Source organism: Notothenia rossii (assembly GCF_949606895.1).
Source record: "Notothenia rossii genome assembly, chromosome: 6".
NCBI classification, from domain to species: domain Eukaryota; kingdom Metazoa; phylum Chordata; class Actinopteri; order Perciformes; family Nototheniidae; genus Notothenia; species Notothenia rossii.
In genome coordinates, this window is record NC_136909.1 from 56,750,570 (window position 1) to 57,038,927 (window position 288,358).

General features: G+C 42.9%; 8 protein-coding genes and 4 long non-coding RNA genes across 15 annotated transcripts in view; 8 read left to right on the plus strand and 4 right to left on the minus strand.

Annotated features, from left to right (window-relative positions):
- The window catches only part of vps8 (VPS8 subunit of CORVET complex), an 82,740-nt gene extending 38,790 nt beyond the window's left edge, over positions 1-43,950 (minus strand). The window contains exons 1-20 of one of the 3 annotated variants that reach the window (XM_079687893.1): positions 43,802-43,842; positions 38,486-38,554; positions 37,799-37,880; positions 37,450-37,580; positions 36,867-36,963; positions 34,641-34,673; positions 34,215-34,269; positions 26,889-27,013; positions 20,182-20,268; positions 19,924-19,991; positions 19,456-19,609; positions 19,306-19,365; positions 18,726-18,833; positions 18,239-18,319; positions 17,377-17,547; positions 16,019-16,093; positions 15,542-15,577; positions 13,469-13,559; positions 5,767-5,813; positions 5,574-5,663 (exon numbers count right to left, since the gene is read on the minus strand). In XM_079687893.1, the coding sequence (XP_079544019.1) occupies positions 5,574-5,663; positions 5,767-5,813; positions 13,469-13,559; positions 15,542-15,577; positions 16,019-16,093; positions 17,377-17,547; positions 18,239-18,319; positions 18,726-18,833; positions 19,306-19,365; positions 19,456-19,609; positions 19,924-19,991; positions 20,182-20,268; positions 26,889-27,013; positions 34,215-34,269; positions 34,641-34,673; positions 36,867-36,963; positions 37,450-37,580; positions 37,799-37,880; positions 38,486-38,550 (1,656 nt within the window). In that variant the 5' untranslated portion in view covers positions 38,551-38,554; positions 43,802-43,842. Of the gene's footprint in view, positions 1-5,573; positions 5,664-5,766; positions 5,814-13,468; positions 13,560-15,541; positions 15,578-16,018; positions 16,094-17,376; positions 17,548-18,238; positions 18,320-18,725; positions 18,834-19,305; positions 19,366-19,455; positions 19,610-19,923; positions 19,992-20,181; positions 20,269-26,888; positions 27,014-34,214; positions 34,270-34,640; positions 34,674-36,866; positions 36,964-37,449; positions 37,581-37,798; positions 37,881-38,485; positions 38,555-43,801 lie in introns of all 3 variants that reach the window. The other 2 variants (XM_079687895.1, XM_079687894.1) reach the window with 2 other exon arrangements.
- Positions 27,308-34,204, plus strand: LOC307043450 (DELTA-stichotoxin-Hmg2b-like). Its single transcript, XM_079687907.1, has 3 exons — positions 27,308-29,550; positions 31,902-31,992; positions 32,201-34,204. The coding sequence occupies exons 2-3, from the start codon at positions 31,925-31,927 to the stop codon at positions 32,625-32,627; spliced, it is 495 nt and encodes a 164-aa protein (XP_079544033.1). The 5' UTR covers positions 27,308-29,550; positions 31,902-31,924; the 3' UTR covers positions 32,628-34,204.
- Positions 43,951-44,056: 106 nt separating the features above from the next.
- On the plus strand, positions 44,057-45,807 carry LOC307043452. Its single transcript, XR_013809387.1, has 2 exons — positions 44,057-45,485; positions 45,706-45,807. It is a non-coding gene; the product is annotated as an uncharacterized lncRNA (long non-coding RNA).
- Positions 45,808-55,709: 9,902 nt separating this feature from the next.
- LOC307043453 lies at positions 55,710-239,696 on the plus strand. Its single transcript, XR_013809388.1, has 2 exons — positions 55,710-57,422; positions 236,336-239,696. It is a non-coding gene; the product is annotated as an uncharacterized lncRNA (long non-coding RNA).
- On the plus strand, positions 87,655-93,498 carry LOC307043454. The gene is made up of 3 exons (XR_013809389.1): positions 87,655-87,741; positions 90,793-93,224; positions 93,446-93,498. It is a non-coding gene; the product is annotated as an uncharacterized lncRNA (long non-coding RNA).
- Positions 94,855-98,334, minus strand: LOC307043445 (uncharacterized protein). Its single transcript, XM_079687901.1, has 2 exons — positions 97,887-98,334; positions 94,855-97,015 (listed from the first exon to the last, which is right to left on the minus strand). The coding sequence occupies exons 1-2, from the start codon at positions 98,055-98,057 to the stop codon at positions 95,954-95,956; spliced, it is 1,233 nt and encodes a 410-aa protein (XP_079544027.1). The 5' UTR covers positions 98,058-98,334; the 3' UTR covers positions 94,855-95,953.
- On the plus strand, positions 109,257-118,611 carry zic2b (zic family member 2 (odd-paired homolog, Drosophila) b). Its single transcript, XM_079687903.1, has 2 exons — positions 109,257-112,573; positions 115,099-118,611. The coding sequence occupies exons 1-2, from the start codon at positions 112,057-112,059 to the stop codon at positions 115,728-115,730; spliced, it is 1,149 nt and encodes a 382-aa protein (XP_079544029.1). The 5' UTR covers positions 109,257-112,056; the 3' UTR covers positions 115,731-118,611.
- Positions 165,384-166,964, plus strand: LOC307042866 (uncharacterized protein; the record flags this gene model as incomplete). Its single annotated transcript, XM_079687031.1, has 2 exons — positions 165,384-165,818; positions 166,590-166,964. The coding sequence occupies exons 1-2, from the start codon at positions 165,600-165,602 to the stop codon at positions 166,962-166,964; spliced, it is 594 nt and encodes a 197-aa protein (XP_079543157.1). The 5' UTR covers positions 165,384-165,599.
- LOC307043448 (uncharacterized protein) lies at positions 166,934-171,147 on the plus strand. Of its 2 annotated transcripts, XM_079687904.1 has the most exons (7): positions 166,934-169,217; positions 169,384-169,468; positions 169,636-169,769; positions 169,856-169,965; positions 170,053-170,174; positions 170,307-170,381; positions 170,677-171,147. In XM_079687904.1, the coding sequence occupies exon 1, from the start codon at positions 168,176-168,178 to the stop codon at positions 169,211-169,213; it is 1,038 nt and encodes a 345-aa protein (XP_079544030.1). In that variant the 5' UTR covers positions 166,934-168,175; the 3' UTR covers positions 169,214-169,217; positions 169,384-169,468; positions 169,636-169,769; positions 169,856-169,965; positions 170,053-170,174; positions 170,307-170,381; positions 170,677-171,147. The 2 variants fall into 2 exon arrangements, with proteins under 2 accessions (XP_079544030.1, XP_079544031.1); XM_079687905.1 differs by lacking the exon at positions 169,856-169,965.
- On the minus strand, positions 221,289-225,798 carry LOC307043444 (uncharacterized protein). Its single transcript, XM_079687900.1, has 2 exons — positions 221,755-225,798; positions 221,289-221,622 (listed from the first exon to the last, which is right to left on the minus strand). The coding sequence occupies exon 1, from the start codon at positions 223,022-223,024 to the stop codon at positions 221,756-221,758; it is 1,269 nt and encodes a 422-aa protein (XP_079544026.1). The 5' UTR covers positions 223,025-225,798; the 3' UTR covers positions 221,289-221,622; position 221,755.
- Positions 239,697-258,075: 18,379 nt separating the features above from the next.
- Positions 258,076-286,166, plus strand: pcca (propionyl-CoA carboxylase subunit alpha). The gene is made up of 23 exons (XM_079687896.1): positions 258,076-258,355; positions 259,953-260,030; positions 260,175-260,222; positions 260,699-260,767; positions 260,933-261,046; positions 261,175-261,228; positions 262,860-262,991; positions 263,696-263,732; positions 272,403-272,481; positions 272,886-272,988; positions 274,198-274,292; positions 274,555-274,705; positions 275,578-275,721; positions 275,937-276,011; positions 276,144-276,212; positions 276,728-276,803; positions 276,884-277,097; positions 282,139-282,241; positions 282,526-282,624; positions 282,750-282,803; positions 284,522-284,662; positions 285,628-285,705; positions 285,964-286,166. Exons 1-23 carry the CDS (start codon positions 258,209-258,211, stop codon positions 286,021-286,023), a joined length of 2,220 nt encoding a protein of 739 aa, XP_079544022.1. The 5' UTR covers positions 258,076-258,208; the 3' UTR covers positions 286,024-286,166.
- Positions 266,203-272,985, minus strand: LOC307043451. The gene is made up of 2 exons (XR_013809386.1): positions 272,847-272,985; positions 266,203-272,460 (listed from the first exon to the last, which is right to left on the minus strand). It is a non-coding gene; the product is annotated as an uncharacterized lncRNA (long non-coding RNA).
- Positions 286,167-288,358: the final 2,192 nt, after the last annotated feature.

Below are 288,358 nucleotides of genomic sequence, written 5' to 3' on the forward strand. Positions count from 1 at the left end.
TCTAGTATCCCAGCTAGCAGGGAACGTTCTCACAACTTTGGCTAACGTTACCTACAGGTTCTAATAATGTTTTAAAGAAAACATTTTAATCTGATGTTCAAAGAACCTTTTGAGGGTGTTTATTATTTTAAATAATGTTCCTTTAAGGTTTAAGGTAGACATAACATTTTAACTGCAACATTCAGAGGATGTTTTGAGTTTGTTATTAAGGCCTGATATGACAGAACGTTTTTTTATAAAACGTTCCTTTAATGTGATATGTTCACAAAGGTGGAACGTTTTGCCTGCAACATTCTGAGGATGTTTTTTGGACGTTGTTGGGGTAACACATTACAGATGTTCTTTTATAAAACATTCCCTCAATGTTATATGATAACAAAAGAAGAACATTTTCAAAGTAACATTCAGAAAATGTTTTAAGAATCTAAAGAATAAAACGTTCCTTTAATGTGATGTGTTAACAAAGGTGGAACGTTTTGCCATCAACATTCTGAGGATGTTTTTTGGAAGTTGTTGGGGCATGGGCGTCGCAGTCATTATATGAGGGTGGGACAAGTCCCCCCCACTTTTTGAAATGATTAGTTTAGACCCCCCCATTTTTAGCATGTGGAAAGTCTGTGAATCGGTCTATCCACTCGTTGCACTTTGTAGAGCGCTGTGTCAGTGCTTCACTATCAAATCTATTCCACTTACTTATTGAGAGAATGCCCAAATCAATGAAACTCCGTACCATGTTTTCGCTGCTACTTTGTACCAAGGCAGATTCTCACATAGCGCGCGCATGTTCAAGGAGTGTTGTCATAGTTGGACAGCTCAGATCTGTTGTATGAAGCGATGCCGGTAGTGGAGGTAAGGCACACACACCAAATGTTCAGGAAATGGTTAATACAGCAAAAATCTCTTGGTTTGATATGTTTTCTCCCCCAGATAACCTGGACATAAGAAAAAAAATGTCAAAGAAGAGGAAATTAAGTCATCAGCTAGTAGCAGTTAATCAGTTAACAGTGATGGCGGCGGTGGCGGCAAAAGCGTCTCACTTCTGGAGAGGAGTTTCGTCTTTATGTCATGATAGAGAGATACAAATACTGAATAGTTTAGATGAGAAAAGGCATCAAAATGCCAGGTTACTAGTGTAAGCATTGGGTTGAGAGGTCATGTGTTGTGAGCATGCGCAGTCTTTCCTGGTGTGGTGAAGGAGAGCGTGGTGTGACTGTACAATAATAAACGGAGGCGCTATCTGGGACTCTCCAAAAAGTACTAAGTTCCTGAGTTTTTGTTACACAGAAGTATCATTGAAGCCTTAACATCTCGGACGTTACACTAGTATTTATCATGTAAACAGGGAACATGAATAACCCGATCTCTCTGTGCTCATGTAAACACCATATCCCCAATATGATCATAACCGGGATAATACTCATAAACGGCTTACTGATGTCCATGTAGAGACGCAGTCAGTGTGTTTTACTGGAGCCTCAGTTCGATAAGAGATTATTTTCTGAGTTCTTTAACTTCGGTACTCTCTCTCAAAATGGTAATGTGCATCATGTTTTAATTATACTTCTTATCATTCAGAAGCTTTTTGTGTGTTCATGTTTTACTGAGTGCTTATAGGCAATTTCCATCCCAGTATTCAGTTAACTATTTATTTTCTGACCACATTACATAGACTAGCTAATATTCTACCTACTGCTTGGGACTTTGAGTCTTCAAAATGTCCAATGTCACAGACTGGGACTTACTTTAGAGTCAGTTGTATTTACATTCAGTATGACTTGTTATGATTCAATGTGAAAGAGTATACTGCTCAATAAATAATGATCACTTCACCACCTCTCTTGACATCTAGGCGGTTGAGAGTGAGTCAGAGGCAGAACACAGGGACAGTGGAGAGAGGTCCATTGCTGAGGTGAGTGATGAAAGGGAAATTACAGTTTAGAGTAAATTGTGATGTGGACTCTCATCCCAGAATTTTAAGGAAATCAGTGGGGATATTGAACAGGAAAAATTTCAGTCAATCGGCATCATATGACCAATATAGACAGAAGAGCAACATTTATTTGAACATTTAAGTCAATGATACCATTCCTAGGTGAACTTAACATCTGTATCGAGTCAGATCGGTCTCAATATTAATAAATGCTCACAGAAGGATTCACAAATGTATTTTGCGATTTATATATAAATGACTCTCCACAACAATATCTCTCAATGCACTCACAAAAATGTATTGTTGTATATAAATGTACAAAAAAATTGGCATTTAAACTGCTTTTTATTCATTCAAAGACGGCTCTGAATTAATAATTAAATATGTTTCCTTTCTTTACTACTGGATGAAATAAAAAAATGTACCCATCATTTTCCTCATGCTAGTATAGCCACATAAAAGTATCAAACCACCTGTTAAAATGCACCAGAATACAGGAAATCTATATATTTTTTTCCTAAGCCCATGTGTTGGGGTAACATTTTATAAATGTTCTTTTATTTCGAGCACAAATGGCAGTTCCCATTGCAGTTCCCCAGGGACTGGGCGCTGTCTCCTGATCCCCTGCAAAAAACGCTTCATAAGCGGTTGGCTAAAGACTGGTCCCTGGACCTGGCCATGACTATGAGGTCGTTGAGATAAAAATAAAACCCTTATGCCATGGTCGCGAAGCGGCTGAAGCGCTGTGGTCACACATTTTCTGAACGTGCGTGGGGACAGGGAGTAGCTGAACGGTATTCTGTTGTACTCGTAGGCTAAGCCCTGGAAGGCAAAACGCAAATACTTCCTGTGTTTTGGCTTTCTAGCAATTTCGACACGAAGTAGAGGGCGGAGCCTGTGTGAGATAGAACGTTTTTTATAGGTTTTCGGGAGGTTATTCTTTTTTTATAAAACGTTCCTGTGATGTGAAATATCAACATGGTCATCGTCAACGTCAGATTTATTTGTAGAGCGCTTTAAAAAACAAACCAGGTTTGTCCCGAAGTGCTTTACAACAAACAGAATTGAGCAGAAGTTGTCATAAAACACAAGTTGTTGCATTTGTTTGAAAAGGATGTTTTAAAAAATCTGATGTCACCACATTTTCCAAACAAGCACGTAATTCATGACAAGCTGTAAGCAGATATTGCATGTTTGCGGTGGCATGTGTGAGTTCCCAGCTAGCTATTTTTGGTTTTAAAAACATTAATTGTTCTAGGAATGTTTTCAGCGCAACGTTTTATTTTGGTTCCCAGAATGTTCTTCTGAATGGTAGGATAACGTTCTCTAAAAACATTCTGAAATGTTTGGTGATAACTTTCTTAAGATGTTTTTGATAACATGGTTAGAACATTATGCCCTACTATTCTTAAAACGTTTTTCAGCGGGACGTTTTATTTTGGTTCCCAGAATGTTCTTCTGAAAGGTAGGATAACGTTTGCTAAAAACATTCTTAAATGTTTGGTGATAACTTTAAGATGTTTTTGATAACCTTCTTAAGATGTTTTTGATAACATTGTTAGAACAATGTTCCCTACTATTCTTAAAACGTTTTCCGCCCAACGTTTTATTTTGGTTCCCAGAATTTTCTTATGAAAGGTAGGATAACGTTTGCTAAAAACATTCTTAAAATGTTTGTTGATAACCTTAAAATGTTTTTGATAACATTGTTTGAGCATTATGCCCTACTATTCATAAAATGTGCTTTTGTTGTTTATGCACATGTCTATTGTCATATTGAAAGAATAACATTTAGAAAACCATATAGATTTATTTTTATCATGACAAAAGCCACTTTCAGTCACCAGGAGTACCGCCGATTAACCTTGGTAGTACTCTCCTCCGGCAGCCGAGTTGTTCATTTGCATAATGGCCGTATGAGTGCATTGAGACAATGAATAGGACGTATAAAAACGAATTTGCATGCCAATATTCACCCACATGCACTTATAATCACACTAAGGTATGTAGGCCCACAGTATTTATAATATCATATGTCTAAAATATCAGAAAATAATCACACTTTTTTTCTGACTATAAAGGTTGTGTTTCGTATGTAGGTTCTAACTGTTAGATAAGCTATCTGGCCGTATGTGGTTTGTGAGGGCTGCGTATAAACACTGTTTATGCAAAGAGGATAACAATTGTTAATTCACCCTTTAGATTTGAGACCAACAGACATATAGAAGAACAGACCAACAGACATATAGAAGAACGGACCGACTGTCACTGCCCGTCCCTGAAACCCCTGTTAGTGTTTGTATGTGTTTGTTTACACAAACACATACAAATCTCCAATCAACCACACGTGCAACCTGCTCATCAGCCACACTATGAAAGCCTGCAGCCTGCACTCATTTCCTGCCGGATTGTTGCCCTGAACGGTTTGTTGCGGGCTGCTCTAGCTTTTTGACAGCAGATCTTTTGACAACTTTGCCTGCTTTTGCCTAACACTAATTTTTGTGTCTCTCCAAGGAGGAATCCAAGGCCTTCCACACTCCCAAGACCAGCCAGGCCTCTCAACCCACCCTGGAACAACTGTTTCCCACTGCCGCAATAACCAACCTCCACTCCCAGCTCCCCTTTTCTAATAAACAAATGTTACGCTCACCAGCTGATTCCGAGTCTGATTATGGGTCCCCTCCAGTATATGTGACACCGACAGTGACTTGTACTAGCTGCTGGTCGCAGCTTTAAAACAAAAAATACTTCTGATGAATCAGAACGATAAAGCACGTTATCCTACTCTAAAATAATAACATTCTGGCAACATAAAAAAATCTAACTTGCAGCTGAAAACGTTTGGCATAATGTTCTAACAATGTTATCAAAAACATTTAACATAGGTTATTACCAAGCATTTTAAGAATGTTTTAATGTCTTTAGTTATCCTACCTTTCTGAAGAACATTCTGGGAACAACAAAAACACTTGCAGCTGAAAACGTTTTAAGAATAGTAGGGCATAATGTTCGAACAATGTTATCAAAAACATTTGAAGACAGTCATCACAAAACATTTTTAAAATGTTTTTAGAGAACGTTATCCTACCTTTCAGAAGAACATTCTGGGACCCAAAATAAAACTTCCAGCTGAAAACGTTTTAAGAATAGTAGGACACAATGTTCTAACAATGTTATCAAAAACATCTTAAGAAGGTTATCAAAAAAATCTTAAGAAGGTTATCACCAAACATTTTAAGAATGTGAATTTTTAGAGAACGTTATCCTACCTTTCAGAAGAACATTCTGGGAACCAAAATAAAACTTCCCTCTGAAAACATTCCTAGAACAATGAATGGTAACATTCTCAGAATATTTTTAGAGCCAAACATTTCTAGCTGGGATATCTTTAGTTTTAATGTGCGTCTTTACTCTCTTCCGTTTGCTTACTTTGATCTGTCCAGTGAAGGGACTACAGATATGAATGAGTTAAAAACTATAATCTGGAATGCAGTCCATTGGATTGCTACAATAATGTTTTAAACTGTTCAAGGTTCCTCTAAATGAAGGTAAATAAACATATAGATATGTTGGGAATATGCCTTCCCTGTATTGGCCCCGCTGTGCAGACACTGTGAGTTGTGCTGTAAGGAGGTTAGCTTACGTGGAAGTGTTGCTCCATCACTTGTATCTTGCCATGTTCTGGACACTTCTTCAGAGCATGCTCTGCAAACTGGAAGATAATCTCCACCATCTGCACACACAGAGTCAACATGAGCACAGGAAAGTTGTGGTGCACTGTCCATGGCAGACAATATTACAATTAATGCTAATAATTGTAGTGTTCCTGATCTTACCTTGTCCCCTACAACTCCCTTCTTTTTCATTTGATCTCCAACAAGTCCTGGATTAAACACATGTAACACATCGTTCACATCAAAACAACTATTTTCTTATTTGAATCATTTTCTATTGAAAATATCTGACTCATCGAATGTTATCTTCATACAAAAACAGGCATATTGTCATTTCATGAAAAACATGTAGCACTTTAATTTTCCTTCAGTGAATTATATGCAAAGATTCCAAACGTACTACCAACAGAGGTTTTCTGAATTGAAGCAACACCTCCAGTACAGTATCTGTCAGCAACATTGACTGCACTGTGTACCCACAATGCACCACTATCTCAATAGATCGAAATGTACAAACATTATGAACATGAACATGGCTGAGTTATAAACTGGGCAAGGTTTGCATCTGCTCCTGGGTCCTAAACCTCCAGGGGCAAAATACCATGTTCAATGTTTCTTAAATGGATTGTGCTCATCTGATAATTGACATATGTGACCTGCTCCATCGAAATCAGTGGCATTGACCCGAAGACACATTTTGAGTTGTATACACTGTTGGAAAGAGGAGATTCCTAGCTTTCTAATGATAACAGGATTGTTTTTGTACTGCAAATATTAAGCAAAATATGTCACATTATATAATGACTGTCACCGAGTCATCATTTTGAGAAAAAGGCCTTTAAAGTTTCCTCTTCTCTGGGATCCATCGATCTGATTGATTATTAGCGGAGCAAATGAACAAAATACTACGGAGGGAAGATATTTTCGTTTGGATTACTGGTCTGGGGGAAGCTCGCGAGTGTGTGTGTATACGTGTGTGTGTGTTTGTGTAATTTTGCATTTGTGTGTATTGTTTTTTTCCCGGGGAAAACACTCACGAGAAACACCGACGTAAAGTTACTCCGTTCTCCGCTTATAATTATGCCGTTACAAGCTTCAAAGCTGTATTTATCATCTGAATTTGCCGAAACAAGTTTAATATTCTGAAAGCCAAGACTTTGTTTAATTGACATCAGATGAAAACAAACTGTAACGGACCCTGCCGTGTTATCTATGATTACTATACGCCTTACATTAATAATTTCAGCCAAGGGCGCCGGAAGCGGGGGGGCCAGGGGGCCATTGGCCACCCCACTTTTCAATAATTCCCCTCTACTCTAAAGTGGCATCTAAAACGCGATCTGATCTAGCTGTGTATATATTTGTTATGTTTGATTTTTATATTCAATCTCATTAGCTAGAGGCATTTTTGAAGCTTGTAAAGGGAAGATGACAGCTCTCACTCGCCACTCTGGTCTTCCACAGCGCCGCTCCCCCTCCCTCCCGCTGAAATTATGAATGTAAGGCGTATAGTAATCATAGATAACACGGCAGGGTCCGTTACAGTTTATTTGTTTTTATCTGATTTCAAATAAACAAAGTTTTGGCTTTCAGAATATTAAACTTGTTTCGGCAAATTCAGATGATAAATACAACTTTGAAGCTTGTAACGGCATAATTACAAGCGGAGAACGGAGTAATTTAACGTCACAGCAGGCATAACAACAGCCAGGGTTTCTTACACAAACGCAAAAATACACAAACACACACACGTACAGTGGGGCAAAAAAGTATTTAGTCAACCACCAATTGTGCAAGTTCTCCCACTTAAAAAGATGAGAGGCCTGTAATTTTCATCCTAGGTATACCTCAACTATGAGAGACAAAATGAGAAAAAAAAAAATCCAGAAAATCACATTGTCTGATTTTTAAATTATTTATTTGCAAATTCCGGTGGAAAATAAGTATTTGGTCAATAACTAAAGTTCATCTCAATACTTTGTTATATACCCTTTGTTGGAAATGACAGAGGTCAAACGTTTTCTGTAAGTCTTCACAAGTTTTTCACACACTGTTGCTGGTATTTTGGCCCATTCCTCCCTGCAGATCTCCTCTAGAGCAGTGATGTTTTGGGGCTGTCGCTGGGCAACACGGACTTTCAACTCCCTCCAAAGTTTTTCTATGGGGTTGAGATCTGGAGACTGGCTAGGCCACTCCAGGACCTTGAAATGCTTCTTAGGAAGCCACTCCTTCGTTGCCCGGGCGGTGTGTTTGGGATCATTGTCATGCTGAAAGACCCAGTCACGTTTCATCTTCAATGCCCTTGCTGATGGAAGGAGGTTGTCACTCAAAATCTCATGATACATGGCCCCATTCATTCTTTCCTTTACACGGATCAGTCGTCCTGGTCCCTTTGCAGAAAAACAGCCCCAAAGCATGATGTTTCCACCCCCATGTTTCACAGTAGCAGTGGCGGCCGGCCCATAGGGGTGCCGCCCCCCCTCTTCCCACATGTTTGATTGTCATTAAAAATTTAAAATAAATAAAAATATATATTTCCCAAAAATATATTTTTTTTATTTGTATTTTTAAAGAACAAGGTAAATATGATATAGTTGGTGTCAGTAAAATGTATAATCTACAATAAAATCTCGTTTAAAATTGTTTTACGATGTCTAAAGTTACTGATAAGTCACATGTTTCCTGCCTGGCCGCAGCGTGTATCATTACCCTCTCTCGTCCGGGCGGTAGAAAGGAGCCCTCAGCCAGAGCAGCTGCAGCCAACAAGCTGACTGTTGCTATCTGTAAACTATGCCGCCGAAACATAATTTCAGCCAATCAGCGTCGTCAGATCTGATGCTCAAAGGGCGCCCTTTCAGCGCCCTGACCTGTGAGTTGTTTAGACTCGTATCCAAGGTGACGCTACAGTAGGGGATGGCTGCTTCTGCAGGTGTAGACTCCGGTGCTAGTGGATCGCCGGAGCTGTAGATTAACATTTGCATGCTTATTGTAGTTGTAAGGACAATGCCTGTGGCACCATGGAGCATATGTTTGGGCTGGAGCGGTATTTTACAGGAAAGGAGTGATCAGAGGGTCGAGTTGTCGATTCTTGTTCAGTTTTCATCTTCCTAACCCTCTCAGACTTTGAGTTGCGCGCGCTGCTAAAGAGACGCGCTACCATGGAAACCAAACAATGGTGTAGCTGTATTAAAGTCCGAGTGGAAACAGTGGTGAGTAAATCTGATTTTGTCAGAAATCGGGAGAAATGCGGGAGTCTCCCGCAGGGTTGGCAAGTATGACACACACACACACACACACACACACACACACACACACACACACACACACACACACACACACACACACACACACACACACACACACACACACACACACACACACACACACACACACACACACACACACACACACACACACACACACACACACACACACACACACACACACACACACACACACACACACACACACACACACACACACACACACACACACACACACACACACACACACACACACACACACACACACACACACACTTCATATTTAGTCTCCTGATTTTAAATGCCCTAGTATGGTTTTGTCACCATTTCCATAGCCCCACCAAAAATATTTTCCACCAGCCGCCACTGCACAGTAGGTATAGTGTTCTTTGGATGCAACTCAGCATTCTTTCTCCTCCAAACACGTCTAGTTGAGTTTTTACCAAAATGTTCTATTTTGGTTTCATCTGACCATATGACATTCTCAACAATCCTCTTCTGGATCATCTAAATTCTCTCTAGCAAACTTCAGACGGGCCTGGATATGTACTGGCTTAAGCAGGGGGACACGTCTGTCACTGCAGGATTTGGGTGCCTGGCGGCGTAGTGTGTTAAGCCCCTGTCACACTGTCCCGAAATTGACACCCGATGGACACACGAATATGGAATTGTGAATTTCGCACGAAGATGGCACCGAACCACACACGAAGGCAACATTTACATTACATTTAAGACATACAACTGCAACGAAAGAAACACAAACAATTATGTTAAAGTATTATGATACTGTACTGATATTTTCCGACTTTGTTCTTTACTTTCTCCGTCTTTATATGTAGAAGATATTAAGTTTTCTCCGTCATGTTGTTTCCATAGCAACAACAACATCCTCGCCTTCAAAATAATATATTATATCCTTTTTAGTTTTACAGAACACAAATTGGGTTATTTACATAATATGTTTACATGATTTTGTTGTGCAATAAAACAACCAGATGGACACACAATAAAGGAAATGTTCAAATTCGGCTCTGATCGTAGCAACATCGGGCCATTCGTGAGGGCATCTTAAGCCATCTTTGACATGCCAAAGATTTTGCCACCGCTCCCGAAGTTGCTGCCGGAGCCTGATAAATTCCACCGGCAGTCATACGATGGCTTAAGATGCCCTCACGAATGCCTTACGAAGGGCAAAATTGACACACGAAGTCAACACGAAAAGGTCCTTCCACAATGCATTGTGTTGCCAAAGATGTTGCCACCGCTCCCGAAGTTGCTGCCGGAGCCTGAGAAACTCCACCGGCGGTCATACGATGGCTTAAGATGCCCTCAAGAATTGCCCGATGTAACGATCAGAGCCGAATTTGAACATTTCCTTAATCGTGTGTCCATCGGGTGTCAACTTCGGGACAGTGTGACAGGGGCTTTACTGATGGTAGCCTTTGTTACTTTGTTCCCAGCTCTCTGCAGGTCATTGACTAGGTCCCCCTGTGTGGTTCTGGGATTTTTGCTCACCGTTCTTGTGATCATTTTGACCCCACAGGGGGAGATCTTGCGTGGAGCCCCAGATCGAGGGAGATTATCAGTGGTCTTGTATGTCTTCCATTTTCTAATAATTGCTCCCACAGTTGATTTCTTCACGCCAAGCTGCTTACCTATTGCAGATTCAGTCTTCCCAGCCTGGTGCAGGTCTACAATTTTGTTTCTGGTGTCCTTTGACAGCTCTTTGGTCTTGGCCATAGTGGAGTTTGGAGTGTGACTGTTTGAGGTTGTGGACAGGTGTCTTTTATACTGATAACGAGTTCAAACAGGTGCCATTAATACAGTTAACAAGTGGAGGACAGAGGAGGCTCTTAAAGAAGAAGTTACAGGCCTGTGAGAGCCAGAAATCTTGTTTGTTTGTAGGTGACCAAATACTTATTTCCCACCATAGTTTGCAAATAAATTCTTTAAAAATCAGACAATGTGAATTTCTGGATTTTTTTTTCTCATTTTGTCTCTCATAGTTGAGGTATACCTAGGATGAAAATTACAGGCCTCTCTCATCTTTTTAAGTGGGAGAACTTGCACAATTGGTGGCTGACTAAATACATTTTTGCCACACTGTATTTTGCTTAATATTTGGAGTACAAAAACAATCCTGATATCATTAGAAAGAGGAATTTACAGGAAAAGAGTGAGCAGAGTTGTCCATTCTTGTTCTGTTTTCTCTTACTATCTTCCTCCTGAACACCCTCTCAGACTTTCAATTGCTCGCGCTACTAAAGAGACACGTTGCCATGGAAACCAAACAATGGTGTAGCTGTATTGAAGTCCGAGTGGAAATAGTAACATTTGGTGCGTTATGTTAGAATGAAACAAATCAGATTTAGTCAGAAATCGGGAGAAATGCCAGATAAATATGACCCCGGGAGGAAAACGGGAGTGTCCCGCGAAAATCGGGAGGGTTGGCAAGTATGTCACATACACACACACTTTTGCCCCCCCACTTCTGAAATGAATCCGGCGCCGCTGATTTCAGCCGAAGGGAGGGGAAGCAGCGCTGCGGAACGGCAGAGTGGCGAGTGAGAGCTGTCATCTTCACTTTACAAGCTTCAAAAATGTATTTATCGTGTGATTTTGGAAATAAAAATGTCATATTCTGAAAGCCAAGGCTTTCTTTATATAAAATCAAACAAAACACCCGAACCCCCAAAAACTATATTTTTTACGCATATCCACGTTTATTTTGAAATGAGCCGTTGCGACTTTCGACTGATTTTGATAGAGCGGGTCATATATTTGACCCAAAAATCTAAATTGAAATTGAATCAACAGCTTTTTACCATGGAGAGAACGGGGGGTTACATATTGTAACCCTAGTTGTATAAGCACAGGTGGAGCCCTCTACTGGACTCTATGGGTACTACTCTCATCAATGATACGTGAGCGTTCACACACTGAAGTTGTATAAACGTAGCCGGGCAATCAAGGCAAGCCTACCTGAATGCACGCGCATATAAGGCAGCTACACCTCCTGACTGTCATCCTACACCCTCTTCAGCGAGCGGCATAGGAAAGACAGGGCCCCTAGGTAGAGCCTATGCTTATAGAACTAGGGCTACAATACATAATCCCCCGTTCTATCTCACACAGGCTCCGCCCTCTACTGAACTATGGGTACAGTGGGTGGAGCACCAATGGATGAACGCCCTGTCGTCCTACAACATCGACCCACCACACTGCCCCTGACAGTTAACAGCCACCGCACCCCAACTTCCTATCATCCGGTTGTGACCGTGGAGAAGTCGGGGCCGCAGTTTACTTGGCTGGGTAGAGCCTAATTGGTCTGAATAAGCCCACAGCTCCACCCTGCAGGTGCCAGCGCAAGTGACTATACACTGCGCACTACGTTTCCCAGGTCCCTAAGGAGCATGGGGAGAATGTAAGTGCACCATGTGTCCCCCACACTCACACACGCTTACCTCGTGTAGAGTGTGCATGGACCGACGACCGTACTGGGGGAAGGCTGGGCAGACGAGGAGAGTCTTCCAGCCCTGTATGGGGCTTACTGCGCACCATGTTTCCCAGGTCCCTAAGGAGCATGGCGTAGTAGACCAAGACGCCAGAGGAAATCGATCCAAAGAGCCCTTCCGTAGACACGGGGGCTCCCAGGAGATCATCATGGTCTTTTTTTGGAAAGTGCCACGCGGCGTGATCCCACTGTGGCCAGGGACATCACACGGCAAGAAGCGGCGGCCACACTGTGGACCAGGATATTCATTTGGAGGTGGCTCACGGCAGCCCTACACACTCCGCCGCCATGGTCATCACCAGGGGGAAGTCCTGGCGGACAGACCTGGGCAGTGGACTTCCATGGACGGCGGACCCGGAAGTGTCCGCCAACGAGAAGTCCTCGCCATCCTCCTCCCCGGCAAACGGAGCCATCCACCCCGCTGGAATGGCGTACGTGCATGGCGAACGTGAATGTCACCGCCTCGGCCATATCCTGGTCCCCCAAACACTCGAAGCAGAGGTGGTGGGGATCGGCGCCCGCTATTAAGCCAGAGCACGAAGGACAGGCCCGGGTCTCTAGAAGTGGCGACTCTACTGAAGGTATGATAACTTCTTTCAAACTTTTTACTTTTCTCTGTCAGGTGTTGTCCTGCTCGCTGAAGAAAAAAGGATGACTTTCAGGAGGTGGAGCTGCCTTATATGCGCGCATTCAGGTAGGCTCGCCCTGATTGGCCGGCTACTTTTATACAACTTTAGTGTGCGAACGCTCGTGTATCATTGATGAAAGTAGTACCCATAGAGTCCAGTAGAGGGCGGAGCCTGTGTGAGATAGAACCTAATTATGGAACTGCGGTCCCTGGAGAACAGACTGTAGTATCAACCTTATACCTTGCAGATACAAAAGGAATTACAAATTAGAATGTGTTGCATCTTCAAAGTAAAAAACATACATTTTCAGTTGTAAATGTGTGAAAATCTAGTTTTTTTCGATTGTGTTTTCAGTGCGCTTATATGGTGCATTGTTCAAAACATAGCACAGTCTCTATTCATAGGACCACAGATTCATCAATACAAAGTCATGTGTGGTACAGTAAATGTAAACCCACCAACCACAGCTTTAGCAGTTCCCTCATGGAAGGACCAAGCCAGAGAGAGAGCCTCCACGAAATGCTCCTGCTTCAGCAGGTAGTCGATGCGCTGCACACACAGAGACGCAGTTAGAGGTAGAAATTTGCATTCAAGATTAAAAGCTTGTATTGTCATTCGTACATAGCTACAGTGTAGTTATGTCGATTAAAATCTTAGGTCACAGGCTCATCCAACAGTGCAACACAATAAAACAGATAAAATAGTGCCATTAAGAGTCTATATACAAGTGATAAATAACAGGGTATATGCAGGAATCCTGAAGTCAAATTTAATACCTTTTAAGACCTTTTTTATGACCCTTTCCATACGTTTTAAGACCTCATCGCAACTTCGAGCTCTAACCGGTTACATTGGCAACACACTTTACCTCACATTTACTATATTGATTGTAAGATAGCACAACTAAACAAAGTGCAGACAGACTACTGAAGCCTCCTCTCCACATGAACTTCAACCTCTCTGTGAAGGTCAGGTTTATTGCAGTATGCTGCTTTGTTGCTTCTGTAGACTGTGTTCTTTCATTCCAGTAAAACTCCTCAGAAACCAGCATTTGACCAATAAACAAAACAATTGACAAAACTTTGAACTATGAAATATATTAAACTTTGGTGAGCTTCAGCGGGGTAATGCCATAGGAGCTCCCTCACAAATACCCAGGGGTTAAATTGGGCTGGGGCTGTCCGGGCCATAGGACGATGCTCTGACGTCATCACCCTCAAACGTTTGTCATATGTTTACAAAAAACGATATATATGTTAAGACTTTTCTCGTTCTTAATATAGACTATATTTAGGGTCGATATGTGTTGACTTTACTTTAAAATAGCAGATCTCTGTGACCGGATATAGTTTGGCTTAGTGAACATGTGTCTCTTCCTGGAAGGAGCAGCATCACCCGGACTCCGCAGCTCCTCCGAGGCTCCTCCGTGCAGAGAGCCTGCACTGCAGCGGTGTGTGTCAGCGACGTACAGTCAGGGGAGGCACGGATTGGCCATCGGGAGAGTCGGGACTTAAACGCCGCGGCTTTCTGGCTAGCACTTAGCATGTGGGACCGGACAGCTTTGATCCCCATCAACAGACTCTCTCCCCTCCCCTCCTCCCCACAGAGCGGAGCAAGGCAACGAAACTTAAAATAAGAAGCAGCATTTTACGGCGCGCTATGCATGGGGCCGCCTTGAGGGGGTTTCCGACATGTCGTTTCAGTAAATTAAAGGGTGTTTCATGTTGTCGTTGCTGTGGACCTTCTTAATACATTGGAAAATGCCGTTTAATACTTTTTAATACTTTTTAATAGCCTTAATCTTCGCTAAATTGATTTATCAACTTTTAATACTTTTTAAGACCCCGCGGACACCCTGAATAATTTGTGAGTTGCAATCAGATGAATGTTATGGATGTTCTTAGTTCAGGTGTTTAACAGTCTTATGGCCTGTGAGATGAAACTGTCCCTGAGTCTGGTGGTTTTAGTCCTGATGCTGCAGTACCACCTGCCAGAGGGCAGCAGACAGAACAGTTTGTGGCTTGGGTGATGGGGTCTTTGATAATCCTGAGGGAACATGGAACAACTGCACCGCCATCAGCGGATGGTCTACTGATTTACAGGAAATCATGGGCAAGTAAAAGGAGGTCAAGAGGAAACATATCTTCTATCAAAACCTTGTACTCAGGGATTTGTACCAAAAAGGCAGTTTATTCACAGTGATTCAAATTGAAGATTTATTAAGAAAACATTAAGATTTGAAAATGCAGAAACTAAAAAGTATTGATTCTTGGTGAAAATACAATTTATTTTACTTTGATACTGTACTTCAGCAAAGTTTTGAAGATAAATATTTACTATTAACTTTTTCAGATGTATCCGACAAAGATACATAATTATACATAACTATTAACATAATTATTAACTGTTTATCCAGGGAGGGGATAATAAAACTATATATATTTTAAATAGACACCATTTTTTATTTTGAGTGGAACTATAGTTAGATCGATGTCTTCACTAATACTAAGTTAAAATAACATCATACATACCTCCCTCCAATTCCTCAGAGCCATGATGTGAGCGGACTGCAACACAAGAGAATATCAGTTTTAAGAAAAATAAAACCAACCACCGACTCAAACAACATTATCAGACGATCAATATATACAATACAAAGAGTTTTTGAACAAATGTAACACAATAATTAAGTCTACTAAGATGCAACCCCTAATTTAGTCAAAATATTTTAACTTAAAATATAAAAACTTGGCATATGTTGCTGTTGTGCACAAACAAACAAAAGGAAAACACACACACACACACACACACACACACACACACACACACACACACACACACACACACACACACACACACACACACACACACACACACACACACACACACACACACACACACACACACACACACACACACACACACACACACACACACACACACACACACACACACACACACACACACACACACACACACACACACACACACACACACACACACACTACCTTGGTACCCAAATAGACTATCTGTCCTGCGTAGCTGGAGACGGACTGGTAGCAGGCCTTCTCCCCCACTAAAGCCTAGAACACAGACACACACAGCTCCAGTCAATATGTGGGTAAAATTCATTCAGACTAACAAAGCCTCTTATTAGCTTCAGCTGAACTTTAGAATTAGAGACGTCCCGATCCGATCACGTGATCGTGGATTGGAGCCGATCACTTGATTTTCAAAAGATCGGAATCGGGAGAAAAAAATAGGGGATCGGGATTTCTTTTTTCTTTTTTTTTAAATACTTTTTTTTTTTTTTTTTAATTCAATGTTACAAAACAAAAATGACCATGTTCAAGTCTTAAAGTCATCCTGAGGCCTTAGTTTTAGTTTCAAATTACACAACATCATGTATGTGTTGCTTCTTTGGGGCTTGTTTTCATAGACCTGGTTGCATATTTCTCTCAAATCTGGCAACAGAGTGGGCAGGGCGCAGTGTCTAATTGTAGCAGTAAGCTAACGAGTACTGATAAGCTTTATTTTGTTTTGATCCAATGCTGCACAACTGAACTGATCCAATGCTGCTGTGAAAAAAAGAAGCTATATCCATGTTGGATAGAATATCCAATTTAAATTAAAAAAATAACCTTAAGGGACAACTTGAATGCTTTTTTTCTTTTTTTTCTCTTAATGCATTGCATAAAGATCGGATCGGGAAAAATTGGTATCGGCAAATTGTCAAAATCAAATGATCGGAATCGGATCGGGAGCAAAGAAAGGTGATCGGGACATCCCTATTTAGAATGCATTGGTTCTGAGGACTCTGGGTTTAGTCTTCCGTCATTAACAGTGTAGTTATTGATTGATACATTTATTTCGAACACGTAAAATAAATAATTACAAAACAAAACAAATGTTGCAGTGCATAGTCATGTAAGAGAAATCAAAACAAAAAATGACATTTACAACAACAACAGCATTAGCAACATAAACAGTGCCACATCTAGCGTTCGAAAAGGAGTGAGAAGAAGTATAACTTATTTAATCTCACCCCCTTGTCCCTAAATGATTTATTGATAATCTATAATGTGCAATGGCAGATTGCAGATTACATCAGGAAGGGAAGGGCAGTGTGAAGAGGAAGAACATGAGAGTATTACTCCAAACCTGGTGCTCTAGTGGTTCTATCATGGTGTGAGAATGTCAGGCTGAGGATTTTTAAATCTTCGCTGGTGATTAAAAACAGTCAGTGGAGAGAGATCAGGATGAGTGGTATGTAAACAGACTATCCAGAGACTATGTAGGGAATAGATGACGATAAAATGTTGAACTCTCTGCATCTGATCCTGTCCCCCGGCAGCTAACCCCTCACCAGAGCCTGTGAGACATTCCCTCCAGTGGCCAGCGATTTGAAATGTCGGCTGTTATAAACCAGTTGCACTTGCTCCAGGTCTAGAGTCTCGAGAACCTCCTGACTGGGCCGGTCCACAACCTGCAGCTTCTCATGGCTGTCCACCAGGACCAGGGTACGGCTGTTAATCCACTGCAGAGACACAGAGACAGGGAAACCAGTAAGGCATTGAACGTCTCTATCACACATGAGCAGCAGTTAGGTCACACCGGTGGTAGGAAATATATCTGGTCAAATAAATAGAGGCATATACCTGTTGGACAAGAAAATGTATACCTATGTAGAGCTCTCCATGCCACGTGTTGCTTAATGAAGACAGCCAGCATTTCATACAAATGTATTTTGTCCATTCTTAGGGTAAGAGTTTGTTGCATTGTGTGTTTGTTTTTTACCAATTACTATCTGACAAAACTGTGCATTATTGTGCATGGAGAACATGCAGCAGAACCTTAAAGTCCATTATGAATTATTGTGCACTAGGAAAAATTGAAAGTGTACATTTCCCAGGCCCCTAACACTCAATGCCAAAGCTTTTGAAATACTATAATCACAGGGGCAGAGCACGTTGTGTAGTGTACGGTGATGGAACTTTCACTGTTATAGGAAGGAAAGGCCTGTCTTTGTTTCAGGGGGCTGGCCTGTCACAGCCTCAGGAGCATGGCCTGATGCTGTCCATGTAGCATGTACATGTCATTATAGCAACTCCTTTTATGTTTTGGTGGGTTTATTCCAATTACACATTATCACAGCTTTTAGACTACACCTAACATTGAGGGCTATTTATTAAAAACAGTTGCAATTAGATGAGAACTCAAGGGCTTACACTCAGGCTGATGATGTCACAGCTGAGCTGGAGTTGTTTCTGTTTGATGACATGGATGGTGCCCGTGTCCTCCTTCTTTACCTGAACAAACAGAGAAGAACATTCAAACACTACCAACTGTTGCTTGCTGATTTTACCGCAATATAGAACACAATACATCTAGGACATATGACATTACAATCTAGTTTATTTATTTATAATGTGGGTATGTATTGGGAAACACTGTCTTGTAACTAACTGACTAAAACAATGTTGTACATTACTGTATCTCTCCAACATGCACAGAGATTTCAATGTGTCCGTATTCTGAGGTAGGACAACATTCGATAATATATGACATTAATACTGTGTATTATCAAGCAATGTTTATCTATGAAATATTTTAAGTAATTTCTATTTGGTGTTCTTCAGAACTAATGCTGTAAACAAAATGTCTTTCTAATGTGTATTTAGCTTTTTGGAAGTAAAGAGGGAGTTGAGCAGATACCAGCAGGAAGTGGACTGTGTCTCCTTTACAGAAAGCCAGGACGGGGTTGAGCGTCTTCTGAACAGGAACAAACTGCCAGGCCAGCTGAGGAACACTGGACGGGTCAGACTGGGGAAAGAAAAACACGTCAATAATTATCCTCTAAAAGTAATGTTCACAAAGCACTTACTTCACCTGGTGTATAATCAACTATTAGATAAGAGTTGGATGATAAGAAAATGAAGATACTGGAGACAAACGTACAGTATGGACAGTGTAGCTCTTAGTTTCTATGGACTTTTTATTAAAAAAATAATAAATTGACCTTGTTTTAAAAAAAACCTTTCAGTCAAACTTGTAGGGCATTTTTGCCTCAGCTGCATTGCTGGCGTGTAACGAAAATAGGCACAGTCTTTCATAAGGGGTGAGGATAAGGGCTAGTAAGATGGTAGCGGATGAATAATCCACAACCCTTAGTGTGCAGTCAAGAACTATATGATAACTTCAGCACAGAATCAGTCAGTTATTCATGTCATTGTGTTGATGAATATGGACCAGTATGCACTCATTAATAACAAAAAAAGCACACAGTTATACAGACCTTGCTGTAGGGGAAAGTCATCCAGACTTTCAGCGAGGGCTTCAGTCCAATGACCAGAATCTGGGGAAAGAAAACCAAGAGGCAATAAACCATGAGGAACTTTACACACAGCTGGGTGGATGAGCAGAGGAAGGAGAATAAGGTGTGGACCTTAGTCAGGGAGGCCATGGCCAGCAGAGAGTAGTGTGTGATGGGATGGTCTCTGAAGTCTGGAGGGGCACGCAGCGGCTCGATACAGCACACCTCCCCTTTAGATCCACTGAAGAGACAGCGTGAGTCACAGGACCGCATCCCCATCACCCTCCTGCAGGTAAACACAGTCAGATGCAGTTGTCTTATTAAAGAAACATCACTTCAAGTCAGGAGCTGATGAGTTAAAAACATTAATGTTGCGTTCATTGATGTGCGTGCATTTGTTTATCTAAGCTTAGGAGAAAAAAGAGATTTTCAACCCAATGGACACATTGTGCCTCTTCAACCTCGCAAAAAGAGAACAACACCTGTAACCGTGAGGGAGCGATACACTGTGTTACACACTGCCCAATGGTCAGTGGACCAACACTTTGATGATCTTATGGGAGAAAACAAAGGTTATTTTCTTTATCTAAAGAAATGTACCTGAAAGCCAGCTCAAACACTGATCCTCCGCTGTCATTGCACACTGCAAGAGTCGGGTCATCTGTGAACTAGAGACACAACAACAGGGACATAATAACAATTCATATTAGAATATATATCGGGGTGGAGAGAGTGTGTGTGTGTGTGTGTGTGTGTGTGTGTGTGTGTGTGTGTGTGTGTGTGTGTGTGTGTGTGTGTGTGTGTGTGTGTGTGTGTGTGTGTGTGTGTGTGTGTGTGTGTGTGTGTGTGTGTGTGTACCTTCACATGCAGTACTGCTGTTCCTGGAGGGTGGGCATCAGTGATTGTTCTCAGGAGCTTCCCACTGGCTAGATCCCACATTGTGATCTAAACAAACAAACGATCAGACAGACATTCAGATGTTCAAGTGCAAGTGTTAAACACAATTCTCTGTTCTATCAATTACAACAGGGGTCGGCAACCTTTTTCATATGAAGTGCCATTTAAAAAAAAAATGTTTATCAGCGTGCCAACGATTGAGAATTATCAACAGGGGGGGGGGTGGGGGGGGGGGGTTGAAGAGCTTGACGCTCGTCAACTATCAGCCTCGCTGCGGGGAAGCAGTGTGTGGACATGTCAGCGCAACTTACATGATGCCGAATTTAACAAACACATTTAAACAATTGGTTTAAACGGCATAATAATAAGGACGATCGTCCGTTCTGTGATTGTCCAGAGCACACATGTTCTGATATTAGATTCATGCAGAGTGAGATGAGGTCGCTGTCCCTTTAAGAGAGAGAGGGGGGGGGTGGCTTGTGCATGTGTGTTTGTGGATGGTAGAGCGACAGTGAGGGAACGTGTATGTTTCTGGAAGTGAAACGAGGCAGCAGAAAAACAGAGGTCTGTGATGTATTTTGTGAAACAGAAGAAGGCTAAATAAATGCAACGGCCTCCCAAGAAGAGCTCGCCTCTCTCCAGTCATTTAAGCTAAAGTTGGTTATTGAACCTGAAGCTTGTTGCTTCTGCCCTCCTCGACTACGGTCTGGGGGCCGAAAGGAAAGTTCAACACACAGTTGGCCAGTCCGCCCCTTTGTAGCATATTATTTCGATGAGAAATGAGCAGATCGCCACTGGGCTTTCAACTAAATACACAGCCACGCAAAAACTGCGGCATTTGTACAGCTCCTTATGGGTACTGCAATTAGTGAAGTGCTTTCCTCCGTGGTGAAACGATCAGCACTGCACCACGGAGGAAAGCGGCAGAAAGTCACCTGGAGTTAAAGAGCGGGGCTGCGTTACGTGCATGACTTCCTTCTGCAGGTAACGGGGAGACGCGCTCTGGCGGCGGTCTCGTTCAGGATCCGAAAATACAATTTAAATATTTTTGCACACTTATTCCACGTATTCCTAGTGTGCCACTGGTTACGGTGCCGCGTGCCAGCCAGGGGTTGCCGACCCCTGAATTATAACCAATCAATCCCAGTCACTAAAATAAATACTGCTAATAACTTGGACAGAAAACCATTTAGAGGGGGGTTGCATCATTTTCACCTGTTTGAAAATTAAAACGAGTTCATTCAGATATTTAGTTCATGACATCTGGCTTAAGCAACATGTACATAACTATGCTATGTTTAAACCAGAGAAACTCCACATATAGAAAAGGGTGCATGTGATTCTGGAGAAGGGTGTGTGTGGCAGCGGGGTGTGGTTTGGGCGCTGGCTGCTGGAGTGAAGGGAGTGGCTCGGCCGGAGGCCAGACAGCTGATCGGAATCAGGTAATCAGTGCGGGAAGAAAAGCATGTCGTAACCTGGTTCTGGTCTGTTATGCAGTAGGCGGGATCCTGGAAGGTCGCCAAAGGACCTGTGAAGTTTCCCACCCGGGCAACGTTTGAGACCAGCGCATATTGTTGTTTGTGCTAATAAACGCCTGTGGTCAACCAACCTGCTCTTTCCGTCCCTGTTTGAACCCTGTGTGAGCGGAGAGGCTCACAGTGGCACCTGAACAGGGACCTGATGGCGGAAGGAGAAACCCCGCTGGCTCAGGCCCTCCAACGTCACGCTCACATGCAGGAGACCACCACAGCACTACAGCGACAGCAGAGCGAGGCTCTGCTCGGGATCGCCTCGAGCCAGCGCGAGGACCGGGCTCTCCTACGGGAGCTGCTGCAGCGTCCGGCCGCTCGGGAGGCCGATCCCGCTACCAACCCGGCCCGACCGCCTTCAATTGCCCTCCAGAAATTGACGGCAGAGGATGATCCGGAGGCATACCTGGACATCTTTGAGGGCACAGCGGCGGCGTGCGGGTGGCCGGAGGAGGAGTGGGCAGCGCGGCTATTGCCTCTGCTATCTGGGAGTGCGCAGCTAGCCGCCCACAGCCTGCCAGCAGCCGCTCGGCATGTGTACCGGCATCTGAGAAAGGCCATCCTGGACCGGCTTGGCAGCACGCCAGAGGGACATCGCCGCCGGTTCCGGGCCCTCCCCTTCGAGGACGCTGACCGGCCCTTCTCCTACGCGCAGCGGCTCCTGGATGCAGCGAGCCGCTGGCTCCAGCCGGGGGTGCGCTCCGCTGAGGAAGTCGTCGGGCAGGTGGCGCTGGAGCAGTTAATCGCCGGCCTGCCATCTTCGACGGCGAATTGGGTCCAGTGCCATCGCCCCGCCAACCTGGAAGCAGCCGTCGTCCTTGCGGAGGAACACCTCTCGCTTCCCCGGCGGAGCATGAAAGAGGAGCCCCGACCACCAGCCGTTTCAGCGGGCAGACCCGTCCCAGCCCCGAGGAGGAGGTTTCCTGGAGCAGCTGCCCTTCCCTCCCCACCATCACACGGCCCCAACCCCGCAGCCCAGACACTTTTCCCCCTAGCTCTACCTTACCCTCCTGTTTTTATCTTTCCCCAGGGTCCGGCCTACGCTGCTGGTCGTCCGGCACCACGGGGGGCTCCTCAGACGTCAGGGCAGGATTGCTGGCGGTGCGGGCAGCCCGGCCACTTCCGACGGGAGTGTCCTCTCATGGAGGTCGGACAGCTGGTTCGGGTTGCAGGACCGCCAGTTGCCGCCCCCGATTTGGAAGGGACGTACCGTATACCGGTATGTATACAGGGGGGTACACACCAGGCTCTGATGGACACGGGCTGTAATCAGACGATGATCCATCAGCACGAATTGGCCGGGGTTTGCTAAGCTAGCGGGGGCTATGGGGGTGCGTTCACGGAAGGCAGGGAAATGTGAGTTGTGTGCTGTGTTTAGTGGAGAATCGGAGGCGGCTGACGACGTCGAGGGGGAAACGGACACGGAGGGGGCCGCGGAGGTCCCTCTGGACCCGCTGGTGTTTCCCGTGGAAGATTTCCCCCTCGAACAGTCGAGGGACGAGACCCTTCAGCACGCCTTCGGCCAGGTGGTGAGTATTGATGGCTCCCAGCTACACCCAAACGCAGCACTCACTCACCCACACTTTACGGTGGTTAGGGACAGGCTGTATCGTGTAAGCCGTGACACACAGACAGGAGAGATAAATACCCAGTTGTTGGTGCCAAAAAGCCGTCGGGAAATGGTTTTCCAGGCGGCTCATTATAACCCCATGTCAGGTCACCTAGGGTACGACAAATCACTACACCGGATAATGGCCCGATTTTATTGGCCGGGCATTCGCGCAGATGTGAAGCGGTGGTGTGCATCTTGCCGTGAATGTCAGCTGGTTAACCCGCCGGCCATCCCCAGAGCGCCTTTGCGCCCGTTACCATTGATTGAGGTGCCTTTTGAGAGAGTTGGAATGGACCTCATCGGGCCATTAGACCGGAGTGCACGGGGATATCGCTTTGTACTAGTCCTAGTGGATTATGCAACGCGATATCCCGAGGCAGTGCCGATGCGTAATATCTCTGCAAAGAGCGTCGCGCAGGCACTGTTTCACATTATCTCCCGAGTCGGGATCCCGAAAGAGATCCTGACTGACCAGGGCACACAGTTTATGTCACGCACACTACGCGAGCTGTATGAACTATTGGGCGTCCATTCAATACGGACTAGTGTTTACCATCCGCAGACCGGCGGCCTGGTGGAACGGTTTAACAAAACACTAAAGAACATGGTTCGTAAGTTCGTTCCCGAAGATAGCCGTAATTGGGATAAATGGCTAGATCCTCTGTTGTTTGCAGTGCGGGAGGTGCCCCAGTCCTCCACGGGATTTTTTCTCCCTTTGAGCTGTTATTTGGTAGGAAGCCCTGGGGTGTTTTGGAACTAGTTAAGGAAAACTGGGAGGAGGGTCCAAGCACCAGTAAGAACGAAATACAGTACGTTATGGACCTGCGAGCAAAACTCCACTCACTGGGGCAGATATCACGGGAGAATTTGCTCCAGGCCCCCGAACGTCAGCAGCGCCTGTACAACAGAGGGTCAAAACTGAGACAATTTTCACCGGGAGATAAAGTGCTTGTATTACTCCCATCCTCTAGCTCTAAACTACTCGCCAAGTGGCAAGGACCCTTCGTGGTCACACGACGAGTGGGGGACGTAGATTATGAGGTGGTACGTTCTGACAGGGGGGGAGCAACACAGATTTACCACCTTAACCTCCTGAAAGCATGGAGGGAGGTGGCGTCGGTTTCTCTGGCCACCACGGTGATTGAGAGAGATGAGTTGGGACCGGAGGTCATTAAAAGCAACAAAGTAGCCCCGGTCTGTTGTGGCGACAATCTCTCACCGGGCCAGAGAGCAGACGTTGCTTCGGTGCAAAGGCAGTTTGCCGGCGTGTTCTCTACGCTGCCAGGGCGTACCTCTCTCATACACCACCGCATAGAAACGCCCCCGGGCGTGGCCATTCGTTCACGGCCCTATCGGCTGCCTGAACACAGGAGGAAAATTGTTCAGGCGGAGCTTCAGGCTATGCTAGAGATGGGAGTGATAGAAGAGTCCACCAGTGACTGGTGTTGCCCCGTCGTGCTGGTACGTAAGTCCGACGGGTCAATCCGGTTCTGTGTGAACTACCGCAGGGGGAACGAGGTGTCCAAATTTGATGCTTATCCAATGCCCCGGGTCGACGAACTCCTGGATCGGCTAGGCACTGCTCGCTTTTACACGACGCTGGATTTAACCAAAGGCTATTGGCAGATTCCCCTTTCTCTAGAGTCTAAGGAAAAAACGGCCTTCTCCACTCCGTATGGTTTATACCAATTCATCACACTTCCTTTCGGGTTGTTCGGAGCTCCAGCCACCTTCCAGCGGCTCATGGACCGGGTGCTGCGTCCCCACTCTGCATATGCTGCTGCTTACTTGGATGATGTCATCATTCACAGTGAGACATGGGAGCAGCATATGCAGCAGGTGGGGGCGGTGCTCGAGTCCCTGACGCAGGCGGGGCTCACGGCCAACCCGAAGAAGTGTGCGGTTGGACGGAGGGAGGTACGGTATCTGGGGTACCACTTGGGCGGCGTGCAGGTGCAGCCACAGATAGAGAAAACAACCGCCATTTCAGCCTGTCTGGCGCCCAAGACGAAAAAAGAGGTCAGGAGGTTCATGGGGCTGGCCGGCTACTACAGGCGGTTCATCCCGTCCTTTTCGGAGCTGACCAGTCCCCTGACCGACCTGACTCGAAAGGGTGCTTCAGATCCGGTCCAGTGGACGGAGCGGTGTCAGCTGGCGTTTGAGAGGGTTAAAAAAGCCCTCTGTGGTAAGCCGCTTCTGTATTCTCCTGACTTCTCTCTCCCTTTTGTGTTGCAGACCGACGCCTCGAACAGTGGGGTGGGGGCCGTTTTGTCCCAGCACGTAGAGGGGGTCGACCGCCCCGTACTGTACATTAGCCGTAAGCTCGCCCAGAGGGAGGTGAACTACAGTACGGTGGAAAAGGAGTGCCTCGCCATACGGTGGGCGGTCGGCGCCCTGCGGTAGTACCTCCTGGGGCGCCCTTTCACCCTCTGGTCGGACCATGCCCCGCTCCAGTGGCTCCACCGCATGAAGGATGCCAACGCTCGGATCACTCGGTGGTATCTGGCGTTACAGCCTTTCAACTTCAAGGTGATCCACAGGCCGGGTAACCGGATGATCGTGGCTGATTTCCTCTCTCGCTCGGCGGAGGGGGGGGGGGGGAGAGTCAGCTTGCGGCCGGCGGGATCCCGGCCTGAGTCGGGCGGTGGGGGCAGCGGGGTGTGGTTTGGGCGCTGGCTGCTGGAGTGAAGGGAGTGGCTCGGCCGGAGGCCAGACAGCTGATCGGAATCAGGTAATCAGTGCGGGAAGAAAAGCATGTCGTAACCTGGTTCTGGTCTGTTATGCAGTAGGCGTTATCCTGGAAGGTCGCCAAAGGACCTGTGAAGTTTCCCACCCGGGCAACGTTTGAGACCCGCGCATATTGTTGTTTGTGCTAATAAATGCCTGTGGTCAACCAACCTGCTCTTTCCGTCCCTGTTTGAACCCTGTGTGAGCGGAGAGGCTCACAGTGTTCCTCTACAAACTGCAACTGCGTAGACTGATCAGGGCCAGAGTGGAAAGCAGCGTTGCACCATATCTGCTTTTGTTCTTGAACACAACAGACTAGGCAAACACTGGCACCTGACGAGCACAGCAAATCAAGCCAGAGACAGTGATGTGTGTGTGTCTGTGAATGTAAGTTTCCTTAAGCAGGTGGCACCTTGTATGCGAGTTAGTTACTGTGTATATTACTGACAGAGGGGAAAACTGAATGTTCTCAAGGGGACAAATAAAGTTGATTCTTCTTATTCCTCTTCTTCTTCCTGAATGAATATGGGTAAACGGGTAAATCTGACACGAAATGAAAAAGTGCTTTGAGGGGTCATGAATACTGGAAAAGGGCTGTATAAATCCAGTCCATACTATATCACTTGTATTCGAGTTCAACTATACAGTAATAGAGTGTATTCCATTTATTAGCAGTATTACACTCTTGGTTTAGTGACATATACCACTATCAAGCTTTATCAGGCTTTAAGGAGGATCATTACTGTCTCTAATGAACCCCCAGTCAACCTGGGATTGTATGTCATGTGTCCGAGGTATACCTGTCCTTTGGCGAAGCCGCAGAGAAGTCGTGAGCAGTCGTGGTTGACGCTCAGAGCAGAGACAGCTCCAAACTCCGCCCCTGTTGCCTTGGTACCCAGACACAGCCGCAGAGCCTGATTGGTATCTGTAGAGGAGTGAGAAGAAACCTTTAACTCCAGGAAAAAGGGTACATATTAATAGATTTGTACGGTAAAATGAATTTTTTTTTAAAAAGACAATGAGACCAAAACACAAAACAATTGCACCAAATAAAGAGAGCAGAAAGTTAAAAAAAAAAGAAACGGCATTTGCCACCAAACCAAGCAATAATGCATGCAGCAAAGAAGCTCAGCCAAACCAAAATAGACATGAGCAGACCAAGTCAGGCTTAATACAAAATGAACATTTAGCATGATGTTCGTACCTTTTCCTGACCAGGCATCATTATGTCAGCAATATAAAAGATACATGGGTCAAACCCCAGTCACAACCCAAACAACATCACAGTATCAACTTAAAGGGGCCCTATTCTGCTCATTGCCTCTACTGTGACATGGTTTCATGCTTTAATGTTAAAAAGCTCTCTACTTTTCTCATCCTGCCTGTGCTGCAGCACCTCTTTTCACCCTCTGTCTGAAACCAGAGCCCAGTCTGCTCTTATTGGTTCGCTGGCCGGCTCTGTTGTGATTGGTCAACTGCTTAGATGTTCCGGCCCTTAGTCTTTAACAAGCTGCATATGAGCACTAACCAATAGAAGCACGAGTGTTATATAGTGATGACGTCATGTTCCTGAAGTAAATAAGGGAGTCCAACGGAGGATTGTGTTGTAGAGAAACTCCCTCTGGAGTGAACACAGGGATTCTAGCCTTTGCAGACCATTTACATGCACTAAAACCTATAGAACAAGCTACAGGAAAGGGAAAACCTTAAAAAGCAGAATAGGGACTCTTTAAGACTCATCTGTTTTCTATCTGTGTATTTAAACACTGTCTATGAGTCTACAGTGGGACATTTTGTATTAGTCCTTTAGGAGGAGATACCTGGAGTAAGTGCTTGTCTGTAGCGTGGGCTCAATGGTACCTGTCTCTTGTACCTGCACAGGTTACATGTACACAGTGCAGGCTGCTGGAGCTCTGACGCACCCATAACTGCTAGTGCAAATACTGCACATATTTCTGATATGACACAGTGCATGAAAGTGTTTCTTAAAGACGCTTGATCTGAGGAATACCCATTTCTACGTATTTTAGGTGAATTCATAAAAATAATTTGGATTTGTTCATGTCTGTAGTCAGTTGATGGGGATGTGGGGCTGGAATGGAGAGCAGGGGGAACATGTTTTAACTGTTTTTCACTGTACAATTTGATGTGATTTGCAAAGTGTGTAAACAGTGTAAACAGTATTTTTCAATTTGTTTTTTTATTGGCATTTTCCGTTTTGTGAGCCTCTATGTTTCATGTATTTAATAATTGATTGTTTTTTAAATATTATAATTTGATTTTAGGGTGACTTAAACATCTGTCCAGGGACTAAAGATGAAATATAGCCTCTTGGCTATTTACAGCAATTTTTATTAATGTGCAATGTCCCATTAAATGAACTACTACATACATTAAACATATTGCAAAACCTGCTGCTATAACTACTATAATTATGGTTACCACTATACTGTTAACACTAATACCATCACAAATGATATTTTACCTGAATTTAACCGTATGCATGTGACATTATTTTTGACTGGCATTGGACTAATTGCTGTTATTCGTGCTACTGCTCTCTTTGCCAGCAGCATCATTACTGGAAACTGGGACGGCTTTGGTCCAGGAGATAGCCGACTTATCAGAACATCAGCGTTTAGATCCCCGATCCTACAGTCCGCACGTCAAAGTGTTCTTCAGCCAGATACTGAACATTACAATGGCACAGCCCCTGGGGTGTGAGTGTGAGTGAATGAGCATTAGTTCATGTTCAATAGCAGCACCACCATCAGTACGTGAATGTGTGTGTGAATGGGTAAATGTTGGCGTGTAGAAGACTAGGAAGGCGCTAAATGATGACTTACTGCTATCAACATCACTTCATTAATATATTTGAACTTTTATCTGTCCTCTACCAATTTTAGTTTTATTCCTTAGACTATGCAACACAATTTAAGAGTAAATAAAATCACAAATGCACCATATACCAAGGAATTATGTTATATTTTCTTGCTTTTTATTGATTTTTGCTTTCCAATAAATAAGTTATTTTACATCCACTACTGTTCACCTAGCTGTCCATCTCATGGTCAGACACTATATCTAAGTTTTCCTGTTCTGTAGTGTTTCCTGTGAACAGGCCTGCAGGTCCTCACCATCCCTGCTACGCCCAACACAAATAATGGGTACTGGTTTTAAAAGGTTCAAACAAAAGGAGATCCAAATAAAAGCAGCATTGATTTAATCACTGTGATCCAATCACACCATGGTACCTTATTACCATGGTGATAAGGTGGTGGCGAGATCCGGGAACAGAGGGGGCTGATACTGACCCGCAGATAAGGAGGGAGGCAACTGGATTAACCGAGTCAATAAAAGCCTCAGTGTGCCTCCACCTCCACATCCTGCCTAAACCTGCACCACCCACCTGAACGCTCCAACAGCTGCTTTGGCTATTTATTTTTTTCAGATCATAAAACGGTAAGAACTAATTTAAATCAGATGTATTTCTTTATGGAAGCGTTTTGTTTCATTACAGGTGTATATATATTTTCCACACCACTTCTCACCAGTTTTTTGGGTGATTTTGTCAACTATTCATAGATAAAGTTTTAGTTTTAGGCCAGAGATCAAACGTCCATGCGCTTTCGTCTATTAACATTTTAGTCTTGGTTAATTCCTTGATTTTATTTGTGGACCTCATCTTTGAGAGGGGGAACGACTGCAACTACAACTTTTATGATGTGATGTATAATGGAAGTGAAAATAATTTCGTAAGGGCGAAGGCTGACGGCTCGGGCATTTCTTATGAGGGGGATTATGTGATTGTCAGCGCCTCCATGTCAGACTCAGGAGAGGCGGTCCTGAGGGTGGACCTCAGTGACACAGGCATGTATTAGCACAAGGAGAAACCCTTCTGCTATGTGAGCTATATGCCATGATCATTTCGGTCAAATATGTGAATATGTGTGAAATTCAATCAACTGACAAAGACGTGCTAATTATTCACTATACTTAAAATATGAGTACAAGTGATTGTACACTATATTTTGGATATTTTAGTTAATGCCTAATTACAAATAAAAATACTTTGTCCATGAAACCATGTCCTCTTTAAAAGAAAATGCTAATAAAACATCTAGTGGGTTCTCTGTGACACAGAGGTCTACAATTAGCCTTATTTATATAAAGGTTAATATGGTCATTTCCAATTTGACATAATACAATTCACACCATTCATACAGAGCTAACATTCACACACACTCTCACACCGTTGGCCATCAGGAGCAGTTCAGAGTTAAGTATCTTCCCCAAGGATACATCAGCATGAATGCAGGGAATGGGGATCAAACCATCTGATTGGTGGACAACTACTCTACTTCCTGAGCCACAGCCACCCATCCGAATATACTCAACATTGTCAAAATACAAAAGTTTTAACTATATATATTGCCACATGATTGGCATGCATTAAGCATGGTGGCGGAGCACATGGAGGGGAAGCTCTCTCCGATCTATGGACCAGGACGGTCTTAGAAGAGTTCTTTGAATGTCATGACATGAAGGGAGTGATACAGTAAGCCAGGGGTCGGCAACCTTTTTGATATGAAGAGCCATTACAAAAAAATGTGTTATCAGCGTGCCGACGATCGTGAATTATCAACGCGGGGGCGGGGGGAGCCTCGCTGCGGGGAAGCAGTGTGTGGACATGTCAGCGCAACTTACATGATGCCGAATTGATCAAACTAATTTAAATAATTGGTTTAAACGGCATAATAATAAGGACGATCGTCCGTTCTGTGATCCTCCAGAACACACATGTTATGATATTAGGGTCATGCAGAGTGAGATGAGATTGCTGTCCCTTTAAGAGAGAGAGAGAGGGGTGTGCATGTGTGTGTTTGGATGGTAGAGCGAGAGTGAGCGAGCGTGTGTATGTTTCTGGAAGTGAAACGTGGAAGCAGAAAAACAGAGGTCTGTGATGTATTTTGTGAAACAGAAGAACAACTAAATAAATGCAACGTCCTCCCAAGAAGAGCTCGCCTCTCTCCAGTCATTGAAGCTAAAGTGGGTTATTGAACCCGAAGCTTGTTGCTTCTGCCCTCCTCGACTATACGGTCTGGGAGCCGACAGCAAAGTTCAACACACAGATGGCCAGTCCGCCCCTTTGTAGCATATTATTTCGATGAGAGATGAGCAGATCGCCACTGGGCTTTCAACTAAATACACAGCCACGCAAAAACTGCGGCATTTGTACAGCTCCTTATGGGTACTGCAATTTGTGAAGTGCTTTCCTCTGTGGTGAAATGATCAGCACTGCACCACCGAGGAAAGGGGCAGGAAGTCGCCTGGAGTTAAAGAGAGCGGGGCTGCGTTGCGTGCATGGCGTCCTTCTGCAGGTAAAGGGGAGACTCGCCATGGCGGCGGTCTTGTTCAGGATCCAAAACATTTTTTATAAATATTTTTGCACACGTATTCCTAGTGTGCCACTGGTTACGGTGCCGTGCCAGGGGTTGCCGACCCCTGTAGTAAGCCTATGTTAAGGGATGTATAGAAAGGATGGACACTAGAGGGCAGCAGAGGGTTCAGCAGGCTACAGTCAGTATGAGTGTGTGGATGCATGTTTGAATTATTTTTGGTTATGTACATAAACCTTTTCCACTTACACCTCACCATTTGTATAGCAGGTTTCAACAGGTCAAAGAACACCTGGTAAACTGCACAACTCTCCAAGTCAAACACTGAACCCTAACCAAGTCTCACAAACAGCTGTATTGATCGCTGAATATCTGAATTAGCTGAGCTGACTCCGTCTTGTCTCTCATTCACAGCCACCCCCCCACACCTCATCCCAATGCCTCACCGCCTCTGCTCTGTTGAGATCAACAACAACTCTGGCTGCTACACGCTCTCCAACCCAAGGTCAGACACTGCTTTCCTACTTTTGGCCATGTTGTGTTTCAAATTGTCATGTGACCTGTAACCTCAGAAACAGCTTTGAAGGTGTATTGACATGCTTGTACAGTAGGGACACTAACCCCGCTCATGAATATTAGACATATGGTATGATTCGGAAAAATAGTTTCTGCAAGTATGTCTGATTTTTGTGTTTCTGTGTTTCTTTGTTTAGAGTGTTCACAGAGAGCGGCTGCTGTGAGGTCCCTATGCCCCCCATGGTGGGCCCCTGCTCTGCTTCCAGTGGTTTGTTCAACAAGAGCACCGGCGCTGCGACGGGGGCCGTGGGGGTCTTCACTTACGACCTCTACAACCCCGACCTGAATGACTACAGCCACGTCATGGCCGTCATGTTCTCCGTGCCCTATGACCGCATGATGTACTCCAACTGGTTTGCCGTGGGGATCTTTGAGAGGGGGAATGAATGCAACTACAACCTTTATGATATGATGTATAATGGAAGTGAAAATAATTTCGTAAGGGCAAAGGCTGACGGCTCGGGCATTTCTTATGAGGGGGATTATGTGATTGTCAGCGCCTCCATGTCAGACTCAGGAGAGGCGGTCCTGAGGGTGGACCTCAGTGACACAGGCATGTATTAGCAAGGAGAAACCCTTCTGCTATGTGAGCTATATGCCATGATCATTTCGGTCAAATATGTGAATATGTGTGAAATTCAATCAACTGACAAAGAGGTGCTAATTATTCACTATACTTAAAATATGAGTATACGTGATTGTACACTATATTTTGGATATTTTAGTTAATGCCTAATTACAAATAAAAATACTTTATCCATCAAACCCTGTCCTCTTTAAAAGAAAATGCTAATAAAACATCTAGTGTGTTCTCTGTGACACAGAGGTCTACAATTAGCCTTATTTATAAAGGTTAATATGGTCATTTCCAATTTGACATATACAATTCACACCATTCATACAGAGGCAGAGGCTGCCATACAAGCTGCCATCTGCTCAGGGAAGCTAACATTCACACACACTCTCACACCGTGGGCCATCAGGAGCAGTTCAGAGTTAAGTATCTTCCCCAAGGATACATCAGCATGAATGCAGGGAATGGGGATCAAACCATCTGATTGGTGGACAACTACTCTACTTCCTGAGCCACAGCCACCCACAGAGTAATCAGTATGAGTGTGTGGATGCATGTTTGAATTATTTTTGGTTATGTACATCAACCTTTTCCACTTACACCTAACCATTTGTATAGCAGGTTTCAACAAGTCAAAGAACACGTGGTAAACCAACAGAAGTTAAAGGTTTGTCCCAAAATGAACTTGTTTTGTACCTTTACACACATGGATCATTTTAAACATCTACTGCAAGCTTTTTGTAGAAGAAGCTCATTGTTTTGGGTTTGTTATGTATTTATAATGCATACATTATTATGGGATGAAGAGCTTCTAAATAAGAGCTATAAGTTAGGTAGGCATCTTCCATGATTCACACATTTAAAATAAAAACAGAACACTAAGAGGATCTACATTAGGAAATTGTAGCAGCTAGCCAAATCCAGTTGTTTAATTCTGGTAGTATGATTTAGCTTTCAAGCTGAAGTGACTGACAGTATCAAATAAGATACATACTGTTGGTTATCATCTTAGATATAATATAATAGACTGGCACTAGGACACTTCACCATCAGCAGCCAAACTCTTATAAACTATGCAATTCAGCAATAATATCGTATACATACAAATACACCAAAGCATTTTGTAATATAAATGTTACATATTGTCATACAATGTGAACATTTTTACTTTAACTTCTTGTGTTTGTTTATCATTTTATCTTTCTATTGCACATTTTTACTTTCTTTTACCTATATGAATATATGTTTTCTCTACTTTGTGTGGAGGGGGGGGGGGGCCTCTCGTCACTGCTGGTGCTAAACTCATGGCTTCTGAAACTTAGTGCACAGACCAAAGGGGGGACGGGAGGGGAGAAATAAAAAAATAAATAAGACCCTGTTGCAACTCTAGCACAGAACTACAAAACCACTACACATGCACGTGGGATCACAGCAAAAACATGTGTTAGTGAAATGTAAAGTAAATGTTCACTTAGTAAATGATTACTACACTTAATTAAATAAATCTACACTCTTTGTGTTATACTTGCATAGTAAAAAGTTTTGTATTTAAAAAGCGATATCAAGGTTAGACTCACCGAAGACCAGAGCCAGACCATGAGACGTTCCTACCACAATCACACCCGCCACTGTCTGGACACAAAACAAGACAAAAGAACATTATGATATTAGCAAACTTTATGCATCACCAGTGTCGATACAATGAAGGACCACAACAAGGATCCCATGTGCACACACACATTCACTTTAAGCTTTTCCCCAACATCTCTCTAACAATTTCCACTTAAAGTTCTGTATTAAGGTTGTGACTGCTTCTGTGTAATTATGAATAAAACCTTCTGGAACGGTGTATAGTTATTAGTTAATAGAAATAACCATTGTGATTAAAACAATAATAACCTAGATGTTGTGCATCATATCATTATCATCAAAAGTATTTTCCTTTAAACTAAAACCATGTCCATTTGTTCAGTTGGTTTATTGATAAATAAATGAATACTCACTATAGCCGTCGGCAGGCCGGCATCCACTTTGTCCTGAAGAAAATAAACACGTGTTATATTGGTAACAAAAAATGCATTAGTCCCGTGTAACACAACTACAATGCTGTAGCTAGTACTGAGGTAGAGACTACAGTTACAAAAAGTCCTCCAATCAAAATCCCTGTCAGCAACACAATCTACGAAAGAGCTAAAGCTGGACTACCGAATCATTGTAATGTGAGTTGTATTTTTTAAACTTTTACTTTTATCTTTGTAAAGCATCTTTAAGCACTTTTAAAATTAGCTAAAGAAAAATAAAACATACGTGTGTGTGTGTGTGTGTGTGTGTGTGTGTGTGTGTGTGTATGTGTGTGTGTGTGTATGTGTGTATGTGTGTATGTGTGTGTGTGTGTGTGTGTGTGTGTGTGTGTGTGTGTGTGTGTGTACTTTTTGGAGCGTCCCAGATAGCGCCTCCGTTTATTATTGTACAGTCACACCACGCTCTCCTTCACCACACCAGGAAAGACTGCGCATGCTCACAACACATGACCTCTCAACCCAATGCTTACACTAGTAACCTGGCATTTTGATGCCTTTTCTCATCTAAACTATTCAGTATTTGTATCTCTCTATCATGACATAAAGACGAAACTCCTCTCCAGAAGTGAGACGCTTTTGCCGCCACCGCCGTCATCACTGTTAACTGATTAACTGCTACCAGCTGATGACTTAATTTCCTCTTCTTTGACATTTCTTTTCTTATGTCCATGTTATCTGGGGGAGAAAACATATCAAACCAAGAGATTTTTGCTGTATTAACCATTTCCTGAACATTTGGTGTGTGTGCCTTACCTCCGCTACCGGCATCGCTTCATACAACAGATCTGAGCTGTCCAACTATGACAACACTCCTTGAACATGCGCGCGCTATGTGAGAATCTGCCTTGGTACAAAGTAGCAGCGAAAACATGGTACGGAGTTTCATTGATTTGGGCATTCTCTCAATAAGTAAGTGGAATAGATTTGATAGTGAAGCACTGACATAGCGCTCTACAAAGTGCAGCGAGTGGATAGACCGATTCACAGACTTTCCACATGGTAAAAGTGGGGGGGTCTAAACTAATCATTTCAAAAAGTGGGGGGGACTTGTCCCACCCTCATATAATGACTGCGACGCCCATGCCCCAACAACGTCCAAAAAACATCCTCAGAATGTTGATGGCAAAACGTTCCACCTTTGTTAACACATCACATTAAAGGAACGTTTTATAAAAAACTTTCCGTCATCTCAGGCCTCAATAAGATTCTTAAAACATTTTCTGAATGTTACTTTGAAAATGTTCTTCTTTTGTTATCATATAACATTGAGGGAATGTTTTATAAAAGAACATCTGTAATGTGTTGCCCCAACGACATCCAAAAAACATCCTCAGAATGTTGCAGGCAAAACGTTCCACCTTTGTTAACATATCACATTAAAGGAACGTTTTATAAAAAACGTTCTGTCATATCAGGCCTTAATAACAAACTCAAAACATCCTCTGAATGTTGCAGTTAACATGTTATGTCTGCCTTAAACCTTAAAGGAACATTATTTAAAATAATAAACACCCTCAAAAGGTTCTTTGAACATCAGATTAAAATGTTTTCTTTAAAACATTATTAGAACCTGTAGGTAACGTTAGCCAAAGTTGTGAGAACGTTCCCTGCTAGCTGGGATACTAGAGATAAAAGTGAAGTCATGAAGGCCGTAAAATAAAATTCAGGGTCAGTGCTTACAGAGCAGAGAAAGATATTTCAGATATACAGTATATATCCCCTTGCAAACAATGGAGATACAAAAATGTTTCTTTTATTGTGACAACAACATTTTTGACACGTCCTTTCTCAATCAGACTTGGAATTCGGGGGAATTTTTATATATATTGGAAATAATTCCTCACTATTATTTCTGTAGTTTGGTATTCTGATAGAATGTGTGTGTGTGTGTGTGTGTGTGTGTGTGTGTGTGTGTGTGTGTGTGTGTGTGTGTGTGTGTGTGTGTGTGTGTGTGTGTGTGTGTGTGTGTGTGTGTGTGTGTGTGTGTGTGTGTGTGTGTGTGTGTGTGTGTGTGTGTGTGTGTGTGTGTGTGTGTGTGTGTGTGTGTGTGTGTGTGTGTGTGTGTGTGTGTGTGTGTGTGTGTGTGTGTGTGTGTGTGTGTGTGTGTGTGTGTGTGTGTGTGTGTGTGTGTGTGTGTGTGTGTCTTACAGCAGCAGAGACGATCTGTGCAGAGATGCCCTTCAGCAGGCTGTGTCGGAGAACAGACCCGTGCACCGTGGCGTTCAGGTCCACCGTCCTCCTCTTCCTGCACACAGGTACACGTTCACACACAGAAACAAGTACACACAGGTACACGCATATGTGTGTGTTGTGTTTGTGTGTTTCGTTTAGTGATAGAGGAGGTTCGTATTGGCTGATGCTGGTTCTGCCTTGACTGCTGTAGCAGTGTCTTTTGTGTGTGTGTGTGTGTGTGTGTGTGTGTGTGTGTGTGTGTGTGTGTGTGTGTGTGTGGTGTGTGTGGTGTGTGTGGTGTGTCTGGTGTGTCTGGTGTGTGTGTGTGTGTGTGTGTGTGTGTGTGTGTGTGTGTGTGTGTGTGTGTGTGTGTGTGTGTGTGTGTGTGTGGTGTGTGTGGTGTGTCTGGTGTGTCTGGTGTGTGTGTGTGTGTGTGTGTGTGTGTGTGTGTGTGTGTGTGTGTGTGTGTGTGTGTGTGTGTGTGTGTGTGTGTGTGTGTGTGTGTGTGTGTGTGTGTGTGTGTGTGTGTGTGTGTGTGTGTGTGTGTGTCTTATCTTGCCGTTTGAGGTGTGCTGGGTCTCCACTGTCAGAGCTGGCCAGAGAGGAGGTGTCACAGGAGTGAGCGTCCATGTTGTCTGTGTTGAGCACGGAGGTGTCCTCCAACACAAAGGGCTCCTCCTCATCCTCCAGCTGCAGACACCACACAGGAGAACAACAACACACACATCAGCTAGGCACCCAAAAGAAAACAACATAAATACACATCAGATAGGGGGCTCTACTACATCTATAGTGGAGTTGATCAAAATTAAAGTGGCCCTATAATGCTTTTGGGGGGTTTTCCCTTTCCCTTTAGTGAGTTATATAGGTTTTTGAGTATGTAAATGGTCTGCAGAGGCTAACAATACCTGTGTTCCTCTCCCACACACTCCCAGCAAACCAATCAGAGCAGACTGGGCTCTGGTTTCAGACAGAGGGTGAAAAGAGGTGCTGCAGCACAGGCAGTATGAGACAAATAAAGAGCTTTTTGAACATTAAAGCATGGAGACATGTCACAGGAGAGGCACTACATACTGATATGACGCTGATGAGCTACTTTCCCACTAATAATATACCTTTTAACCTGTTGAGGAAATGTCCACTTATGCGTCTATTACTACTGTTTTGTACAGTACTGTACGTACTGTTTTGTACATTCCTAAATGGAGGTTTAATATGCTGCCAATATTATATTCTCAGAAACAAGTTCAGTCTCTTTTACTTGATGGTTCAAGCTTAATCCTGGTTGTTTTTTAAGAACTGCAAAAAGCAGCTCAGCGGTTGTTATCACTTTTTCCCACTCACAGCATTGGACTGAAATCAAAGGAGGCAAACATGTTATATTTAATAGAAAATATAGCTTGAATTTACCTTCTGTTTTTTTATTTCAGATGTAAACAGTCTCATCCAATTTTATGAATATAATATGAACACATAACGGCTGAAAAGCTTTCAAATCTATATCCCATTCCCCACTTTCTCTTGTTCATTCAGAGCAATCCTGTCAGGATTGGATGTGATGTACTGTTCACAGTCACAGTGTGTCATGAACTCACCTCATTAAGGATGCTCTCCAGGGTGGGAGGTGTGTCGACTTGGGGAATGTCAAACTCTTTATCATCGATCTGAGAACAGAAGTTTTACAAGAAAGGATTATAAATGGTATACTTTGTGCTGTCGTTGTTGATATTTAAATCACCTGTGTCCGTCTAACTGGCAGTATTAGCTTTGAGCTGTCGGACAAAATCTCGTCATAAAGCTCAGAGCCCTTGAGTCAACCTCCCATGTGACTGGATCCTGAACTTCCTGACGGGCAGACCCCGGGCAGACCACTGACCCTTCACAACGGAACCCCTCAAAGCCCTTCCTATAATCGCTGTTCACCCACCATTGCACTACCCACCACTCCAATATGATCATCAACTTTCCTGATGACAGCACTGGCATCCAACTGATCAAAGACAGCAACAAGACAGAGCACAGACAGGTGGTCAGAGCATTGACATCGTTGTGCCACAACCACCTCCATGTTAGTGTCAGCTAAACTAAAAAACTGAATAGAGGAAGCGACACAGAGAAGAAGGTGGCTCCATCTACGGGACTAAGGTGGAGAGAGTCAGCCACTTCAGGTTCCTCACACCAACACACTCCCGACCAGCTGCATTAAGCCTTATGCAGCTCCCACAATTTTACACATCCAGTGTTTCCCCTACCACTGTCTTGGAGGGGCGTCAACAGAGCCCCACGCCCCCCCTGAAATTCAAGTTGTTTAAAAAAATATATATATAGTATTTTTTTTTTATATATATATATATATACTGTACATATATATATATATATTAAATAAACTAAACACTTTCATTTTAAGTTGTGAGTTTAGTAGGGATGTAACGATACCAAAAACTCACGGTACGATAATATCGCGATAACAAGTCCACGGTACGGTATTTATCACGATATTGAATAATAAAGGTAAGAAGAAAAAAAATCATAAATTTGTTTTTCTTCAATAAAACATTTTTTTACTCGGAAAATGTTTCTTTATTACATAATAAATCTGATTTTTACAGCATTTTTGTAGGATAGCAGTATTTTAAAGTGTCAAAAACAAAGTGACAGTAACAGACTGGAACAAGAAAACCAGTGTTTTTTTACCTACTAGTACTACCAAACAAAGTAAGCATTTTCTTTATGCCACTGCATCTCACAAATAAACAAGGACATTTAATAATCAGACCCTGCAATAAAATAAATCAAGTTTCACTTTAGTTTTGCAAGTAACTCAACTCAACTCACTAGTCACTCACTCAGCATCATCAGACAGGTTTTTAGGAGAATGTCCACATTTCCAGGTATTTATAAGCTGGGATGTTTGGGCATTTACAATATCCCCTGCTCTGGAAAAAACTCTCGCTTGGTACTGATGTTGCTGGGACACCAGTGGTCGCGTTAACCGAATATTTTATTTAACAATGACGGAAAAATCTGAAAGCAGTCTGTCATTTTGACAGATTAGAACAAACTCGGAACAGCGCCAACGTTTCCCCAGAGCCAGGCTCTGGTGTTATGCCGTGTTATGCATGCCCTCCAAAAGGAGATGATATAGTTTCCAAACCGTACTTTGCCGTACAGATCAATATATATCTGGGAGGTTTTGCTTTACGTTGTGCGCGTCCCGCGAGGTGCATGCACACACGGCATAACACCGCCCCCCCCCCACCCCCCGTTGACAGTTCATGAGCATGCTCTATCGTGAACTGTTCAGACCCGACGGGTAATAAGGGATTATGACGGATATTTTACGATCCTGTCTGTCAAAATGTCGGACAGCGAAAAAGTCTAACGCCATGTTGGACAGGTCTCTCTTGAAAAAGAGATTGATGATCTCAATGGGACCACCTGGTTAAATAAAGGTTTAAAAAAAAAAAAGTGTTTAAAAAAAAAACATTTTTTTTATATCGCGGTAGATTTAGTCAGTCTCACAACGGTATTGGGAAGTTTATTTACCGCGATACCGCGATATTCGGTATATCGTTACATCCCTAGAGTTTAGTGTTTTGGACCCTAAGAAACACTGATGCACTAATCGATAACAATAATCCACAGCTCCTCTCTCTGCTCCAGAGGATTTCAAAAATATAAATCCCCCCCCCCCGGCGCTCAGGCAGCACACCCCCAAAGCAGTAAACCTAGGGGAAAAACTTTCATCTCATGGTCAGAACTCTATGGTGCTGAAGACAAATACATTTTAAGGTAACTAATCATCTCAAAAACATATTGAATTTAAAAAATAAATGATTATATGAAAAGCATAATACCAAGGTTGCAAGATTTGGAAAAATAACTAATGCGATTATTTTTGACTGACTTTGTTTGGCAGTTCAATAAATGTACCAAGTAATAATCACCAACTACAATAAATACAAAACTGTGATGATCCGTCGCTGGGTTATCCGGTAAAATCAGTGCTGTGTGGAATTGTACTATAGGAATATTAGTTTTGACTTAACACAGAACGCATGTTCATATTCATTGAGACATTTAAGGACAATCTTCATACCTGGTACAAACCCCCCCATATCATTTGCCCTTGAACTCCTCTCTACTGAAACATGCAACAAATGTGCATATTTTATTACAAACAAAATTGAAAGTATAAGATGAATGGTCAGTGCCTCCATTTTCGGTAAAGGGGTCTACCACAACAAATGGCCATGACATGTGGAGTTCCCCAAGGGTCCATTCTCGGTACAATCCTCTTAAACATAAAAATGCTTCCACTAGCCCAGATCCTAAAAATAAACAAAATATTGCACCACAATTTTGCGGATGACACGCAGTTATACATTATAATAAACCATGGTAAAAGACAACAGACAATTACAATCCCTGCATGGAACAAATCAGCAACTGGATGAGCCACAATGTTCTGCAATTAAACAAAAACAAAACAATTATCGTTGGTGCCAAAGGACTAGAAGCGCTATTTACTTAAAACATCTGACAATTCAAATCCCACACTAACATAATTGCTAAATCAGCATTCTATCACCTAAAAAACATAGTCAGACTTAGAACACTCTAGGAACTCATTCTTGAATTCGTTTTTAGCAGACTTGATTACTGCAACAGTGAATGTACAGGTAACATCCCTCAGTAAACTGCAACTCATCCAGAACGCTGCGGCCAGAGTCCTGACAAAAGCCAGAAGAGTAGAACACATCCCCCGTGTTCTTAGATCTCTGCACTGGCTTGCTCCTTGTTCCCCGGGTCAGAAACAGAACCAAACACGGCGAAGCTGCTTTTACTTTTTACGCACCGCACATCTGGAACAAACTTCCAGAAAACCTGAGATCCTCACCAACCCTCCATCCATCCATCCATCTTCTCCCGCTTATCCGTGGTCGGGTCGCGGAGGTAGCAGTTCCAGCAGAGAGACCCAAAAAAAAAAATTCCCTGGCCACATCAACCAGCTCTGACTGGGGGATCCCAAGGCGCTCCCAGGCCAGCGAAGAGATATAATCCCTCCACCTGCTCCTAGGTCTACCCCTTGGTCTTTTCCCAGCTGGACGTGCCTGGAACACCTCCCTAGGGAGGCGCCCAGGTGGCATCCTAACTAGGTGCCCGAACCACCTCAACTGGCTCCTTTCGACGCGAAGGAGGAGCGGTTCAACTCCGAGTCCCTCCCGGATGACCGAACTTCTCACCTTATCCCTAAGGGAGACACCAGCCACCCTGCGGAGAAAACCCATCTCGGCCGCTTGTACCCGCGATCTCGGTCTTTCGGTCATGACCCATCCTTCATGACCATAGGTGAGGGTAGGAACGAAAATGGCGCGGTAGACAGAGAGCTTTGCCTTCTGACTCAGCTCCCTTTTCGTCACAACTGTGCGGTAAAGCGACTGCAGTACCGCTCCCGCTGCTCCGATTCTCCGACCCATCTCACGCTCCATTGTTCCCTCACTCGAGAACAAGACCCCAAGATACTTGAACTCCTTCACTTGGGGTAAGGACTCATTCCCTACTTGGAGTGGACTCACCAACCCTGAGTTCTTTTAAGTCGAGGTTAAAAACATTTATTTTCACTGTTGCTTACCCAGAAGTCCTTTAACTTTGTTTTATCATTACACTTCTTGCAGCATCATCTGTATGTACAATGTTGATTAAAAAAAAATGTGTATCTCTTTTATGAACGGTCGTAATGAATCTGTTATTCCATTGTGTTTCTTTTATCTAATTTTCTCTCTTAACTATTGTGTATTAATGTTGATGTAAAGCACTTTGAATTACCTTTGTGTCTGAAAATGTGCTATATAAATAAAGTAACCTAAACCTTAACCATGACAAATGGACAAAAATGATATGCTGGCCTTTGATGCAAAGATACAATATGGTTGACAACTATGACGCTTTTAATGCAGTTTATAAACTAACCCAAATACTGTATATCTATCAAATTCATCTACTTTAGACAAAGCAAGACAAGTAAGCTCATTCATGAAAATCAGAGCAGAGGCTTCTGGGAAATACTGCCCTGGTCAGTCGGGGTCTTTTAGGTTAACTCAGACTGCGGACCTTATTTTCAGAGAGCATGTACATACATCAGCAATTACCATATGCTATGAATCATATTCCCTGTATACCATATCATAATCTTGTAATGTCTACAAAATAACAAGTGTTCAATCGGTCTGCTCCTGTTTGTTGGGCGTGTAAAACACAACGGGAAGTGACGGGGCTTGAACGCAGCACGGACAGCAAAGATTAAACCATTAAACCTGCACAAAATTGTGAAAATTACGTCATGAGAAGATTTTTTTTAAATGTACTTTATTTAGCACAGTTAGTGTCAATATGTATTGTATTAATACATGTTTGACATAAGAGGGAGCTGCATAGTAAACAATAACGCTACATGATCACGTGATGGTGTTCAAGGCAGCATGACATATCTGGTAGGAAATGTGTTGATACAGAACACAAACTCAACCTTAAAGAAACAACATTAGTGAATTCAACTGAATATAGGGTAGATCATTTTGGTTATGTTAATTTAATGTGACAAAGAAATGTCCTACTATACAATTCCAGGAGCTTTCCACACAAAGGCTATCTACAGGATAATCCCACATGCTTAGCTGGGCCTCAGTTGTACCTGTCACGAGCTAGGGTCATTTTGTTATTAACACAAAAGTGTTTTTCTCTAGCCAGAGAGGAGAGGATGGTGTACTGTAGGACCCACAGGTCAGACCCAAGCCCGCCATGGTGTCTCTGTGACGGGACAACAACACTGCTGCGGCTGGTCCTTCTCCCTCCATTCCTCCATCGCCATGACATTACAGTAGTTTGTACAGAAGTATAAAGTGTCTCACCGCGTCTATCTCCATCAGGTTGAGCTGTGAGGAGGCCGAGAGGAGGCTGCGGGCGTCCGGAGACTCCGACATCTCAGTGTTTACAGAGAGGCTCGACTGCTGCTACTGGGTTATAGCTAGAAAGGATCCGTCTTGTGTAAAACTCTCGCGAGAGTTTGTAAGTCACGTGGCTGAATGTTTACGTTTGGCAGGCAGCCTTTCAGTAACGATCGTTAACATCAGTGGGCCACAGCAAATGATGGTGAGAAGCTAAGCTATCTATTAATTATGTCAATGACAGGGAGTGTGATTGTTGAAATAGGGTGTTCTTGCTGTCCAAAGAAGAATGACAACACTGTAGATCACCAACACTATGGTTTATTTTTTATTCACAGTCAAGTCAACGTTGTCGCAGTAAAAGTCCCAAGATAGCTCCTGGTGCAATAACATTTTCCCTTTCAGTGTTTTACTATTATCCTGCTGCATTAATGTGTAGGTTGCATCATGTTACTGCTGTAGATGTGTTTCCGAGCCGCTCCAACGAGAGTTACAACGAGAACGTGACGTCATATTTACACAAGACGGATCCTTTCTAGCCATAGAGAGGCGAAGTCCCTCCCCTTCCGGGAGCCTCCATGGGACCCCGGAAGCGGAAAATTATACATTGAAGTCAATGGAGAGAGAAAAGTTATCTTTTGATCCCGTTTGAATTGTGCCACGAATGACACATATGATGTTTGTCAATCTTAAACAATCATTTCCATGCAAAAAAAGTCACAGTTTGTCGTAAAAATGCTGAAATATAAGACTATGAATAATACGCAACTAGAAAGACTACAAATCCCAAATGCATTCTGGGTCGCGTAAGTGATGTCATAGGCGATAATGCTCCAAGACTGGTTGTGACTCGCAAAGCAAAGAGGAAGAAGAAGACTGATTTATTCCCTCCAATAAATATAAGAGATTGCTCCAATAAATTCACTTTTACAAGATGCCTGTGTGCTTTGTACGAGGTTGTAATCACAAAAGAGATCATACCACTTGCTCGTTCTATCGCTTCCCGTCTGATGAAAGGACCAGGAGTCGTTGGACCAAACATATCAGGTAATATACATGTTTTGCATGGAACATAGTCAAGTTAGCTACCTAGCTAGTAGCGAGCATGTTAGTTAGCATTATATTACATTACTTAGCCTTGTCATTTGTATTAGCCTTAACATGAAGTAAACCAAAATGTTAAACAGTAAGAGTAGTCATGATGGTAAGTATTTTGTGAAACATTTGAAGAGTAGCCTATCGCCCCCTCCACCAGGTGCTAAGGGGGCGGGAGGTAGGCTAAGGCCACATTAGTATCAGCGATCTTTTCTACTTAATGCTATCTGCACAAATGGTTAACATTGACCATTAAAAGATCAGGCAGTTCAGGGAGAGTCGAAGGAAGGAAGGCAGGCAGCTTTGCATGACATTCTTCTGGACGTGTTTCATTGTGATGATAGTGAGAGTGAGTCAATCTGTTTGTTGGAAAGACAGTAGTTGAGTGATTACTGAGAGAAAATTATTAAAAGAGATAATTATTCAGTGTTGTTACTTTAAAGTGTTGTTACTGACCTTTTTCTCTTTTATTTTCTTTACCTCACCTGTAACTGCTGAGACCCTGAGGAACATGCACACTGGTCTGACCTGCTCTGGTAACCTGATTTCCACTGTACGTAATAGTATTTGGTTATGGTATATTATGTATATACATCAAAGGCACAATGCACCCCTCAGAGACACACATGTATTGAGTGTGATATTTTGCATTGGTCATGTGAAATCATCTTTACACACTAGAAAACTGTAGGAGCGGCAACTTGTTTTGAAATTGAATTTTTAATATCCGATAATAAAGTTGATCTGTTTTCTTTATTCTTCTCTCTTCCCAGCTCCATCCATCACCATTCTCTGTTCCTGCCAGGTCCTGCTTGCTAATCAATGCTCATATTTTTTTTACACAATTACAAATAAAGTCAATGTATTGTATGACATGAAGTTGTGCTTCATTCTGAGTCAATAATAAATTCATTCTGCCTTCAGCTGCAAAATTATTGTGGACTGCACCGACATCCATGTAGCAGCCCCCCCCCAGTAAGATGAACCAAGCAAAGCTGACATACTCAACATACAGCTGTGCTCTTAAGTTTACATGAAGAATTTGTGAAATATTGGTAATAACAGGTTTAAATGATTATTAGTAATTAATTATATAATTTTCTCATCGTAGATGAGCAGACAGGGAGCAGATGAGAAAAGCAGAATATGCAGCTGCCATTTTCCACATGGAAAAGAGAAAGGGCCAAGTGTATTTGAGTGGACAAAAGAGAAATCCCAAATACGAAAAATAAAATTATACAATTTAGATATGTATACAAATAAATACATATCCTATATACACCATCATGTATAATGATGGTGTATGATGTATAAGGAAGTGTGGTAGATAACAATTAAATATAGAGTTACATACAGATCCATGTTACAGCAAAAGATGGAATAACTAAGAAGCACACAGTATAATAATAATTACACGCAACAATTAAATAACTGCTCAGCATCTCCACCACAATCCCAATCTGCTGTGTCCTGTTTTCCTCCCCTCTGCATAACACCCCATCACACATACGAAACACAACGCAGAGTCCGAGGGTGTTAAGAGTATGTTTATTTAAATGTCCTCCTCTCTACTGGCCAACACAGGGAGCATATGCTGGGTGTAGAATTGTTCCAGGAGGAGGAGATTTCCATGCCATGCAGGGTCTTTGGGGATGGGGATGATGATCCCCTCCTTCGTGGTCCACAGTAGCAGAGACTCCGGTCTGTGATTTGCAGCTGTTATATAATATACAATACATTTTTTTGAAAAACATTTGATCAAAAAATAAGGATTTGGTCAGGATCTAGAGTCAGTGTGTAGTTTATTAATTAATCAATGCTCTCTACATTAGGAAAACACATACCAGTGTACCAGAGGGAGTCACACACAGCTGTGCCTAGATAACCAAACAAATTGACAACAGGGATGCAAACTCATCAGGTATGAAAAAGGTGACAAGGATCCGAGCCCCCTGACCCCACAGAATATCGGCTTTAAAATGAGGAATAACAGAGGATTTTAGCAGTCAGAACAACTAAAGCAGCAGTGTTAATATTAACAGAAACGCCATAGAGTCACATCTAATAGAAATATATAAAAAGCATTTATTTTAATTGTGTAGCAGTCAGTTTATAATTTTGGCAGCACTGTTGAGCATTTTGAAAATGTATTTTCAGGCCTCTGTGCAAGGCTTAGTCTTTCTATCTTTATAGCCACTGGTGTAAAGTAACTAAGTTCATAAACTCAACAAGTACTATACTTGGGCACAATTTTGAGATACTTGTACTTTACTTAAGTATTTCAATGTTTTGCTACTTTGTACTTCTACTCCACTACAGTTCAGAGGTAAATGGTGTACTTTTACTCCACTACATGTATGTAATACCTTTAGTTACTTTACAGATGTGGATGAATGATGTGAAATATAATCAAGTGTTAAATCAGACTTTAGTTCCACCTGGAGTAAATCCAAAAGCTACCCTGCAGTATACAAAGTCATTCAGACTAGCTGCACCTTTACCAGCTTTGAGAACACTTTCATGATCAATCATTATAAAACGTATCATATTATTCTGAAATGGACCAATCTGCAAAATGACTACTTTTACTGTCGCTACTTTCACTATATTTTGATAATAATACTTTTCTACTTTTACTTGAGGAACATTTGGAATGCAGGACTTTTACTGTAACAGAGTATTCCTACACTCTGGTACTTCTACTTTTACTCAAGTACAAGAACTGAGTACTTCTAATTTTAATCAATTACAAGATATATACTTATACCACCTCTGTTTATAGCCTATGAAAAAAAACGATTAGAAAACGAAGGCTAAAGCTAACGTTAGCAGATAGTGACAATGTATGCTAGTTAGCTAGCTCAACGATAATATTGCGACGGGAAAAAAAAACTTTTCAGTGCACATCACGCTCTGTCGCTCCGACAGGGAGCTCTATTGTGAACACCTGAACGGCCCGTTCTAACAGCTGTTCACCAGCGGTCCAGTCTGTGCCACAGGGACTCCGGACGCACAGTTAATATTAACGAACGCACCGTAGGTAATGTAGCTGCTGAAGCTAGACCATCATCGCCGAGCAGCAGAGGCTTATTATACATCATGAGCAGAGCCGACAGGCAGGAAGACTCGAGCACACAGCTCGCGCTTCATTATAATATATATAAAAAAAGCTCGCGGCCGCACATTAATCCGGGTCCCAGACCCCCTCCCATACCCAAAAAATATTTTTATTGCAGATCTACAGGAATCACAAAAACGACCTATTTTGGATTCAAAACGGAGAATTTCACCGAAAGGTGACAAGTTTGCATCCCTGGACAAGATAACCAAAATCCTTGAATCTACACACAGCAAATAAACTCAAATGACACAACGAGATGTAAAAAGGAGATCACACATATAGTCGATATAGAACTGGCCGCTTCAATCTGAAGAGCAACTAAAACAAAACACGGGAGTGTATCTTGTTCTTGTGAACACTAATGTTATCCACAGCATACACAGACACCACAAAGTTCTTAAGGAGAAAACTAGTTTCTAAAACAAAACACGTTAGTGTACCTTGTTAGCTAGCTGACATTAACCTTAAACATTGCACTCATATTACTCACTGAAACCTTGTAAAGCCGGTCCCGCATGCTGGCTCTTACAGAACCGCTCCCTTTCGTGTATGTACAGCTCTCAACATGCCCAGACTTGTAGTGATTTTCACCTCGTTTTATACTTTTTCGCCTCATTCTGAAAGAAACAGGTGAAATTTACTAACGTGACAGCCATCTTTGTGATGGTGACGCGTATTGTGCGAGACCAGAGACCTGTAGTTCACTGAGCGGTTTCACACAAAAAAAATTGTAACTTCACAGTTTTACGACACATTTTTATTTTTTTGACTTGCAAAATGTTCTTTTAATTTGACAAACATCATATGTGTCATTCGTGGCACAATTCAAACGGGATCGAAAGATGACTTTTCTCTCTCCATTGACGTCAATGTATAATTTTCCGCTTCCGGGGTCCCATGGGTCGGAAGTAGATGGGCGGGACTTCGCCTCTCTATAACCCTGCTACTGCTCCTCTGTCAGGAAGTAGAAGAATGACCACTTCCGGTTTGACTTATCAGAATAAAGTCTGTCTGGAAAACATGTCATTTTAATTTTAACACAAATAAAATAAATAAATGTGTTGTTGTTAATGGATGATGATAGTAAGTAAAGACTCTTAATAATCCCTAAATATTCAAAGATTCAAAGGCTTTATTGTTACATTCACAGTAGCTACAGTGTAGTTATGACAATGAAAATCTTCCCAGGCTCCTCCAACAATGCGACATAATAGTCCTGTTGTGAACCCAGACATTTTTGAGTACCCCAAAGCAGAGAGGTCCTTCCTTCCTGCAGCGGTCAGACAACCACAGTGGGCCATTGACCCCCACACACATAGAACAACAAATACTAAAACACTCCTGCTGTGCAATACTACTTAGGCTATGTGCAGTATATTTACTATTGTAAATAGCTGTGCAATTTATACTACCACATGTTATAGTTTCACCTGGCTGGCTGCTATATCGCTAAACTGTACAGGTAGGCCTACTGCTACTGGATGTATATTTTGTAAATTGTGTAATTTCTAGTTTTTCATCCTTAATATTATATTTATGCATGCTTCTTGAGAGATATTAAGCTATCTTTGGCTCTTTACTGTAACAATTGTAAATGTTCCGTCTGTGGGACGAAGGTATTCTGATTCTGATTCTGATTGTTTTATGTTAGAACTGCCGGATGCTAACTTGCATATGTTGGGCAATTTGCATAACTAGCATCATAATATAATATTAACTTATATCATAAAAATAACGAAAATATGTGAAAGACATTAAATAAAGCTTTATAACATGGGCAGCTGTATTAATTTAACTATGCAGCTGATACTGCACATAGATATGGCAGTTTCTGAGAATCAGAAATATGGATAAACTCATACTATTGCTTTTCTTATCTCTCTCTCAACTATACATTTTTCTTAATAAGGAGTGAGATCTTGTCTCAATTTCTCTTCAATAACGAATTAAATAAGTTCAAACATAAGTCTAGCACCCTGATTACATTCTCACAATGCTCCTGAATTAATCATTGTCTGGGATGTGGTTTGAAGCTCAAATAAAGGAAATTAAGTTGCATTTCACCGTATTTTTTATTAAATATTCATATAAAAGCAAAGATCCAAATAACTGTGTTCTAGAATACATGGCACTATTTCAACAACGTGGCAACCTGCAACACAGATTGAAATACATCCCTGAAGTAAGGCTTAGTGGATCTTGTCTTTAAAGAGCATCTTGCAGGTTTTTTTCTTAAACAGCTTCAGCGTCAGCCAGACGAAGACTGACAAAGACATTAAGAGTCCTGTGGGAGTCACGTGGGAGGCAAAGAGGAGGCAAATCGTACTCTGATTGCGCCAAGTATCGCTGGTGTTATTTAGTTTTATTCAATTCTCTTGGGTTCTCTAGCCCCTCATGCTATAATCATGTGTATTTTCTGCATTCCTGTTCATGTGTCTTCTCGCAATTATCACTGGCCCCGTGTTTCTCCTAATCGATCTCACCGGCCTGCTCTCGTCTATCCCACATGCTCCACTGAGATCCAACATCTCGTTTCAGGGGGCCTGTGGAACTGCCAGTCAGCTGTCCCTAAGGCTCTGGATTTCCTTGCTCTCACGGAGACCTGGATCACTCCATCCAACACATCCACCCCAGCAGCTCTCTCCACAGCATATTCCTTCTCCCATACACCCAGACCCTCTGGCAGAGGAGGTGGCACTGGTCTCCTGCTCTCTCCCAAATGGAGCTTTTCCCTCTTCAAGCTACCTAATTTCACTCCTTCCACCTTTGAATTCCATGCCGTCACAGTAACCCATCCTATACAATTAACCATTGTTGTTCTCTACCGTCCACCAGGCGCCTTGGGGGACTTCTTGGAGGAGTTAGATAATCTCCTCTCACACATCCCTGAAACTGGCCCTCCCGCTGTACTTCTCGGAGATTTCAACCTCCAGACAGGGAAGATATCTGAACTAACATCTCTGTTAACCACCTTTGCTTTCTCACTGTCTCCATCCCCACCAACTCATAAAGCTGGCAATGTCCTTGATCTCATATTCTCAAGGAACTGCTCTACTTCTAACCTCTCTGTAAACCCGCTCCACACATCCGATCACTTCTTCATTTCATTCTCTCTACCCCTTTCCAAACATAACAACCTAATCTCTTCTAACTCTGCTCCTGTCCGCCGTAACCTCCGTTCCCTCTCCCCCTCTACCTTTGCCTCATCGGTGCTCTCAGCCCTCCCTTCCTCTGACTCGTTCCAACTCCTGCCTCCAAACACTGCTGCAAAAACTCTCCTCTCGACTCTCTCATCCTCTCTGGACTTTCTCTGTCCTCTCACATCGCGGCCGGCTCGTCAGTCCCCTCCTGCTCCCTGGCTAAATGATGCACTGCGTGCTAATAGAACCATCCTTCGGGCAGCAGAGCGGAAATGGTGGAAATCCAAACACCATGACGACCTCCTAACCTATCAGGCTCTCCTCTCCTCTTTCTCTGCTTCCATCTCTCAGGCAAAAAGCACTTTCTTTCAAGATAAGATCCAATCTTCCTATTCCAATCCCAAAAAACTATTTTCTATCTTCTCCACCCTCTTGGACCCCCCCAAAGCACCTCCCCCCTCCTCCCTTCTGTCAAGCGACTTTGTTAACCATTTTGAAAAAAAGGTTGATGATATTCGCTCTTCTTTTTCTGACTCACCTTTACTCACCGCTGGGTCACCAGACCCTCCCTTCACCCACACACTGACCTCCTTCACCTCTGGGTCACCAGACCCTCCCTTCACCCACACACTGACCTCCTTCTCCCCTCTCTCTCCAAGTGAGGTTCTTACCCTCGTTACCTCTGCCCGTCCTACCACCTGTTCTCTGGACCCTATCCCCTCAAACCTCCTTCAGACTATCGCTCCTGATATTCTACCATTTCTCACCCATTTCATCAACACTTCTCTAACTTCTGGTCACTTTCCAAACAGTCTCAAGGAGGCAAGAGTAAACCCTCTCCTTAAGAAACCCACTCTCAACCCGTCTGATGTTATTAACTACAGGCCCGTCTCTCTCCTCCCGTTCCTGTCTAAAACACTTGAACGCGCTGTCTTTAAACAACTCTCCTCTTATCTCCATCAGAACAACCTTCTGGATCCGCACCAGTCTGGTTTCAAGGCAGGTCACTCAACAGAAACTGCTCTCCTTGCTGTCTCTGACAAACTGCACACTGCTAAAGCAGCCTCCCTCTCCTCTGTCATCATCCTTCTGGACCTGTCTGCTGCATTCGACACGGTGAACCATCGGATCCTCCTTCGCACTGTCCAAGAACTTGGAGTTTCAGGCACTGCACTTTCCCTCCTCACCTCATACCTCAACGACCGCACCTACAGGGTTACTTGGAGAGGGTCCGAGTCCGACCCTTGTCAATTAACTACAGGGGTCCCTCAGGGCTCGGTTCTTGGTCCCCTCCTCTTCTCCCTGTACACAAACTCGCTCGGGTCTGTCATTAGCCCGCATGGTTTTTCATACCACTGCTACGCTGACGACACCCAACTAATTCTGTCCTTTCCCCGCTCAGAGACCCAGGTCGTCGCACGCATCTCTGCTTGCCTAGCAGACATCTCTCGGTGGATGTCTGCTCATCACCTCAAGCTCAACCTTGACAAGACTGAACTGCTCTTCCTTCCGGGAAAAGATTGTCCCACTCTTGACCTAACAATCAACATCGGCACCTCTGTTGTTTCCCCGACTCAGACTGCAAGGAATCTGGGTGTGGTCCTAGATAACAAACTGTCCTTCACTGCAAACATCGCTGCTACAACCCGCTGCTGCAGATACACGCTTTACAACATCAGGAGGATACGTCCCCAGCTGACCCAGACATCAGCGCAGATTCTGGTCCAGGCTCTCGTCATCTCACGCCTAGACTACTGCAACTCCCTCCTGGCTGGTCTACCTGCATGTGCCATCCGACCTCTGCAGCTCATCCAGAATGCAGCGGCTCGTCTGGTCTTCAACCTTCCCAAATTCTCCCACACCACACCGCTCCTCCGCTCCCTTCACTGGCTTCCAGTAACTGCTAGAATCCACTTCAAGACACTGGTACTTGCGTACCATGCTGCGAATGGATCTGGCCCTTCCTACATCCAGGACATGGTTAAACCGTACACCCCAGCACGTGCACTCCGCTCTGCATCAGCCAAACAGCTCGCTGCACCCGCACTGCGAGGGGGACCCAAGTTCCCGTCAGCAAAAACACGTGGGTTTGCTATCCTGGCTCCAAAATGGTGGAATGAGCTCCCCATTGAAATCAGGACAGCAGATAGCTTACACATCTTCCGACGCAAACTGAAAACTCATCTCTTTAGACTCCACTTCGAGCGATAGAATTACTAACAAAGCACTTATATACTAATAAAGGGCTGGCTTTCTAAATGCCAGTTGAGTAGCACTTGAAATGTTTGGCTCTATGAAACCTGATGTACTTATATGATTCTGTTTTCTTAAAGGTTGTATCTTCCTGGTCGAATGCACTTATTGTAAGTCGCTTTGGATAAAAGCATCAGCTAAATGCAATGTAATGTAATGTAATGTAACTTGCTTGAAAATTACAATTAAAAAAGTGAATGTAGGATTTGATATGTTTTACGAGACATAAGGGCAGGAATTCAGAGGGAAAAGAGCCATTTTGACTTCTGCTCTTAAAAACTGCTTTTTTTTAAGGTCATACGTCAAACGCGTCATATTACATCAGGGTAAACATCTCCGCTCTCTGACCGCGGGTATAGTTAGAAGTTGCGTTGAGTTGAGCGGTTGTGTTTTAGTGAGCTGGTATTTTTCGGTAGTTTTACATTTTCATTGCAGCACATACTCTCCACAGCTTTATCAGGAAACCGTATTACATCTCTCTCCCCCCCCCTTCGCTGCTCTCTCTCTCTCTCCCCTCCGGTACACGGCACCGTAAGACGTAGTGTGCAGTTGCATTAGGTAACGCTGTGGTGGCTGTACTGCTCCAGCCGTCTCCTTTGTGTTTGTTTGTTTCCCCCTGTCTGTGTTGTTTGTTACTATATTATCAATGCTACTTTAGTTATAGCCTGATATATGATAGCTAACTTCACAATGTTGTGATGTGACGTCAGCTAACATTCTGTAGCTAACGCCGGTCACTCACCAAGATAGCTGCCCAGTTCTCCACTGGTTCTCCTCACACCACAGCTCAATTTCTCTCCGATGGCCGTTATTTCTTCTAATCCTTGGCTGCTCCTGGTCTCTTGGACGCCTAGCAGGCTCATAATTATAAGGTTGTGGTCCGTCATATGCATTCGAATATTCATGTTCAACTTCTTCTGTGTCTTCTGTGTCGAAACTAGCATTGGGATCCATGTTTATTAATACGTTACACCGGCCGCTCTCCCCCTTGTTTCTCCCATGTTACGTCACACGCGGGAGGTCACGTGCCGAGGCTTTTTTATGCGGAAGTGAACATTTCTTACAAAAACGATGCCAGATGTCACTGTAGTGTATATTTCTCTATATTTTTTTGGAAAATCTAGTGTATTCATCATTTTCCTACACATTTATTCACAGGTGTCTTTAACTTGGAAGTTGCTCTTTAAATACTTCAGATTTTGTGTTTTCATATATACATACATGTTATTTTAACATTGTAGTTTGAGGAGTTTAATTTTTTCATATTTGAATATTTGGCTTAACACAGTGTTAGCTTTCTCACAATGCTTTCTATGCTGATTTACAGACTTAACCAAGTCCACCATGACCTTTGGTACAACCAGTACCTAAAAAAGGCTTGGACAATGGTAAGTTTCTCTTCTCTGTCTCTGCTTTTTAACCAGTTATTCCTGCCTGTTTTTCAGGTCTCAGGCTCGAAAATGACATTCCCAGAACAAATGACCATTATCTTCCCTTCTAAAAGGGTTAAATTAATAATAGTTTTTTCTCAAAGTAATGATAAACCTGTGAATTGGATGTAGAAGAGTCAGAATCAATATAGATGTTTTTTCATTTTAAAGAAAATTCAGATCGAACATAGTAAAAAACTGTAAATTATAGTGTCCGTCCAAAAATAGTTTTTTACTTATATTAAAAACTACCCTTGGATGATGGTACGGTAGACTAAAAGCTTTAGTAATCCAAAGTACAACATATAATAAGTACCCTGTATCAAGATTGATGCAAAACAAGTGACATTTGACCTTTTTAGAGAGGTTTAGCAAAAAAAACTCCACCTCTGAGGTGATTTGGGTGGAAATTGTCTGGAACCCATTGGTCGATTATGGTGATTGACATCTCTTTCTGACCGTTAGAGCCAATAGAATCGAAGGGGAATCTCCCCACTCACACACAGTCTAAAACAAAAAGGTGTGGGCTTTGCGCACGCAGTTTTTCACCAGAGTGAAGCTGTCTCTAGGTCTGACTGAAACGCAGGTTTATTGCTTATTGATTATAAGAAATCATTTCAAAGGGACACAGACACATTGGATTAACCTATGGATTAACTTCAGCAGCGTTTTTATCGTTTTAATGCCATTGAAGACCACTTTTGACCAGACTACGACAAAGGACTGCGGTCAAGCCAGCCTCCACTCTGGAAACCGTCAAGCCAGCCCGCACGTGATATTGCGGTGCGCGAATATCCTATGCATTACGGTAGAGTCCTGGAAACACTGCCTCATATATGAGCTATCATCCCTCTGTTTTTAGATGAGAATAAAACAAAAACTGTCCAGTATCAAAGACTCATCTCACTCCAGGGTGATAGCAGGACACCCCACTTAGTCACTCAGAAAAAATCAGGACATTCTGATGTAGAGTTTCAAAATAAAAGACCTTTGAAATCTCTATGGTATGAGCTATCATCCCTGTTTTTAGATGAGAATAAAACAAAGACTTTCCAGTATCAAAGACTCATCTCACTCCAGGGTGATAGCAGGACACCCCATCTAGTCACTCAGAAAAAATCAGGACATTCTGATGTACAGTTTCAAAATAAAAGACCTTTGAAGGCTGTTGGAGATTTGGAGGATGTTTAAAACCAACCTCGTCTCCGCGTGTCGTTTGATAAGCTGGGTAAATTCGTAAAAAGGAAGGGATTAAGAAACACTAGAATGCAAGTGAAACAATAATCTTGTTTTAATGATACAAGGTAACAATACAAATACAAAGGAATCGCGAAGCACTCTGCAGAGTACTCCGGGCTCAGGTTCTACCACGTGTGAGACAGGTCTCAGGAACGGCCGGTCAAAAACAAGAGCGCGAACCAAAGGAAAACACAGGCTTTCATACTAAAACACAGGAGGAGGTGTGTGCGTGCTTTCCCCCAGAGGTCATCTTATTGGGAGAGACCAACACATGGCCTGTCGCACCCAATCAGTGCGACACAGCAGAAGAAACCCGGAAACAAAAAGTCTCTTTCAGTTTGATGAAGACCAGATACCTTTTGGTGTCTGGTACGAACCTGCTCTCAACAACAAGTTTCCTTATCTTATTTCACATCTTGTAGCCAGCACACACACATCCCCTTTATGGCCCTTTGTCCTTGAGTCCATCTTCCCGCCTCAGGCTGCCACACACAAGTTAAAAGTATGTTTTAAGATATAGTTGTTATAGTTCGCTAAATATACGTAATACATGTAAATCACTTTCATATCAATAATAACGAAGAACAAATTACCTATGCTCTTAAGCAGTATTAGAGATGCTTTTCAAATAGTCAAACTTCACACAGGCCTAATATAGAGAACACACTCATTTGTCCTACCGCCTTTCCATTTGTTTGAGCTATCGTTCACATCTTTACTTCAAATAAAAGGTTTCACATTGCATATTTCCAGCTTCCTTTACACATACTGTTATTATTAATACAAAGTAATTAACCACACACATCTATTGAAAACAAGTAGATTTCCCTGATAATTGACATGCTGAAAATGCTCTCTCGTCCCTATCATAAAAGCTGCTTCCATTTCATATAGAGTAATAAAACATGTTTAAGCTAATTTCTCCACAATGTTTGTAGCCATTTAGTACCCACACATGAAAGAATAAGAACAGAGGTATAGTTGAACAGTAATCATGTAGCACATATATTTACTGCAATGAAAACACACATATTTGCCCCAAGCATGTGTAACGCACCTCTTCTTTTATGAGGGAAACATTCCAGAGTTTTGGAGCTATCCCCAAATTAGGATGTCCCCTGCTTGCATCCCTCTCTAAACACAAAGACTTCACCTCAATATATTGGGGAGGGAAAATATACTTTGTCCCTTCAAATTTAACACACATGAATATATATAAGGTGACATTAAAATGAATATACCAGATTTAACTTTCCTGCCATAACACGTTACTTTAATACTTCAAATAATTCAAATAATCCTTCAAGGCTCATATATGAGCTATCATCCCTCTGTGTTTAGATGAGAATAAAACAAAAACTGTCCAGTATCAAATACAAATTTCACTTCAGGGTGATAGCAGGACACCCCACCTAGTCACTCAGAAAAAATCAGGACATTCTGATGTACAGTTTCAAAATAAAATACCTTTGAAGTGTCATATATAGAGCAACATATATTTAGTTGTGTTGAAGCCTTTATCTCCTCAATGCAGGTGTTAAAGGATGTTGATGGGAACGGTGATAATGATGGTGACAGTGAAGATTCATGTGAGATAGGGTCTGTCTTTATATATAGCTGTGTGTCATCAGCATAGCAATTGAATGATATTCTATGCTGGCTGATGACACGGCCAAGGGGCAGAGTGTACAGGGTGAACAGAGTGGGCCCGAGGACCGACCCTTGAGGGACACCACACGTGACAGGGTGTGTCTGGGACCTCGCACCTCCCAAGGAGATGTACTCTGTTCTTCCACACAGGTAGGACTGGAACCAGTTCAGGGCAGAGTCAGATAGTCCGATGGTGTGTTCGAGGCTCTGAAGGAGGATGTTATGGCCGACAGTGTCGAATGCTGCAGTCAGATCCAGGAGGGTGAGGAGAGATGGGGAACCAGGTTCAGCCGCCATCAGCAGGTCGTTTGTGACCCTGACCAGAGCTGTTTCAGTGCTGTGGGCGGAACGGAAACCGGACTGGAATTTCTCAAAGAGGCCGTTTAGTTGGAGATGGAAACCACATGTCTAACTGTCTACCAGCATGTCATGCACCCTTGTGGCACAAAAAGTTTGTACAGAATAGGAAAGATAACATCATTCACCAAACTCAAGACGCATCTCAGCGAGCTCAAAGATCTGGCCCATTTTGGACTCTCTGCTAGCTTGGAAGAGTCTTTGCCAGTCGCAAGAGAATTTGCGCTTCTGCTATATGGAAAAAAGGAAATTGGACTGATGTGCACAAACTTGGATGAACTGAGGTTCATAATTGAATAGACAACAGATGCAGCCTCGGAAAATCTGCCGCCAACAGAGGATGCATTTCAACAACATGTAAAGAGCAATGTTTCAGACAGCGATATGGTGTCACAGCCCGAACCCAAACCCTTTCTATGGAGTCCTGTTGGCAGGGGGTGGATTGTCAGAGATGGGGCCATTCAACCAGTGCTATTTACAAAACCCCCAGCACCTACAGAACAGGGTTTCCGCTAGGATTTTTTCTCGCCAGTTAAACGTCCGGACAGAATTAATTTTACCGGACACATTTGAAACTTACATGTACCGGTCATGTTTCAATAATAATAATAAGAAGAATTGTGTAGCAGAGCTTCCATTAGTAGGTAATTACCGGACTAGGACCGGATATGCTGATGTTTAAAACTCAGTTAATAGAGAACCGCAGTGACGCGTCGTAAAACCAGGAAGTAAGTTAGCATTTTTAGCACTTCCGGTTCCTTCCTCAAAAAGCAATGCATTTTTTCCATACGGTTTTTGAAAATAGCTCGAAATAAGGTCTGTGGTTGACACAACTTTAAGAGATAAGTCACGTTTTGTTCTAGAACATTAAATACGTCAGCAGTGACCCCACTGGGGATTTTTGAAGAATTTACGTGTCTGAAAAACGATGGTTGTTACCGAGTGGCTGAATAGGACTACAGAAATTGTCGAGGCCGTTGTACGCCATTACGCAGAACACGTAAACACTCCCGCTAAGTTTGTTTTCCCCTGTGTTCTGCTTGAAAGCAAGTACCTGCCTATCTTTAGTATCTGTATATCTATATCTGACCATTAGAATCTGTATTTTTGAAATTGTCGTTTTTAACACAGTAGTTTTACAAATTATAGAATAATTAATTACCAGTGTTTTCCAATTTTACTCGGCAGTTCGTTTCGTTAGCTAACTTTAGCTAAAGCTAGCGCTACTAGTTAGCTACGCAATGGTTTGTTGCTTTGCTCCGGGTTGCAGCCACAGGTCTTCGCATGAAACGTGCTTGTTCTATCGTTTCCCGGCCAATGTTTTCCAAAGGAGCGTTTGGATTCGTGCCATGAGGTAAGCTGACGTAAAAATTTTCTCCATGTCACGGTGAAATGTAAATGATGGGTAGTGACTGTATCGCCGTTTTAGAGATGGCGCTGCTGAAAAGACCGCATAAGTAAAGATAATGAATACATCCTATTAAAACCTGTGTGGCTTATATGATAAGTCTAATTAGTACAAGCAGCATAACGTTTCACCATGTAACTAAAGATTGTAGTCAGGGAAATCAGTTTGACATATTGAACTAATAACAAATCACCTCTGGCTGGCAGAGGACTCTCGGCTCCATAGCTTCTCTTGGACGTAAAATCACATGTACATTTTACATTTATATTCAATTTAATATTCCATCCCTCACATACTTTTGTATATAATAACTTATATTTTGTTTTTCTTGTTATGCTGCTGCAGCACAAACATTTCACAAATTGGGATCAATACAGTAATATCTTATCTTAATTAATTAAGAAATATAACTATTATAATTAGTGTAGCAGCTGACACCTATTTTCAATATGGATTAATCTACCATTTACTTCTTTAGTTCAATTTTCATCTATAAAAATGTCAAAATAGTGAAAATGTTCACGAGACTTATCAAAGTGCAAGGTTATATCTTTAGATGTTTTGTTTTAGCCTATGTACTGTATGTCTTAATGCTCTTACAGTATATGTGACGGTGTGACTTCCATGAAACTAATATTTTATATCTTCCCAACAGACGAGCTGACAGGAAACCTAACACTCTAACAACCACAACATTGCAAAGGCGAGTAAATGTAAATTAAAAACAATTCACCCTTTTTTTATTTCTTCTTCCTTGCAGTGAGGTGAAGCTGACCTTGCACTTGGTGCCAGTAAGGATGTTCCTCACGCAGGCTGAATGTTTCTCCTTCCTTTCTGACACAGAAGCCCTTGATTTGCAATGCTTCACTAATTGTCATTTCCCTGGCTCCGTAGGGACACTTTACCTCCAGCACAGCGGAAGACCCTACCAGACCATCTGGAGATGCCCCCAACATTCCTGATAGGGAGAGCCACAAATCTGACTCATGGACCTGCATCTGGGTTGCAGTGGTGAATGCCCTGACGCCCTCACATTCATTCATAGTCCCCCACTGTACAGACAAAACACCATCAAGGGCCTGTTGTTGCCCTAGCACCCTGGCAATAAGGGAAGCAGTCACACGCTTTGACCTCAGGACAGCTCCAAAGTTGCTGGCAGTCAACCTTCCTATCCTGAACAAATGCCAGTTTGGGTTGGTTCGCTGACCAGTGGTAGCCACCTGAATTGCCCTCTGTTGCTCTTCAGACAATGCCATGCTTGCCACAATTTCCTCAGGTCCCTGATGCCCAACAGATTTGATAATTTCAGGAACAGTAAGTGTTTCCAAGCTGTAGTGTTCCTCTTCTGGCTCGGGGGAGAGAAGCCAAGAAATTCCTGAAAACCTGCCCCGAGTCTGTCCCTCAGCCAGTCACGATCTTCGGAGGTGGGCTCTCTTGTCAGCGGGTTAAATGAGTTATTGGTTTCAACAGTCACATTAAAACAGTTACTAAATCAGCTTACTATCACCTAAAGAACATATCTAGGATTAAAAGACTAATGTCACAACAGGATTTGGAAAAATATGTCCATGCTTTTATCTTCAGTAGACTGGACTACTGCAATGGTGTCTTCACAGGTCTCACTAAAAAATCTATTAGAAAGCTGCAGCTGATTCAGAACACCGCTGCTCGAGTCCTCACTAACACTAAGAAAGTGGATCACATCATTCCAGTTCTGAAGTCTTTACAATGGCTTCCTGTGTGTCAAAGAATAGATTTCAAAATACTGCTGCTGTTTATAAAGCACTGAATGGTTTAGGACCAAAATGCATTTTCTGACCTCCTGCTAAATGATGAACCATCCAGATCTCTCAGGTCTTCATGGACTGGTCAGCTTTCTGTCCCCAGAGTCAGAACTAAACATGGTAAAGCAGCGTTCAGTTATTATGCTCCAAATATCTGGAACAAACTCCCAGAAACCTGCAGGTCCGCTGAAACTCTTACTACTTTTAAATCCAGGCTGAAGACTTTTCTTTTTGTCACTGCTTTTAATTGAACTATTCATATCTTAGACTGCACTGTCACTTTTATCCATGTATTTTTCTTTTAATGTTTCTTTTATTAGCTTTTCTTTGTAATGACTGATTTTAAATGCCATTTTCTTAATGTCTTTCATTTTTTGTAAAGCACTTTGCATTGCCTTGTGTTGAAAAGTGCTATATAAATAAACTTGCCTTACCTTGCCTAATAAAGATTTCATGTGACACATACAATTGATTTGTTGATGGGAATTAATGTGAATAAATTAACTCTAGGTTAATGGTACTGTTGCTATCACTACTCACCGACACTATAAACCTTGTCCCTCATGCTAGCCCTGACAACACCGGTAAGCAGACCTTCATCTAGGCTGGACTGTTACGTGTCCTGACTTGTAGTGGTTCTGTCCTCTGTCTACACTCTTCTTGTCATCTTTGTAAAACGATATCAGACTGGTAATTGACACAGCCATGACTTCTGGTTCAATTCAGTGTGGCTAAAATGAAAAGCTTTGTTAAAATATGCAAGCAAGCGAAAGTCAAATTCAGCTTTATTGTCAAAAATTCTACATGTGTTATACATCCAGAAATATCGAAATATCGTTTCCCACAGTTTGACATGTATACATAAAACAAAACAAAAAGGGCCTAGATAAATGTAGTATACATTAAACAAAACAAAAAGGGCCTAGATAACCGGGGTAGGGGAGAGTGGGGTAAGTAGTGCCAATTTTTTACTTAAAGTGCCTTTAAAGCAAGGGGATTACAGTAATAACTCCAACTAAAATATGTACATATAGTTTAGGATGTTGTGCATCCCTGGGAACAATCACTTCAGATCTTAAATAAACTGTTTGAGAAATATAGCTTTAGAAAAAAAAGTGGTTTTGTGGCACAACTTGCCCCCGGTGCGGGGTAAGTTGTGCCATTAGAGACAATACACTGGGGTAAATTGTGCCATTGATAATTGAAGTAAAACAGATCATTTTAATGTCAAAAACAATAATGCTATATAAAAGCAAGACAAATTCAATACAAAATTATTTATTTAATGTTTATTTAAAGTTTTAACAACATCAAAGGCCACTTTTCTATAACAAGGCCTATGAACACCTAACATCCTACTTGTCCAATGCTGCAGGGAAATATGAACTTCTGTTCCCTTCTGGCTGTACCACCAAGTGTTGTGGTGTGGCCAATTTGCTTAAACAAGGCCTAGCGCCACATGAACACATACTCAGAACCAAATTTAAATTCCAAAATGAGCACCTAATCATCTGCATCTGAATCTCTTCACAGATTCGGCCTAATTCTCTATTTGATATAACACTAACATTCCTGACAACAGACCTCAATAGTTATCTTTTATGGTGTACATGCCTTTTTAATAATATTTTTGAATGGAAAATTCATAAATCAAAATAAATATAACTTAAAGGTGGGGTAGGTAATTTTGGAGGAACCAGCTCGAGTGCGCTGGAATTTGAAAGTACAAAACCGGAAAAAATCTTCCACTTCCTTACAGAGCCCCTCCTCCAACACACACAAACACGCACATGACCAATGAGGACACGAGATAAGTTTGTACACAGATGGAAGGCTGACAGGCAGCGAGGCCATCCAGTTATTTTAGCCGGGCCGGCTAAAATGATTGGTCGTGCTTTTTACAGCACTACGGCTTCCACAGATGAAATTTCTTTATGGATTTTTTGTCAAAGCACTTAAGATATTCATTGCTATCGGGATGTTAAGAGCATTCCATGGAATATAACAAAAAGTGTATCTCGTAGGGGTGTAACGGTTCACAAACATTTCGGTTCGGTACGTACCTCGGTTTTTAGGTCACGGTTCGGTTCGGTACGTTTTTGGTACAGCAGAAGCAATTATCACAAAACAAAACATTTATTATTATTAAACTGTGAATAATGTATTCACTCAAATAAATACAAAATATAATAAAATAAACATTAAGGTGCAGCATTTCGATGAACTGAAATAATCTGTATTTTGTTGGGGAAGAATCTCTGCTCCGCGCCGTTCCTATATGAGCGGGTTCTCAAAAGAAGGAAAATTTCAAAGCAGCCAGGATAAGGGTTAAACAATAATCTGCTTTAAATACATCACCGAATCACGAAGCACTCTGCAGAGTAGTCCGGGCTCAGGTTCTACCACCGTGTGAGACATGTCTCAGGAACGGCAAGTCAAAAACAAGAGCGCCGATCTTCAAAATGATCACAACATTTATACACAGAGTTCACTTCTGAGCGAGCTAGACAGTGAGTTGGAAGTGTTCCATTGGTCGGTTTCCCTTCTGGGCGGGATCCCAGGTAGTAAGTCAGTTTGTTGATTCCATCGTTTGCTTCACAGTGCATGTGTGTGTGTGTGTGTGTGTTTCTGTCCCTCTGCCCTCAGGCAGATCCCCCAATCAATGATTTGGAGTCATGACAGAGGACTCTTTGACAGGACACATACTCATTCCCCCTAAACATCTTCAACACACACAAACATCGTATCATGTATCTTTAACAGAAGTTAATTGTTCTTATCGCTTAATGGCTTCCCTGAACTTCCCTTCACCCCAAAGTCAGCTTACTAGGAATGAATACATTTTATTGATAAGCTCAAAAGGACCTTTATCTCATTTACTGCTGGGTGACCCAAGTCTCAAGGCCTCTTTTGGGGTCTGTAGGAGATAAATCATTAATTCTACAAGGCTTCAACTGTCTTGTATCTGAGGCACATCTCCCTTTGGGCTAATCAATACTGGTTTTAGCCATTAGCAGAGGAAGCTAGAGACTCAGGGCCCCTTCCTTGCTGGGAACTGCAAAGCAGATGTCAAAGGTCATAAAACCACCCTTTTGACTACACATGAAAAGTGGAAGAAAAGACTATTGCTTTAATTTATTATTACTAAGTAGTGGGACATTATTTCAGGAATATATGAAAAGCCTCTCTATTATTTAAACAGTAAAAATGTACTTTCAAATTTAACACCCACGAATATATAAGGTGACATTAAAATTAATATACCAGATTGAACTTTCCTGCCATAACACGTTACTTTAATACTTCAAATAATTCAAATAATACTTCAATTCCCCCTTTTGGTCTCGCCCCACGAGACCAACTCACATAAGACATTTGAAACACAGCTACTGTCATTCCTTGCCACTGTGTCTGCTCCCCAACAGTATACCTTGTGAACAGAACACAACTTTCAATGTCAGTGAAGGAACTATCAGAGTGCGAACCTGAGTGCCAGAAAGCAGCATCCTTGCGTGTTGTTGAATCCTCAGGGCCAACAAGGGCAGCTGATAGGGAGGGGGAGATGCGGCCTTTCCTTCAAAGGTGGAACTGATGAATCTGATCAGAGAGAAGTAGACTCCTCTGCTGCCTCGAGAAGTCCCCCAGCCCGCTGACGCCAGCTTCCGAGTCGTCTGCTGTCGGGATGTCCGCGAGGTCCTTCTCCTCCAGTACGCTGATGACAGCTACCGAGTAGTCTACTGTCGGGATGTCCGCGAGGTCCTTCTCCTCCAGTCCGCTGATGACAGCTTCCGAGTCGTCTGCTGTCGGGATGTCCGCGAGGTCCTTCTCCTCCAGTCCGCTGATGACAGCTTCCGAGTCGTCTGCTGTAGGGATGTCCTCGTTGATGATAGCCAGGTCCGTCCTGATGTCCTCCATGGTCCTAGCCGGTGATTTCCTCGCCGCACACTGGCTCCAGTAGTACCAGATGTCCCCCTTTGCTCCTCGGCGGACGGCATGAGATGTCCTCTGGGTCACTCTGTAGAGGCCGGAGAACCTGGGGTTGAGTCACGTAGGCCTGACGAGCTTCAGCCAGACGAACTCCGCTGTGTCGGCCTCCTGCTCCTCGGGTCCCCCTTTTGGCGTCAGGAACCTGTGTGGAGAAATCTGATACCCACCCCTCTAGTCTACGCTCAGGGCTTCTGGGCCCTCAGGTGTTTGACCCACCACTGATAGGCTGCTTGGAGCCTGTTGGTGGGGTGTCTTAAAACAACAGCTGTCTGTGAACAGGTTTTCTAAATTAGTTGCAGACCTCCTATCTGCCAGTGCAGCTTCAGAATCTTAATACTTGGCCTGTGTCAACAAAATAAACCCTAACATCTTTAGGTGAACTAAGTAACATATTTCAATAGCTCTGAATTTCTGACAAGCATCTGTGTTATTTTTAAATGAAATCCCTGAGATCCTATTTAAAATCTAAATATAATATGAACTGCTACTGTCTCTGGTAAAGAAACACACTAATCTTATGGATTAAAAAACAACTAATTTCATGATACTGACAAAGTGAATAATTTCCTGGTGATACTGCTTCTACCCGTCAGTGCTTGGATATTATCAAGCTGAAAAATGAATACAGAAATCCAACATACTGTCATCAAATGTCTTTCTATTATGAATTTAAACTAAATGAACATCCCAATAATGATCTAAACAGTCTATGGCTTTTACTTCTTTACCAGGCTAGTGACAAGATGTTGTCTAAATGAAATTCTATCTCAATACATTACTATGTTTTAACTTAACTGTAATATGTTCTTTCTACATTTCAAACCTCAGTTACTTAATACCTGTTGAAATATTACAAAATGGTTTCATTATCACAGGTCACCTTCTCTGGTATTCTCATTCTGGAATTACCTCTCTCAGTAGCCCCTTGGCCACTGATTCTGCATCTGTGTTACCTGTTATAACTCAATCAATATTAGAAACATGTCAACATTTTTTAGGAAACCTCTCGTTTCCCTTGGAGCTCCAGAATAATGTGTTAGTCTAAAAACATGCTTGGTTAGTTATTGTTTTAGAATCATGCAGTTACACTGATCACATGCCGGCATTCCATTCACACTCACACTGTCAGGTTTTAAAGTCAAGTTCGGTCAGCCCCAGAGTCAGTCATTGATAGTGCTTTTCTCAAGTCACACTGTCAGTCAGGGTCAAAGGTCATTTGGTCTCAGTTTCATTGGCCATGTGTCGTGCTCTGCAGAGACTTTAACATTCTACTAGCTGGAGTTGTACTAGTGACATCATTGTGTTGATGTCAACCAATGCAACAAAGTTTTTCTCGTGTTCGCAGCACCATTTTCTTCAGATGTTTAACAAACAAATGATCAATACACTTTATTAATATACCGCCCCTAGGAAACACAATACCTGACAAATGTTCATGCAAGGCATTCTTTTTTTTTTTTTTTTTTTTCAAAATCTTTTTATTGGCTTTTTGACAGACATCACAGTTGCAATACATTAGGTACACACGTAGAGAAGATGGTCTGTAGGAAGACTAAATACTTACCCCACCCCCCCACCCTCACCCCTATGGGCTATGATCACATTATAAACAAGACATCAATCAAAAAGTTACAAAACACCAACATAAAAAAAAAAATAAAAAAAATAAAAGGGGATAAAAATGACATGAAATACGAAGACCAATAACTGAAAATTACATAAAAATACAGATGCTTCTTCATGTTTTTAGTCAGTAAAAATAAATACCAGGAAAATAATGGTACTGCAAGTTACATGAGGAAACAGAGAAGACAAACAAAGCAATGGTCGAGATATTAGGGAGATAAGGAAAGGGGGAAGTGAAGGTCTCTTTTCCCCCCCCCCCCCCACCGGGTTCATTCACAACTCATCAGCATCAGGGTTGATTGTCAGGTCATTGATTAGCAGTAGTAAGGGAGTCCAGGTCTTATGAAAGAGTGTCAGGGATCCTTGAAGTGAAAATCGTATCTTTTCGAGATTAATACACTGTAATAGTTCCTGTATCCACCTGTCATGTGTGGGCGGGGAAACGTGCTTCCACTTCAGAAGAATGGAACGCCTGGCCAGCAGGGTTGTGAAGGCGATGACCCGCTGGGTCGTGGTGGGAATGTTCTGTGTTGGGGGGATGCCGAACAAGGCAGTTAGAGGGTTAAGGGGTATGGGTGTGTTAAGGGCCTGTTCAAGGGTTTTGAAAATACTAGACCAGAATGCATTCAGGCTGGGGCATGACCAAAACATATGCGTGTGATTGGCAGGAGATTGCTTGCATCTGTTACAGGCATCGCTTCTAAGAGGAAATATTTTGGCTAGTTTAGCATTGGTAAAGTGAGCCCTGTGGAGCACCTTACACTGCATTAGACCGTGCCTAGCACAGATAGATGAGGTTTGCACCAAACGAAGAATGTCCCTCCACTTACTGTCAGATATGTCTACACCCAACTCACCCTCCCAGGACTCTTTTACAGATGTAGTAGAGGCTTGGTCAAAGGAGGCAAGTTTTCCATAAATAGTAGATACCAGCCTTTTTTGGTCACAATCAAGGGTGAGAAACTGGTCAATTCCTGACTCAGGGGGGCGGTTGGGAAAATGGGGAAATTGCTTTTGAGCAAAATGTCTAATTTGGAAGAAGCGGAAAAGATGACTATTTGGCAGGTGATATTTGGCTGACAAGGATGCAAAGTCAGAGAAAACCCCATCCTTGTAAAGATTACTGATTGTGACAAGCCCGTTACCAGCCCACATACGGAAGGTGGGGTCCGAGCAGGATGGGGAGAATGAGTGATTATTTAGTATTGGAGCTAGGATTGAGGCTCTGTGTAAGCCATGTTGCCTTCTGAATTGAAGCCAAATCTTAATAGTACTGGTAACAATTGGGTTGACTGAGATTTTGTGCGTCATTACGGGAAGTTGGGAGCAAATCACAGAGTGTAAGGAGCTAGAGGAGGAGGAGATCTCCATGTGAACCCATGGTGGGCTGGAGTTAGGAGTCTTGGGGCCAATCCAGTAAAGGAGTCGGTTAATATTAGAGGCCCAGTAGTAGTGACGGAAGTTCGGGAGTGCCAAGCCACCCTCCGACTTGGGGAGCTGAAGAATTGATTTTTTAAGACGGGCGGGTTTATCATCCCAAATGAACGCATTTAGTTGACTGTCAAGACTGGTGAAAAAAGATTTATTGATGTAAATTGGGATATGCTGGAAGAGATATAAGAATTTCGGCAGAATTACCATTTTAATAAGATTGACACGGCCAACAAGGGATAAGGGAAGGGAAGACCACCTAGATAGATCCGATTTGCATTTAGCTAAGAGTGGTTGAACATTTTTGGGAAACAGATCTTTAAAGGAGCTGGTGATGGACACCCCCAAGTATCTGAAGCCATCTGATGCAATATTAAAGGGAAAAGCGGTTGGGGGGAGTGTTTTCGCCAGTTGGTTTACAAAAAATAGTTCGCTCTTTTGGAGATTTAATTTGTAGCCTGATAAACGACCAAACTGCTCAAGGATTGACAATATAGGAGGGAGAGAGGACACAGGATTGGAGACATATAGGAGAAGGTCATCCGCGTAAAGGGAAAGTTTGTGAACTATACCATGACGAGTGATGCCCTCAAACCCATTATGGCCTCTGAGCCATATAGCTAGAGGCTCGATGGCTAAATTAAACAATAGGGGAGAAAGCGGGCAGCCCTGGCGTGTCCCACGTTGGAGAGGGAAAGCAGACGATTGAATGCGATTTGTGTTTACCGATGCAGAAGGTGAGGCATATAAAAGCTTAATCCAAGAAATACATTTTGAGTCAAAGCCAAATTTTTCTAAAATGAAGAACAAGTAGCTCCACTCCACCCTATCAAAAGCTTTTTCCGCATCGAGTGAAACTATGACTTCGGGGACATTGGACGGGGGCGAGAAAATAACATTAAGTAGCCTCCTGGTGTTGAAGAAAGAGTGTCTCCCTATCATAAAACCTGTTTGGTCAAGCGGAACTATAGAAGGTATCACGAGTTGGAGGCGGAGGGACAAAATCTTAGCCAGTATTTTACAATCAACATTTAGGAGAGAAATTGGTCTGTAGCTGCCACAGAGAGTAGGATCTTTATCCTTCTTCAATAGTAGAGAGATGGATGCCATGGACAGGGTTTGAGGTAATCTGCCTTCTTTAAGGGAATCATTATACATCCTTGCTAAAATTGGTGCCAAAAGAGACGAATATGCTTTGTAGAATTCGACTGTGAAGCCGTCCGGACCAGGCGATTTCCCATTTTGCATAGATTTGATGGCTTCCTGTATCTCTAAAGTGGAAATGGGGTCCCCCATTCCGCCTGCGTTAACTACGTCAATTTGGGGGAAAGTTAAGGAGTCAAGAGGATTTGGGTTTATTGTGCCAATTGTGGGGCATTCAGAAGTGTACAAATTATTATAAAATTCAAAGAAAGACTTGTTTATTTCAATCGGGTCAGAGACTAAATTGCCTTCGGGCGACTTTACTTTGGGGATTAATCTGGAAGCGTTAACTGCCCGAGCCTGTTGAGCCAGAAGCCTCCCAGCCTTGTCCCCCTGTTCAAAAAAGCGCTGCTTAGTTTGCCTCAGTTGTCTCTCCACTACGCTCGTCATTAAAAGGTCATGTTCCAAATGTAATAATATGCGTTCTTTATATAAGGTTGGTGAGGGGGAGAAGGAATACGTTTCATCAATTCGGAGAAGTTCTTCCAAAATTGCCGACAGCCGAACCCTTTCATCCTTTCTTAGTTTGGAAACATACGATATAACCTGCCCACGAACATAGGCTTTGAGAGCCTCCCACACTGTTCCACAACTTAAGTCAGCAGTGTCATTAATTTCGATATATAAACGAATCTGAGAGTTAACAAAGTCCTTAAACTTGTCATCTGACAGCAGGTGGGAACTGAACCTCCACAACTTAGCGGGAGTAACACTAAGAGGGAAGTGGATGTCAATTGATACAGGGGCGTGATCTGAGGTGGCTATAGGATGGTATTGACACGCGCTGGCAAGGTGTAGCAAGCTGTCATCAAGCAGAAAAAAATCTATTCGCGAGAATGTGTGGTGGACGTGTGAGAAAAAAGAGAAAGCTTTACTTTGAGGGTTTTTAAATCTCCAAGGGTCTGAGATTCCTAATTGTGCTGCATAATTTGAGACTACATTGGCGGATTTTGAGAGAGTGCCAAGTTTAAGGGATGACCTGTCGAGATGCACATCTTGAATCAAGTTGAAATCTCCACCCACGATTATGCGGTGATTGTCTGCGTTCGGGATTTTAGCAAAAAGGTTCATAAAGAATTGGTCGTCATCCCAGTTGGGTGCGTAAACAGAAACCAAAATTACAGGCATACCCTGCAAGACACCTGAAACTATGACGTAGCGGCCATTATTGTCGAGAATAGTATTTGTTGGTACGAACATCACACTCTTGTGAATAATAATGGCAGCACCTCTGGCTTTACTAGAAAATCTTGAGTGGAAGTAATGGCCCATCCACGCCCGCTTGATGCGAAGGGTGTCAGACGTTTTAAGGTGTGTTTCTTGTAAAAATATAATGTCCCCTTTAAGATGTTGCAATCGAGTCAAGACCTTACCAATTTTAATAGCTTTGTTCATTCCTCTGGTGTTCCAGGAGATCAGGCGCACACTTCTGCCAGCAGTCGTCATACTGTTAGTCATATGGGGAGTCTAATGAAGGTGGTCTGAAAACGTTGTGCTTCCCGAGGACTGAGGGGAGAGGAGTGGTGGGGGGGGAAGAAGAAGACCGGGGAAGGGGAAAAAACAGTACAAAAAAAACAAGCGAAGGCAAAAATAGACAAACCATAAACAAAACACAACCCATAAACCCAAATGTGACCATACCCGGAGCATCGCAAATACAAACCCTGACTGAGCGCTATAGCTCAAAGCTCAACAGCAGAACTTATCTTCCGGGGTCCCGTTCCCTATACTAAAAGCAGGAAGCCCATTGTAACACGGAAAAGTATCAAGTGAACAAACAAAAAAACAAAAAACTCAAGTGTATATATATATATGCATAAAATAGCAATTATACTAACATCCATAGATAGGTAAACAGCCTACCAATATAAGCATAGCAGGGGGCAATAAGGCACTGACATAGATCTCAAGTAACATACATAAATAAAATAAGGCCCAGAGATCAAGTAAAACAAAATAGAATTGCACTTTAAGGGTTAAAACCCATATAAGGAATCAGTTCAAACAGCATTCAGAACAGTCCAAGTACCTGGGTCCCATGTAGTGTAAACAGTAGCAGGTACATTCATGTTCATTGCAATATCAGCACTAGGCTCAAACTATCAGTGCAAATACCAGAGCGGCCAAAGTGCATGTACAAAAAGTGTCCATGAAAGCAGAATACAAAAAAAAGTAATAATAGTCTCTTACTAAACGTCACATCAGACGCGTGAGACTGATTCAGCTTCAGGAAGAATGGATGCTATGTAGCATTTAGCCTCTGCCACCGAGGAGAATCTCTTCTTACCTCCCTCCTTCGATACGATGGAAAGCCTCGCAGGGAACAGCAGGGCTGGCTTGAGCCCTAGGTTGTAAAGCTCCGCCATCACCTCTCGGTATTTGTAGCGCTGTTCCATCACTTCGGGTGCGTAGTCCTCGTAGATGGCGATGGGCGTACCTTGATATTGTAGCTTGCCTCTCCTGGCCCGGGCCTCACGGATAATATTCTCCTTCTGCTGGTACCTGTGGACGCGGATGATGACCGGCCGTGGCCTCTGTCCCGGCTTGGGCTTGTCGGTGAGTGAGCGGTGGGCCCTGTCGCACTCCGGCGGCGAATCAAAGACGCCCTCACCAAGGACCTCCATCAGCAGCTTCGGGAAGAATGTCGAGGGATGAGGGCCCTCAATGGATTCTGGCAAACCGACAATTCTTATATTGTTGCGCCGGCTGCGGGACTCGAGATCAGTGACCTTGGCCACCAGTTTAGCATTGCTGTCCGTTAGCGCAGCACAAGTAGCCTCCAGGGCTAACATGCGTTCGTCCTGCAAGTTAGCATTGGACTCGAGTGAAGCAATTGTCTGCCCGTGGTCTGACACAGTCGCTTGGATTCGGTCTAGTTTGGCTTCAAGAGTTGAGATGGCAGACTTAAAGTCGGCAGAGAGAGCTCTACGGTGGTCTTCAAGGAGGCTAGCCATGTCCGCCATGTTGAGATCGTTGCTAGCTAGCTCGGGGCTATCGGTCCCGGCGGTTTTTTCTTTTTTGTTGCTTTTCGCCAATTTGGACGGCATACTATGGTGGCGTTGTGAGCGGAATAATATTAATGTTCACTTGAATGTAAGTTAAAGAAAAGTTATGGGCTTCAGAAAAGTTACAGCACAAAAGTTTGCGGGAGCAGAACTACGCACGTCTCTACTCCGTCATGCCCAACCGGAAGTCCATGCAAGGCATTCTTAAGTGAACCTGCAGAAAACGGCCTTTTGAATTAATATTCCAAATTAATCAATAATAATAATAATCAATTTTATCAAATTTGTTTACCCTTAGAAGTGAACATACCTCATAATGTTACATCAGGATGTTAAACTAAGCTTTAGCCAAATCAATCATTATTACTGTTTCAGATCTAACTGAAGGTTGAACAAACAAAACCTTTTTTGTTTACCTCATATTTTTCCAATTTCAGCATCAGCCTTGTTACTCTAAAATTACGTCTTAAATAGGAATATTAGAAATGAAACAAATATTTAATCTTCAGAAATGTTCTCAACAAATGGAGAGTAATGCCATCTCTCTATCTAGTGAATAGCCAACATATTTAAAAAATGTTAGATATACAAAAATAAGCCTAAATACTATATTACTATTAAAGTCTAAAGCTAGACCTAAGCAGAACAGTTTTTTAATGGACAATTTAATCCAAAAACAAAACAAAACTGGACTTGTGTTCTTGTTATGTGTTCTTCAAAATACATTACCTTGTGAAGTATTCACAATATAACTAATCCTCTCTAGGATATGAAATCCATTCATCTTTAACCAGATACTATTTCACTATTTATTTTTAGTTCATGATAATAATAATGGTATAACGTCCACACGTTTACCCATAGCTAGTCACTATGTCAAGATTATCATGTGTGACATAATAATCAGATGTCTTGTTTGCCAAACAAGGATATTAAACTTTAACCTTTTCAGTATTCCAGACCATCATTAAACAATCAGCCTCCTTTCCTAAACACTAAGCATATCGTTCTACACCACCTTCTGATAAACTCTTGCACAGTTATGCTGTAAAATCATTGCATGATTTATTCAGAGTCTGAACAGACTGAGACCAGCCTGTCTCTTGATCTTGTCATATTGAGAACAGTCAATGATTCATTGTCCTCTTCAGCTGTAGTCAGTGGCAGGGCCCCCAAAACGCTAGAACCGGCCCTGTTCAGTGGGCTCCAAGGAAACTCTCTCTGGCATTGGGATGTTCTGAGGGGGAAGGGACCTCTGGATCAATGTGATACAATCAGCAGACACACATTGTCCTCTGTACAGCAGAAATCCCCAAAAACTGCAGTACCTCTTCACACCACTGTTGCCTTGACAACGAGGCACAAGCAACATGTCAAAACCTCCTCTGAGATGCGTTCTTTGCACAGTTCTTCTGTTTCTGTAATGAGCAACTTTTCACCAACACACTGATTCAGAGTACAACCCAAAGGTGGCGCACAACTATCCAATTAATCTGTAATCACAGCAAATCAGCTACTGAGAAAAACTCAATGTAAATCTCTCCCCCAGCGGCTTACAAAATAAAACAGCTGAGTGTCTACAGTATATGGTCAGGAATGCTGAAACATGTGAATGTTAAAACCAATCAATGGTAACAGTCTTCCTATTCTTCATTACTTCAGTTCTCAGTTAATAGGCAAAACAAAAAACTTTTCTGAACCACTATAGATTCATCTTTAATCTTCTTGCTTATTATATTCTTTTCAAATTGTTTATCTAAGTTGTGTGTTACAAGCATGGTTAGATTTGTAACAGAATAAAAAACTAACTGTATCCAGCGCTATATATTTAAAACAAGTAATCTGACTACAGTTAATGAATATATTTTTGGAACACTTAAAGGAATTATTACAAAATGTAATCTTCATTATTACTAAAACTGAAACCTAAATAAATCGTCACGGAACATTTTTCTGTCCTTATTACTTAATTGTTTCAATAAAAACTAAAAAGCATTGTGAAAAGTCCCATTTTTGAGAACAAATCTCAACACTTTTATTCCATCTAAGCACGAATGTTTATGACAAACTCGTCCTATTAATCCAAAACGGTCTTTAATGGTATCTATTGTGAACTTTTCTTAATATTAATTGTAAATGCAACGTATGTTCTCCCCAGAACAAAGATAGGATAGTTGCAGCTGAAACTGGTTAATAGCAATTTTCTGTTAACCTAGATAAGCCTGTTGTTGTCATATCTAGTAAATATATTCGTATCTTATGTTACTCATAAAACAATATGACATTTTCCAGAATAGTAGTAACTCTATATAACCTGTAGTCTCTCTACTCTTTCAAACCGTCTCATTTCTCCTGTCTTTCTGTCTCACTGCGCCCTGCAGCTGCCTCCGCTCCAGCCCCTCACAAATCACCCCTTTGTGAAACTGTGTGAGATTGCTGGAGCAAAACCTCGTGCAGGACCTCTGTCATGCTTAAACATTAACAGATTCCCTCTGACTGACAAATTTACAAAAACCTTCTTTTTACTGTCTACTCCTTCATCTTAAACTTAAAAACACCATTGTGGTGAATCGTTTACGTTTTCCGTTTCCTATCTACTTTAAACAACCATCAACTGAGAGTAACTGTATATGATAACAACTCCTAAATAACCTCACAATATATATTTCTTCCAGTGAGTTCGTTATTTCATGTCTAACAAATTCTCCTCTTTCCATGTCTTATTCTAGATGGAAAAATCCACCTATCATATTTAATTTGAATAAAACCTTAACTTTAATGTACTTCATATACTCAGTAAATCTCTTTTTACTTTCCTCTAAGGTTACTGTATGTAATATAATTTTCCTTGAAGTATAATTAAGTACAATCCTTAGTTAATGACAAATATCATGAAATTCAATGCAACGCAATGCAACGGTATCAATCAGTTCTCAAAGACTATGTTTAAATAGCAGCAAATCATTGTTTCTTATTTATTTCAATATATCTACCACTTCAAATCACACATTGATCTGTTCATTTTCAATGTATTTCACTCCAACTTCAGATCACTAGAGAAAAAAGCAAGCAGACACACTCCGGGCTGCTGCTGCTCTCGAGAGGAAAAAAGGGGGGGAACTCTCACAGACAAATACTGACACCCCCTTCTCTCTCCCCCGCTGTAGCTCTCAGCCTCTTTAGGAAAAGGGGGGCTTCTTTCAACAATTAACACTTCTGCTATCCTTTTATTCAATTTTTCTGCTTGAACCCACTGTTCTCGTAAGCTCTTAACTCACGCTCCTCTCGTTCAAATTCTCCATTCATTATGACTTCGTATCTATTCATCTGACTTACTGTCTTTGTTACCAGTACATATTCACAGACTTCGTATCTATTGATCTGACTTACTGTCTTTGTTACCAGTAAATATTCACAGACTTCGTATCTATTGATCTGACTTACTGTCTTTGTTACCAGTAAATATTCACAGAAAAAATACCCCGTACAGTCTATTCAGCTTTTATTGTCTGATGTTTATTCCAACAAGTTTAGCGAGCAACTCAGCGCGCTTCAACACCGTCTTTCAACGATGTGACGCTGACATGGAGTCGTAACCCAGGCTTACAGAACTCTTTATCGTGACGTTTGGCTTTATAGATTCAACCCCCACAGAACAAAGGATTAATGAGGTCCGGTCACTTCAAAATTGCTTTTTGAAGGTTGCGTTACTCTCCTTTGGATTTACTTATAACTTAACTTCGATTCCTATGAACCTAAGAATTATTATTCGGATTTGTTCCGGATGCCATCTGAAAACGGGCACTGAACATCCCCCAACGAGTCTTCAGCCGTCTCCTTTCTGAAAAAAGTACGGGGCCTTTCACCTTCGTCTTACATACCTCGTTGATTCACTTTTATTTTATATAACTTTCCTACCTATCTAAAATATGTATTTGTATATTCCACCGCAACAACTATGACACCGGAATATGTCTCTGACAACTCTAAAATTTAGTTTAGCCAATTACAGACCTTCGATAGAAACAGGCTTGTCTGCTCACCTTTCAATTGTAGGATCCTCATTTTAGTTGTCAGAGATTATTCTAGGCCTCTTCTCCGGACCATTCGTCCGCTGGCTGCTGATTTTCCTCTCAAAAACCCTACTCATGACGTCACCACGTCATGACGTCATCACGTCGGGGAAACACCATTTGTTGGTGCAGAATCTCTGCTCCGCGCCGTTCCTATATGAGCGGGTTCTCAAAAGAAGGAAAATGTCAAAGCAGCCAGGATAAGGGTTAAACAATAATCTGCTTTAATGGTGCAAACATACAAATACATCACCTAATCCCGAAGCACTCTGCAGAGTAGTCCGGGCTCAGGTTCTACCACCGTGTGAGACATGTCTCAGGAACGGCAAGTCAAAAACAAGAGCGCCGATCTTCAAAATGATCACAACATTTATACACAGAGTTCACTTCTGAGCGAGCTAGACAGTGAGTTGGCAGTGTTCCATTGGTCGGTTTCCCTTCTGGGCGGGATCCCAGGTAGTAAGTCAGTTTGTTGATTCCATCGTTTGCTTCACAGTGTATGTGTGTGTGTGTGTGTTTCTGTCCCTCTGCCCTCAGGCAGATCCCCCAATCCAGGGCCGTGGGAAGTAGGGGTGCTGAGGGTGCTGCAGCACCCCCTGGTGGAGGACAGGGGATCTGCACTTCCACAAGATTAAATACAAATATAATTTAAAAAAAATGAATTTTCAGCCTTGACGTAACAACATTCATAATTAAGTAAATATAACACCCTTTTCACCCCGGTTACATTTTCCATTTGCCCCGTACGATGGGCGCTTTAAGTGATGAAAGTGGGGGATGCTGGCTTATCAGGCGCTCGCAGCTCACAGCCAGCGAGAGAGAAAGAGGGGGGGGGTGCACCTGTACCGGCGGGGAATGTTGTTAGCTTCTGCTGCGCTAACGGATATAAGAAGCTCTTTCTACAATAATGTGGAGGGAGAGTTCTGTCCTGTCAGACTGAGAGGCTCAGTGAGGTAAAGGACTGAGTGTTTAGATAGTTCACTTTAGTCTAAGTTATCTCAGTGGGTCTCAAACGTTTTGATCATAATTTATGTAAACAAATATTTCCAAGGCACTCCTTTATAATTATTAGGATAAATAAAAACAGGTTTGAAATCATTCCAATGTATAATATAGGACAGTAAACCAAAAATATCGTTTAAAACTGGAGAGATTTAAAAATATGCATAAATAAATAAATGTTAACTGATAAGATATAAATGAACCACAAAAATAAAACAAGTTAGCCTACATTTATTTGTTATTGGCTATGGTAGATTATCGGTTATGTTCACATACTTATTTGATTATTAAAATGCAAACCGATCTTTTTCATATGGGTGTTTAGAGTTGTATCCCCTAGATCAGTCTCTAGTAATTGGGCGCTCAAAGTGCACCAGATTGAAGCATTTTACTTTAAAATGTTAAAAACAATCTTCCCGGGGGGGCACCCCCGGATCCCCCTAGAGGATGTGAAGTCCACCCCAAAATTAAAACATGTTCAATGTTCATGCAATACTAAATAGTATACATTTGAAGCCTTTTTATATAAGCTGTCCACCATGCCAATATGTTTCTCTGTTTGTAGTGTCTTTTGTAGAGGTTTTTCATTGCCAGCTAAAATCTTGCCTATAGGGCAGAAAATTGGTCAAAACCGGCCCTGGTGTCATCCCCACAGCACCCCCCATTTGAAACATGTTCCCACGGCTATGCCCCAATCAATGATTTGGAGTCATGACAGAGGACTCTTTAACAGGACACATACTCATTCCCCCTAAACATCTTCAACACACTCAAACATCGTATCATGTATCTTTAACAGAAGTTAATTGTTCTTATCGCTTAATGGCTTCCCTGAACTTCCCTTCACCCCAAAGTCAGCTTACTAGGAATTAATACATTTTATTGATAAGCTCAAAAGGACCTTTATCTCATTTACTGCTGGGTGACCCAAGTCTCAAGGCCTCTTTTGGGGTCTGTAGGAGATAAATCATTAATTCTACAAGGCTTCAACTGTCTTGTATCTGAGGCACATCTCCCTTTGGGCTAATCAATACGGGTTTTAGCCATTAGCAGAGGAAGCTAGAGACTCAGGGCCCCTTCCTTGCTGGGAACTGCAAAGCAGATGTCAAAGGTCATAAAACCACCCTTTTGACTACACATGAAAAGTGGAAGAAAAGACTATTGCTTTAATTTATTATTACTAAGTAGTGGGACATTGTTTCAGGAAGAAAAGCCTCTCTATTATTTAAACAGTAAAAATGTACTTTCAAATTTAACACCCACGAATATATAAGGTGACATTAAAATGAATATACCAGATTGAACTTTCCTGCCATAACACGTTACTTTAATACTTCAAATAATTCAAATAATACTTCAATTTGAACTGTATGTACTAGTACCTAAGCAGCCAGTTTGACATTATGACTTGCTTGTCATTGTATTTTCATGATTTTTTAAAGAAAAATGAACTTGCTGGTCCGGGGAACGTCCCCCGGAATAATTTTTTGAGAAATGACCCATTAAATTATTACTTCTGGTGATGTTAGAGGGGAGGGGGGGGGGGTCATTTTGCTGTGTGTGTGTGTGTGTGTGTGTGTGTGTGTGTGTGTGTGTGTGTGTGTGTGTGTGTGTGTGTGTGTGTGTGTGTGTGTGTGTGTGTGTGTGTGTGTGTGTGTGTGTGTGTGTGTGTGTGTGTGTGTGTGTGTGTGTGTGTGTGTCATACTTGCCAACCCTCCCGATTTTCGCGGGAGACTCCCGCATTTCTCCCGATTTCTGACAAAATCAGATTTACTCACGACTGTTTCCATTCGGACTTTAATACAGCTACACCATTGTTTGGTTTCCATGGTAGCGCGTCTCTTTAGCAGCGCGCGCAACTCAAAGTCTGAGAGGGTGAGGAAGATGAAAACTGAACAAGAATCGACAACTCGACCCTCTGATCACTACTTTCCTGTAAAATACAGGTCCAGCCCACACATATGCTCGATTGGTGCCACAGGCATTGCCCTTACAACTACAATAAGCATGTAAATGTTAATCTACAGCTCCGGCAATCCACTAGCACCGGAATCTCCACCTGCAGACAACTAGGCTACTGTAGCGTCACCTTGGATACGAGTCCAAACAACTCACAGACACACAGGCCGTGGCGCTGACAGGGCGCCCTTTGGGCATCAGATCTGACGACGCTGATTGGCTGAAATTATGTTTCGGTGGCATAGTTTACAGATAGCAACAGTCAACTTGTTGGCTGCTGCTGCTCTGGCTGAGGGTAATGATACACGCTGTGGCCAGCCAGGAAACATGTGACTTATCAGTAACTTTAGACATCGTAAAACAATTTTAAACAAGATTTTGTAGATTATACATTTTACTGATACCAACCATATAATATTTACCTTGTTCTTTAAAAATTAAAAATTAAATATTTTTTGAAAATATATATTTTTATTTATTTTGAATTTTTAATGACAATCAAACATGTAGGAAGAGGGGGTGCGGCGCCCCTAGCGCCCCTATGGGCCGGCCGCCACTGGTACCGGTGATCAGACCCGGCGTCATGGGCGTGCCCCATGGGGCCGGGCCGCCCATCCAGGATTTGGGCCCGCTGTTTTAATCAGGGCTGAATACAACATTTTAATTGTTTTATTATTATGTTTATTGTTGTTATCTGTAGGGCTTTGTCCTAATATTTATTTTTGTTTTAAACTATGTTAAAAGATTAGTTTAATGTCATTTTTTTATTTTGCTATGAAATTCTGAATGAAATTCTGAATGAAAGGCTGCGCGCGAGACTGGTTTTTCGCTGGGTTGAGTCGTGTGGGTTTTTGAGTGAGATGCGGCACAGCAGCCTGTCAGTTTACTCTTGCTAGGTTAGTTTGGCTATCATCATTTATATTTATCTGCAACAATGGATATCAGGAAGTGGTTCATGAAAGGAATATGGCAACTCAGCGCCAGATGCAGGCACATCAGTTACGTTACCAACGAGCTAGCAAGCCAGCCAGGGACAAGGGAGGCTGGCAATCAATTATATTTTGAAGAGAAATTGACTCAAGCCGGCTCTCACAAACTCTTGCTCTGTGTGCAAACAGCCCGCTGCACACGCTCTCTGCCTCTTTCTCTCCATCGCTCAACCTCACTCCACCTCTCCACCCTGCGTGCTTGCCCAAGTTGGCACAGCGTTACAAATGTGCCACAAAACCAACCAATGGATGTAGCCTATAATAAGACCGTCAACAGCCTTATGGCAACCTAAAACCCCTCTTTTTCCATAACAACAATTCACGAGCCCTGCCCAGAGCATGGGCTGCAGGAACATGCTACTCGAACGCTGCGACGCAGCACCTGAGATTACTTCCAAAAAGTTTTTCACGTTCTCAATTTTTTGCGTTTAACGTTATATTCGTTCGGTACACTTCGGTACACACGTGTACTGAACCGAAGGGCCCGTACCGAATATTCTCGGTACGGGTACGTATACCGTTACACCCCTAGTATCTTGAGCCGGTTTCTCAAACTTACCTACCCTACCTTTAAATATACATGACCTGATTTTATGTGCTTTTTTAACGATAAAATTGTTACTCTTAGAAACAAAATCAATGACCTCTTGCCTTTGACCAGTATAGTGTTATCAACAGCTCCCGGAAACGTAAGTTCTAATAATATTACACTAGATAGTAAACTAGAATGCTTTTCAGCCATAAACCTTGAACAATTAAATTCAATGATTCTATCTTCTAAACCATCAACGTGTATCTTAGACCCGATTCCAACTAAGCTGTTAAAAGAAGTTTTTCCATTAATTAGCACTTCTTTATTAAATATTATGAATATGTCTTTATTATCAGGCTATGTTCCAAAATCATTCAAAGTAGCAGTGATAAAACCGCTTCTTAAAAAGCACAACCTCGATCCAGAGGTTTTAGCCAACTATAGACCTATTTCTAATCTTCCGTTCCTCTCAAAAATTCTTGAGAAAGCAGTCGCAAAACAGCTGTGTGATTACTTAAGAAACTATGATTTATTTGAAGATTTTCAGTCTGGCTTTAGAACACAACATAGCACAGAGACAGCTCTGGTTAAAGTCACAAATGACATTCTAATAGCCTCTGACAAGGGACTTGTCTCTATTCTTGTCTTACTCGATCTTAGTGCTGCATTTGATACTATCGACCATGATATCCTATTGCAAAGACTAGAGCACTTAGTTGGCATACAGGGAACTGCTTTAGGCTGGTTTAGGTCTTATCTATCTGAACGCTCTCAGTTTGTACGTGTCAACGATGAATCTTCCATGCAAACCAAAGTTAGCCATGGAGTGCCACAGGGCTCAGTGCTTGGACCTATTTTGTTCACCCTATATATGCTTCCGTTAGGCAATATTATAAGGAATCATTCTGTAAACTTTCATTGTTATGCGGATGATACTCAACTATATTTATCAATCAAGCCTGATGAAATTAATCATCTAAATAAAATTCAAGACTGCCTCAAGGACTTAAAAACGTGGATGACCTTAAATTTTTTGATGTTAAACACGACCAAAACTGAAGTTATTGTACTTGGCCCGAAGAATCTACGAAACAAATTATCTAAAGATATATTAACTATGGATGGCATTAATTTGGCCTCCAGTGAGACTGTAAGGAATCTTGGTGTTATATTTGATCAGGATTTATCCTTTAACGGCCACATAAAATCAATTTCAAGGACCGCCTACTTCCATCTACGTAACATTGCAAAGATCAGGCATATCTTGCCTCAAAACGATGCAGAGAAACTAGTCCATGCATTTGTTACTTCAAGGCTGGATTATTGTAACTCCTTATTATCAGGGTGTACCAAGAAGTCAGTCAAGTCGCTTCAGCTGATTCAAAATGCTGCAGCTCGTGTACTAACCAGAGTTAGGAAAAGGGACCACATTACTCCTGTTCTGGCTGCCTTACACTGGCTCCCTATAGAACACAGGATAGAATTTAAAATTCTTCTTCTCGCCTACAAAGCCCTTAATGGGCAGGCGCCATCTTACCTTAAAGAACTCATTATACCCTATTGTCCTACTAGGGCATTGCGTTCCAAGAATGCAGGGTTGTTGGTTGTTCCTAGAGTCTCTAAAAGTACAATGGGAGCCAGAGCCTTTTCTTATCAAGCTCCACTTTTGTGGAATCAGCTTCCAGTTTGTGTTCGGACGGCAGACACCCTATCCGTTTTTAAGAGTGCGCTTAAGACTTTCCTTTTTGATAAAGCTTATAGTTAGGGCTGATTAGATTCAGCCCCTAGTTTTGCTGATATAGGCTTAGTTTGTCGGGGGACATCTTACTTCTTCCTTCTCTCTGTCTATACCTGTGTACTCTCATGTTCCGATTAACCCAGCTTCCCCAAATTTCTTTCTTTTTGGTGTCTATATACGCCGGGATCCGGAGTCATGGATGATCCTGCGGTCCTGTGTCATGGATTGCGAGTCCTGGATCTTGAGTCGTGGCTGCGGTCCTGGATCATAAGTCCTGGATGGATATCCTCGTGGATTCATCTTCTTATTATACACACATGCATTTCAAAACATTTGGACTACCTATGTTGCAAATGTATTATCTTTTCAATTTACACACGGCGTCTATTGCACGTCTGTCCGTCCTGGGAGAGGGATCCCTCCTCTGTTGCTCTCCCTGAGGTTTCTCCCATTTTTCCCTTTAAACTGTGGGGTTTTCTCTGGAAGTTTTTCCTTGTACGATGTGAGGGTCTAAGGACAGAGGGTGTCGTATTGTCATACTGATATTCTGTACAAACTGTGAAGTCCACTGAGACAAATGTAACATTTGTGATATTGGGCTATATAAATAAACATTGATTGATTGATTGACCTCTTAATTAAAAATAAAGTGAACATTAATACCAATATTATGATTTATAAAATGCTATACCAAATAAAATAACATAAACAGCAGGTTTATTTATTAAATATACATACCAACTACAAAATAAGTGGGTAATAAAGTGTAAATGGACAACAAAACGGAAATGGACATGAAAAGGCCTGATGGTGATGCTAAATCAGAGCCTATTACCTTTTCTCAGTCTTTTTCTCATCATGCATCTTGTGTGTAGTGATCCAATATCGTTACCACAGCCTTGCCCTTTAACAGTTATTACGAGCCCTGGCTCAGCCTTACTCACCAAGAGCCCACCGCCTAGCCTTCTTACAGGCAAAGTCACTGATCAAGTCCTTGAAGTCCAGCTTTCTAGCCAACTGGCTTTCAATGGACAGCATGGCAAGACTGCAAAGCCTTATGGGGGGACAGGGCTGCGGAGCCTAAAGATGGATCTGTTGGTCCTGGCACCAGGGGGAGGGACAACTCATTTAATATCCACCGTCATGGACTTCAATTCCACTGCTTTGCCGACGACATCCAGCTTCTCATCTCCACCAAGTCCATCTCCACTGCTACCCACTCCATCCTGAAAAACTGCATCACTGAAATAAAATCCTGGCTCCAACTTAACTTCCTGAAACTCAACTGCGATAAATCTGAAATAATAATCATTGGACAAAAAAAGCTCACCACACCTATCCCTAACTTCACCCTCAACATAGACGGCTTCCCAGTTCAAACCTCCCCTCACATCCGGAACCTAGGCATCATATTTGACCAAACCCTCTCCTACAACAGATACATCAAACAGATCACAAAGACAGCCTTCTTCCACCTCAAAAACATCGCCCGTCTACGTCCATCCCTCTCTCCCACTGCTGCCGAAACCCTCATCCACGCCTTCATCACCTCCCGTCTGGACTATTGCAACAGCCTCCTCTATGGTTCACCTGCAAAAATCCTCAACAAACTTCAATATATCCAGAACTCCGCCGCCCGTCTACTCACCCACACCCGAATCCGTGAACACATTACACCCGTCCTCATCAAGCTCCACTGGCTCCCCATCCCCCAGAGAATTCAGTACAAGATCCTCCTGATGACATACAAAGCCCTCCATAACCTGGCCCCATCCTACCTGACTGACCTCCTTCACAGACACACTCCCACTCGCTCCCTCCGCTCTGCCACTTCCAACCTCCTGTCCCTCCCCACCCGGACCAACCTCAAGTCTTGGGGCGACAGAGCCTTCTCCGTGAAATGAATCGTAAGTTTAGTGAGTACATTATCAATATAACGTTATTTTATTGTTAATTATTGATGATTGATGAAAGGATACTTAAACATGTTTTCTTAACCTTCTAAACTGCCCATTCACTTTGAATGGGGTGACGTCATGTTGCCTCGCTTTTCGCCGAACTGAATTGTGGGTAGCAGAGCGGAGCTTTCCTGGCGTTTCAGGCTGCAAAAGTTGAGCAATGTTCAACTTTTGAAGCTTCTGAAGGTTTCGGTGGAAGCGTCAGCCAATCAAATCATATGCCAGTACAAGCTCTAGCCAATCAAACCGCTGCTTGTGTGTCAGGGCAGGGAGATTCATGTGATTGTTTGTTGGTCGAGCTTCAGACACACCCGCCGGCAAGCTTTTTTTGAAGCTGTAGTGTGGACGGGCCGTAAGAGTGAATATCGGCCGTTAATGATCGGCGGCGAATCGATCGGAGCATCGGACATTTTGAACGGCAGGTTTTGAATTTACCGTTTTTTATTAAATGTTACCAGCTAAAAACCGGTAATTACCGGCTAACGGAAACCCTGCTACAGAAGTGAGAGACATTTCTCACTTGTATTGCAAAGATGCAAAATGTGGAGAGAGTGGAAAGTGCCAGTGCGTCTCAGTTGGCCTTCCCTGGACGGAGTTCTGCACCTGCTGTGCAGAATGTCAAAAATGTGTCCCCTAACGTTTGTGAGGAACCATTTAACATTATATTCTAGTATCTATGTACTTGACCTCTCACAAAATTATTTGATGAATTATAGACTGTACTTTGAATTAAGGTTAAAGTTTCAATAAAACCTGTACTATTTACACCTATGTTTTAGAGGCTTGCAATTTAGAACTACTACATTTTATTGTATTGGGTTACTCTTATTCTGACTATTTGGTGATGTAGTTCAGCCACCTGGTATTTCCCTCTCCAAATATAATGACCATCAGAGTGAGCATTCTTAACTTATACTGTAGGCTATTATGCCACTTATCCCCCATTCGGAATTTGACTGTATCAGAGAAGAGGTAGGCCTATGTCTAAAGAAATCTCATTTGCAATAGAACTGTACCAGACATGTCCATGCAACTACTGGTTAGTGTTCAATAGCACCCAATTCAGTAATGGTATATTTTTTAGGGATTTCTGTTTTTCTGATAAATTTGAGAAAAGTGATTGAGTCCTATGTTCCTATCACCAAAAAGTACAATTTCCGTCTAATCTAAAGCTAAGTTTACAGGACTATAATTCAGTATTTCTTTAGTTAAATAATTGTCTGACTATTTGGTGATGTAGGACAGCCACCTGGTTCATACCTCAGCAAATCTGTTATGGGCTTTTTTGTCACCTTTCCCATATTCGGCCTGGTCTAATTTGGCTCTTTTTCAGGGATTGGGGTAAAAAAAAACATTTTTTCATTTTTTCCCCCAAAATAAAATTTGACAACAATCAATTTCATTAATGGGAGACCCTAAAGATAAGAAAAATCATTGTTGTCATTTGTTCTATCTCGGGTAGGGGCATCTCAAAATCTGAGGGCCCTTCCTGCTAGACTATTAGCCTACATACGTGTGTTGTACCATGTTTCAATGACCAACAAAGTCAGGCTCTAACGGCCCGTCTACACTACAGGCATCGAAAAATGCTTTCAACGCTTCGCCCATTCACTTGAATGGGGTGACGTAGAAGATTTTTAATCTTCGCCGAACTGCATTGTGGGGAGCATGGCATGGCTTTGCAAGCATCACGAGCATCTATCAGCATCAAAAGTTCAACTTTTGAGGCTCGATGCTTGGCATCAGCCAATCAAATACCGTTTATGCAAATACCGTTTATGCAAATACCGTTTATGCAAATCCCGCCAGTGCAAGTGCTAGCCAATCAAATCGCGTGCAAGCTGGGAGAGCCAGACCGCAGTTCATTTCCTCATATTCCAAACGAGATATTACGGTAGCAAATCACCCGGTTCTTTACGACCAGAACTATTTACCGGGATAAAAACCGGAGGAACCAGGCATGGAGGGAGGTGGCAGAGACACTGGGTGAAACTGGTAGGTTTTTCGACTGTTTGGAGAGTTTATATCCAGTTTACTTCGTTTTAACATTGCTATTGCTTTGTATGTCGGGGGCGGGAGATTCATCTGATTGGTTGTTGGTCGCGTTGCTCGCAAAAAATTGCCAAGCTTCAGACACGCCCAGCTTCAAGATTTTTTGATGCCTGTAGTGTAGACAGGCCTTAAGAAAAGAAGAGAAAGGAGAGGAAGACAAGAGAGAGGGACTAAAGGGCGACAGTATGTCACCCAGTTTTTCACAAGAAAAGGTGGGTGTGGTCCATGAGTGGTGGAAATTAGTCTGTTAGCTAATGTTTTTTTGTTTACTAAGCTGACATTAAGTACTGTTAATATCAAAATTCAGAGGTCTTTCATTTCTTTTAGCTGACATTTAAAGGTATGGTAGGTAGTTCACTTCAGAAACCCTTTTTGTTATATTCCATGGAATGCTCTTAACATCCCGATAGCAATGAATATATTAAATGCTTTGACAATAAATACATACAAAAATGTAATCTGTGGAAGCCGTGGCGCTGTAAAAAGCACAACCAATCATCTGAGCCGGCCCAACTAAAATGACTGGATGGCCTACCTGCCTGTCAGCCTTCCATCTTTGCACAAACTTATCTCGTGCCCTCATTGGTCATGTGCGCGTTCGTGTGTGTTGTAGGAGGGGCTCTGTAAGGAACTCTGAAGGAAGGGGCAGATTTTTTTCGGTTGTGTATTTTCAAATTCTAGCGCACTCAAGCTGGTTTCTCCATTCTTACCTACCTACCTTTAATAAATGCAGGCACATTTTTAGCGCCTATTCATACTAAATCAGTTGTCCCTCCCCCTGGTGCCAGGACCAACAGATCCATCTCTAGGCTCAGCAGCCCTTTCCCCCCATAAGGCTGAACCTGAACCAGCTTTTCTCCCAACTGAAGGAGGTGAGCAGCATTGTGTTGAATGACATGCCACTTAACATATCTGAAGGGAAACTGGAATACAAAATATACATATATAACAAAAAGCTAACATCTAATTTAAATTATACATTTCAAACACAGTATTTTCCCACATATGATCTATATCAGGGGTTTTCAAAGTGTGGGTAGGTGAGCCTCCCCTCAGAGAACATAAGAACAGCCGCGCCCCCCCTCCCAATTATTATTGCTTTTATTATTATTATTATTATTATTATTATTATTATTATTATTATTATTATTATTATTATTATTATTATTATTATTATTATTGTTGTTGTTGCTATAATGCAGGGGTATTCAATTGCATTTCAAAGAGGTCCAGTAAGAGAAAATGTAATTAAATGCTCTGTTTTCGCTGTCTACCTTCCGCCATTTGAAATTATTTTTTTCTCTCCTCTTGTCTCGTCTCTGTGTGTGTGTGTTTGAATCTATCGTGCTGACTGCACCGATTTGAGTAGCGTCACCTCCTTAAAACATTAAACAATAACTTTTTTAAACCTTTTTATTTTTATGTTTTAAACATATTGTATAAAACTCCCCCACTACTTGGACTATTCCTTGCACCCCTCTAGAATAAGCCCGAATGGTCTCAACCATATTGCATCAGTAACGTGCACTTGTTATTATAACAAGATCGCAAGGACACTGGTAGCGATCGGAAAATTGTGTGTTGTTCAGTTTGTGTGTTGTGGAACATGCGTGTCCGTGCATGAAAACATACCACACACCCAATTACAATTGCATGTTCAATTCACTACCCTGGAAGTTAATACAGTTGTTAAAGTTGGAACAGCCTGTGGACAGCCGTTCTTCCTTGCATGTCAGTCGCCGACACCTGCTTACAGAGGACAGGCACATCTAGCTGCAGCACGACCCGTATATTTCCGCACGCCGTGTTCTCAAGACATATTTTTTTTAACATTTTCAACATGGTGGATAAATCCTTATATTCTCCGGCAACACACTGAACGTCAACTTTGCCTCCTTATTACACTCACCCCTACTTTAGTGGGAACAATGAGTCTGCGTCTTTGATGGACACAGGAATAAACGCAGATCATACTCTGGCTGCAGCCTTTACCGGTACTTGCTTTTGATCAAAGTCAATGCGGAAAACCTGCACTCACACAGGTAGGTGAAGGGAATGAGCACTTTTACAGCCTTTTTGGCGAGGTGGGGGAACTCGGTCTCCACAGACAGCCACAAGTGGGCAAGTGTCACTTTACTCGTCTTTTTCTCGTTCTTTTGTGTCTCACGCTGCACCTCCCCTGAAGCTGTCAGGCTCAAAGTGTGAGGCGCCCCCCCAGGGGAGGCGCGCCTCACACTTTGAAAACCGCTGATCTATATAAAACAAAACATTGCTTTTAGTCTATTTAGGATGATGGACAGTTTGAAGCATTGAGTGATCAGTCTGTATTAGGTAAACAAAATGTTAATCACCAACATTTTGGTTATGATATTAATACTAATGTTATTATATTAAAGCAGGGGTGGGGAACCTCCGGCCCCCGGGCCGTATACGGACCGCTAGACCATTTGGTACGGTCCTCGAGGTAATTTATAAACAAAGTGGCCTGTGGTGGTGGGGCCCAATGTGATATATTTTCATGGGGCCCAAAATCCCTGGCGGCGCCCCTGCTATCACCCTGGAGTGAAATGAGTCTTTGATACTGGACAGTTTTTGTTTTATTCTCATCTAAAAACGGAGGGATGATAGCTCATATATGAGATTTCAAATGTATTTTATTTTGAAACTCTTCATCAGGATGTCATGATTTTTTCTGAGTGACTAGATGGGGTGTCCTGCTATCACCCTGGAGTGAGATGATTCTTTGATACTGTACAGTTTTTGTTTTATTCTCATCTAAAAACAGAGGGATGATAGCTCATATATGAGACTTCAAAGGTATTTTATTTTGAAACTCTACATCAGATTGTCCTGATTCTCCCTGAGTGACTAGATGGGGTGTCCTGCTATCACCCTGGAGTGAAATGAGTGTTTGATACTGGACAGTTTTTGTTTTATTCTCATCTAAACACAGAGGGATGATAGCTCATATATGAGACTTCAAAGGTCTTTTATTTTGAAACTGTACATCAGAATGTCCTGATTTTTTCTGAGTGACTAGGTGGGGTGTCCTGCTATCACCCTGGAGTGAGATGAGTCTTTGATACTGGACAGTTTTTGTTTTATTCTCATCTAAAAACAGGGATGATAGCTCATACAATAGAGATTTCAAAGGTCTTTTATTTTGAAACTCTACATCAGAATGTCCTGATTTTTTCTGAGTGATTAGGTGGGGTTTCCTGCTATCACCCTGGAGTGAGATGAGTCTTTGATACTGGACAGTTTTTGTTTTATTCTCATCTAAATACAGAGGGATGATAGCTCATATATGAGGCAGTGTTTCCAGGACTCTACCGTAATGCATAGGATATTCGCGCACCGCAATATGGCTTGACTAGGTTTTCCCGAGTGGAGGCTGGCTTGACCGCAGTGACACAGGTGAGCCATGTTAGTGTTTTTAGCTACATAACGCAATATGTTTTGATGTCTGTTCTTGTTATTATCTCCGCAAGTTCGTATAATTGAGTGATAATGAGGGTACCCTTCAATTCTGTGTCACCTCACGATGTGAAACGATGGGTTGGATGTGCAGCAAAGATAAATAATAAGGTTTTGTGAGTGTATTTCAGTACAGTCATCTGTTAGCATTTTTCGCTCGCTGCTAATTCAGAGGCTCAGCTTTAGCATTGTGTTTTTTTTATTTATTTTTTATTAAAATGATCAGTTAGATGAGTTTCTTCCCGTTACATGGATATAAAACATTCATAGTTTATTAAATAAACATGCCCTCAGACACTGTTTCCTGCAAGATGTTGCGGCAGTGCCCCGGTACCGGGGTCTCTCGGCTTAACAGGTTAAAACACAACATGATATGCATGACTATGTGAGCAAATTAAACCATTATTACTAAACATATTAACTAACAAAAATGTATCTTTTCTTAGGCTTATGTCCTGTAATCCAGTCCAGTCCTCCATCTGTGCATGACAGAGGAGACACTGATAAGAAGAGGTATCCAGAACTAAAGAACATTGGGTTTCCTTCTCTGGATAATGAAGTGGCCGGTTTGATGATCCAGCCTCTAGTGTAAGGACTTGGGATGTCCGACTGCCTCCAAGTCCTCCACATGCTGAGACTGACAGGGCGCTCGTCTCTGAAAATTCTGAAAGGCATGCAGCACCTTTCTCTGGATGATGACACAGATCCAAAACGCCCAGACCTGTTGCCTCATGAAGTTCCACTGCTTCCATCTGCTGTGTTGGACAAGGCAGACGTTCATAAGAGGAAGCACCCTGACATTTCAAACATTGGGTTTCCTTCCTTGGATGACGAAGTGGCCTTTCTGATGTCCCAGCCTGGCAGAGTTACTGTTTCTGATAGGACCCACATTTTTCGGAAGCATTGGGTTTGGCTCTTTGACTGAGGACACTGATCCAGAGAGTCCCACGCTGTGGCCTCATACAGATCCACAGCCTCGAGATCCTCTGCAGGCTGAGGCTTTTCTGCACCTTTGTGGGAAGATTTTGAAAGGCATGCAGTTTCAAAATGCTGCCTCCATGTGTCGAAGATGTGCTACGAATGGGAGACGCTTGTGTGAAACATCCAGACTTGACCAACATCAGGCTTCCTGCTCCAGCTTTGGACCGCTTGATGTCCATCACCTGCAGCATCAGGTTCTTCTACCTCAACAACCTGGAGCTCCACACTTCACGAGGCAGAAAGATGAAATTACTTGTTGGTCTTTATAAATAAAAAGGGAGCAATTGCATTTTTTTGTGTCATGTCATGTTAATGGTAAAACATTTAAAACAGTCACTACAAGTATCGCTAAACCATGCAGTATTTACATTGAGTCCCTCAGTGGTTGCGATGATAAGTGCTGTTCGAATTCTCTAGATCAGGGGTTCCCAAAGTGGGGGGGTCGCGAGACCCCGAGTGGGGGTCACGAGATGATTACAAAATAAAAATGGAAAATACAAAATACAAAAATAATTAAAAAAAATTGATAATTGTTTTTAATATTTGTTTCTTTTTTAATTATTATTAATAATAACGTTTGCATAGACATTTTCAGGGGCGGACTAGCCATCTGTATAATTTCCACGCAACGAGGCTCCCCCTTTGACAATTCACTAGCGCAGTGTTTCTCAAACTTTTTCATACCTAGGACCACTTAACCAATAAAAAATAGTAGTAGTAATAGTAATAGTAGTAGTGATAGTAGATAGTAGTGAGACAATTCTCATGACAAAAAAACATGAATTTGCGTTTTCTATGAAAAACATGAACATGAAAAAATAAACATTTATATATACAGTCTATAGAGAGGCGAAGTCACGCCCATCTACTTCCGGTCCATGGGACCCCGGAAGCGAAAAATTATACATTGAATTCAATGGAGAGAGAAAACGTATCTTTTGATCCCGTTTGAATTGTTCCACGAACTACACATATGATGTTTGTCAATCTTAAACAATCATTTCCATGTAAAAAAAGTCACATTTTGTCGTAAAACTGTTGAAATATAAGACTATGAAAAATACGCGACTACAAAGACTACAAATCCCAAATCCCATTCTGGGTCGCGTATGTGATGTCACAGGCGATAATGCTCCAAGTGGTTGCGACTCGTAATTAAAGCGAATAAGAAGATTTCATAACTGATTTATTCCCTCCAATAAATATAAGAGATTGCTCCAATAAATTCACTTTTACAAGATGCCCGTGTGCTTTGTAACATGTTGTAATCACAAAAGTGATCATACCACTTGCTCTTTCTATCGCTTCCCGTCTGATGAAAGGACCAGGACTCGCTGGATCAGACATATCAGGTAATATCATAGGTAATATACATGTTGTGCATGGAACATAGTCAAGTTAGCTACCTAGCTAGTAGCGACGAGTAGCGAGCACGTTAGTTAGCATTACATTACTTAGCCTTGTCATTTTTAGTAGCCTTACCATGAAGTTATTATTTTATTACATGAAGTACACCAAAATGTTAAACAGTAAGAGTAGTCATCATGGTAAGTATTTTGTGAAACATTTGAAGAGTAGCCTACTGCGCCCTCCACCGGGTGCTAAGAAAGCAGTTCAGGGAGAGTCGAAGGAAGGCAGGCAGGCAGGGAGCTTTGCATGACATTCTTCTGGACATGTGTCATTGTGATAACAGTGAGGGTGAGTCAATCTGTTTGTTGGAAAGACAGTAGTTGAGTGATTACTGAGAGAAAATTATTAAAAGAGATAATTATTCAGTGTTGTTACTTTAAAGTGTTGTTACTGACCTTTTTCTCTTTTATTTCCTTTACCTCACCTGTAACTGCTGAGACCCTGAGGAACATGCACACTGACCTGCTCTGGCAACCTGATTTCCACTGTACGTAATAGTATTTGGTTATGGTATATTATTTATATATATCAAAGGCACAATGCACCCCCCAGAGACACACATGTATTGAGTGTGATATTTTGCTTAGGTCATGTGAAATAATCTTTACACACTAGAAAACTGTAGGAGCGGCAACTTGATTTGAAAATTGAATTTTTAATATCCGATAATAAAGTTGATCTGTTTTCTTTATTCTTCTCTCTTCCCAGCTCCATCCATCACCGTTCTCTGTTCCTGCAGGTCCTGCTTGCTAATCAATGCTTTATTTTTTTACACAATTACAAATAAAGTAAATGTATTGTATGACATGAAGTTGTGCTTCATTCTGAGTCAATAATACATTCATTCTGCCTTCAACTGCAAAATGATTGTGGACTACACCGACATCCATGTAGCTGCCCCCCCAGTAAGATGAACCAAGCAAAGTTGACAGTCAACATACAGCTGTGCTCTTAAGTTGACATGAAGAATTTGTGAAATATTGGTAATTATTTGGAAAAAATGACTGACGATGCAGAAAACTTTTTTTATTTAGGAACAGTGGTCAGGTGAAGCATTTATCACTACATATGTGTCACACTTAAAAGGCCAAACACACTGTTTGGCCTTTTAAGAGCTCTGTCTCACTTCCTCACTCTTGGTCCTCTTCTACCTGGAAATAAAGACAACTAAAACACACACAAGCTGAATGTTACAAGTGCTTCACAAGATAAATAAAAGAGTGCAGACTGTTTAAACTATGGGTAGGGGGGCTATTTGGCAGGTTTAAATGATTGTTAGTAATGAATTATATAATTTTCTCATTGTAGACGAGCAGACAGGGAGCCAGATGAGAAAAGCAGAATATGCAGCTGCCATTTTCCTCATGGAAAAGAGAAAGGGCCAACTGTATTTGAGTGGACCAAAGAGAAAGGGAGCTTAGCGGTTAATCAGTCCAGCGACCACAGCTACAGCAAAGGGCCTGAGTCTGCAGAAACTGACCCCGAATTCTCCAGCGTGCAGTCCGCAGACACCGAACCTGGACCCTCCAGTGTGCAGTCCAGTTGTTCCGCAGACCTGGCAGGGGATACTTGGATGCGAATGGCCAAATATTCAGCAGCAGGCTTACCTGATGATGTCATCCGTATGGAAACAGGGCTTCCTGACCAGGCCATGTTTAAAAGGGTGGCGGGGTTGGTGGAGCACTTTGAGGGCTCCATTGTGTATTACGCTGGATGGAAAGTGGAGGGCATCCTGCTGGCAGACCAGGTTTTCATGGCCATGATGAAGATCCGGCAGAATTATCCTCACCTGCACCTTGCACAGCTGTTCCACTGCAGTACCGCAACAGTGGGTAATGTGGTGAACACCATGGTCCATCTGCTCCACAGGTTGCTGTTCGAAAAAATGATGTCCACTGTGCCCAGTAGGCAAAAAAACCAAAACAGCATGCCTGCTGCTTTCCAGTCCTCTGCCTTCAACTGCAGAATGATTGTAGATTGCACCGACATCCACGTGGCCGCCCCAAGTCAGATGGACCAAGCCAAACTGACGTACTCCTACAGAGGGATGCACTCCTTCAAAGTGCTCATCTCTGTGGCCCCAAATGGAGTCATCAACTTCTGCTGCCAACTCTTCCCGGGCTCTGTGTCTGATAAGGCCATTATGCAGCATTCAGGCATTCTGGAACATTTAGTGGCTGGCGACCTTATCCTGGCAGACAAGGGCTTTTTAATTTCAGATATTGTGCCTGCGGGTGTGATTGTGAACATTCCCCCTTTCCTGAACAAGGGTAAGTTCACAGAGAGTGAAGTGAGAGCTACCAGGGAAATAGCCAAGAACAGGATCCATGTGGAGAGGGCAAATGCCAGAATAAAGGAGTTCAGGATTCTGGACCTGATCCCTTGCCACCTCAGGAACACTGCAAATGTGCTGGTACAGCTTTGCTGTGCCTTGGTGAACCTGCAAAATCCCCTGATAAAGGAAGTAGCCAGCACCCTCACCGTTGACTAAGCCAGGGGTTCCCAAACCTTTCAGCCTGCGATCCCCGGGGGGAGCATCCAGCTGGCCCGCTGCATCCACGGAGAGGGCTTAAACTGCTGAGACCAGCCCAAAGTCACACAACGGCTCTTTTAAGAGCCACCTACACCTTTTTTAAAGAGTTACAATCCTAAGTTATTATAATGATTACACTAGTTCATATTTTACTCAGTTTACTGAACTGTGATGCATGAAACCAGAAGGGGAATTGTTGAGGTTTACTGAAGTTACAAAGACATTAATAGATATGAGTATAACAGGTCAGAGTAAAAACAAGCTTCTGTCAGTCATGAATCATTCAAACTATTTATATAACCATGTAATACAGTTATGTAGTAGGTCAGTAAAAGTAATTCTTTATTTATATGTCTTAAATATCATTTATTTTAGAGGGGCCTGAGACTTAACATGTTCATTGCCCAAAACTGCAATGTAGTTATTGTGCATGTGACAATAAGGCCTTAATATTAGGGCTGCACGATATCAGGAACACATAACACGATAACACTTGCGATATTTGAACAAAAACGTATACATGCAGAATTATTACTTTTCCAACAACATGGGATTTATTGTTTATTAGTTAAATATCGTGTGTGTGTGTGTGTGTGTGTGTGTGTGTGTGTGTGTGTGTGTGTGTGTGTGTGTGTGTGTGTGTGTGTGTGTGTGTGTGTGTGTGTGTGTGTGTGTGTGTTTATTTACATGTCCTCCTCCCTACTGGCCAACACAGGGAGCATATGCTGAGTGTAGAAGTTCTCCAGGAGGAGGAGATTTCCATGCCATGCAGGGTCTTTGGGGATGGGGATGATGATCGCCTCCTTCGTGGTCCACACAACAAAGTAGCAGAGACTCCGGTCTGTGATGTGCAGCTGCCCTTGGACCTGATGCCAGTATGGGTGATTCTTCTTGAGAATGTATGACCCACCCTCCTCACGGAGACAGAAGGATGGTAACTGGACTGCCTCTGCGATGGTCATGTTCCTCTGGCTGTGTGGACACTTCACCTCCAGCAGGGCAGATGTTTGCACAAGTCCATCAGGTGATGCTCCCAAAACACCCGACTCACTCACAAATAGACCAGAGTCGATCACTGTCACCCGATAGGCCTGCAAAAAAGCCTTCACCCCTTCGGCCTCGTTTACAACTCCCCAGTTGACAGCCATGACTCCGTCTAAATTGTACCCCCCAAACACCCTCTTCATGAGGGACGCGCATGGAGTGGATGAAAGTCCCGACCTCAGCACAGCACCAAAATTGCTGGCTGTCAACCTGCCCTGCCTTTGTAACTGCCACTGAGGATTTGTCCGCTGTCCTACGGTGGCTGTCTGGATGGCAGCTTGCTGGTCTCTGCTCAGTCGCATTGAGGCAAGAATTGCCTCAAGCCCCCGACCCCCATGCTCCTTCACCAGCTCCGGCACGGTGAAAATGGCCTGATGTTGAGGCTGCAGCCCTGGCTCAGGTGACAAAAGCCATGCCATGCCACACTGTGTGCCCCTCAGTGCAGACCTGAACCAGTCTACATCCTCAGTAGCGATGTCTCTGGCCAGTGGGTTGTATGTCTCCTCTTGCTGTTGGTAGAGTTGAGACACCGGCTGGACTACTTTTGAAGTGCCAGGCTTCCTCCACTGGCACTCAACTTCTGTGGAGCTGATCTGCCACATGGCAAATATTGCCAATGCTGCAGCGTGGCTGCATTTGTACATCCCCCGTGCACAATCACAGACAGCGCTCTGCATCGCGCCATCGTCTCCCATGTAGATCTGTACAAATAAAGTAAGTACCATGTTTGTTAACATGCTATAATAGATTGAATGAGCAATACAAGGATGGTCCAGATCTGGGGGTGGGAGGGTTTATTTTCCCATAGTTTTGTCCATGTGTCTGATTGTTGTTATTGTTTGTTTTTCTGTATTTTTTTTAATTTGTGTTGTATTGGTTGTGATTGTACATTGTATTTTTTAAATGTGTATTGCATTTTTGAAAAACATTTGATCAACAAAAAAAAAGGATTTGGTCAGGATCTAGACTCAGTGTGTAGTTTATTAATTAATCAATGCTCTCTATATTAGGAAAACACATACCAGTTTACCAGAGGGAGTCACACACAGCTGTGCCTAGATAACCAAACAAATTGACAAGATAACCAAAATCCTTGAATCTACACACAGCAAATAAACTCAAATGACACAACGAGATGTAAAAGGAGATCACACATACAGTATAGTCGATATAAAACTGGCCGCTTCAATCTGAAGAGCAACTAAAACAAAACACGGGAGTTTACCTTGTTCTTGTGAACACTAATGTTATCCACAGCATACACACCCGTATGCAGTACACCCGTTCTAGGTTCTGATTGGCTCTCTAGGTTGGCATTCTAGCTTCTGACTGGCTGTCCAGGTTGTCAATCACAGCCATGGGCATATTATACTAGTCGACTCGTAACATCGCTAAACTTTTTTTCTTGACGGTTTTCTCAGTCAACTAATGCTATTGATAACAGTAACATAAATTAACACAGCCCTGCACACTGCAGTGATTATATGCCGGGTCTGTGGTTCATCATCTTCTTTTTCATTCTCCTCCTTATTGACTGACATTAACGTTAAACATTGCACTCATGTTACTCACCGAAACCTTGTAAAGCCGGTCCCGCATGCTGGCTCTTACAGAACCGACTAACTCCCCTTTCGTGTATGTACAGCTCTCAACGTGCCCAGACTTGTAGTGATTTTCACCTCGTTTTATACTTTTATTCTCATTCTGAAAGAATGAGGTGAAATGTACCAACGTGACGGCCATCTTTGTGTTGGTGACGCGTATTATGCGGGACCAGAGACATGTAGTTCACTGAGCGGCTTAACACAAAAAAAATTGTTACTTCACAGTTTTACGACACATTTTTATTTTTTTGACTTGCAAAATGTTCTTTTAAATTGACAAACATCATATGTGTAGTTCGTGGCACAATTCAAACGGGATCAAAAGATACGTTTTCTCTCTCCATTGAATTCAATGTATAATTTTCCGCTTCCGGGGTCCCATGGAGGCTCCCGGAAGGGGAGGGACTTCGCCTCTCTATGGAGTTAAAATCGACGTCACTGTCGAGCCGTTAGTGGCCGACTCCGCCTACTAAGGGCTTCTCTGCAACTCTGCAGAATCTTATGGGTGACCCTACGTCCATTTATATATACAGTCTATGCCTACACCATACCCCTACACCCTACCCCTCCTTTTGCGCATTTACACGGAGGGTCCGCCATATTGAGGGCTGTTCAAACGCAACGAGTGTGGAGCCGTGTGGAGGGGGAGTGGGCTATCAAGCCCTCAAACAGCGAGTCTGCAGCGGTGCTGACTTGAGACCGGTTTCTACCTGACCGGAGTCACGCTGTGTGTGTCCGTCAGGAAACACGCTGTTTACAAGTAGTTCCACTGATAAATTGCGATGTTAACAACCTCATGATAACCTCATATGTTTTTAACTTAGGATCATACCTGTGTTTAGTCTAGAAAAAGGTATTTATTATAAAGTTGTGTATATTTACAGACTGTTGCAAAAACTAAGAAGCTTATAAACATCAGGTTTAAAACTAAAAGAGCTTTGAAACACAATGAAAGATGTTTGGAGTTTTATTTGAGTTATTCATTTAAACTTTTTGTCTAAGAGATGCTGATTTGAAACCGTTGTTACATACAGTTACGGCATTTCCTGTTTCTGCCGGAGAGAGGGTTGGCCGTCCCAAAGCTTGCTGCTGTATTTACTCCCTCCATCTGACAGGAGGGAGCCTCGTTGAGCTGCGAGTGTGGCTACAGACGGAGTTCACTCCGTCACGGAGGGGTAGGGTCGAGGGAGTGGTTTGGGATTGGGCCGGAGGATACACGAGAGCAGACTACGCGGAAGTGTTTTCACTACTCGCGTATAAAAGCCCCGCCCCCACCTTCACAGCTGGTCCATTTCAACAGAGGAAAACCGACAACTGGAAGATGAGTGGAAAAGCGTCACATAAATGTGTAAGTGCTCACAGCTCCATGGGAATTATTATGTGCAATTCATTTCTAAAAGGCTTTCACATTACTATAATTATATATTTATTTAAATGTAGGCTACATTTTACACCAAAACGGAACACAAAAGCAGGACCAACGATCATACATTGAATTCCTTGACTAAAAAGAGAAAGATTCATTCATTTAAATAAATATTTGAAGAGTTTATCGCCGGCCACTAGAGGGCAGCGTCTCACTGCTGTCGCTGACCGGATATGCCGTGCTCTGACCCGGTAGTGCCGAGTGGCCATTTTAGTTCGAACATTGTTCCTTCACTCCGCCTCGAGTTGAGACGTTCATCCACTCATTCATGTAGGATTGTTTCCACTATTGTTTGGTGTGTCTATACTTTGTGTCGTTGTATAATTGTTTTGTGTTGGTGATGACATGCATGGATGTAGTACTTTGTCAGCATTGCTCTGTTTCAGGGTGTCGTCATCCTTGTCAATAAACTACCGAAACTGACATTGAGGAGTGTGTTTCTTCATGACGACACCATGGTCGTTGTTGGATGCCCTGCCCCCGGCTGCGAGTTCGAATCCGAAGACTTGTTTGAAGCACTCGTCATTGCTGTATTGACGATTCATGGATTTAGCCACCAGCACGCAGCGCCTTTCATGGCTGCGCCAGCCCAGGCCCCAGCCCCTCACGGCCCGAGACTCGATCGGCCCAAAGTTGATGTGGGCGTGTCGATAGAGGAATGGAACGTGTTCATCTGCCGTTGGAATGTATTCCGCGCCGGCTCAGGCATAGGGAATGCCCAGGCCCCATTCCAGCTGTTTCAGTGCGCTGGGCCTGTGCTTGGAGACAGCCTGTTGAAAGCCGTCCCCGACGCCGCTTCCGGACCCTTGCCAGACCCTTGCCAGACCTAATCACCGTCATGCATTCCCTAGCTGTCATCCCAGTCGCTACATGCGTCCTGTGCACCGAGCTACTTCAGTTACGCCAGGAACGCGACGAGACATTCCGCGCATTCGCTGCCAGAGTGTGGGGTAAAGCAGAGACATGCGCATATAATGCGGTATGCGAGTGTGGTAAGGACGTGGACTATACCGACCACATTATCTGTGATGTTCTGCTCAATGGTATTTATGACTCGGCCAGTTAACGACGTAATTGCACTCGTCGAGAAGAAAGAGATGGCCCTTAACGCTCTCCCGTCGTCCTCCCTATCAGCTAAGTCGTCATTCCGGCGCCTGAAGACGACTCCACAGACGAGCCCCGCCCCGAGCCCTGCGGACGGGGCTAAACGTGCCTCGTGCCCGGAATGTTAGAGCGTCTTTAACGTCTTCACGGAGGGGCATCGCGGGTGGAATCCTAAGCCTCACCAGGTGTGCATCGGCTGCTACAGGGCCCGCCGACAACAGAGGCGTCAACAGCCATCATCCGACAGTCAACAGGCCGCAATGGGGTCGGAGCTGGTCTCCCAGGTCTCGTCGGTGCAAGCAGGAGCCCGCCCTGGCCGACGTCACGGGAGCCATCGCCGACGCCTCGCCCCTACGTCGCACGGCTATGTCAACAGGCCTGCACCTATCAGACTCGAGCATCACATCTTCTCCAAGGGCGAATGGAGACGAGCCAGGCTGAGAGACCACCCCCGAGCATTAATAACCATCTCGATGGACATGCCAGTCGGGCTGAGAGATGGCACTAGCAACCGGGGCTCGGCCGACGGAGTTCGGATATCCGTAGTCGCGGACACTGGCGCGCAATCAGACCTTTGGTCTCAGGAGGAGTTCCTGGCCTGCGGTTTCGCGCGGGACGACCTGCGCCCCGTCAGCCTCAGCCTGTCGGCCGCCAACCGCTCCCCTATAGCCATCGAGGGAGCGTTCTTCGCTAGGCTCTCGACGACCTGCAGCGGGCGGCGTGTTACATCCTGCCATTCCATGGTATACGTGAGCAGCTCAATCCGGGCCATGTACCTCTCCTACGAGTCGTTGCTCAACCTCTTGCCCGTGAACTTCCCGTTGGACGACGTTGCAGGGGGGCCCAAGGACAGGCGTAGCCCGGACACGGCTGACACGCCAGACCAGCCCTTGTCCGTCAATACGACGAGGTCAACCAACGGCGGCTGCGTGGGGCCAGGTGACCCCCAGGATGCCCAGTGCTCATGTCCTCAGCGCACGGACCCCCCGGCGCGCCCCGCAGCTCTGCCGTTCCCTTGTACGCCAGAGAACAACAACTGGATGAAAGGTTGGCTAATCGGGAGATATGCCTCGTCGACATTCAATACTTGCCCCCATCGGGCACTACCATGCATGGAGGGGCCACCTATCGAGATGCACGCGGACCCCGCAGCTACGCCTAAGGCATGCCAAACCGCGGCTACATTGCCTTTACACTGGCAGCGGAGGCTCCACGATGACCTCCTGCGGGACAAAGCCCTTGGGGTCATTGAACGCTTGCCATATGGCGAGCCAGTGGCGTGGTGCCATCGTCTGGTAGTCACTCGGAAGCACGACGGTTCCCCCCGCAGGACCGTGGAACTCTCCCCCCTCAACAAGTTCTGCCAACGTGAGACCTTCGCCATTGGGTCCCCGTTCCACCTTGCACGCCACGTCCCAAAGGGCACCTGGAAGACCGTCACGGACGCCTGGAACGGCTACCACAGTGTCCCCCTGCGTGAGTCGGATCGCCACCTCACTACCTTCATCACACCCTTCGGCCGTTGGCGCTACACCAGGGCACCACAGGGTTTCCTGTCATCAGGGGATGGCTACAACCGTCGGTTTGACGCCGTCCTCTCGGACTATGAACGCAAGGAACGTTGTGTGGATGAAACCATCCACTATGACACCGACCTGGAGCAACACTGGTGCGTGTCGGCCGGTCGGGCATCGTGTTGAACCCGGACAAGCTTCAGTTCACGGAGAGGTGCGTTGATTTCGCTGGCTTCAGGTTGTCGGAATCTACCATCGAACCGCTCCCTAAATACTTGGACGCCATCCGGGACTTCCCCACCCCAGGCTCCACGACGGACATTAGGAGTTGGTTCGGCCTTGTCAGGGTGGCTAACTACGCCCAGCTGCGTGACACAATGGCTCCATTTAAGCCGTTCCTCAGCCCACGCTGTGTTTTCCTATGGTCCCCCGTTCTGGAGGAGGCCTTCTAGACGTCCAAGCAAGCCATAATGGAGGCCATCCGCGAGGGTGTGGAGATCTACGACATGCAGAAGCGTACCTGCCTCCGCCCTGACTGGTCCATGCGTGGTATTGGCTACTTCCTGCTCCAGCAACATTGTCACTGTGCCTCGGGCATACCGGACTGCTGTCCAGGAGGATGGAGGATCACCCTCGCGGGTTCGCGTTTCCTGTCCCCTGCGGAGCAGCGCTATGCGGCCGTCGAGGGATCGGCCCTAGCTGTGGCCTGGGGTCTGGAACAGACGCGGTACTTCACGCAGGGGTCCGACAACCTCTTCGTGGTCACCGACCATAAGCCATTGGTGAAGATCTTTGGGGACCGTACGCTGGATGAGATAACAAACTTGCGTATGTTTAGACTCAAGCAGCACACCCTCCCATGGCGCTTCGACATTGTGCATCTGCCTGGCAAGAGCAACTATGCCGCTGATGCCACGTCAAGGCATCCTTCCCCCTCGGGCTCAGCGAACGGCCTCTCACTGGGGCTGCTGAGCGGGCCTGACGCCGTGGAGTCAGCACTCATGACCTCCATCCGCGACGACGCACGGGAGCTCGGAGCCGTCTCTTGACCCCTCCTCGCACGGGAGACAGCGGCTGACGAATGCCTCAGCCACCTCCTCCAACTCATCGAGCAGGATGGTGGGATTGACGTTAACGACCCTGCCCTGGCGAGTCTGTCATCGGTCTGTGAGTCCGTCTACGCACAGGACGGCGTCTTGCTCTATCGGGACCGCGTCGTGGTCCCCACATCCCTCCGTGGGAGAGTCCTTCGGCATCTCCATGCCGCTCACCAGGGGACCTCAGCGATGGGGCAGCATGCCCGAGCCATAGTTTACTGGCCCGGGATGTCCGGGGACATTCAGGCCACCAGGGACGGGTGTGCAGACTGCAACCGCAATGCTCCGTCACAGGCGGCTACACCCCCCCGGCCGTCCTCACCCCCATCCACGCCATTCGAGGCGGTGTTTGCTGACTTCTTCGACTATGGGGGCAGCCACTACCTATTTGTCGTGGATCGGCTCTCGGGCTGGGTAGAGGTCCTGAGCTCTACGGCGGGTACTGCCCTGGTGGGTTCAGCTGGCCTGGTCCAACACCTCCGTTCGTTCTTCGCCACCTTCGGCGTACCAGAGGAGCTCTCGAGCGACGGTGGTCCGGAATTCCAGGCAAGCCACACTGAGGACTTCCTCCGCTTATGGCACGTCAAACACTGTGTGTCTTCCGTTAGCTTTCCGCAGTCGAATGGGAGGGTTGAAGTTGCGGTTAAGACTGCTAAGCGCCTCCTGATGTCCAACACCGGCCCGTCGGGCAGCCTTGATCAGGACCGCTTCCTGCGTGTTATGCTGCAGTTGCGAAACACGCCTGACCGCAACTGCGACCTCTCGCTGGCGCAGATCATCTTCGGCCGCCCCCTTCGTGGCTTGCTCTCCTTCGTGAACCGCCTCGAGAAGTTCTCGAACCCGCATATCCGCCTGCTATGGCGCGAGGCATGGGCGGCGAAGGAGGACGCCCTTCGGACCCGTATGTCCCGTACCACCGAGTCTCTGGGGACTCACTAATGGCCGCTCCGCCCATTGGCACTCGGCGAAAAGGTATTCCTCCAGAACCAGCAAGGCCCAAGCCCCCACAAATGGGACAGGTTAGGGATCGTGGTGGAGTCGCTGGGCCACGACCAGTATCGGGTCAGGGTTGACGGTTCGGGACGTCTGACACTGCACAACCGGCGGTTCCTCCGTGCCTACACGCCGGCCACACCCTGCGCCCGTGAGCAGTCGGCTGCGCCGCCGCCGCCGCCACCCGCTGCCCTGGGACATCAGCCCCCACCTATCCACCCGGGCTGGGCGATGCCCCAGGGGATTGCTCAGCGGCCGGCTGATGGACCCCGCGACTTGGCTATGGGCGCTTCCCCACCGGCGCCTGCTGATGAGGCGTCCTCTGACCTCGCCGTTCCTACGGGTGCCTTCCTGGGCGCACCGCTCCCGGTGCCGCAGTCGCCGCCGCCGCTGCCCCAGCCTACTCGGCCGGGCCGCGTGAGGAGGCCGCCTGCACGTTACGAGCCCGAGTCCGGCAGCTGGATACGGGATTTAGACCGTTAATCTATTCCGGCCCATAGCTTTCCGGTCTGGGGGGGATGAAGACTTTATCGCCGGCCACTAGAGGGCAGCGTCTAACTGCTGTCGCTGACCGGATATGCCGTGCTCTGACCCGGTAGTGCCGAGCGGCCATTTTAGTTCAAACATTGTTCCTTCACTCCGCCTCGAGTTGAGACGTTCATCCACTCTTTCATGTAGGATTGTTTCCACTATTGTCTGGTGTGTCTATACTTTGTGTCGTTGTATACATTTGTGTTGTGTTGGTGATGACATGCATGGATGTAGTACTTTGTCAGCTCATCTTGCTGCATTGCTCTGTTTCAGGGTGTCTACCGAAACTGACATTGAGGAGTGTGTTTCTTCAATATTTAAGGGGTTATTCAGTTAAGCCCGATGAGAGGGGATACAGCTGTGCACATGTCATCATTAACAGACGTCGTTTAAAAGTGACGTTTGAGTGAACGAGGACATCCCAATTAATACCTGAGGACTCCTCTGTCCTCGCGTCACCTCCTTGTGTCTCTCGCTCGCATCTTACGGAGGCGGAGCTAAGACGCAAGGAAGGGAAGCGAGTGAGGGAAAGGAGGAGTCGAGGAGGGGTATTGGGATGAGGCTGAGGAGTCGAGGAGGGGTATTGGGATGAGGCTTAAAGCACCACAGTCTCTTCTCCTAAATCCTTTTGAATTCTCCTATCCACTATACCTTAACCCCGTGACGTTTCACTAAGAGGTCAAGGAATAGGAGATTGATTGATTGATTGATTGATTGATTGATTGAAAAGTTTATTAACAGCTTGTATATTGGGTACAGTACAGTACAGCTCAAAACATACAATTGTTAAGGGGATGCAGACCAGAGAAAGACTTTCGTCTTGTTTACATCAGGGTCCCCCATTTCCAATTCATCATATCATTTAAGACATATAAGACATATTTGACATACAGATGGCTTATTTACAATTTACATACAGGTGGTTTTTTACATACAGATGGCTTATTTACAATTTTCATTTTAGATTTCGTTCTAATACATCCTAACCGGACATTTAAGACATACCAAGTCTACAGATATACTGTACAGTTAGTAACAGAGTCTAAAATGCGAGTATATACATAGATGGGTGGGGAAGCTGTCCATTGTACGACAGGTTGAGATTTGTACCATTACCGGAGCCAGTTTTGCAATGCTCTCCCGCAAAGGGGCTCTTTAAGAGAGGTTTTGAAGGTAAGTATAGTTTTACTTTCCTTTACAGTAGTGGGAAGAGCGTTCCACCTTGATGTGGCATAATTGCGAAACGTGTATTCCCCCTTTTTTGTGCCAAATCTGGGTTTTACATGATTTGTGGAGCTCCCTCTGGTGTTATGATCATGGTATTCCTTGACCTTTGGGAAGAATTTTGACATGTACATGGGTACCATAGAGGTGTAGTGTATCTTGTAGACCAGGCCCATTGCAAGTAGCTGTACTCTGTCGTCTACTCTAAGCCATCCTAGGTTGTCAAAGTGAGCAGAGGTGAGGTGGGTTCTAGATGAAAGGCCAAGCAGTAGTCTGACCAGTTTATTTTGTGATGTTTGAAGTTTTATTTTTAGCGCCTTGGAGGTGCTATGGTACCATGACGTGCAAGCATAGTCATAGTACCCTTGAATGAGTGCTCCTGCCAGAGTTTTCAGGGTGTTTTTGTTTACCAGAGAGGAGATCCGGTATAGGAATCTAGTTCTTTGATTTACTTTTTTTATTACATTGGATGCCATTTTGTCACAATAATAGATCCTAGGTATGTAATTTCCTTCTTACTTGTGACAATAATGTCACCCACTGCAACTGAGAAGTCGTCGGATTTGCTGAGATTATGTTTCGAACCGAAGAGAATGGACTCTGTTTTACCCAGGTGTAATGATAATTTATTAACGGCGAGCCAGGTGCAGATTCTGCCGAGCTCGGAGCTGAGGGTTTTTTCAAGGTAGGGTTAGAGCTTAGGAGCTGATTTTTAAACTATCCGACCGCAACCAGGGGCCCTTTCTCATTTCTCTAATTCCCCTCCTCGACTCCCCTCCTCGACTCCTATCCTTGTGTCTTAGTCCCGCCCACAGGAGATGCGAGAGGAGGAGTCGAGGAGGGGAACCGAGGAGAGAGGAGGGGAAGCAGCAGGCGGTTAGAGAAATGAGAACTCTTCTCCTCTGAGCGGTCATTTTAAAGAGACGTCCATTAATGATGACAGGAGGCACAGCACTCTGTCTGATGGACAGAACTGTGTTCATGACGACTTATATATTTACTTTTAATTAATTCACAGTGCGGTATAATGAGCATAAAGGTCCACCTGCTGCTGAAAAACTTCTGAACATTTACAAAGCTCAAGGGATATTAGACAAACACACACATGTATTATCAGCTGAGCAAACCAAAAACCTCCACACACAATCATGCCAAGGCTGAGACATATATTGTAGCAAAACAAGGAGCAACAACAACAGGACCTATGGAAGCAAATTCATGCAAAGAAAGAGGGAAAATGTATATCGTGAGGCAAAGTTTTAGGCTAGAAAAATCCCACAAACCTTAATGCAACGTTGAATTAAAGCTTTAACTGTAACCCCCAAAAACAACATTCGTAAACCCTGAATAGGAGGCATGTTGCGCAGTGGATAGAGCCTTGGTGTTGGGATCAGGTGGTCACTGGTTCAAACCCCCGTTGCAGTCAGCATGGCGTTGTCTCCCTGGGCAAGACATTTCACCCCAAATTGCTCCTGTGGGGATTGCCCACAGTATTGAATGTAAGTCGCTTTGGATAAACGCATCTAACAAGTAACATGTAATGAATACTCTGGGTAGCATACAGAAAACAATTTAAAGCAAATAAGGTTTCAAAAATATGTGTAATACTGTATGTGACCACTGTTGACCAAATGCGCCATGGTGGAAAAGTAATTTCTCTTCAATTTCTATTCCAGCATTATTTAGATATGTTATAACCACAATATTTGTGCGCTCTCAAGGTGGCAAAATCAGCCAACTGAGAGTATAAATATAGAAACTCTCTGGTTGAAACTGCATTTTTTACTATTGTTTACAGCTATAATGCCATTCATTCATGCTAATTGTGCAAATTACCCAACATGCAAGTTAGCATCCGGCAGTTTCTATGTGCTGGGGACCCCTACTTTACATTTCTATCATAAAACTTTGGGGTTCACAACATTTCCAGGTTCACTTATCTGATAACTATAGACTATAAGACATAACAATAAAATAAAAGAAAGAACAGTGTGCAAGGAATGCAGGATAAGTGAACCATACATACGTACATGTTAAATAAGGCAATATAGAAGATAGAAAAATGGTATATTATATTTTAATAAAAGAGGGTGGTCCTAGGAATTTGAAAACATATTCATCTTTAAACACTAAGCACTGTTATAGGTTCAAGGTTCAAGGTTCTTTATTTTGTCATACGAACATAGCTACAGTGTAGTTATGCCGATGAAAATCTTAGGTCACGGGCTTCTCCAACAGTTCAACACAATAACACAGATAAAGAGAAAAATATAGTGCAAGTAAATAGTAAATACAAAAAGAAAAATAGTTTAAAAAGAGTCTATATGCAAGTTATTGGAATGATATATGAGAGAAATATAAGCCCTCTTGTTTATAACTACGATGACAACTAGAATATACACTGTAAGAAACGTACCGTGAAATTCACAGTATGTAACTGGCAGCAATTGACAATTTACTTACTGTAAAATGAATTACAGTAAGTAACTTGTCAATTGCTGCCAGTTAAATACTAAATGATTATTACCTTGCTTTTGTCTATTTTGATTCCTCAGTGTTGCGTTTTTAAGGTGCAATGCCAAGAAACATTCTTTGTATGAATCAGCACCACATTTGTAGTTCTTCCGGTTTGCAAAAACATAGATTCTTAAAAATATATATCTACTAAGTATATAAAATATTGTGTATAGCCAAACTAGTAATTACACTGCATCAAGATTATGAAACAAAAAAAATGAAAAAAGATGTTGGTTTATTTAAGATATTTTAGCTATTCTAGAAATGGGGTTTTTCGGTTGGTTCTTTCTTTTTTGGTTACTGTGATCTTCTACAGTGCATTGTTGGCTACTGTGATACAGTACATTGTTGGTTACTGTGATCCTCTACAGTACATTGTTGGCTACTGTGATTATCTACAGTACATTGTTAATTACTGTGATCCTAGAGTCTACACTACAGTACATTGTTGGTTACTGTGATCTTTTACAGTACATTGTTGGTTACTTTGATTATCTACAGTGCATTGTTGGTTACTGTGATCTTCATCTTCTACAGTACATTGTTGGTTACTGTGATCTTCTACAGTACATTGTTGGTTACTGTGATCTTTTAGAGTACATTGTTGGTTACTGTGATTATCTACAGTACATTGTTTGTTAGTGTGATCTTCCAGTACATTGTTGGTTACTGTGATTATCTACAGTACATTGTTGGTTACTGTGATTATCTACAGTACATTGTTGGTTACTGTGATCTTTTACAGTACATTGTTGGTTACTTTGATTATCTACAGTGCATTGTTGGTTACTGTGATCTTCATCTTCTACAGTACATTGTTGGTTACTGTGATCTTCTACAGTACATTGTTGGTTACTGTGATCTTTTAGAGTACATTGTTGGTTACTGTGATTATCTACAGTACATTGTTTGTTAGTGTGATCTTCCAGTACATTGTTGGTTACTGTGATTATCTACAGTACATTGTTGGTTACTGTGATTATCTACAGTACATTGTTGGTTACTGTGATCTTTTACAGTACATTGTTGGTTACTGTGATTATCTACAGTACATTGTTTGTTACTGTGATTTTCTACAGTACATTGTTCGCTACTGTGATCTTCTACACGTTACTACTGATATTTTTAAAGTAACTCCAGAGGTACTGTAATTTTTGGTTGGAAACATGGTATTATACTCTAAAATAGTATACAGTAATTTACTGTACACAAACACTATAAATAACTGTGGATTTCACAGCCATTTTTTACAGTGTAGTCAACAAAAATGTCATAACAGGACTTTGCTTGATTGATGGATTATATTTATGAATATAGAAGAAAGTGTAACTAGTTATTTCCATCATGGCCCTTGATGTTATAGATAAAGAGAACAGACAATCACACCTAACATGCACAAAATCCCTGATACAAAATCAACCAAAAAACAAGAACATTCTATAAATGAATAACAACATCAGGATGCAATATTATCACTCCTGTCTTTCTATCTGTAATATGTAATACTTTAATGGCATTGTGACAGGGATAAGCAGCACGAGCAGATGGTTTTAGTGGGACAGGACACTGCTCAGTAGCTTGGCGACAAAGTTAAAATCCAAGCAGACCACCACCTGTAAAAAAGTTGGTTAATGGTTGTGTGACAAACCTTGTGAGTAGCAGGTGAAACAAATGGCAATGGGTCAAGGAGGATGTTAGGTTAAAAGGGTCAAAGTTGGTCATAAATAACATGTAATAGAAAAAGATATTGCAACAGTGGTGTATAAATAATAAAGGTCATGTTAAAGTGACATGGATGAGAAAACTGTGTTGTGTAAATCATAGGGAAGTGAAGATCGGTTTACAGCAGCTGATAAGAGTTAAACGCCTAGTGGTGCAGGGGGAACCATCACTCTCCTTTAGTTTGGAATGTGAACCTCTAAAGAAAAACACACACATACCCAGTGTGTATAACAGGTGTTACAAATCAGAATCCACATGGCATCAATGTGAACATTTGCCTAGAGGTCAATCGAGGTCATTGGTGGTGGTGGAGGGAGTATTACAATCCTTTACTTTTGCAAAAGTACAATAACACAGTAATACTCCATTAAAAGTAGAAGTGCATTAGAAATGTAAACTTAAGTTCAAGTAAAACCAATGCACCAAAATTAACATATAGTATCACAGATCAAATATTTCACAATTGGCCACATGAGACGCTTCTCTTGGTAAACTATATTACTGGATGATTTTTGGATCATTTTGAAGTATAATTATGTAACCTGTATTTATGTGAGCGATTCTTAAGGTGGACCTAATTTCAACTACCTCAGTAGTCAAATCTGGGACAAAAGATCATATTTCGTAAACTGCTCGTATGGTTTGTATTTTAATTACAATTTTAATTGAAAAAGTAACTACACGTTAATAAATGTAGTGTAGAGGTGTAATATTTAACTGTTGAATGTAGGGAAGACAAAGTCAAAAGGAAGTACCTCAGAAATGCACCTAATATTTTATTAATTGCAGTACTTATGAGGAATCTATTGGCAGTAAATGTCAACCCGACTCCGGATAAGCGGTAGAAGATGGTGGATGGAATATAATGTTAATAACAATGTTTTCATTATTGTCACCTGAAAGCAAGAATAGATGTGTTTTTGTTACCTTAGAATGGGCCCTTTTTATCTAAGGATATGGGTAACAGGCTACACATTGAACTGGAAGAGCAGGTAAAGGTTGGAAAACTATGGGATTTTATTTACCAAAATAATGTACATTGTTTTAGGATGGGTAACAAAATCATTAAAAAAAAAGGTTAATATATAAGATATAAAGAAATAGACCTCAGTTATTTTTTAAGTGAGTAGTTTTTTAAGTAATATTTAATTTTGTATTTCAGAGATTTATTTAATATTTGACTTGTATGAGTATATTTCCTCCTGTTTACACCCTGTTTACTGTGGGTTTCTGTGACACAGTATCAGAGTGTTATCAAAATATTTGGTGCAAATAACAAACCATTTTTGTCTGAAATATAATTATTTTATTCTATAATGACTTTTGATTCACACATATTAACTCAAGCAATTACTATTTTTCCTTACGATTACAAATGTGTTTTCTTTATATTATGATATAATGAATACATTATTATGCATTATCTAGGAATGATGATTCTCAAAATCAGGAAATTAAATCCTAGATTGTCCTACAAAACATTGAATGGTAGGGTGTCATCTTAAATTCACGTTACACAAATAGGCCTAGTGCATAGATTTTATAGCATTTATTTTTATTTATTCACTTCAACACAAATATCCATGAGATGTTGGATTGACAAATGAGTTTATCCCCATGATTAAGCCTGTGACAGGGAGTCATCACTGGGAGTGAATTTCTATAATCAGACCTCTGTGGGTCTGTTGGATGTAAATAGGAAAGGGAATGTGAGAGGACCAAACAAGGAAAGGAGACAAGGACGCCCCCCGACAGTGTTGGTTCGCGGCCCGCTGTATTTCTTCGACTCCATTCACCTCCATTCACACAGTAAATAAAAGCATGGAGGCTCTGACTCTCGGGATCTAATACCGAACAGCGGGGGGTAAGACACTGCCGCATGCGCTCTCCCTTTCACCAAAACACACAGGAAGGAAGCAGGAAAGCGACGAACGCTTGGATTGAACCTGTTTTCCGTGGAAGAGAGGACAGTAGTCGGACACAGGAGCGGGGCAGCCCGCCGCGCTGAGCATGAAGCGGGCGGCTGTAGTGGCCAGGCACAATGGCCTCGTCTCTCCGCTGGGGAACAACAACTCCTCGAGCATCGTCTCCCCGCATCAGCAGAGAGCCGCTAATATCTCCGCTTCTGCCGACAGTTGTGCCGGCGTTGGGATGGACGGCCTGCTGGATTTCTCCAAAGGCCCCACCGTGAAAACGGAGCTGGTGTGTAAATGGATTGACCGAACTTCTTCGAGACAGAGGCTGGGGCGGACGGCGACATCCGTCTGCGAGCAAACTTTCAGCTCCATGCACGAGCTGGTGGACCACGTCACCACCGAGCATGTAGCAGCGGGGCTCGAGACCCTCACTCATGTCTGCATGTGGGACGAGTGTCTGCGCGGCGGGAAGGCGTTCAAAGCCAAATACAAACTCATCAACCACATTCGCGTGCACACCGGGGAGAAACCTTTTTCATGCGCATTTCCCAACTGCGGCAAGATGTTCGCACGCTCAGAGAACCTCAAGATCCACACGCGCACGCACACTGGTAGGGGTTCATGTTTGTGTGACTGCACACAGCGCTGTGATTCATTAAGTCATTGTGGTCTGTACATCCGTGACACCCGTTCAGACAGCAGCCCCCCGACACACAGAGAACACAGAGGCGAACAGACACTGTTCCCAGTCTGATAGGAATCCCCTCCATGTTTACGTAGGCACAGTTCAGTACCATTTCCACATCCGGCCTTCACTGCTTCCATATCTCCTTAAGGAATCACTGCAGCTCAGGAGTCATGCAAGGTGACAGGAAGCAGGACAAAGCAGCTGGATTTTAAACCAGGGGGGAGTGAAATTGATTCCATGCACACTGCAGAATTGTGGCTAAATTTATCATTTTAATTCCAAGTCTGCATAGAAACAGTTTACAGGAGTTTTATTTATTTTTTACAAATACCCATAATCATACCCTATTTTGGAAAATTTGTGCAGAATTATGTAAACTTAGGCAGTTTCAAAAGAGAATCACAGTTTTTGTCAGAGTGTGCACATCCTTTGTGTATGGGTTATACGCTGCAAGGTTGTGGTTTTAGAAAAAATAGAGGAATCACATGTTTTTTTGATAGAGTGTAAGGGAAGAGTGTTCATTTCCAGCAATGAACAGCCTAGACAGTGATCGTATTCTCAGGGTGTAAAACTGTCAGGCAACCAGGACACCTCAACATAATAAATGTATTAGCAATCTAATAACTGCAACTTAACACTTTATTCATTATTTCAAGAACCCAACAGATCAATCATATTTGCAGATGCCTTTCTCACTGGAGATGAATAATACATGCTAGACACGATGTGAACCATCTACCCTCATGTTAGTAAGGTATAAACAGCATAAGTTAAATCAACACCTTTATGAAACGCCACACATGAACTGATATTAAAACGGTCTGTGAGGTAGGATTCATGCAGAGCTGTTAGCTTAGACAGCAATAGCTTTATTTAGGTGGATCCAATGAACAGCCAATAAAGTGTGTGTTTAGGTAAATGTATTTTTTCAATGTCAATTTGGTAATGAAACAATGCAGTGTTTAAATTGCTTAAAAAAACGCTTGTTATTCAATTATATTTTCCAAAAACAACCCCAACCATACAAACAAAATACTGTACAATACTGGCATAGTGTGCATTACATAACTGAACATGCACATATGTGCTGTGAGGCTATAAATGAGACATTACATGGGAATATAGAAACACTGCTGAGACAGTCGACAGCTAAACAGAAAAAGGGACCACCTAGACAAAGAGAATTACAAATAATAAGTATTCTAATAAATCAAATATATCCCAAAGATTTCCCACAAATATAATTATTAAAATATTTGTTACTCTTGGACTTGTAATGATTGATGTAAACCTTTTATTGGCTAGCTTGTATGCAGTTCAATGTTTGTGCTTCTGGCAACTGTAAAAATGATGAAATATAAATATAATATCATCATTTTGCAATCCCCAAGCAAATCTATTTATCAAAACCTTTTTTCAAAGAAAGATGCAAGTAGCGTGTTTCAGGGTTTTGTGTATTCTCAAAAACATATTAAGTTCTTTTGGCCGTTTGTCAAATCTTAACGTCATTTGTAGGAAGATACTTTAGAGAACAGCACAGCTATTGTGCATTTTTTAATGACTCGAAACCTGTTAATCATAATGCATACATTAAATGGTGTCACTAATTAACAGCAAGCATTTTTTTAATAAATAAATATGATTAACAAAAACGAACTACAATAAGTTTGCTTCTCGATAATGGAGGAACCAGAGGAGAACAGTCCTATCCGTCTAAAGAGAAGTCTGTGCACTTTCTGAAATGCAACCTGTGAAACACGTGGCACACACGCATGCACTGTTACAGCCAATGCTATTTCGAAAAGCCAAAACACATTGCACTGCTGAAAACCTGGAGGCTGAAAAAAATAAGCTATATGCGGTGTTACTGCTTAGTTTTAACCCTGATTATTATTAATATTGTTATTATAAGACTTGGTCAAACTATCTGTTGGCAGTAGAAAGCAGAGAATTGATAAATAATGTATTTCATGTATTGTTCAGAACTTTAAAATAACAGTGTCCCTATTGGTACTGAAATGTGTAATAGATGATGCATCCCTATTACATAACAACAAAGTGCATATGAAGAGCAACATAAAACCTTTTCATTTCCTCCCTCCTTTAAGATCAGGAATACACTTGCCTCTCACCTCTTTGAAGACATACCATTGCATTTATATTTGAACATGAGCCAGCTTTTCATGCATGAGAATATTCTAACATAAACACTCAGTTTGCCTTTTAAAGTCTGGTATTTTCTGTCAATCTCATACAGTACAAGGCCTACACATATATGTCAAGACTGCACCACTTTATACCATGGGTACTGAAGTAATTCAACAGTTAAATGAAAATACACTCAGGGTCATAAACTAGGTGGTTGAGGTGTCGCTTCAGCTGTAAACAAACAGCCCCCCCACCTCCCTTGTTGGTGTGATAATGGTCCGTGTGATGTTTGTGTTGCAGGTGAGAAGCCATTCCAGTGTGAGTTTTGCGAGCGACGATTCGCCAACAGCAGCGACAGGAAGAAGCACTCCCAGGTCCACACGGCCTCCAAGCCCTACGACTGCAAGGCCCTGGGCTGCACCAAGTCCTACACCCACCCCAGCTCCCTGCGCAAACACATGAAGGTCCACGTCAAGTCGTCCCCTACCTCTGACCCCCAGGACATGTACGACTCCATCTCTCATCACCTCCAACAACCTCATCAGGCTCTCCTGGAGCCCCTCGACCTTAAAATCAACCGCCACTCCCCCTCCCATGCCAATTTTCACACTAATTTCCCTCTTGTGGCCAAACACGAGTTGGATCTCAGCCCTGCCAGTGACGTTGACAGTAAGCTGCTGCTGCGGAGCTCGTCTCCCATGGCGATGCCTCTGGACCTGTCTCTGTCGGGCCTGAAGAGTCAGCTGGCCCAGAGGCAGCAGAGTGGGAGGACCCCCCGCAGGAGCCAGCGCTCCGTGAACCCCGCCTTACCTCAGCTTTCTAACATTAAGGAGTGGTACGTGTGTACCAGGAGTTCAGTACCTCACTTCCCTCTACTCCACCCTGACCACATCAAATCAGAACCTATTGATGATGAGGAGTATGTCACGTAGGGTAGAGGGGCCGGTGAGTTTGGACTTGAAGAACATGTACTGTCAGACCCAGGTCAGGCCAGAGGAAGCTCTGTGGGATCAAAGGTTCTGTACATTTCAGGACCAGCAGCTGTATGGTTCAACATGAGGGCCCAGAGTAAGCTGTGATCAGAGGGAGAACTTTTTAACTGTCTCTAAAACAAAACTCAGCTCGGCCATCATCACTATCTGTGGACCAAAATCAATTGCGGCTCTAATGTTGCCAGAAGGGACAAGAGTAAATCCATCGTCATGGTTATCAAACTAAATGTTTGACAAAAACTGTGAGTTGTCCATCAGTGTTAGCTAGCTAACCTGAACTAACTAAATGGGAGGACTGTGTACAAATGGACCAGGGGATGCTGGGTACTGCTCTGCTGGCTGTTGAAGGATAGGTGTGTGTACATGATGAGGGAGACAGGTCATTGACCAATTTATCTGAGAGCTTCACCTGGATAAAGAATTGTCAAGGGCTACATCGACACTGATGGAAAGCGCTTATTGTTAGCTTACGATAGCTCTGTACACATGGTAACACAGCAGGTCCCAAACAGCAGGCATACAGGGTGGAGCTGAGTTTTAGGCATCAGTGTGTTTTGAACAAACTAGTCCGTCAGATAGTTACACAAATTGATGAAAGCAGCTTTTATCTTCTGTCAGAAACAGGTTTCATATGCTGTTGTGTGATCCAGAAAGCTCTTTGTTTGAAGCAAACAGGCCTTAACTTACCAAACATTGGTAATAACAAAAGTATTTAATGTGATGACTAACCCGACCCAGTAGCCAGCAGTGAAGCTGCAGTTTGAAGACAATAGAAGTGAACCTCAGTGGACCTCTCTGTTGGTTAGGCCCCTGCCCTGTTTACACTCCATGTACCATTTAGTCAAGACCCCAAGGTTTGCAAAATTACCATGTACACATATTCCTTTAACATGTGTATTAAGTGAAAAACATGTAGTATTTCCCTGTGATGCAGCCATAAAAGGTGGATCTTGGGTTTGAAAGCAGAGCATCAATGAATCTGGGAACCAAGCAGAATGTAATGTATGAGATTGTTGTACAGCTTGGAAAAAAAACATCATCCATTTGAAGCAACTGCATTGAGATCATTTTAAATGGTTGATAAGTTACTTTTACTAATGTACATTATCCATACACTAGTAAGTCATTTCAGGCTGGATGTGGACCTGGGATAGGAGAGCTACCTGACACAGATAGTTTAAGTTAGTTTGGAAAAATGTTTTTAACGTTCATCTTTGGTTTCTATTCCAAGTCAGTTTGAATAACGTTGGGGTTTGTTTAAATCCTTATAATCACCCTTTTCCCAAGTTAGTAACCTGATGTGTACATTATTATTACTGATAGGACTGATGGACAAAACTGCAAATAACACCCAAGTTGAATAAAACAGAATTTCCCTTTAAACAATTTAAATGATTTGAGAATGTAATTTTCAGTTTGACTACTGACAAAAATATTGAGCTAATCAGAAGTGCACGACAGAATTGTGTAATTGAAGTTTCAGCAATAATCTGTAGATATGAGCAAACAACTACCCAGTTAGGGCGTTATTCACATGATCTTCAGAGTGGAGCGGTGGTTTGCACCGTCACCTCACAGGCAGGACTTCCTGGATCTGAGTGGAGTGTTCTCCCACAATCCACACACACAAGTTAAATTCATTTGAAACTCTGAATTACCTGAAGATTTAGTTGGAAATGAAGGTGATGTGAAATTACTACTTCCTCTTCCGTTGTGATTATTAACAAGGCTCATCAGATTTGAAGAGAACAAAGGCTAAAGTTACATTTTAGGTCAAGAGATTAACATGGAATGCCATTTTAATACATAACATAAACTCAGTTCAGTCTAACCCGCCCTTCACTGCTTCCTTGTTCCCTTGAGGAATCACTGCAGCTAAGGGGTCATGCAAGGTGACAGGAAGCAGGACAAAGCAGCTGGATTTTGAACCTGGGTGTCCAGAATTAAATTGATTCCATGTACACAATCAAATTATCATTTTATTTCCCATTCTGCATAGTACTCCATTCAACCCAATCTGGATGTCAGTACACGGTGGGAGGAAGTTGGATAAAAAGCCACACTGATGGGAGAACATGCAAACTCCTAACAGAACCTGACGCTGTTAGTGCTAACCACTGCACCTCTGGAAATATTACTTCTGACAATGACAAAAGCCCACTTACTGGCTCAGCCTTCATCCATGACCATGAGATGTTCGGAAAAAAGCTATTAATTGCCCAGGGAATAAGATGTATTCACCACTAGCTGAACTGCTGAGGTGATGTTTGTGCTCACGAGACAAATGCTTTGTTCTAACCACAAGCCAACTAAATAAATCCTGGTGCTAAGTCTAATTATTAATTGACTTCAGGGATGAATCTGAAATCTACTGCCCAACAAGCTGATTGTAAGTTAGCATAGGCCGGTACCCATATAAGGACTCTGCTAACAGTACTGATGCAGGCAGAGAGAGTCAGCAGTGAGTCACAGAAACGGATCAGTCAAGAGATACAAGACGAGTATAATGGATTCAAGGACTCTGTCACAAACAAACTGAACGTGTAGTACATAAGTTAACAAGTATATTTATTTGTCTGTTTTTTTAAATTATTATTAAACGTAGCCCGCGTTACTGGCTGGAGGCACTAGCAAGTTTCTGGTTACTTACTAACGGTGAGTAAAGTTGCATTTTTCATGCAGGTCCACTGGTTTACAGCAAGAGTCACATGCAGTCCTCACAAAGCAATGCAAAAAAAATCTATAATGACTTTCTCATTGAGTTGTTTTTCTCATGCACATGAAAAAATGTAATTTGTTAAATAAAACATTTAAATCTTGATACCTTCGCAGTATTTTTTCAAACACACATGTAGCAGGTAACAATATTTTACAAATTGGGTTGTGACAATAGAGATAAAAAAAATGTGTTTGACTACACAATGTAGTCATTTATAACTCAACAACAAACCGCTAGAAAACGTTACGCTCAACACTACATGTTTCCATAGTAACACAATGACACTGACTGACTGTTTCTGTGTTAAGTTTAAAGGTAAAACATTAGAGAAAAGGCTAGTGTTTAACCAAACCTAATGGTGAAACATGTCCTTTGAGTTCGCTAAATTATCTTTGTGGCTTATCTTAGGTGTGTAGAGTAGCAAACATACGCCACATTAATGGGGCCATATTCTGCTCCTTTTCAAGTTCATATTCATATTTAGTGTCTCTACTGTGACATGTCTCCATGCTTTAATGTTCAAAAAGCTCTTCATTTTTCTCATACTGCCTGTGCTGCAGTGCCTCTTTTCACCCTCTGTCTGAAACCAGAGCCCAGTCTGCTCTGATTGGTTAGCTGGCCGGCTCTGTTGTGATTGGTTAGCTGGTCGGCTCTGTTGTGGTCAACCACTTATTGATGTTCCGCCCCTTACCCTATAACGTACAATGTGTTTGAAGCACAAGCCAATAGAAGTACAAGAACACAGGGATTTTAGTCTTTGCAGACCATTTAGGCCTACATGCACAAAAACCTATAGAACACTCTACAGGAGAGGGAACACCCCATAAAGCATAATTGAATAGAAGAATATAATCGTTTAATGTCATTATACATGTACAATGAGATAATAATAAATGCTAATAGGGCCCATTTGAAATATGATAGTGAATTATTAAGTGTTCGTGTATTTTATTGTATTAATTAAATATGGCGTATACAACAACAACAACAACAACAACAACAACAACAACAACAACAAAATAACACATGACCTTCTCATGCTTGATGAGGAATCTGTTGTGGCAGCTGTCTCTAACTAATAATTTTTTATCAAGTAGGCTACTGAGGAAGAATTAATTATAAAGAACATCTGACCTGAGCCAAAGGTTTGTGTGAGGGAATAATTCTGTCTTTACTCCTAAATATTTAACCTTTCTGTTTGTTGACGTTTACGACCAACCCTAAGTCTGTTATCTGTCTTAAGGAATGGGAAGTCTCAGCTATTGTTGACATTACCAGTTTTATGACCGGTCAACTCTCGTTCACAGAGCCTAAGAGTCAGATAAGTGATTCAGTGTCTCCAGGTGTTAACGCCCCAATATGTTGTTTACTCTCTGTAAACTAGTTAAAAGGTCTATCGAGAGAGAAGCTGATCAGAATTGAGATGACAACCCACCCGTGCAGTCAGAACCTTTTGCTGCTGTGACTTGTGATAGGAATTCTCCGGCCGTTTGACTTGTAATAAACATCATTGTTTGACATCAAAGCTCCAACTCTCCTCGTCCTGACTCTCCATTGCTGCAGAAGTTTCCCTTACAGTTTGTATATTAAGTGTACCAGGGAGAGTTGTTTGTATTTCAATACGAGTCTACATTTAAGGAGAGACAGAGCTGACCGTTTTACAATATATTTGTTACATTGGAGCATCAAAGTGTGTCACCAATAGGTGTTATTACAGTTATGTTCTGGTTCTGTCTTCAGCCTCAGATCTTTACTGGTTCAATACACTTAAGCTTCACAGCCCTTCAAAATCCTCCAAGTTTTTTTCAGATTTGGTAAAAAGATACAGTTTTTCGGGATACACAATCCTCAAAAGCAGTGGTTCTCAACAAGGGAGCCAGGAACCCCAGGGTTCCTTGAGGGAGTTCAAGGGGGTCATTGGAAAACAGGACACATTTTATTCTCAATGTTTAATTCAATATTGAGTGAGCCCAATGTGATTAAGAGTCATGGGTTTCACTTTATCAACGGTTATCTCCTAGAATGTAGATGACAAACTACAATTCTGGTCTTAATCATTTATAAGACCAATCTTTATTTTTATTTTAGTCTGTGACCTAATGTATTGAAAAATATGTCCTTGACACAGACATGTTTAGAACAACTGCTCTAAAAGATAAGCAAGTTAAGCTATTCAGTAGCTAATACAGTTGGAATTGACCAGTTACAGACCTTGACCATTGGAGGACAATTTAGACATCAACACTTTTTAAAAAATGAACCTTTTATTTTATTATTTTTTGTTATGTATTTAGGAAAAACAGATAATAAACCATCAAAAAAGGGATTTACCCAGCTAAGGCATCAAATATACACTTTTTTTAGATGTTTTATTTGTTGTGTGCCGTGCTTTTTGCAACCCTGTTACAAATACTCATTAAGCAGAAAAAAGTATTTTCAAAAATATTCTTCAATACAAATTGTTTACTATTAAGTAAAGAAAGTCACATTTACATTAAATACTCATTAGAGTAACAGGGTTACGTAAAGGTTGAATGGCTATATTACTTTTGATTGTAGATCATGACAGAAATGAGACAAATAAATACTCAGGACCAAAGAAATGTTGTTTGATAATATTTTATATATATTTTCCAATGAAGAATCAACCCTGTTATTATTATATTATACTTATAGTAACAGGGTTGCAAGTAAGAGGGTTGCAAATCAATGCTAATTTTAGCTTTTATCTCAGGAATTAATGCTAACTGCACAATGTAATGCTATTGTCAAGGAATGGACTCACTTAGATATGTAACTAAAGAAAGATATATTTTTTAATTAATTTGTTTTAGTCTCATAATTTGAGTAACTGGGTTGCGTTTGTATGAGTGCCACACTCCTTCAAGAGTGACAAGATTGGAAATATAAGAAATAAAAGAGAGGACTTATGTTAGAGCCACAAAGTTATTATTTCGATTCATAATTTGATAAATGATTTAATGATGGAAAATGATTTATATTGCCATGGTGAATATGTTTTGATGAAGTGATTGTTTAATTTTATATCGTAAATATGATCTGTTTCCGTGTACCTTCCGGTGTGTATTTAAGTGAGGTAATTGAGGACAGCCGGGGTGCTCGGAGACCTGATGAGACGGGGAGCAGAACAGTTTTTCGACCGCAAATTGCAGACAGTGATTGGTGTTGCAAATTGGAATGTAAACAAAGTATAGTTTAGTTTATATAGGAAAGTATATCGCCGAAATATTGTTTAAGATTATTTATTTTGAGACTATTTTTAAGTCAATAATTTTGTTAATAAAATTAAATGTTTTGGACTGAAAACCTTCGGCTGCTTATTGTTTTGGATTGCGTGTGGTCAACCCCGCTCTATAGTGGCAAAACGAAACCCTTGATCCATTATATCAAGTCGAAAAACTCCGTAAGGAAGAGACACACACCGTTTGGATCACCGGAAAAGAGGGACACACCGGAGCTGAGAGACTGGGCCGGTCGTGAGTAAATAAATGGAATAAAAATGCGTATATGCATTGAATGGAATGTCGGACTTGTTAAAGTCTAAAAGGAAATCATAACGGCGATGCACACATTGGAGGAGGATTGTAAATACCTGTGGATCGTCCGTGAAAAGAATGTGATTGAATTTGTTTGTGCAACAAAGGAATCCAGGCGTGCTCTGTGAGACTCATTAAAGGAGCGCAACGTCTTTTTATGCACGGCCTAAAAACAAATAATTAAATAATGTCGGACGATCCCAGGACTTCTGCTGACGCAGAAACATTTTTAAATCCACTCAAAGCCTCCCGCAGTGGGAAATTAGGAGCATGCACAAGGAAAATGAACGAAATGAAGGCCTTGCTTGTGGAGGATGGGAATGTGGAGTATGTCAATGAAGCTTTGGAAATGTTCAAACAAAATATAAATGAATTGTGCAGTGTTCATGACTCTACAACAGCTTTTATCAGAGGAAGAGAGCCAGGAGGATCATGTGGACTGGTTTGAGCCAAAAATGACACATTTTGAATATTGTATGAAAGATGTGGATGTGTGGAAAAGAGAAAAAATTGCACAATCAAAGATTCAGCCCCACGACAGCATCTCTAATGTTTCACACAAGTCAAGGAGCTCAGAAACCTCTTCAGTCTCCTCAGCATGTAGAAGAGCGTCTGATGAAAAGGCTGCCCTGCTAGCCAGAGCTGCTGGATTAAAGGACAAACATGCACTGCTATTACAACAAGCAACACTAAAAGCTGAACTGGAACAAATGGAACTGGACACAGAAATTGCAGCATCTGCTGCTAAAATAAAGGTTCTGCAAAGCATTGACGTGGAGGAAAAAATGGATGATCAAATTCAAGATGGAATGAATGCTTATCTGGAGGGGAGAAAAGAAAGAAGCACAGACACTTTGGATCCTGAAATCTCAGCCATGGAGTTCATGCCATTGGGTGCAGTGCCTAAAACACCACTTCAGAGGACTGTCATTAATCTCCGCAGCCCTCAGCGACCCACAACACAGTTTAGACCTTTCAAAATGCCCACAATGCATAGCTCCACCCAACGCAATGAAACCCATGATAACCTCGACACTGTTATACAAAGACAGAGAGATATTGCTGACCTCATCATTATGCAGCAGAAACTTACCTTGTTACCAACAATGGAGATAAAAGTGTTTGATGGTGATCCACTTGAATATCAGTCCTTTATGCAAGCTTTCAAACACCTTATTGAGGATAAGACAGCTAGCAGTCATGACAGGCTCTACTTTCCAGTCCAAAGATCTCGTTCGCAGCTGCCTGCATATGGATGCACAAAGAGGTTACACAGAAGCCAAACAGCTATTAAAGGAGCACTTTGGGGACGAGATCAAAGTAACCAGCGCTTATTTGGAAAAGGCAATGAACTGGACATCAATTAGACCGGATGATAGAAAAGCGCTTCAGGCATATGCAATGTATTTAAGAGGATGCTGCAATGCTATGCAAGATTTACAGTACATGGATGAACTAGATATTCCTTCCAATCTAAGATCAATAATATCTAAACTCCCTTACAAACTGCGAGAAAAATGGCGGACAGTGGCTTATGATATATTGCAGAGAACAAAGGAAAGAGCTAGATTTCGTGACCTTGTGGAGCTTATGGTAAAACAAGCTAAAATACTCCTGGACCCATTATTTGGGGATATACAGGATTGCCACTTCTCTAGCCCAAGGATGGCCACTAGGAGCCAACCCATGAGCCACAGAACACCTAAAAGTAGAGGCAGCAGCTTCGCCACCATCATCGCAGCAGCATGTGATCAGAAGAGCAGCGCTGCACCGTCAAACACAGAGCAGCGTGGCACCTTCAAACAGCCACAAGGGGGTAGTCCTGCCTCTTTGTGCTACTTTTGTAAAGGCAAGTACGTGCTGACTGATTGCCATCAGTTCAAAAATCATCCGCACAAGGAAAAGGTTGACTTTTTGAAGATAAATGGTTATTGTTTTGGATGTTTGATGAGGGGTCATATGAGCAGGAACTGTAGGAAAAGGCTGACGTGTCAAAAGAGTCACCCAACAATACTTCACGTTGACAGTCCACTTCTACAAAAGCCTCCCCCGACTGAAACAAAAGGAGCTTGGGTCAACAGTGCACTCGTCTCGGCTGGTGAAGCAACTGGGGCCGGTAGGGATTGTGCCCTAGCCATAGTGCCTGTTCGAGTCAAGGTTCACAAAGGAGATACGTTTATCTCAACCTATGCTTTTCTTGATCCCGGCAGTTCAGCGTCATTCTGCACAGAGAATCTAATGAGACAGCTGAATCCCAAATCGCGAAAAACGACAGTCGTGCTACGAACAATGGGTCAGGAACGACTTGTAAAGAGTTACAAACTCAAAGGATTGGAGATAGGACATTTAGATGGCAGTACTTACCTTGACCTACCTCAGGTGTACACAGAGTAAGATTCCTGTCTCAAAAGAAAATGTACCTACACAAAAGGATCTGGAAAGATGGCCCTATCTAAGGGACATAAAGCTGAAAGAAATTGATGCTGACATAGAGCTTGTAATAGGAGTTGATGTTCCTAAGGCAATGGAACCTTGGGACATAATAAGAAGTCAAGGAAATGGACCATATGCAGTCAGGGCAGTGTTTGTATGGGTGGTAAATGGACCACTCAACGCTTGTACTGCTGTGGAATCCGGACCTGTGGTCACAATGGTCAACAGAATATCAGTAGCCAACCTGAATGATCTCCTCATCACACAATACAATCAGGACTTCTCGGGAAAAGATTATGAAGAGAAGAAGGAAATGTCAAGTGAAGACAAAAGGTTCATGGAGATGGCGTCAAGCTCTGTAGAACTCAAGGACGGACAATATCACCTACCCTTGCCTTTTCGAAAAAAAGACATAGTTATGCCTGACAACTATGAAATGGTAAAACAACGTATTCTAAATCTCCTAAAGAGGTTTAAGAGGGATGCAGAATATGCCATGGAATACAAAACATTCATGGAGGACGTGTTAAAAAAGGGTTAGGCAGAGAGAGTGCCACCAGAACAGCTTAACAGGAATGATGGACAGATATGGTACATACCTCACCACGGTGTTTACCATCGACAAAAGCGCAAACTTAGTTGTGTTTGACTGCACTGCATCATGCAAAGGCACATCTCTTAACAAGGAACTTCTCCAAGGTCCAGACCTGGCAAACACTCTCAATGGAGTTCTGCTTAGATTCCGCCAAGAACAAATTGCTTTCATGGGGGACATCGAGGCAATGTTCTATCAAGTGCAAGTTCAGAGAGAGCACAAAGACTTCCTTAGGTTTCTGTGGTGGCCGGATGGAGACACTGAAAATTCATTGGAGGCATATAGAATGAAGGTCCACCTCTTTGGTGCTGTGTCCTCACCTAGCATTGCTAACTATGCTCTCAGACAAGTGGCGGAAGACAACAGCTTCAAGTACGACGAAGAAGTAACTGAAACAATCAATTCCAACTTTTACGTTGATTGCCTCAAATCAGTAGCCACAGTTGAACAAGCTATTAAGCTTATCAGAGACCTCAGAGACGCATGCGCCAAAGGAGGTTTCTTATTGACCAAATGGTTCTCTAACAACCGTGAAGTGCTTGCAAGTATACCTGAGCATCACAGAGCAAAGATATTCAAGGATCTGGACTTTGACAGAGAACACCTGCCAATTGAAAGAGCACTTGGAATCAAATGGGATACAGAGAAAGACTCCTTCATATTCAAAGTCAATATCAAAAACAGAGCTCTTATCATGAGAGGGATCCTCTCAACAGTCAGTTCCATCTACGACCCATTATGATTCTTCTCCCCATTTATCCTTAAAGCCAGGCAGATGCGCCAAGAGCTATGCAGGATAAAGTGTGGATGGGATGAAACCATCCCAGAAGAATACTCAAAACAATGGCAGAGATGGATCACAGAGTTGGAACAGCTTAGCAGATTTCAAGTGGACAGGTGTATTAAACCTGAGAATTTTGGACCAATCAGGACTGCAGAGCTTCATCACTTCTGTGACGCAAGCGAAAAAGGTTACGGCACCACCAGCTATCTTCGCTTTACAAACACTATGGGAAGGGTCCATGTTTCATTTATTTTGGGAAAATCCAGAGTGACTCCACTCAAACAGATCACTATTCCCAGATTGGAACTTACTGCAGCAACACTTGCAGTAAAGGTGGACAGGATGTTGAAAAGGGAGCTTAAAGTGGACCTCAAGGACTCAACTTTCTGGACAGATAGCACCTCTGTCCTCGGATACATCAGCAACCAGACTAAACGATATCACACATTTGTGGCAAACAGAGTTTCAGTGATCAAGGAACTGTCTCAGGAGAAGCAGTGGAGGCATGTGAGCTCCATGGACAACCCTGCCGTCGACGCGTCCCGTGGGCTGCATGTAGAACACCTTCTAAAGACATCAAGGTGGATAACAGGACCTAAGTATCTGGAAAAGGAATATTGGCCAAAAACACCAAAGAACCTGGGCCTTATTCCATCAGAGGACTCAGAGGTTAGAAAGGACGTAGCAGTTAACAGCTTGAGTGTCCACGAAACCAACCCAACCAGCAAACTGTTTGAGTATTACTCATGATGGAGCAGACTGCAGAGAGGGGTTGCTTGGATACTTAAATTAAGGGGGATTCTTCTTCTGCTAAATCAAAGAAGGAAATCTGCAAAAGCTGACCATGCCCCTTAAAGGACAAAATGAATAAGCTAAAGTTGACATTTGGATCACAACATCTGTCTGTGGAGGATATTAGAGAAGCTGAAAGGTCAATAATTCACTTTGAGCAAAGACGTCACTTCTCTCAGGAACTTGCACTTTTGGAGAAAGGAAGGCAAGTAAGAGCAAGCAGCTCTATCAGGAAGCTGGACCCAATCTTAGTTGAAGGCATGCTAAGAGTGGGAGGAGGAATAAGCAAATCACCAATGCCAATGGATCTGAAGAACCCCATTATCCTGCCCAGAGACTCTACTGTATCCAAACTGATCCTGGGCCACATCCATCAGCAGATTGGACACTCGGGGAGAAGCCACATGCTCTCAGGGCTAAATCAAAGATTCTGGTTGCCTCGTGCTAACTCGGCAGCCAGAAAGATAATCAGAGCCTGTGTTTTCTGCCGAAGAATGCTAGCCACAGTCGGAGAGCAGAAAATGGCTGACCTCCCAGAGGATCGGGTTTCTCCAGATCTACCACCCTTTACTCATGTTGGTATCGACTTATTTGGACCCCTGGAGGTTAAACGAGACGGAGCAAATGTAAAACGTTGGGGAGTGATCTTCACCTGCCTTGTGAGTCGTGCCATACATCTGGAAGTTTCAAGCTCATTGGACACTGACTCCTGCATCAATGCTTTGCGTAGATTCATATGTCGCAGAGGGCAAGTGACAAGCATCAGGACCGACAACGGCGCAAACTTTGTGGGAGCACAGAAAGAGCTGAGAGCTGCTCTTAAAGACCTGAATCAACATAAGATTCAAAATGCATTACTCAGGGACGGAGTAAAATGGACTTTTAATCCGCCATATGGAGCCCACCATGGTGGAGTTTGGGAGAGGCTCATCAGACCTGTAAAAAAGATTCTGTGTGCCGTCCTAAAAGAACAGAGATTGGATGATGAGACTCTACAGACAGCTTTGTGCGAAGTTGAGAGCATCATGAATGACAGACCATTGACTCCAGTTTCAAGTGACTCAAACGATCTCGAACCCCTCACACCAAATCACCTCCTTCTGCTAAAGACAAAACCGATTTTGCCACCTGGAATCTTTCACAAGGAGGACTTGTACTCACGGAGGAGATGGAGACAGGCACAATACCTTGCAGATCTCTTCTGGAGGAGATGGATAAGAGAATATCTCCCAATCATGCAACAGCGAGTCAAATGGCACAACCCCAAACGGAACCTTCGCCCCAATGATCTCGTCGTCATCGTGGATAACACAGCACCAAGAAATTCCTGGCAAATGGGCCGGGCGATAAAGACACTGTCAGGGTCCAAAGGGCTTGTCAGAAGTGTCTTGGTGAAAACCAAGAGTAGCACCTTACAGCGACCAATTGACAAGCTCTGTCTGCTTCTGGAAGCAGTTGATTGAACACAAGGTGTCATGTGCTAGTAACCTCTGACACCCAGTATCACACATACACACACGCCCCCCCCCCCTTTTTCCTCTTGAACTCATGCCAACACACCTAACACAAACATTGGACTATGAACTATGACAATGATTGTATATTGATGACAGTTAGATTTTGAGTAACTGCTTGTTTTTTTTGGCTCTATTATAATGTATTAATTGTTTTGCAACTGCGTCAACAATTAGGGGCCGGTATGTTAAGCCACAAAGTTATTATTTCGATTCATAATTTGATAAATGATTTAATGATGGAAAATGATTTATATTGCCATGGTGAATATGTTTTGACGAAGTGATTGTTTAATTTTATATCGTAAATATGATCTGTTTCCGTGTACCTTCCGGTGTGTATTTAAGTGAGGTAATTGAGGACAGCCGGGGTGCTCGGAGACCTGATGAGACGGGGAGCAGAACAGTTTTTCGACCGCAAATTGCAGACAGTGATTGGTGTTGCAAATTGGAATGTAAACAAAGTATAGTTTAGTTTATATAGGAAAGTATATCGCCGAAATATTGTTTAAGATTATTTATTTTGAGACTATTTTTAAGTCAATAATTTTGTTAATAAAATTACATTTTTTGGAATGAAAACCTTCGGCTGCTTATTGTTTTGGATTGCGTGTCGTCAACCCCGCTCTATAGTGGCAAAAGGAAACCCTTGATGCCATTACAACTTACTTTTGGTCTACCCATGGTAGTAGCACATGGCTTGTTGATGTCCTTTCCACTGTGTCATGTGACAAACAGTTTTTTCACTTCCTCTGCCAAGCTAAAAAGGTTTCGGTAACAGGGTTGCGCGCATGTTGTGGGACACACTTTCATTGCAAAATTACTGTTATTTAAAATATATGTATGATTTACCAAATTTATTTTACCATTACAACAGAAATATATCAATAGAATAATACCAAAGAAAGTAAATTAAAACCCTATTTTAAATATTATATTTGACATGCAAGTTGGTCACCAAGAAGCGGGGACAAGAGAAAAAGGCAATTTTAGGGGATGTTGTAGAGCTATTTAATATTTTAAATAATATTTTGAAACCACTTTTTCTACAACTGTATATACATCTTGTCTTAAAAGAATCTACCCTATGCATAAACGAAACCTCAATCATAGGGAACTCTATATACTTACTTCAACTCTATATCTATTTTTGGATTATTGAAAAGCATACAGCTCTCTTTCATATGAGTGTTGAGAGCTGTATCCATAAATTCCTTTTGTGCTCAAAGTACACCACATTGATGCTTTTAACTTCAACATTTAAAATGAAATCTTCCCGCGGGTGCATGCCCCCGGACCCCCTTAGAGGATGTGAGGTCCATCCCCAAATAAAGCAGGTTCAAATAATTAAATTGCATACATTTTCTTTTAGTAAACACTGAAAATGGGTCCCACAGACCCAAACAGCACATAAAGGTTAAAGGTAAGCATATAATGTTAAAATGTGCTAAATATATACATAGCAAAAAACAAAAAAAAGGAGTAAAAGTAGCTCACAACTGGTTTTATTTTTTGAAAGTAGCTCTCATCCTAAAAAAGGACCCCTGCATTAGAGCGCAAAGACTGTAACTATAAGTATCTGAAATAAATATGTGTACTGAAACAAATACCAATAACTGTATTGCATTGTTTTCTTATGTGCAATTACTTGTCTTTTTCGTCCCGCATTTATTGTGCCCCCCTCAGAAAATAACTGCCCCCCAAGTAAAGTTTGGTCTAGAACTGCCACTGATACTTGGGCCCTTTCTCATTTCATTAATTTCCCCTCCTCGACTCCTCGGTCCTCCGGTAGTGACCCGGAAATGGATTTCAGCACGCCATGTTGAAGGACATCTAATTTCTCTAAATGTACTTCGAGGACCAAGGATCGAGCGTCGAGGAGGCTCTCTGGAGGAGCTATAATCGAGGATACACTGACGGCGTGCGTTGTCGCTTGCCGGCGGGCATGTCTGAAGCTAGACCAACAACCAATCACCTGAATCTCCCGCCACACAAGCAGCTGTTTGATTGGCTTGAGCTTGTACTGGTATATGATTCGATTGGCTGATGCTTCAAAAGTAGAACATTGCTCTACTTTTGCAGCAGGCACCGCGAGAAAAGCTACGCTTTGCTCCCACAATGCGGTTCGGCGAAGCGTGACGTCACCCCATTCAAAGTGAATGGGCAGAAGCGTTGAAGCGTCAACGCACGCCGCCGTGTGTAGGGGCCGTGACGGCCCGTCCACACAGCGGCGTGCGTTGTCGTTTGCCGGCGGGCGTGTCTGAAACTCAGCCAACAACCAATCACATGAATCTCCCGCCCCTCCAGCAGCGGTTTGATTGCCTAGAACTTGTACTGGCATATGATTCGATTGGCTGACGCTTCTGCCGAGGCTTCAAAAGTTGAACATTGCTCAACTTTTGCAGCGAGCCACGCCAGCAAAGCGCCGCGTCGTTTCGTCCACACAGTGCTTCTGCCCGCTTCTGCCCGTTCACTTTGAATGGGGTGACGTCACTTTTCGCCGAACTGCTTTGTGGGAAGGAGAGCGGAGCTTTCCTGGCGTTTCAGGCTGCAATAGTTGAGTAATGTTCAACTTTTGAAGCTTCTGAAGCTTTCGGTGGAAGCGTCAGCAAATCAAATCGTATGCCAGTACAAGCTCTACCCAATCAAACCGCTGCTTGTGTGTCAGGGGCAGTGATTGGTTGTTGGTCGAGCTTCAGACACGCCCGCCGGCAAGCTTTTTCCAAAGCCGCTGTGTGGACGGGCCGTGATCATGGATGTATAATAAGAACTGGATACAGCGTGGAAGGCGGGGCCTCATTCATTCCTATGAGAGTTGCTCATTGGTGCATGGATGACAAAATGGCCCAACTTTTGAGAGTGAAACATCACAGATTACCCAGCATGCCTGAGAAGTACCCTTATGTGCGCTCATAGAGCATGCACAACTTTAACCACGCCCCCCAAAAGGCTCGTTCACATCTTCACATCAAGCACGTCAATTTGCGTACACGTAACAGCACCGCACGTTCTGGATTGTTATGATGGATTTGATATTAACGAATAACGAAGCGGCTAGCTAGTGTAAGATCCGAGCCATTAGAAATTATGCTAATGTGCACATCAATCGTTTTGTATTTTTATATTACGCTGATGTAGCACGATCTAGTGATGGTTTTGTTCAGCATTGCCAGCTTCACTGTTGAGCTTTATGTTGTGCCCAGCATTCTCCTGTGCTCTGAAATCAAAATGTGGATACGTATAAAAAAACACTAAAATAAACACTATAATACAACTTGTTATTCAACACACACAAGGTTGTTCATTTGAGTGTATAAATATACAACACAGGCTATAAACTATGGGCTCAGAACAGTCTCATAATACACACATGCACACAGAAGGATTCACACTTGTATTTTATGATCCGCAAAAGGATTCACACTTGTATTTCCGGATCCACACTTGTGTTTTTCAATGCACACACAAATGCGTTCCGTTTCATATACATGTAAATAAAAACCAAATACAGAAAAAAGTTTTAAATGTGTATTTTTGATCCACACATATTTGTTTTCCGTTTAAAACCTCTGAACCTGCAAACACAAACTGCTTTCTGTGCATGGATCGCTGTGCATTCGTGTGTGGGTTTTTTGAGACTCCCCTGACAGTCAGCCGATTCGTACTTGTAATTTTTTCTATCTATAGCCAATCAGATGTCTCCTCAATTCTAAGCGAATCACACGAGGGTAGATTTCTTGCGTTCATGACGTAGCGCTTCATTTACGCATTTTGCGCAGTCCGGAGCTGACAGGTCCATGGAGCCTGCCTGCAGGCGCTAATCTCAGGACACCTCCACTCTCAGTACATTGCCACTTTCAGAACAGGAAATGCACGCAAATACAAGCCTTTATATTATTAAGGTACAGCGCCACTTTCCGAACCATTGAGGAATGCTTGTGTGTACACACAAACGGCAGGCAAAACCGTTTTAAATGTGTGTTTCCTGTATGGCGAATACAGCTGCTTTATTTATGTCTGTATAAAGTTGTTGTGAGTATGGAGGGAGCAGCTACAGGTTAGCTTAGCCTAATCGATCAGTGCACTACGAAGCCAGTGCTAGACAGTGAACTGTCAACGGGGGGAGCCCCCGTCATTATCGGCCGATATTCACTCTAAATAGTTTGATCGGTGCTCTCTATAAAGGCTGATCAGGAGAGCTGGATCTGATCGATATGGACATAAACGCGAGTGAAGTATAACCGGACGCGAGAGAGAGATCAGATCAGCTGCTAGCCTCATCCCAATACCCCTCCTTGACTCCTCCTTTCCCTCACTCCCTTCCTTGCATCTTAGCTCCGCCTCCGTAAGATGCGAGCGAGAGACACGAGGATGTGACGCGAGGACAGAGGAGTCCTCAGGTATTAATTGGGATGTCCTCGTTCACTCAAACGTCACTCTTAAACAACATCTGTTAATGATGACATGTGCACAGCTGTATCCCCTTTCATCGGGCTTAACTGAATAACCCTTTAGAACCGGCCCATTTCTGGTTAAATATGTATTTAAATGAATGAATCTTTCTCTTGTTAGTCAAGGAATTCAATGATGGTTGGTCCTGCTTTTGTGTTCCGTTTTGGTGTCAAATGTAGCCTACATTTAAATAAAAATATAATGATAGTAATTAGGGATGCACCGAATATTATCGGCCGAAAATGTTTAAAAAGGCCCTTTCGGCCGAAAGGGTTTTAGCACCGAAAAAATATCACCGAATGTCAGAGAACAGGGTCACGTTGATCATACTCCGCATATTTGTCCGGGTGATTTGATTTCAAGTGGTGGAGTAATCCCGAAGTGGTGAAAGTCTTTGCAGTTACACCCCCTCGAGAAATGTCAGCTGAACACGTTTTACAAATCGCAATCCGCGCCTCTCTCTCTGATAGTTTGAAAAATCTCCAAGAGGCAGACATGTTGGCTGTGAGCCTGCCGCGAGCATGGTCGCGCGCTGTGTTTGTCGCCGCGTTTTGATTACGTCATCACAACAACACGTTAGGTTACCAAATTTATAGGTGCATTTGTTGTTGTTGAAGGCCTGGCTCTTAGTCTTTATTTACACTATTTTGTTGTAGGACTACTGGCCTAGATGTTTATTTTAAAGCACCTTGGCTTTGTTCTGAATGCACTTTGTTGTAGTTATCCTACAGAGAAAAGAAACCGCACTTGACTTGGAATTAATGTACTGTATGCATTCAAAAGTGCTGAATAAATGTTTTATGGACCCATAATAGTGATTATTATTTAAGTTAAGTTTTGCCATAATCATGTCTTTTTCCATAATCAGGTAGCAGAACAACATTGGTAAAAAATGTATACATTATATATATATATATATATATATTTCTATTAATCATTTTCGGCCTTTCGGCATTCGGTTTTCGGCCAACTGTTTCCTATTTTCGGTATCGGTTTCGGCCAAGAATTTTCCATTCCGTGCACCCCTAATAGTAATGTGAAAGCCTTTTAGAAATTAATTGCACATAATAATTCCCACGGAGCTGTGAGCACTTATACATTTATGTGACACTTTTCCACTCATCTTCCAGTTGTCTGTTTTCTTCTGTTGAAATCGAACAGCTGTGAAGGTGGGGGCGGGGCTTTTATACGCGAGTAGTGAAAACACTTCCGCGTAGTCTGCTCGCGTGTATCCTCCCTTTCGTCTCCTCCCGCACTCCTCCTCCCTCACCCCTCCTCGACTCCTCCGTGTGCATTTCAGCTATTGGGACGTCCTTCAAAATGGCGTGTCTTGATCGATTTCCGGGTCAAGTCTCGGAGGAGGGGAAGAGAGGAGTCGAGGAGGGGTATAGAGAACCGCAGTGACGCGTCCAAAAACCCGGAAGTAAGTTAGCATTTTTAGCACTTCCGGTTCCTTCGTCAAAAAGCAATGCATTTTTTCCATAGGGTTTTGGAAAATAGCTCGAAATAAGATCTGTGGTTGAAACAAATTTAAGAGATAAATCACGTTTTGTTCTACGACATTAAATACATCAGCAGTGACCCCACTGGTGATTTTTGAAGAGTTTACATGTCTGAAAAACGATGGTTGTTACAGAGTGGCTGAATAGGACTACAGAAATTGTTGAGGCCGTTGTACGTCATTACGCCTAACACATAAACGCTCCCGCTAAGTTTGTTTCCCCTGTGTTCTGCTTGAAAGCAAGTACATGCCTATCTTTAGTATCTGTATATCTATATCTGACCATTAGAATCTGTATTTTTGAAATTGTCGTTTTTAACAACGTAGTTTTACAAATTATAGAATAATTAATTACCAGTGTTTTCCAATTTTACTCAGCAGTTCGTTTCGTTAGCTAACGTTAGCTAAAGCTAGCGCTACTAGTTAGCTATGCAATGGTTTGTTTCTTTGCTCCGGGTTGCAGCCACAGGTCTTCGCATGAAACGTGCTTATTCTATCGTTTCCCGGACAATGTTTTCCAAAGGAGAGTCTGGATTCGTGCCATGAGGTAAGCTGACGTTACATTTTTGTCCATGTCACGTTGAAATGTAAATGATGGGTAGTGACTGTATCGCCGTTTTAGAGATGGCGCTGCTGAAAAGACCGCAACATAAGTAAAGATAATGAATAAATCCTATTAAAACCTGTGTGGCTTATATGATAAGTCTAATTAGTAAAAGCAGCATAATGTTTCACCATTTAACTACAGTAAAGATTGTAGTCAGTTTGACATATTGAACTAATAACAAATCACCTCTGGCTGGCAGAGAACTCTCTGCTCCATAGCTTCTCTTGGACGTAAAATCACATTCATATTCAATTTAATATCCCATCCCTCACATACTTTTGTATATATAATAACTTATATTTTGTTTTTCTTGTTATGCTGCTGTTGCAGCAAACATTTCATGTTGACAAACATTTCCCAAATTGGGATCAATACAGTAATATCTTATCTTAATTCATTAAGAAATATATCTATTATAATTAGTGTTGCAGCTGACACCTATTTTCAATATGGATTAATCTACCATTTATTTCTTTAGTTCAATTTTCATCTATAAAAATGTCAAAATAATGAAAATGTTCACGAGACTTATCAAAGAGCAAGGTTATATCTTTAGATGTTTTGTTTTAGCCTATTTACTGTATGTTTTAATGCTCTTATATGTGACGGGGTGACTTCCATGAAACTAATATTTGATATCTTCCCAACAGACAAGCTGACAGGAAACCTAACACTCTAACAACTACAACATTGCAAAGGCGAGTAAATGTAAATTAAAAACGATTCACAATTTTTTTATTTCTTCTTCTTTCTTGCAGTTAGGTGAAGCTGACCTTGCACTTGGTGCCAGTAAGGATATTCCTCACGCAGGCTGAATGTTTCTCCTTCCTTACTGACACAGAAGCCCTTGATTTGCAATGCTTCACTAATTGTCATTTCCCTGGCTCCGTAGGGACACTTTACCTCCAGCACAGCGGAAGACCCTACCAGACCATCTGGAGATGCCCCCAACAATCCTGATTGGGAGAGCCACAAATCTGACTCATGGACCTGCATCTGGGTTGCAGTGGTGAATGCCCTGACGCCCTCAAATTCATTCATAGTCCCCCACTGTACAGACAAAACACCATCAAGGGCCTGTTGTTGCCCTAGCACCCTGGCAATAAGGGAAGCAGTCACACGCTTTGACCTCAGGACAGCTCCAAAGTTGCTGGCAGTCAACCTTCCTTTCCTGAACAAATGCCAGTTTGGGTTGGTTCGCTGACCAGTGGTAGCCACCTGAATTGCCCTCTGTTGCTCTTCAGACAATGCCATGCTTGCCACAATTGCCTCAGGTCCCTGATGCCCAACAGATTTGATAATTTCAGGAACAGTAAGTGTTTCCGAGCTGCAGTGTTCCTCTTCTGGCTCGGGGGAGAGAAGCCAAGAAATTCCTGAGAACCTGCCCCCGAGTCTGTCCCTCAGCCAGTCACGATCTTCGGAGGTGGGCTCCAAGGCCGTAACCATGGAGTAAACATTGGGGGGAACCAAAAATGAAATCAAAATTTGAATACTAATTTCTTGCTATTCTAAAGGAAAATATATAAAAATTCACTAACACATGGGACACTTTAAAACCTGTTAAACCTAGTAAAAAAAACAATATTCACGAAACTGTGTCTAAGGCATAGGTGTAGCAAGCATCCTCAATATGGGTGGGACAATTTGACTGGGGGTGTATAGGCAGGTGGTAGATCTCAGTAGGGGGGTCCGGGGATATGCTCCCCTGGGAAGATTTTTTTTTTAAATGTTGAAGTTAAATGCATCAATCTGGTGCAAAATTAGGCACTAAATCTATGGAAACATCTCTCAACACCCATATGAAACAGAACTGTAAACAGATTTACTTTTTCTTTATGCATATTTGACTAATCACTCCCCTAGCTACTTTTCCTGAAAAGTTCGATTTTAACATCAGAACTACAAGTTATTTACACAAAGAAGCTAAACCGGAGGGTTCATTAACATTATCATTACGAAAGAAAATAATATAGATTACTTTAGAGCTAACTAGAAAAAGATACCAGAACTGATGGAGGGCAAATTAAAACATGACTGACCTGCTTGGAGCATCAACGCATTGGGGATGTGTCCCCCCCCCCCCCCCCCCCCCCCCCAATGTATATGGTGAATTCGGCCCTGGTGGGCTCTCTTGTCAGCGAGTTAAATTAGTTATTGGTTGGAGGAAATAGCTCCTCCACTGAATGCATACGTTTAGCTGCCTTTGGCTTCTTCCACTGACAGGGGGTGTCAGTGCAGCTGAAATTGTGGATGGCAAAGATGGCTCATGCAGCCGCATGACTGCATTTCCATTCTCCACATGGGCATTCACAATTTGTGGAGAGAATTCCCTCTTCTCCTGTAGATACCTGTGGTGGTGGGCTTGTTTTATTATTTAATATATATTTACATTTGTAATGCCTTTCCAATTATCCCTTTAATTGTTTATAGCCTACTGTATGTTTATTTCATGGATATTTCTGTGTTTTCTGGTGTGTAATATTTGTAATCTTGGGGCCTCTTCTCTTTAACGTCTACATGCTACCACTGGCTCAGATAATGAAGAACAACAAAATAAGTTACCATAGCTATGCGGATGACACACAAATCTACGTAACCATTTCACCAGGAGACTATGCTCCAATTCAAACACTGAGTAAGTGCATTGAACAAATCAATGACTGGATATGTCAGAACTTTCTCCAATTAAACAAAGATAAAACTGAGGTAATGGTTTTTGGAGCCAAGGCAGGACGTCTAAAAGTTAGCGCTGAGTTTCAGTCTGCAATGTTCAAAACAACAGATAAAGCCAGAAATCTAGGTGTAGTCATGGACTCTGATCTGAGTTTCAACAGTCACATTAAAACAATTACTAAATCAACTGACTATCACCTAAAGAACATATCTAGGATTAAAAAACTAATGTCACAGCAGGATTTGGAAAAACTTGTCCATGCTTTTATCTTCAGTAGACTGGACTACTGCAATGGTGCCTTCACAGGTCTCACTAAAACATCTATTAGAAAGCTTCAGCTGATTCAGAACACCGCTGCTCGAGTCCTCACTAACACTAAGAAAGTGGATCACATCACTCCTGTTCTCAAGTCTTTACACTGGCTTCTGTTAGAAATTTAAAATCAATGTTTTGATGGTATAATGTAGTTTAAACATACTGTCAAGTTAAATGCTCTTTTATACTGAAAAACCAGAAATTCTTGTGCACAAGCGGTTAAGCTTTTATTCTGAAAATCCTTCATCTACGGTTAGCATTTAGCATGTGGCTAATATACGATTTCCTAAAGAGGTGAATTGAGTAGCGAAATGACGTGGTGTGGTGAAAACCGAAACCTACTGATTTAACACTACAACTATAGATGTCGAGATACTACCATGCTGAATATTAAATGAAAGTACAGTTTATTTGAATACACTATTGTTTACAGACGAGAGTAGCATGTGACAACATCCGGAATGACCGGAAACCAAACCAGCCGTGAAACATTTTCTGTATGTTTTAGAGTATTGATTACAGCGTTTAGAATGTGTTACATGAAAAGTGATGAAAGAGAATATGAGGAGAAAATGCGTGTTAAGCATATGTTGATTGTGAAAAGTACCAATCCTCTGTTTAAATGCAACAACGGACATTGGAGGCGAGGCGAGCCGGCTGGCGGGGAGGAGCCAGCAGAGGATATATAACGGGACCGAACGGGGGATTCGCCCTTCTCTTCTTGCGCAGGAGAGCCAGATCATAGCTTTTTTCTGCCGGAACAATATTCTGTCTGTAACACTACCGCGCCTTTTTTAATTAAAGTATCCCATTTGAATCTTTTCAGAGACTCCATTTAGTCTAATTTTAAAGCTTCTCTCCTGGACGCGAGAATAAAGAACATATTTAACACTTCCTGTGTGTCAAAGAATAGATTTCAAAATACTGCTGCTGGTTTATAAAGCACTGAATGGTTTAGGCCCAAAATACATTTCTGACCTCCTGCTAAATTATGAACCATCCAGATCTCTCAGGTCTTCAGGGAAAGGTCAGCTTTCTGTCCCCAGAGTCAGAACTAAACATGGAGAAGCAGCGTTCAGTTATTATGCTCCAAATATCTGGAACAAACTCCCAGAAACCTGCAGGTCCGCTGCAACTCTTACTACTTTTAAATCCAAGCTGAAGACTTTTCTTTTTGTTGCTGCTTTTAATTGAGCTATTCATATCTTAGACTGCACTGTAACTTTTATCCATGTATTTTTTCTTTTAATGTTTCTTTTATTAGCTTTTCTTTTTAAGACTGATTTTAAATGCCATTTTCTTAATGTCTTTCATTTTTTGTAAAGCACTTTGAATTGCCTTGTGTTGAAAAGTGCTATATAAATAAACTTGCCTTGCCTAATAAAGATGTCATGTGACACATAAAATGGACTGGTTGATGGGAATTAATTTGAATAAATTAACTTTAGGTTAACGGTACTCTTGCTATCACTACTCACCGACACTATAAACCTTGTCCCTCATGCTAGCCCTGACAACACCGGTAAGCACACCTTCATCTAGGCTGCACTGTTTTACGTGTCCTGACTTGTAGTGGTTCTCTCCTATCTACACTCTACTTGTCATCTTTGTAAAACGATATCAGACTGTTAATTGACACAGCCATGACTTCTAGTTAAATTCAGTGTGGCTAAAATGAAAAGCTTTGTTAAAATATGCAAGCACGCGAAAGTCAAAGTCAGCTTTATTGTCAAAAATTCTACATGTGTTATACATACAGAAATATCGAAATATCGTTTCCCACAGTGTGACATGTATACATAAAACAAAACAAAAAGGGCCGAGATAACCGGGGTAGGCTATACAGTTTAAAATGTTAATATATTTAAAGTGTTCAAAGTGCAGTTTCAGGTGCAAGTCAGCTGAAACGATCTTAAGTTGGCGTGACGTTGAAGTCGTGCGACCCTGCTGCTGTACTGGCTTGTAGTTCGTCTATAGCATAACGTTAGCATTTTGCTTCTGGCGACTAGATTTATGATTCAAAAATTATAAAAGTAGGGTTGACATGTGGAGATTATCCGGCTGAACAAAACGTGATCCCTCTCTTAAATGTGTGTCAACCACAGACCTTATTTCGAGCTATTTTCCAAAATCCTATGGAGAAATTGCATTGGTTTTTGACGAAGGAACCGGAAGAAGTTTACTTCCGGGTTTTATGACGCATCACTGCGGTTCTCTATTTGGATGAGGCTGCTGAGTCTGACGGAGACAGCAGGCTTGTTCGAGACAAGCGAGACCTGCGCAGACCTGCGCAATTTCGATCAACGTCTTGCTAGTGCGTTGCATGATGGTTAGTCATTTTGTCCAACTTGCTCTGGAGGCTCGCCTACATGAGACGTTGAAATCTCGCGGGACAAAGACGCCCGCAGCCTTGAGAGCGAGGCGCGGCGAGGCGGCGCAGTTCCTCTCCACGGGCTGCGGAAGCGAAATGCTTGATGGGAAACGACTCGCTGGTATCTCGAGCTGAGCGCTCATTGGTGGTTTTTACCCCGTGCTGCTGATGAAACTCTCCAATTGGCTCGGCAAAAGTTTGTTGTTGTTTTTTGTCAGTTTTGCGTCGCCCTTTCCAGTCACATTTTTCATAATTGTTCCACAATGTTTATCATCATGAAATTAATATCTATATATGTTATACTATACTTGCACTGCTTACCGTTTTCATACTTTATATATCTTAGCATATTCATACTAACTCTTCAATAATGCTCACAGGCTGCTGTGTATATTCATACCCCTTACTGTTTATTCATCATTCAATTAATTCTATCTTTTATTCTGTAGATTGTGTACATTACTTTTCACTTTACTGCTTGTTGCACTTTACTGCTAAACTGCATTTCGTTGTCTCAGTACCTGTAATATGTGCAATAACAATAAAGTTGAATCTAATCTTGAGCTGGAACAAATGTATTTACTTAGTACATATCTGACATTAACGATTAAACACATGTGTGCATTCTTTATAAATGCAAACCGAGTCAAGCCGACTCCGGAGGTGGCGGTATGCACCTTAAAGTTGTTTGCAATCCGTCCAAAAAAACGAGAGGAGAAGAAGAAGAAGAAGAAGAAGAAGAAGAAGAAGAAGAAGAAGAAGAAGAAGAAGAAGAAGAAGCCGACTGAGGCCCATTCCCAAACCGCCCCCTACACCCTACCCCTACACCCTACCCCTCCGTTTGCGCGTTCACGCGGAGGGTCCGCCATATTGAGGGCTGTTCCAAACCAACGAATGTGGAGCGGTGCTGACTTGAGACCGGTCTCTACCTGACCGGAGTCACGCTGTGTGTCCGTCAGGAAACATGCTGTTTACAAGTAGTTCCAGCAAACATCCACTGATAAACTGCAATGTTAACAACCTCATGATAACCTCATATGTTTTTAACTTAGGATCATACCTGTGTTTAGTCTAGAAAAAGGTAAATGTGTGAATTTTATTATAAAGTTGTGTATATTTACAGACTGTTGCAAAAACTAAGAAGCTTATAAACATCAGGTTTAAAACTAAAAGAGCTTTACAAAAAAGTAACACAATGAAAGATGTTTGGAGTTTTATTTGTCATTAATTTACATTTTTTGTCTAAGAGATGCTGATTTGAAACCGTTTCCTGTTTCTGCCGGAGAGAGGGGAGTCTGTCCCAGAGCTTGCCGCTGTATTTATTCCCTCCGTCTGACAGGAGGGAGCCTCGTTGAGCTGCGAGTGTGGCTACAGACGGAGTTCACTCCGTCACGGAGGGGTAGGGTCGAGGGAGTGGTTTGGGATTGGGCCTGAGCTGTCCGACTTCAGGCAAGCTTTTTGAGACCTCCCCCGGCTGCGATCGGCTATTCTCGTCTACTTTCGAGGTGAGCCGCAACGCGTCTCAAACAAGCCTAGTAGCTCTGCATGATCACCTGAAGCTCCGCCCTCTGTTTAGCGAGCTGACCGGACTGCGCAAAATGCGTATATGAAGGCCCATTCCCAAACCGCCCCCTACACCCTACCCCTCCGTTTGCGCGTTCACGCGGAGGGTCCGCCATATTGAGGGCTATTCCAAACCAACGAGTGTGGAGCGGTGTGGAGGGGGAGTGGGCTATCAAGCCCTCAAACAGCGAGTCTGCAGCGGTGCTGACTTGAGACCATGCTTGAGACCGGTCTCTACCTGACCGGAGTCACGCTGTGTGTGTCCGTCAGGAAACACGCTGTTTACATGTTCCAGCAAACATCCACTGATAAACTGCGATGTTAACAACCTCATGATAACCTCATATGTTTTAACTTAGGATCATACCTGTGTTTAGTCTAGAAAAAGGTAAATGTGTGCATTTTAATAAACATCAGGTTTAAAACGAAAAAGAGCACAACGAACAATGAAATATGTTTGGAGTTTTATTTGAGTTATTAATTTACATTTTTTGTCAAAGAAATGTTGATTTGAAACCGTTGTTACATACAGTTACGGCATTTCCTGTTTCTGCCGGAGAGAGGGGAGGCCGTCCAAAAGCTTGCCGCTGTATTTACTCCCTCCATCTGACAGGAGGGAGCCTCGTTGAGCTGCGAGTGTCGGTACGTCTACACTACAGGCATCAAAAAATGCTTTCAACGCTTCGCCCATTCACTTGAATGGGGTGACGTAGAAGATTTTTAATCTTCGCCGAACTGCATTGTCGGGAGCATGGCATGGCTTTGCAAGCATCACGAGCATCTATCGGCATCAAAAGTTGAACAATGTTCAACTGAACAATGTTCAACTTTTGAGGCTCGATGCTTGGCATCAGCCAATCAAATCCCGTTTATGCAAATCCCGCCAGTGCAAGCGCAGCCAATCAAACCGCGTGCAAGCTGGGAGAGCCAAACCGCAGTTCATTTCCTCATATTCCAAACGAGATATTACGGTAGCAAATCACCCGGTTCTTTACGACCGGAACTATTTACCGGGATACAAACCGGAGGAACCAGGCATGGAGGGAGGTGGCAGAGACAGTGGGTGAAACTGATATTTTTTTCGCCTGTTTGGAGAGTTTATATCCAGTTTACTTCGTTTTAACATTGCTATTGCTTTGTATGTCGGGGGCGGGAGATTCATGTGATTGGTTGCTCGCAAAAAATCGCCAAGCTTCAGACACGCCCAGCTTCAAGATTTTTTCATGCCTGTAGTGCAGACGGGCCGTGTGGCTACAGACGGAGTTCACTCCGTCACGGAGGGGTAGGGTCGAGGGAGTGGTTTGGGATTGGGCCGAAGTGTCATGAACGCAAGAAATCATACCCTCGTGGGGGCGCCCTCATGTGATTGGCTTAGATTGGAGGAGATATCTGATTGGCTATAGATGAGAGAAATTACAATTACGAATTGGGTGAGCCTCAGGGGAGTCTCAAAGAACCCACACACGAATGCACAGCGATCCATGCACAGAAAGCGGTTTGTGCTTGCAGGTTCAGGGGATTTAAACGGAAAACAAATATGTGTGGATCAAAAATACATATGTAAAACTTTGTTCTGTGTTTGGATTTTATTTACATGTATATGAAACGCAACACATTTGTGTGTGCATTGAAAAACACAAGTGTGGATGCGGAAATACAAGTGTGAATCCTTTTGCGGATCATGAAATACAAGTGTGAATCCTTCTGTGTGCATGTGTGTATTATGAGACTGTTCTGAGCCCAGAGACCAGGGGTGCCCACCCCTTTTTGGCTGGTGAGCTACTTTTGAAATGACCAGCTCACCGAGGTCTACCGACCAAAAATAAAATCCCGAATTGCAAGGGTTGCTGAATAACACGTTTTATTTATACATGGGATAACTACAATAGGGCTGCCTGCAACAAACGACTAATTTGATAATCGATGAATCTATCGATTAATGGATTATTCAGACTATTACTGCCTTGCACAATTTCTCAAACGCTCTTATTTAGAAAAGTTATCAACTTTTAGATTTAGCTTGAGGTTGTTTTAGGCATGTGGAAACTATGAAGACAATAAAGTTGAATATTTGATTCAAAAATACATATATTATTAAATCAACTTAAAATTGTGAACAAAATTAACATTGCTTTTTATTTAAATTAAATAAATAATATTTCACATCAAAAGAAACAACAATGTTTTAACAAATCATATTAAATAATGTGATAACAGAACTGTAAACAGAATAGCGGAAACTTTAACAAAATAAAGAGTAACTCTGTTACCTCTCATTAACCCATGTTTGTATAATTGTGTTAACTCTGTGTGTTGCTGCTAGCATACATAACACCTGACGTGGAAACGTTACTCGTGGATGGGGCTACAGAGCTACTAGAAAGACAGTCGAACCCGGTGCATTCCTCCGTCTGAATGTGGTGCACTTTTGCTAAATGTTTAGACAAATTGCTCTTGTTACCGCCCTTACACGCTAAACACTCTTGGAAAGGAGCATTGTGTTGGGGCAGAATCTCTGCTCCGCGCCGTTCCTATATGAGCGGGTTCTCAAAAGAAGGAAAAATTCAAAGCAGCCAGGATAAGGGTTAAACAATAATCTGCTTTAATGGCGGAAACATACAAATACTTCACCCAATCACCTAATCACGAAGCACTCTGCAGAGTACTCCGGGCTCAGGTTCTACCACCGTGTGAGACACGTCTCAGGAACGGCAAGTCAAAAACAAGAGCGCCGATCTTCAAAATGATCACAACATTTATACACAGAGTTCACTTCTGAGCGAGCTAGACAGTGAGTTGGCAGTGTTCCATTGGTCGGTTTCCCTTCTGGGCGGGATCCCAAGTAGTAAGTCCGCAGTTGTTGATTCCATCGTTTGCTTCTGTGCGTGTGTGTGTGTGTGTGTGTGTGTGTTTGTCCCTCTGCCCTCAGGCAGATCCCCCAATCAATGATTTGGAGTCATGACAGAGGACTCTTTGACAGGACACATACTCATTCCCCCTAAACATCTTCAACACACACAAACATCGTATCATGTATCTTATCACACAACAGTCACCTGTTTTTCTCTATGAAAGCCATATTTGTAAATATCCAAACGCCATCGTCCCATGAAAGTCCCCGAATCACCCAACCAACATAAGTTAATTGTTCTTGTGGCTTAATGGCTTCCCTGAACTTCCCTTCACCCCAAAGTCAGCTTACTAGGAATGAATACATTTGATTGATAAGCTCAAAAGGATGTTTATCTTGTTTACTGCTGGGTGACCCAAGTCTCAAGGCCTGCAGGATGTGTAGGAAATAAATCATTAATTCTACAAGACTTTAACTGCCTTATATCTGAAAATGTATCTGGGAATTCCCCTGTTAATTGCAAGGACTATTGATAATTAACAGAGAGACCCTAGGGGCCTCTTCTTGGTTTCTGCTAGGCAGAAGTCACTCAATGCAGAAATCACAAGTTTAACACACATTCTATATAAGGTGACATTAAAATGAATATACCAGATTGAACTCTCCTGCCATAACACGTTACTTTAATCCTTCAAATAATTCAAATAATACTTCAATTCCCCCTTTTGGTCTCACCCCACGAGACCAATTCACATAAGACATTTGACACACAACTACTGTCATTCTTTGCTACTGTGTCTGTCCCCCAACCTTAAACCTTTGGGAACAGAACACAACTTTCAATGTCAGTGAAGGAACTATCAGAGTGAGAGCCTGAGTGCCAGAAAGCAGCATCCTTGCGTGTTGTTGAATCCTCAGGCCCCCCCCCCCCTCCCCCTCAGCGGAATACGCCAACAAGGGCAGCTGATAGGGAGGGGGAGATGCGGCCTTTCCTTCAAAGGTGGAACTGATGAATCTGATCAGAGAGAAGTAGACTCCTCTGCTGCCTCGAGAAGTCCCCCAGCCTGCTGACAGCCGCTTCCGAGTCGTCTGCTGTAGGGATGTCCGCGAGGTCCTTCTCCTCCAGTCGGCTGATGACAGCTTCCGAGTCGTCTGCTGTAGGGATGTCCTCGTTGACGATAGCCAGGTCCGTCCTGATGTCCTCCATGGTCCTAGCCGTTGATTTCCTCGCCGCACACTGGCTCCAGTAGTACCAGATGTCCCCCTTTGCTCCTAGGCGGACGGCATGAGACGTCCTCTGGGTCACTCAGTGGGGGCCGGAGAACCTGGGGTTGAGCCACCTAGGCCTGATGACCTTCAGCCAGACGAACTCCGCTGTGTCGGCCTCCTGCTCCTCGGGTCCCCCTTTTGGCGTCAGGAACCTGTGTGGAGAAATCTGATACCCACCCCTCTAGTCTACGCTCAGGGCTTCTGGGCCCTCAGGTGTTTGACCCACCACTGGTAGGCTGCTTGGAACCTGTTGGTGGGGTGTCTTAAAACAACAGCTGTCTGTGAACAGGTGTTCTAAACTAGTTGCAGACCTCCTATCTGCCAGTGCAGCTTCAGAATCCTAACACTTGGCCTGTGTCAACAAAATAAACCCCAACATCTTCAGGTGAACTAAATAACATATCTCAATAGCTCTGAATGTCTGACAAGCATCTGTGTTATTTTTAAATGAAATCCTTGAGATCCTATTTAAAATCTAAATATAATATGAACTGCTAATGTTTCTGGTAATGGAACACACTAATGTTATGGATTAAAAACAACTAAAATCATGATACTGACAAAGTGAATAATTTTCTGGTGATACTGCTTCTACCTGTCACTGCTTAGATATTATCAAGCTGAAAAAATGAATACAGAAATCCAACATACTGTCATCAAATGTCTTTCTATTATGAATTTAAATTAAATGTACATCCCAATAATGATCTAAACAGTCTATGGCTTTTACTTCTTTACCAGGCTAGTTACAAGATGTTGTCTAAATTAAATTATATCTCAATACATTACTATGTTTTAACTTAGCTGTAATATGTTCTTTCTACATTTCAAACCTCAGTCACTTTAATACCTGTTGAAATATTACAAAATTGTTTCATCATCACAGTTCACCTTCTCTGGTATTCTCATTCTGGAATTACCTCTCTCAGTAGCCCCTTGGCCACTGATTCTGCATCTGTGTTAACTGTTATAACTCAATCAATATTAGAAACATGTCAACATTTTTTAGGAAACCTCTCGTTTCCCTTGGAGCTCCAGAATAATGTGTTAGTCTGAAAACATGCTTGGTTAGTCATTGTTTTAGAATCATGCAGTTGCACTGATCACATGCAGACATTTCATTCACACTCACACTGTCAGGTTTTAAAGTCAAGTTCGGTCAGCCCCAGAGTCAGTCATTGATAGTGCTTTTCTCAAGTCACACTGTCAGTCAGGGTCAAAGGTCATTTGGTCTAAGTCTTTTTGGCCATGTGTCGTGCTCTGCAGAGACTTTAATATTCTACTAGCTGGCGTTGTACGAGTGACATCCTTGTGTTGATGTCAACCAATGCAACAAAGTTTTTCTCGTGTTCGCAGCACCATTTTCTTCAGATGTTTAACAAACAAATTATCAATACACTTTATTAATATACCGCCCCTAGGAAACACAATACCTGACAAATGTTCAGGCAAGGCATTCTTAAGTGAACCTGCACAAAACGGCCTTTCGAATTAATTTTTTCAAATTAATCAATAATAATAATAATCCATTTTATCAATTGTTTACCCTTAGAAGTGAACATACCTCATAATGTTACATCAGGATGTTAAACTAAGCTTTGGCCAAATAAATCATTATTACTGTTTCAGATTTAACTGGAGGTTGAACAAACAAAACCTTTTTTTGTTTACATCATGCAAACCACTACCACATTTTTTCCAATTTCAGCATCAGCCTTGTTACTCTAAAATTACTTCTTGAATATAAATATTAGAAATGAAACAAATATTTAATCTTCAGAAATGTTCTTAACAAATGGAGAGTAATGCCATCTCTCTATCTAGTGAATAGCCAACATATTTAAAAAATGTCAGATATACAAAAATAGGCCTAAATACTCTATTACTATCAAAGTCTAAAGCTAGACCTACGCTGAACAGTTTTTTAATGGACAATTTAATCTAGAAACAAAACAAAACTTGACTTGTGTTTTTGTTATGTGTTCTTCAAAATACATTAGTAAATACCTTGTGAAATATTCACAATATAACTAATCCTCTCTAGGATATTAAATCCATTCATCTTTAACCAGATACTATTTCCCTATTTATTTTTAGTTCATGATAATAATGGTATAACGTCCACACGTTTACCCATAGCTAGTCACTATGTCAAGATTATCATGTGTGACATAATAATCAGATGTCTTGTTTGCCAAACAAGGATATTAAACTTTATTCTTTTCAGTATTCCAGACCATCATTAAACAATCAGCCTCCCTCCCCAAACACTAAGCATATCGTTCTACACCACCTTCTGGTAAACTCTTGCACAGTTATGCTGTAAAATCATTGCATGATTTCTTCAGAGTCTGAACAGACTGAGACCAGCCTGTCTCAAGATCTTGTCATATTGAGAACAGTCAATGATTCATTGTCCTCTTCAGCTCTAGTCAGTGGCAGGGTCCCCAAAAAGCTAGAACCGGCCCTGGTCCGTGGGCTCCAAGGAAACTCTCTCTGGCATTGGGATGTTCTGAGGGGGAAGGGACCTCTGGATCAATGTGATACAATCAGCAGACACACGTTGTCCTCTGTACAGCAGAAATCCCCCAAAACTGCAGTACCTCTTCACACCACTGTTGCCTTGACAACGAGGCACAAGCAAACTGTCAATACCTCCTCTGAGATGCGTTCTTTGCACAGTTCTTCTGTTTCTGTAATGAGCAACTTTTCACCAACACACTGATTCAGAGTACAACCCAAAGGTGGCGCACAACTATCCAATGCTGCTGTAATCACAGCAAATCAGCTACTGAGAAAAACTCTATGTAAATCTCTCCCCCAGCGGGTTACAAAATAAAACAGCTGAGTGTCTATATGGTCAGGAATGCTGAAACATGTGAATGTTAAACCCATTAATGGTAACAATCTTCCTATTCTTCATTACTTCAGTTCTCAGTTAATAGGCAAAACAAAGACACCTTTCTTAACCACTATAGATTCATCTTTTATATACTTGCTTATTCTATTCTTTTTCAAATTGTTTATCTAAGTTGTGTGTTACAAGCATGGTTAGATTTGTAAGAGAATACAAAACTAACTGTATTTAGCGCTATATATTTAAAACAAGTAATCTGACTACAGTTAATGAATATATTTTTGGAACACTTAAAGGAATTATTACAAAATGTAATCTTCATTATTACTAAAGCTGAAACCTAAAAAAATCATCACAGAACATTTTTCTGTCCTTATTACTTAATTGTTTCAATAAAAACTAAAGAGCATTGTGAAAACTCCCATTTTTGAGAACATCTCAACACTTTTATTCCATCTAAGCACCAATGTTTATGACAAACTCGTCCTATTAATCCAAAACGGTCTTTAATGGTATCTATTGTGAACTTTTCTTAATATTAATTGTAAATGCAACGTATGTTCTCTTTAGAACAAAGACAGGATAGTTGCAGCTGAAACTGGTTAATAGCAATGTTCTGTTAACCTAGATAAGCCTGTTGTTCTTATATCTAGTAAATATATTCTTATTTTATGTTACTCATAAAACAATATGACATTTTCCAGAATAGTAGTAACTCTATATAACCTGTACTCTCTCTATACTTCTTCAAACCATCTGACTTTTCTCTCTCTCTTCCTCTCTGCGCCCTGCAGCTGCCGGCCCAAGCTTCTCTCATCAAAACCTCTTTTGTTCTCCAACTGTGTGAGATGGCTTTTAGCCTCGTGCAGCACCTCTGTCATGCTTAAACATTAACAGATTCCCTCTGACAAACTTACAAAAACCTTCTTTTTACTTTCTACTCCTTCTTCATAAACTTAAAAACACCATTGTGGTGGATCGTTTACGTTTTCAGTTTCCTATCTACTTTAAACAACCATCAACTGAGAGTAACTGTATATGATAACAACTCCTAAATAACCTTACAATATATATTTCTTCCAATGAGTTCGTTATTTCATGTCTAACAAATTCTCCTCTTTCCATGTCTTATTCTAGATGGAAAAATCCACCTATCATATTTAATTTGAGTAAAACCTTACCCTTAATGTACTTCATATAGTCATTATATCTCTTTTTACTTTACACTAAGGTTACTGTATGTAATATAATTTTCCTTGAAGTATAATTAAGTACAATCCTTAGTTAATGACAAATACCATAAAATTCACAACGCAATGCAACGGTATCAATCAGTTCTCAAAGACTATGTTTAAATAGCAGCAAATCATTGTTTCTTATTTATTTCAATATATCTACCACTTCAAATCACACATTGATCTGTTAATTTTCAATGTATTTCCTTCCAACTTCAGGCATTAGAGAAAAAAGCAAGCAGACATACTCCGGGCTGCTGCTGCTGCTCTCGAGAGGAAAAAGGGGGGGACTCTCACAGACAAATACTGACACCCCCCTCTCTCCCCCCCCGCTGTAGCTCTCAGCCTTTTTAGGAGAAGGGGGGCTTCTTTCAACAATTAACACTTCTGCTATCATTTTATTCAATTTTTCTGCTTGAACCCACTGTTCTCGTAAGCTCTTAACTCGTGCTTTTCTCGTTCAAATTCTCCCTCTATTATGACTTTGTATCTATTCATCTGACTTACTGTCTTTGTTACCAGTAAATATTCACAGAAAAAATTCCCCATACAGTCTATTCAGCTTTTATTGTCCGATGTTTATTCCAACAAGTTTAGCGAGCCTCTCAACGCGCTTCAACACCGTCTTTCAACGATGTGACGCTGACATGGAGTCGTAACCCAGGCTTACAGAACTCTTTATCGTGACGTTTGGCTTTATAGATTCAACCCCCACAGAACAAAGGATTAATGAGGTCCGGTCACTTCAAAATTGCTTTTTGAAGGTTGCGTTACTCTCCTTTGGATTTACTTATAACTCAACTTCGATTCCTATGAACCTAAGAATAGTTATTCAGATTTGTCCCTGGATGGCGTCTGAAAACAGCCACTGAACATCCCCCAACGAGTCTTCAGCCGTCTCCTTTCTGAAAAAAGTACGGGCCTTTCACCTTCGTCTTACATACCTCGTTGATTCACTTTTATGTTATATAACTTTCCTACCTATCTAAAATATGTATTTGTATATTCCACCGCAACAACTATGACACTGGAATATGTGTCTGACAACTCTAAAATTTAGTTTAGCCAATTACAGACCTTCGATAGAAACAGGCTCGTCTGCTCACCTTTCAATTGTAGGATCCTCGTTTTAGTTGTCAGAGATTATTCTAGGCCTCTTCTCCGGACCATTCGTCCGCTGGCTGCTGATTTTCCTCTCAAAAACCCTACTCATGACGTCACCACGTCACCACGTCATCACGTCATCACGTCGGGGTCACCATTTGTTGGGGCAGAATCTCTGCTCCGCGCCGTTCCTATATGAGCGGGTTCTCAAAAGAAGGAAAAATTCAAAGCAGCCAGGATAAGGGTTAAACAATAATCTGCTTTAATGGCGGAAACATACAAATACTAAACCCAATCACCTAATCACGAAGCACTCTGCAGAGTTCTCCGGGCTCAGGTTCTACCACCATGTGAGACACGTCTCAGGAACGGCAAGTCAAAAACAAGAGCGCCGATCTTAAAAATGATCACAACATTTATACACAGAGTTTACTTCTGAGCGAGCTAGACAGTGAGTTGGCAGTGTTCCATTGGTCGGTTTCCCTTCTGGGCGGGATCCCAAGTAGTAAGTCCGCAGTTGTTGATTCCATCGTTTGCTTCTGTGCGCGTGTGTGTGTGTGTGTGTGTGTTTCTGTCCCTCTGCCCTCGGGCAGATGCCCCAATCAATGATTTGGAGTCATGACAGAGGACTCTTTGACAGGACACATACTCATTCCCCCTAAACATCTTCAACACACACAAACATCGTATCATGTATCTTATCACACAACAGTCACCTGTTTTTCTCTATGAAAGCCATATTTGTAAATATCCAAACGCCATCGTCCCATGACAGTCCCCGAATCACCCAACCAACATAAGTTAATTGTTCTTGTGGCTTAATGGCTTCCCTGAACTTCCCTTCACCCCAAAGTCAGCTTACTAGGAATGAATACATTTTATTGATAAGCTCAAAAGGACGTTTATCTTGTTTACTGCTGGGTGACCCAAGTCTCAAGGCCTGCAGGATGTGTAGGAAATAAATCATTAATTCTACAAGACTTTAACTGCCTTATATCTGAAATGTATCTGGGAATTCCCCTGTTAATTGCAAGGACTATTGATAATTAACAGAGAGACCCTAGGGGCCTCTTCTTGGTATCTGCTAGGCAGAAGTCACTCAATGCAGAAATCACAAGTTTAACACACATTCTATATAAGGTGACATTAAAATGAATATACCTGATTGAACTTTCCTGCCATAACACGTTACTTTAATCCTTCGAATAATTCAAATAATACTTCAATTGTCCACCTCAAGACGGGTAACATTTAACCACACCTTGGAGCGCTTCTCTCCGCCATCTCCTCCGTGTGTTGCTGCATGTAGCAGCCGCGTGTGTGTGTAAACTGCCCCGCCCCCTCGCACACAGACGGGAGAGAGAGATCTGGTCTGGATTGGAAAGGTCGAAAATACACCGACCATAGACGCATTTGTTTGTCTTTTTGCATGTTAGAAACGAGTTGGCGACACTAAGACTGCGAGATAAGGTTTTTGTAGCAATAATACATGACCTTTCTCTTTCTAAACTCGCTACTCAGAGGGAAGTCGCTGTCATGTGCCTTGTGAACACTCCGATAATGCCTCTCCACGTTACCTTTCTTTGGCAGAGCGACGCTTGCTTTACAAATAAGGCAAATAACCTTTGAATGTGACATCACAAACAAATATTCTTCCTCCCATTCTGTGTGGAAGTGGTATGTCTTTAGCTTTTTGCTCGTGTTTGTCTCTTTAACTTAATTTGAGTTTTTCCGGCACTTTACTGATTTTGTATCGCTTTGCATTTTGGGTTAACATACTGGAAAGTGATAGGTCGCTTTTTCTGTCAATCAAGTAAACTCCTGAATTAAGTAGCAGGGAGGCCAAGGGAGGAGGGATCAAAACCTGTTTTGTCTATTTTAACAGAGCTGGATTTTTTTTTTTTATGAATGACTCGCGATCTACCAGCATTGCCCCCGCGGTCGACCGGTCGATCGCGGTCGACGTACTGGGCACCTCTGCCATAGACCCATATCTGAGTCCATTTAGCTTAGGAACCTTCCTAACCGAGTGAAATGACCCGGAAGTCCCGCAGTGGCAGCCATGATAAGTGCCGTTCGAATTCTCTAGATTGATAGGAAAGGAGGTTTCAAACTTCCTTTATAACCTCCTTTAGCTTAGGAACCACTGGACCTCCCTAACCGAAAGGAGAGGAGAAAATGCTGCCCCACAATGCCTTGCAGCCGCAGCATTTGACGTCACACAACAGTCGGCCGTTCACGGACACAAAAGATTATGACGGAGAAATTATATCATGAAAGTTACGGTGCTTATTAAGCATTTTAAAACGTATGTGGTAAGTTGCCAAAGTGCTTTGTTTTGAACGTTCATCAGTATTATAATCAAAAAGAGAAATATGAACGTTAGTTTTTACTGAAATTATCAAATAAAGTCAACATTTCACTGGGCTGTGTGGGGTTTGTTCAACTTTTAAAATATGTTTGAATGGTGATATACACAGTGATAGGTATTAAAGACTAACGTTTATAATAAATACATTTGTATTGATTTTAAGATCTTTTCATAGTTCATACAATCATACGTATTGGGATCATTTGTATTAATGTGGACCGGAAGGAGAGGTTGATGAGCATAAGTTTCACTTTTTTATTTCAATTCCAACTTTGGTCATGAAGAATATGTTTCTCTGTTGTTCATAAAGCATAAAGCAACAGCATCAGAGCACGGTGCAGTCTCTAGATGAGTCCGTCGTTGTTATTATACATCCATGTTGTAGTCCGCTGTATAGAAAACTGTAGTTTCCATAGTTTCCCCACAGCAGCAGACGCACAAAATGACGTCCGCTGGCGCATCATAAACACGTCGGATAGTGAAAGTGCATTCGGATTCTCTAAAGTACCGCAGTCTCTTCTCCTAAATCCTTTTGAATTCTCCTATCCACTATCCCTTAACCCCATGACGTTTCACTCAGAGGTCAAGGAATAGGAGATAGGGTTAGAACTTAGAAGCTGATTTTTAAACTATCTGAACGCAACCTGTCAGACGATAAGCTGTGCGGCGTCATCACAAACGGACGTCGCTTCACGTGACGCTCCGGAGGAAAGGACGAAAGGACGTCCCATTGCTCTTAAAACTCATTTACCTGCTTCTCGTAGTTTCCTTGCGTCTCTCCATGCTTCCCTGGTGGGAGGGACTAGTCGCAGGGAAACGACGCAAGTGAGGGACGCAAGGAATCCATTTAACCGAAGTGAGAAGGACCCACAGATGTTTAAAAGAGTCTTGACGCACGGCTGGACTTATCTCAGCCAATGACAGCTCTGCATGCATCCCCTGGATATTATTTTATTAACTGCTTTCGTCGACGCAATGTTTACAGTGAGAACAACTGTGAGGTCCGTGCAGAAAGCAGAGCAGTGTGTATAATTTATATCACTCAGTGTGGAAGCTATTCAGTATTTTTCACATTTATTTAATGTATTTATTTGTTATTTTTTGTTTTGTAGAATTAATTAATTTACAGCCATATTATTTAAGTTAAGTTGTGTTCCAGCTAAAATGCTTTTATTTTGAAGGTGATGGGTCAATTTGGGCACGAAGCTGGGTTTATTTAAGTCAATCAGGGCACAGCAGCAGCCGGAGGGCACCGGGAAGGTCTATGCTTTTTTTTTACCAGTATCAGGGCTGAGTTCAGCAAACATTTCAACAACTTTTGCTGTATTGTTCTTGCCAAGGTGAAGCTAATAAATACCACAAAAACGTGTCTGGAAAATGGACTCATTACCAACTCATGATCTGCGTAAGATCCACTATACCTGGTGCCTCAGTGGCCTTTTTAATTTTTATTGTTGTTGACAAATAACCACTCCATAAAGTAAAAAACCTCCCTTATTGAAGCGGACACTTTTATTGTTTATTTTTTATTTTTTGCACTGCATGAACGTTTGGACTGGAATCACCACCACGTTCAAACGGAGATTATCATGCTGATCAAAGGACAAAGGAACATGGACGCCGGCGCATCAGCGTTTGATCTGGAGATCTGAGACAATGCTCATTGACTTTGTGAAACTTTGAATTGCCTGTTAAAGACACGATCGGAGAACAGAGGACCACCCACGGCTTAAATGGATGCCGCACAAACCTACTCCACAACAACATAACATTGGTATGTGAAGGATAATCTGTCACCTTTATTGGAAAAAAGAAAACTTATTTGGAGTGAATGAATTACTGTTTCGCTACATGTTGATGAATATTGGGAGTTGTTGGACTTGAAAAGACATTTATTCATAAATCTCCGACGTGAAATGTCAATATAATTGCCTGTGTGAACTCAATCAGACAATATGGAGCAGCTGGTTGAGACAAACGAGACAATGCCTGTGGTTGATTCAAATGTTTCTGTTTTGTTTGTTGGTCTATTAATGAACTGACTCGTGCTCCATGCTTAAGTGTTAGCCACGTTTTTTAATGAAGCTCTTGTTCTGGTCCCTTACCGTACATCTGTATTCAAACATAGGTCACAACTATGTGGCGACACCTTGTGGTAGGAGTGTGTATCTATCTAATCAACACATCCCCCTTTCTTTGAGGTAATATAAACAAATAGTGCAACATCAATTTTAACCAAACATTTTGATTTCTCTACCATGCCATAACAAATAAACATCTGGTCTAAATGTACTCAGACTGCTAACTAGCACAAACTTGAAAATTGTCTAAACATTTCCACCATTTTAACATCCATTAAACCAGTCTCTCAATTACAGATTCAGTCTATCTGGTCTTCTGATTTCCCTTGTAGATCTTCTGACCATATGTTCACTTTGAGTGTTAGTGTCACAGTCTGTCTGTGGTGAAGGTGTGTACTCAGACTCAATGATGGATTCACTGAGCTGTTGACCAGCCTCTTTTGTTTTCATAAGACTGCGACGATTGCGTCTGAAGATTTTTCCTTCCTCTGTCCTCACAGTGAAGGATCGCGGTGCTACTTCCTGAAGAACAGTGGCTTTAGTTCTCCATCAATCAGGACCCTCAATCCTGACTGTGTCATTACTTGATAGTAATGGAAGCTGCTTAGCTGTTCTGTCATAGCATGTTTTCTGCTTCATCTTTTGTTGTTGTAGCTTTGGGTGTCTCTTTTGCTTTGAATAGCTTGGCAGTGTTGTGCGTAACTTACAATTCATCAGAAGTTCAGCAGGTGACAGTCCACACTCCAGAGGTGAGGCTCATAGCTGAGTAAAGCGAGGTATGGGTCTGAGCCACTCTCATCAGCTTTCTTTAGAAGTTGCTTGAGAATGTGAACTCCCTTTTCAGCTTTCCCATTTGACTGTGGATAATGAGGACTTGAGGTCACATGCTTAAAGTCGTACTGTTCAGCAAATTCTTGCCACTCTCTTTGAAACATGGTCCGTTGTCACTCACTACTGTGGTAAGTATGCCATGTCTGGCAAAAATTGATTTTGAATGTGTTATGACACATGTTGATGATGAGTTTGACAGTAGTGCCATTTCAGGAAAGTTTGAGTAATAGTCAATGACCACTAAATAGTCTTTAACTTTGAGATGAAACAAATCCATTCCAACTTTATCCCATGGTGCTGTTGGCACATCAGTCACCATCATGGGCTCTTTATTCTGTTTGTTTCTGTGTGTCTGGCATGTGTCACACGTACCAATCAGTCTCTCGATGTCTTTATTTATTCCCGGCCAGAAAACACTGTCTCTCGCCCGTCTTTTACATTTTTCAACACCCAGATTACCTTCATGTATTCTTTGTAGTACTTCCTGTCTCAATGCGCGTGGAATGACAATCCTGTGTTGTTTCAGTAATAATCCATCAACGACACTCAGTTCACCTCTGATGTGGTAGAAGAGCGGACAGGAACCTACAGGCCATCCATTTAGCATATTTGCAATGACACACTGCAACTCTGTGTCTTTTGCTGTTTCTTCAGCTATCTGTCTGGACTTTGTGTCTGATACAGGAAGAGCAGCAGACACCATGTTCACATGACTTTTCACATCCTCTTCAGTTGTACTCACATAATCCACTGTAGGTGCTCGTGAGAGAGCGTCAGCAAGTATCAGGTGCTTTCCAGGTGTGTAGATCAGCTCAAAGTCATATCTCTGCATCTTCATCATGAGACGCTGTATCCTTGGTGTCATTTCACTTAAATTATTTTTAATGATGGATACAAGTGGACGATGATCTGTCTCTACTGTGAATGAAGGTAGGCCATAAACGTAGCTGTGGAACTTCTCCAAGCCATAAACTAGTCCCAGACATTCTTTTTCTATTTGAGCATATCTGCACTCAGTCTGTGTCATTGACCTGGAAGCTTAGGCCACTGGTTTCCAATGCTCACCTTCAACTTGTGGGAGCACTGCGCCTATTCCATCCTTTGAAGCATCTGTTGAAACTTTAATCTTCTTTGTTGGGTCAAAGAATGTCAATACAGGTTCAGTTGTGAGTGTTTTCCACTCTTGCTCATGTTTGACTGTCCATTTAAACTCATTTTCTTTGTGCAGGAGCTCACGGATGCAAGATGTCTTTGCAGATAGGTTTGGAATAAATTTACCTATGAAGTTGACCATCCCCATAATGCAAAGTACACCCGTCTTGTCTGTGGGCCTTGGCATGTCCTGTATGGCTCTGATCTTTTCTTGGTCAGCTTGTACACCTTGTGCAGAGAGCTTGTCTCCGAGAAAGACAACTTCTTGAACTCCAAACTCACATTTGCTCTTGTTAAGCTTGAGTCCATACTTGTGTATGCGCTCCAGCACCTTTTTCAGCCTCTCATTGTGTTCTTGTGGTGTAGAGCCCCACACAATGATGTCATCAACATATGCTCGAACACCATCCAGCCCCTCAATGATGCGCTAAATCGCTCTGTGAAATATTTCGGATGCTGAGATGATCCCAAAGGGCAGTCTGAGGAAGCAATATCTGCTGAATGGTGTATTAAAGGTGCAATATTTGGTGCTGCTTTCATCCAGTTTCAGCTGCCAAAAGCCTTGAGACACATCAAGCTTTGTGAAGAAGCTGGCACCTGCCATTTCACTTGTGATTTCCTCACGCTTGGGTATCTGATAATGTTCACGCTTGATGTTTTCATCAAGATCTTTTGGGTCCATGCACACTCTTAAATCACCACTTTTCTTCTTTACACAGACCATCGAGTTAACCCAGTCTGTTGGCTCCTCAACTTTTTTTATCACTCCGAGCATTGTCATTCTATCGAGCTCTTTCTTTAAGCGATGAGTGGCGATGGAACTCTTCTTGCAGCATGCACAACTGGCTCTGCATTTTCTTTGAGCTGGATTTTGTATGTGAAGGGCAACACACCAAAACCCTTAAACACATCTGCATGTACTATACAATCAATAGTCATTTGGTGTACTCTCAGTTGTGTTGATGCAATACACTCTCTTGACAAGTTCCACATCTTCACATGCTTTATCACTCAGCAGTGAATCAAGTCCATAAGCGACAACAGAGAAAAGTAGGTGGTGCACTTTACCTTTTGAGGTTACCTTTAATATGCACACGCCCAAACTGTTGATTTTCTGTCCATTATAATCTTTTAGTGCCTGTGTTCTTTTTTTAATTTGTGGCTTATCTTTCATTGCCTTCATGTCAGACAGGCTCATCAGGTTTGCTTTTGCACCAGTATCCAGTTTCCTAGTTATTATTGTCCCGTTAATCATCAGTGGAGCTATCCATTTGTCTTCTCTGATTGAATTAAACTCTTTTTGCTCAGTTTCACAGTTCACCATGCCAACAAAAAATGTCTCACTTAAATCATCGTCTTCCACTATGTTTACAGACTTTCCTTTCTTCCTCTCATTTCCTTTTGAGAAGCACTGCTTAGCTAAATGGTTCTGGCCCTGGCAATTAGAGCATTGCTTACCAAATGCCGGACACTGTCGTGGTTTGTGCTTCGAGCCGCAGCGCCTAAAAGTGAAAGTCCCTTCTTCCGACCATGTGTGCGCGCCATTTGCCTCGGCTGGAGACCGCACCAACTGCTGTGCCATCACTCACGTTAGCCGCTCCCGCCATCTCGCTGAAAGTCCTGACGTGCATTTGGGACAGCTCGCTGGCATGGCAGATTTTTATAGCTGCTTCACATGTCAGCTCCGTTTCCCTTAGCAGCCTTTCTCCGACCTTTTTATCCTCCACGCCAAAAACTATCTGGTCCCGTATCATGGAGTCCCTCAGCGTAGCAAAGTTGCATGACTGTGCTTTTAGCTTCAGGTCAGTCAGAAAGCTATCAAAAGGCTCATGCTGCTGCACACGTCAACGGAATACATATCTCTCTTATGTTTCGTTCTTTCTGGGAGAGCAGTGGGCATCAAATTTCTCGAGCACTTTATCCAGTTTGTCTTTATCAGCCTGCTCTTCATACACAAAAGTATTGTACACTTCTATCGCCTGTGGGCCTGCTATAGTTAGCAGTAGCGCTACCTTCCTAGCATCCGGCTTAGTTTCCAGTCCCATGGCCGTGATGTAAAGCTGGAACTGCTGCTTGAAGGTCCGCCAGTTGCTGTCGACATTTCCCGAAAGTTTTAGCGTCTCCGGTGGCTTTAATGAATCCATGTCGCTTGTCACAACTCCTCACTTAATGTGTTTTTATTTTACTTCATAATTTACTCGTGATACCATGTTTTGTTTGTTGGTCTATTAATGAACTGACTCGTGCTCCATGCTTAAGTGTTAGCCAAGTTTTGAATGAAGCTCTTGTTCCGGTCCCTTACCGTACATCTGTATTCAAACATAGGTCACAACTATGTGGTGACACCTTGTGGTAGGAGTGTGTATCTATCTAATCAACACAGTTTCAAGTGTGGAGAATGTTGCTCCGCCCGAGCCCACTGTAAAACGGGGCCTCAAGTTTACCCCAAAAGGCTTGGCGTTTTACATAGAAACGTGCCAAGAAAAGAGATCGGCAAAAATCAAGCAGGCCAAAAAATACATTGAACCAATACGTGTCTGGACATCGAGTCCACAGTAAAAAGGACCGGAACTAGCGTTCGTTCCTGGGTGCGATGTGCATCCACCTCCCTGCAGCACATACTCTCCACAGCTTTATCAGGACACCGTATTACTTGTCTCTCCCCCCCCTTCACTGCTCTCTCTCTCTCCCCTCCGGTACACGGCACCGTAAGACATTGCATTAGGTAACGCTGTGGTGGCTGTACTGCTCCAGCCGTCTCCTTTGTTTCCCCCTGTCTGTGTTGTTTGTGTGTGCGTGGTGGCTGTCACTCCTAGCTCCCGGCTCAACCTCCACTCACCTGCTGCAATCAGCTGTGCACCCTCCCCGACTACACACCTGCTTTCTATCAAGCCTTTTACAACGACATATCAACGGAGGCTCCACAACCTTTCTCCGCCAGATCGTCAAGTATCAGCCGTATCTCGCGTCTCTCCTCCGGTACACAGCACCATAGTGTGGAGTTGCATTAGGTAACGCGAGAAACGGCTGATACTTGCGCATTAGTTTCTGTTATGGATCAGTATCAACAGTCCTGCCAGTAACGTTACTATATTATCAATGCTACTTTAGTTATAGCCTGATATATGATAGCTAACTTTACAATGTTGTGAAGTGACGTTAGCTAACATTCTGTAGCTAACACCGGTCACTCACCAAGATAGCTGCCCAGTTCTCCACTGGTTCTCCTCACACCACAGCTCAATTTCTCTCCGATGGCCGTTATTTCTTCTAATCCTTGGCTGCTCCAAGTCTCTTGGACGCCTAGCAGGCTCATAATTATAAGGTTGTGGTCCGTCATATGCATTCGAATATTCATGTTCAACTTCTTCTGTGTCGAAACTAGCATTGGGATCCATGTTTATTAATAAGTTACACCGGCTGCTCTCCCCCTTGTGTCCCCCGTGTTACGTCACACGCGGGAGGTCACGTTCCGAGGCTTTTTTATGCGGAAGTGAACATTTCTTACAAAAACGACGCCAGATGTCACTGTAGTGTATATATATGTAGTGTATTCATCATTTTCCTACACATTTATTCACAGGTGTCTTTAACCTGGAAGTTCCTCTTTAATACAGCTTCACCATTGTTTGGTTTCCATGGTAACACGTCTCTTTAGTAGCGCGCAACTGAAAGTCTGAGAGGGTGAGGCAGATAGTCACAGAAAACAGAATCGACAACTACTCTACTCTCTGCTCACTCCTGCTCCTTTCCAGCCCACACATATGCTCCATCAAGGATGGTGTTACAGGCCGCAAGGCATTGCACTTACAACTACAATAAGCATGTTAATGTTAATCTAACAGCTCCGGCGATCCACTAGCACCCCACCCCACCCCCCCACCCCTATTTTGCATTTTGAAATGCTCCCGATTTCTGAGGTCTCAAGGTTGGCAAGTCTGAAGGCAACACAAAACACACTCTAATGTATCTAAAACATCATCCACCGCATCTGCCAGGCTAAAAGCAGAGGCTAATAAAGCAGCAATTGTGGAGCACATGAAGCCTTTAAAAAGGAAACATCAGTTGGAAGCAAAGGAGGAAGAACTAAGAAAAGAAAAGGAGGAACTAAGAAAACAAAAGGAACAGTTTGCTCTGGAGACCGAGCAAGCTGCAACCAGAGTTGCAGTAATATTATAATACAGTATTATTATTACAGTAACGCGTTACTGTAATAATAATAATATTACTTTTGTCGGTAACGGAGTAGTGTAACGCGTTTTTCTTTTATAATTCAGTAATCACACTACAGTTACTAACATTGCCCCGACACGCGTTACTTCGACGTTACTTAGCTAAAATCAGTCATAATCGCATTGACAGACAAGAGGGGTTTCCGCCGCAGTTTTATAGGCTACGTAATCTGCGTGTCCACATCTCCACGTGCAGTGCTGCATAAACATGGCTGAGTCAGTGATAACTTTCGAGTGGTGGAGGTATGCCCATTATTTTTAGTTCGTCCGAAGAATAGACAGGAATGCGACGGTGAGGTGCAAACTGTGTCCAGGCCAGAAGCTGTTCCACTGCTGTAGGAACGTGCACAGGTACGGGCTAATGTTGCCCGGGCAACGGCCCGTTTGGCTGACCTGGCCCTCTGGAGAGAGCGAGAGTTTGTTTGTCTTTTTTCTGTTGTGGCCGAATCAACATGATAAGCCCACAATTAGTATTGTAGCGTCTCGCTGCGGGAAACACACTTTGTCAGCGCTGTCATCTGCCGGTGCGTTAAGACCACCTCAGTGTCAAATTTTGGAAACTTGATTTTGAGTTGTCTCATCGCAGTTAGGGTATAAGGGACAAACCAGGGGACTTTACTTCCTCTTGATACCGTCGGTTATTTACAAAAAAAATACCTAAATATAGCCTACTTGCCGTTATTGTGCTTCTGTCTTTCTGTGTCTTTTCATCTGTAAACTCCCTCAACGGGGCCGCTCGCTCTCTTTTCTTGATTGCCCTCTCACGGGTGAACAGTTCAATGTCCCGCTTCATTGTAGGATTTCTGCCATGTCTCTACCACTTTAGTTTGACCATCTCTGTTACTAAGTTATGGAATACTAAATAAATAAGTAATTAGATACCTTACCGTTACTGCGCTCATAAAGAATGATAAGAATAAGAATAATGCATCTTGAACATTAATTAGTGTCTTTACGTTTCACAGACTGTTAGCTTGTTGTGGTAGGCTGGTAGCCTATTTTATTAAAGAGCAAATAAAAAGAAAGACTTGTGATTGGGTACAAGTGGAGTCTCGCAGAGGCAAAACTGTGGCGCGCTTACACTGTATGTGCGCCGCAGTCTGCGTGATCTGCCTCTAGGGAGGGGCGGGCCGGCCCAGCAAGTAAAGTAACGAGTAAAGTAACGAGTTACTTTATGTAGAGAGTAACGAAGTAGTGTAATATATTACTTTTTTTTAAAGTAATATGTAATATGTAATAAATTACTTTTTTTTTAGTAACGACCCCATCTCTGGCTGCAACTAATGCCAAAAATGTTCTGGAAACTAGCTCAAAATGCAGCTCCAAAAGGGATGGAATGAACTCTTATCTGGAAAGGAACAAGGCTCAGAGTACAAGGCAACTCAATCCTCAGGCTAATCAATTTGTCCCACAGAGAAATGACAAAAATAACATGCAAAATGAATTTCATCCTAATGCCCAGGCTGTCAATGTAAGACCAAAGGAAACCTCACAGACCATCAGGTTTAAAGACGCATCATAAACTGTCAGGCCTAAACAAATGGCAGTGTTACAGACAGACCTCAGACCACACTCAAACACCAACACAGGTGGTTTATGATGCTCAACAGACAGGACGAGCATCCTCCTTAAATATGACATGCAACAATGACACCCAAAATGACATTGTGAATATCATGCGCCAAACTGACATCACTACAATGTTAGTAAAGCAAAATTTAACATCCTCCCTACCAGTGAGAAATATACCCACATTTGATGGTGATCCTCTTCAGTATCATTCTTTCATCAGATCCTTTGAAAATTGTGTTGAGGTTAAAACTGATAATGCAAGTGATTGTTTACATTTCTTGGAGCAGTTCACCAGGGGGCAATCAAGAGACCTGGTGAAAAGTTGTCAGCACCTACCCTCTGTTCAAGGATACCAAAGAGCCAAATCCCTGCTTGCTGAACATTTTGGAAATTAATACAAAATTGCTTCTGCTTATATGGACAAAATTGATAGCTGGCCTCTGGTTAAAGCAGAAGATGTCAAATCACTGAAATCCTTTTCTCTGTTCTTACGGGAATGCTCATTTAACACAGCGAATCATGCACATGAATGAGTTGGACATGCCATCAAACCTCAGAAACATCATGATGAAGCTTTCTTATAAGATGAGGGAGAAGTGGAAGAGCCATGCATGTGATTTGCAGGAGAGACATGGTTGCAGAGCACTATTCATTGACCTTGTGAACTTTGTTGAAAAACAAGTTAGAATTGCCTCTGACCCACTGTTTGGGAATATTCAGGACTCAAAATGTACCAGCTGCAACAAACCCCCCACTGTCAGTGAACCAAGGCATAGGAAACAGGGCACCTTTGTCACCGGTGTCACTGCAATGAAAGAAAGAAACAAAGGCTACATGGATAATAAGATCAAGTCCTTTTCTGCCCAAAGTCACAACAAATGCTGTTTAATCTGCCAACAAATCAGCCACTCACTTGAAAAATGCTCACAGTTTAAGTTAAAGACACAAAAGGACAAGATACATTTCATAAAGGAGCATGGAATTTGTTTTGGTTGCTTGAAACGGGGACACAAAAGCAAAGACTGCAGGAGTCGATTGGATTGCAGTGTGTGTCAGCAAAAGCATCCTTCAGTCCTTCACATTGAGCAGAAGGGTATAAGTACACCTTTTAATGAAGCACAAGAACTTGTGAGCCCTCTGAGTGTAACACCTGGTCAGTCTCAAACGTCTGGCCATATAGGGGCCGGAGATGAGTGCAATGCTGTGTTTTCGATTGTTGCAGTTCAAGTGAAAAGCCAAATGAGTGACAGAGTTGTACAGACCTATGCATTTTTGGATCCGGGGAGTTCCGGTACCTTTTGCACTTATAGCCTTGCAAAGAGATTGGGGCTAAGTGGCAAGCCAGCCAGTATTCTATTGCAAACAATGGGGCAAAAGAAAATTGTGAGTACCAATGTATTGTCTCACTTGGAAGTGTCTGGCATGGATACGGATGATTTTATTGAATTGCCCAATGTCTTAACCCAAAGAGTTATGCCAGTGTCACGTGTGAACATTCCACGACAGGATGATGTGGAAAAATTGCCTTACTTGAGTAACATAAAGCTGCACGACTTGAATGCAGATGTGGATTTGCTCATCGGAACTGATGCAGCAAAAGTGATGGAACCATGGGAGCTGATCAACAGTCAAGATGAAGGCCCATACGCAGTCAGAACAAGAGTCGGCTGGGTCATTAATGGACCACTTAGGAGTGGAAGTAACGGCAGAGTTAAGACTGGCTGCTCTGTTGTCACAACAAACCGCATATCTGTGGAACATCTGGAAGAGATGCTCATTAAGGAATACAACCATGATTTTAATGAAAAAACATCAGAGGGGCAATTGGAAATGTCAAGAGAGGACATTAAATTCATGAATATAATGAGAAGTACTACAGAACTGAAAAATGGACATTATTACATTGACTTACCTTTCAGAGAAGAGGAACCGGTCTTGCCAAATAACCGCTGTGTTGCAGAGCAGCGACTTCAAGGCCTGAAGAGGACATTTGAAAAGAACATCAAGTTTAAAGAGGAGTACACCTCATTCATCAATTATACGCTGGTTCAAGGTTATGCTGAAGTTGTACCCATTGAACAGCTGGAACAAGATGAGGGGTGGACTGGCCTTCTGGCATACCGGGCATCGTCCCGGTGGGCCGTTGACCCAATGTGGGCCGGTCCGCAATGTTTTTTTTTTCTTTTCTTTTTTCCCCCTCTAAATTCCCTCCAATTGGGCCGGCCAATTGGCTACAGAGGGCTAGCAGTGTGTTGCCAGCATCGACACATATTATTGGTCTATTGTTTGTCATTGTCAATCAATCATGGGCTGACAGGCTCAGAGAGCCCTGACAGTGCTGTCAATCACAACACAAACCAGGGTGGGGCGGGACCTCATGGCATGGGTGGGAGTCGCGGGACGGGCTGCTGCTGAGCTGAAAATGGATAAGCAGAAGAAACGCCTGGGTGGTGCTGAAAAACTGCGACTTAAAAAGCTGAAGTCTTTGGAGGTGGAGGCTGCTAAATATTCTAAATTGACGGACGTATTTGGTGCCGTGGTCACCGCCCCAGCAGGTGCTGCTGCGCCGGGAGACGAGCGAGTGGAGGCATACATGGTAAGTAACGTTAGCCTGGGCTGGCTAGGCTACATTTTTGAGACATGTCCAAAAAAAAAGTAGAAAAAGTTTTTACATTGAATGTGACGTGACCTAATTAACTGCATAGTCCTACTTGTGACAACATATTAGCCCAGAGTTGAAGGGCTGTGAATGTTGGTAGTTGTGGTTGATTTTGTTTAAATATGCCGAATTGTGATATTATGGGTTTTTATTGTTCAGATGATTTAGCTAGGCTAGCTAAGAGCTGCTAACGTCAGCGGTTTCTTGTAGCCATAGCAACAGTAAACGTTCACATGGACCAACAAGCTGTAAGTAGAGATGAAGCTGCAGAATCAAGCTGTATTGTAAATACAGATGAGATACTTTGAATATTAGCAAAAAATATAAGTAAACCTATAGGAAATAATTAATTTGCAATATTTGCCATTGAATTTATTGTAATCTTTCAATTCATTTATTGTTTACTGAGGTGATAACTATTTCATAATTTGTGTGTAACTTTAATTTCTTTGTAAATGTGTTACTTTTACTGTCGTTTTCAAATGGCTGTTTATAGTGCTGTCTTGAGCATGTTCAGGTATTGTCACAAAGATCTGACTTTTTTGCATTGGAAAACACTAAGTGTCATAATGAAAACATGGCAAAGCCACTAGTGTTGTTACGCTCGCGAACGTTTCGTTCAATATGAACTAATCTTTTATCTTGTACATTATTCTGTGGTTTTGAGTTATTTCCCCATCTAATGATAAATGCTTTCCCTATGTCCAGCCCAGACAGGTTCAGGGCAAGTCCAGCTGGTCAGTTCAGGGAGAGAGCCAGACCAATTCAGGCAGCCCAAAGACTGCACCACCTGAGAGGGAAAAGGCTGTAGAGAGTGAGGAGTATGTCAGCCCAAAGACAGGATCACCTGAGAGGGAAAAGGCTGGAGAGAGTGAGGAGTGTGTCAGCCCAAAGACAGGATCACCTGAGAGGGAAACAGCTGTTGAGAGCTATGAGTGTGCCAGTCAAATAACAGATTTGTTTTCACAACCTGATCAGAGAAATCTCCAGTCATTTTTAAATTACCATCCTCAGCAAAAAAGTAGCAATCCAGTGGGCAGAAAGTGTTCTGTAGCAGAGACGGCACCAGTAGAAGGTGGCTGACATACTGTCCAGAGCGTCACATGCTGTATTGTTTCATCTGCATGGCATTCGGTAAGAGAACTGATAGCAGTCTGTTCATCAGTGGAATGTCAGATTGGAGGCATATACACCAGCGCACAGAGGAGCATGAGAGAAGCAGTGGACACAGAAACTGTGCTGAAGCTTACCTCTTGAAATCCGCCAGTGCTGATATCAGCAGTGTGTTTGGTGGCAGTCAGATGTCGGCGCACAGAGAGCAGGTCAGAAAGAGACGGCAAGTTTTGGAGCGCATCATAGATGTCATCAAGGTTCTTGGGAAGAGGGGGCTTGCATACAGGAGGTCAAAAAATGAGGCAGCATATACTCTGGAAGACCACACGGTTGATCATGGTAATTTCTTGGAACTCATACTTCTACTGGGGAAGTATGATTTCTGTTTAAAAGAGCACCTGGACAGCTGCATTGAGAACAGCAAAAAGTTGCATTTGTCTGGTGGCACGAGAGGCAGAGGCTCCCTTGTAACTTTACTCTACAAAACCACAGTCATCTCAGTGATAGATGCAATTCACCATCTGATTCAAGAAAACATCTCCAGTCATATCAAGAAAGCAGGAATGTTTTCAGTGCAGCTGGACACAACACAGGACATCACCTCTCAGGATCAATGCTCTATAATTATGAGGTATGTTACTGATGTTGTTCATGAGAGGCTTGTTGCAGTGCTGAAGTGCAGTTCATCCACTGGACAGGCCTTTGTCAACATGCTGTCAGAAGTTCTGGACAGAATGGGCCTCAGCAAGACCATGTGCATTGGAAATGCGACTGATGGGGCATCAAACATGCAAGGCCAATACAAAGGATTCTCCTCACTATTGTCTGCACAATCTCCAAACCAGGTGCATGTATGGTGCTACGCACATGTACTAAATCTGGTGCTTGCAAACACAACCCAGATTGTTATTGAGAGTGGGTCCCTGTTTGCGCTCCTCAGTGGCATTGCGGTATTCATCAAAGACTCATATAAAAGGATGAATGTGTGGTAAGAGTCAGGCCGAAACAAGAGACGTAGACGCCTTGCTCCTATTGGCGAGACACGCTGTTGGGCCAAGCATGAGGCCCTGAAGAAGGTGTTTGGCTTCTTTGGAAAACCGGAAGATGGTCTGTACGTTGATGTGCTGTTGACATTATCAGCTATACAGAAACAGGCAACAGTGAAACCATGTATCCGTGTCATGGCCAGAGGATATGCAGAGTCATTGCTCAAGTATGACATGATCTTGACGGCTCAAATCTTCCTCCGCATATTTGAACATACCTCTCCATTGTCTAAATACCTTCAGACGGCAGGATTGGACATCCTCTCTGCTCACAGAATGGTGGCATCGACACAGGATACGCTGAAAAGCTTGGGAAGAGATTTTGAATCTGTAAAAAAAGCAGCAGACACATTTGTCAACTGGACAAACACAGAAATCCAAGAGAGAGATGACACGGACATTGAAGTGGAGGCAACACTGCCACAAAAGAGGAGGAGGATGAAGAAAGTCTTGCCTGGAGAGATGGCTCAGGATGAGACCCTGGATGATGCAGAAAAATCCTATGAGGTGAATATGCATAACCGGATCATGGACACAGCAATTGAAGCCATTCATAGGCCCTTTTTAACACACGGCAATCTATATGCTGACTTGGCATGTCTGGATCCCAGAAATTTCCCTCAGCTCTTCACCAGTGCTCTTCCCCAGTCTGCCCTTCAAGACTTAAGCAAGTGCTTGCAAGGATTTGACAGCAGGGCAACCAAGGAAAATATGCAGGCCGAGTTGAAAAGCTTTGCACTCCAGTGGAACAGGCTGAAGGCATCCCCATTGGCAGAGTACAAAGCAAGAACAGGAGAAGATGGATCAGTTGGTGAGGAGGACAACACAGAAGAGGTTGAGATAACTCCCATAAGCTGTTGCTCCTGCAAAGAATGCCCTCTGTGCTGCTACCAGATACTTCGCCGTTTCAACATGCTAACAGATGCATACCCTGCCCTAGGCCTTGCTTATAAATACCTGCTTACATTATCCCTCACACAGGTGGCTTGTGAGCGCACATTTTCAATTTTGAAGTTTATTAAAAACAGACTCAGAAGCACCCTCTCATCTGATAAATTGGAGGCATTTATGTTGATGGCCACAGAGAAAGACATCCTCATGTCCTTGGACTCTGACTCTGTGATAGACAGACTTGCAGAGAAGAGTGAGCTGCTTAAAAAGCTGCTCCACTGATAAGGCGAGAAATATTTAATATTATTGTTATTATCACACATCACACATTATGGATGTAGTAATTCATTATTTGTCATTTTAATGATGCTTTTCAGAAGTTGTATTGTGCTTGTGTTGATCCTTAATGGTGTGATCATGTACACTAAATTATCAATTATTCTCCATTACAGGTTGTTCTGATATATTTGAGGAGTCGTTCTCCCTCTGTTCTATATGTGGACTTGTTCTCTCATTTGGGACAACTGTTAGAATTTGGTAAGTTTATCATGTATTTTTTTAATGTTGTATAAATTCATAATTCATAATTTAAAAAAAGTTTTGAAATAAACGCACATCCTAAAAGTTTTCAACTCTAGGTGCAGGACAGAGGAAAACATTTTATTTCTTTTTCAGACTTAACAATGTATCCAATTCCCTCTCAGGTTGACCACTTGACATGTGAGAGCTTGAGGAGTTGTTCCCGCTCCGTCCATGTTCGAGGACTTGCTCTCTCTCTCTGCCTCCACTCTCTACCTTCACTGCACCAAAGTTTGGCTGTTGAGTCTCCTCTAGTATGGTGAGTTTATCATTTTTTATGTTTTATGAAATCATACTTAATTTCTGATGATTAGAGACTTATTAATGTATCCAATTCCCTCTCAGGTTGACCAATTGACATGTGAGAGCTTGAGGAGTTGTTCCCCCTCCGTCTTTTTTCAAGGATTCGCTCCCTTACCACTTCACCACTTTTTGAGAAGTCTATGATTTGTTGAGTATGTCATGTGTCTTATAATGTTATATGAATTCATACTTGATTTGTGATGATGAGAGACTTAATAATGTTTCCATGTCTCTTTTAGGTGGACCACTCTATATATGAGAGCCTAAGGAGTTGTTTTCCCTCTGTCCCCTTTTGAGGACCTGCTTTGTCTCCTCCATCATTCACTGGGCCACTTTTAGGTTCCTGAGCTTATTTCATGTGGTGAGAGGAATGCAATATGTGTATGTTTAAAGGTTTATGTGAAGAAACATACTATATGTGTGATAAAATGACAATTGGTAATTCATAAATGTCTCTTTATATTCTCTGCTACCATAAACTCCTGTCAAACAGGTTTTCCTGACCTGCTAGAAGTTCTTCTATGATGCTTGAGTCATCCATCATATCTGAGAGCTTCGTCTTGACTTTGTGAGTTTATTATGCAACTTGTTTTGTCTCAGATTGAAACAAAAGGTTTGATTATGATTATTTCCTGGCTGAAGATTTTCATATTGATGGTTTTAATTTCAAACATCTGCATATATTTTAAGTTCAATTAACAGTTATGCAGGTAGGCCTTAGGGCTCTTTTGAGACTTAAGTCATCCTTCATGACAGATACATTTGTTCACTAAGTGTCACTACGTCACAAAAAGGCTACATGGCTACATATATTTGTCAGTACACAGATACTGAGTACAAGTTCTGTTTGCTGTTTCTTGCAGGTCACGAATTTGGTGAGGAGTGGAGCTGGCTGGCTGCGGACGAGGAAGTATAGAGTAATACATACTTGTGCACATACACGTATATGAGAATGCATATCTATTCAGACCTGTAACCCATGTCTTAGACTTTTCACACAGCTACAGTATATATATATATATATATATATATATTTTCCAATTCTCTATTTATGGTTTCATAATGAGTGAGTGAGTTTCAGCTCTAATGCTGCTACTGTCTGTAATATGTTTCTATTTAGATTATTTGTCAGGATATTTTTTTGTTATTATTGTCCGAGTCTGGTTTTAACTAATACTGGGCTTACACCAAAAGATTTTCACAGTCACAGACTAAAAACTGAAAGGGTAGCATAAGGGTTCTTCCCGTTAGTCTCGTCCCACCCCTAGTCATGACATAACTTCTGTTGTGATTTGACACTATAATGAATAAAGATTGATTGATATAGCTGTCAATTTTAGTCCTTGAGTTCATAGTTAAGTGCTTTATTTGTTAACTGCTATCAAGGAATATGACTCTCCTTTGTAGTATGCATGAGAGAAGATGCCACAAGTTTAGTGGACTTCTATGTAGTGTCCGCTGAAAATGTAGTGGGCTGGTCTGGACAGAAAATGCCAGGGCTGAATTTTTGTCCCAGTCCACCCCTGGGTACATTCCCCACCATGGAGTACATCACCCCACCAAAGGAAAGCTGAGGGTTGTATATGACTGTGGAGCCTCATACAAAGGAACATCTCTGAACTGTCAGCTCTTGCAGGGCCCCGATCTCACCAACACTCTTATGGGGGTCCTCATTCGCTTCAGAAAAGAGCCTGTCGCAGTCATGGCTGACATCCAGGCCATGTTTCATCAGGTGCGGGTGCCTGATAAACATGTGAACTTTCTTCGCTTTCTTTGGTGGCCTTAGGGCAACACTGACCAGGAACCAGCAGAATATCGAAAGAGGGTACACTTGTTTGGAGCTGTTTCGTCCCCCAGCTGCACCAATTACGCCTTGAGGCGAACTACAGAGGACAATGCAGCTCACTTCCCTCCTGAAGTGATCAAAACAGTCAATCACAACTTTTATATAGACGACTGCCTGAAGTCTACAGCCTCGGAGGGAGATGCAATTAAGCTTGTAAAGGATTTGACTCTGCTCTGTAGTCAAGGAGGATTCAACCTCCAAAAATGAGTGACAACCAGCCGTTGTGTCTTGACGTCAATCCCAGGTGACATCAGAGCAACAGAGATGAAAGAGCTGGATTTGGACACAGATCACCTGCCTATGGAAAGAGCATTTGGACTGCAATGGTGCGTGGAGTCCGACCAGTTCATTTTTAGGACTTCATTACATCCACGCCCACAGACCAGGAGAGGTATCTTGTCGGTGGTCAGCTCTCTGTATGACCCTATAGGATCTTTGGCTCCTTTTACAATGCCAGCCAAGTTAATGTTGCAGGAGCTTTGCCGGCAAAACCTGAAGTGGGATGAACAAATTTCTAGGGCTGCCCCCGACCAAAGATTTTCCTGGTCGACCACTGGTCGTCAGGTAAGGCCACTGGTCGACCACTGATCGACCAGTGGCGCGAATGAAAGCGCACGCAGAGACAAACCGCCTTTTTCGCGCAACCGGCAAGTAATTAAATTATGATTCTGAATGTGTTGGAAAAATCAACAAGGAGACTGTCCTAACATTTTGTTAATTTATTTCAACACAACACACCATATAAAAACATCACACAACTTATGAACTTTTAAAACCAACACAATAACTTTATAAAACAAACAAAAAACAGTCTTCTGTTAAAAAACTAAATTTAAACTATATTTTTCGTTTCTTTTAAACATGTAAAATAAATATAAATTATATAAACAAACGAATAAATAAATATAGGCTCAAGCCAACTTAAATATTGAAATATCAGTGCAAAAGTAAACAGGCCTACAGAGAAGTATTCTCAACATGAAAATAAAACTTTCAGTTTTTTCCTGAGGTCGGAATGCAAACAAAAATGATAAATATACCGCAAAAAAATAACTTAAACACTTCAGTTGAACGAACGAAGAACGAAAACTATAAACTACAAAACTATGGTGTTATATTAGGCTAGGCCTATACCTGACTTTCAGGGTTTCCCTCCGATCTCTTCTCATATTATGAGACAAGAACACGAGTTTGTCTGTGTTGTCCGGGAGAAGTGAGCTCCGTGTCTTGCTCACAATGAAGCCGGCTTTGGAAAATATGCGCTCCGATGGCGTGGATGTGGAAGGGATGGAGTGGATGCGCTTAGCTGCTCTGGCAAGCTTGGGATAGCGTTCCTCATTCATTTTCCACCAAATCAGTGGTCCCTTGTCAACCTTGGTTCTGTCCTCCAAGTATGTCTTCATTTCATTTTTCTCTTCTTCCGTCTGTTGATCTTCATCAAAGGCCATCAGCATTGATATGTCCTGCTGCTTTTCCCTTTGCCTCTTTGGTGTGGGCTCACTTTCCTCTGCGCCGCTGCTGTCCTCTCTCTGAGCAGTAGCTTCTTCTGCTGGAGATAAACTCTCAGCCAGATCCCACACCGTTGTGTATGCATCGTCCCGTTTCTCTGCACCGAGGAATGACAAGCTCTTGAACCGTTGGTCAAGGACTGCAGCTTGAATATATATGCTGCCCTCCAGACTCCCTGTGAGCTCCCACCTTTTGTCGATTTCCTCTGTGATTTTTTTCTTAACTGCCTTCACGGTCGTGCTGTCATCATCACGACTCAACAAGTGGCGCCTCTTCATGTTGACAAGCATCGGCAGCGTAGCAGACAGAGATGCGTTTATATCTTGTGAGAGCAGCTCGGTGAGGGTGATCATGGGCCTCAGCACGGAGACAATGTCCTCCGCTGTCCTCCATTGGGCAGTTGTGAGATCCAGATCTCGGTCAGACTGATGGGTGGTCCCGGGTTCTGAAAGCACAGCTGTAACCGGACATCTCTGTTCCAGAAGACGCTCCAGCATTGAATAAGTGGAGTTCCATCGTGTGGACACATCTTGTATCAGTTTGTGTTCAGCCACATTCTGTTGCTTCTGTTTCAAAGTGAGAGCTGCTGTTGCCTTGGCACTTTTTTTGAAGTGTCCCACAAGGCGTCTGGCAGCAGCAATCACTCGGCAGATGGGATCTAATTTAACAGCGGCGTTTATGCACAACTGCAAGGTGTGCCCCGCACAACGAATTCCCTGGACATTACCCCAGGACGGGTTTTGAGATAGCTTTTTAGCGCACAACACCATATTAGCGGCATTGTCGTGTACCACAGCGACCCTCTTTTCTGGCGGAATCCCAAACTCCTCCATCACTTCGCTGAGTCGCTCTGCTATGTTGGCAGCTGTGTGGCTCACCTCCAGCACTTTAGTCTCCAACACGAATGAATGTAAAAGCCATTTTTGGGAAATAAAGTGTGCCGTCACAGTCATGTAACCATCCATTTGGTTGGAGGTCCATGTGTCAGTAGTGAAGCTGACTGCTGTGCAGGCTTTAAGTTTCTCCAAAAGTACCTGTTTGGTCGTGTTATATTTGTTTTTAATGGCGTGCATTACGTTGTCACGTTTGGGTACAGTGTAACCCGGTTCGATGAACTTCATCATCTGTTTGAACCCTTCCCCCTCGACAATGTTTACAGGTCTCATGTCCAGTGCCACAAAATCTGCAATTTTGTCGGTGATGTCTCTCTTCCTTTTCTCGGAAAGAGGGGGCTTCAAAACGAGTGTTGTCTGTGAGAGTTTCAATGGCGGCTGCGAAGATGAAGTTGAGGTAGATGCGGTGGCCCTATCAACGTATAGTGGATGAGCCTATTGAGAGAAATGCACATTAATTTAAGTTTACACTAAGCCTAATAGCCCATAATATGATAATACATTTTATCTAACAGACTTTTTATTAAGGCTAGAGCCGCAGAGCGTCCATCTTTTAATGGCTTGAACGGTACTTACATGTTTCAGGTGATAAGTCATGTTTGTAGTTGATGAATGATAGGAGAATATTTGCTTGCAAAGTTTGCATATCACTTTCTTCGGGTTGTCTGTTATTTTTTTCGAAATGCTCCCAAGCTCTTGATTTTACGCCTGACATGGTTAAAACTATCAGCTTATCTGACGTGAAAACAAGTGACTCACTGTCACCTCCTGTTTCCCTTTTCTTTTTTTCTTTTTTTTCTCAATCTTTTTTTTTTTTTTTTTTCGGCGACCAACGACCAATTAAATCTTGACCGACCAAAGACTCTTTGTCCGACTAACCTTTGGTCGACTAATCGGGGGGCAGCCCTACAAATTTCCCCCTCCTTCTCCAAAAAGTGGTCTGATTGGCTGAGCGACCTCCAAAGGATGAGTGTATTCAAGGTGGAACGCTGTATCAAAACCCTGAACTTTAAAACATCTGTGAAAGCACAAATTCATAATCTTTCTGATGCCAGTGAAGCTGGTTATGGTACAGTGTCGTACCTGAGACTGGAAGGTGGCAATAAGGTGCATGTTTCATTTCTTGCTGGAAAGGCCAGAGTTGCACCTCCGAAGCACATCACTATTCCTCGTTTGGAGCTCACAGCGGCAGTCCTCGCTGTCAGAATGGATGGAATGCTTCAAAGGGAACTACAATGGCAACTGGAGAAGTCAGTGTTTTGGACCGATAGCACGACTGTCATCAAATACATCTCCAATGAAACCAGACGTTTTCATACGTTTGTTGCCAACCGAGTCACTGTGATCAGAGAAGCTACAGATGTTGACCAGTGGAAGTATGTGGGCTCCAAGGCCAATCCTGCTGACGAAGCCTCACGTGGATTAAGAGCCGAAGAATTTCTCACACATGGAAAATGGATTAAAGGCCCAGAATTCCTGTGCTTGCCTGAGAGTGAGTGGCCTACACTGGAAATGGATTCAGTGATTCCCATTGATGACCCGGAGGTCAAAAAAGAAGCAGCAGTGAATGCCATTGTTAAGGATTCAGAAAATCCAACAGACCATCTCATCAACTACTTCTCATCCTGGAAGAAGCTTAAAACGTCTGTTGCCTGGTTCCTTGAACTTAAAATACTTCTGTTGCTTCTGAGTAAAAAAAAAAGGAACTTAAAGCTACCAAAGGTGACAAGGATGCAGGAGTTAAAAGTACAGTTGAACAGAAACTTAAGAGCTTCAAAACCACACTCGGTGGAAAACATTTGACTTCAGAAGATTGTGATGAAGCAGAGAAGGCAATCATTCATTTTGTTCAGAAACACAGGTTCAAAAGTGAAATTGCCTCCCTCAAACATGGCTCAAATATTGTCTCCAAGGACAGTCCACTGTACAAGCTAGACCCCATACTGGAGGATGACATTCTCAGAGTTGGTGGTCGTTTGCAGAAGTCTGCATTAACATCAGAAACAAAGCATCCTGTTATTCTTTCCAAAGACCTGCATGTCTCCCAGCTCATTTTACGTCATATTCATCAGCAACTAGGACACGCTGGGAGGAAACACATGTTGTACAGACTTCGACAGAGGTATTGGATAATTAATGCCAATTCAGCTGCAAGAAAGACCATTACAGAGTGAATGGTGTGTAGACGGCACAGAGGAAAACTTGGGGAACAGAAGATGGCAGACCTGCCTGTAGAGAGAGTTGTGCCAGACAAGGCTCCTTTTACTACAGTGGGAGTTGATTATTTTGGCCCCATAGAAGTGAAAAGAGGAAGAAGCCTTCTAAAAAGGTATGGAGTGATTTTCACTTGTCTGACCAGCCGTGCAGTACACCTGGAGGTGGCACATTCCCTTGATACAGACTCTTGCATTAATGCCTTGAGGAGATTCATTTGCAGAAGAGGCCCTGTGTCAAGTTTAAGATCTGACAACGGCACAAATTTTGTTGGAGCAAACAAGGAGTTGAAGAAAAGTCTTGCTGCTTTGAATAATGCAAAGATCCAGAATGCCCTAATTCAGGATGGAATTAAGTGGAGCTTTAATATGCCAACAGCCTCACACCAAGGTGGCGTTTGGGAGCGTCTCATTCGATCAGTAAGGAGTATACTGACCTCTGTTCTTGGACAACAGGTTTTGGATGATGAAGGCCTGCAGACACTGCTTTGTGAAGTAGAGGCGATACTAAACGACAGACCCCTCACAAAAGTGTCTGATGACCAGTGGCGTAGCCAGGAATTATTGTGTGGGTGGAGCTGGAGAAATGTAGGTGGGCCAGGGGGAGACATATTAAGCGTGGGGTCTGAGCTGAAACTTCATTAATGATTTTAATGATTTTTTAATGCACTAATAGAACATAAACATAAATTAGCACTGAAAATAAAAACATAAGCACGGCGACCTCAGAATGTGTGTAAAACTGACAGGGATGGGTATTGTTAGAAATTAAAATCAATGTTTTGACGGTAGCCTAAACATACCGTAAATTTAAACGCTGTTTTATACTGAAAAAAACTGAAATTCTCGTGCACAACCAGTTGTTAAGCTTTTATTCTGAAAATCCTTCATCTCCGGTTAGCATTTAGCATGTGGCTAATATACGATTTCCTAAAGAGGTGAATTTAGTAGCGAAATGACATGGAGTGGTGCAAACCGAAACCTACTGATTTAACACTACAACTATAGATGTCGAGATACTACCATGCTGAATATTAAATGAAGGTACAGTTTATTTGAATACATTATTGTTTACAGACGAGAGTAGCATGTGACAACATCCGGAATGACCGGAGACCAAACCAGCCGTGAAGTATTTTCTGTATTTTTTAGAGTATTAATTACAGCGTGTAGAATGTGTTACATGAAAAGTGATGTAAGAGAATATGAGGAGAAAAGGCGTGTTAAGCATATATTGAATGTGGAAAGTACCAATCCTCTGTTTAAATGCAACAACGGACATTAGAGACGAGGCGAGCAGGCTGGCGGGGAGGAGCCAGCAGAGGATATATATAACAGCACCGGACGAGGGATTCTCTCTCTTCTCTTGCTCACGAGAGCCGGATCACAGCTGTTTTCTGCCTGAACAATATTCTGTCTGTAACACTACCGCACTTTTTTAAATTAAAGTATCCCATTTGAATCTTCTCAGAGACTCCATTTAGTCTCATTTTAAAGCTTCTTTCCTGGACGCGAGAATAACGAACATATTTAACAATTGGCGACCCGGCCGACGTGATCTCGTTCCACCGGGAGAGCAGTTGCAGTTTTCAAAGGAGCTTGAACAATGCTGGCAGACCTACACTCTGGCCCATACAGAAAGGTAAAGAAGTACCTGTTGATTCAAAATCTTCAATAGATTACATAGTGAACAATAGGAGTGTGTGTCTGTCTGGTAAGTTGGACTCCTCAGAAAGACTACCTAAATTTAAGTTAAAACAAGCCTAAATTGATAAACATTGGTATCCTAGCACACGTGGCGTTGCTTTGTCACAGGCAGGGTGAGTTCAATTTCTTTTGTTCTATTTAACCCTGCATGCTATTCGTTTGTCTGTTATTATATGTCGGCTAGAGGCCAATCACTTCAATAGGTGTCTTTTGTTACGTTTTAAGTTCACGTGAATGGTTTTAGGCCATTAAGCAGTCGAGACTGCTTGAGGCAAAGACACAGCCAAAGTTGGAAGCTGAGATTATTGGAGTGAGTGTTTGTGTTAACAACAGTGTGAGGCTGTTTTAAAAAAGTCCTTATTCGAGGAAAAGGCCTGAGGAGTTTGAAGCTTTCAGTGGTTACTTTTTTCTGTTTTCAAAAAGACATTGCATGTGGATTACGACGAGAAGTGCGACATTCGTGCATTAGATAGACGATATTCTTCTGATTGTGTGTGGAAAGCGTCCCATTTTGTCCCATAATAGCGTGTTTAAGCAGAAGAGATGACCATACTGGCTCTTAAAGTCAAAACATTTTCGTACATGGGTAGAGGGCTATGACGTAAGGGTATGAGGCCCATTTATTATTGTAAACTAAATAGAAATGTTATTTTAAACTACAGTTTTGTGTGTTGAATTTACTAGACCAAAATATCGCCCCGCCATTATTTCAACTCCACTGTGAGAGCCACGAGGTCTTTTTTCAAATCTCTTTGTTCTTCAGGTCAAAGGTTGGAAAACCAGTTGTCATCTTGTCTTGACCTCATGTTCACAGTGAACCACACGGCAGTCGCCATTTCATGAAATTCTAATTGAAGTACTCTGTTTGCTTTAACACACTGAGGCTAGGCATTCCATCTTGTAAAGAACATCATACTTCTTGTCAGAGTTAGAACTATTGGAAGTACTTCTGCTGGTAAAAGTGTATTGGCTGGTTTTGGGATATTCTTGGTTGCAAGTATGTATTGGCGGTTTTGTGAATATTCTTGTTTGCAAGTGTGTATTGGCGGTTTTGTGAATATTCTTGTTTGCAAGTGTGTATTGGCGGTTTTGTGAATATTCTTGTTTGCAAATGTGTTTTGGCGGTTATGTGCTGTGTTGTTTAACCATAGTGTAATGTTTTTCCTATTTTAAAGATATTTTTAAGGAAAATAAGTTTCTCCTTGTTAAAAACAAGTCAGTTTTGCAACAGCTATAGAGAGGCGAAGTCCCTCCCTTTCCGGGGGAGCTCATGGGACCCCGGAAGCGGAAAATTATACATTGAATTCAATGGAGAGAGAAAACGTATCTTTTGATCCCGTTTGAATTGTGCCACGAACTACACATATGATGTTTGTCAATTTAAAAGAACATTTTGCAAGTAAAAAAAATTAAAATGTGTCGTAAAACTGTGAAGTAACACATTTTGTTGTGTTAAGCCGCTCAGTGAACTACATGTCTCTGGTCCCGCACAATACGCGTCACCAACACAAAGAAGGCCGTCACGTTGGCACATTTCACCTCATTCTTTCAGAATGAGAATAAAAGTATAAAGAGAGGTGAAAATCACATCAAGTCTGGGCATGTTGAGAGCTGTACATACACGAAAGGGGAGTTAGTCGGTTCTGTAAGAGCCAGCATGCGGGACCGGCTTTACAAGGTTTCGGTGAGTAACATGAGTGCAATGTTTAACGTTAATGTCAGTCAATAAGGAGGAGAATGAAAAAGAAGATGATGAACCTCAGACCCGGCATATAATGACTGCAGTGTGCAGGGCTGTGTTAATTTATGTTACTGTTATCAATAGCATTAGTTGACTGAGAAAACCGTCAAGAAAAAAAGTTTAGCGATGTTACGAGTCGACTAGTATAATATGACCACGGCTGTGATTGACAACCTGGACAGCCAGTCAGAAGCTAGAATGCCAACCTAGAGAGCCAATCAGAACCTAGAACGGGTGTACTGTATACGGGTGTGTATGCTATGGATAACATTAGTGTTCACAAGAACAAGGTACACTCCCGTGTTTTGTTTTAGTTGCTCTTCAGATTGAAGCGGCCAGTTTTATATCGACTATATGTGTGATGTCCTTTTTACATATCGTTGTGTCATTTGAGTTTATTTGCTGTGTGTAGATTCAAGGATTTTGGTTATCTTGTCAATTTGTTTGGTTATCTAGGCACAGCTGTGTGTGACTCCCTCTGATACACTGGTATGTGTTTTCCTAATGTAGAGAGCATTGATTAATTCATAAACTACACACTGAGTCTAGATCCTGACCAAATCCTTTTTTTTTTATCAAATGTTTTTCAAAAATGTAATACACATTTAAAAAAATACAATGTACAATCACAACCAATGCAACACAAATTACAAAAAATACAGAAAAAAAAAACAATAACAACAATCAGACAAGAGGACAAAACTATGGGAAAATAAACCCTCCCGTCCCCAGATCCGGACCATCCTTGTATTGCTCATTCAATCTATTATAGCATGTTAACAAACATGGTACTTACTTTATTTGTACAGATCTACATGGGAGAGGATGGCGCGATGCAGAGCGCTCTCTGTGGTTGTGCACGGGGGATGTACAAATGCAGCCACGCTGCAGCATTGGCAATATTTGCCATGTGGCAGATCAGCTCCACAGAAGTTGAGTGCCAGTGGAGGAAGCCTGGCACTTCAAAAGTAGTCCAGCCGGTGTCTCAACTCTACCAACAGCAAGATGAGACATACAACCCACTGGCCAGAGACATCGCCACTGAGGAAGTAGACTGGTTCAGGTCTGCACTGAGGGGCGCAGCGTGGCATGGCATGGCTTTTGTCACCTGAGCCAGAGCTGCAGCCTCAACATCAGGCCATTTTCAACGTGCCGGAGCTGGTGAAGGAGCATGGGGGTCGTGGGCTTGAGGCAATTCTTGCCTCAATGCGACTGAGCAGAGATCAGCAAGCTGCCATCCAGACAGCCACCGTAGGACAGCGGACAAATCCTCAGTGGCAGTTACACAGGCAGGGCAGGTTGACAGCCAGCAATTTTGGTGCTGTGCTGAGGTCGGGACTTTCATCCACTCCATGCACGTCCCTCATGAAGAGGGTGCTTGGGGGGTACAATTTAGACGGAGTCATTGCTGTCAACTGGGGAGTTGTAAACGAGGTGTGTTTGGCCAGTGTGTTTGGCCTTTTAAGTGTGACACATATGTGGTGATAAATGCTTCACTTGACCACTGTTCCTAAATAAAAAAAGTTTTCTGCATCGTCAGTCATTTTTTCCAAATAATTACCAATATTTCACAAATTATTCATGTCAACTTAAGAGCACAGCTGTATGTTGAGTGTCAACTTTGCATGGTTCATCTTACTGGGGGCAGCTACATGGATGTTGGTGCAGTCCACAATCATTTTGCAGTTGAAGTCAGAATGAATTTATTATTGACTCAGAATGAAGCACAACTTCATGTCATACAATACATTGACTTTATTTGTAATTGATTAGCAAGCAGGACCTGCAGGAACAGAGAACGGTGATGGATGGAGCTGGGAAGAGAGAAGAATAAAGAAAACAGATCAACTTTATTATCGGATATTAAAAATTCAATTTCAAAACAAGTTGCCGCTCCTACAGTTTTCTAGTATGTAAAGATGATTTCACATGACCTATGCAAAATATCACACTCAATACATGTGTGTCTCTGGGGGGTGCATTGTGCCTTTGATGTATATAAATAATATACCATAACCAAATACTATTACGTACAGTGGGAATCAGGTTGCCAGAGCAGGTCAGTGTGCATGTTCCTCAGGGTCTCAGCAGTTACAGGTGAGGTAAAGAAAATAAAAGAGAAAAAGGTCAGTAACAACACTTTAAAGTAACAACACTGAATAATTATCTCTTTTAATAATTTGCTCTCAGTAATCACTCAACTACTGTCTTTCCAACAAACAGATTGATTCACCCTCACTGTCATCACAATGACACATGTCCAGAAGAATGTCATGCAAAGCTCCCTGCCTGCCTGCCTTCCTTCCTTCGACTCTCCCTGAACTGCTTCCTTAGCACCCGGTGGAGGGCGCAGTAGGCTACTCTTCAAATGTTTCACGAAATACTTACCATGATGACTACTCTTACTGTTTAACATTTTGGTGTACTTCATGTAATAAAATAATAACTTCACGGTAAGGCTACTAAAAATGACAAGACTAAGTAATGTAATGTAACTAACGTGCTCGCTACTAGCTAGGTAGCTAACTTGACTATATTCCATGCACAACATGTATATTACCTATAATATTAACTGATATGTCTGATCCAGCGACTCCTGGTCCTTTCATCAGACGGGAAGCGATAGAACGAGCAAGTGGTATGATCACTTTTGTGATTACAAAATGGTACAAAGCACACAGGCATCTTGTAAAAGTGAATTTATTGGAGCAATCTCTTATATTTATTGGAGGTAATAAATCAGTTATGAAATCTTATTCTTCGCTTTAATTACGAGTCTCAACCACTTGGAGCATTTTCGCCTGTGACATCACATACGCGACCCAGAATGGGTTAGGGAATGTTCCAGTATTTGGACAACATTAACATGGGATCACTCCGGTCAATGTACGTACTTCGTCTCACTGGAATATTAATGGCCAGATTGAATACAACATCGACCCAAATTCTCCGGTCAATGACAGGAGAGTTTTGAAAATGACAAAACACTGTTCCACACATTTAAAAACACTTAATCAATGTTTACCCAGGATCCATGCACCTTTCCTGGCTTGTAAAATGTGGTGATGCGCCCTGGAGGTAGCGGGTAGGCTCTGTGCGTGGTGCTGAACCCCAGCCTGTCTATGTGGAATACAAAAACAAACAAAGACAACACCTTTAAGGTCACCAGGGTCGTGAGGTTCTGGTTCTGGCGGTGTGCATGGAGGGGTTTAGTCCGAGTGAGGAGTGCTCGAGCGTGGGAGGATGTGTAAGGCAGAGGAGGGGAACAAAAGGTGTGTGCAGGAGCAGGGAGAAAAGAGAAAATAAAAAGACTCAAAGTGTTCCACCTTCCAGCAGCAGCAGCAGCAGCAGCGGGCCCGCGGTGCTGAACACCTGCCTGTCTATGTGGAGTACAAACACAAACAAAGACAAACACCTTTAAGGTCACCAGGGTCGTGAGGTTCTGGTTCTGGCGGTGTGCATGGAGGGGTTTAGTCCGAGTGAGGAGTGCTCGAGCGTGGGAGGATGTGTAAGGCAGAGGAGGGGAACAAAAGGTGTGTGCAGGAGCAGGGAGAAAAGAGAAAATAAAAAGACTCAAAGTGTTCCACCTTCCAGCAGCAGCAGCAGCAGCAGCGGGCCCGCGGTGCTGAACACCTGCCTGTCTATGTGGAGTACAAAAACAAACAAAGACAAACACCTTTAAGGTCACCAGGGTCGTGAGGTTCTGGTTCTGGCGGTGTGCATGGAGGGGTTTGACCTGGCTCCCCGACACAATGCACATAGTCTGGAGCAGCGGAGCAGCGGCTGGGCCGTGTTCCCCCTTCTGTCCATTTGCCTATCAGTTTGTTAACGAAGTGGACAGAGGCTGTTTTTCGCCCCTAAAAGTGACTTTTAATGGTGTTTTTTGTATTTAAATGATGGGTCTTATCGTTCTCCAGGGTCCCCGACACAATGAAACTAGTCTGGAGCTCGCTGGGGTCCCGCAAAATGCTTTAATCACGATTTGGTCCATTTCCCCATCAGTTTGTTAACGAAGTGGACAGAGGCTGTTTTTCGCCCCTAAAAGTGACTTTTAATGGTGTTTTTGGCATTTAAATGATGGGTCTTATCGTTCTCCAGGGTCCCCGACACAATGAAACTAGTCTGGAGCTCGCTGGGGTCCCGCAAAATGCTTTAATCACGATTTGGTCCATTTCCCCATCAGTTTGTTAACGAAGTGGACAGAGGCTGTTTTTTGCCCCTAAAAGTGACTTTTAATGGTGTTTTTTGTATTTAAATGATGGGTCTTATCGTTCTCCAGGGTCCCCGACACAATGAAACTAGTCTGGAGCTCGCTGGGGTCCCGCAAAATGCTTTAATCACGATTTGGTCCATTTCCCCATCAGTTTGTTAACGAAGTGGACAGAGGCTGTTTTTCGCCCCTAAAAGTGACTTTTAATGGTGTTTTTGGCATTTAAATGATGGGTCTTATCGTTCTCCAGGGTCCCCGACACAATGAAACTAGTCTGGAGCTCGCTGGGGTCCCGCAAAATGCTTTAATCACGATTTGGTCCATTTCCCCATCAGTTTGTTAACGAAGTGGACAGAGGCTGTTTTTTGCCCCTAAAAGTGACTTTTAATGGTGTTTTTTGTATTTAAATGATGGGTCTTATCGTTCTCCAGGGTCCCCGACACAATGAAACTAGTCTGGAGCTCGCTGGGGTCCCGCAAAATGCTTTAATCACGATTTGGTCCATTTCCCCATCAGTTTGTTAACGAAGTGGACAGAGGCTGTTTTTTGCCCCTAAAAGTGACTTTTAATGGTGTTTTTGGCATTTAAATGATGGGTCTTATCGTTCTCCAGGGTCCCCGACACAATGAAACTAGTCTGGAGCTCGCTGGGGTCCCGCAAAATGCTTTAATCACACTTTTGTCCATTTTCCCATCAGTTTGTTAACGAAGTGGACAGAGGCTGTTTTTTGCCCCTAAAAGTGACTTTTAATGGTGGGTTTTGCATTTAAATGATGGGTATTATCATTGTGGAGGGTCCCCAAGACAATGAAACTAGTCTGGAGCTCGCTGGGGTCCCGCAAATGCTTTAATCACACTTTTGTCCATTTTCCCATCAGTTTGTTAACGAAGTGGACAGAGGCTGTTTTTTGCCCCTAAAAGTGACTTTTAATGGTGTTTTTTGTATTTAAATGATGGGTCTTATCCTTGTGGAGGGTCCCCAAGACAATGCAACTAGTCTGGAGCTCGCTGGGGTCCCGCAAATGCTTTAATCACACTTTTGTCCATTTTCCCATCAGTTTGTTAACGAAGTGGACAGAGGCTGTTTTTTGCCCCTAAAAGTGACTTTTAATGGTGTTTTTTGTATTTAAATGATGGGTCTTATCGTTCTCCAGGGTCCCCGACACAATGAAACTAGTCTGGAGCTCGCTGGTGTCCCGCAAATGCTTTAATCAGGCGTTTTAACACTTTTCCCCACGAAAACGATTTTTAATCATTTTTTGGGGGCTATATAAATCAAATTCCGGTTAATGCCGAGCACAATCGTACCTTTTACTATTTTAATGTATTTGCATGATATATCTTTGGGCTATAAAAGCGACATGTTTGGATGACTTTGTCAGTTTATGGAGCTTATCCCACAAATCCCGGATGATCCGGGCCAAATTTGGGAGCTCATAGGCAGCCTGCCATAGGCCCCCACCCGTGGAATGAAAAAAAAATGAAAGAAAACGGTCAATTATATGTTAAAATAATCAAAAAATGAACTTTTAAAATTACATGGGAGAGGGGATCTGAAAAATTGGAGAAGGGGAAAAGTGTTCGGCGCTTCGGGACGAAGCCCCGAACACTTTTCCCCTCCCCCGTTGCAAGGTACAACGGAGAGGGGAATCCAGACTTCCCCTCCTCCGTTGTAAAAAACCGTTCATGTTTTACAAGCTACCTTTTGCACGAAATCGGAAACCCGGTTTTTGAGAGGACTCAGAAAAAAAACGGCTGTGTAACTTCATGGAGGAATTCATCCGCTGTATGTGCACTTTGGCTCGGATACATTTTGTTGCCTGGAGACCCCCCAGCATGGTTCTTACCAAACTTAAAGTTTTTGAACTGGGCTCTGGAGGAAGGTGAGGGGAGTTGACAGGGGACTTTATCCGCCTTATGGGGCACTATTCTCGGATACATTTCAACACTTTTAGCCCTTTTTGATGGTTCTCCAAAAAATAACTCTGACTTTTTCAGAGTGTGGAGGAAGGTGAGGGGAGTTGACAGGGGACTTTACCCGCCTTATGGGGCACTATTCTCGGATACATTTTTTCATTTTCACCCATTTTTGATGGTTCTCCAAAAAATAACTGACTTTTTCAGAGTGTGGAGGAAGGTGAGGGGAGTTGACAGGGGACTTTACCCGCCTTATGGGGCACTATTCTCGGATACATTTTTTCATTTTCACCCATTTTTGATGGTTCTCCAAAAAATAACTCTGACTTTTTCAGAGTGTGGAGGAAGGTGAGGGGAGTTGACAGGGGACTTTACCCGCCTTATGGGGCACTATTCTCGGATACATTTTTTCATTTTCACCCATTTTTGATGGTTCTCCAAAAAATAACTCTGACTTTTTCAGAGTGTGGAGGAAGGTGAGGGGAGTTGACAGGGGACTTTACCCGCCTTATGGGGCACTATTCTCGGATACATTTTTTCATTTTCACCCATTTTTGATGGTTCTCCAAAAAATAACTCTGACTTTTTCAGAGTGTGGAGGAAGGTGAGGGGAGTTGACAGGGGACTTTACCCGCCTTATGGGGCACTATTCTCGGATACATTTCAACACTTTTAGCCCTTTTTGATGGTTCTCCAAAAAATAACTCTGACTTTTTCAGAGTGTGGAGGAAGGTGAGGGGAGTTGACAGGGGACTTTACCCGCCTTATGGGGCACTATTCTCGGATACATTTTTTCATTTTCACCCATTTTTGATGGTTCTCCAAAAAGACAAGTTAGTCTTTTTTCTTCCCCCTTCCTCTTCTGATTTCTCACTGATCGAATGGCAAACGCGACCCGCCATCGGAGGGCCTCCGCCGGCCCGGCCTCGTGCCGGTGCTCTGGCGGTCGGTTCCTCCGAACTGCGGGTTCGACTCTGATGGCCGGGAGGGACGAGGGAAACGTCGGGGGGGTCTGCTGGAGGCTCCTGCTGGAGTCTTGCGTTCACTGGGACCTGGCTCGAAAAACTCGAAACCCTGACTCCAGTGCGGTGTTGCGGCCATGCGCCTCCGGGTACCAGACTCCCCTGCCTCCTCCGTGTTGCGTGGGCTGCGTGGGGGTAACCCTGCGTGTCCGTTACCCTGCGTGTCTCTTACCTCCCAGGCCGACCGATATGAAGCGTTTCCAAGACGAACCGTCTGACTCAGGGGTCCCACCACAGGTTCCGTAGCGGGGTGGAAGTTCCACCTCCCCTCTTTGCCGCGGAATGCAAAACAAACACCTGTTTCTCTCATCCTCCACTGTGGCATAGCGGCCTTAGTCGGCTGCGGCATTCAGCAATTGGCCTTGCTCCGGGCACAGGACCCTACTTCATCAAACTACCTATTTGATCCTGCGTAACAACCACATATATGCTTGTCTGCAAAGACATTGATCGAATGGCAAACGTGACCCGCCATCGGAAGGCCTCCGCCGGCCCGGCTTCGTGCCGGTGCTCTGGCGGTCGGTTCTTCCAAACTGCGGGTTTGACTCTGCTCCTGGGAGCACATATGCTTGTCTGCAAAGAGGGACATGCCTGGTCCCGCCCAGGTGTTCTTCTACGGCTAGTGTCCAGCCAGCTGCGGTATCATCAACTTTGACCCGCCATCGGAGGGCCTCCTCCCCGGGTCCAGCTTCCGGTGCTTGGCGGTCGGTTCCTCCAAACTGTGGGATTGACTCTGCTCCTGGGAGCACATATGCTTGTCTGCAAAGAGGGACATGCCTGGTCCCGCCCAGGTGTTCTTCTACGGCTAGTGTCCAGCCAGCTGCGGTATCATCAACTTTGACCCGCCATCGGAGGGCCTCCTCCCCGGGTCCAGCTTCCGGTGCTTGGCGGTCGGTTCCTCCAAACTGTGGGATTGACTCTGCTCCTGGGAGCACATATGCTTGTCTGCAAAGAGGGACATGCCTGGTCCCGCCCAGGTGTTCTTCTACGGCTAGTGTCCAGCCAGCTGCGGTATCATCAAATTTGACCCGCCATCGGAGGGCCTCCTCCCCGGGTCCAGCTTCCGGTGCTTGGCGGTCGGTTCCTCCAAACTGTGGGATTGACTCTGCTCCTGGGAGCACATATGCTTGTCTGCAAAGAGGGACATGCCTGGTCCCGCCCAGGTGTTCTTCTACGGCTAGTGTCCAGCCAGCTGCGGTATCATCAAATTTGACCCGCCATCGGAGGGCCTCCTCCCCGGGTCCAGCTTCCGGTGCTTGGCGGTCGGTTCATCCAAACTACGGGTAATCCTGGAGCGGACATAAACAAAGAATGATATTTTACAGGACATGATGGATATGTGTTTTTTCCAGGCTTTTTGGAAATAAACCAAATGTGATTTTGCAGTGCATGATATAGCTCATTTTACCCATGTGATGTTGTGCAGTACATTACTGAGCTCATTTAACGATATTGGTCTACCAGGTGAAGTGGGATGCTGCCATTTCCCAACTGGTCTCCGGAGGAATATAAGGAGAGTTGACAGGGGACTCTGCCCAGTGCTCATGAACCAAATGAGGGGTGTGTTAGAGGGGAAAGGCTCTGGCTGTTTCTGCAGCCTCTGCATCTACCTTCTCTCCCCACCCCGATACCAGCGCGTGCCTGCTGTAAAAGGCAGGTGCACGGGCTCTCACTTCCACTAACTCTGAGCCTGGCTCCCGAGCAGCACGTTCTCCCCGGCAGTCCGCCAGCAGATGAAAAACACCCACCTCTCCGCCTCTTCCGAGGGACGAGGGAACCGCGCGGGGGGGTCTGCTGGAGGTTCCTGCCGGGTGCTCCGTACTGCGTTTCACCGGGACCTGGCTCGAAAAACTCGGAACTCTGACTCCAGTGCGGTGTGGCGGTCTCGCCCTGGCCGTCCACCGTGCGCCTCCGGGTACCTGACTCCCCTGCCTCCTCCGGGGGCAGGTGCGAGGGGTTCAATGCCTCCTCCCCCCGCTGCGGCGAAAGCCGGAGCGGGACGGAGCGCCCGGAGGTACTGTTACCCCCACGTTTTGTACCCAAAACTGTCTTGTGAGTTCGTGGCAGAACCATGAAACAAAAAACAATCAATGTATCGGACCCATCGCCAGTCGCGTTGGTGCGGAGGTGGGACCATTTTAACCAGGTGGTAACCCAAGTCCTCCCCTTGGTCCGTGTTCCCTGCATTGAAGCATCGGACCCATGGTTGCAATCAGCAGTTGGCTAACGCATATAAACGGAGAAACAGAAAACCATTTAAATAGAATTCATTGTGTGTGTTTTTGGAAGGATGTTGACCGAATGCCCGGTGTGCAGCCTCCGCTATCTGGCTTTGAATAAGCACCTTAAGCACAAACATGCAGTGCGGAACCTGGATGAAAGAGGCATCATTCTTAAAATGGCCAGTGGTAGAATAAATGTTCGGACCAAACCCTGTCCCATCACAGGGTGTTCGTATGCTGGGAGGAAACTACACCGTCATGTAACTCGTGACCACCCTGAGTTCTCCCGAGATGAGGCACATCAGGTCATGGCAAGGCTGAAGCATAGTGTGGCCCTGCAGTTGCTCCATGACCTCCGAGAGACTAATCCCATCATTGGAATGGCTACATCATTGGATATAGACAATGAGGAGGAATACCCGGTGCACCCTCCACCCTTCTCCCCACATACCGAGTGTGACGAAGAGGACTGCATGCAGGTGAGGCTGGACAATGTGGCATTGAGGGCTCAGAAGGATGCCCTCATTGATGAGGTGAAGACCCTGCGCTCCAGGCTAAAACAGGGTCTAAAACCCAGGAAGCAGAATGCCACTGCTGCTCTGCTTGAGGAAGACGAAGAATGTATACGATTTAAGGGCGTAGCAATCCCAAGTACCCCCGACATGAACTCAGTAGCCTCCGGCAGCAATACCCCTCTCAAGACCCCGGTGAAGACTGTCATGCGGTCCATAGAAGCCTCTGCGAGTGAGACCCCCCTCAAGTCTGTGATGCGGTCCCCAGAAGCCTCCGGAAGCAAGACCCCGGTGAAGACTGTCATGCGGTCCGACAAAGCCTCCGGTAGTGAGACCCCGGTGAACACTGTCATGCGGTCCCCAGAAGCCTCCGGAAGCAAGACCCCGGTGAAGACTGTCATGCGGTCCGACAAAGCCTCCGGTAGAGAGACCCCTCTCAAGTCTGTGATGCGGTCCCCAGAAGCCTCCGGAAGCAAGACCCCAGTGAAGACTGTCATGTGGTCCCCAGAAGCCTCCGGTAGTGAGACCCCAGTGAAGACTGTCATGCGGTCCATAGAAGCCTCTGCGAGTGAGATCCCTCTCAAGTCTGTGATGCGGTCCCCAGAAGCCTCCGGAAGCAAGACCCCGATGCAGACTGTCATGCGGTCCGTAGAAGCCTCCTGTAGTGAGACCCCTGTATGCCAGAAGACCCGTGCGTCTGTCTCCAATAAGCTGAAAGCTAATCTGGCTAAGGACTGGCCCTCTTCCCAAAATCAATGGTGCACTGGGAAGGGACTGCGGAATACCATGCGTGAAATCACGTTGCCTAAAAGCATGGAGACGTACATTCAGACATACAGAGGTCATTGTGAGGGTCTTGCACCGACAGTAAAACGGAAAGAGAATTGTATGTCCAATGTCAGCCGGATAAAGAACTTCATAGTATTCATGGCCCATGGTTTTGACCGGCTGTCAGACTGGCTGTTTCTAAAAGACACAAAGAGGGTCCGTGGCTGGAGCAAGTATATTTCAGAGTCGGGCCGGACAGTCACAACATCGCTGTTGTTCCTGAAGACTGTGAACCATTTCCTGAGGTACTTGTCTGCATCAAAGCTCCGGGGGTGCAGGCTCACCCAGTCTGATATGACCAACATCATCAGAGAGGTGAAAGCCAACATTAACGATTTGAAAAAGTCTGTCACTCTCCACCAGTTTAAGGTGAAGAGGGACAAGCTGGATCGTCTGCCGAGCCAGGCGGAGCTTCTCGCCGCCATGGCGGCCGCTGAGAAGCGCATCCCTGATCTCCTTGACCTGATGGCTAGCAATCCGACCACAATCACCCAGTACCTGCTATATGGCTATCTAACCCTCCATTGGAGCCTCCTGTATGGCCACCGTCCGGGTGTGTATGCAAACATGACCAACACGGAGGTCTTTGAGGCGGACAGAAGGGGCACTGCTGAGGGCTACATCATCCACGTGCAGGATCACAAGACTGCCAAGACATTTGGTGAAGCACAGCTGGTGCTTACAATAAAGGAGTTTAGCTGGGTCATGCGGTGGATGGGGATAAAAGAGGGCTTGTCGGGTCCTCAGAATGAATTCTTGCTTTTCACATCGGGGAAGCAGGCTTCCAAGAACCTGAACGCTCACTTGAAGAGGGCTTGGGCTGATGCTGGGCTAGAAACAGCCGTCACCTTCACCATCTTGCGCACTGCCCTGGCTGACAATATCAAGCATCACCAAGATCCAGAAAGCAGGTCGATTCTGGCTAGGTTTATGTGCCACGACGTAAGCACTGCAGACCGGTTCTACGCGAATACGCCTGGAATAAAGGAGGCATTGAAGATCCGCTCCATGTTCAGGGCGGCGGCAGCAGCTGCAGCAGCATCATCATCAGAAGGAGGTCTACCACCGTCAGCTACCTCCGAAGAGGATTCAGGGGCGGAGAGCAGCGATACCTCTTCTTCAGGACCGATTGGTACTCCTGATGAGGGGAAAGGGGCCGTGGACTCAACCTTTTTTCCCCGGTGCACTGTACAAGTTAGACGGCTAATATGGCCCCCAGGCCCCTGTTAATCATGTTGTTATTATGTTTATTTTGTATACTGTTTTTGTAAAAGTGGTGTGATAATTAAATAAAAAAAAATAAAAAAACATTAGTATAACCTTGAAGGTTCCCAGGGGCAAATACAGTGCCTGTCATTTTGCAGGATATAATTTAACATGTAACCTCTCCTGGAAATGGACATACTCTGTGCATTTCCAGGAGAGGTTCCATGTTAAATTATATCCTGCAATATCCTCCAAAGAAGGGGTGGTAGTGTCATGAATAAGGCCGAATATGTATGCCGATGTGCGGACGGTAAAGCACCGCAAAATCCACCCCTTTAGGGTAACCAGGGGCATGAAGTTCTGTAGGGTGTGAACATCTGGGTTTAGTCCGAGTGAGGAGTGCTCGAGCGTGGGAGGATGTGTAAGGCAGAGGAGGGTAACAAAAGGTGTGTGCAGGAGCAGGGAGAAAAGAGAAAATAAAAAGACTCAAAGTGTTCCACCTTCCAGCAGCAGCAGCAGCGGGCCCGCTCTGTCCGTGGTGCTGAACACCTGCCTGTCTATGTGGAGTACAAAAACAAACAAAGACAAACACCTTTAAGGTCACCAGGGGCGTGAGGTTCTGGTTCTGGCGGTGTGCATGGAGGGGTTTAGTCCGAGTGAGGAGTGCTCGAGCGTGGGAGGATGTGTAAGGCAGAGGAGGGGAACAAAAAAAAACGAATACAAATAAGTTAAAGTGTGAACCTCCAGCAGGGCAGGTGCTGCTGCTGCTGCTGCTGCTGCTGCTGCTGCTGCTGTGAAGGAGGACGAATATTGATGCTTGTGTTCGGACGGTAAAGCACCGCAAAATCCACCCCCCCTTAAAGGTGACCAGGGGCATGAGATTCTGCAGGGTGTGAACATCTGGGTTTAGTCCGTGGGGGAGTGCTTAAGTCCGGGGGCCCGGGGTCTCACGGTGCACGAGGTTATGGAAGTGCAGCAGGGCAGGTGCTGCTGCTGCTGCTGCTGCTGCTGCTGCTGCTGCTGCTGCTGCTGCTGCTGTGAAGGAGGACGAATATTGATGCTTGTGTTCGGACGGTAAAGCACCGCAAAATCCACCCCCCCTTAAAGGTGACCAGGGGCATGAGATTCTGCAGGGTGTGAACATCTGGGTTTAGTCCGTGGGGGAGTGCTTAAGTCCGGGGGCCCGGGGTCTCACGGTGCACGAGGTTATGGAAGTGCAGCAGGGCAGGTGCTGCTGCTGCTGCTGCTGCTGCTGCTGCTGCTGCTGCTGCTGCTGCTGTGAAGGAGGACGAATATTGATGCTTGTGTTCGGACGGTAAAGCACCGCAAAATCCACCCCCCCTTAAAGGTGACCAGGGGCATGAGATTCTGCAGGGTGTGAACATCTGGGTTTAGTCCGTGGGGGAGTGCTTAAGTCCGGGGGCCCGGGGTCTCACGGTGCACGAGGTTATGGAAGTGCCACTGTTGCCGGAGGTCCTTAGTCCGTCCTTTGGGGCTCTGTCAGGGGCTACAGAGAGGTGGTTTTCCCGGTCCCTCTCCTGGAGGTATGAAATAACCTGAGCTCCATGTGAGGGAGCCGTGCTGGAGCTGCTTAGTCCGTCCTTTGGTGGTCTTTGAGGGGCTAATGAGAGGTGTTTTCCCCGGTCTATTTGATGGAAGTCTGACACGAGCAGAGTGTGCATGCTTTGAAACTAATCCACCCACACTTAGCATGCTATTTTAGGGTATAAATCGTACCTTGTCACCATGCACTGTGCTCCCTGGGACGACGCGCCCTCCTGTGGGGACACATGAGAACTGCACTCAAATCACTTTGTGCTTTTTAAACAGTTTAACATATTTTTTTCCACATTTAAAAAACGCTTTCTGCCCTGGAAATCATTTCTAATCATTATTACCGTTATGGAGGGGCTGCAGGAACACTTTCCCCGCCTTGCAAACATTTATTCCTGGTTCAAATAATCAATTTGTTCCGCCTGCTTTGCGTCAGCACCTCTGCGGCTGTCGGATTAACACAGATGAATGCACTTTTAACACTCACGCAGCCAGAATTCCTGCTCTTTTCCTGGGTTACAAAGTGAGGTGACGCAGCCTGTCCTCTGAGTCTCCCCGCCTCTCATAGACTTATTTCTGGGTAAAAAAAGCCATGTGCTCCGCCCCCTGGATCTCTGCATGTGTGTGTGTGCCTGTGAGTCTGTGGCTACTGTCCACATGCCCGCATTAGGAGGCACTATTTTCGGATACATTTTCTCATTTTCACCACTTTTCATGTTTTTATTATGTATATTGTTATATTATTATTATTATTATTGTATATATGTATACTGTGTATACTGTTTTTGTAAAAATCATGTGATTATTAAATAAATAATAAAACATGAATATAACCTTGAAGTTTCCCAGGGGCAAATACAGTGCCAGGTGTCAGACTATTTAAACAATGTTTACCCAGGATTCCGACACCTTCCCTGGCTTGTAAAATGCGGTGATGCGCCCTGGAGGTATCAGACTATTTTAAACAACTTTTCCCCGCCTTTCAAACACTTGTTCCTGGCTTATAGCCTGTCATTTTGCAGGATATAATTTAACATGGAACCTCTCCTGGAAATGGACATACTCTGCGCATTTCCAGGAGAGGTTCCATGTTAAATTATATCCTGCAAAATGACAGGCAACAACTCTCTTCCAGACGTTTAAAAACACTTTTCCGACTATTTTAAACAACTTTTCCCCGCCTTTCAAACACTTGTTCCTGGCTTATAGCCTGTCATTTTGCAGGATATAATTTAACATGGAACCTCTCCCAGGGGCAAATACAGTGCCAGGTGTCAGACTATTTAAACAATGTTTACCCAGGATTCCGACACCTTCCCTGGCTTGTAAAATGCGGTGATGCGCCCTGGAGGTATCAGACTATTTTAAACAACTTTTCCCCGCCTTTCAAACACTTGTTCCTGGCTTATAGCCTGTCATTTTGCAGGATATAATTTAACATGGAACCTCTCCTGGAAATGGACATACTCTGCGCATTTCCAGGAGAGGTTCCATGTTAAATTATATCCTGCAAAATGACAGGCAACAACTCTCTTCCAGACGTTTAAAAACACTTTTCCGACTATTTTAAACAACTTTTCCCCGCCTTTCAAACACTTGTTCCTGGCTTATAGCCTGTCATTTTGCAGGATATAATTTAACATGGAACCTCTCCTGGAAATGGACATACTCTGCGCATTTCCAGGAGAGGTTCCATGTTAAATTATATCCTGCAAAATGACAGGCAACAACTCTCTTCCAGACGTTTAAAAACACTTTTCCGACTATTTTAAACAACTTTTCCCCGCCTTTCAAACACTTGTTCCTGGCTTATAGCCTGTCATTTTGCAGGATATAATTTAACATGGAACCTCTCCTGGAAATGGACATACTCTGCGCATTTCCAGGAGAGGTTCCATGTTAAATTATATCCTGCAAAATGACAGGCAACAACTCTCTTCCAGACGTTTAAAAAAACTTTTCCGACTATTTTAAACAACTTTTCCCCGCCTTTCAAACACTTGTTCCTGGCTTATAGCCTGTCATTTTGCAGGATATAATTTAACATGGAACCTCTCCCAGGGGCAAATACAGTGCCAGGTGTCAGACTATTTAAACAATGTTTACCCAGGATTCCGACACCTTCCCTGGCTTGTAAAATGCGGTGATGCGCCCTGGAGGTATCAGACTATTTTAAACAACTTTTCCCCGCCTTTCAAACACTTGTTCCTGGCTTATAGCCTGTCATTTTGCAGGATATAATTTAACATGGAACCTCTCCCAGGGGCAAATACAGTGCCAGGTGTCAGACTATTTAAACAATGTTTACCCAGGATTCCGACACCTTCCCTGGCTTGTAAAATGCGGTGATGCGCCCTGGAGGTATCAGACTATTTTAACAACTTTTCCCCGCCTTTCAAACACTTGTTCCTGGCTTATAGCCTGTCATTTTGCAGGATATAATTTAACATGGAACCTCTCCTGGAAATGGACATACTCTGCGCATTTCCAGGAGAGGTTCCATGTTAAATTATATCCTGCAAAATGACAGGCAACAACTCTCTTCCAGACGTTTAAAAACACTTTTCCGACTATTTTAAACAACTTTTCCCCGCCTTTCAAACACTTGTTCCTGGCTTATAGCCTGTCATTTTGCAGGATATAATTTAACATGGAACCTCTCCCAGGGGCAAATACAGTGCCAGGTGTCAGACTATTTAAACAATGTTTACCCAGGATTCCGACACCTTCCCTGGCTTGTAAAATGCGGTGATGCGCCCTGGAGGTATCAGACTATTTTAAACAACTTTTCCCCGCCTTTCAAACACTTGTTCCTGGCTTATAGCCTGTCATTTTGCAGGATATAATTTAACATGGAACCTCTCCCAGGGGCAAATACAGTGCCAGGTGTCAGACTATTTAAACAATGTTTACCCAGGATTCCGACACCTTCCCTGGCTTGTAAAATGCGGTGATGCGCCCTGGAGGTATCAGACTATTTTAAACAACTTTTCCCCGCCTTTCAAACACTTGTTCCTGGCTTATAGCCTGTCATTTTGCAGGATATAATTTAACATGGAACCTCTCCCAGGGGCAAATACAGTGCCAGGTGTCAGACTATTTAAACAATGTTTACCCAGGATTCCGACACCTTCCCTGGCTTGTAAAATGCGGTGATGCGCCCTGGAGGTATCAGACTATTTTAAACAACTTTTCCCCGCCTTTCAAACACTTGTTCCTGGCTTATAGCCTGTCATTTTGCAGGATATAATTTAACATGGAACCTCTCCTGGAAATGGACATACTCTGCGCATTTCCAGGAGAGGTTCCATGTTAAATTATATCCTGCAAAATGACAGGCAACAACTCTCTTCCAGACGTTTAAAAACACTTTTCCGACTATTTTAAACAACTTTTCCCCGCCTTTCAAACACTTGTTCCTGGCTTATAGCCTGTCATTTTGCAGGATATAATTTAACATGGAACCTCTCCTGGAAATGGACATACTCTGCGCATTTCCAGGAGAGGTTCCATGTTAAATTATATCCTGCAAAATGACAGGCAACAACTCTCTTCCAGACGTTTAAAAACACTTTTCCGACTATTTTAAACAACTTTTCCCCGCCTTTCAAACACTTGTTCCTGGCTTATAGCCTGTCATTTTGCAGGATATAATTTAACATGGAACCTCTCCTGGAAATGGACATACTCTGCGCATTTCCAGGAGAGGCTCCATGTTAAATTATATCCTGCAAAATGACAGGCAACAACTCTCTTCCAGACGTTTAAAAACACTTTTCCGACTATTTTAAACAACTTTTCCCCGCCTTTCAAACACTTGTTCCTGGCTTATAGCCTGTCATTTTGCAGGATATAATTTAACATGGAACCTCTCCCAGGGGCAAATACAGTGCCAGGTGTCAGACTATTTAAACAATGTTTACCCAGGATTCCGACACCTTCCCTGGCTTGTAAAATGCGGTGATGCGCCCTGGAGGTATCAGACTATTTTAAACAACTTTTCCCCGCCTTTCAAACACTTGTTCCTGGCTTATAGCCTGTCATTTTGCAGGATATAATTTAACATGGAACCTCTCCCAGGGGCAAATACAGTGCCAGGTGTCAGACTATTTAAACAATGTTTACCCAGGATTCCGACACCTTCCCTGGCTTGTAAAATGCGGTGATGCGCCCTGGAGGTATCAGACTATTTTAAACAACTTTTCCCCGCCTTTCAAACACTTGTTCCTGGCTTATAGCCTGTCATTTTGCAGGATATAATTTAACATGGAACCTCTCCTGGAAATGGACATACTCTGCGCATTTCCAGGAGAGGTTCCATGTTAAATTATATCCTGCAAAATGACAGGCAACAACTCTCTTCCAGACGTTTAAAAACACTTTTCCGACTATTTTAAACAACTTTTCCCCGCCTTTCAAACACTTGTTCCTGGCTTATAGCCTGTCATTTTGCAGGATATAATTTAACATGGAACCTCTCCCAGGGGCAAATACAGTGCCAGGTGTCAGACTATTTAAACAATGTTTACCCAGGATTCCGACACCTTCCCTGGCTTGTAAAATGCGGTGATGCGCCCTGGAGGTATCAGACTATTTTAAACAACTTTTCCCCGCCTTTCAAACACTTGTTCCTGGCTTATAGCCTGTCATTTTGCAGGATATAATTTAACATGGAACCTCTCCCAGGGGCAAATACAGTGCCAGGTGTCAGACTATTTAAACAATGTTTACCCAGGATTCCGACACCTTCCCTGGCTTGTAAAATGCGGTGATGCGCCCTGGAGGTATCAGACTATTTTAAACAACTTTTCCCCGCCTTTCAAACACTTGTTCCTGGCTTATAGCCTGTCATTTTGCAGGATATAATTTAACATGGAACCTCTCCCAGGGGCAAATACAGTGCCAGGTGTCAGACTATTTAAACAATGTTTACCCAGGATTCCGACACCTTCCCTGGCTTGTAAAATGCGGTGATGCGCCCTGGAGGTATCAGACTATTTTAAACAACTTTTCCCCGCCTTTCAAACACTTGTTCCTGGCTTATAGCCTGTCATTTTGCAGGATATAATTTAACATGGAACCTCTCCCAGGGGCAAATACAGTGCCAGGTGTCAGACTATTTAAACAATGTTTACCCAGGATTCCGACACCTTCCCTGGCTTGTAAAATGCGGTGATGCGCCCTGGAGGTATCAGACTATTTTAAACAACTTTTCCCCGCCTTTCAAACACTTGTTCCTGGCTTATAGCCTGTCATTTTGCAGGATATAATTTAACATGGAACCTCTCCTGGAAATGGACATACTCTGCGCATTTCCAGGAGAGGTTCCATGTTAAATTATATCCTGCAAAATGACAGGCAACAACTCTCTTCCAGACGTTTAAAAACACTTTTCCGACTATTTTAAACAACTTTTCCCCGCCTTTCAAACACTTGTTCCTGGCTTATAGCCTGTCATTTTGCAGGATATAATTTAACATGGAACCTCTCCTGGAAATGGACATACTCTGCGCATTTCCAGGAGAGGTTCCATGTTAAATTATATCCTGCAAAATGACAGGCAACAACTCTCTTCCAGACGTTTAAAAACACTTTTCCGACTATTTTAAACAACTTTTCCCCGCCTTTCAAACACTTGTTCCTGGCTTATAGCCTGTCATTTTGCAGGATATAATTTAACATGGAACCTCTCCTGGAAATGGACATACTCTGCGCATTTCCAGGAGAGGTTCCATGTTAAATTATATCCTGCAAAATGACAGGCAACAACTCTCTTCCAGACGTTTAAAAACACTTTTCCGACTATTTTAAACAACTTTTCCCCGCCTTTCAAACACTTGTTCCTGGCTTATAGCCTGTCATTTTGCAGGATATAATTTAACATGGAACCTCTCCCAGGGGCAAATACAGTGCCAGGTGTCAGACTATTTAAACAATGTTTACCCAGGATTCCGACACCTTCCCTGGCTTGTAAAATGCGGTGATGCGCCCTGGAGGTATCAGACTATTTTAAACAACTTTTCCCCGCCTTTCAAACACTTGTTCCTGGCTTATAGCCTGTCATTTTGCAGGATATAATTTAACATGGAACCTCTCCCAGGGGCAAATACAGTGCCAGGTGTCAGACTATTTAAACAATGTTTACCCAGGATTCCGACACCTTCCCTGGCTTGTAAAATGCGGTGATGCGCCCTGGAGGTATCAGACTATTTTAAACAACTTTTCCCCGCCTTTCAAACACTTGTTCCTGGCTTATAGCCTGTCATTTTGCAGGATATAATTTAACATGGAACCTCTCCTGGAAATGGACATACTCTGCGCATTTCCAGGAGAGGTTCCATGTTAAATTATATCCTGCAAAATGACAGGCAACAACTCTCTTCCAGACGTTTAAAAAAACTTTTCCGACTATTTTAAACAACTTTTCCCCGCCTTTCAAACACTTGTTCCTGGCTTATAGCCTGTCATTTTGCAGGATATAATTTAACATGGAACCTCTCCTGGAAATGGACATACTCTGCGCATTTCCAGGAGAGGTTCCATGTTAAATTATATCCTGCAAAATGACAGGCAACAACTCTCTTCCAGACGTTTAAAAACACTTTTCCGACTATTTTAAACAACTTTTCCCCGCCTTTCAAACACTTGTTCCTGGCTTATAGCCTGTCATTTTGCAGGATATAATTTAACATGGAACCTCTCCTGGAAATGGACATACTCTGCGCATTTCCAGGAGAGGTTCCATGTTAAATTATATCCTGCAAAATGACAGGCAACAACTCTCTTCCAGACGTTTAAAAACACTTTTCCGACTATTTTAAACAACTTTTCCCCGCCTTTCAAACACTTGTTCCTGGCTTATAGCCTGTCATTTTGCAGGATATAATTTAACATGGAACCTCTCCTGGAAATGGACATACTCTGCGCATTTCCAGGAGAGGTTCCATGTTAAATTATATCCTGCAAAATGACAGGCAACAACTCTCTTCCAGACGTTTAAAAACACTTTTCCGACTATTTTAAACAACTTTTCCCCGCCTTTCAAACACTTGTTCCTGGCTTATAGCCTGTCATTTTGCAGGATATAATTTAACATGGAACCTCTCCTGGAAATGGACATACTCTGCGCATTTCCAGGAGAGGTTCCATGTTAAATTATATCCTGCAAAATGACAGGCAACAACTCTCTTCCAGACGTTTAAAAACACTTTTCCGACTATTTTAAACAACTTTTCCCCGCCTTTCAAACACTTGTTCCTGGCTTATAGCCTGTCATTTTGCAGGATATAATTTAACATGGAACCTCTCCTGGAAATGGACATACTCTGCGCATTTCCAGGAGAGGTTCCATGTTAAATTATATCCTGCAAAATGACAGGCAACAACTCTCTTCCAGACGTTTAAAAACACTTTTCCGACTATTTTAAACAACTTTTCCCCGCCTTTCAAACACTTGTTCCTGGCTTATAGCCTGTCATTTTGCAGGATATAATTTAACATGGAACCTCTCCTGGAAATGGACATATTCTGTGCATTTCCAGGAGAGGTTACATGTTAAATGATATCCTGCAAAATGACAGGCTACAACTCTCTTCCAGACGTTTAAAAACACTTTCCCCGACCATTTAAACATTATTTATGGCTTGTAAAGTGCGGTGATGAGCCCTGACAGTATCAGACTATTTAAAGGGTTACCAGGAGCATGAGAATATCCTCCACAGAAGGGGTGGTGGTGCCGTGAATAAGGCCGAATATGGATACCGATGTGCCGACGGTAAAGCACCGCAAAATCCACCCCCTTTAGGTTAACCAGGGGCATGGAGTTCTGTAGGGTGTGAACATCTGGGTTTAGTCCGTGGGGGAGTGCTTAAGTCCGGGAGTCCGGGGACTCACGGTGTGCAAGGTTATGGAGGTGCCCATGTCAGGGACACATGCTGGAGGTCTGTGGTCCGTCCTTTGGGGGTCTTGGAGGGGCCACAGAGAGGAGATTTCCACGGTCTCTGTCCTGGATGAGTGAAATAAACAGAGTCTCCATGTCAGGGACACATGCTGGAGGTCTCTCTCCCGAGAGTGGACGTCCATTGCCTGTAAATTGGTCTAACATTAGGTCTGTCACTTTGGCTAACCGCACCACTGTCTGTCGTCTCCCGCAAGTGGACATCCATTGCCCCTAAATAGGGATTTGGGATTTGTAGTCGCGTATCTTTCATAGTCTTATATTTCAACAGTTTTACGACAAAATGTGACTTTTTTGACATGGAAATGATTGTTTAAAATTGACAAACATCATATGTGTAGTTCGTGGCACAATTCAAACGGGATCAAAAGATACGTTTTCTCCCTCCATTGAATTCAATGTATAATTTTGCGCTTCCGGGGTCCCATGGACCGGAAGTAGATGGGCGTGACTTCGCCTCTCTATTCCCTAGCTGGAAATTAAAATAGCGCACTCTGGTGGTAGTACAGAATTATTACACAAATAGAAGAAACACCATAACATTGAAGTATAATTTTAAGTGTTATAAATAAACACATGCTTGATCGCCAAGATAGAATTGCAAGTGGTTTCTAATTATAAGATAAGAAACTTTACATAATACTTTTTCAAACACCAATTTATTGAAGCTAACACAAGTAGTGACATTAGCATAATTTCATACACTTCGGTATGCACTGTACACAGGAGATTTGGATTTGAACCAATATTCATATTTCAAAGTCAAAACCATACACGGTACAACTTTATTTTAACATTTCATATTTTAACTTTGCATAATTGTTATATATTAATTAACTTTATTAATTTTACCTGAAACTTTAAAAAAAAATAACAAAAAAATCTATAACTTAAAAATAAATAAATAATAATAATAAAACCTTGAGCAACTTTTAAAAAAATTTTTTAAAAAAGATTTAAAGTTCGGACGAACAGCAACGAAGGTCCTAGTCAGAAGATTAGTGCTTCATCTTTGATAAGTTAATAAATAATTAGAGAACATGTCACCAAACAAACTAAGTTGAGACTAGACGCAGAGCCAGGCTCAACAGCAGATATCAAGGGAAGGATAAAAATCAGATCAGATGCTATAACAGCTCCAAATCTTAGACAAAAGACATGGAACCACATGGAGAAACTGTTGGAACAATGGCAAAGGAGAGGACTGTATCCAGATGATGATCAACCAGCACCAACGAAAGCCCATAGAAAAGCTGTAGTTGAACATGAGAATGCTGAATACCTACAACAGGAAAAAGCATGGATCAAAGCCGGACAACCCTCTTGGTATGGACCTGAAAACATTGCTATGAACAGAGCTGAAAAAAGAAAAGTTATGGTTGCAAGTCTGGTATTCTATCTGGAAGATGCCAGCCAAGGATTGACAAACAGTTTACATGTGGTAGAACTCAGCAGAAGAATGGAAGAGGAGACCAACAGAAGAATGGAAGAACTCAGCAGAAGAATGGAAGCAGAAATCTCCAGAAGAGAGGAAGAATCCAACAGAAGACTGGAAGAACTCTGCAGAATAATGGAAAAGGAACTCAACAGAAGAATGGAAGAGCAGCTCAACAGAGGAATGGAAGAGAGACGAAAAGCAGATGAAGCACATAATGACATTATTGAAGAGAGACAAAAGGCAGTTGAAGCCCATAATGACATTGTTGCAGAAAGACAAAGGGAGGAAGATAAATACCAACAACTTCTGGCGGAAAGACGACAAGAAGATGTAAGATTCCAGGACATGCTGGCAGATAGACAACGGAGAGAACAAGAAGAACGAAGAACCGGTGCATGTACCTCCATGCCATTGATAGCGGCTGGAAGAGGAGGATTTCAATACCAACCATGGACTCACAGGGACATGGAAGCATTAGTGTCAAAGCTACCTCCACTCACGAAGCGAGGTCAGAAGTGGGTGAACGATCTGGAGAGAGACACAGCCCAAGACCACCTGTGCTTGGGAGACATGAGGGCCCTGCTCGGACGGATTGAAGGACGACTTGAAGGGAGAGCAATAGATTCCAAGGCCAAATGCACCAACTCTCCAGATTACATTTCCTTCAACAAAGTCAGGTCGAGGTATTGGGCTGCCATTCGTCAAATCTACCCAACAACACGGAGTTTACATGCCCTCAACAGCCTGAGAAAAGAACCGGGGGAAGACCTGTATGCCTTCCTGAAGAGATGTGAAGGAGTGTGGGAGGACTGAACTGGAGAACGACATGACTTTTCACCGTCTGTCGTAATGCTGTGGAAGAACGCGGTCATTAAGTCCCTTCCCCAATCAGCAAGCCTGGGAGATGTGGTGGCATTAGACGCTATACCCATTGAAGAATGGAGACAACATCTCATTTACCACGATATGAAATACCAAGCAACCCAGAGGGAAAAAGACGAAGAAATTAAAACATTACAACTAAGACTCTTGAAGATACAAATAGCTGAGAAAGATACCGAAGCTAATAAAAACAAGAAAGCGGCAAGGCAAATGGCAGCTACATCCGAGAAGGCAGGGCAGATTCCTCCAACAATTCAAGCTCAGGAAGAACCAGAGAATGCAGGGCAGACATCTCAAACAGTTGAATCTCAGATAGTGCCAGAGAATCAGATGGAGGACCAACAACCATGAGGTTTCCGAGGAGGCAGAGGCAGAGGAAAAGTTCTCCGGTTTGAGGGATGCTACATAGGCAATCAGCTGGGCCATTGGGCTAGAGATTGTTCACAACAACAAATGAAATACCCACCACATGCACCAAACAACGGCCCACCATGCAGTTTCCATGATGACGACGGAGGCAGGGGGTCCCAGAGATGTCAAAGACGTACAGGATTTCCAAACATGAACCAAATGCCACTGACAGCCTGGTATCAACCACAACAATGAGGAAGCTTAGAGGACCAGACCATCAGGTGATGCATCTTCAGCACTAGAGTATTTTGAAATCCAGCTACATAGAGCCACATATGTCACCACAGGAGGGAGAGGTTGAATGTTATTTAAAAGATAGTGAGTAGAATATTGCATTTACACATAAAGCATCCACAGAGTAGTAGAAGATTAAGACATAGTAGAACATTTAGCAGACTATTTTTGTAATTATGAGAAGGAAAATACATTACGAGTGATGTTGTTCCCCCTCACATAAAACTATTGTGTCCACACAGCTACTGAGGTCAAGAAGACGGGCTTCCACCCAAAATATGCAAGGGGCGGCGATACACCTGACGTGAAGCTGTCCAGACCTGAAAACAGAAACTCGATTCTGCTGTGGTGAAGTCTGGCTACAAAGGGAGGTGTTCCAATAGGGTCGCTTGTCTCAAACCAGTGAAGAAGTCAACAAGAACCCAGCTGAACTAGAGAGTGACTGTTAGCGGGAGAACTGTGACGGAGCGACAGAGACTGGCCCAACATTTTCCAGCCAGTACATAGATAGACCCCGTCAGAAGACCGGGGCTGTGTTTAAAGGGGAACTTCATTTATTCTTAGCCAGAAGTGTAGTTTTTAATCAAACAAATTATGTGATTTATGGAGTCAGATTACATTTTTCTCATAAACACAATTTTATAATTGGTCTGAAGTATCTGTTTTAAGGCATGAGCCGCCGATTAAATAACATAACACTGATTGAGAGTTTGGAGGAAGAAGTTGTAGGGTTTTTACAACAGTTTCAAGAATCAGTTTTTATTTATTTATTCTTTAGTAACTGTACTGATTTATAGTGTAGTGCGTAAGGCAATATCTCATTTTGAGTGAGGGGCACCAGCCCTTCATGCAGGTCACTCTCTATGAGAATAGTTCATATTTTCCCTCCAGTTTGGAGAAATATTATTTTATCATATGTTAGTTCAGCAGTGTCAACCAATCCTCTAACCCTAGAATTATTGAGACGCATTAGCGACACCAGGGGTATTGTTTTTCGCAGCAACGATGATGCATAATACCATGACAAAAGACATTATTGAAACAAGTAAACTATTTTTTGTGCTAATGGCAGATTTTTTAGTGAATATGCATTTATACCATCAGAAAACCATACACCATACGATATTTTTGTACGCCTTGTGGGTACACGGAGAAGTTATATTTATTTAATGCAACGTTATGGGTTTTACATGTCCTGTTCATAATAGGGTAATCATTGCAATATTAATTGAGCATTTTATGCTCAAAGGAGGGAGTGTCATGATTATACAGATATGTTGATTTCAGTGACGTTGTAGTTAATAAATAATAACATGTAGTTAACAATAGGTCTCATAACAACAAGAGGTATGCCGAAGCTTGGGCCTTCTCCAAGGAGGGAGTGGTCCAGTTTTAGATATTAGACAAATTAAAGTGGATGAATATGTCAGAACTCTGAGTAATATTATGCAAGTTTTGTCTACACAGGCTAGGAAAACTACAGAGATACCAGACGAGACACCAGAATAGACTCCTGTTCGGCCAGGTGAATGGGTGAGGGTGAAAGTTCACAAAAGACAGTGGGCTCATCCCCGGTGGACGGAAGCGTGAAAAGTTGTAACAAACTTCACACGCGCTCCGGTTTAAAGGTAAAGACAAAGGAGCAAATTGACACCACCTCACACATTGTCACCCTTCACTTGCAACTTCCAGAACATTATTGGGAGTTAGGACTGATTTGGCAGAGCTGGAACAAAACAATAAATAGAAATAAGATAAAGATAGAAACAGCTCAAAAGACAAATTGTCTATAGATTTTTATAGATTGTACATTAATGTGAAAACCTATTTTTTTTGTTTTACATCTGAAAAAAAGTCCAATTTTTTGTATATGTTATCTTTGTACTCATTATTTAAATTCTGTAACGGACACAACCAGGGATAAAATAGAGATGATGACGAGGAGAAAGCCAAACCAATTGTTGGGTCCCCTAGGGATAAGAGTTAGAATAGCATTGTCGATTGTGCTCATTACACTTGGCACCTTTCTGGTTGGAAGGGGAGTACAATATCAAGTAAAACATGGAACCATTAGTTCACTCATAAAGAATGCCCACATCACTAACAAGACTCCAGCTGTGTTTCAGAGACTTTCACTTATCCCCAGAGCCAAAAGATCAGCTGAGCAACAAGAGGAGGAGTTAGAAATACTCATTCCCAAAGGTGAGGCGGTTATAATCAAGATGATTCACCCCCCCCCCCCCCCCCCCTATATGCAGTTCTTGTATCAAATGATGAGATGGGTTTAAGTGATCGGGATATGTAAGTAATGGGGATTAACAGATTAGGGGAATCTCTAAATACACTGGATCCATGTTTTAGTCTGTAGCAGAAACACCCCCTGTTAACTTTATGAACAACCGACCGGTGACCTGAGTAAAATTATTGAAAATGATTACAGTAGAAACAGGCTACTAACCCACAAGTACAGCAGTACGTACAAACTCTATGAACAAAATTTCCCAGCAGATAGTGGCGACATTGCACAGATATGTCCAGTCACAAAAGTTACTTATGTTCTAAATAACAGTGAGATTTCATTGGGATGGAGAAAATATGGGGACGTTCTTTTATAGTGTGTGAAATATGTGGTGCTTGAAACATCTAGGTATTTAAATTTATAGAAGAAAGTGGTTTCCTGAAAGAGTTAATTGGAGTAAACATGTTACAGTGGGTGAAAACAATGTTTAGGGATATGGTACAATTATTAGAAGACATTAACTGGGCTTAGATGACATTTAACATCTAAGAAAGATAGTATGGTTAGTAAAATAGAGTGGGAAAAGATTGGATTTATTGTACCTCAGTGTGTTAGAATTAACTATAGGAAATGTGTCCCGAGATCTCTCTCTCTCTCTCTCTCTCTCTCTCTCTCTCTCTCTCTCTCTCTCTCTCTCTCTCTCTCTCTCTCTCTCTCTCTCTCTCTCTCTCCGCCTGTCAGACCGCTACGACCCCATCGTCCAAGCAGACAAAAGACCTCACCACGGAAGACTCCTCCTCCATCGAACAGACAGAGAACCAGAGCTGAACCAACAACTCCAACACTGCATCCAGAACTATCTCCACCTGAGGCATCCAGAACCAAAACCAGGTGACATAAAAAGGCACACTCTCATTGGTCCCCCACAGGACATGAAGTTCCAAGCTGAGCCACGGGATTGGGCACAAGAGCAGAGTGTGGGACATGAGAGCGGAATACGCCCTCCATGCAACAAAGTAGAGACTGTAAAGGAGGAGATGAAATGCAAAGCAGATGGGACACTGAAAAGAGTTACAGCGGAAGGATCCAAGAGCGGATGGACTGAGGAGAAGGTGGACGGAGGAGAAGACAGGACGGAGGAGTTGGCATGGTCCGGCAGAACGGAGGGGGTCGTGGCTTGACAACCAGAGGGGGAGAGAAGGAAAACGGGAATGAGTGAGTTTACACATAAACACACTTATTCACCAACGAGAAATACGTAAAGAAAAATATTTATTAGCCATAAATTAATCAATTGGTAAATGTATAAAGTAAGAAAGAGGAAACTATTAAATAATGCTAAAAACACACTGAGGGTAGAACATATTATTCAATGATTTCATAATATAAACAAATTATTCTTTAAGAGATTCCAATTGTGTGAATTTGGGGAAGATTTAATTTGTTACAAAATAAATCTACAATTTAAAGGGATAGTTTTAGTAACCACTCTATAAGAGTAGACAAATCTTTATTTGTATGAAAAATGTTAAAGGTAGAGCTAGTACCAAGCCAAAGATAGTATTCCAATCTAGAGTATTGATTTCTCCATTGTAGCATGGTTATTACCTCAGGAGGGAAGATTAAGGTGGAAATAACATTTGTTTTTCGTCCAAGATGTAGAGTTTTAAAAAGACACTGGGCAAAGAGAGATTGCACATTTTAATAAAAAAAAACTAATATAATTGGTAGTAATACAGGCGGGTCCTTGGATCACTCATTGTGATGGTGCATATTTTACAACAAATATCGTTCAGGGAGAAGGGGTCGCTCAACCCACCCTGCAGATGTTTTAAATCTTACTTGCAGCTTCACAGGGAGCGCACGGCACCAGAGTATGAGTTTTAAAAGACACCATTTAATCAGGGATGACCTGACATTTAGAGATGTTATTTAAAGGAGAAACATATCTGCCATAAGTGTAAATTCCTGAATTGAACTACAAACCATTTAATGAAATGACTTCTGTTTTAAAGTCCTTGTTAAAGGAGGGAGTAATTATCACATGCTCGGCACCCAAGGTTCCACAAACTGTTAAAGGGGTTAGCATAGTTATTTAAGTAGACCATAATTGAAAATAAATTAGTATAATGCGTTATTGATATTCCACTGGTTCTCACACCATTTCAGGGACTTTATCACTGCATTAGAACAGACCACCCAAAGGTACTTAGTAGGAACTTTTAAGTGATGAAATTCTACAACTGTTGTAACTGACCAAAATCTTCTCCCAGAAATGACTGTCTAGAATGGCGTACCCCAGAGTAGAACGCCACCCCGTATACAGATGTTGATGACAATGATGAGTTAGTTTGAATGATGTAGAATGACATGGATGTTCGGAGATGAGATTGTTCAATGAATGTCCAGCCGATGTGATTCTTCAAATTATGAAATCATGTGAAGAAGTGAGCAAAATAAAATGCTAAAATGGAGTGAATCCATTTCAATTTATTTTACACTATTCCAAGATAGTATATTTTTATACTTCCAATTTATTTTACACTATTCCAAGATAGTTTATTTTATTTGACTTTATTATTTTATACTATTCTAATATGGTAGATTTCATTTTGTATAAATCATTGCTATTCTAAAATGGTTTGTTTCTTTTCACTTTGTAAAAACAAGTGCCTTAACACTGAGCGTGGTATGAGAATGGTTTCTGTGAAAGGAGGGAGGAAGAAATGTTCTGATACCAAGCCATTGCTGCTATTTTGAAGAATGATATTGAATGTAAACACTAGAAGTTATGCACAAGAAAAAACGTTTATGTTTGAACCAAGTCAAAGTATTTTTGTAAAGATAGGGCTATTGAACCATTCCATTTTGATTGTATGTTTGTAACATGAGTTATGTGCTATGCAAAGTTCAGATGAAGAACTCATTGATTTCAGTATTAGATACAAACCTTTTAGGTGTGTAAGGAGGGACTGTTAAAAATTAAAATCAATGTTTTGACGGTATAATGTAGCTTAAACATACCGTCAGTTTAAACGCTGTTTTATACTGAAAAAAACAGAAATTCTCGTGCACAACCAGTTGTTCTGAAAATCCTTCATCTCCGGTTAGCATTTAGCATGTGGCTAATATACGATTTCCTAAAGAGGTGAATTTAGTAGCGAAATGACATGGAGTGGTGCAAACCGAAACCTACTGATTTAACACTACAACTATAGATAGCGAGATACTACCATGCTGAATATTAAATGAAGGTACAGTTTATTTGAATACATTATTGTTTAAAGACGAGAGTAGCATGTGACAACATCCGGAATGACCGGAAACCAAACCAGCCGTGAAGTATCTTCTGTATTTTTTAGAGTATTGATAACAGCGTTTAGAATGTGTTACATGAAAAGTGATGAAAGAGAATATGAGGAGAAAAGGCGTGTTAAGCATATATTGAATGTGAAAAGTACCAATCCTCTGTTTAAATGCAACAACGGACATTAGAGACGGGGAGGAGCCAGCAGAGGATATATATAACAGCACCGGACGAGGGATTCTCTCTCTTCTCTTGCTCACGAGAGCCGGATCACAGCAGTATCCCATTTGAATCTTCTCAGAGACTCCATTTAGTCTCATTTTAAAGCTTCTCTCCTGGACACGAGAATAACGAACATATTTAACAGTATCGTTAAGGTTTTAACTTTTATCGATAGCGCTTATCGATCCGGTCCTTTTAACCAGTGGTGTAGTGGGCGTTGGACGCGGGGGTACACTGTAAATTGTAATAGTGCCCCTTACTTAAACTAAATAGTGACATCAACTGATATCTACATTATTTGTTAACTTAACTCAATACAACAAGTTAAAATTACTTTCTTGTGAGAGAAGTATATACAGTCTATGGTTTTAACCCAGTCTATGGTTTTAACAAACAATATTCTGTTACAGAGTTGGGAAGTTAGCCAAAATCATTCAGGGTTAGCTATCATTATTTGTTGTAATGAGTCATCCTCTTTCGTCAGATGAACACCGACTTTTACCGCGTTTAAGTAAAAATCCTGGTAAGGCTATAAGGTAAGAGCTAACTTTAAAGCTAATAAAGTTAGCCCGTCATGTAGGCATATGGCGTGGAATTAATTCCGGTTAAATAAATATATTTGAAGAAAACTTATGTTAAAGCAAAAGCAGCATGTTCGTTAACGGTTGACACTGCAGCAACTGCTGCATTCCCTGTTAGCACACATTAGCCACTGCCATTTTAGGTGTTGCTATTGTTCTCACTTTAGCCTGTTAAGCCTGGTTGCCCCCGCGGGACGCAACGTCTTGCAAAAAACAGCGTCTTAGAGCTTCTTAACATTTAAACATTCTAAACCTATTAATGATGCACCCACTTCGCAGGAAGAAACTCAGCTAACAGACGATATTAACCATTTTTACTTGCTCATCATCATCAGTGAGCTATTTTTAGAATGTGCACGCTACGTTCGTTTTAAGAAGGCTGTGTGCCCTGCTCCTCCGTGACGATGACGGCTTGAGGCTAAACAAATAATGATAAACTAATTTGAAAGGGGCTTTAATGCAGAGTTGTTTGACTTTTTACACTTCGTTCTCCGCCTTTCCTCTGCTCTGGTCTCTGACTGTGAGTGTGTGTGTGTGTCGGGAGGGGAGCCCCGCCCTGCAGAAACAGAGCTAGAACGTGCAAAGCAATGTAGTGGACACTGAAACATGCACATAAATTGGATAAATAACATAAGCCTTTAGTTTATTTAATAAAAGAGCATGTTAAGGGAAATGTTTACATACTGTATGTCCTCAGTTATTGTATGTATAGAGAGATTGTGTCTATTCTGTACTATAGGGATGTAATACTGTTATTGTACCACTGTCAGGCACAGTAGTATTACGTGCTACGTAATGACCAGGCTTGCGTCATGTAAATGAGGGTGTGTTCACCTGATGCACGTGTACACTGTCTATCTTTTGTTCTCTTCTAAGTTAGCTCGGCTGAGCGAAGGAATCACCTGTGAAGCAGAGGAATAAAACATGCTCAAGGGCTAAACAGTTCATCGTCTCCGTCTCCACTATTTATCTCCAAATGCAGCGTAAGAAGAAGCTGCCATCCTAAACCTCAACAGGTTATGGGTCCAGGAGTCATTCGGGGAGAAGTTTGAAGATTTATCACCGTCAGAAAGTCACGGCGAACAGCGTGCTAACGGGATAGCAAGATAAGCTAACATGGATCATCGAGGGACAAGCAGGTTGCCTCGACTGATGTTCGACGGAGATGAAACTAAGTATGAACTGTGGGAGATAAAAGTGTTAGGACACCTTCACCTATTAGGGTTAAAGAACACGATTCTAAGAGAACCAGATAGTGAAGCCGAGATAGCGGCAGACGGCAAGAAAAATGCAGACGCGTATGCTGAGCTAATACAACTTTTAGACGACAAAAGCCTCTCGCTAATTATGAGGGATACGCCCGACAATGCAAGATAAGCCTTAAAGATATTAAGGGGATATTATGCCGGGAGGGGAAAACCCCGGATAATAAACTTGTATACCATGTTGACATCGCTTCAGAAGACGAACAGCGAAAGTGTCACAGACTATATCATACGGGCAGAAACCACCATCACTGCGCTACGGAACGCAGGTGAAACGTTAGGCGACGGCCTATTGATAGCCATGGTTTTAAAAGGACTGCCTGAGATGTTTAGGCCATTTGCAATACACGTGGCACATAATGATGACAATATAACGTTTCCAGAATTCAGGACAAAGCTAAGGAGTTTTGAAGACACAGAGAAATTAAGCACGACAGAGTCGAGTGATAACGTGATGAAGACTCAAGCGAGACCCGGACGGCGGCCCGCCAAGCAAGGTGCATATGACAGGAACAGTGACAATGCCGATATTGTGTGTTTTAACTGCGGCACAAAAGGCCACCGAGCGAGAGTGTGTCGGCAGAAGACATGGTGTAGTCAATGCAAAAGTGACACACACAAAGACGCCACGTGCAAGCGTAAAGACAGACAAGATGGCGCGAGAAAAGTCTCAGAAGAAGATGGCGGCGGCGACGCAGATTACGTCTTCAGGATCAAAGACGGAGAAAACAGGGTCCAGCGGCAGCCAGCACGCAGCATCCAGGAGAAGGGCCTGATGGTCGACACAGGAGCCACCTCACACATCATCACGGACATCACCAAGTTCAAAAACTTCGATGACACGTTCAAGCCAGAGACACACTGCGTGGAGCTGGCAGACGGTACCCGGTGCAACGGCGTCGCTCAATGCAAGGGAGAGGCAGAGGTTTGCCTGGTCGACAGCGGAGGACGGCAACATACCACTACTCTGAGAAAGGCGTTGTTTATACCGTCATATCCCCAGGACATCTTCTCAGTGAAGGCAGCGACCGCCAACGGAGCCACGATCGTTTTCAAGCAGGGAAAAGACGCTTTGATACACAAAGACGGTACCAGGTTTGACATTCATGTGTACAACAGGTTGTATTATTGCACACTGAAGGTAAGAATAGTGACAAATGCAATGCTTGCCATGATGTACAGATGTGGCATGAAATACTAGGCCACTGTAATTATGACGATGTGCTACAAATGCAAAATGTGGTTGAAGATATGCGGATCAAGGGCAAAACAGGTAAACCCGACCAAGAATGTGAGGTGTGTATTCAGGGGAAATTTGCACAAACCAGAAATAGAAACCCTGATAGTAGAGCAAAGGCTCCATTACAAATGGTACACACGGACCTAGCCGGTCCAGTAGCTACAGAGTCAAGAGATGGTTACAAATATGTACAGTCATTCACTGATGACTACTCGGGTGCAATATTTGTATATTTTCTAAAAACTAAAAGTGACACGGTACAGGCAACGGAAAAATTCCTAGCAGATACAGCCCCATACGGGAAAGTGAAGTGTCTAAGGTCAGACAACGGCACAGAGTTCACATGCAGGGATTTCCAAACGTTGTTAAGGAAAAATAGGATAAGACATGAGACGTCAGCCTCGTACTCACCCCACCAGAACGGTACAGCTGAGAGAAGCTGGCGTACTCTTTTTGAGATGGGTAGGTGTATGCTAACTGAAAGTCAGCTACCAAAAGAGTTATGGAACTACGCAGTCCAAACAGCAGCCATAGTGCGTAACAGATGTTTTAACAGGCGTACAGGACAAACCCCTTACCAGATGCTGACAGATAAAAAGCCTAACGTCTCTACAATGCAGAAGTTTGGGTCTGTATGTTACACATACAAAGAGGACAAGGGAAAACTTGATTCCAGGTGTGATCAGGGGCATTTTGTGGGTTATGACAAGAACAGCTCCGTGTATTTGGTCTATCACCCTGATACTGAGAAAGTACAAAAGCACAGGCTAGTCAAGTTTGTAAACAAGGTAACTGTGGAGAAACAGACACAGACATTTGGGTCAGACCCAAATGATGACAAAGACAGTGTGAGGCAGCCTAGGGCTAGCAGGGTCACACAGGAGATAAATGAGAGCAAAGAGAATGCTAAAGAGACTAGTGCACAAAGTGACAGTCCAGTAACTATGTCTGACGACAGTAGCCAAACACAACCAAGTGCGACAGATGATAAATCTGAGGGTGGGAGATACCCGACTAGAGACAGAAGGAAACCAAGTCACTTAAAGGACTTTGTAACTGAAGACAGTGATATTGATGTGATTCATACTACCATAGACTACTGCTACAGAGCTGTATGTGGCATTCCACATACATTTAAGGAGGCTATGACGTCAACTGACTCAAGAGAGTGGGTCAAAGCCATGGATGATGAAATCCAATCATTAAACGACAACAACACATTTACCCTGACAAATCTGCCAAAAGGCAAAAAGACAGTGGGGGGCAAATGGGTTTACTCTATCAAAAGTTATATTGAGGGAATGGACAAGTACAAAGCAAGGTTTGTGGCCAAAGGCTATAGCCAGAGGATGGGGATTGACTATGGAGAGACTTTTTCCCCCACGGCCAGCTTGACGAGTGTAAGAGTGTTGTTACAGAAAGCAGCACAGCAGGACTTGCTACTGCATCAGATGGATGTAAAAACAGCGTACTTACACGCTCCTATAGATTATGAAATCTATATCGAACAACCAGAGGGTTACGAAGAAAGAGGGGAAGGTCTAGTGTGTAAGCTAGAAAAATCTCTTTATGGTCTAAAACAATCCGGTAGAAATTGGAACAGGATTTTGCACGATTTTTTAACTCAAGACGATTTTGCACAGAACCCAGCAGACCACTGTATCTATGCCAAAGAGACCGAAGGTGGAAAGGTGATAATAATTATCCGGGTCGATGATCTGATCATTGCAGCTATCAATGACAAAATACTGAAGGAAGTGAAAGAGATGCTCTCTGCCAAATTTAAGATGAAAGATTTAGGCAACCTAAAAAAAATTCTGGGTATCGATTTCAAACATTCGGATGGATGTGTAAAGATGTCACAGGAAAAATCTGTTAACCAGATACTGGAGAGGTTTAACATGCAAAACTGTAAACCCAGAGGAACACCCTGTGATCAAAAACTTGACTAGACAGAAAATGCAGTGAAAATGGATGATGTCAGGATGTACAGAGAGGCGGTAGGCAGCCTTATATACCTGACCACATGTACAAGGCCAGATTTAAGTTTTGTTGTGAGCAAACTATCACACTATTTTGCTGAGCCTACAGAGGAGCAGTGGGTAACTGTGAAACACGTGTTAAGATACCTTCGAGGCACGAAAGAGAAAGAGTTGTGTTTCAGAAGAAACTATAGTGAGAAGCTAGGCTTACTAGCCTACAGTGATGCCGACTGGGCATCTGATGTCACCGACAGGTGCAGTACCACAGGATATTGTGTGAGCCTCAGTAAGAACAGCTCTTTAGTCTCATGGAAGAGTAAGAAGCAGCCTACAGTGGCACTTTCCACCTGTGAGACGGAATACATGGCTCTGGCCTCAACTATACAAGAGTGTATATATCTAGAGCAGTTACTGGAGGGTATCGATGATTACAAATATACACAAACAGTAGTGTATGAGGACAACCAGGGAACAATTGCCCTAGCCAAAAACCCTGTAAGCAGACAGAGGTGTAAGCACGTTGACATAAAGTACCACTTCATAAGATCAACTGTAAAGGATGGGAAAGTAACCCTGGTGTACTGCCCTACTGAAGAGATGGTGGCAGACATAATGACAAAACCTGTAACTAAGCTGAAACTGAAGAAGTTTGCAGGAATCGTTTTTGGAGTTTAAAATGTGAGAGGAGGTCCACATTTTCATTTTGTTTACATTTTTGTAATACAGCAACCTGAGAACAAGTGGGGGTGTTAAGGGAAATGTTTGCATACTGTATGTCCTCAGTTATTATATGTATAGAGAGATTGTGTCTATTCTGTACTATAGGGATGTAATACTGTTATTGTACCACTGTGAGGCACTGTAGTATTACGTGCTACGTAATGACCAGGCTTGCGTCATGTAAATGAGGGTGTGTTCACCTGATGCACGTGTACACTGTCCAGCGCCATATAGATAGAAGAGTTACGACAGCGGAAGTCCAAAAACGGTTATCGTCACGTGGTTCATGCAGACGAGGATCGTTCCCCGGAAGTTCATGGCGGGCAATGTGAATGCATTGATAACAGGAGATAGAACTACGATTTTTGGTAATTATTAGTGAATAAAGGTTTTGATTTGCAATATTTATACAACAAATCGATATGTGTATGTATTTACATCAATATGTTTTAAAAAAATAAAATAGAATTTGCTGATATTAAGTGGTAATATTAGGATTAGTGTGAACAACTAGTTTACATGTTAGGCTAACAGTGCCTTGGTTAAAGAGCCTGTTGCTGTTTATAGCTTTGAATTCTTTCAAACCAATATTATCTTCTTAAACTTGTATGGTAGTCAGGAGCATTACTTTCTAATGTTTTTTGATATATTTAGAGGGAGGGGATCTAAAGGAATGCTTCAAAGTTCAGATTAGATTAATTTCTACCATTTTCTTAAATTCATGGTAGTTTCAGTAATCCCATGGTAATTGAGGACACAAGTTATCTAAATGACTAATGTCATCTTTATGGCTTTCAGAAAGGATAGGAGACTGACAGGTGACTATCAAAGGACTAGCAGCAGCAGCAGCAGCAGCAGCAGCATGATGATGATGTTAAATGTGTTGTTTTAGGAACATCCATTGCAAATACATGGAATTCAATAAACATTGAATAGCATATCATGCAGTTTGTCTGTGCCTTTTCCTCCGTGTTGTCCTGGTTTGCTGTGCTGCCTCCTAGTCGCCACCATGGTTTGCTGTGCTGCCTGGGGATGCTCAAATCGCTCAGAGAAAGGAGTACGAATGTACGGCTTCCCCACTGACACAGAGTGCAGGAAAAAATGGCTGGCTCAAGTCAGCAGGAGTAATTTCACGACCAACAGCAAAATAATATGTCTGGTAATTATATACAAACACTGCATTTGCAATTTTTCACAAAACGAAAACAACACCATTGGGAAAGCTTAATGTTTTGTTTAATACAAAAAAACAGGGAAAGGCTTGAAAAACACAGAGTTGAGACTCAGGGTGCAGGGAGAGGGTCTCAGTGCAGGTATTCAGGCTCCATTGAATCCCCCTCTGGTTCTTGTGCTGAAAGAGGGAGTAACAGACAGGAGAAAGGGTTGTACACACCTATATAGCACACCTATTGGATGGGAAATTGCCTTGGGGAGATAAGGTGTGGTCTTTGTTCCCAACTGAAGTTATGGAACTTTATTATTTGTGAGTTTAACAAAGTATGACAAATGGCATCAGTAACAGATGTGATATGAATTTCTATAAAGTTGTCTCACATTCTTGGTCATACTTTATATACAGTATGTAATGAGTATAACATGTCCAGTAAGTATAAAGTGTTTCCTAATACTGTGTATTCAACCACTATGGAATATGTATGTGGGCAGACAAAACTGAGTTGTTCTGTGTGTGAAGTAACCCCAAGTCACTCCGCAGGCACATTTTGATGCAGACCAGTTTGTCAAGATAAAAAAGGGCAAGACTAGGCTGAGAGCAGAGGCTATACCCACCATCTTCGTGCATCGCCCTGTGGTCAAAAAGAGAAGGGCCCCTGCACCACGATTCACCCCGGGACCTGTATCTACAAAGCCCATAGCTCATGATCAGAGCTATAGTGTGAAAGGTGACACAGGTATAATAAGTATGAACTCTTAGTAACAAAAGTCATATTTCTTATTTTTAAGTGGTATAATATTTTAAATGTTCAAAAATCTACAGTGCCATGTCTTCTACTTACATTAGTCTGAAAGATTGAGGGAAGAAGGGATGAGGAGACTGAGAGAAAGTAAAGTGAGGGTGAAGAAAGAGAGGACATGGCTAGTGAGGAGAGACAGGGAGGTTGGACACCACCCACTCAGCCAGCAATCAGTCAGCATACGAGGGAACCAGCAGCCAGTCAGCATACGAGGGAACCAGCAGCCAGTCAGCATACGAGGGAACCAGCAGCCAGTCAGCATACGAGGGAACCAGCAGCCAGTCAGCTTCGAGGGAACCAGCAGCCAGTCAGCATACGAGGGAACCAGCAGCCAGTCAGCATACAAGGGAACCAGCAGCCAGTCAGCATGCGAGGGAACCAGCAGCCAGTCAAACAGATCTATTAAAAAAATGAAAGAGAAAATGAAAGAGCCAAGAAGGAATCACCAAAAAAGCAAAGTCTGCACTAAGAAAAATCAGGAAGGAAAATGCAGCTCTCAAGAAAACAATGAAAATTAGGGACAACAAATATAAGAAAACGTTTTCAAAAGACCAACTTAAGGCATTAGGCAGACTCACCACAAAGGGGATGAAATGGAGCAATGAGACAATTAAGAAGGCTTTAAAAATTCGCCTTGCGTGCGGACCAACGGGTTACAAAACTATGCAGGAATTGCAGATTCCCCTTCCGGGAATAAGGACACTGCAAAGAAGGATGCAATGTGTTAAGTTTGAGCCTGGTGTGTAACAGCTAACATCACTGCCCCTCCACCTGCCAGCACCCAGCCAGAGGAGCGCAAACAACAAAAACAAGCATGGTGTCCCGTCATGTACCTGGAAGTTTGGGTTGGCAAAATGGAGTAAGAGAGGGACTTGAAAAACCTTGGTGGCTCTCTACTCATGTTGTTACAGTTGTCTTGGTTACAGCTCTCAAGTTTTTTTTTCTAGCCATTTCCACATCTTTAGAAAATATGAAATAAATGAAGTGAAATCAACCTCTCCTCTGGAGAACAAACTTTGATTTCTCTGTCTTGTGAGTTTGCAGTCTTTCAGTTTTGCTCCTCCACCTGTAACATCACTACCCCTCCACCTGCCATACAGTAGGTTACTAACAAGATTACTTATATAATACTGTGATAGAATACATGTTTAGTATGCTTACTTATATAAAACAGTAGTATTAAACTTACCTTGTGTTTTCACTCTCACTTAAGTCCCTCTCCCTTTGCCATCAATCCAAAATCAGCTGAGCTGCAACATTATACAGACAGGTAATAATCAACATAATCACAAGGACACAATATGGCTCTGCTAAAAACACTCACTCTTACACGCACTAGTTATATTTATCTAATATTTAACTCCCTCCACCCCCGCATACAATCCCTTTTAGAGGCCCCTCTTCTCTATTTCAACAACGTTGGACGAAATGACATTAAGTGAACGGAATTTACAATTAAAAGGCTGTTCAACGTGTGTTGCTAACTTAATCCGGTATCCTAGCTTTATCTGTTATCTGTAAACGTTCCCTAAATCTACTAATTTAGGGATAATCCACTGACATCCTTTAATACACATGTTAATTTGAATCAGATGTACTGATAATATCCGCAATATAAATCTTTAAACTTCTTCTTACCTTTAAAAGTCCGTCACGAACGGTCTATTATGCTGCAACTCTACAGCTCTGCTAGCCTTGGCGCTAACTTCCGAGGAACGATTGAGAGGCTCCACGATCCGCCATTGCTGTAAAAAAGTGGTCCATTGGAGTGAACGGAGATGACGTAACTCTCAGTCTATACGGCGCTGACACTGTCTATCTTTTGTTCTCTTCTAAGTTAGCTCGGCTGAGCGAAGGAATCACCTGTGAAGCAGAGGAATAAAACATGCTCAATGGCTAAACAGTTCATCATCTCCGTCTCCACTATTTATCTCCGAGTGCAGCGCAAGAAGAAGCTGCCATCCTAACCCTCAACAGAGCACATGTTCAATGCAAAAAGTGACCGTAGATAGATTACTTCCGTTGCAATTTGGCATATATAACAAATTAATTTAAAAAAGACGTTCTCTCCTCAGCTCTGTTTCTGAAGGACGGGGATCCCCTCCCGACACACACACAAGAGCACACACTGTCAACCCAAGACAATGGTAGGGGAAACACTGCGTTATAATTCGGAAAAATACCGTGATATTAAATTTGTTCATACCGCAAAGCCCTACCGTGTCCTAAAACACTAAAAACTGATATTTTACATGCAATATTTTTACACAAGCTGCCTTATAAATGAATTAATTTAATTACAATTCAAAAACGTCCCATTTAACTACATACTGATATATATGGGCGGATTGTATATTTCAAACATTGTAAAATAACACGAACAAAAACACTTAAAAAACATTTCCAATAAATGCTGAGTAAATTATTTCTAACATAGTTGCTGGCCTTATTTGCATTATTAGTTTGGTAAAGTGTTATTCTATATTTTGTCATGGTCTGGAAATGCATGAAATTTTATTTCAGAATTTGTGTAGAAACCCTGTATAGTTTGAATGCAGTTTAACTTATTGTGTTTTTCTATTTTTTGTGTGTAGGTATTGATCTTCAGAGACAGAAAACATGCATTGGAAGTGTAAGTACTGCCTATTTTCTTCTGAAAAGAGGGCTCAGCTATTGAAGCACTATCGCTTAAAACATGGAAGCTATGCCAGAACCACTCTAATTCCATGCCTCTACAAAGATTGTCTGTGTTCATTCAAGTCATTTAATGCCTTAAAAGACCATTTAACAAGATATCACTCCCATGATATGCAGATGAGCGAAGCTGGTGATCTCCCCGTTATATACCATTGTCCTCTTTGCGATTTTGAAGAACCCTGTACAGAAGTCATTTTCTTCACCCATTTGCGCCAACATCTTAAAAAACAGGAAATCGTGAAATTTCCATTTGAAAACTGCACTTTTGAGAGCAATGTGTACTCAACATTTAATGCTCATAAATGTAAAGAACATAGTCATCCAAGACAGAAGAAGTTGAAGCCTGACATTGCTGTGACCAGTGCAGCTTACAATTCAGATCTTAATCTGTCTCAAGATGCACCACAAGATGAGGCTCTTTGCAATGATCCTATTGTTTTTTTCAAGAGGAAAATGAGGAAGAGGCTCAAATTGAAAATCTGGATGATTTACAGCATCAACTGGAACACAATTTAGCCTCGGTATTTCTAAAACTGCAGGCAATCTTGCATATATTTGACATTGCAGTACAGGAGGTAATCCAACATTTGAATCAGATTGTTCTTTTATCAGAGCCTCTTTTGCATAATGCCATTACAAACATTCTTGGTGAACATGGTGTCACTGACAGTGATTCTGTTTTGAGGGAGATGACAAATCAGGGTTCCCACGCTTGCCTTGACATTTTTTTCCATGCTACCTCCTGATTTTCCAGGTACCATATTAAGTGATGATCGATAGGCCCCTGAAGCTTTCCGCCCCCATCCGCGCCCCCCTCCCCTCACACACACAACCCCCTAGGACACCTGACTACTGACTTGATTTAAAAGATGTGCCAGTCAAGTCTACATTGTAAATGCTTAGATATGTCTTATTGATAATATCAATGCATGAAATAATGGAACAAGCTGTAGATGAACAACAATTTATTGAACTGGAACTTTGAAACCCATGAGCACTGGGATTTATATATGTTCTCTCTTCCACTCCTCTCCTATCTCATCCTGTCCTCTTCTCTCCACACCTCCCCTCTTGTGTCCGCTCCTGTCTTCTCTTCCTACTCTTCTCAACTCCTCTCCACTCTTCTCCCTTTTCCTCTGTCATCCTCTACTCTCTTATCCCCCTCTTCTTCTCCTCTTTCATCTTCGCCCCTCTTCTCTTCCTCCTCCCTCTTTCCTTCTGTGCCCTCCTGGCTCCTCCCCCTCTCCACTCCTCTTCCTCCTCCTCTCTAGAGTCGGAAGATCTGAAACAGAATGATATTTTTGAGTTAAAATTGGTCATCTCCATAAGCTAAAATGGTGTTATATTTGTCTTTAGGAGGGTGACCAATAAATATTACAATCTTTCATACATCCATAACGGCTATTGCGCATACCTCATTGCTTTAACTTATTGACAGACTCTTGCAGCTCTTTCAGGGCTTTGTCTAGAATTGCCACCTCTTCCTCTTTATCAGCAACCCCTTTCCGATAGGCATTTGATTTTGACAGCAGTATAAAATCGGGCTTCTTCTCTGCCATGACTGCCATTTCATGTGCTTCTTTCTCCATTGTTTCAGCGCTAGTCATTACTTTTTGCCGCTTTGTTTTCACTTTCTGGATTTCCTGGGAGAGCTCCTTTCTTTTCTTCTCTTTAGCGGTTTGCTCTTTCAACTTCTTCTGGTCTTCCAGATACATCTTATATCTTGTCCTTGCTCCTCTGCAGTGTTGCTTGAGGTCTTTTGGAAGAGCTCCATCTGTGTGCCCAGCCATTGCATCGTGGACCAAGCGCATTGCTATTAGCATCTTCTCCTGTAGGTTTTCAACAAGCATATCCTTGTTAACAGAGTACCCCCTTTCTAGTGCAGCTTGTCCATGAGACAGCGTGAAGAGACATTGCATGATGTTCCACAGTTCTGCATACTCTTCTTTGCCACTGAGATATCTTCCGAAGAATTCTTCAAGTCTGCAGCTGTAAACAAATTCTTGGAACTCTGCTTTGTGGTTTGTGTTGACATCGGGTGAGAATGCTTTATACTGAGAAAGGACTTTGTCACACTCAGTGGCAGGGCACCATCCAGCATTGAGGAGAACCTGAAGGAGTTTCTCAAACATTGCTGTTGTACTTTCGGTTTCCGTCACAATCATCACAGGGTCAAGGGACCTCATATGCCGCACATCTGGATACATGAAAGGACTTCTCTCCATAATTTTCTTGCAGGTCATTGCGAGTAAGGAGACACATTCTTTTTTGAACTCCACGATTTTCACTGGATTTTCCTGGAGCTTCTCAGATGCCTTCTGCAAAGCCTGCTTGGTTGAAAATCCTATGTCCAGGTGTTTGAGTGGGACATGGATTTGCTTCTCTTGGGGGTCCAGTTTAGTGAGCTGGAGAGGTGTCTTGATCTTGGCCAGCTCTTCTCTCTTGATAAAGCATGACAGCAGGCCTGTCAGGGTGCTTTGGAGCTCCTTTGCCAAGAATGGCACCATTGGGGCATCTGTCTGAAATACCTTCAAAAAAGGCTTCAGCTGTCTTGCAACAAAAGCGAAAAACTCAAGTTTAGCCAGGAAAAGAGGGTCTTCGGTTTCCTTCTTGACTGTCAAGTAGGACGCAGATGTTGGCACTTTACTCTTCGGAAGTTTCTTGTGTCTGTGGATGTACGCCATCACAGCTGGCCACACTTCGATTGCCCGCTCAGCAACTTGCAATTCTTCAACCCATTGAGTGGCACAGAACTTCAGAGGAAATCTTGCCGTTTTATTCGGCTCACTGAAATCCTCTCGCCTTGCTGGCGAGTCATGGAACACCTGCCAAAGCGCTCTCAGCGCATCTCCGATTTTCCAACCTGTTTCCCTCTCTCCGGTCTGGAAACTTCCATGCACAACATGCAGACCACAACTTCCCAGGTTGATGAGCTTTGGTGCATCTGGGTCCTCTTTGCTCTTGTCCTCTTGGAATATTCTTAAGAACTTCCAATTCACTGTAGCCGTCCATCGATATTTGCAGGAGCTTCTTGGGGTCCAGAGGTGACAGTGATCTGTTGATACTCTCCAAGAGCTTCTCTGCTTGAGTGTGTCCTAAGAACTCTGAAGTGAAGTAACGCACAGCTACTTTCCCTTCGCATTCACTCCAGTAGCGCAGAATGATATCCATCTGTTCTGTTTGTGTCACTTTGTTAAGGCATTCGTCAAAAGACACTACGTGACACTTTGCTTTTCTTACGTCTTCGATCAGCTGCTCTTCAAAATGAGGATACAAGCCAAAACATATAAGGTAAGCCGATTTTGTTGCGCCAGATGTAAATTGTTTGGCAATTTCGCTGTTTGGGAACATCTGAGCAAAAGTGTTTGAAATGTCAGAGTTGGAGTTGAACGAGAAGTGTGACCTGACCATCTTAATGACCCAGCGAAACTCTGCTTCAAATACAGCTTGGCTTGAAAAAAATGTTTTCCCCTGAGCTCCAGAGCCTTTTTCCGTAGGCTGTTCACTGCTGGTACTGGGCACCTGACTGTCACTTTCGATATCCTGGCTTGTTGGGCCGCTTCTTCCCTCTCCTGTTTTTGTAGTCAAGAAATCTGTCATTCTTCTTTCATTATTTAGCTGTCCAGCTAACTTGGTGTGGGTTTGTCCTTTTGAATGGCTCTTGAGGGAAGCGACCCCCATATTGCTGATGTCAAATGACTTGCGGCAAAACTTGCAATAAGCCTTGTGGACATCTCCTGGTACCTCTCCAATCCAGTCCTTGTATTGAGAGTCATCTTTCCAATGTGACTTGAATCTGCCGCGTGTCATTGTCACTCACTCCTGTAATGCATCACACATTTGAGATTATGAGTCTTACGTAGAATGGGTAGTATGCCTATTCTTACTCTGTAAAAGCTTTTGTAAATCAAACTAATGAACCTAAAAGGGAAAACATAAGGCTGGTTCCCCTGTGGTTCCTCAGTACAACAACCCCACTAGTAAGCTTAGCTTAACAGTATAGATGTATAGAATCAGTCTAGGCATGATCAATGATTTTTCAAAAATGTCTCACCCCAAATGTTCCTATTTAGTAGTATCATTTTTTTTTAAGAAAAAAATGAAAAATCACAAAATAGCTAAAAGTAGATATAAGAATGAATCTTAAAAAATTGATCAATACTAGACTATTCATGTCAACTAGTATAGAAGTAATGTCACAGCCTAATGTGAAAATGTATTGGTAGTTAGCTCGCAATGCAAGCTAGCCAACACTAGCTAGTTAGTTAGCAAGCTGAATGTTGGCTAGCAAGATTGCACTGCATGTGCTTGCTAACCATCATTAACAAATCCAAATTCAAAACAAACTCCCCTAAATGTGGTGAATAACACGGTTTTAGGAAAAGTCAATGAAACGTAGAAGGGGTAGGTATGCCTACTCTTACTCTGTAAAAGCTTTTGTAAATCAAACTAATGAACCTAAAAGGGAAAACATAAGGCTGGTTCCCCTGTGGTTCTTCAGTACAGCAACCCCACTAGTAAGCTTAGCTTAACAGTATAGATGTATAGAATCAGTCTAGGCATGATCAATGATTTTTCAAAAATGTCTCACCCCAAATGTTCCGATTTAGTAGTATCATTTTTTTTAAGAAAAAAATGAAAAATCACAAAATAGCTAAAAGTAGATATAAGAATGAATGTTAAAAAATTGATCAATACTAGACTATTCATGTCAACTAGTATAGAAGTAATGTCACAGCCTAATGTGAAAATGTATTGGTAGTTAGCTCGCAATACAAGCTAGCCAACACTAGCTAGTTAGTTAGCAAGCTGAATGTTGGCTAGCAAGATTGCACTGCATGTGCTTGCTAACCATCATTAACGAATCCAAATTCAAAACAAACTCCCCTAAATGTGGTGAATAACACGGTTTTAGGAAAAGTCAATGAAACGTAGAAGGGGTAGGTATGCCTACTCTTACTCTGTAAAATCTTTTGGAAATCAAACTAATGAACCTAAAAGGGAAAACATAAGGCTGGTTCCCCTGTGGTTCCTCAGTACAGCAACCCCACTAGTAAGCTTAGCTTAACAGTATAGATGTATAGAATCAGTCTAGGCATGATCAATGGTTTTTCAAAAATGTCTCACCCCAAATGTTCCTATTTAATAGTATAATTGTTTTTAAGAGAAAAACGAAAAATCACAAAATAGCTAAAAGTAGATATAAGAATGAATGTTACAAAATGTATCAAGACTAGACTATGCATGTCAACTAGTATAGAAGTAATGTCACAGCCTAATGTGAAAATGTATTGGTAGTTAGCTAGCAATGCAAGCTAGCCAACACTAGCTAGTTAGTTAGCCAACTGAATGTTGGCTAGCAAGATTGCACTCCATGTGCTTGCTAACCATCATTAACAAATCCAAATTCTAGCTAGTTAGCAAGATTGCACTGCTTACTAACTAACGTTGATAAACCCAAGTTTACCACAGTTAAAACACAGCTACTTACATTTGAGGATAAACTTGCATAAGAGGTTTCACTGTAGATGTCAAGGCTCCCGTGTTGGCTGGGAAATGCATGTATTTGACCCTTCTATTGAGATCGCGAGTAACGTTATTATTCCTGAAGTCCACAAATCCGAAACTATACTTTTAAAGTCCATATCACCAAGTTGCCTGCATCAAATTCCAACATCCAATATACCATATAGGATGCCAAGAGCATGCTCTACAACATGGGATCATCCATTTATATCTAAAGTAAAAGCACATGTAAAGGGTTTTTATAAAGTCATCTTAATTCTGTGCTCAGTAGTTTCATTTTATTACTATTTTACACCTCATCCAATAAAAATGTCCAGGACAATTGTTTCTATTTCCATGTAAGTGTTCACTTTTGCTCAGTTTCCATGACTTTTCCATACCTGGAAAATGAACAAATTAATTCCATGTTTTCCATGTTTTCCAGGTACCGTGAGAACCCTGCAAATGCTGTCAAAGAGAATAACCAGTTCCTGAAAATGACTGATGCTGGCCGGTCACTCTCCACAGCTGGTAAAAGAGCATCATATTTTGAAAAGGAATTCCCTCTAGTGATGCCAGTTCAATACAAGCTTGGACAAGAACCAAAATGTTACAAAAATGGTTAAACAGAGCTGATGTTTTAGAAAAACTTCTCAGTCAAGATGAATCTGTTGATGGATACAACACTTATAGAGATGGCACAAACTATCGTGAGAAGGCTTTCTTTAAAAATGAGACCCTCCGGATTGTCCTTGGGCTTTACATTGATGACTTTGAGATAGCCAATCCTCTGGGCTAAGAAAGAAACAAACAGTTTTTTGTTTTCTGTTAACAAATTATTCTTTACCACTTATGAGTAATGTGTGTTTCAATATATTTCAGGGTACAGATGTTAATGGCAAGTGAACAGCAGTCCTCCGAGGCCTTCCTGTCATCCTGGGTGATGAAAATCATCATTATTTAAATTCTACGCCACAGGACGCCCAATCTATTTTATCCTGTCCCTTGTGTTACATAAATATATTTTACCTTTTGTTATGATACTGGCCAAAAGTGGGACTTCAGCAGGCCAAGGTAAACTCTGCATTTAAAATGTTATTGTGGTTGTAATTTTACTGTTGCCTATGTTATAGGATGTTGATGACCCAGACATCTCCAACAGCTCCATCGGGATCCTTACAGTCATCAATGACGACAGCCTGGCTTCACCTGACTCACTCCACCTTGCACCGTCAGCAATCGCCATCATATTGGAAGGGAAAATGGTGATGGACGGCATCAATTCTCTTCCAGATGCCATGTGCCTACTTTTTGGACTAATCTACGCCCTCAATTTGCAATACCCTCAACAACTTAAGAACACTTTTGAATGTATTCAAAGGGTGATGCTCTCACTTGGCCATAAGTCCCTTAAACCAAGACTACAATCACTCAAAAATGCCCTGATGCAGTGAGTCAGAGCACCTCCCACTGGGACCTTTTTCTCTTTTGGAAAAGTGATTTTTCTTTGTTATTATTATTATTTTTCAAAGGCCGCGTTGCAAGAATGAGATTGTTTTTGTATAACTGTGTACATTTTACTGATAGAAGCACAGAAGTCAGCCTAAAAAATGCCCTGATGCAGTGAGTCAGAGCCCCTCCCACTGCATGGCAAACCGATTTAGCTTTTATTCATTTCTGAAGGATATCAAAAAATCTATTCTTACTAGTTATAAAGTTTATTTCTGATATCAAAAATTGAATTTTAACTAGTTAGAAAGAGAATTCTTGATATCAGAAATTAAATTGTAACTAGTTGTAATGTGTATTCTTGATATCAGAAATGCGATTTTAACTAGTGAGATTTGCTTCGTTTTTCTCATTCATTTCAATGGGATTCGTAATTTGAACTAGTTCAAAATCCTTTTTGATATCAGGAATTCAATTGTTACTAGCTATAATTCAATTTCTATTTATAACTAGTTACCATTGAATTCTTGATATAAAAAAACGATTTTGAACTAGTTCAAAGTGTATTTTTGATATCAACAATTGGCATTTCGACTAGTTCAAATTGAATTCTTGATATCAGAAATTTTTATTTTTACTAGTTCAAATGTAATTATAACTAGTAACAATTGAATTCCTGATATCAGAAATTGGGATTTGAACTATAGTTCAAATTCCAACTCCCATTGAAATGAATGAGAAAAACGAAGAAAATCTCACTTGTTAAAATCGCATTTCTGATATCAAGAATACACATTACAACTAGTTACAATTTAATTTCTGATATCAAGAATTCGCTTTCTAACTAGTGAAAATTCAATTTTTGATATCAGAAATAAACATTATTACTAGTAAGAATTGCATTTTTGATATGAAGAATTATCATTCTTACTAGTAAGAATTGATTTTTTGATATCCTTCAGAAATGAATAAAGCTAAATCGGCTTGCCATGTGTAACAGGCCCCGCTATGCAGGGCGCGATGACAGATAGTATTCCTGCAAAACAGGAGAAATGATGAACAACAAAATCCTTAGCTGCTCATTTGGCGGGTCTTGCCAGAATTTATTATTCATTTGGCACACACACAATTGTTAATGTCCTTAACCATTTGACACAACACACACACACAATGGTTAATGCCCTTTTCTGTCTTCAATATAAACACTTGTCCATATATATATATTCATGTCTTCAATATATTTGAAATAAACACCATGACTTAAAATAAGAATTTCTCTCTTCAGATATTGATGTTGTAATCAAACCCTTTTAAATACCTTCCCAGGTAAAGCATCAGAATCTAATCTGTGCTAGCATTAACACCCCACAAGCATTTATGTATTAAAATCTGTCCATAGAACACATACAGATAATACAAAACACACACACAAAATACTTAGGATATAAACCCAGAAAATATGTAACTACAAAATGTACAGGAGCTGTAAACAATTACATGTACTTGCATTCACTTCGATCAAAGAGCTTATGCTACATTAAAATAGCGACCGCCATTACACACACACGCGCACACAGCAACCACGAGACAGTCTCCTACGCAGATTTGCAGACTATAAACAACGTCCAAACACCACTTCAAAAACTAGGACATCGTGACACAACACTACCGTGGATATTTCTAACACTTGTGACAATATGTATACAAAACTGACCTGCAAAACAGGTGAAATCTTCTTCTTCTTCTCTTGCTTTTGGCGGATTGCAAACAACTTAAAAGGTGCATACCACCACCTACTGTACATGAGTATGCATCATCACATCATTCCAACTCATTAACCTATGTTCTAATCAAAATAAAATAAAAATTAATTAATAAAACCATTAAATAAATAAAACAAAACAAAATAAATCTATGTTCTTTCCTGACCTAATGTTAAATTCTTTTTCCTACCCCAGTTTCACTCAAAAATTTAAACAGTGCCTTTCTGGTAGCTTTTACTCCCTCTCCTTTTGTTCCCAAAACACCAACCACACTCCACTCCCTCTCTGCCTCTAAGACTTTAGCCTTTAATTGATCTCTTTCCGCTTTATAGATGTCACAATTTAACAATATATGTTCTACATCTTCTTTTACTGCACAGTTCCCACACTTGTTACTGTCACTTTTCCCCATGATATACAGCGTACTATTCAAAGCCGTGTGATTTATTCAGAGTCTAGCCATCATGATTTCCTCCCTTCTGTTTCTTTCTTTATGAATATTAATTGTAATTGTATTTTGTACTTTGTGATAGTCCCTGCCTTTCTGGTCTTTCTCCCACCTTTTCTGCCAGATCTCCATCCCTTTCTTCTTAATGACTGCTTTTCCTTCTCCTTTACCAAGTTGAACTGGTAATGTTATTTGCTTTTGTAGTGCAGTTTTTCCTAATCTATCAGCACACTCGTTCCCTTTCACCCCCTCATGTGCAGGCACCCAGCAGAACTATGCCGGTTCTGTGCAGTCTTAACAGGCTATGATTCAGTTCTATGAGAATGTCTTCTCTAGTAGTTGTTGTTGATTGTATGCTTTGTAATATGGACAATGAATCTGTATATATAACCAACCTATCTGGTCTGACCTCTTCAACCCACTGCAATCCTATTATTACAGCAAGCATTTCTGCTGTATACACTGATAGTTGATCAGATGTTCTTTTTGAAATAGATATTTTAAAGTCTGGGATGTATATGCCAACTCCAACACGCTCTTCCTTGTTCTTAGAGCCATCTGTATAAATGTGTAGGTAATTTTTAGTACTTTTCGTTCAGATACATACTTGTTTTAATTCCCACTTCATTTATTTGCCACTCTTTTTTCCTTTCTATGATATTCATATCTATGTTAGCTTCTGGGAACAGCCATGGGGGAACACTGCTAAATGGAGTTGCTTTGGTAAACGGGATATTCTCCACTCCATATGCCCTCGTTCTTTCCTTACTCGTCCAGCCAAACCCACGTTCCTGGAATTTTGCATATTCCCAGCAATCCTGTAATATTCTGTTTGGAATATTTTCTTCTCCACTACCTTGTAGTCTGACCCAGTATGACAGAGCAAGTTTCTCTCTTCTGATCTCCAGAGGTGTCTCTCCTGCTTCTATCAGAACTGCATTAATAGGGGATGACTTTATTGCTCCAATACACAGCCGCAATGATTTATATTGTATTCTATCAATTTTTAAAAGCGATGTTTTTGCTGCTGCTCCATATACTATACAACCGTAGTCTATTGTGGACCTCATAATTGATCTGTAAATGTCTATTAATGCTTGTTTATCTGCGCCCCAGTTGCATCCAGCTACAGCTCGCAATAAATTTAATACTTTTTTGCATTTTGTTTCCACTTGATTAATATGCATTTTCCATGTGTATTTGCTATCAAACCACAGTCCTAGGTATTTGAACTCATTCACCTTTGTCATTGGACGCTCATATAGTGTTAGCTGTTGGCCATCAATCTTGCGTTTGTTTGTAAATACCATGTAGCATGACTTGCTTTCTGACATTTTGAATCCCCAGTTATATGACCACCTCTCCACTTTTGTAATCGCTTCAGCTATATTCTCCATTACGTATGGGGCATTTCTTCCCCTCATCCAAATAGCCCCATCATCTGCGTACAGAGCCGATTGTATGCATGTGTCTAAGCATGTAAATATATCATTAATCATGATGTTAAATAATATTGGACTGACTGCACTCCCTTGGGGAATACCATTTTCTATTTCAAAATAGTTGGAAATATCTGCTCCAACCTTTACTCTAAATGTCCTGTCTGTTAAAAAGGCCCTTACCCAATTGTACATTCTCCCTCCAATACCCATTCTACCCAATTTGATCAGTAACCCATCCCTCCACATAGAGTCATACGCCTTTTCAATGTCAAAGTACACTATTGCCATTATCTCTTTCATTTTCAATTTTTTTTCCACATCGTTACTCACTCTTACTAGCGCATCTATTGTGGAGCGCCCTTTACGAAATCCGCTCTGAAAATTACTCAGCAGCCCTTTCTGTTCCAGTACATGGGAGAGCCTACGGACAATGATCTTTTCCATCCATTTACATAGGTGTGATGTAAGAGCTATTGGTCTGTAGTTACTAGGGTTAGCTGTATCTTTCCCTGGCTTATTGAATGGTAGCACGATTGCTGTTTTCCACACACTTGGCATATCTCCTTCTCTCCATATTTTATTGAAAAGACTCAACACCATTTTCATAGTTTCCATAGGTAATTGTCTAAACATAGCATAGCAGAGCTGGTCTTGTCCTGGGGCTGTATATCCTGTACCTTGTAAGGCTATTTTGAGTTCTGACATTGTAAATTCCACGTCCAGAGCCGACCTATTATCCTGTCTCTTCTCCTTCACGTTTTCATTCTCTGCTAGTAACTGCTGTTTTTGCTGCCTATGCATATCACTGAGATGCTCCCCACTATGTACTGCTGCAAGTGTCCTTCCTAACATATCTGCATTCTCTTTATCTGTCACTGCCAGCCTCTCCCCATCCACCAAGGCTGGAATTTGAATGGATTTCCTTTTCCCACTCATCCGCTTAAACATGGACCAGACATCACCTAATTGAACTCCTCTGCCAATGGTAGAACAAAATTCTCTCCATGTTCTCTTTTTTGTATATTTAATTGTCCTTCGAGCAGATGCCCTTTTCCTTTGAAACTCTATGACATTATTTGCGTCATGTTTTTCCTTAATTCTCTAAATGCATTATTTCGCTCTTTAATAGCCCTGCTGCATTCCTCATTCCACCATGGCACCACTTTCTTCCTACCCTTGATTGTTGTTTTGGGTATACTGTTCTCTGCTGCATTCAGTATATGTTGCGTTATTTGGCTTGTAATGACCTCTATGCTTCCCTCTGATGTTAGCAGGTGTACCAACTCCTCACACCATATCCTAAATTTCCCCCAATCAGCTTTAGCAAAGCACCACCTGGTTATTACACCTCCTTCCTGCATATATACATTAGTATTCATTTTAGTAAGCACTGGATAATGGTCACTTCCTACAGTGGAGCTATTCAAAACAAACCATTCGCATGTATGCACCAAACAGTTTGACACTAATGTCAGATCCAGGCATGAGACTTTCCCCCTGTGTACATCTACTCTTGTGCCATGTCCATCATTAAGGCATACTAGTGTTCTTTTCTCCAGCATTTCTTCCACTATATTTCCGTTACTATCTGTATGGTTGCTGCCCCATAGACTGTTGTGTGCATTGAAATCACCACACCAAACTTCCTTCCTATGTTTATTGCCTGCTATTTCTTTAAATATATCAGAGGTTAGGTTTTTACATGGGTTGTATAAATTGATTATCCTAATGTTATCTTGTTTCCTAGGGTTGCAAATTTCCACTATAATACACTCTATATCATCAGGAGATTGCACCTCCCTATATACCACACCATCTTTGAGAAACGTGTCACACCCTCCACCATTTTGACTATTAGCTCTATCATGCCTTATACAGCTAAATCCTGGAATGACAGAGTCTAATTGAGGTCGTAACCAGGTTTCTTGCACACATATTACCTCAGGGACCACCTCTAGCTCATATATATATTTCTTGAATTCTTGACCATTAGCTATGAGGCTTCTTGCGTTTCACTGTAGTATGTGCAGAACCATGATTAAGGATCTAACCCTCATCCTGATTTTCATTTTCCCAAGCTCCATTTATAGCTAACATTGCATGTATCTGATCTGCTTTAATATCTTTCATGTCTAGGAATTTTCCAGCTGCCTCCACAATGGCTTTGATTCTATCACTTTTCTTTTTTAACTGTAATGCAACATTTACAGTATGGCATATGAATACCACAAGATTCACCTTTTTCACTCCTAGAACATCATCATCCTCTTTGCTCTTGGTGGCGCTGTGGGGTTGGATTTGAAGATTACTTTTTGGTGTGTTCCTGCCATTTTGTATTGTAATGCTCTGCTCCATTACACTAGGGTTCTTATTGATTGTTATTGTTCCCCTTACTTTCTTTACTGATTCTGCGTATGAAACTTTGTTTGTAATCTTAACCCTCTGCACCTCTCTGGCCTCTCTCTGCACTTCACATCCTCCAAACGCAGCACTGTGATCTCCTCCGCAGTTACAACATTTAACCTTTGCATCCTTTTCACATTTTCCATACTCATGTTTTCCTCCGCATCTCGCACACCTTAGCTGCCCTTTACACTGCTGCGCTGTGTGCCCCATTCGTTGACATGCGTAACACCTGAGAGGTTTGGGAATGTACTCCCTAACAGTGAAGTTCAAATATCCCATTTGTACTGCCTTAGGTAATGTTCTCTCAAACTAAATGAGAACTGATAATGTTTCTTTGAATGTGCCATCCCGTTTGCTTTTAAGCCTTGTGACTTCCACTACTTTACCTCCTTTTAATTCACTTTTAATATCTTCCACTGACATGTCCAATGGTACTCCTGAAATTACTCCTCTCAGTTTTGCCATTGCTCCTGGGACATGCGCCTTCATTTTCTCCCCATTCAGTGAGTTCATTCCCAGAATCTTTTCCTGCTGCTGTTTGTTATTGGCATGTATCAAAACCCGCTTGTTGTTCATGAATTTAGCGAATTTAATTTTTCCAATCTCTTTTTCAATTGCTTTGGTAAGTTTAATCGGGTGGTAATGCCCACCATCCTGATTGAATTCTATTACAACTTTCCACTCGTGTTCTAGTTCTTTATCCAACATTGCTTGGCTGACACTTTGACTGATTTTTGATTTTTTTGCTTTGATTAGCCTTGTCGGCTTCACCCGACCAATCCGACCACCTTCTAGCTCTTTCTGAACTATCTCTTTCTTTCAAAGATCTTTTCTTCCTCGCAGCTTTGGATATCATCCATTCCATATCTTCTCTTTGGCTACCATCTGAGCTGGTTGACATGATGAAACACTCAATGTACAGTTTATGCAAATCCGCCAAACAATAACAGTCCAATGCTACCGTTTCTGTATGTATCCGAGTTTTCCAATTCTCTCTGAGCTTTCTGTCACGCGTCTCCGACTTCACTTCCACTTCCGGATTGTTCGTCTCTTTCCTGTCTCGCCAGCCTGTGTCCGAGCGAGTTGGGAGACTGGTCTCTCAAACAGGTGAAATGAGGAACAACAAAATCCTTAGCTGCTCGTTTGGCGGGTCTTGCCAGAATGGCAAGCCAACGGCAGCACCGTCTCCACATCAGTCCGTTTACGGCAGGCGCAAATCACAACAAACCCCTTTACGGCAGTGTTACCCTGCCATCTACTGCCCCCTGCTGTCCATTGTTAAACAGGTTTCTAAAATGATATTAAATATAAACATAACATTGTGATCACACACTTTGTATGGGTCACACACTCCCCGACAAAGAAAAATGGCTCCCGACATTAACCATGAACCTCTTAACTTATGCCCCTTCTCTTTGAACTTGAAAACACTTATACACACTCTCACAAGGGCACTTCTTTAAATGTACAGGTGAATACAATATGTATGAGAGTGGGTGTAACAGTCTTTCCTTCTCAATATGCATGTATGTATGGTAGCATTACAGTGTAAGGCAGTGTCTGGTGTGTAGTGTAAGGCAGTGTCTGGTGTGTAGTGCAATGTGGCATAGGAACGGGCTGCATTCTCCAGAATGGCAGGGCTTGTACAGTATAGAGTCCCGCTGGGTCTGTAGGCCCACATGATCTGAAGGATGGCTGACCAAGGGAGTCAAATGTCAGCGTTTGAGGAGGTCTCCTGTCCCGTGTGGATTTCCTCACTGGCTCATCCTGAGGTGTCACAGGTCGGTCATAGCCATAGGGTATTTGTACATACTCATGCTCTTTCGGTGCTTCAGAATCCACAGGCAGGTCATCCTCATCAGTCCGTTCTTCTGGTTGTTCTCTCTCAGGTGTAACAACCTCATGTTGTTCTGGTGTATGATATCTCGATGGCACTCTATATCCATGTGGTTCAGGTACCCTTTTCGGACCATCTGTGTTTTGCTGAGATCCAGACCTAGGTTCAATATTCTGTGAGTGAAGTCCAGCTTGTGGGGGTACTCTTAGCCAGTATCGTACTCTAGGTGCCTCATCATCAGAGTTTTCTGAGTCACTGCTTTGTGATGTCTGTCTCTGTCGTTGTTTCTCAACATGATGACTCTTGCTCTTCCCTCTAGGTCAGGGGTGGGGAATCTTTTTCCTCTCAAGGGCTATTTCAATTTTTACAACATCCTCCGAGGGCCGTACAAATTATTGAACTCAACGTCTGCTTAAAAAACTAAAATCACAGCCCATTGATTTCGCCTTTCTTTCATGCTGTGCAAAGAAAAAGCAACCTCTTAATCCAGATATTTGACCATGACCCGCGCATGCATGCACCGTGGCATGACCACCAAAACAGAAATATATGGACACAAGATGTGTGCAAATGTATTTAGTTTCATATCCATGTGGACATGATTTAAGTGGGGGGGGGATTTTTTTATTTTTAATAATAACTTTTTTTTACTGTCATATTGGTATTTTATACCTGTTTACTTTATTCTCTTATTTTTTTATAACTATAATGATCATATAAAGATGTGCCTTACCTCACTGGGTTGGAGAAAAAGCTTCTTATATTCGTTAGCATAGCTAGCTAACCAGATGCTAATAACAACAAAGTTATTGACTGTATGATCAGTATGACAGATGAACAGATCGCCACTGGGCTTTCAACTAAAGACACAGCCACACAACAACTGCGGCATGTGTACGGCTCCTTATGGTTACTGCAATTTGTGAAGTCCCGGTCCGGAGCCGCGTTCTGGTGCACTCCATTAGAACTACACCCCTGTCAGACGCATATCAGACGAGACATATACCACGTGATGACACGTTCGTGTTGTGTTCAAGGACCCTGACCTTGGCCAGGAAAAACAGGCACTCGCTTGTTTAATTATTTTGCGGTCTAGATTTCTTGAATTTTTTTCTTTTTTGCGTGTGTTTATAAATTACCTCGAGGGCCGTACCAAATGATCTCGCGGGCCGTATACGGCCCGGAGGCCGGAGGTTCCCAACCCCTGCTCTAGGTGGTAGCGGATTTCCTGTTGGTTCAGGCAAGTTTACAGGTAGGTCATTGACAATGTGTAGGAGATTTCGATGGAGGGTACGGATCTTATCACCACCTGTCTCAGGGCACACTTTGTACACAGGAATTTCACCAACTTGTTCTTTGACGACATACAAAGTTTGTTCCCAGTAGGACCTCAATTTTCCAGGTCCACCTCTCTCACTCATGTTGCGGACTAGGACTCTATCACCAGGTTGGAGCACAACTCCCTTGATGTGACAGTCGTAGTACTTCTTGTTTCTTGCACTGGAGTGTTGACTGTTTTCAGATGCAATCCGGTAAGCCTCTTTCATTCTCAGAGCCCATTTCTTAGCATAGCCCTTTGTTGTTTCAGTCTGACCTTTGGCTGACAGACCAAACATTAAATCTACTGGGAGACACGGGTGCCGTCCAAACCTGAGGTAGTGGGGTGAGAAGCCTGTTGCCTCATGCCTGGTGAAGTTGTATGCATGTACCACCAGCGATAAGTGGTCTTTCCAGTTGCTCTTTTCTTTTTCTCCCAGGGTCCTCAACATTTGGAGCAGTGTTCTATTGAACCTCTCAGTTGGGTTTTCTTGGGGGTGGTATGGGGTTGTCCTCGAATGAGCAACTCCAGCCAGATGCCTCAGGGTCTTGAACAGGTCATTTTCGAACTCTCTGCCTTGGTCGTGGTGTAACCTGGCCGGGTAGCCGAATCTTGGAATTAAGTCATTATAGATTTTTTCAGCAGCTGTTCTGCCAGATTAATTTTTTTGTTGCATAGACTTGAGCGAATCTGGTAAAATGGTCAATAACTACTAAAATGTACTCGTAGCCCCCTTTGCTAGTTTCCAGGTGCATATAGTCTATAGACACAAGCTCAAGTGGTGCAGATGAAGTGATGCTGCCCATTGGTGATCTGACGTGTGTCACAGGTTTCTTTTGTTTGATACAGGGGCACTTTCTGGTTACATAGGTTTCAATGTCCTTTTTCATGAAAGGCCAGTAGAAACGGTCTCAAGCCAGGTGGATGAACCTTTCAGCCCCAACATGTCCCATGTCGTCATGGAGATGCTTTAGTACCAGGGGGTGGTATTGTGATGGTAAGACGTGCTGCTGCCGCTGACTGGCTGTCCGGTACAACAGTTGATTTTCCATGTGCAGTTTTCCCCACTCGTGCATGAGCTTTCTAAGTGTACCACTGGCTTTCTTCCTGTCCTCATTGGTCAATACTGCCTTGGCCTCTTTAAGTTTGATAAGTTCACCGATTGCATGGTCCTTCCTTTGGGCATTGACGAGCTCACTGTGGTCAATGGTAAGGGGTGACACATTCACAGGTGACTTTGAGCATGAAGCCAGGTCCAATGCAACATCCTGCCTCTTTGCAGACTCGCAACCATCCCATGTGGTTTGGATGGTTTCTCTTGTGAGTTCCTCAGTACACTCTCTGACGTAGGTGTCAATGTCAAGAGGGAGACGAGAGAGCCTGTCTGCGTCTATGTTCACTCTTCCTGGCCTGTATTTGACATCAAACCTAAAGTCTGCTAGCTCACCTACCCATCGGTGGCCCACAGCATTCAGCTTGGCCGTACTCATTATGTATGTGAGGGGATTATTGTCGGTGTATACTGTGAAATGGGGTGCATAGAACAGGTAATCCCTAAATTTCACACATATCGGTGTTGGCAAGAAACTCCAGTTTCCCTGAGTGCATGTTGTAATTATTCTCAGCGGGAGACAAAGTTCTTGAACCATAGGCGATGACTCTCAATTTTCCATCCTGTCGTTGATACAACACAGCGCAGAGTCCCTGCTGAGATGCGTCAGTGTGAAGCACAAATGGCAGTTCGAAATCCGGATAGGCCAACACAGGTGGGCGTGAAAGCGTGTCAATCAGCTGTTCAAGGATCCTTTGGTGATCATCAGTCCACAGGACAGGTGTCCTTGAGGGCAGCTGAGCTCCTTTTCCAACCTTATGTTTCCCCTGTGTCACGGTAGAATTTCCTTTAATTTTTAACAGATCATAAACTGGTTTTGCAATGCTTGAGAAGTTTTGAATATAGGCTCTATAGTAGCTTAAGAAACCCAGTAACTTCCGCACTTCTCCAACTGTGCTTAGCCTCTTCTCTTTCAGGGACATGATGGCATCAATGTCTTTTGGGTCAATCCTGATACCGTCTGCAGAGACCAGCCTCCCAACATACCTGACCTCTTTCTGGAACAGCTCACACTTTGTTGGTCGAAGCTTGACACCATGGGACTGCAAGGCTCTCAGGACTTGATGTACTCCCTCAACATGGCTTGTGAAGGAGTCGGAGTAGCAGAGGATGTCATCGAGGTAAGGGATACAGCAGTTGTCACGCAGAGAGTCCAACATTTCCTCCATGCTGTGCTGAAAAGCAGCAGGGGTGTTGGAGAGTCCAAAGGGTATCCTCACCCACTCATACAGCCCCCTAGGGGTGATGAACGCCGTCATGTGTCTGGATACTTCAGCAATGTAGCCCTGGTGGTAGGCCTTGCCTTGATCTAAAATGCTGAACCAGCTTTGGCCTTTTAGGGTGTCGATGAGTTCCTGGATACGAGGCAATGGGTGACGGTCTGGTACTGTTTTCTGGTTTAACATTCTATAATCGATGCATAACCTTAGGGACCCATCCTTTTTCCTGACGCAGACTACAGGGGCTGAGTACGGAGATTTGGACTTAACTATCCACCCTTTTACAAGCAGGTCTTGGATGTACTCTTTAACCTCTTTATAAAGGGGCTTGGGCACTGCACTGTATGTGTGCTGAACTGGGATGTTGTCCTTTAAGTTGATGGACATTTGCAGGCTGGGAATGCAGCCTATGTCCCCATCATCTTTAGCAAAGGCTGCCGATTCTCGTAACATCTGTTCCACCTTCATCTGTTGCTCATCACTCAGGTGGCTGACATCCACAGGTGGGTGCCACAGTGCAGAAGTGGGTTTGTCACTGTCACCAAAGAGTGTGGTGATGTGGAAGAACTGGCGATATTTGCCTGGCCTTGATTGTCCTTGCTGCTTGGGTTGTCTGTCTCTATCACTCTATCAATGGTTTCAATGTTGCCTAGAACAGTACAGCTGGTCAGAGTCACAGCACTTCTGGAATGGTTTGACACAGGCACCTTTACGAAAGGTCTCTGTCTGTTGGATCGCCATTAGTCCTTCTCCAACATTCAGCTGTGCCAGTGTTGTATCTTTGGGATTGGGTTCGAAAAGCACAAGTGAGTCAGATTCACTCATATCTACTGGTACCCTGCACTTAATATAAGCTACCTGGCCAGGAGAAATAGTGACTTCTTTCCTTCCTATCTTTACTGCAGCATTCTGTTGTTCCTGTTTTTGCTCAGTCTTTATGAAACTCACCATAGCTTCTGCCATAGCACTGTCAATCCCCAAAGCACCAGTAAGCAAGTTGACAAGGATAGATATAACTTTGGGTCTACTTTCATGACTCCTAAAGAGTTCCTGGATGACATTAAAACCAACTATTGGTCTGTCTATTTTTATTCGACTCACTAGGAAAGGCACTCGAATAGATAAGTCTGGATCATCGTTTCCCTGCAGGTTTACTACCACTTCAATCCATCCTTCATAAGGTACTGCATCTCCTGTGACAGCCGTCACGTAGAGATCATCCTCCATGAGTTCACTGAGGGTTCTAATATCTTGTCCAGGTAAGTATCTATCTTTCCAAGCACTGTCTATTATGCTCACATTGGCCCCAGAGTCTAAAAGAGCGGTTATGGCGTAACCGTTCATGCTACATCTCAATAGCGACTTTCGGCAAATTAGCGGAGCTATCTTTTTGATTGGGTGTTGTTCGTTATTTTTCTGCGTGTTGATAGGTGTATGACCGGTGCTTTGTCTTGCTGCTGCAACCTCCTGGGGGTGGGACTTGTCCTTTGGGTCGGTCAGTGGTCGTCCCGTTGCCCTGACCGGTGCCCGTTTCCCGCCTACTTCTGTCTTTTCAAGCAGCCTACAGCACGATGACCCTCCTCCCCACAGAAAAAGCAGTGGCTACAGTTTGGTTGAGCCTGAGCTATGCATTGTGGGCACCCATACGGTCTCCTGGTCTTCTTTTCTGGTCTGGTTTTGTCAGAGCAACACTGGTGGGTGGTTTGATGTCGCCCCTCAGGCACCTGGGTTGTTGTTGATAGCTGTTTCAGTGTTTCCATTGCCTGTGTTAAAGCCTCAACCTGAGCACTCAATCTCTGGATGACATTATCCTTACTTTTGATTTTAGTCTCTCCCACACTGCTGAGTATCTCTTCAGGTTCAGCGAGTATGCTGTGTGCTTGAGTTAACTTGCGGTTGGAACTGCGTCCCAGTCTGCGCTTTCTTTCACTTTCTTCCATCGTAGTCTTGATAACCTGCCTTAACAGAGCTTCATCAGACACAGTGGGGTCAGCAAGCAGTGGTTCCAGCTCCCGTCTGACATCCTCATGTCTCTCTCCCATGCCTTGATAGACTGCATTCAAAAACACACCCTGCAGTGTAGATGCATCATACTTAATAAGTGTATTTGCCTGCCTGGAGGTGAACATTATTTTTTGTTTCAGTCCTATCATGCGGTATAGGAATTTCTGTGGAGCTTCCTTTTCATGCTGTCTAGCACACATCAATTCCTGGAAGAGCTCTGTGCTGCTCTTCTCGCCAAAGTGGGACTGCAGGAAACTCTTCAGCTTGGTGACTTTAAGATCTTCCTTGTTTGTCAGCATGTCTTTAAAGTTTCCACCCTTTACTATGCGTAACACCGCTCTAATTATCTCGTCGTCAGTGTGTTGCTCTCTGCAGCCTTCCTCAATCTGTTTACATAAGCTGTTAAAGCTAATGTCTGATGAAGTGTAAGTTATCTGCCCTCCATGAATCTTAAACTCCCTTCTATGCAGAAGGGAAAGATCTTTAAGGGAAATCATGCTCTCTCGGGTGGGATTAGAGAGTCCTTCTGTAAATGTAGATGGTGAGTTAGGTGTATGCTGCTTACTGGTATGGCTAGAGTGAGGTTGCGGTGTATCTGAACTAGGTGTGGTGACACTGTGTTGAAGTTTGTTTTGCACCTCCTCTAAGCCCCTTGACAGTTTCTGTATGTCTGTGTCATGAATGCCAGTCTCAGTTGGATTGTCTAATAGCTCAAGTTGTTGATTAGCGTTAACAGTAGCAAATAACATCATGGGAGACTTAACAGAAGTATCAATTTCACCCTCTTTTGAACACACTGTACCACTGCTACGGTTTGCAATAATCAAATCAACAGTATCTTGTAGACACAACAACATTGACATTCCCTCATCTTCTAGGTTTAGTAGAGTCATACTGTTCATATTTGCAGCAATATACTCAACACAGCCCTCCTCGTCGTCCCTGTTAAGCTCTGATGAGTCAAGTCCTTCCACTGGATCGAGGTGTGTGGCAACTTCATACGCTTCATCTGCTGTTAGCTGATGAAGTCCTTTCTTGATGGACCAGCTTAGTCTCTTCCTCTCGTTGTTAGCCATCCTGTGTGTTGTTGGCAACTGTGGCAAACAGTTCTGCACTCCTAGGCGTAGATCCCCTTTAATCTGGTCTCTCTACCTCTTGAGTCGTTAACTGGAAGCACCTCCACTCCGGCAACACGTCGTCAGTCCGGTCCTTTAGGTCCAATATCACTGGATCAGCATATGGTCGTCTCAAATGATGCTAATCCCGGACGAGCCCCCAATAATCTGTAACAGGCCCCGCTATGCAGGGCGCGATGACAGATAGTATTCCTGCAAAACAGGAGAAATATGAACAACAAAATCCTTAGCTGCTCGTTTGTCGGGTCTTGCCAGAATTTATTATTCATTTGGCACACACACAATTGTTAATGTCCTTAACCATTTGACACAACACACACACAATTGTTAATGCCCTTTTCTGTCTTCAATATAAATACTTGTCCATATATATATATTCATGTCTTCAATATATTTGAAATAAACACCATGACTTAAAATAAGAATTTCTCTCTTCAGATATTGATGTTGTAATCAAACCCTTTTAAATACCTTCCCAGGTAAAGCATCAGAATCTAATCTGTGCTAGCATTAACATCCCACAAGCATTTATGTATTAAAATCTGTCCATAGAACAGATACAGATAATACAAAACACACACACAAAATACTTAGGATATAAACCCAGAAAATATGTAAGTACAAAATGTACAGGAGCTGTAAACAATTACATGTACTTGCATTCACTTTGATCAAAGAGCTTATGCTACATTAAAATAGCGACCGCCATTACACACACGCGCACACAGCAACCACGAGACAGTCTCCTACGCAGATTTGAAGACTATAAACAACGTCCAAACACCACTTCAAAAACTAGGACATCGTGACACAACACTACCGTGGATATTTCTAACACTTGTGACAATATGTATACAAAACTGACCTGCAAAACATGAGAAATTATGAACAACAAAATCCTTAGCTGCTCGTTTGGCGGGTCTTGCCAGAATGGCAAGCCAACGGCAGCACCGTCTCCACATCAGTCCGTTTACGGCAGGCGCAAATCACAACAAACCCCTTTACGGCAGTGTTACCCTGCCATCTACTGCCCCCCGCTGTCCATTGTTAAACAGGTTTCTAAAATGATATTAAATATAAACATAACATCGTGATCACACACTTTGTATGGGTCACACATGCAGTGGAACCGTTTCTCTTTTGGGAAAGAGATTTTTTTTTGTAATTATTATTCTTTTTCAAAGGCCGCGTTGTAGTACACACAGAGGCACTCGGTTTGTATACATTTTTGTATAAATGTGTACATTTTTCTGATGAAAACACAGAAGTCAGCCTCTCAAAATATGTTTGTTAACAAAACAAATAAAATGTGAATATCATTACCATTGAAATGTCTTGTTTGTTATAACAGCTTAACATTTTAAGTTCAGCTTACTTGAAAATGTTGAGGCAATCGGTTTCCTGATATTACCCTAGTAAAGTGAACTGCTTTGACAAGTAATGTTCACTTTTTATTATGAGTTGTGCTAATTCAACATAACTCAGATATTTAAGTTGTCTAAACCAACTTTTTATAGTCATCGTAATGAATGATCTTGAGTTGGGTCTACTCAAGTTTACTGTAATGATATAAGTTGCCTGAAATCAGTACTTTTAAATTGAAACAACTTCAAATGAATGATTAACTTTACTTGGAAATGTTGAGGCAATCGGTTTCCTGAAGTTTTCTAAGTAAAGTCAACTTATTACGATTTACAGTGTACGCCGTACCCCCACTTATTTGAGTCTAATACATCTAAAATAATTGCCAGTGTTATCAGTTGCAAGTGTGTGTTTGTTGTATTAATGATGAAAACATAATAGGCAGATTTCACAGTAATTATAATAAAAACGTAGCTCAAGCATTTATGCAACTTGATTTGAAGCGTGTGTGTGTGAGGGGCAGAACCGTGTGTGTAGGGTGACCAGGTGTCCCGCACTGTGCGGGACTGCAGACACAGCATTTTTATTATTTGTCCCGTGTCCCACACATTGAGACTATGTCCCGCATTTGAGTGATAGTCGCGCAGAAAGGCCGGATCGGTTCGCTGACAGCCGGCACCGCCCTTTATTATTATATTGTCTAAACAGCATCATGTAAGTTGCGCTGACAGGCGACACAGAGGTCCCCCAAGCCCCCCCCCCGTTGACAGTTCACGAGCGCGAGTGTCTCCCGTCCACCCACCACCCCGTCCACCCAGTAAAAAAAATCCCCACTACACCACTGCTTTTAACGGTACTTTTATCGGTTAAACTCAGGGGCGCCATAAGGGGGTGAAAAGTTAGGACGATTCTAAGGGCCCGTGACTGACAGGGGCCCCAAACATTTTTAGAACGTTAAGAAAACATGTTTAAGTATCTTTTCATCAATCATCAATAATTAACAATAAAATAACGTTATATTGATAATGCACTCACTAAACTTACGATTCATTTCAATTTTTTTCTTCCAAAAGTTAATTATCCAAAACCTCTGTACACCCCCCTCTATTTACATGTAATGGTTTGGTCCTGCCTACAAACTCTGTGCGGCACACTCTTTCTAGCAGAGAGAGAGTGAGAGCATGTGAGGAGCAGGGATGCTAGTGCTTACGTGTGTACGATGTCTCAACGACTAACAAAGTCAGGCTTTCAAAAGAGAGAAAGACAAGAGAGAGGGACTAAAGGGCGACAGTATGTCACCCAGTTTTTCAAAAGAAAAGGTGGGTGTGGTCCATGAGTGGTGGAAAGTAGTCTGTTCGCTAAGCGTGGTCCATTGTAAATAATAATTGTAATGTTTTGCTGACATTAAGTAGGCCTACTGTTAATATCTAATATAGGTTTTTCATTTCACTGCTCTTTTAGCTGACATTTAATAAATGCAGGTACATTTTTAGCAGCTATTCTTACTAATAATAATAATAATAATAATAATAATACATGGGACTTTTATAGCGCTTTTCATGAAACTCAAAGACGCTTTGACAGAGAATTAAGAAAAGACAACAAAAAAAAACAAAGAAATACAAAAAGAGATAAACAAAACAGAAAATAGGGGGAAGGGGGGTCAGTGGTTGAATGCAGTGTTGAACAGGTGGGTTTTGAGTGATGTTTTGAATGCTTTGAGGGAGGAAGAATCTCTGATGGATTGGGGTAGTGAGTTCCAGAGGGTGGGTGCAGCAACGGAGAAGGCTCTGTTGCCCCAAGACTTGAGGTTGGTCCGGGTAGGGAGGGACAGGAGGTTGGCAGTGGCAGAGCGGAGGGAGCGAGTGGGAGTGTGTCTGTGGAGGAGGTCAGTCAGGTAGGATGGGGCCAGGTTATGGAGGGCTTTGTATGTCATCAGGAGGATCTTGTACTGAATTCTCTGGGGGATGGGGAGCCAGTGGATCTTGATGAGGACGGGTGTAATGTGTTCACGGATTCGGGTGTGGGTGAGTAGACGGGCGGCGGAGTTCTGGATATATTGAAGTTTGTTGAGGATTTTTGCAGGTGAACCATAGAGGAGGCTGTTGCAATAATCCAGACGGGAGGTGATGAAGGCGTGGATGAGGGTTTCGGGCAGCAGTGGGAGAGAGGGATGGACGTAGACGGGCGATGTTTTTGAGGTGGAAGAAGGCTGTCTTTGTGATCTGTTTGATGTATCTGTTGTAGGAGAGGGTTTGGTCAAATATGATGCCTATGTTCCGGATGTGAGGGGAGGTTTGAACTGGGAAGCCGTCTATGTTGAGGGTGAAGTTAGGGATAGGTGGTGAGCTTTTTTTGTCCAATGATTATTATTTCAGATTTATCGTAGTTGAGTTTCAGGAAGTTAAGTTGGAGCCAGGATTTTATTTCAGTGATGCAGTTTGTCAGGATGGAGTGGGTAGCAGTGGAGATGGACTTGGTGGAGATGAGAAGCTGGATGTCGTCGGCAAAGCAGTGGAATTGAATTCCATGACGGCGGATTCTAAATCAGTTGTCCCTCCCCCTGGTGCCAGGACCAACAGATCCATCTTTAGGCTCCGCAGCCCTGTCCCCCCATAAGGCTTTGCAGTCTTGCCATGCTGTCCATTGAAAGCCAGTTGGCTAGAAAGCTGGACTTCAAGGACTTGATCAGTGACTTTGCCTGTAAGAAGGCTAGGCGCTGGGCTCTTGGTGAGTAAGGCTGAGCCAGGGCTCGTAATAACTGTTAAAGGGCAAGGCTATGGTAACGATATTGGATCACTACACACAAGATGCATGATGAGAAAAAGACTGAGAACAGGTAATAGGCTCTGATTTAGCACCACCATCAGGCCTTTTCATTTCCATTTCCGTTTTGTTGTCCATTTACACTTTATTACCCACTTATTTTGTAGTTGGTATGTATATTTAATAAATAAACCTGCTGTTTATGTTATTTTATTTGGTATAGCATTTTATAAATGATAATATTGGTGTTAATGTTCACTTTATTTTTAATTAAGAGATCATGTATATTTAAAGGTAGGGTAGGTAAGTTTGAGAAACCGGCTCGAGATACTAGGGGTGTAACGGTATACGTACCCTTACTGAGAATATTCGGTACGGGCCCTTCGGTTCGGTACACGTGTGTACCGAAGTGTACCGAACGAATATAACGTTAAACGTACAAAATTGAGAACGTGAAAAACTTTTTGGAAGTAATCTCAGTTGCTGCGTCGCAGCGTTCGAGTAGCATGTTCCTGCAGCCCATGCTCTGGGCAGGGCTGCAGGAACGCAGCGTTCAGCGCAATTTCAACGCGTCATAGAGCGGCCAAATCATTTCATTGGAAGAGAGGCCTACTATGAGAGCTGGTCACAGGGATGCGTTAAAATTTAGTCAGTAATTTGAGGAACTGGCGAAATGGCGAACACAGATAAGTTGAGCTCGAAAATCCTCCAGCATCATTGAAGTCTCCGGTTTGGGAACATTTTGGTTTCGCAGTTACGAACAAAGATGACGGACAAAGACAGGTGGACCGAATCAAAGCTGTTTGTCGGCATTGTTCAACTACAATTGGTTACGCGGCCGGCAATACATCAAACTTGCAATGCACACTCATTTGAAAAGGCATCACCCGAACGTGAATATCACCGGCAGACCCGGCGACAGACAAACGTCTCTGGGCGGGCATTTGATTTACCAGGGCGGGCCCACCCCGAAACTTACATTTCCCGGGAAATCTGAATTGTCAAGGGGGGGGGGGGGGGGGGTGTAACGCTCGTGAATTGTTGTTATGGAAAAAGAGGGGTTTTAGGTTGCCATAAGGCTGTTGATGGTCTTATTATAGGCTACATCCATTGGTTGGTTTTGTGGCACATTTGTAACGCTGTGCCAACTTGGGCAAGCACGCAGGGTAGAGAGGTGGAGTGAGGTTGAGCGATGGAGAGAGAGAGGCAGAGAGCGTGTGCAGCGGGCTGTTTGCACACAGAGCGGGAGTTTGTGAGAGAGCCGGCTTGAGTCAATTTCTTTTCAAAATATAATTGATTGCCAGCCTCCCTTGTCCCTGGCTGGCTTGCTAGCTCGTTGGTAACGTAACTGATGTGCCTGCATCTGGCGCTGAGTTGCCATATTCCTTTCATGAACCAATTCCTGATATCCATTGTTACAGATAAATATAAATGATAATAGCCAAACTAACCTAGCAAGAGTAAACTGACAGGCTGCTGTGCCGCATCTCACTCAAAAATCCACACGACTCAACCCAGCGAAAAACCAGTCTCGAGCGCAGCCTTTCATTCAGAATTTCATAGCAAAATAAAAAAAATGATATTAAACTAATCTTTCAACATAGTTTAAAACAAAAATAAATATTAGGACAAAGCCCTACAGATAACAACAATAAACATAATAATAAAACAATGAAAATGTTGTATTCAGCCCTGATTAAAACAGCGGGCCCAAATCCTGGATGGGCGAGCCTGGCCCCATGGGGCCCGCCCATGACGCCGGGTCTGATCACCGTTAGTACCGGTCTGGTACCAAAAGAAAAAAGACTGAAGTGCAAACCCAACTCCCACTAGCATTTAAGCCTCCACCACTCGCAAAAAGTTAGCCAAAGCTATTACAAACGCCAAATATCCTTATGTTGCCATGTTAGCAAAGCGCTACCTGGCTGTATCTGCTACCTCTGTCCCTATCGAGAGGGTGTTCTCCACAGCAGGAGACATTGTTAGTGCCAACAGATCTGCCCTTTCGGCAAGCAAGTTCATTTTTCTTTAAAAAAACATGAAAATACAATGACAAGCAAGTCATAATGTCAAACTGGCTGCTTAGGTACTACTACATACAGTTCAAATACAGATTATTTCAGTTCATCGAAATGCTGCACCTTAATGTTTATTTTATTATATTTTGTATTTGTTTGAGTGAATACATTATTCACAGTGTAATAATAATAAATGTTTTGTTTTGTGATAATTGTTTCTGCTGTACCGAAAACGTACCGAACCGAACCGTGACCTAAAAACCGAGGTATGTACCGAACCGAAATGTTTGTGAACCGTTACACCCTTACGAGATACACTTTTTGTTATATTCCATGGAATGCTCTTAACATCCCGTCAGCAATGAATATCTTAAGTGCTTTGACAAAAAATCCATAAAGAAATTTCATCTGTGGAAGCCGTAGTGCTGTAAAAAGCACAACCAATCATTTTAACCGGCCCGGCTAAAATAACTGGATGGCCTATCTGCCTGTCAGCCTTCCATCTGTGTAAAAACTTATCTCGTGTCCTCATTGGTCATGTGCATGTTTGTGTGTGTTGGAGGAGGGGCTCTGTAAGGAAGTGGAAGACTTTTTCCGGTTTTGTACTTTCAAATTCCAGCGCACTCGAGCTGGTTTCTCCAAAATTACCTACCCCACCTTTAAGTTATATTTATTTTTGATTTATGAATGTTCCATTCAAAAATGTTATTAAAAAGGCATAAAAGATGACACCATAAAAGATGACTATTGAGGTCTATTGTCAGGAATGTTAGTGTTATATCAAATAGAGAATTCTACTGCAGCAGAATGTTGCAGTAGAATTTGCAGTCTGCACAGTGTTATATTTTCACCGCTCAGTGTCAGTAAATATTGTGCGGTTAGTATTGGACTGCAAGATAGATACAAGCCTGTACAGGTAGAGTTATCTAAATCATAAATGAGTCGGTTGGGTTCTGGAGGTGTGGTTACAGCAATTGTGCTTGGTTGGCGTGGCCTGTGCCTGGTGGTGGGGCCCAATGTGATATCTTTTCATCGGGCCCAAAATCCCTGGTGGCACCCCTGGTTAAACTATATAAGGTAAACTTACTAAACAAATTGTGAACAAAACTAACATTGCTTTTTATTTAAATTAAATACATAATATTTCACATCAAAAGAAACAACAATGTTTTAACAGAACTGTAAACAGAATAGCTGAAACTTTAACAAAAATAAATAACTCAGTTACCTCTAATCATTAACCCATGTTTGTATAATGTAGTTAACTCCGTGTGTTGCTGCTAGCATACATAACACCTGACGTGGAAACGTTACTCGTGGATGGGGCAGAGCTGCTAGAAAGACAGTCGAACCCAGTGCATTCCTCCGTCTGAATTTGGTGCACTTTTGCAAGATGTTTTGACAAATTGCTTGTGTTACTGCCCTTACATGCTAAACTCTTATTGCACTTTTGGTAACGAGCATTGTCCACATCGACACGGCTATATTTTAACCACACATCGGAGCGCGTTCTCCGCCATCTCCTCCGTGTGTGTGTGTGTGTGTTGCATGCATGTAGCAGAGCGTGTGTGTAAACTGCCCCGCCCCCTCGCACACAGACGGGGGAGAGAGATCTCTCGTCTGGAAAGATCTAAATTGAAAAGACGCATGCGGCATGTTGCTGTCTTTTTGCATATTAGAAACGGAGTTGGCGACACTACAACTGCAATGTAATGTTTGTGTAGTAATAATACATATTATATATATATATATATATATATATATATATATATATAAGATTAAAGAAACAAAAAGAAAAATAAAGAAAAGAAAAATAAATATATATATATATATATTGTAGCGATCTGCATTTATTGTTCAAGTGTTCTGTTAACTGTTTGTGTCAGGCTTCTGTGAGGAGAGCAGGTAGGGGCGGGGTTGGGGAGCAGAGGGTTTGGTGTGTGTGTGTCTGTGTGGGCGCGTGCAGGTGAGAGAGAGGTTGGCGCGAGAGGAGAGAGAGTGAGAAAGGACGGATGAGAGCCGTTGGTTGTTAATAAACCTGTTTAACTTGAGAACGCTTCACTCGTCATTCCGACACGTCCGGGTGGACGTTACATTGGTGTCAGAAGTAAAAAAAACAACAAAAAAAAACAGAGTTTTATCCGCTAATCGCCGGTAGCCGCAGCTAGCACTGACTCGGCTAACGTTAGCTCTGCTTCATCGGCCGGTAAATAATGGAAGCACAGATGAACCGGACCGGAGCTCGTCCGAAAGTCAAGGAGGAGATGGATGGCTTATGGCGTGACTCAGAAGACAATTTATGGCGTGAATTAAATGCTGCTGCCGGTTTCGACTCGGCAGGCGGGAAGCGGCACGTCGGCGCAGGGACCTCCCCCGGGAGTGGCGCGGCGCCGGTTGTAGACAATGATGGCGGCGCCCGGCTCCAAGTTAAAACACCGAAATACAACGGTAAAGCCGACTGGGAAGCCTTCCATGCCCAATTTGAACTGTTATCACGGGCTGTGGGCTGGTCTGAGGACAATAAGGCGCTCCAGCTGGCCCTGTGTATTACAGATGAAGCTTTATCCTGTTTGCTACTGCTCAGCCCGGCTGAAAGAACTGACTATGGGGCCTTGGTTGGGGCTCTGAAGCGGCGGTTTGGACAATGCAGCCAGCCTGGGGTGCTGCGTTCGGAGCTGTCAAGCAGACAGAGACAGCCGGGTGAGCCGCTCCACATATTGGCTAATGACATTGAAACCCTGGCGAGAAGGGCATACAGCCACATGTCCCCTGAGGTGCAGAGCGAGCTGGCTAGGGACCAGTTTATCCGGGCCATAACCCCCAGGGAGCTGCGCGTCCAGACACAACTGGCACATCCCCGCTCTCTGCAGGAAGCACTGGAGCTGGCGTTGGAGAGAGAGGTTGTAGGAGGGGCGGCAGAGAGCACGCACACGGGAGGCGGCCCGGTTGTGAGAACGGTGAGACAGGAGGAGCCAGGACAAGAGAAACCAGCATGGGCGGCTGAGTTGACTGAGCTAATCCGTGCTATGGCACTGCAATCGCCGCAGGGCAGCAACCGTCCTCGTCGGGGTCCTCTGGTGTGTTGGGGGTGCGGCCAGGTCGGCCATATTAGCACAAGGTGCCCCATGAATGCTGATATTCAGGGAAACGCCCCCGGGTCTGTGTAAATGGGATGTCACAGACCCCCGCCGTTGGGTCCCATCCTGCCTGGTCTCCAGTGGACAGAGCCCAGCTGCACGGAGGGGGGAGCGGGGCTCCGCTTCCCCCAGAAGCAAATGACATCGCAGAGTCTGTGAGGGTGGTGGGCTGGACTCACGCGGGGGATTTCTGCCATGTCCCCGTCACCCTGGCAGGGGCCCCATGGACGGCCCTTGTTGACACCGGCTCCACAGCGACACTGATGAGACCGGACGTGGTCCCAGCGGGGACACGGTTGACACCCACTCTGGTGAAACTGCGAACAGTAACCGGTGAGCTAGCCCCTATGCTTGGGAGAGGGGTGGTGGTTATACAGGTGGGGGGGCTGTCAGTGTCTGTTAAGGTGTGGGTTGCGGCAGTACAGGACTCCTGCATATTAGGACTTGACTTTCTGCGGGTTGCACGCTGTGTGCTAGACCTGGGGAGGAACACGCTGGCCTTTCCAGGGGGTCCCACAGTTGAAATGGTGCACCCCACACTTGCCACGACACCACACCCACCTACATCAAGAGTGACTGAAACACTTCCCCCACCCCAAACCCCCCCCCCTGCAGCCATGCCCCCTGTCATCAATGCTAACCCCAGCCCCAACCCCACACCCCGTACTCCAGTTGATGTATGGCCCCCGGCCCCGGAACAACAACCTGCAGCTCTAAAGGGGGACAGACGGGCGGCAGTGAAGGAGGTGTGGAAACGCAGCTGTGATGACTTAAAACCCGAGCAGCGGGAGGAACTGTGGCAAGTGCTGTGGGAGTTTAAGGACATTTTTGCTCTGACAGAAGAGGAAGTGGGCCTGACACACCTGGTGCAGCACGATATCGACACGGGCGACGCACGGCCCGTCAAGACACGCCCCCGCCGCCTTCCCCTGGCCCATCAGACAGCAGCAGACAGCGCTATTGATGAGATGCTGTCAGCTGGCATTATTGAGCCCTCTGACAGCCCCTGGGCCTCGGGGGTTGTGATGGTCAATAAGAAGAAGAGTTCAAAGATGAGGTTTTGTGTGGACTACAGACCGCTGAACAGTGTGACCAAGAAAGACTCATACCCGCTGCCCCGCATAGATGAGTGTTTGGACTTGGTGTCTGGCTCATCCTGGTTCTCCTCTTTAGACCTGCGCAGCGGGTATTGGCAAGTTCCCCTCAGCCCAGAAGCCAGACCAAAGACAGCTTTTTGCACTGGGAGGGGGCTGTGGCAGTTTCGAGTCCTCTCCTTCGGCCTGTGCAACGCTCCGGCCACGTTTGAGCGGCTGATGGAAAGGGTGCTCGCTGACGTTCCCCGACAGGAGTGCCTGGTCTACCTGGACGATATCCTGGTCCATGGTAGCTCCTTCCAGGCGGCTTTAAGAGCCCTGCGGCGGGTTCTACAGAGGATAGCAGCAGCGGGGTGAAGCTCCACCCCGACAAGTGCTGTTTCTTGAGGAGAGAGTTGGAGTTCCTGGGGCACCGAGTCGGAGGAGAGGGCATCAGCACGCTGGAGGAGAAGGTGCGGGCAGTAAAGGATTGGCCAGCCCCCATCAATCTGCGGGAGCTGAAGAGCTTCATTGGGTTAGCGTCGTACTACAGGCGGTTCGTGCGTGGCTTCTCTTGCATAGCTGCACCCCTGTTCCGCCTGCAACAGAAAGACTGTGATTTTGCTTGGACTCCAGAGTGTGAGCTGGCCTTCAGCTCTTTAAAGAAGGCCTTGACGGAGTCTCCCATCCTCACTCCCCCAGACCTCAGCCTACCGTTCGTCCTGGATAAGGACGCCAGTGACGTCGGGATGGGGGCGGTGTTGAGCCAGGTGGGGCCTGGGGGGGAAAAAGTGGTGGCGTATTTCAGCAAAACCTTCAACAAAGCTGAACGGCGCTATTGTGTGACACGCAGAGAGTTGCTGGCAATTGTGAGAGCAATCAGCCATTTCAGGTACTACCTGTGTGGCCTGTCCTTCACAGTGAGGACTGACCACGCAGCCCTCCAGTGGCTGATGTCCTTCAAGGAGCCCGAGGGACAGATTGCACGCTGGCTAGAAGGACTGGCGCCGTACGTCTTCACAGTGGAGCACAGGGCGGGGGTTCGCCATACCAACGCTTACGCCCTGTCCCGGCGACCCTGTGCTCCCTGCGGCTGTCGGTACTGTGAAAAGAGAGAGGACCAAGAAAAGGAGCTCTGTGCAGAGGAGGAGCGAGACCACAGGCATAAACCAGCCGAGCCGGTCTGCAGAGGTGCACGGATCATCGACTCACCCGAATGGAGAGCGCGGCAGGAAGAGGATGCTGACCTACAGCCAGTGCTGAGGTGGGTGGAGTCAGGACAAAAGCCACTGTGGAATGAAGTTGCTGGGTGCTCGCTTGCCACCAAAGGACTGGTTGCAAAGTTTGAGGCTCTCCGGACGAAGGATGGAGTGCTGCAGAGAGCCTGGAAAGAGCCTGCAACGGGGGAGGAGAGGTGGCAGGTGGTGGTCCCCAGGGCGCTGAGGGAAGAAGTGCTTAAGGCCTCCCATGGAACTACTGGGGCAGGACACTTTGGGGTCTCCAAAACCTTGCGTCGACTCCGCCAAAGCTGTTACTGGGGCCAGCTCAGGAGAGATGTTGAGGACTTCTGCCGCCGCTGCGACCTTTGTACGGCGTACAAAGGTCCCACTGATCAGTCACGTGCCCAGCTTCAGCAGCTAGCGGTGGGGGCCCCGATGGAGAGGGTGGCGGTGGACATAATGGGCCCATTCCCGTGCACAGAGAAGGGGAACCGTTACGTCCTGGCCGCCATGGACTATTTTACAAAATGGCCAGAGGCGTATGCTATACCAGATCAGGAGGCGGTGACCGTTGCAGGTGCCCTGGTGGAGGGCATGTTTGCCAGATTTGGAGCGGCCGAGGTCATTCACAGCGACCAAGGAAGAAACTTTGAGTCGAGGGTGTTCGCCGCTATGTGTGACCGGCTGGGCATGCAAAAGACGCGGACTACTCCTCTGCACCCGCAGAGTGACGGACTGGTCGAACGGTTCAATAGGACTCTGGGAAAACAACTCGCTATCCTCACCGCGGAGCATCAGCGTGATTGGGACATGCACCTCCCTCTTGTTCTTTGGGCCTACAGATCGGCTGTGCAGGAGTCCACCTCATGCACACCGGCCCTGCTCATGCTGGGGCGAGAGCTGCGGACACCAGCAGAAATGGCTTTTGGCCGACCCCCCGACACACCAGCGGTTCCTCCGGGACCGGAATATGCCAGGAGGCTCCAGGATAGAATGGAGTCAGCACATGCCTTTGCCCGCGATCAGCTGCAGAAGGCGGGCATGAGACAGAAAAGAAACTATGACACGAGGGCTAGAGGGGGGGACTTCAAGGCCGGGGACCTGGTGTGGGTGTATAGTCCAAGAAGAAAGAAGGGCCGGTGCCCTAAGTTGGATTGTCACTGGGTGGGCCCTTGTGAGGTGCTGGAAAAGCTGGGAGAGGTGGTCTATAGGGTCCAGCTGCCGCCTAGAGGGAGACGGGTGGCCCTCCACAGGGACCGGCTGGCCCCATACATTACGATCTGCATTTATTGTTCAAGTGTTCTGTTAACTGTTTGTGTCAGGCTTCTGTGAGGAGAGCAGGTAGGGGCGGGGTTGGGGAGCAGAGGGTTTGGTGTGTGTGTGTCTGTGTGGGCGCGTGCAGGTGAGAGAGAGGTTGGCGCGAGAGGAGAGAGAGTGAGAAAGGACGGATGAGAGCCGTTGGTTGTTAATAAACCTGTTTAACTTGAGAACGCTTCACTCGTCATTCCGACACGTCCGGGTGGACGTTACAATATATATCGGCGGCCACAGGTTGTTTATCCTTGACAGTCGCACATGGGCACACACTGACTGTTTTCATATTCAGCAAATGTGTACACGCTAAACTGCAGACTTCAAGAAGAAATAATACTTTCATTCGCTCACGGCAAAAGTTACTTTTACTATAAAAACTCACGGTAAAAAAATGCACTCCCTGTTCCATTGTCATGAAGGTGGAATCTAACTATGTCCAGAATAAGTTTTATTGGATCCAGGCTAGAAACATGTTTATTTCTGCTGTAAAGTTGGGCATTTTAACATGGGGGTCTATGGGAATTGTTCCTTTCTGCATCCATCCCCTGTCGGCCACTAGATGAACTGCAGTTTGTGGCACTTCCTTCTGGGCTTCCCGGCTCTGCGCTATGAAGCGCTGATTGGCTGTGGGTGGGCCAGACGTGCATGTGGGTGGGCCCAGGCCCGAAATGGAAGCAAGTACAGTATATCACAGAGTTGTTTTGGAAAAGATGGACATCTGAATACTTACTTATTATGCAAGAAAGACAGAGATGGGCAGCCCCAAGAATAAACTTCTCCCCAGGAGATATTGTCATCAGTGCCGATGCTACAGCTCCAAGAGGATCCTGGAAGATGCGTCGAGTTGTGAGTACCAAGTCTGACTCCAAAGGAATGGTTCGCTCTGTGTGCATCCAAACCAAAACCAGCATCTTGGAGAGACCTGTGACGAAGATCTGCCTGCTGGTGGAGGCCACAGAATAAGATCATGGACAATTCTATCTATTTTCTCTTCCTATCCTGTCTTCTTACCATCTGTTTATCTTTCAGTGGCTACAGAGAAGGTGACACAGAAGACACTATGGCTCATGGATAGAGAGAATAGCTCCCTTATATGTTTTACGTAAGGGTAATTGTGATTCTCACAATTAGAGGCCGGAATGTGGAAGTTATTCAGTATTTTTCACATTTATTTAATGTATTTATTTGTTATTTTTTGTTTGTAGAATTAATGAATTTACAGCCATATTATTTAAGTTAAGTTATGTTCCAGCTAAAATGCTTTTATTTGGAAGGTGATGGGTCAATTTGGGCACGCAGCTGGGTTTATTTAAGTCAATCAGGGCACAGCAGCAGCCGGAGGGCACCGGGAAGGTCTATGTTTTTTTTACCAGTATCAGGGCTGAGTTCAGCAAACATTTCAACACCTTTTGCTGTATTGTTCTTACCAAGGTGAAGCTATAAAATACCACAAAAACGTAGATGCCTTGTCTGGACAATGGACTCATTACCAACTCATGATCTGCGTAAGATCCACTATACCTGGTGCCTCAGTGGCCTTTTGAAGTGTTATTGTTGTTGACAAATAGCCACTACACTCAGTATAAAAGGCCTAAGTGATTCTACAGAAAAGATGGAATCTGGGTGATACAAATCTGCTGAAATATATTCCTTTTAAACACATTTAAAACCTGTTGAATAGCAATAACTAAGTCTTAACTTGATGAATCCACAACAAGTAGAGCTTAAAGTATTTGTATTATTTTTATTATTTGTATACATTATCCAATGCTTATTTACATAGGAACGTCACTGGTGTTACGTGTTCAGGAAGAAGAGTAACACCAGTGACGGTAACACCAGTGACAATTTGGAGAAAACACTAACATTTTAACAAAATGGCTGCAATGCGTCAGACCAAATATGGCTTCAGTCAATATTAAAATCGTTTAACTCTTCAATACAATACATTTTCCCATTCAAATGTTCACCCCTAGAGCTATGCAATGAGTAACACTAATGACAGACTTGAAAGACGCACGTAAAATTTGAAGATAAAATGACAACTTTAACAAACAAAGTAAGAAGTATGTGACATTCCTTGTGTCTTTGTCCACTGCACTGCCTCAAATGATCTTTTGTTACAGGAAGCACTTCAGAGACAGTACATTATTTCAAAAATAAAAGCGTTTTGTGTAGCAGTAACACCAATGACGTAATTTTGGGTGACTGACATTTATTGGATATTATTAATAATAATTTGCGTTTTTTGTTACCATTTCAGTGTTATAATCAATGTATGTAATGTTATGTAAATATGAATGAGATTTATTTTTTGAAAAAAAAATGTTTTAAATGACAACTATAAGCTCCACTTCCATGTATGATCAAAGTGACAAGGCAGTTCCTTAAACTTGGCATTTTAAATAAATAGCAATTTATGTATAAAACAATTTTTTTAATGTTTTAATTTAGTACCATTGCAAAGACAATCTCTATTTATTCAACATATATAATGAATCTGAGTATTAGATCAACGTCATGTATTTTGGTGTCTGCAAAAGTAAGTGACAGTACTTCCTTACTAAGCTTTAGTTTAGTAGATATCTACAAACAAAGAGTCAATATTTTTCTAAAACCATTTAGTGCTTCACATAATAAAATACACAACGGCTGTATCTTGATATTATATGCTTTAGGAGATGTAGGTGCGTGTTGTAGTGTGTAGGTGCGTGTGGTAAAGGGTGTATATGACAGGTCTCAGTTGGTTTGGTGTCCTCTGCTTACTTTTAATACTTGTAAATAAAAGTTTTGGCCAGTAATTTATTTTCCTCATTGTAGCGACCAGAAAGAGGAGGGGGGGTATATCCAGTCTCTGATAGTGTTACGATATTATGAGAGTGCTCTCATACTTGTTTGAATCTGAAATTGTATATATATATATAAATATATAAATGTGTGTGTGTGTGTGTGTGTGTGTGTGTGTGTGTGTGTGTGTGTGTGTGTGTGTGTGTGTGTATATATGTCCGCATAGCCTGTTATTGTCTCATTATACCGCACTCTGAATGAATTAAAAGTACATTTATAAGTCATCATGAACACAGTTCTGTCCATCAGACAGAGTGCTGTGCCTCCTGTCATCATTAACGGACGTCTCTTTAAAATGACAGCTCAGAGGAGAGGATTTCTAATTTCTCTAACCGCCTGCTGCTTCCCCTCCTCGACTCCTCCGCTCGCATCTCCTGTGGTCGGGACTAAGACACGAGGATAGGAGTCGAGGAGGGGAATTAGAGAAATTAGAAAGGGCCTAGCTAGGACTAGTTAGTTACTATACTTTTCAATAAAGTTAAGTTGAAAAAAATGTTAACGGTGTTGACGCCTCTCTCTCCACCATTCATGTCTCTTCAAAACTATTACGTCATCACGTCAGTCTGTGGGTCACAGTTTGGCAACATGGCGGCGCACAGGCTCTCTCCATCACTGAACAGACTGCTGTTTGCGGTAAAGGTGAGCAGCTTACAGGAGTGTGCATAGCGCGAGCTCCGTGGACACACAGAGAGCCGTGTGTTTAATGTCAGCACGCAAGCGAGGCGGCAGCTGTTAGCAGAGTTCTTAGAATGCTAATGAGAGGTGAAGCTAGCACAGTCCTGAAGGTTCTTGAGAGATAACGCCACATTGCTAACATTAGAAAAAAGTTTGTTATCAAAGCTTGACAGGTACATAATGGTGTCCTGCGTTTATTGAGTCAAAAAGAGAGTAACGTAAAGCAGGTGTGACTTTGACTCAGACAGAGGCTGCGCGTCACGCTGGCGTTACGTCTGATCCGATGCAGCTGAACATAAACACACATTATACTGCCCTGTGTAAACCTTTGTAAATGCATTGTGTTTGACCTCGGTGCATCGCTTACAAGAGTCCAGACTGTTGCTGCAACGCGTTTTTATTTGACTGCCTCCTTTTAAAAGGTCTCATGCTTGACCGGGTCAGCCCAGTAGGGGGCCCTCAAGTAAAATGACTGTTCGGCCCCTCAACAGATTTTCTGAAAAAGCCAAACAAACTGTCTTCAACTCAGACAAAGCATGAATTCTTCATTCTAACACTGACCTGCATGCTGAGGTAGTCATAAGTCAGAGGGTTTTTGCATGTTCAAGTTAATCGTTCCCATGTATAAGTGCATGCAATCCAAAAATATAAAGGCATTTTGACTGTCTATCTCTATATTCTCTGCAAACCACTGTGCTTCAGTTTGGATACAAGCTGTACTTTGTAACAAGTGTTGTGTGTGCACAGTGTGTTTTTCACTCAACAACCAGTACTTGTGCATTACTCATTAAGTGGCGCTGTAAAACTAGCTTTTGCATCAACGTTGGCTTCTTCTTCTTCATACTAACTCCTAGTAGCAGCTTCAAAACATTTTCATGTTGAGTAGATTGTTGCGTTTAAATGGATGATTTATTCCTTTAAGCAACATGCACCTTAATGAAGGATAAGTCTTCAGTTCCAATCCAGAATGGCAGACAAAGGATCTCTCAACTGTCCAACTCATGTATACTTTTGTATTGTTCACATTCTTTTTTTAACCTTTATCTAGAGCTGGGCAATATGACTATATATAGTTTCATAACAATATAACATCTCCTTTCTATCGCGTTGGGGCTTAGTCTATATTTACTTATTTAAAAAAATAAAAATCTTTGTCACTTAAAACTTAAAAATGAGAATCTATTTGTCAAACATTCACATGCGAGGAATATAAATAATACATAAATAAATATGCCTACAAATCCTCATCAAGTTTTGAAATGATCTTTTTATATATATATGATATTATTATATTTTGGGAATATCGCCCTGCACTTCATTGAACAAGAAGGGAAACTCCCATTATACCATTAACCAGCCTAAATCATCTGCGAATAAAGGTCGCTTCTCTCTCAACATTTTTACATTTGTCAAATAGAAGGTGATAAGAAGAATCAGGAATGGTTCTGATGAAATCATCCACACCCTTACACATATACTTAAGTTAAAAGTAAACCTAATTGTATATAATAATGAAAACGTGTAAAAGTCGCTGAATATGGTGTATCTTTTTGTTTTGTAGTATTCCTCATTCCAGTCCAGATGCTGTGCAGGACACTGCTACGCTCACTACTCCACCGTCTCCAGTCCCAGTGAGAAGGTAAACATCTGTTCTCTCATCAGCAGCTTAACACTGAAGAGACTGTCCACATTTGATATTGAGAGGCAAGATGTGTTGTGTTTGACATATATGTCTGAGACAGGTAAAGAAAGTGAAGAAAGTCCTATCTGTTTCCTTCCTCAGACCTTCGATAAGATCCTCATTGCCAACAGAGGAGAGATTGCTTGCAGGGTAAGAAACACAGAGTTACTGTACATTAACATAACAAAGTCTTATTAAAGCCTGACCTGGCACCACTCCAAAATAATAGAGGAACATATTTATTTAAACATCAAAATGTAAGGTAAGAACTTGCAATACAGATATGCAATTAAATAAAGATAATCTTATACACATTTAAGTAAATGAAAATGTCCAAAAAGTAAAATAATTGTCACATATTGTGCACATTGCACTACAATATATAAAATGTATATCACAATAAAGAAATACCTTGGTTTGTTATTAAGATATGCAGAATTTCACCATTTAAATGGTTTGGCTGCTGATAGTAAAGGGAATATCTTTGACCACAAACTTTGTTAATAGTTTATTTCCATGTTAACACATTGCAGCCAGTACCTATACATATAATCGACAGCATTGTATGCTATCACATTGACTATAGAGTGAAGCATGAGCGTTAATGTTGTGTGTTTTCTCATCAGGTGATCAAGACATGTCGCAAGATGGGCATCCAGACTGTAGCTGTCCACAGCGACGTGGACTTCAGTGCTGTGAGTCTCCCTCTGTTCATCCACTGTTAGGAATCAGGGTGGAATATGAGGAAATGTTAATATTGTATTTCCTATGAATTTTTTGTCTTACTGAAAACTGTTGCATGTCCTGATGCAAACAAACAACTGTCTTCATCTTCCCTGTGCATGTTGTACTGTATCTAGGTTCATGTAAAGATGGCTGATGAAGCGTTGTGTGTTGGCCCCGCCCCCACCAACAAGAGCTACCTCAACATGGACGCTATCATGGAGGCCGTCAGAGCGACTGGAGCACAAGCTGTAAGCTTTTCAATCACGCTTAATATGACACTATCAATCTGCTGAGAGGATTTATTGAAAACATCCTTGGCTTTATACAGTATGCTCACAGCTATAGATTTGTGTTTGAAATGTTTCCCTCTGTAAAGGTTCATCCTGGCTACGGGTTTCTGTCTGAAAATAAAGAGTTTGCAAAGCGACTGGTGAGTAATGACTTATTTCCTTTAACACATCCTTTACTACAACAAGTTCAAAAAGAATGAAAGACCAACAGCTTTAACTCTGATTTATTCAAATAGTCTTTGAACTATTTATGGTTTATTTTATTCTTAACAGTAATAATTGCTATTTAGGAATAATAATTTTTTTTTGAGAAAAAGCACGAGTAATGATTGTTAGTGTTTATGAAACTACACCTCCAACCAGCATGCGATAGCACTTGATGTTTGAAAGAATCCTTCCTCGCTCAGACGCCACACATGCATCAGATCTATACTGAGCGTTTTATCTTGCTTTAATAAAGGTATTTATTCAAATGTTGAACTGTGGCTTGGAATCACCAGACTCAAATGTAGTAGTGATCAGTTCGGTAGCTACTTAATGAAACATGGACAATAAAGCCTGGTATTATATTGAATCCTTTTTAAGGAAGGTGGATGATAGATTTGCAGTGTGCAACATAGTGAGAGCAGTATGCTGGGAGTCTTTGGTTGCGTTCCGATAATCCAAAAATCAGCTCCTAAGTTCTAACCCTATCTCCTATTCCTTGACCTCTGAGTGAAACGTCACAGGGTTAAGGGATAGTGGATAGAATAATTCAAAAGGACTTGGGAGAAGAGACTGCGGTACTTTAGAGAATCCGAATGCACTTTCACTATCCGACGTGTTTATGATGCGCCAGCGGACGTCATTGTGTGCGTCTGCTGCTGTGGCGAAACTATGGAAACTACTGTTTTCTATAGCGGACTACAACATGGATGTATAATAAGAAGGAGGGACTACTGTTAACTCATCTAGAGACTCTGCACCTTTCTCTGATGCTGTTGTTTTATGCTTTATGAATGTGGACAACAGAGAAACATATTGTTCATGACAAAAGTTGGAATTGAAATAAAAAAGGAAAGTGAAACTTATGCTCGTCACCCTCTCCCTCCGGTCCACATTAATACAAATGATCCCAATACGTATGATTGTATGAACTATGAAAATATCTTAAAATCAATACAAATGTATTTATTATAAACGTTACTCCTTAACATCTATCACTGTGTATATCACCATTCAAACATCTTTTAAAAGTTGAACAAACTCCACACAGCTCAGTAAAGACTGTGAAATGTTGACTTTATTTGATCATTTCAGTAAAAACTAACGTTCATATTTCTCTTTTTGATTATAGTACTGATGAACGTTCAAAACAAAACACTTTGGCAACTTACCACATACGTTTTAAAATGCTTAATAAGCATCGTAACTTTCATGATATAATTTCTCGGTCATAATCGGTTGTTTCCGTGAACGGCCGACTGTTGAGTGACGGCAAATGCTGCGGCTGCAATGCATTGTGGGGCAGCATTTTCTCCTCTCCTTTCGTCAAGGGAGGTCCTGTTTTTCCTAAGCTAAAGGAAGTTTGAAACCTCCTTTCCTTTCCTTTCATTTAGAGAATTGGAACGGCACTTAACATGGCTGCCACTGACGTACTTCCGGGTCATTTCACTTGGTTAGGAAGGTTCCTAAGCTAAATGGACTATTGGAACGCAACCTTTGTTCTCTCTGTGGTATCACCATAAGTCTGATCCGCCCACTTTCATGGTGTTATTATTTTTGTTGCTAGGCAGCAGAGAACGTGGCATTCATTGGTCCAGACACCCATGCTATCATGGCAATGGGGGATAAAATTGAGAGCAAGCTGATCGCTAAGGCTGCTGAGGTCAACACCATCCCAGGATATGATGGAGTCGTCAAGGTATGTGCAGCAAGTGCAGGAGATCCAAGCTCCTTCCTCCCTTTACATTTGCAATGTGATAACATTTACAAGATTTTTTAAATCAGGATTATTGTTTACAGACAGTGGACATTAGTCAAATGTTGTTTACTTGTGCCATCATGTGCCGCACCGCACTCTGATGCAGACAAAGCAAGTGTGAAATATGTTCGGTCAAGGGTTGTAGAGATATCAAAACTCGGAAACACAGACAGACAGACAGAGAGACAGACGGACAGACGGAGAGAGAGACAGACACACAGATACATAGACACACACAGAGAGAGAGAGACAGACACACAGGCAGACAGACAGACAGACAGACACAGACAGAGGGAGAGACAGACAGACAGAGACACAGAGAGACAGACAGACAGACACACAGGCAGACACACAGACAGACACACAGACAGACACACACAGACAGACAGACAGACAGACAGACAGACAGACAGACAGACAGACAGACAGACAGACAGACAGACAGAAAGACATTTCAGTACTCACAAACAAGCTGAGAGATCTAATCAAACCACAGTACACAACAGTTTAAGCAAGAAGCTGCTTAAATCCTGAAACAATCATGACAGTCTGGTGACAGTTCAAAGCATTGATGACGTATCCATAGTTCATCATCCGTAATAATATTAACCCTCTCTCTCTCTCTCTCTCTCTGTGTGTGTCAGACTGCTGAGGAAGCTGTGGCGATCTCACAGCAAATTGGTAAGTGTTCATCATTTGGCACGCTAACATTGTGAGAGATTTGGTGGACTGCAGCCTCACAATCCTGATCACAAATGAAGAACAGGAGATAATAAAGCCCCCGAAGTGCCTGTGTGTGTGTGTGTGTGTGTGTGTGTGTGACTCAGGGTGTCCGCGGGGTCTTAAAAAGTATTAAAAGTTGATAAATCAATTTAGCGAAAATTAAGGCTTTTAAAAAGTATTAAAAAGTATTAAACGGCATTTTCCAAGGTATTAAGAAGTCCCACAGCAACGACAACATGAAACACCCTTTAATTTACTGAAACGACATGTCGGGAAACCCCCTCAAGGCGGCCCCCATAGCGCGCCGGAAAATGCTGCTTCTTATTTTAAGTTTCGTTGCCTTGCTCCGCTCTGTGGGGGGGGGGGTCCCAATGTGGGTAGACCGGCATACGCAACGCTCTGGGGGTCCAACGGCTCCGTGTGTAAGCCCTATATCAGGCCTATTCAACTGGCGGCCCGCGGGCCAGATGCGGCCCAGAACCAACTCCCGAATGGCCCAGCCTCCCGTAGCCAAATTCCTACACTAGTACAGACCATGAACGCAACACTCCGCGTTGCATAGAAACCACCAAACCACAACGCAGCACGTTTTTTGTAAGTGCATCTAGTGGTGCTAGTAACGGTGGTCCTATGATAGCAACTCTAAAACATGTCTCTCTCAACTCTGAAGCGTAAACAGAGACAAAACGGTCATTGATCTTGTGCAGCGGATCCAAGTAAAGCTGGACCTTTTCGCGACCGACTTGAGCACGGATCGGATGCTGCATTTTTCGACGCTCCCTAAACACATCACATCTCCGGCACAAATCACGGATGTGATGACAGATTTCATTGCGAGGTTGAAAGAGAACTTTACCGGTCGATTGGATGGACTTGCTCTGCCCACAGAGGTGATGGGCTTAGCCAGAGACCCCTTCACTGTTGCAATAGAGGGGGACGTATCAACCAGAGCAAAGGAAGTGGTCCACTGCATCGACAAGGGGAAATATACACTGGAACTTATTGACATGCAGCGCACTAACGGGCCAGCGAAGTTTTGGAGATATGTCAAAAAACAGCAGTTCCCTAACGTTCAGAAAGTAGCGATCTGTGTGCTCAGTATGTTTGGATCAACATACAAATGTGAATCAAGCTTTTCACACATGAACTCAATCAAAAGTAGCACTCGCTGCTCCCTGACTGACAGCACCCTTCACCCATTTCTTAGGATTGCATTGACATCCTATGAGCCAAAAATCACTGCTTTTGTTCAAAACAAAAAATGTCCCTGCCTTCTCCCATTGAGAAAGTCAGCGATGACAAATCACAAATGAGGTGATAGTAAGCACCTAGTTTACTATAGTAGACGTGTAGTGTAGTATTCATTCATATAGTTACCCGTATCCAGTGCTTAATTTGTAAATCATAAGGTGCCGGAACGCAAAGTACATATGACAGCTCAGGGATGACGAGACGCGTACAGGTCCCGGAACGTATACAGAAAAGGTGCTGAAAACAACATGAAAATGTCCACTTGCAACGCTGTGGGACTTACAAGCCTCAATTTCAAATAGTATCCATGGTATAAATGTTATGACGATAATTTATAATATTTTAGGCTAGTACGCACAACATAGGCAAATGCCCACATCACCACAGGTGGGACTTCAGTATACAGCCAGCAATTAATTTCTCAACAGGTTTAACGTGTAAAAAAAATATTTATTAGGCCTAGGGCTGCAACGATTAGTCGACATAATCGACGACGTCGATCATAAAAATTCGTCGACGCGGAATTTTAGTGTCGACGCGTCGTATAAAAACAATCAGAGAGCCGGTAACGTTAATTCAAAACTGCGCAAATGTTCATTTGTAACTGCAATGCACTACAGGAAGTGCTGGGGGCAGTATACTCTCCATTGTCTGCCATGACTGCATTCTGTACTAACAACAAAGAAGAAAGAATACGAACGATGGCGGAAAGGAGAGAGAATGAGGGTGATGAAGAGCTCAAAAAAGCGAGACCGAGAGTTTCGAAAGTGTGGGAGTATTTCACAGACGACAAGCCAAAGAAGTCAGTGAAATGCAGAATTTGTAAAGGGGAATTGGCATTCCACGGCAGCACTACAGTGATGCACGAGCATTTAAAACGCAAGCACCCTGGAACCGTGAGGACTGCTACTTTGGATCATGGGTAAGTTTGAGCAAGTTAGCCATAGTCATGTTTACGTGAGCTTACATGTTGGAAAACAGAACGTCTCATGGTTAATGCTTGCTAAGCAAACGCTATTTCAGTTATGTTGAGGCTGCGTGTCCACCAACGAGCTGCTAAACAGCGCCAAGCTTACAGCGTAGTAGAGCACACTAGAGCTTTATGGACGCTGTAATTAATTCCAAACTTAAAATAATAATTAACAAGGGCCTGCGAAATGACAAGAATAAAATGCGATTGAATTTGTATTATTTATTTTGTTTTCATTATGATTTTTTTGTATTTATGTTATTCAAATACATTTGATTAAACAAGTTCAAAGTTCAAATTCAAATGTTTCATGAGTCATTATTTTAATTTTCTATGGGATCATGTTATGTTAAGGCAGAGGGACTGGACAACAGGGTGACATTCACAGGTGTGCAGACTTGAGGTAAAACATGCACTGGAGCCCGGAAAAGGAGCCGTGCCCACAGGAAGCAGAGATGGAGGGTGTGACAGAAATAATCGTTAGATTAGTCGACTAATCGAAAAAATAATCGACCGATTAGTCGACTACCAAAATAATCGTTAGTTGCAGCCCTAATTAGGCCTATTCAAAGATTGGCATGGCGGCCTATTAATAGACAGTATGTTTGCTCACCATATTTAGTTGTTTAAAACACCCCACATCACGAGCATGTCCGGATTGTCCTCTATCTCTTTTTTTCTGCTTTTACTGCGTGTGTCTGTGGCAGTTCTGTGTCCTTTGGCCACCCAGGACCTCACGTACGGGACTGGATTGAATTTAGCCAGGGGGGGTCCAACAAGATTTAGGAAGAGTAAAGATGACATGGTGGATGTGAGCAAAGAGCTACGGTTGGGAGTGCAAATCAAGTTCATTTGAGAAAATCCGCGCTCACATTCAGCACTTGCAATGGGAATGCTGTTGACAGCAACAAGTAACTCCATCAGCTCATCGGGGGTGTCTTTACCATCTGAGTCTCTGTACGTTCTGTAGGCCCGTATGACTGCGCGCGGGTTGGCAATGTTGAAGCGCTGACACAGTGACTCGACCTCAGTCTCTCCATACAGCGCACCTGCGTCCTCGGGCCAGTATTGTGCGTAAAGCACCTTCAACTCCTCAATGAACTTGTTATATCCAGTTTTATCTGGCATCCGGCCTCCTTGAGATAACATACGGTCCTCCAAGTTCTTGGCCACAGTTAGAAAAAACTGCTTGGGGTCGAGTGATGTGTCGCTTGATTGTCCTCCATTCAGCGTGATGCCATGGAAAGAGTTTTCCTCAATTCCCCTTTGGCTCAGTTCAGTGTAGGGACCTGGCCGATCCGACATGGCCTCAAGTACCCTGATTTCCCGACAAATTGACTTGTGTGCTGAAATGATGGTAATGTCTCGTTTTTGAAGCTCGACTGAGAGCTCAGATAATTCTTGCAATGCATCGCACATTATGCCTAAATTGTTCACAAACGCATGCGAAGATAAGCGCATAGCAAGCCCACTGTATGTTTGCTTTGTGACACTGTTACGGGAGGGATCTTCTGATGCAGTTTTGAAATGCTTGTAAAGTGCTGGGTAGTTCTTCCACACTGCTTCAACGGTTCTAAAACTTGATGCCACCCATCTAGTGTCTAAAATACGACCTATTTTGCATAGCTGGACATCCAAGCTCTCAGCTGACTCTCTCAGCTCCATTCGATTTTTGTTAGATGTGCTATACAGTGCATATATCTTGTCCATAAATATTTTAAAGTGATTTATAGCACCCATCTCTTTCACTACGTCTGCGACTGCAAGCTCAAGCCTGTGGGCTGAGCAGTGCCACACAGTAATGTTGGGGAACATGGCCTGGAGCCGACTCGCCACTCTGCTTTTACGCCCTAACATAACCGAAGCACCATCAGAAGTTACTCCAATGAGGGTCTTAGAGAGAAAATCCTGTGTCAAATGCAGGCGCTCCAGAGCAGACAACAGTTTGTGGACAATACCTTGAGCAGTTAGATCATCTAGCTCTACGAGTTCATTAAAAATGTTTGTAGGCTTGTCCATATCGGGCAACTGAGCCCTAAGGTATATTATCAAGCAGCTCTTTTTGCTTAAACTGGTTGACTCATCCAGCATTACACTGATTTTGGGAGTGCACTGTACTATTTTTTCAAACAGTTTTCTTTTCATTTCTTCAGAAATATGTTTCTGTATGTTTACACATGCAACATTGGAATGTAAAATTCTCCCCATATCGAGTCCATTTAATTCTTGGCAATCAATCTCCTGTTCGAAGCCATATGCGGGACGGTGGTGTTTAGCCTCCTTGTACGCCGTGCGAAATACGCGAGCTGTAGTGGCCATCTGTTCAGACTGACTATTAATTATAGACTGTCCTAAAGTGTCCACTTTTGCCTTTTCAAGAATGCTTGCTGCTGCTAGGTGAGCCTTGGTACGGGCATGTTCAAATACTTTTTTTCTGAGTGCGCGTTGCTGTTTTATAATATCTGAAGCAGATGAGGTTACTGTGCATAAAACCCACTCTTTTGCAAGTTTCATCCCCGACGTCTTCTCTGCCCCCAAAGTCCCCACCGCCTTACACGTTGTGCAACCCAAACCTGATTTTCACCTAAAAAGCCAGGGATAGTAAGTCTGCTTCACTTTTAGCTGAGCTTCTGTCCAAACAGTTGTGCATCCCATCCCTGACCTGTCGCTGGACGTCCCACACTCTTCTACGCTCAATGCGCTCTCCTCTCCTACTGAATCTTCCTGCTGTAAGCCAGCTGATGTCGCGGTTCCGCTCGCCTCTTGCTCCGGCTGTTGTACCGGGCTAGTTGATGCCAGGGTACCCACCCGTTGCTGTTGGTGGTCCACCTGGCTGACGGTAGCTGGCTCCTGTTCCGGCTGGCGGTGAACCTGACCCGCTGCTGCCACGGTGCCAGCCTCCTGCCCGGGCTTGGCTAGCTGTCGGTTAGCTAGCTGGCTAGCTGTTGCGGCGCTAACCTCCTCCTGGTCTTGACCATCAACATGACCGCTGCAGCTGCCCTCGTCGCTGCTTGTGGAGGCTTTTCTGACTCGTTTTGAAGTGTCTATTACCTCTTCCTTCTTTTTGAAGAAAGACAGTAAATGTAACTGTCTTTTTGACATGCTTGCATTGAATCACCGTTTCTTCCTCTCTGCGACGTGCTCCTCATGTGGCGAATTTCAAAAGTGAAAGACGTTTGTCCATTGGTCCAGCTTTTCAGTGCGTCAACACAGATCTCCGACTCTTTCAAATCTTAATCTTAATAAACGACATGAAATTCTTGGGATTTTTTCTGTAAATTAATATCTGCATATTTTATTTAATTTTAACCATTTTTTATTTTTATTTTTTGTGAGAGGTACCGGATCTGCCCAAATAGGTGCCGGAACACAGGGTGGCCAAAATGAAGAGGTGCCGGATCCTGTTCCGGCAGGATCCGGCTCAAATTAACCACTGCCCGTATCCCTTGTTATGGGTTTGTGCACTGAAGGGTTTGACAGTTCTTTCTGTATTCATTTAAATGCACTTTGTAATGTGTCTGGGTCAAATGTGACCAAAACGTATAATTTTTTTGTTATTACTTGAAAAGTGAAAAAATAGTATTGCTACAGTACTACCTCTTTGTGTTGCATTGGAGTTCTTTAGCTGTTTTTTTTGTATGTGAGGACATTTATTAAGACTGCTATTATTGTATTCAGTAAATGCACTTTGTGATGTGCCTGGTTAAACAAAAATAACCTGAATACTTGACTTCTAAAGCAAACAAATGTAATGCTACAACTGTGCACTTTTTTTTCAGATTCTGTTAAATTAATGCTAATTTGTTTGTTTTTATGCACTTTTTGAGCTACCTTTTGTTAGATGAACAATGAATAAAAATTGCATGTTTTTCATCGCAGTAATATCTGTTTGTTTAAAATGTGTCACTACCCGCTTTTTACAGGCCGCTGAATGTCTGGCCCAGCTCAATTTTGTAGTTATAAAATCTGGCCCAACTGAATGTGTAGTTGAATAGCCCTGCCCTATATGATCATTTTCTGATTACGATTAAATAGCCCGCCTCCCTCTCCCAACGTCTCCTGCTGCTGCTGGGCTGTCAGAAGAGGGTGAGGAAAAGAGAGGCAGGCACCGTTTATTAAATATTATTATACAGAGAACAGAGTCGTCATCAATTTGTTTTAAAGCTCAATAAATAACAAAGAAGACCTCTGATCGGCACTTTTCTAATTTTGTACGGAAGATTTCAACTTTAACGGACATGTTGACCGGCGGAACATTTTTTTTAACGGAAACTGCCGCACGGTTCCCTCGTCCCTTGGAAGAGGGACGAGGTAAGCTCACCAAAGTTTAATATATTTCATAGTTCAAAGTTTTGTCAATTGTTTTGTTTATTGGTAAAATACTGGTTGGGTGGGTGTTTTTCATCTGCTGGTGGACTACCTGAGAGATATACAGCAGGAGAACACGCCGTCCACCGCGGAGAATAGACAGAAGGGCAACCATGCTCCGGGGTCTTCTTCGCTGCTTTTGTTGTATTTTGTGGCGGCAGCAGCGCCACTTACAGGCCTGGCATATGTACTAACGCGTTTCCAGCATTTCCAGCGGTCTAGTGTGAACGGACACATTAATGAATCAAATGCGTGTGAACGGAAGACTTTTTTGCGTTTGCGTATGCGTTTTACCGTATGCGTCCTCGTGGGGCCGGGGTCTAAGCCAAACTATATCCGGTCACAGAGATCTGCTATTTTAAAGTAAAGTCAACACATATAGACCCTAAATATAGCCTATATTAAGAACGAGAAAAGTCTTAACATATATATCGTTTTTTGTAAACATATGACAAATGTGTGAGGGTGATGACGTCAGAGCATCGTCCTATGTGCCAGGGCTTAGCCCCGGACAGCCCCAGCCCAATTTAACCCCTGGGTATTTGTGAGGGAGCTCCTATATGGCATTACCCCGCTGAAGCTCACCAAAGTTTAATATATTTCATAGTTCAAAGTTTTGTCAATTGTTTTGTTTATTGGTAAAATACTGGTTTCTAATGGTTTCTGAGGAGTTTTACTGGAATCAAAGAGCACACAGTACAGAAGCAACAAAGCAGCATACTGCATTAAACCTGACCTTCACAGAGAGGTTGAAGTCCATGTGGAGAGGACGCTTCAGTAGTCTGTCTGCACTCTGTTTAGTTGTGCTATCTTACAATCAATATAGTAAATGTGAGGTAAAGTGTGTCGCCAATGTAACCGGTTAGAACTCAAAGTTGCGATGAGGTCTTAAAATGTATGGAAAGGGTCTTAAAAAAGGTATTAAAAGGTATTAAATTTGACCTCAGGATTCCTGCATATACCCTGGTGTGTGTGTGTGTGTGTGGGTGGGTGGGTGTGGGTGGGTGTGTGGGGGGGGTTTCACAACTACCAATATTTACTAGTCGACTAGTTTTTCAAAATAGTAGTCGACTAGTCGTTACGTCATAATAGAGACACACAAAGAGAGGTTTACAACTGTATTTTCTATTGGAACTCATACAGTAACATTAAACACTGCATTTTAATTTGTGTTACATGGCTGAGTAAATAACAAACACTGGACTCACCAAAATCGACAGCAAAAAACTCTTGTTTACATAAATGCCACGTAAATCCAGTGCGCAACAGCGCATTGCGCAACACTTCGCTGTCCTCCACGATAACGTCCACCTTTCCATATTTTTGGTTTGAACACCAACGCATCGACATGTGAGGGAAGGAGGCTTGACTGCTTTCGGGTGACAGTGTTGCCTGCCAGGGAAAAAACCCTCTCACTCGGGGTGCTTGTGGCTGGAATAGCCAGGTAGCTCCTCGAAAGCGGGGGAAGCGGTGCACGTTTTCTGCCCACCACTCCAGTGGATTATCCATTGTGGGGATATGCGGTGTCCGCTGGCAGTAATCCCGTAGCTCATCATCCGCATCACTGTTGACCCGTGTTTTCTTGCTGTTCGTTTGCCTCTGTTCAGTGCTGACGCCGGTCCGTTGCTCACTGGTGCTAGCATTACTGCTAGTGCTAGCTGTCGGCAGCGGGCGTTTCATCTTCAGATGGTTGCGCATAGCAGATGCATTTGTATTGTACTTCAGTACAGCTGTACACAACTGACACTTCACTGTGGAGTTGGTTACATCTTCGTTGAAGTACTGCCATACATAAGAATGTCGGACGTGTTTTGTAGCATTTTGCAGCACCTCGTTTACCTCCATTTTTTTCCTCGACTAGGGCCTACAGCGCCGACTAGTGGTAAAGGTAGTCGACTAGTCGATTAGTTGGTGAGACCCCTAGTGTGTGTGTGTGTGTGTGTGTGTGTGTGTGTGTGTGTGTGTATGTGTGCAAGATTTGTCACTCGTTCATATGCATCTTTTTTTGTGATGTTGATTTATCTTTTTCTTGTTGCTAGGCTACCCGGTGATGATCAAAGCATCGGCAGGAGGAGGAGGGAAAGGGATGAGGATTGCCTGGAATGATAACGAGACAAGGTGTTATATTCCTGTGTTTCTGTCACGCCTTTTAAACAACAATGTCTTTTTTAATCACTTCTTCAATGCTCAACACTGAAAGCTGATACAAACTCTCAACTTCCTGTAGACAGGCAGAAGAAAATAAAATTGCCAAATTGTGAATGAACTTCCAGAGAAATTGATTAGTTACACAATAATCCTTAGACTTTCATTATGTGAATAAATTGTTCTGCTCTTAACTACTTATTAATAAATCAGAAATTGTATTGCTTAAACAATGTGGCAGTTACTCTGCTTCCACAACTACTGTTCAGTCTGTGTCACTTAACTTAAACAGCTAAACCGCAGGGCCTTACTGGAGAGACTGCTGTTGTATTTCCTACCTGTAATTCTGGTAATCCTGTGTGTGTGTTCTGTCACAGGGAAGGTTTCCGCTTCTCGTCTCAGGAGGCAGCGTCCAGCTTTGGAGACGACCGGCTGCTTATCGAGAAGTTCATCGACAACCCCAGACACATAGAGATACAGGTAAAACCAGTGGGGACATGTTGCTAAGAACAGTTACCTCAGGACCGGTTTTAGGTACTAGTGGTTTTGTGTTGTTTCTTAAGCTAAACAAAGTGTATCAGATCAGCTTGTCACAATGCCAAAGACGGGGCTATTTCTCAGAGAAACTCATGAACTTTCTGGACATACAGTTGCAAGAAAAAGTATGTGAACCCTTTGGAATTACCTGGATTTCTGCATAAGTTGGTCATAAAATGGAGGAAGCCACTGCTGTCCAGAAAAAACATTGCTGCACGTTTGAAGTTCGCAAAAGAGCACCTGGATGTTCCACAGCACTACTGGCAAAATATTCTGTGGACAGATGAAACCAAAGTTGAGTTGTTTGGAAGGAACACACAACGCTATGTGTGGAGAAAAAAAGGCACAGCACACCAACATCAAAACCTCAACCCAACTGTGAAGTATGGTGGAGGGAGCATCATGGTTTGGGGCTGCCTCAGGGCCTGGACAGATTGCCATAATCGAGGGAAAAATGAATTCTCAAGTTTATCAAGACATTTTGCTGGAGAACTTAAGGCCATCTGTCCACCAATTGAAGCTCAACAGAAGATGGGTGATGCAACAGGACAACGACCCAAAGCACAGAAGTAAATCAACAACAGAATGGCTTCAACAGAAGAAAATACGCCTTCTGGAGTGGCCCAGTCAGAGTCCTGACCTCAACCCAATTGAGATGCTGTGGCATGACCTCAAGAGAGCGATTCACACCAGACATCCCAAGAATATTGCTGAACTGAAACAGTTTTGTAAAGAGGAATGGTCCAAAATTCCTCCTGACCGTTGTGCAGGTCTGATATGCAACTATAGGAAACGTTTGGTTGAGGTTATTGCTGCCAAAGGAGGGTAAACCAGTTATTAAATCCAAGGGTTCACATACTTTTTCCACCCTGCACTGTGAATGTTTACATGGTGTGTTCAATAAAAACATAAAAACATATTGTTTGTGTGGTTTTAGCTTAAGCAGACTGTGTTTGTCTATTGTTGTGACTTAGATGAAGATCAGAACACATTTTATGACCAATTTATGCAGAAATCCAGGTAGTTCCAAAGGGTTCACATACTTTTTCTTGCAACTGTACCTGGTTAAATAAATACATCATTAATGCAGCAGAAATGTGAATCCAAATCTAACAAAAAAAATAATGCATTCCTATTTCCTGTCTGTGTTAGATTCTGGCTGATAAACACGGTAACGCTCTGTGGCTGAATGAGAGGGAATGCTCCATCCAGAGGAGGAACCAGAAGGTGGTGGAGGAGGCTCCCAGGTCAGTGAGGAACTGCTGTTTGTATGTCAGGCCAATGTAACTGAACTCATGGTCTTACACCAGAGTCACAGCCCTACAGTACAATACTTCAAAATCTAATGCAAAAGGGCAGACAGCTATCATGTTGGAATGCTGCCATTTCTGTTAAATAAAAGCACAAGGAGTTTTCTAGTTTGTATCCAAAAAGATAGGAGGTTTGTTGAACATTAGGCCGTAGAATATGTCCCACTGAGTGTAAGTATGTATTGTTGTTTGTCTCAAGTACCTTCCTGGACCCGGAGACCCGGCGGGCGATGGGGGAGCAGGCGGTGAAGCTGGCCAAGGCGGTGCAGTACTCCTCTGCCGGCACCGTGGAGTTCCTGGTGGATTCCAAGAAGAACTTCTACTTCCTGGAGATGAACACAAGACTGCAGGTCAGTGATAGGCTGTGTGTGACTCTCCCTTTTTTTTTTTATTACAAGAACTAGAAGTGTGTGTGTGTGTGTGTGTGTGTGTGTGTGTGTGTGTGTGTGTGTGTGTGTGTGTGTGTGTGTGTGTGTGTGTGTGTGTGTGTGTGTGTGTGTGTGTGTGTGTGTGTGTGTGTGTGTGTGTGTGTGTGTGTGTGTGTGTGTGTGTGTGTGTGTGTGTGTGTGTGTGTGTGTGTGTGTGTGTGTGTGTGTGTGTGTGTGTGTGTGTGTGTGTGTGTGTGTGTGTGTGTGTGTGTGTGTGTGTGTAAAATAAATACATAAGCAAGAAAAACACAAAAAAAGAGAACTAGCATATAGATATAATCAACCAACACGGCTCTACTACACCCTCCAGTGGTGAATGGGGTCATATACAATGGAGGTTTGTTCATCACTCAGCCAGTGATGCTCTCTCTCTCTGTGTGTGTGTGTTTGTTTCTTCAATATTCACAACATGTGGAACAAGCATTGCCCTTGTCATTGCAGACATATTTCAAATTGGCAACTTTTACAAAATGCGCCCAGAAAGTAGATCACAAAAGTTATCACCAAATGTCAAAGTTGACACTACGCAAGGGAATTGTCAATGGCTTTAGGTCGATGCGTGTTACTCCATCTGTTACCAGGGCTCTTCATTTCAATTCAGTTCAATTGAACTGCTGTGAAAGAGACGATACTGTAAGCCACTATATTTTCCACAACACTAATGAATTGACTCATGTACAATAATAGTGACAGATATGTTTATATATATATATATGTTTTTTTGGCATGGATTGTATAGACAGTACAGAGATTACATTATGCCTGAATCTCCTCTGTTTAACCTTTGACCCCAGGTGGAGCATCCAATCACAGAGTGTATCACTGGTCTGGACCTGGTGGAGCAGATGATCAGGGTTGCTAAGGGTTACCACCTGAAATACAAACAGGAAGACATCCCAATCAACGGCTGGGCCATCGAGAGCCGCGTCTACGCCGAGGTGAGTGTGAGACGTTATGATCCTGGTGTATGGGTGGATTCTGAGGAGAAATTACTATGTCGTAATATTTGAATTTTTTTTAAACATGTGACAATGTTTTTAATCTAAAATGGGGGTTATGAGGATTAAAGAAAGTTCATTCTTCTGTTCATTTGTTGTTTACATAACATTCTGCTAAGCTGTATTGGTTCATCTGTTTTTGTTTGTTCTCTCAGGATCCCTACAAGTCTTTTGGTCTCCCCTCCGTTGGACGTCTGTCTCAATACCAAGAGCCCCTCAACCTCAGCAATGTAAGAAGACTCAACATAACCTACTGACACATTAGAGCTGAACAGAGGAGCATCAGACCCTCCCTCAGATTCTGTACTTTGTGGGTTTTTTCTCCCACACCACCTCTGAACATCTTCTCCTCGCTCCATCAGGTCCGTGTGGACAGCGGCATCCAGGAGGGAAGTGACATCAGTATCTACTACGATCCCATGATCTCTAAGGTGTGTGATTATTGGATATAAAATGGATTTGTAAATGGTTTGTTTCTTATTTTTTAGGAAAGAAAGACTTTAAAAAATGCCAACGTTAAAAAATTATGATTTTGCAATAATTTCCTCTGATAAAATAGTATTATATCAGTTATAGATCCAAATTTGGGAAATGATTTTGTCACAACAGCATGTAGGTTAAATATGCAAATTAATTAAAACTAAAATAATTAAACAAAAAAGTCAATATATACCAATAGTGAAAGATATACAATATATATATATAGAGTATCTATTGAATACACAATAGTGTGTGTGTGTGTGTGTGTGTGTGTGTGTGTGTGTGTGTGTGTGTGTGTGTGTGTGTGTGTGTGTGTGTGTGTGTGTGTGTGTGTGTGTGTGTGTGTGTGTGTGTGTGTGTGTGTGTGTGTGTGTGTGTGTGTGTGTGTGTGTGTGTGTGTGTGTGTGTGTGTGTGTGTGTGTGTGTGTGTGTGTGTGTGTGTGTGTGTGTGTGTGTGTGTGTGTAGTTGGTTACATATGGAGCTACACGAGCAGAAGCCCTGGCAAAGATGGAGGATGCTCTGGACAACTATGTGATCAGAGGTACACAGTGCTCAGCCAAAACAGTTTTTAAATGTGCATATTTGTCTTCCTGTAGTGAAGTTTGGTCATTTTCTCTCCAGGTGTCACCCACAACATCCCCCTCCTGCGGGAGATCATCACCCACCCCCGCTTCATCTCTGGTGACATCACCACCAACTTCCTGCCGGAGGTCTACCCAGAAGGCTTTAAGGGTCTGCAGCTGGGGGCCGACAGTCGCAGGGAGCTGCTGGCGTCTGCTGCAGCGCTGCACATCACCACTCAGCTGCGCTCCCAGAGGCAGCTGGGGGACCTCAGGTGAGGGCAACAGATCCATGGGGGGGGGGGCTAATCTGCTACCAGAGGTGGGAGGAGTTACAAGTAAGAGTCCTGCAATCAAAATGTTACTCACCATGTTAGTACCAAAAGTAAAAGTAGTCATTGTGCAGATTGGTCCATTTCAGAATAATATATATGGTAGCAAGACAAAACACAGACAGATCGTGACAGGGAGAGAGGACGCTAGCACGGTCTGTTGCCGCTTCTCCCTCGTAGCCTCTTATTGTCATTCTACTGCTTTTCTTTTGTTTTTGCACGGATTATATGGATGCTTATACCAACTATACCCAGACAATAATCCACTTTCCTGCAAATCCCTCGTCGGCTGAACGAGCTGCTAACGTCTAAGCTACGAGTGGCTAATAAGGTTAGCCGCTAGGCCAGCAGCGACACCTACCACAAACAATTCCAGCTCAACTTCTCCACCCAGCTCGATCATCTGCCATGCTGTGGATCTTTCTGTGTTTCTGGCTCTTTCACCATCTCTGGTCTGCAGGTCCGTGGCAAACACAAACAGCTACCAACTCTGCATCTGTCCGGTCCGGCACGACGCTAAAGTACTCCATCACACAGCTGCTCGAGTTAAGACATTACAGCACTCCAACCTGTATCTCAGCACTTAAACAGCTTGGAATTATACGCCGAAGCCGCTATATCCACAGAAGCTCCCGTAGAAAGTTTGTTTATTCCCAGTCTGGAGACTCCATTCCATCACTCTGGTCAGCTGAGCACACTGTCGCACTATTTTCACGTCATCATAATACCGCCGCACATGGAACAAATAGTAGCTCTGGAAACATCGCGAGACTTCTACACACCAAGCGGGACAGAAAACGTGGAGTGGATTTTAGCCTACTTCTTCCTCTACATAGCACCGTCTCATCAAGCCTCAAAATAGAACTATTTAACACACAATCCCTCACTAATAAATCATGTCTCATACATGATCACATCCTAGATAGGGGGATTGATTTAATGTGCCTTACTGAGACCTGGCATCAGCCAGAGGCCTTTTCAGTCCTAAATTAAACCTGTCCTCCTGGCTATAATTACCTGGAGAAAGCCCGCCGCACTGGTCGCGGTGGAGGCTTAGCCGTAATACACCGCAGTGACCTGAAACTGACCCCCTTGTCTCTTCCTGACCTATCCTCCTTTGAATGCCTCGCATTTAAATGCAAACCCCCTTTCCCCATGACTATTATTCTCATCTACCGGCCACCCAAACCAAACCCAGCCTTCATCTCAGAGATAAATTAACTTCTTTTTTCAGTCTGTACCACGTCTGCAAATACTGTCATACTGGGGGATTTGAACATCCATGTTGACACCCCCTCCCGCCAACCTGCAGCTGAATTCTTGCAACTACTGGATGTTCTCAACCTCAGACAGCATGTTGATGTCCCCACACACACCAGGGGGCACACGCTTGAACTTGTTATCACTGACTCGGCCCCCATCACAAATCTGTTGGTGTACGATCTGGGAGTGTCGGATCATAAGGTTGTTTCAATGGAGTACAAATTGTCTCACCACATCAAGCCCAAACGTCAAATCTATTTCAGAAATTTGAAACACATCGGCACAGACATCATGACTTTGGACCTGCAGCAAATCCCCCCCCCTCTGCAAACTTCACTACAGTCAGTGAATCAGTGGAATACTACAACAAAACCCTGAGTACTGTCCTGGATCTCCACGCCCCACTGAAATCACGAACAGTCAGCTTCTCCCGCTCAGCCCCTTGGTTCACTTCAGAGTTGCGTAGCATGAAGGCAGCTGGGCATGTACTCGAGCGGCGTCTCTCACGATCTGGACTCACTGTTCACAGATTAGCCTATCAGGAACATCAAAAAACCTACTCAAAGTCACTCAAAAAAGCACGGTCACAATTTTACTCCAACATCATCAGTAAAAATCCTGGAAACTCCAAGCAGCTTTTCTCTGCTGTTGATCATCTCCTCAAGCCACAAACTCCATCACACATCGACACTACAGAAGAGCAGTGCAATAATTTTGTTAGTTTCTTCAGGACAAAAGTTGCCACTATTCGCTCTCTTCTCTCCACCCCTTGCGCTGTGTCTGTCCCTACTGTTAACCCACAGCCTGGGATTTTCCAACCGCTCTGCTGCTTCACGGAGATCTCTCAGCAACAGGTTGAGGACATCACCTGCAAGATGAAACCCTCCACCTGCACACTAGACCCTCTACCCACAGCCCTTGTCAAATCGAACATCTCGGCTATAAGTCCCATGATCACCTACGTCTTCAACAGCTCCCTCAAGGCTGGTCATGTTCCATTGGCTCTTAAAACTGCCGTCATCAGACCCCTTCTCAAAAAAAACCACCCTAGACCCAGATATCCTCGCCAACTACAGGCTCATCTCCAACCTCCCATTTCTAGCTAAGGTGCTGGAAAAAGTAGTTGCCGCCCAGCTTCAGGACCATCTACAATTAAACGGCCTCTTTGAAAAATTCCAGTCCGGTTTCCGTTCTGCCCACAGCACTGAAACAGCTCTGGTCAGGGTCACAAACGACCTGTTGATGGCGGCTGATACTGGATCCCCATCTCTCCTCATCCTTCTGGATCTGACTGCAGCATTCAACACTGTCGACCATAACATTCTCCTTCAGCGCCTCAAACACACCATCGGACTCTCTGACTCCGCCCTGAGCTGGTTCCAGTCCTACCTGTCTGGAAGAACAGAGTACGTCTCCTTGGGAGGTGCGAGGTCCCAGATCCACCCTTTCACCTGGGGTGTCCCTCAAGAGGCGCTTTCACACCGCAGTACTTTTCCCACAAAGGTTCATGAGAACTTAGTTCATCAGAACTCTTTAGTTCTGATGAACTAAGTACAGATCGCGTTCACACCGGAATAAGTCCCTGGGGGTGGATTAGGCAAATGAAGCCGCTGACGTCACTTCTTCTTCTTCTGCTTTGGGTTTACTGGCAGGCTGCAAACAACTTCACGGCGTATACTGCCGCCCAAAATCCCCGGCCGGAAGTCCCCGGAGTTGGGGACTGGCTTCAGTAGAAGCTGCTGGGACTCCCAGCAGCTTCTACTGAAGCTTTCCGAGTAAATCGCCAGAACGCCGACACCTCCTCATCTCCACCGCTCCCATGTTTTATTTTGTGTTGCCATAAGTTAGTCTCTCTGCGTTTCTGCGCTGGGCTAATGCTAATGCTAATAATGCTAATGCGAGGATAATAAAATGGTGGCTTCACAACACTTTTTTTTTGTTTTACGGGGCGTGGTTTGCGATCTGCCCAGCCAATCAGAAATATAGCTCTTTTCTCACAAGAGAGCCGCATGAGAGTCCCTGCTCTCTAGCAGGTACGTAAAAGGGGGTAAAAAGGTTCTCATTGACTAATTTTAGTTCCGGCTCTTTTTGGTGTGAACGCGACATTTCGGAACTATATCGTAACTAAAGTGGGAAAAGTAATCCGGTGTGAACGCGGCTAAGGGTCGGTCCTTGGGCCAACTCTGTTCACCCTGTACACTCTTCCCCTTGGCCATGTCATCAGCCAGCATGGAATATCATTCCATTGCTACGCTGATGACACGCAGCTATATCTAAAGACAGACTCTATCCCACGTGCTTCCTCACTGTCACCATCATCATCACCGTTCCCATCAACATCCCTTAACACCTGCATTGAGGAGATAAAGGCCTGGATGCGAGAAAACTTCCTGCAACTAAATAGCTCCAAAACAGAAGCTATTTTAGTTGGCACACCAAACCAGGTCCAGTCATCCCCCATAACCCACATTACCTTTTCTGGACAAAACATACCCCTCTCCACATCAGTTACCAACCTGGGTGTAAGATTTGACAGACATCTAACCTTTGACACCCACATCAAACACCTGTGCAAAACCTCCTTCTACCACCTCAGGAACATTGCAAAACTCCGTCCCACACTCTCCCTGTCAGATGCTGAACAACTGGTCCAAGCCTTCGTCTCCTCAAGGCTCGATTACTGCAACGCTCTCCTCATCGGGACTCCTAGCGTGAGCCTTCAGAAGCTCCAATATGTACAGAACAGTGTCGCTAGGATCCTGATGAGGGTGAGCGTTCTTCATTCGCTCCACTACCGTCTCAAATGGAAATATGTGTTTACATAAATGGTGACCAAACCGTTTGAAACCCACTGAGAACTTAGACTAAGTTAACTATCTAAACACTCAAGAGTCCTTTCCCTCACCTGAGCTGAGGTTTTCCCGAGCTTGAATGACACACAGGGACCAATCAAGGGCTTTGATTTATCATCTGGATGACAGTGGCCATGTCGGCAGGCCACATGTAGACAGCCAGTCACCCTGTGTGAGGCAGGCCACTTAACAGGCCAGGCCATCGGGAAACCCCTCGGTCCTCCCGATGGCCAGTCCGGGACTGAGTACAGGAGGCGTAGAGCAAGGGATCATTGTCCACAAGTTAATCGATCGCAGATGGCGTCGTGGTCACGGATGGAAAAAGAAACCTAAATGGGTCGCGAAATATACTTGGGCGGCCGTTAATATACCTGGGCGGCCCGCCTAAGTATAGTCTGTGTGGGAAACCCTGGATATGTTTTATAATGATTGATCATGAAAGTGTTCTCAAAGCTGGTAAAGGTGCAGCTAGTTGTAATGACTTTGTATACTGCAGGGTAGCTTGTGGATTTACTCGAGGAGGAACTTAAGTGTGATTTAACACTTGATTATATTTCACATCTGTGAAGTAACTTGAAGTATTGAATAGATGTAGTGGAGTAAAAGTACACCATTTACCTCTGAATTCTAGGGTAAAAGTACGAAGTAGCAAAACATAAACACAAAACATACGTAAATTACAAATATCTCCAAATTGTACTCGAGTACAGTACTTAAGTGAATGCACTTTGTTACTTTACACCACTGTCTGAGAGTCCATATTTCTCACCACATTATCAACATAGTCAAATTGAAAACACTGACTGTCACTGAGCCTATTTCAATACGGAGAGATCTTTTATTTAAATGAATCTTCATCTGAGTTGCAGGGTGTCCTCGGCCCCTCTGGAGCTGATCCGCTGGGACCTGGTCGTGGAGCTGGAGGAGGGAAAACACTCTGTGGAGATCACCAAGTCAGGGAATGTTTATACTGTGAGTATTTAATAAGCATCCAGGAACAAATGAAATATCTTTAATATCTTCGTTTACGACAAACGAGTGTCCCTGAAGCACGAGGATAAGAAGGTCACCATCAAACAGGCATGCTAGTTCATGTTTGTGGGTTGTCATATAAAACATTATCATGTTATCAACTGTGTCCAAACCTGAGCTCCAGAGGATGAGATGAAGATCATTCAGCAGGGATTCATGTTACTGTAGTCTTCATCAGTGTGCATCTGGACACCTCTCAGTAGACTCTGTCTGTGTCTCTGCAGGTGGAGGTGGATGGAGAACAGGTGGAAGTCAGTGGACTGTGGAACCTGGCCTCTCCCCTGCTACCACTCAGCATCAATGGCACACACAGGATGCTACAGGTAACACACACACACCCCATATCTTATTTACCACACAGAGCGTGGTGAGGGCGGAATAAACTATAACAGAAGAAACTTTAGAGACGTCTGATGCAGTGCTGATGATCTGTTGTCTTCTGTTTCAGTGTCTGTCCAGAGATGCTTCAGGAAGGATTGACCTGCAGTACAAGGGCACATTGGTAAGATGTCTACACACTAGGAGTGTAACGGTTCACAGAAGTCACGGTTCGGTATGTACCTCGGTTTGGGGGTCACGGTTCGGTACGGGTTCGGTACAACAAGAAAAAGCAAAAAAAAGTCCCAAATGCATAATTCCAGGTTTGTTGTTATTTATTTTTGAACAGTAGTGCAAGTTTCAGTTTAAAAATAAGGAACTCTGACATTTTGAATAATGAACTGTATTAAACAGTTAAAAACAAACCACAAACAGTACCACACACACTCAAATGGCCATATTATCTATAATGGCTGATGTCAAACAAAAAGGTTTCATCAAGCTGTAAAACTAAATTAAGTCTTGAAAATATTACATCATAATCATAAATAATAAGAAAGTGTTTCAAGAGCGCATAGTCGTTGAAAAACATTATGCCAAAAGCTTCCGTTATTTATTTTGGTCTCACGGCTTTCAGCGGGGAGAAGCTGTTGAACTGCTGTTGCCTTTTGCCGGGCTCCGGTGATTGGCAAATCTGGGTGATGCCTTCTGATATGATTTAGCATGTTTGGCTTGTGTTAACATTAGCATACCGCACCGCTGTCTAACAACGCCGACACACCATCCTCGTCCGATCCACCACTCGCACTCCATCGTTATTGTAGTCCACAGGGAACCCGAAATGTTCCCACACAGCTGATTTAAAAGAAGCAGGTGGGTTCTAGCTCCTGTGTGTTATCTGAAATCGCCATACTAACTTTCGTTCTTCTTGTATTTTGTTCGTGTTGTTGTTGTGTTTCTTCTTGTTCTTCATTTGTTGTTTAAGGGCGGCTGGCAAACAGCTTTTAGGCGCAATACCGCTCCCTGGAATATAAATAGTGTAATGGATACTGCCCTGAATGACAGACTTTTTTCCCACTCGTGAAAAAAAGGCGTATTCGTCGTGTGACTGCATGTGCCGAACCGCGACGGTATGGGACGAATACGGATACTGTTACACCCCTACCACACATACTTTAATTGTGTATCAACACTTCATCACACAGGTTGCTGTCTTAGCAGGCTTTAATGCAGAGTGTAGTGTTAGCTTACAACTCTCAAACACAGAGATCAAACGTCATTCTAACCTCAGCCAGAGGCCTCTGAGGAGCAGATGGAGGGCAGGAGGGTCTTCAGCGATGAAGAGAACGATCGGTGGGAGTTGTGCAGCTATCATGACTGTTGTTTTAAGATAATGTTGATTTAAATCTGTCATTGTTAGGTTCCAAATACTGGTTCTTAACTGATTTCAGTATGCTTTATTTTTATTTACAGTGAATGTATGAACTCCAAACAGAGGGGTTTAAGATGAGATGAGCACATACAACACATCAGTGTTTTTGAGGCTGTGGCTCAGGGGGTAAATGGGAGTCCAATCAGAGGAGCAGTGGTTCAATCCAAGTTTCAATTGGACAAGATACTGAGCCCCATAAACAGTCAAATGAACACTCCAATTAACAAATTGTTAGGTGGTAAAACATTGAAACATAAACACTGCAACAACAGTAGCTGTTGACTTTAGCTCACGTTCTGCAGAATGTCATAAATGATAGTGATATAATCTCATTAAAAAGTAAAGACTTTATGTACAAATTCTCCAGGGACCATTCTTGTTGATGCTTATACATTCTACCTGGTATCTGCCAAGACCTGCAAACAAACAAACATTGCTCTGTTTCTCATCCTCTGTATTCCTGTCTCCAGTTTAAGATCCGTGTTCTGTCTAAGCTGGCTGCAGAGTTGAACTCCTACATGCCAGAGAAAGTTCCAGAGGACACCAGCAGCCTCCTGCGCTCCCCCATGCCGGGCACCGTGGTGGCTGTGTCCGTCAAGCCTGGAGACACGGTAACACATGATGAAAGCTTTACACACTGGCATCCACAGTGCACAGTTCTTATTTATACCCGGGGTCACCTGACTGATCCATGTGCCAGGGTACACTGCAAACTGCCATGCTCTGCTTATTTGGTCTAGGCCTCTGAGTTCCAATGAAAGGAAATATTGATGTTAAAGCATAAAGTGAAGTTTTACACAAGTGTGCTTCCGTTTTGACTTGCCCTTATCCTGTTTCAACATGCACAAATCCAGCTCCATCAAGACATGTTTTTCCCCAGTTGTTTCCCTTTTTAGTAGGCCAGCTGGACGTTAGCATCTGAAGGGCTGCCTCGACAAAGAGCAACGGGATATTTCCATTGCTTTTTAGAATATTGCATAAAAAAAGATTTGTGGCAAACACGTTTTACTTACACATTTTATTCAGCAGGATAATCTACACATATACAAAAATAGTTGTATGATGCAGTGCCTTGCTCAGGGGCATCACAGGGCCCAGAAGGTGAACTGGGAGCTCTCCAGGTACACTCCATATTTGAGGTCTGGTCCGCGACCCTGAGACCCACAGTCCAAGCCCCTACTGACTGAGCCACTGCTAAGCTAAAGGCTAATGTTGGGCTTGTTCACATTTTTCCACAACATAATGAGACTATCTCTTCAGCTTGTGTCAATGACTATTTCAGGCATCCAACCAATAACTCAATCACAAAAACATTGACTTCCAGACAAGGGTAATGGAAGTCTTTTTTTAAAGATGTATCTGTCATCACTGCACCGCTCTGTTCAGCCATGGGAGTGACATCAGCACTAGGGCTAATGTGGAGTTCACTTCACGGTCGCATATTGTACAAGGGGCTTTGATCAGTGTTCTTGTGTGATCAAGTGATTGTTTGTAATGTAGTTGCAGACTCACAGGGTGGACTGGAACACTACTCAGCCATTGTTCTTTTTGACTGAAACTGTGTGTGTGTGTGCAGGTTGCAGAGGGTCAGGAGATCTGTGTGATTGAAGCCATGAAGATGCAGAACAGTCTGACTGCTGCCAGGGGAGCAAAGGTAACAACATGAACAGTGACGGAGAACTAACAGTCATCATTGTTCCTAACTAATCTAGTTCATAGATTATAAGGCTTGTTGCTAAAATCAGTGAATCCCTGCTCGTGAATATAAGGTCCACCAAATAGTTGCCAAAGTGGTAGAATGATCAGGTGGAAAAGATTTTAATGAAACATGTAAAATAATAACATTCTGAATTGGCCTTTTAAAGTTTTCATGTTTTAATTTTCACCCGTGTGTGTGTGTCCTGTCCTCCAGGTGAAGAGTGTGCACTGTAAGGCGGGGGAGACAGTGGGAGAGGGAGACCTGCTGGTATAGAGCTAGAATAAATATTGACCTTTGACGTGTGACATCACCAGGAAGAGCCTTACCCCCTCTGAGTCCTCAGAGGAGGATCCACACTGGAAAATTAACAGACGCTCCATCATGTTGCCAGTGGTTACTCTCCGGAGAGCCCCCCCCCCCCCCCCCCCCCTCCTCAGCTGCTCATGACTCTTCCAAATGTTCTTTTTCTTGATTTGAGAACCAAAAATACATTTAATTGGATTAGAGGCAGACATTTTAAGAGACAGATATCTCAATTACAGTAAAGATGCTGTGCTCATTCTTCCAACTGTAACTGAATGAACTGACTAAATGAACCGTTAAGTTAGATTTAGACTGGAGAATGTTCTGGTTTCCATCCTGTGCTCTGGAGTCAGGTTTCCTGCTGTTGGGGGGGGAGGGGTCCATTTGTCTCCATGGTGCAGGTCCAGCCTTGATCAGACCTCACTGAACCGGTGTATTTATATTACAAACCAACTTTAACAATAATGTGACTTCTAGAAGCAATTGGCTGACCAGTGATGATTTAGGTTAGGTTTTCCTTATTAGAGACAGAGAACATTGCAAACATCTTTCATCTGTAATTAATGTAGAGGAATTTTTTTAATGTAATAAAACTTTGATTAAAAAATAAACACTGGGATTAATATGTTCTATGAACCATGTGGTGTACTGTGTTAATCTGCATAAAGTGTGTGCCTAAGAAGCATATATAGGAAATAAACACTCCAATAAAGACTTTTCTTTTTCCCACATTTCTTTTTAAAGGCTCACAATAAAAAAAAAAAGTTTAATACTGTAAAACAAGCAACAACACCTGTTCCCTCTGTGTCTCCATCGAGAGCTTCAAAAAGCAAATCAAGAGTCTTTGATCCTCAGTAGATAAAGCCAGTCATCCTCTTTGGGAATCACTAATGCTTTTATTTTGTTGCTGGTGGTTTGTCATCTTCTCTCAACTGACTTCCACCCGGTTTGGTTCTCCATTTTTAATCATTTTGTATTTTGTTGCATAAAAAGAACACATTTTTTGTAATTTCTCATGTGTTGTTCCCTTTAAATGTGTTAAGATTTTTTTTTTCCGATCAAGAATCATGATTAAAAATGGACTCACGGCTGTTATGATTGATATATCGGTTGATAAAGCTTACATTATAAATAGCAACCCCTGATAAGAAATGTCCCTCAGCTTTTAGGAACAGATAGACTCTTCATCTTCTTCACACATATGACCATGCTGCTGTGGCTCAGGGCGAAGTGGGAGCCTAGCAATCAGAGGGTCAGTGGTCTGATCCCCTGCCCCTTCAGTCAACATGTCAATGTGTCCTCGGCTGGATACTTGAACCCCAAACTGCTCCATACTCTACGGCAGGGATGTCAAACTCAAGGCCCGGGGGCCAAATCCGGCCCATGACTTCATTATTCTGTGGCCCCACAAGAGCTAGCAAAGAATATTATATGTTTATTAGACGGTTACATGCCGATTTACAGAAGCACGTTGGCCATAAACTACATGTCCAACAATGCATCTCAAATTAGCATTTTGTCTGAGAACTATTTTTCCTAAAAATATTCTTTTTTTCTTAGAATCTGACTTTTTCTCAGAATCTGACTTTTCTCTCTCTCAAAATTTCACTTTATTTTCAAAATGTCATTTGTTTCTTTTATTTAGACTCTTTTTTTCTCCAGAATTTGGCTTTTCTTTTTTAATCATTTTGTCAAAATGCTCACTGAAGAGACTTGCAATTATTTGCCCTAGACCTTTGCTTTCAGACGTAGTTAATTATGAAGTTATTACCCTATCCGATAATAATCCAATGCAGAGGCAATCATGTAATATAATACATTATTCTATGTATATTAAATATTTATATATGTATATTTGTATATAGTCTATATACAACTGGCCCTTTGAGTGCAACCAGGATGCTAATGTGGCTGGAGATGAAATTGAGTTTGACACCCCTGCTCTAAGGTAATGAAGTATACGTATGTACAGTGGGGCAAAAAAGTATTTATTCAGACACCAATAGTGCAAGTATCTCCACTTAAAAAGATGAGAGAGGCCTGTAATTTTCATCCTAGGTATACACTCAACTATGAGAGACAAAATGAGAAAAAATTTTTTTCCAGAAAATCACATTGATTTTTAAAGAATTTATTTGCAAATTATGGTGGAAAATAAGTATTCGGTCAATAACAAAAGTTCATCTCTATACTTTGTTATATACCCTTTGTTGGCAATGACAGAGGTCAAACGTTTTCTGTAAGTCTTCACAAGGTTTTCACACATTGTTGCTGGTATTTTTGGCCCATTCCTCCATGCAGATCT

Bases quoted from the DNA above. Each gene is read 5' to 3' on its own strand.
- LOC307043450 (XM_079687907.1), top strand. From the start codon at position 31,925: ATGCCTCACCGCCTCTGCTCTGTTGAGATCAACAACAACTCTGGCTGC. The intron at 31,993-32,200 runs GTCAGACACTGC...TTCTTTGTTTAG, and splicing joins TACACGCTCTCCAACCCAAG to AGTGTTCACAGAGAGCGGCT.
- LOC307043445 (XM_079687901.1), bottom strand. From the start codon at position 98,057: ATGGCCGTCACGTTGGTACATTTCACCTCATTCTTTCAGAATGAGAAT. The intron at 97,016-97,886 runs GTGAGTAACATG...TTATTTGTACAG, and splicing joins ACCGGCTTTACAAGGTTTCG to ATCTACATGGGAGACGATGG.
- zic2b (XM_079687903.1), top strand. From the start codon at position 112,057: ATGAAGCGGGCGGCTGTAGTGGCCAGGCACAATGGCCTCGTCTCTCCG. The intron at 112,574-115,098 runs GTAGGGGTTCAT...TTTGTGTTGCAG, and splicing joins CCACACGCGCACGCACACTG to GTGAGAAGCCATTCCAGTGT.
- LOC307043448 (XM_079687904.1), top strand. From the start codon at position 168,176: ATGGCCAGAGGATATGCAGAGTCATTGCTCAAGTATGACATGATCTTG.
- LOC307043444 (XM_079687900.1), bottom strand. From the start codon at position 223,024: ATGGCGTACATCCACAGACACAAGAAACTTCCGAAGAGTAAAGTGCCA.
- pcca (XM_079687896.1), top strand. From the start codon at position 258,209: ATGTTAACGGTGTTGACGCCTCTCTCTCCACCATTCATGTCTCTTCAA. The intron at 276,012-276,143 runs GTAAGAAGACTC...TCGCTCCATCAG, and splicing joins AGCCCCTCAACCTCAGCAAT to GTCCGTGTGGACAGCGGCAT. The intron at 285,706-285,963 runs GTAACAACATGA...CCTGTCCTCCAG, and splicing joins CTGCTGCCAGGGGAGCAAAG to GTGAAGAGTGTGCACTGTAA.